The sequence below is a fragment of the Mirounga angustirostris genome, unplaced genomic scaffold (genome assembly GCF_029215605.1).
Source record: "Mirounga angustirostris isolate CCGP_5_RB_7025 unplaced genomic scaffold, mMirAng1.0.hap1 SCAF_7, whole genome shotgun sequence".
Taxonomy (NCBI): domain Eukaryota; kingdom Metazoa; phylum Chordata; class Mammalia; order Carnivora; family Phocidae; genus Mirounga; species Mirounga angustirostris.
In genome coordinates this window covers 32,001,692-32,270,417 of record NW_026991715.1, presented here as the reverse complement: position 1 = coordinate 32,270,417, position 268,726 = coordinate 32,001,692, and the positions used below count along the sequence as shown (strand labels likewise).

At 39.9% G+C, this 268,726-nt stretch overlaps 7 protein-coding genes and 1 pseudogene across 18 annotated transcripts; 3 read left to right on the top strand and 5 right to left on the bottom strand.

The window, feature by feature from the left end:
• The first annotated feature begins 3,694 nt into the window (after positions 1–3,694).
• LOC123856880 (bromodomain-containing protein 8-like) lies at positions 3,695–9,235 on the top strand. The gene is made up of 3 exons (XM_045893143.3): positions 3,695–6,620; positions 6,719–6,787; positions 8,138–9,235. Exons 1-3 carry the CDS (start codon positions 6,604–6,606, stop codon positions 8,382–8,384), a joined length of 333 nt encoding a protein of 110 aa, XP_045749099.2. The 5' UTR covers positions 3,695–6,603; the 3' UTR covers positions 8,385–9,235.
• Positions 9,236–9,777: 542 nt separating this feature from the next.
• On the top strand, positions 9,778–30,885 carry NME5 (NME/NM23 family member 5). Of its 3 annotated transcripts, none has more exons than XM_064595950.1 (7): positions 9,778–10,022; positions 10,995–11,169; positions 17,744–17,949; positions 18,631–18,731; positions 26,083–26,201; positions 27,012–27,108; positions 30,675–30,865. In XM_064595950.1, the coding sequence occupies exons 2-7, from the start codon at positions 11,041–11,043 to the stop codon at positions 30,686–30,688; spliced, it is 666 nt and encodes a 221-aa protein (XP_064452020.1). In that variant the 5' UTR covers positions 9,778–10,022; positions 10,995–11,040; the 3' UTR covers positions 30,689–30,865. The 3 variants fall into 3 exon arrangements, with proteins under 3 accessions (XP_064452020.1, XP_064452019.1, XP_064452021.1); XM_064595949.1 differs by having other exon boundaries at positions 9,779–10,034; XM_064595951.1 differs by lacking the exon at positions 27,012–27,108 and having other exon boundaries at positions 9,786–10,034; positions 30,675–30,885.
• A 26,373-nt stretch (positions 30,886–57,258) lies between these two features.
• WNT8A (Wnt family member 8A) lies at positions 57,259–61,846 on the bottom strand. Its single transcript, XM_045889392.1, has 6 exons — positions 61,779–61,846; positions 61,645–61,678; positions 61,275–61,413; positions 59,990–60,115; positions 59,119–59,261; positions 57,259–57,804 (listed from the first exon to the last, which is right to left on the bottom strand). Exons 1-6 carry the CDS (start codon positions 61,844–61,846, stop codon positions 57,259–57,261), a joined length of 1,056 nt encoding a protein of 351 aa, XP_045745348.1.
• Positions 61,847–102,031: 40,185 nt separating this feature from the next.
• FAM13B (family with sequence similarity 13 member B) lies at positions 102,032–182,145 on the top strand. Of its 8 annotated transcripts, none has more exons than XM_045892990.3 (25): positions 102,032–102,344; positions 119,953–120,119; positions 121,372–121,563; positions 121,984–122,196; positions 123,190–123,367; positions 123,673–123,814; positions 127,621–127,716; positions 130,101–130,261; positions 150,066–150,086; positions 150,797–150,952; positions 152,731–152,863; positions 161,921–161,985; positions 164,180–164,228; positions 164,643–164,793; positions 167,571–167,636; positions 168,967–169,177; positions 169,930–170,059; positions 170,844–170,925; positions 172,868–173,097; positions 174,847–174,930; positions 175,164–175,259; positions 176,792–176,875; positions 176,957–177,120; positions 178,366–178,467; positions 179,794–182,145. In XM_045892990.3, the coding sequence occupies exons 3-25, from the start codon at positions 121,407–121,409 to the stop codon at positions 179,915–179,917; spliced, it is 2,895 nt and encodes a 964-aa protein (XP_045748946.1). In that variant the 5' UTR covers positions 102,032–102,344; positions 119,953–120,119; positions 121,372–121,406; the 3' UTR covers positions 179,918–182,145. The 8 variants fall into 8 exon arrangements, with proteins under 8 accessions (XP_045748946.1, XP_045748956.1, XP_045748937.1 ...); XM_045892981.3 differs by having other exon boundaries at positions 102,033–102,344; positions 150,045–150,086; XM_064595946.1 differs by lacking the exon at positions 102,032–102,344 and adding an exon at positions 102,833–103,175 and having other exon boundaries at positions 150,045–150,086.
• A 935-nt stretch (positions 182,146–183,080) lies between these two features.
• On the bottom strand, positions 183,081–224,006 carry PKD2L2 (polycystin 2 like 2, transient receptor potential cation channel; the record flags this gene model as incomplete). Its single annotated transcript, XM_045893037.2, has 14 exons — positions 183,081–183,544; positions 183,632–183,739; positions 184,170–184,282; positions 198,705–198,759; positions 199,364–199,428; positions 200,899–201,000; positions 201,696–201,816; positions 208,806–208,987; positions 209,287–209,457; positions 211,791–212,019; positions 217,417–217,638; positions 219,973–220,229; positions 222,659–222,792; positions 223,739–224,006. Coding segments are annotated over 13 exons (2,016 nt in total), but the record flags the coding sequence as incomplete, so codon positions are not given.
• A 2,154-nt stretch (positions 224,007–226,160) lies between these two features.
• On the bottom strand, positions 226,161–244,378 carry MYOT (myotilin). 3 transcript variants are annotated; one of them, XM_045892902.1, is made up of 11 exons: positions 244,276–244,362; positions 241,634–241,703; positions 240,956–241,522; positions 236,398–236,572; positions 234,958–235,062; positions 232,299–232,348; positions 231,384–231,516; positions 229,745–229,952; positions 227,519–227,684; positions 226,965–227,098; positions 226,161–226,782 (listed from the first exon to the last, which is right to left on the bottom strand). In XM_045892902.1, exons 3-11 carry the CDS (start codon positions 241,309–241,311, stop codon positions 226,610–226,612), a joined length of 1,500 nt encoding a protein of 499 aa, XP_045748858.1. In that variant the 5' UTR covers positions 241,312–241,522; positions 241,634–241,703; positions 244,276–244,362; the 3' UTR covers positions 226,161–226,609. The 3 variants fall into 3 exon arrangements, with proteins under 3 accessions (XP_045748858.1, XP_064452014.1, XP_045748864.1); XM_064595944.1 differs by lacking the exon at positions 241,634–241,703 and having other exon boundaries at positions 232,299–232,345; positions 244,276–244,378; XM_045892908.2 differs by lacking the exon at positions 241,634–241,703 and having other exon boundaries at positions 244,276–244,357.
• Positions 228,145–228,789, bottom strand: LOC123856821 (mitochondrial import inner membrane translocase subunit TIM14-like; annotated as a pseudogene).
• A 273-nt stretch (positions 244,379–244,651) lies between the features above and the next one.
• LOC123854255 (palladin-like) lies at positions 244,652–255,304 on the bottom strand. Its single transcript, XM_045889378.1, has 9 exons — positions 255,187–255,304; positions 254,928–254,990; positions 254,416–254,533; positions 253,241–253,303; positions 251,568–251,709; positions 250,360–250,383; positions 249,270–249,389; positions 248,938–249,175; positions 244,652–244,679 (listed from the first exon to the last, which is right to left on the bottom strand). The coding sequence occupies exons 2-9, from the start codon at positions 254,933–254,935 to the stop codon at positions 244,652–244,654; spliced, it is 741 nt and encodes a 246-aa protein (XP_045745334.1). The 5' UTR covers positions 254,936–254,990; positions 255,187–255,304.
• Positions 255,305–268,726: the final 13,422 nt, after the last annotated feature.

Here is a 268,726-nt window from a genome sequence, read left to right as displayed (position 1 = left end):
CAGCAGATTGGATTAAAGGTCAAGAAACTGACCAGGAGGCTGTAGCATTTATTCAGGAACAGAGGATGGGCATTGAGAAAAATTACTGTGGATGGAAATTGAGAAGTGGGCTTGCTTACTGAATATAAGAGAAGTAAAAAGGGTTAGGAAAATAGTGTTGATAAGGGGGAAAAGGGAATTTGGGAAAGCAAATGATTTTGGAGATAATCAGGAAGAGAAGTGATTTTAGTTAGAAATGTTGAGTTGAAGCAGAGGGTAGGGCACCTAAAGGGAATTGACCTTTGGGTACATGGAAAAAATTAGACCAGAATGCATATAAGAAGTAAAGGTGGAGGTATGGGAGCTATTTGAGTAGAGATCAAAGTTGAAACTTCAAAATGTAGACATTATTTTAAGTTTTAATGAGGAAGCAGAGGCCAAGCAAGAACATAGAAGGATTTCCTGCAACTTTTAAAAGAGAGGAGTGGGGTGCCTGGGTGGCTCAGTCAGTTAAGAGTTCTATTCAGCTCAGGTCTTGATCTCAGGGTCATGAGTTCGAGTCACACGTTGGGCTCCATGCTGGGCATGGAGCCTACTTAAAAAAAAAAAAATGGAGAGGAGAAAGGGGTAAGAAAACCAGGATAGTGTAGTGTAATGAGAGGAAGGGAAGATGCTTTTAAAACTTGATACTGTAGTCCTTCTTTGAAGTGAGTTGGATATGACCAGAAGAATGCCACAGATAATTTTAAAGTATGTTTTGAGGATTCAGTGGTTGGTAGATTAAAAATGTCTACACTGAGCAAAATATCTCTTGTCCCTCAAATGTATTGTCTTCCAGTTGAGTTTAAGGGTGATTTGGGATAGAGGAATTCTGTTCAACTAGCCATGCTCCTGTTCCTTTCTTTGGGAGTATGAGGAAACCCAAGAAAAAATTACTGGGTAATACCTCTGTTACACTGTTTGACATGGGGCTTTTTCATTTTATTCCTAATGACAAACATTTCATCTCCTGATGTCTCCCTTCAGCTAGCTTTTATTCTTTGTAATGGTGAGTAGAAAGAAGTTTTTGATCCCTTATCATTCCACTGAAGTTTGGAGATGAAAATGCCTTAGAAATAGTGGTATGAGTGAATTTATTGCATTTTTCTGTGTATTTACAGATGGGGCGTGAGTGGGTTTGGTTCGATTCGGAGCAAGACTATCCCAATGACTCTGAGCTGAGCAACGACTGCAGGTCCCTCTTCAGCTCATGGGATTCCAGTCTGGATCTTGATGTGGGCAGCTGGAGAGAAACTGAGGAGCCAGGGGCTGAGGAACTAGAGGAAAACAGCCCAGGGAGAGAACCTAGTGAGCTGCTTGTGGGGGACGGAGGCAGTGAGGAATCTCAGGAAGAAGCAGAACAAGTCAGCCGTCAGAATCTACTCCACTTTCTCTCTGAGGTAATGGGGAACCATTGTTTCCAAAGTTGAGAGAGTCTCAACTTTCTAAGAGAATACTTGCCCATACATATTTCTACCACTCTTAATATTGTTTACTAAAATGCAAGCTCCACAGTGGCAGGAACTAAGTTAATTGTTATGACTCTAGCACTTGGTGCTAATACACAATATGTGCTGAATATGTTCTTTCTGACCGAATGTTCTAAGATCCCAGTCATTAGGAGCCCAAGGTCATAGTAAGTGGAATTTCCGTATGCAGGACTGCCTTATGAATATCTGCTGCAATTCATTTTTCGGAGTCATAGGAGGTGACACCTGAACTCTTTGAAGATTATAACATTATGACTTCAAGGCAATATTTTAGTGTCCTTACTACCCTGGTTTAGGGTTGAAGGCCAGAAATAAGCTGAATTGGACACTATATTTATGTGGCAACTTCACACATTCAGAAGAACCTAGGTTAAGATCAGCGAGAATCCATTTTTTTTTTTTGCGAGAATCCATTTTGTGTTGCTACTTCTTTCTGCATCATCTGTGGCGGACAAAATTTTCAGCAGTTTTCTAGACTGCCATTCCCAATTTGATCAGAGTTGACACTTGACATGAAAAAATTAGAGCACAAGCTCTTTGAAGAGGCAAGAACCGTGTCTATCTTGTTTACTATTAGGTTCCTAGCAACTAGTTCAGTATCTGGGTATCTGAGTTATTTTTTAAAAAGATTTTATTTATTAGAGAGCACAAGCAGGGGGCGTGGCAGGCAGAGGGAGAGGGAGAAGCAGGTTCCTCATTGAGCAGGGAGCCTGACATGGGGCTCAATCCAAGGACCCTGGGATCATGACCTGAGCTGAAGGCAGACGCCCAACCAACTGAGCCTCCCAGGCACCCCTATTTTATACATTTTATTTTATTTATTTTTTTGAGATTTTATTTATTTATTTGACAGAGACACAGTGAGGGAGGGAACACAAGCAGGGGGAGTGGGAGAGGGAGATGCAGGCTTCCCGCTGAGTAGGGAGCCCGATGCGGGGCTCGATCCCAGGACCCTGGGATCATGACCTGAGCCGAAGGCAGACGCTTAATGACTGAGGCACCCAGGTACCCCTATTTTATACATTTTAAATGATAGAATGAATGAGTTAATCTGTTTGCATCTCAAACTGAGTCATAGTGGCAGTGTAATCATGTAACATTATTGATATGTAGATAATGGTTTCCACTGGTGTTCCTATTCATACTATGATTGCAGGTAGCTTATTTAATGGAGCCATTGTGCATTAGCAGCAAAGAATCAAGTGAAGGTTGCTGTCTTTCATCTGGTACCAGACAACAAAAGGGAACGGAAATGGAAGCTACTGAAGGAGAAGAGTCATGCAGAGAGCCTGAACAGCCTTCAGCAAGGGTAGAACCCTTGGTAGCTGAGAAGCCACTGGGAGAAAATGGAAGGCCAGAGGTGGCTCTAGCTCCCTTAGATATTTGTGCAATTCAGCGACTATCCAGGGAGAGTGAAGAGGTGAGTGAGTAACTTAAACCAGCTGGCTGATTGGTCCTCTGCCCAGGGAGGCAGAACACAGTAGTTACTGCATGTAGGCTAACCCCAGAGAGTTTGGCTTCCTGGGTGCAAATCCAGGTTTCAACACCACTTAACTGTGTGACCTTAGGTGTGTCAGTGAACATCTTAGAACCTCAGTTTTTTCTGCTGTAAATGGAATAGTAGTGCTCTCTCTACATTAGGTTTTCTGTGAAGTTTAAGTGAGACATTTCATGTAAAGCACTTTGCTTAGTGCCTGGCTCACAGTGAGCAATCAATAAAATTTAGAATATCATTATGATTAATACTAGACCAGCAACTCCAGGGCCACAAATCATACAGTTTTAAAAGAATACAGCGTCCATTTAGAAATTAGTATATTGCTCTTTTTATTTTTTTCTAGGGGTACAGAACCATAGTTCTCCAGCCAAATTGTTACCAAGAATTCATTGACTAAGGTCTAGTTAAGTCACCTTGACCCTTTCTACCTTAAAGTCAGCCTTCACTTACCCCATGCAAGTAAAATTACCTTGCAGATAGTAAATCTCTTTCTAAAGTTCTCTTTGTTTCCTGGCATTCCCAGGGGGAGGTTCAGCAAGAATCCAAAGAGGAGGACGAGGGTGAAGGGTATGTGTCAGAGTTGGAAGGCCAGCCCTCTTCAGGTGAGTGTGATGATGGCTTCAGCATTCAGGAGACTCCTCTGGTGGATATCCTTTTCAGCCGTGCTACCTCTTCAAAGTTGTAAGTATGGATTTTTATCCAAGGTTGTTAAGATTCAAACTTTTATTTCTGTTTATGCCTATTTGAATTCATTACCATGAACATGGATTACTTTTATAAATTAATAAAAGGAAATTAAAATTGGAAAACCCTAGAAGTAGAATTAAATATAATTTTATTGTATAAATAGAAGTCTATGTTTTCCTCTTATAAAAGAAATCTGTTTCAGGCATCTGGCTGGCTCAGTCAGTAGAGTGCATGACTCTTGATCTTGGGGTTGTAAGTTTGAGCTCCATGTTAGGCATGGAGCCTACTTTTAAAAAAATCTGTTTCATCAACATTGAGAATCTCTTTCATAAATAACCTTTCTCTATTTTTTTTAAAGATTTATTTATTTGAGAGAGAGAGAGAGTGAGAGAGCATGCGTGAGGCAGGGAGGGTCAAAGGGAGAGGGAGAGAGAAACCTTAGCAGACTGCACTCAGCATAGAGCCTGATGTGGGGCTTGGTCTCACAACCCTGAGATCACAAACGGAGCCAAAACCAAGAGTCAGACACTTAACCGACTGCGCCTCAGTAACCTTTCTCTTTAATTACTATATTTATTCAGGAAACATTGCTCATTCAGATTGTCCCTCAAGTCTAATACTGAAACTGTACTTCTTTCAAAAATACTAAAACAGCTCCTTGTAACTTGAAATTAAAAATTATTTTGAACTTTTGATCTCCTTTGTTTCTTTTTCACAGATCCTGGGAAATTGTTTATATAATTATCTTCTTATAAATAATTATGAAGCTAAAGGGCACACTTTGGAATCTTAATTTTTTTTAGTAAAGGGAATTTCTTTTTAAATCAGAAAAAAAAAGTTGTTTTTGTTATGGTAATAAATAGTTCCTTTTCTGGGCCTGGTCTTATATCTATCTACTGAGAGAAGATAGCATGAAGTGCTGTTTTTTAAGTAGCAGATTTCAAAATTTTGTTACGCAAGTAGAACACAGCTTAATACCTAGGTTGTTGAAGAATTGCTTCCTTTGCTTTTCTGTAACTCCCTGTGTAAGTATGAGCAGAGGGCAGGCTGACTATCCAAAAAACAGGAAATCTCTAATCTGGGACATTTTATCTCATGATATTTTAGTACCTTGAATGGCAAAATCCACACTCTTATTTTAGGATTTAGGATAAACATGGAATATTTATTGGAAAACAATAGATAATAGTAATTGAGTTTCCTTGGCCAGATGGCGTAAGGGGAGATAGAAAGCTGAGTTCTTATGTTATAATCAGGCAAGCTTAAAACTACTTTGAAAGATAGACATTCTCCAGGCTCCTCTTTTCTTGGTTCTCCCTTAGTTGGTACTAACTCTCAGGAAAAATAGAAGTAGAGCGCGTGGAGCGCCACTCTGAGCCTGCAGTTCCTTTCCATTCCCACATTTTTACTTGTAGTTGCTTGGCATGCATTTCCAAATAGGTGGAAATAAAGGTAAGCTAGGGATTATTTCATAAAATATTACAAAAGTGATCAATTATGAGGTTACAAAACCTTAGGCAGTACCTTTCATATAATGGAAACTTAATACCTGTTGTGTGGATGTATGAACAAAAATGCCCTGGTACCAAGGAACTATTATTCATTCTGATCAACTGACCAGAAACAAAGGAAGAGGTTTGTTTTGGTCTTTAAATGCCTTGTTCTGATAGGGTTCTGGATTTAAGGACAAGTTGATTTTTGTGTATATAATTTAGATGCAGATGAGATACTATATCCTGAAACTGGATAGTTGTTTGGAATTGCTCAACTTGGAGAAAGATAAAATGAGATGTGAGTTGTGCTCAAATGGACACACACAGTATGGTACATAAAGCACAAAGAGGGTGTGAAACATTAGGTGTGGGAAGAACCCATTTTGAGAGATTAAGTATATAAAGTGGGAAGTATAACATAATGTTAAACTCTGGAGTAAAGAGGAAACTTGTCAACTGGGAAGATTATAAGATGAAATAAAACATTGGACAGTAGCACCTGGAAGAAAAAAAAATAGACAATTTAGCCCAGGGAAGAAAGGGCCATGAGGAAAAATGAAGTTTTCTTAGGTATTTTCTTTTCTTTTCTTTTTTTTTTAAAAGATTTTATTTATTTGACAGAGAGAGACACAGCGAGAGAGGGAACACAAACAGGGGGAGTGGGAGAGGGAGAAGCAGGCCTCCCGCCGAGCAGGGAGCCCGATGTGGGGCTCGATCCCAGGACCCTGGGATCATGACCCGAGCTGAAGGCAGACGCTTAACGACTGAGCCACCCGGGTGCCCTTCTTAGGTATTTTCTTAGTGAAAAGGAGAAATACGTAAATTGTGTAGTATTCAGATGAAACATAAGAGAATTCCCTAAGATGTGAAACCAAGTATTTCCTTCTCAGGAAATGTAGGAGAAATACTTATTAATGTGGCATATTTCTGCATAAACATAGGACCAGGTTGATTTTTGAAATACTTAATACTGTGAAATATTTGAGCACTTACTATGTGCCAGGCACTTGGGAAGCATCAGTGAACAAAGACTACTTTCACACACCAGTTTTTTAGAGTCACAAGTGCTGAAGAGGAAATCAGCAAGAGCCCAAAAGACAGAAGCAGTTGTAGATTGGTAGTAGAAAGTAACTACTTCATTAGGTAATAGTGACCAGTAAGAGAATATTTGTAGAGTTTGGGGGTCTCATATGGAAGCATTCAATATGTTTTAATTTCTGGTGTTAGTTCCTTCCCATATTAAGTAGGAGCACTATATATTGAGGAAATCTCTTTACCTACCTGGGAGAGACAGAATACCATATGTGAAGTTACTATTTCCTTTTTGTCCGTTTTATCCCATAGGTCTGATCTAGGCCAGAGTGACCCTATTCAGGATCACTTGTTATTTAAGAAGACTCTCCTGCCAGTCTGGAAGATGATTGCCAGTCACAGGTAGGTATCCAAGCCACTCTTGGCCTTCACAGCCACTCTTTTCATTTATAATGACTTTCCAGAGTTTCTTCATCCTCTCAGAGTTTGTCCTTTAACAGGTTCAGCAGTCCTTTTCTGAAGCCTGTGTCAGAAAGGCAGGCCCCAGGATACAAGGATGTGGTGAAAAGGTCAGTGGAAAAGGGGTCAGAAAAGGTTGGTTGCTTTTATATCTGTCTTTTCATACTTTATTTCTGGTCTATTCGATCATTTCTTTCTTTAAAAAATAAAGATTTTATTTTTAAGTAATCTCTACACCCAACATGGGGCTTGAACTCACAACCCCGAGATCAAGAGTCACATGCTCCACCAACTGAGCCAGGCGCCCTGATCATTTCTTTATTTCATTTGCATTACTTACAAACTCAAGATATATTTTACATTTGAACAAGTTTGTAAAGTTATGATAAGCTTGGTCTTCATTTGAGAAGGAATACAGGGAACAAAAGGATAATAATAGGCTTTTTTCTTTTTTAGTATTGATTTTTAAGTAATATCCATTCATTACAATCTTACATAGCCTTTGATAGTTTTGATACTGTTCTTTTGGAGCAAAACTTTAAAAAGAACACTATATTCATCAAACCATTGTAGGTATGCTAGGGCAAAGATGGTAATCCAAATGGTTGTTACAAACATTGGTTGATAGCACTATTTTGGATTTTTATAGCATAATTCGTCTAAAATGCTGTCATACACCAGCGTGTTAATAGAGTGTAAAAGATCAGGAAAGGACCTTTGCAGACAGACTCCTTTATTCTATACGTGAGGAAAGTAAGGCTCAGAGGTGCTCATGACTTGGGGTGATCAACAGTGAATAGCAGAGCTAGAACTAAACCCCAGATTCTTAACCTCCTAGTTCAGTCCTCTTTCTACACTGCTGTGTCTTCCCTTATATACCCACTCTCTGTGTCTCATTAAATAGTTATTTATCTAAACATTCACTTGATTCACACTCTTCATCTCCACAAAAGGAGAAAAAAAATTCTTAGCTTTTGATTATATAGTAAGAGAAGCAGATTAAACAACTAGTATATGACTACACATTGTGAAGAGTCAGTAACTCCTCTGTGACAGACTAATCATTGGAGCTCTTTGCAACTTTGGTATGTGGGGCCAGCACCCCTCCTACAGTGGTATAGTGGCTGGGTGTGTGGGCTCTGGAGTCAGGCTACCTCTAAATTGGAATCCAAGCTGTGTGACTTTGAGCAAGTACGTAACTTCTTTAGCATTGGTTACCCACTGCCAGTTGGTGATAATAAGGTACCTAGTTTATAGGTTTACTGAGAGGACCAAGTGAATTAATATAGAAAGTACCTTGTACTTGGCAAGGTAAGCACTTGGCCTATTGTAAAAAGTCAAATGTTAGCTGCTGTTGCTGTTTTATTATCTGATGGGAATTAAGAGCTGGTTCTCCAAGAGAGCATGTTAGGTCCCACATAAAGGTCTGATTTCCTGTGGTTTCTCTTGGCCACCTGCAGACCCATGGACTTAACTAGCTTAAAGAGGAATCTGTCTAAGGGACGGATTCGCACCATGGCTCAGTTCCAGCGGGACCTGATGCTGATGTTCCAGAATGCTGTGATGTACAATGACTCTGGTCATCATGTGTACCATATGGCTGTGGAGATGCAGCGAGAAGTCTTGGAGCAGATTCAGGTACTGTATATAGAGAGCTGTAAGGAAAAGGAGTACAGCCTCTGGAATCTAATTTTAGAAAGTCTGTGAGAATAAGAGTGATATTAAAGTGACCTTGTGTTCTCAGAGTTTATGTTTAGAGGTGGCTAAAGGCCCTGAGGTATTGACATCGTACCTACTGCTTTGGAAATCTCTAAGTCTCTTTAGGACCGGCTTTCATAGATAGTGAAGTAAAGTAGTGTAGGAAGACAGCAGCAGAGAAGTCTCAAGAGAGCTGGGGATAGATAAGTAACTGGAGCTCCTGCTTCCAGTGCCTCAAGTCAAAGGGCTAAACATGCAGACCAAAGGCTGGAATCACTATCCATTTTTTGGTTGCTACACCTGTTGATATTAATGTATGTTCACACTGTCCCATCTACAGGGGTAAGACATGGTAGCCAGAAGGTGACATTGGGGGTTTCTTTTCTGGGCAAGACCATACATAAAAGGAAAAAAAAGCATAGTCAAACCTCATTGCAGAAGAAGAAAATTGCATTCAAATCTCTATAGTTTTTAAGATTCATCACCTTGCTATCTGCCTTGACTATAGGTGCTGAGTATTTGGTTAGACAAAAGAAGAGACTTAAATAGTTTGGAATGAGAACCAGCCAACCCTGTGGATGATGGAAAACCTCTTCTGTTAACCTGACCTCTTATTGAGACTCAGAGAAGATCCCAGTACTTGTTTACCAGTTTTCTATTGTCTTTTCTAGTAAGAAAAATGTTAACTCACAACCAAGGAGTCAAAGGTGTCTGTGGACATAATATAAAACAGGAAAGCTGAGATTTGGGGTTATGCTGTAAATGTTGCTCACTTCTTTGTTCCTTAGGCTTGATTTAGATGTAACTAAATTAAGCCTCTTGTAACTGCTCTATAAATAAATGTTATTTCACAAGTTGAAGATTGCTTTTTTTTTATTATGTTAATCACCATACATTACATCATTAGTTTTTGATGTAGTGTTCCATGATTCATTGTTTGCATATAATACCCAGTGCTCCATGCAGAATGTGCCTTTTTTTTTTTTTAAGACTTTATTTATTTATTTGACAGCGAGACACAGAGAGAGGGAACACAAGCAGGGGGAGTGACAGAGGGAGAAGCAGGCTTCCCGCTGAGCAGGGAGCCCGATGCGGGGCTCGATGCGGGGCTCGATCCCAGGACCCTGGGATCATGACCTGAGCCGGAGGCAGACGCTTAACGACTGAGCTGCCCAGGCGCCCCAGAACGTGCCCTCTTTAATACCCATCACCAGGCTAACCCATCCTCCCACCCCCCGAAGATTGCTTTTTTAATGATTACAGAATCTGGGAATAAAGGGAACACTATCTGGTGGAATGACTAAGGTATTTGACGTGGGTTTCTTACATATACTGTCTGAAACAGGATGGTGTGGGATGAGGGGGAGTGCCTCTGATTTGTCTCATTATAAAGTTGATATAATTGAAGCATCCTTTAAATGGCAAGGAGGGTGAAATAAGATGAGGAAAATGTTGGAAAACGTCCAGTGCTCTAAGATTGGCAGGGGGGAGTAAAGACGGCTGTAGGCGGGCTCCTCTTGATTGAAAGGAACGACCCAGAATCTGCGGCGCCCTCTGCTGGGATTGGCCCTCTGCAGCCACCGTCCCTGAACTGTGCTTTGGGTCTCCTAGCAACAAGGGGTGGTGGCCCGGCGGAGCGGGCGCCGGGTGAGTGCGCAGGTGAGGGCTGTGCGCAGGGATTTGCGAGTGCGCCTCGGAAGGGCACCGGGACCTGGGACCTGGGACCAGGCCAGACCCTATGTGTGGTCTTCCAGGAGGGGCGGGGACGGGGGGACGGCTTACCTGCCGCTGGGTAGAAAGTTGCTACAGAGTGGCTGACCCGGTCTTCACCTGCAGTCCCGAGAGTCCGTGCCAGGGCAAGGCCTTCAGACTGCCCCTTGGCCTCTGTACCTCAACGAAAGCGCTTAGGAAAACCGATAGACGTAGAGTAGAAATGGCGTGGTTTTTTGTTTTTTTTTAAGTTTATTTGTGTGATCTCTACACCTAACCTGGGGCTCGAACCCACGAGACCCAGAAATCAAGAGTCACATGCTCCTCGGACAGAGCCAACCAGCCTCCCCAACATCGTTTGTTTTTTTAAAGATTTTATTTATTTAGGGCGCCTGGGTGGCTCAGTTGGTTGAGCGACTGCCTTCGGCTCAGGTCATGATCCTGGAGTCCCGGGATCGAGTCCCGCATCGGGCTCCCTGCTCGGCGTGGAATCTGCTTCTCCCTCTGCCCCTCCCCCCTCTCATGTGCTCCCTTTCTCTCTCATTCTCTCTCTCTCAAATAAATAAATAAAATCTTAAAAAAAAAAGATTTTATTTATTTATTTGACAGAGATCACAAGTAGGCAGACAGGCAGGCAGAGGGAGAGGGAGAAGCAGACTCCCTGCTGAGCAAGGAGCCCGATGCGGGACTCGATCCCAGGACCCTGGGATCATGACCTGAGCCAAAGGCAGATGCTTAACCATCTGAGCCACCCAGGCGTCTCCCCAACATCGTATTATTGAGACACTGCTTATAGAAAAAGATTCACCAGTTTATAACTGTAAATTAATAACATCAAGCGCCTAATAATGCTGTTCTTAATCACAATTACATTAAAATTTGGGGTGGGGATGATGCATGTCATTGCAGTTGATACCTGTGGAGAATCTCCTAAATTGTACCCTGAAAAGGCAGAATGGAGATGTCAATGCCCCCACCTCAGATATATGTAGAAAAAACTCTGGCTATTATCAAACCAGATATTGCTGACAAAGAGGAGGAAATACAAGATATTATTCTCAGATCTGGATTCACCATTGTTCAGGTAACTTTTGGGCATGATGATCATGGGTTTTTTTCTCTCTTTGCTCTTTAAAAAAAAATACTTAAATATGTTAACCTATTTAGTGCCTTAGTACTTAGTACTAAACTTAGGTTTAACTTCTAAGTATAAAAGTTATATATGTTAGTTTTAATTTTTTTTATACTTCAAAAGAATATAAAATGATAATTAAAATTCCTTTTTCCTCCTCCTCTGCTCTCCCACCCAAGTCTCAGTCTCCAAGAAAAGGCATCTACTTAATGCTTTCTGTCCTTGCAGGATTTTCTAAGCATTTCAAACCGTCCCCTCCCCCCCCATAAAATAGGACAGTCCTCTTCCCTTGACTTCCTTTACAAAGTTGCTCAGATTGCATTCCATGTTATTACATCTGAATCTATCTCATTCTTCCTCACTTCTGTGTGATATTCCCCTCCGTGAATGAACAATTTACTTGTTCAATTGATGGACTTTAGACTGTTGGTATTTTTTTTTCAATTATTAAAAACATTTAATGTTTTAAAGCCTTATTCTGCAGTTGGTAGAGGTTTGAAAATGTATGTAAAAAGAGTCTTGTTAAAGATGATCAAATAGAATGAAATATTTTGAATATTTTTTTACCGTCCCTATTTGAAATTCCAGGTTTTTTTATTCTTTTATATTTGTATAGTGTCATATTGTCTATTTTGTCAGTGTTTTTAAAAAGAAAACGGAGGGGCGCCTGGATGGCTCATTTGGTTAAGCATCTGCCTTCGGCTCTGGTCATGGTGTCAGGGTCCCAGCATCAAGTCCCACATCGGGCTCCCTGCTCAGCGGGGAGTCTGCTTCTCCCTCTCCCTCTGCCCTCCCTTCTGCTCTTGTTCTCTCTCTCTCTCTCTCCCTTGCTCTCCTTCGCAAATAAATAAAAGAAAAAAGAAAACTTCAGTCTATGGAAAGATAAGGGATTTCAGCTGAGCTGAGTAGGATAGGTAAAGCCTAAGGGTAAGAATGGTAAAAGAAAGTGTAAGGAAGTAGTGCAGGAATGTATAATGAAATATTTACTATATTTAAGAGACTCAGGTAAAGAGCTTTTTAATAAATATTGTTAGGAAAATTGGGTAGCTATTAAAAAAAGTTGGATTCAAATATACTGTATAATGAGGGTAAACTCCAAACAGAGCTAAGATTAATATTTTAAAATTAAATGATATAAATTCTAGAAGAAAAGATGCATGAATGTCTTTTATTCTTGGAGTGGGACAGCCTTTTTTTACTATGACTTATCTGGGAGCCATAAAAGAAAAGATTGACAAGACTATAAACATAAAAAACTTATGCATAGTCAAGTGAACATCATAAAATCAAAACTTGAAAGCAGATGACACACATGGGAAAAAAAGATTCGCAATTGATAACATAAAGGGCTAATCTCCTTTAAATATATAGAGTTCCTAGAAAAAGATAAAAAATCAATTAAAAATGGATAGAACAGAGGTGCCTGGGTGGCTCAGTCGGTTGGGCGTCTGCCTTCAGCTCAGGTCATGATCTCCAGGGTCTTGGGATCGAGTCCCACATCAGGGAGCCTGCTTCTCCCTCAGCCTGCCGCTCCCCCTGCTTGTGCGCGCTCTCTCTCTCTTTCTTTCTGATAAATAAATCTTTTTTTTTTTTTTAAAGATTTTATTTATTTATTCATGAGAGACAGAGAGAGAGAGAGAGAGGTAGAGGGAGAAGCAGGCTCCCAAGGAGCAGGGAGCCTGATGTGGGACTCGATCCCAGGACCCCGGGATCATGACCTGAGCCGAAGGCAGACGCTTAACCATCTGAGCCACCCAGGCGCCCTGATAAATAAATCTTTTTAAAAAAGGGCGCCTGGGTGACTCAGTTGGTTAAGCAACTGCCTTCGGCTCAGGTCATGATCCTGGAGTCCCGGGATCAAGTCCCACATCGGGCTCCCTGCTCAGCAGGGAGTCTGCTTCTCCCTCTGACCCTCCTCCCTCTCATGCTCTCTGTCTCTCATTCTCTCTCTCGCAAATAAATAAAATCTTAAAAAAATAAAATAAATAAAATAAAAAGCTTTAAAAAAAGGATTAGTTAAGTAGACTCTGACGAATCCATCAAATTGAATACTATGCAACTAGTTGTAAAATGAAAAAAGAGGAACCTCTCCATGTCCTGTTATGGAAAAAAGCAAGATGGCAGAACTGTATATAGCAATCTTTTGTGATAGAGAAAAGGTAACATATATTCATGTTTGCCAGTATTTGCAAAATCAAACACTAGGAGATTAAAAAATGGTTGCCTATTTGAGAGCGACGAAGACCAGGGTGGATTAGGACAGGGATGGGAATGCAATTTTTCAGTATATACTCTTTTATAGTGTTTTGAATTTCTTATCCCTGTAAGTATATTACCCATTAAATTTGGGGAAAAAACAATTAAATGAAGTATACAAATAAGATAAATGTATCCTATTTAAGGATACATCTTAATTTTAAATAATGAATAATAGGATTATACTAAATCAGGTGGTTTTGTAACTTCTGAAATTTCTTTTTCTTGACTATATGAATTTCAGTATGAGAACAGATGCAAGCACCTATTTTGCAGCAGCTGGTCCTTGACTGGTGAGAATGTTTAAATACTAGTATTTAACACTTTCCCTAGTCAGCAGTAAATTTCATACCAAAGAAAGCTTTGGTATATTGTATGCTTCTCTTTTGTTTTAATTGTGATAAAATATACACAACATAAAATTCACCATTTTTTTTTTTTTAAGATTTTATTTATTTATTTGAGACAGAGAGAATGAGAGAGAGAGCACATGAGGGGGGAGGGTCAGAGGGAGAAGCAGACTCCCTGCCGAGCTGGGAGCCCGATGCGGGACTCGATCCCGGGACTCCAGGATCACGACCTGAGCTGAAGGCAGTCAGTCGCTTAACCAACTGAGCCACCCAGGCGCCCCAATTCACCATTTTTAAGTGTACAGTTTAGCGGTATTAAGTACATTTCCTTTATTGTGCAGCCATCACCACCATCCAACTCTAGAACTTTTTTGTCATCTGGAACTGAAACTCTGTACTTATTACTCACTCACTCTGTTTACCCCTCTTCCCAGCCTCTGGTAACCACTATTCTGCTTTTTCTGTCTCTCTGACTTTGACTATTCCAGATATCTCATGTAAGTAGAATTGTACAATATTTATTCTTTGTATTGTATAGTTTTAAAATAGCCTTTATTGTAGTTGGATGTCTGTGGAACTTAAGGCTTTCTTTTTTTTTTTTTTAAAGATCTTATTTATTTGACAGACACAGCGAGAGAGGGGACACAAGTAGGGGGAGTGGGAGAGGGAGAAGCAGGCTTCCTGTGGAGCAGGGAGCCCGATGTGGGGCTCGATCCCAGGACCCTGGGACCATGGCCTGAGCCGAAGGCAGACGCTTAATGACTGAGCCACCCTGGTGCCCCTGAACTTAATTAAGGCTTTCTTGTTGCCATCTAGGGAAAACCTTCTGAAAAATGATGCATTCTTTCAATAGGTGGCAGTCTTTCCTTTGTTACAAACTAATGGTTCCTTTTCTGATATTATTTAATACTACTTCTCTTTGTGAAAATACTCACATGAATCCCAAAAAATTTTACCTGATCTAATTTTTTTAAAGATTTTATTTTTAGGAACGCCTGGGTGGCCCAGTCGGTTGTCTGCCTTCGGTTCAGGTCATGATCCCAGGGTCCTGGAATCGAGTCCCACATCGGGCTCCTTGTTCAGCGGGGAGCCTACTTCTCCCTCTGCCTGCCGCTCCCCCTGCTTGTGCGCAATCTCTCTCTCTCTTTCTCTCTCTCTCTGACAAATAAATAAAAATCTTTTAAAAAAGATTTTATTTTTAATCAATTTTCACACCCCGCGTGGGGCTCAAACTCACAACCCCAAGACCAAGATTCGCATCTTCCACTGACCTAACCAGCCACGTGCCCCAACCTAATTTTAAAGTAACCAATGGAATTACTGATTCATTATCAATTTTTTTAAAGATTTTATTTATTTATTTGAGAGAGAGGGAGACAGACGGAATGAGGGGGGGAGGGCCAGACTCCCTGCTGAGAGCAAACCTCTGGAGCCAGATGGGGGCTTCTGAGATCATGACCAGAGCCGAAGTCAAACACTTAACCAACTGACCCACCCAGGTGCCCCTCATCAATTTTAGTTTAAGAGGAGCTCTTAATGTTTATAATTATGCTGCATTAGGCAGCACACCTGCAGAAGGTGGTGTCCCTTGCTTGTTAAGGGGCATGTGATAAGGGCTTACATTATAACAGATGAAATGCAGCAACAAAAAAACCCATACCAGTATGCCCAAGAATCACAAATACTGACACATCTTATTTTTAAGTAATAGAATCAAGGATTATACTAAATCAGGTGGTTTTGTAACTTCTCAAATTTCTTTTTCTTGACTATATGAATTTCAGTATGTGAACAGATGCAAGCACCTATTTTGTAGTAGCTGGTCCTTGACTGGTGAGAATGTTATATTTGTCAGCAGAGCCTGTTTACAGCAGTGCTGACCCACCTAGGTAAGCATCTTCCCATTTCTTGCTTTGGGCAGTTTTGATTTCTCACTACAAACCGAGCAATTTTGCCAAGTGTCCGAAACCTGAGGACACAGGATTGTTTTGGAAGGAGCCTTAAGAGGTCACTTGGTAAATTTCATGCTGTACTGTCAGGAAAATCTAACCCACTTTAGAAAGATAGCTTTCTGCCTTAATCATGGAGATTTTTAGCCTTGACCTTCCAACTTATCTCCATTCTCATCATCCTTATTCTAGCCAGAAGTTTTTCTTGGTGACTAATTTGAATCTGTTATTTCTTGAGTCTTTTCCTTCATGATCCACCTTTAGTGGAACTAACAAACAGTAGTAATAGATGATTTTTTAGAAGTGTTCAAATAGGGGCGCCTGGGTGGCTCAGTCGTTAAGCATCTGCCTTCGGCTCAGGTCATGATCCGAGTCCTGGGATCGAGCCCCGCATCGAGCCCCGCATCGAGCCCCGCATCGAGCCCCGCATCGAGCCCCGCATCGAGCCCCCTGCTCAGCGGGAAGCCTGCTTCCGCCTCTCCCACTCCCTCTGCTTGTGTTCCCTCTCTCGTTGTGTCTCTGTCAAATAAATAAATAAAATCTTTTTTAAAAAAAGTGTTCAAATAGCTGCTTTTAGAGAAGGATGATCTCTAATCGGAAGAATGACTGATTTCACTTCTGTGATTTTTTACTGATTCATTCATATAATCTCATTTGTGAAGAAAATAATGTTTCTTTGCCCTCAATATTTTATGTTCTTTCAAACTGAGAAACTTAGTACCAAGTATTTTAAGATCATAGTGAACCTACATATTTATGGCAGAACCAGAATAAAGATTACACAACTTCTACATTCAACAGAAAAACTTGTTTACTGCATCGTTATACTGTATATTATTTCTAAGTACCACAATGAGACCAGCTCCCTAAAAAAATATAGGAAAATTTCACAATTAATAGGAAAATATCACAAATAGATAAAGATAAATTTGGAATATTCTGAAGTCCAATTTTGTTACTTTAATGTATACAAAGTATAAAAATGTTGATGACAGTAGTCTTTTTACTTAAAGAAGGAGATAAGCTCAGTTTGTCGTTAACAAACCATATATTGAAGTAGGCTGCCAGATAAGAATAGTTTTTCTTAAGTAGGTTAAGTAACTGTTTTTAACTTAAGTATAATTAATATGCAATGTATATTAGCTTCAGGTGTACAACATACTGATTTTACAATTCTATACTTCAGTCAGTGCTTACCACAGTAAGTGTGGTCACCATCTGTCACCGTATGACGTTATGACAATATTATTAACTCTTTTCTCTATGCTGTAATTTTCATCTCTGTGACTTACTTATTTTGTAACTATAAGTTCCTACTAACATCCCCTCTGGCAACTACAGGTTTGTTCTCTGTATTTAAGAGTCTGTTTTTTGTTTGTTCATTCTCTTGTTAGATTCCACATATAAATGAAATGGTAATTGTCTTTCTCTGTCTGACTTATTTCATTTAGCATAATACCCTCTGGGTCCGTCCATAGTGTCACAAATGGCAAGATCTCATTCCTTTCTATGCTATGTCTGGGTAATAGTCCATTGTATTTATATACCACATCTTTATCCACTTATTTGTAGATTGATCTTTGTGTTGCTTCCATGTCTCAGCTATTGTTAATAATGATGCAATAAATGTAGGGGTTCATGTATTTTTTTGAATTAGTGGTTTTGTTTTCTTTGGGTAAATATCTAGTAGTGGAATTACTGGATCATATAGTATTTCTATTTTTAACTTTTTGATGAACCTCCATACTGGTTTCCACAGTGGCTGCATGGGTTTACCTTCACATCAACAGCGCACGAGAGTTGGTTAAATAACTTGGAGAAGTTTATTTATAGCCTACATTTAATTTTATCTCTCCCTTTCTTCATAATATAAAAATCTTACATTTATAATCAGATTTGTTATTAATGACTTAATGAGTTATTATTGAACTGTCATTTTAAATACTTTTGTTGACTTTGTTTCTCTTATAGAGAAGAAAACTCCATCTCAGCCCTGAGCACTGTAGTAACTTTTATGTGGAACAGTATGGGAAAATGTTTTTCCCCAATTTAACAGCTTACATGAGTTCTGGACCACTTGTTGCCATGATATTAGCTAGACATAAAGCCATCTCTTACTGGAAAGAACTTTTGGGACCAAGTAATACCTTAGTAGCTAAAGAGACTCACCCAGACAGGTAACTTTCCTAGGGGGAAAAATGGAATCCAAGTATAAGAATGAAACAAAACAAAACCAAACCCAAAACTGATTTCATTGTAATAGGAGTTTCTTTTCATTTGAAAGTTTTTCTAAGTCAACTTTTTGTTTTTTGGTTGGGATGGGGGTGGGGTCAGTTTTACATTTTAGCTATTAAAATGTCCATCTTAATACCATATACCCCAAAAGGCCTCAGGGAATTTCTGATTTAGCCTAATTCTTCTGATTAGCCTAATTGTTTTCTCATCCTTGAATGAAACTGCCCCCGAAGTAGGATTTTTCATAGGAAAATTGTCATGGCTTTTAAAAATAATATTGGTAATAGAAGGCCAGAAAAACAGATTTTTAGCATTATCATTAAAGTTTGGAAACACGAGGACATTGAATTCTTGCATTTTTTAATATACGTTGCCTTTTCACTTCTCACAAAGCAACACCTCCTCTTCACCCAGAGAACTCCTGTTTCCCAGTGTATCCCTCCTGCAGATTTAAATATATTTGACCCTCATCTAGGTAGATTTAAGCTTAAATTCAAAATAGATTAAAACTTCCATATGTGAGAAGTGGCAATGCTTCTGTAAAATTCCTAAGTAGAACGCATATGTAAAGAGTAAGGAAAGGCTATCACATTGGATGGTCATCATCTCTAACTTACTTTTAGTTTAAGGGCAATTTATGGCACAGATGACCTGAGGAATGCACTTCATGGGAGCAATGATTTTGCTGCAGCAGAAAGAGAAATTCGATTCATGTTTCCTGAAGGTGAGTTACCAATGAGTAATTTAGTCAAGTGCATCTCCCTATTGTTTGCTTTCTCTTTTATTTGGGTGATGTACCTGGGAACGAAGATAACAGGGTTTTTCTCCAATATATTTTGTCATATTTTGAAGTTACAGTTACTTACAAACTTGAGGCCAAGAATGGAAAATTCAGTATTTCCCTCAGAAACTAAATTGTGTCCTATAGGGAATCTTTTGAGAAGAGTTTACATTTTTCTTTCTTTTCTCTTAGACTGGCCATACTTAGGGTTTCTCTTCTCCTTTGTTGCAATTCCTTAAGTTCTCCGTAATGCATCAGTAAAGTTTGTTACACATGAAAAAAAGAATCTCCCTTGGAAATTATGATAGATTTCCCATTTTCTCTAACTCTTTACTGTTTGTCTAATGAATGTTTATGCGGTTGTGAAATTAGTAAGTCTCAGGCCCGTTTTTTGTTTCCATCCTGTTATGGAAGTTGTAAACCTTCTAGAAGTGGGCATAGTAAGGAATAACACTGAGGTTTTTAGTTTGTTTTCTTTCTTTTTTTTTTTAAAGATTATATTTATTTGACAGAGAGAGACACAGCGAGAGAGGGAACACAAGCAGGGGGAGAGGGAGAGGGAGAAGCAGGCTTCCCGCGGAGCAGGGAGCCCGATGCGGGGCTCAATCCAGGACTCAGAGATCACGACCTGAGCTGAAGGCAGACGCTTAATGACTGAGCCACCCAGGCACCCCTCATTTTTAAATTTTTAAGTAATCTCTGCACCTAACGTGGGGCTTGAACTCATGACCCTGAGATCAAGAGTTGCATGCTCCACTCCCTGAGCCAGCCAGATGCCCCACAAAACTATTTTATAGCTATTTGTACACAAAAGGATTTGCCTACTTACATATTTTATTCTTACTGATCTAATTTCTATCACATATCCCTTCCATTAGGGTATCTTTTTCTTTGGAATTGTTTATTGTGGAAATTTCAAACATAATCAAAAGTAGAATAATAAAAATAAACCCCTAATGAAACTATCACCCGACTTAAATAATTGTGATCTGTCTAATTATATCATCTATAACCTCTGCTTCTATTTCTAATGCTTCCACATTATTTTGAAGTACATCTCAAACATGAAGTCTTTTTAATGTGATAGTACTTAGATTTAGTCCTCTTAGTGAATTAGATTTTTTTTTAAAGACTTTATTTATTTATTTGACAGAGAGAGACACAGTGAGAGAGGGAACACAAGCAGGGGGAGTGGGAGAGGGAGAAGCAGGCCTCCCGCCGAGCAGGGAGCCCGATGTGGGGCCCGAACCAAGACCCTGGGATCATACCCGAGCTGAAGGCAGACACTTAACGACTGAGCCACCCAGGTGCCCCAGTGAATGAGATTTTCCTCTGATTCCAGACATCTCACCTCTCTCTGTTTTTTTCTCTTCTTATCAGTAAAATGCAAATATTATTAGTATTGCCTACCTAGTTAGGGATATTGTTAGGGTAGAATATATAAATGCATGTAAAATTCTTAGTGCTTGGTGCATATGTGCTCAAATATTAACTGCTATTATTGTTTGGTTTTCTCTAGTCCTTTTTTTAGAAGCTCTTCTTACTCATAGGGTTATATACCTAAACTGTTATTTTAGATTGCTTTTGATTTTACCACTAATTTGTCCTCTAGACATGAGTTTAAGAGATATAATTAGACATTTGAGAAGCAGCAGTTGTAGGATAAATATAAATGATTAATTACCTACCACACTACAGATCTTTTGCTGTGAGAATGTGAAGTTCTTTGGAGTAAATTCTCAGAGTTTGGGGTATGAGCTCTCTCTTGCTTAGCAGTCAGTCAAGAACTATTTGCAAATCCCTATATGATGATTCACTCAAGCAAGTCATAAAGATATTCAGACATGTTCCTAACCCTTGAAAAAATGTAGTGTCCTTACCCCTCCCTTTCAATAGAGATGGCTAATTCAAAGCTTTGCTATATTCCATTCCTTCAACAAATTTATTGAATTAACTACTATGTGCCGGAAATACAAAGATGAATAACAATAGGTCCCTGCTCTCAAGCTGATCGTATTTTAAAAATGTATAAAAATAAGTATACAATGCAATGTATAAACTACAAATGTCATTAAAGTGCCATGAAAATTCATCTGTGTAAGAAACATGAAAACCTTATTTTCACATTAATTCATCCAGCCCTAGTTGCTAGAGACAAATAATAAATGATCGGCAAAAATAGATGAGGTAGATGGGCAGCTGGGTGGCTCATTTGGTTAAGCATCCAACTCTTGATTTTGGCTCAGGTCATGATCTCAGGGTTGTGGGATTGGGCCCTATGTTGGGCTCTCAGCAGGGAATCTGCTTCAGGATTCTCTCTCTCCCTCTGACCCTCCCTCTGCTTGCTTGGGCATGCACTCTCTCTCTCAAATATCAAATCATTTTTTTTTTCTTTTTTTAAGATTTTATTTATCTGAGAGAGAGAGAGACAGAGATAGCCATAGAGAGCATGAGCGGGGAGGAGAAGGAGAAGCAGGCTCCCCACTGAGCAGGGACCCTGACACGGGGCTTGATGCTAGGACCCTGGGATCATGACCTGAGCTGAAGCCAGATGCTTAACCAACTGAGCTACTCAGGCACCCCTCAAATAATCTTTTTTTTTTTTTTTTTTAAAGAAGAAGATGAGGTAGAAATAATCCAAAAATGAAGTTAAGGGAATAATTTCTTTCACAATAGCATCAAAAATAATAAAATACTATTTCACTCATAGGTGGGATTTACGAAACAAAATAAAGAAAAAAGAGACAAAAACCAGATTCTTAAAAATAGAGAACAAACTGATGTTTACCAGAGGGTGGCTGGATGGGGATGAGTGAAATAGGTGAAGGGGATTAAGGGTACACTTATTTTGATGAACACTGAGCAATGTATAGAATTGTTGAATCACGGGGTGCCTGGGTGGCTCAGTCGCTTAAGCATCTGCCTTCGGCTCAGGTCATGATCCCAGGGTCCTGGGATCAAGCCCCACATCGGGCTCTCCACTCTGCGGGGAACCTGCGTCTCCCTCTGCCTACCACTCCCCCTGCTTGTGTGTGCTTACTCTCTCTCTCTGGTCAAATAAATAAATAAAATCTTAAAAAAAAAAAAAAAGAATTATTGAATCACTATGGTGTATACCTGAAACTAATATAACACACTGTATGTTACTTATACTAGAATTACATAGGTAAATAATAAAATACTTAGGAATAAATTTAACAAAAGAAGTACAATTCTTATATAATGAAAGGCATAAAACATTATTGAGAGAAGTGAAAGACTATCTAAAATAGATAGACGTCCCATGTTGATGGATTAGAAGAGTCAATATTGTCAGGATGGCAGTTCTTTCCAAATTGATCAATTAATTTAATGCACTTCCTATCAAAATCCATACATTCTTTTATGTAGAAACTGGCAAGCTGATTCTAAAATTTATCTGGAATTGCAAAAGATCTAGGCAAGCTAAAACAATTTTTAAAAAGAAGAAATAAGTTGAACTTCCACTAATCTTATTTCAAAACTTACTATGAGGGCGCCTGGGTGGCTCAGTTGGTTAAGCGACTGCCTTCGGCTCAGGTCATGATCCTGGAGTCCCGGGATCGAGTCCCGCATTGGGCTCCCTGCTCAGCGGGGGGGTCTGCTTCTCCCTCTGACCCTCCCCCCTCTCATGTGCTCTCTCTCTCATTCTCTGTCAAATAAATAAATAAAATCTTTAAAAAAAAAAAAAAACTTACTATGAGAGCTCAATAATTAAGACAGTATTATTCTAGACATATAGATCAATGAAAGAGAATTGAGAATCTAGGAATAAATCCTTACATTTTGGTCAGTTGACTTTAAACAAAAGTGCCTAGAAAGTTTGATGGGGAAAAGGTGATCTTTTCAACAAATGGTGCTAGGACAACTGAATACCCACATGCAAAAAAAGAGAAAGAACTCAGATCTTGTTTCATACCCCATACAAAATGTAACAACAAAGGATCATAGACCTAAACATAAGAGCTAAAAGTATCTAGAAGAAAACATGGGAAATCTTCATAACCTTGAGTTGGACAAAGGGTTTTTGCAAATGATAGCAAAAGCATGATCCATAAAAGAAAATATTGATAGGGGCGCCTGGGTGGCTTGGTCGTTAAGGGTCTGCTTTCGGCTCAGGTCATGATCTCAGGGCCCTGGGATCGAGTCCCACATCAGGCTCCCTGCTCTGCGGGAAGCCTGCTTCTCCCTCTCCCCCTCCCCCTGCTTGTGTTCCCTCTCTCGCTGTGTCTCTGTCAAATAAATAAATAAAATCTTAAAAAAAAAAAAGAAAGAAAATATTGATAAATCAAAATTAAAAGTTTGTATGTTTTATGTTTCAAAAGCCATCATTAAAAGTATTGAAAAGATTAACCACAGACTGGTAGGAAATATTTGAAAATCATATGAAATAAAGGACTTTTATCTAGGATTTATGAAGAACTCTTATACTTAATTCAGTAAAAAGAAGGCAAACAAAAACCAGGCAAAATTTTTGAATAAGCATTTCACAAAAGATACATGAATGGCTAATAAGCACATGAAAAGGTGTTAAAACATAATCACTGGGGAAATGCAAATTAAAATCACAATGAGTTAAAATAAAACAAAACAAAAAAAACACAATGAGATACCACCGCACACCCACTACAATGGATAATAATGGCAAGGATAAAGAGATACTGGGATCCTCATACATTATTGTAAAATGATAAAGCCACTTTAGAAAACAGTTTGGTGGTTCTTAAAACGTTGAACGTATGCTTACCATGTAACTCTGTTGCAATTCCGCTCCTCTTAGAATATACCCATCTAAGAGAAATGAAAACATAAATCTACATAAAGACATATGTGAATGTTTATAGCAGTACTATTTAGTACAGCCAAAAACTAGAAACAATCCAACTATGTATTAATGGTTAAACAAAATGTTGTATAGCCGTATAATAGAATACTATTCAGCAATTCAAAGGAACAAACTACTGATACATGCTACGCATTGGATGAAACTCAAAACAATGCTGAAAGAATCCAGGCACAAAAGACAACATACATGACCTGTTTATATGAAATATCCAGGAAAGGCAAATTTTTTTTATTGTGTTATGTTAATCACCATACATTACATCATTAGTTTTTGATGTAGAGTTCCATGATTCATTGTTTGCATATAACACCCAGTGCTCCATGCAGTACGTGCCCTCTTTAATACCCACCACCAGGCTAACCCATCCCTCCACCCCCCTCCCCTCTAGAACCCTCAGTTTGTTTCTCAGAGTCCATAGTCTCTCATGGTTTGAGGAAAGGCAAATTTTTAAATAGAAGCTCAGTGCTTGCCACAGGCTAGGAGTGGGAGTTGTAGTGGGAAATTGCAAATAGGCACAAAGAACATTTTTGGGGTAGTGAAGTGTTCTAAAACTGGATTGTGGTACTGATTGCACAACTATAAGTTTACTAAAAATTTATTGTATACTTTAGTGAGTGAATTTTATTATATGTGAATATACCTCAATCAATTTTTTTAGTAAAATTACAAAAAATAGATGAGGTCCCTGCTCCCTTGGAGTTTACATCTAATGTTCAGAAGATAGCCATTAAACAATAATTACCCAAATAATTGTACAGTTATGACTGTGTAGTTACTGTGTGGTAAGTGCTATACAAAGCAATTATAGGGTATTATGAGACTCTATGATAAGAAAGGCCCAATTGAGGAAGTGACATGAGATCCAGGGAAGAACATTCTAGCAGATGGAACAGCATGTCTCTCTCAAGTCATGAGCAAGAAAGAACATGACACATAGTATAGACAAAGATCAGAGGAAGATAAATATGAGGTTGGAGAGTAAGTAGAGATTACATGGTATAGAGTTCTGTGGGCTGTGGTATGGAGTTCTATCTTGACTGTAAATGCAATAAGGAACCAATGAAGCTTTTTAAGGATGGGAATGGCAATAATCAATTTTCATTTTCATTTTTATTTTTTAAGGATTGTATTTGAGAGAGGGAGAGAGCACAAGCGAGGGGAGGGGCAGAGGGAGAGAGAAGCAGACTCCCTGCTGAGTGGGGAGCCCAACATGGGGCTCAATCCCAGGACCCTGGGATCATGACCTGGGCTAAAGGCAGACACTTAACTGACTGAGCCACCCAGGTGCCCCTCAATTTTCATTTTTAAATATTACAAAGGGCCTGGGTACAGGGTACAGTGAACATGATAAATGTGGTCCTAACCTTCATGGAACTGAAAGAGAAGAAGAGACTGATGACAAATATTTGTGTAACCAAAATAAAAATTATTACAGTGATCAGTACAAAAAAGAGTGCTATAATGAGACTAATAGGAAAGGAACCTTTTACTCAAGTCCTTTGACACATTTCTTAGCTTTTCTTGGCATCTTGGCAAAGGACTCTCATTGTTAGTTGTCTCATTGAGACTGAGCCCATACACTAGTCATACAGAAATCTGTCTTCCCACCTTCTTTTTCCTTGGGTCAGTGACAATTTAAATCTGAACACATGAGACCAGTAGCTTCACATTCTTATCTTTATCAAAAGTTGCCCATTGATTGAGGTCAACCTCAAAAGACTTACTAAGACTTATAAAATATATTCTTTCTCATATAAATAGATTCTTTGTTGTACTGCAAGTCTGGTTGACCTACATAGTGTTCAAACAAGACTAAAAACACTAAAATTTTCCTAGATCTTACATAATTTATTTAAAAACCTGAAAAATAATAATTAAAAAAACCCTGAAAAATAAGAGCAGGAATGTAATATATACTATACACACAGAAATAGGTTTTATGTGTATATTCAATAGTTTATAAGAGAGCAAGAACTACTTGTTATTCACTGTTGTATCTATACCACTTTGTAAAATGCCTGCTATTTTGTTGGCAGGAATTAATTGTTGAAATGAATTAATCTCCTAAATTTTACATGTTCTTCATTTTCATGACATTGTCCATGGTAGTATTTACTGTAAAAAATATGGAAATGGAAATGCAGACAAGGATATAGTAGAAAACATCATCAGAATCTTATACATGATCAATCTTAGTGTTTTGATACATTTTTTTTGCCAGTCTTACGTGGTCTTATTATTTCTCTGTGTGTGCTTGTGTGTTTTTGAACAAACTGTGCTACGTATCTAGTTCTGTTTCCTTTTTGTAAAAAACAAAACAAAACAAAAAACCTTTTTAAGTATTATCCACTAAAATTTCTTTCTTTGTAATGATTATATAATATTTCATCATTTGTGGTAGTTTTAATTGGAATACATTTGTCTTTGCAGTGATTATTGAACCCATTCCAGTTGGACAAGCTGCTAAGGATTATTTAAATTTATATGTAACACCAACTCTGCTTGAAGGACTCACAGCACTTTGTAAGGAGAAACCAGCAGATCCTTTTGTAAGAAATCTTTTTATTCACGCTAAAGAAATTGTCTATAGTTTTCATATTTAAAACATTGTATTTTTTGAAACTGAAAGTATTAAGAGCATTTTAAAAACTATTTCATATACATTTTAGATACTTAAGTATAACTTTTGATTACTTATTCTCTTACTGTATTTTAACTGTTTTTTTTTTTAAGATTTTTTTTATTTATCTGAGAGAGAACACATGAGCTGAGAAAGGGGCAGAGGGAGAGAGAGAATCCTCAAGCAGACTCCCTGCTGAGTGCGGAGTCAGACACAGGGCTCTATCCCAGGACCCTGAGATCATGATCTGAGCTGAAAGCAGACACTTAACCAACTGAGCCACCCAGGCACCCTGCTGTATTTTAACTCTTAAAGAACACTGTTCCTACAAAACAAAAACAAAAAAACCCCATTGTTTCTAAATATATTTTCAGGGCGCCTGGGTGGCTCCCTGAGTTGGTTATGTGACTGCCTTCGGCTCAGGTCATGATCCTGGAGTCCCAGGATCGAGTCCTGCATTAGGCTCCCTGCTCAGCAGAGAGTCTGCTTCTCCCTCTGATCCTCCCCCCCACCATGCTCGCTCTCTCTCATTCTCTCTCTCTCAAATAAATAAATAAAATCTTAAAAAAAAAAAATACATTTTCAGTTGCTGTGACCTTCAAATACAGATCATTGTTTAGGGGTATAATTTATATAATCAAATGATAAAATTAGATACATATTTGAATTTTGTTCGATATTTTTATTTTTAATGATATCTAATTTTTTTCATAGAAAACATATTTATTCACATCCCTAGATACTTCAGCATTGCTCAGTCAGGTGGAAGAATAGTTGGGTAGGCGGAACTAGGATGGTGTCCTGGGCCAAATGTCTTCCTTGCTCCTTCCTTACAGGTACTCCCACTCATTTGAAGATTCAGAGATAATCAAGGAAGTTATTTCATTTATTTATTTATTTTTTAAGTAAGCTTTATGCCCAACATGGGGCTTGAACTCATAACCCCCGAGATCAAGAGTGGCATGTTCTTCCCACTGAGCCAGCCAGTCACCTCAGGGAAGGTTAATACCAGCCCTGACAAAATAGTATCTCCAGCCTCTGTTACCATTCTGAAAGGGAATCCCCTTTGGAAGACAAAAGATTTAATCTCTCCTACTAACTTTGTCACTTTCACTAAAAACAAAAGATAAGCAGGTTATTTCTTTTTTTTCTTTTTATTTATTTTAAGTAATTTCTACACCCAATGTGGGTCTCAAACTCATGACCCCTGAGATTAAGAGTCACACACTCTACTGACTGAGTCAGCTAGGTGCCCCTAGGCAGGTTATTTCTTTAATAACTCCTTTTCATTGTGACAATAACATATGTTTACTTAGTAAGAAACCTCATACTACTGAAAAGTTAAAGAAGGGCGCCTGGGTGGCTCAGATGGTTAAGCATCTGCCTTCGGCTCAGGTCATGATCCCAGGGTCCTGGGATCAAGTCCTGCATCAGGCTCCCTGCTCCTTGGGAGCCTGCTTCTCCCTCTGCTTCTCTCTCTCTTTCTCTCTCTCTGTCTCTCATGAATAAATAAATAAAAAAATCTTAAAAAAAAAAAAAAGAAAAGTTAAAGAAAAGAAAAAGATACCCCTGGTTCCATTTCCTAAACATGGTCTTTGAAATCATCTTGCCTAGATTCAACTCTGACTCCAGACATCTAAGCTCTGAGTTTTTCTCTTCTCATCAGTAAAATGCAAATAGATTAGTACCTGCCTACATAATAGGGATATTGTTAGGATTAAATATAAAAATGTATGTGAGGGCACCTGGGTGGCTTAGTTGGTTAGGCATCTGACTCTTGATAATCAGTTCAGCTCTTCATCTCAGGGTTGTGAGTTCAAGCCCCTCACTGGGCTCCACACTGGGTGCGGAGTCTACTTAAAAAAAAAAACAAACACCAAGAAGTATGAATGCATGTAAACTTCTTAGAGTGCCTGGTGCATACGTGCTCAAATATTAACTGCTCTTATTGTTTTGTTTTTTCCAGTCCTGTTTTTTCTTTGCTCAGGTTTTATTTTTTTAATTTCTATTACTATATTTAAACATATATCCCATAAATATCACTATATTTAGTTTTTTTAAAGATTTTATTTATTTGTCAGAGCGAGAGAGCACACAAACAGGGGGAGCAGCAGGCAAAGAGAGAAGCAGGCTCCTGCTGAGCAAGGAGCCCAGTGCAAGACTCAATCCCAGGACCTTGGGATCATGACCTGAGCCGAAGGCAGATGCTTAACCGGCTAAGCCACCCAGGCATCCCAAATATCACTATATTTAAATATATATTTTATAGAGATTATTTTAATAGTTAAGTGATTTCTTTTATTACCCTTACCATACTTCTTCTGCTGTTTGAGTTGTTTGCTATTATGAATAGTGTAACAGTAAACATCTTTGAGTATAAGGCTTTTCACACATTGAGATTACATCATTTGGAGAGAGATCAAAAAGTAGCGGGGTGCCTGACTGGCTCAGTACTAGAGCACATGACTCTTGATCTCAGGGTTGTGAGTTGAAGCCCCATGTTGGGCATGGAGCCTACTTAATAAAATGAAAAATAAAAAAAATTTAAAAGGTAGAATTATAATTCAAAACATATGAAAAGCTAAAAAAATTTTGCCCTTAACTTTCTTTTCTAATTAATTTTTTGAGTAATATTTAGAACAGTTTTTTTAATAAGCAATATTTAAATATGGTATACATTCAAAAATTACAAAAGGGTATATCATGAAAAGTAACTCTCATTCTCATTTCTGTTCCTTGGTCATTCAGTTATACTTCCTGGAGTCATTCACTCTTAGCAGCCTCTATATATCCTTTCAGCAGAGAAAATCTATACATACATAAGCATATACATTTTTACTTAAAAACATGTACATTTACAAATGCTAGCTACTAAAAAGGCCATTTGATACTTTTTACCTTATTTACTCAACATACAAATTATTAAATAACACCACAGACAAAATTGCCCTGTTTTAAAAGAACAGCTCATGGCATTCTCTTGAATTGATTTCTACAGTTTATTAATTAGTCACATATAGATGGTAGTTTAGGTTGTTTCTATTCTTTTGTTACTGTGAACTGCCAACAGTCAATATCTTCATTCATATGTCTGTGTACCATATATCTATAGAATAAATTCCTACAAATGGAAATACTGAGCCAAAAATAATGTTATTTTTTTAAAAGAATTTGTTTTGATGTGTTTGATATGTGCATTTTTAATCTGGATAAGTATTGCCAAATTTTGTAGTGGTTGTACCATTTTATACTCTGCTTAAAAGTGGATGAGAGGGGGCTCCTGGATGGCTCAGACAGTGGAACATGTGACTCTTGAGCTCCAGGTCATAACTTCAAGCCCCACACTGGGTGTAGAGTTTACTTAAAAAAAAAAAAAAAAGATGGGGCGCCTGGCTAGCTCAGTCAGAAGAACATGCGGCTCTTGATCTTGGGTCATGAGTGTGAGCCCCATGTTGTGTGTAGAGATTATGTAAATAAATGAAAAACTTAAAAAAAAAAAAAGGAAGAACAAAGTTAGAAAATTCTCCAAATTTATTTTTCATTTTCATGATTATTTTATATATTCAGAGCCTCTTGAAATTCCATATGAATTTGAGGATTGACTTTAACATTTCTGCAAAAATGTTTTTGGGAATTTCATAAGGATTGGATTGAATCTATAGCTCACTTTAGGTAGTAATGACATGTTAACAGCATTAAGTCTTTCAGGGCACCTGGCTGGCTTGGTCGGTGGAGCATAGGATGTTTGATCTCAGGGTTGTGGGTTTGAGCCCCACTTTGGGTGTAGAGATTACTTAAAAAATAAAATCTTTAAAAAAAAAAGAAAAAATAGTATTAAGTCTTTGTATCCATGAACACAGGTTATCTTTGCATTTACTCAGGTCTTTAAATTTCTTTCAGCAACACTTTATATAGTTTTCAGTATACAAGTTGGTTAAATGTACTCTAGATTTTTTTTTTTTAATGCTACTGAAATGGAAGTGACTTCTTATTTTCCTTTTGGGTTGTTTATTGCTGATATATAGAAACACAAATGATTTTTGTGTTGATCTTTTAGCCTACAACTTTGCCGAATTCATTTATTAGTTATAATAGCTTGTGGATTCTTTGGGATTTTCTATATATAGGATCATGTCATCTGTAAAAGGAGATAGTTTTACTTCTTTTCCAATTTGGATCTATACTTGACAATCTTGCATAATGTAAAACTTAGTGTTTCAGTTTTTTAATGGTCATTTTCTCATTCTCAGTGATTTTGAAAACTATGTTTTAAATTGATATATATACTACTTAAAGTGTAAGGTTATATATAGTATATATTTATATCATTCATAGTATATATTTATAATTTATAGTATATATATTTAAATGTTTATTACAAGTTTTTTTCTTTTTTCCATAGATTTGGTTAGCTGATTGGCTCCTGAAAAATAATCCCAACAAGCCAAAGCTGTGTCACAATCCAGCTGCAGAAGAACCTTAAAATAAAATTCCTCAAAGAACAAATCACTATCTTACTGTGAAAGACATGCTTCTACTTTAAAACAAACAAACCGTCCTAAGGCTTTAAGTAACTACGTGTGAAATAAATTGTTTTTAAAAATATAAGTTTTAAAAGACTGTGTTTTGTGTATAAGATAGCATTATCTAAGGTAAAATATAGCTTTAGTAAAGGTATGATTTTTGTTTTCTTTTTTTTTTTTTTAAAGATTTTATTTATTCATTTGAGACACAGAGATACACAGAGAGAGAGAGCATGAGCAGGGAGAGAGGCAGAGGGAGAGGGAGAAGCAGGCTCCCCGCTGAGCCAGGAGCCCGATGTGGGGCTTGATCCCAGGACCCTGGGATCATGACCTGAGCCGAAGGCAGATGCTTAACCATCTGAGCCACCAAGGCGCCCCTGATTTCTGTTTTCTAATAAAAAAATTGATTTTATCCAGAAGTATTTAGAATGTTAATGAAGCAAATGTAAGTTTTTTGTGATCGTAAAGTGGCATCCAGTTAGGAGACCAACAACTAATTTATATAAGACACGTTAGAAACAACTGAAGATGAAAAGACTGTGTGCCCACAAGAACCTGCTTTCGATTCCTGTGCCTCTTGTCACACAGGCAAGGGTAGTCGTAAAGGTAGTGAAAATGCCACCAGGACAGGCGTAGCTGAAGACAATTTTGAACTTTCTTTATGTTTCCCCTTTAGGAGGAATGTAGGTTTCCATTTCTTTTAAAGATTTTATTTATTTGAGAGAGCGAATGAGATAGAGCATGAGAGGGGGGAGGGTCAGAGGGAGAAGCAGACTCCCTGCTGAGCAGGGAGCCCGATGCGGGACTCGATCCTGGGACTCCAGGGTCATGATCTGAGCCGAAGGCAGTCGCTTAACCAACTGAGCCACCCAGGCGCCCTTCCATTTCTTTTAGAACTGCCTTGTCTGCATTTGCCATGTCTTCAAAGTTACTTTCTCTTCAGCAGACATGGTCTTCTACCTCTTGAGCTCTTTTTGTAAAACTCTGAGAAGGTAACTGAAGCATCTAGTTGCTTCTTGTGCTCCTCCTGGAAAGCTTGCACAAAGAATGCCTATGATGACATTTCGCTTCTTGGTCTCTTAGGATCTTCTTTGCCTGTGTATAGTTATTTTTGTCAGTGTGACACAGTCACCCAGTCACCCAATAGAACAACATCATTGTTCTATTACATCAAGTAATAGAAGACTGATATAAGATGTTGCTATATTATTATTTTTTTTAAGTTAGAGAAATAAGACATTGAAACTTTTTTTTTTTTTTTAAGTAAGTTCTACGCGGGGCTTGAACTCATGACCCCAAGTCACATGTTCTACCAAATGAGCCAGCCAGGCACTACAAGACACAGAATTTTATTTTATTTTATTTATTTATTTATTTATTTTTAAAGATTTTATTTATTTGAGACAGAGAGAATGAGAGACAGAGAGCATGAGAGGGAGGAGGGTCAGAGGGAGAGGCAGACTCCCTGCCAAGCAGGGAGCCCGATGTGGGACTCGATCCCGGGACTCCAGGATCATGACCTGAGCTGAAGGCAGTCGCTTAACCAACCGAGCCACCCAGGTGCCCAAGACACAGAATTTTAGTTAAATATTTTCCTAAGCATATATCCTATATCTAGATGCATAAATAATACACAGTTCAAATAGTTTAATTTAAAAAGTTTAAGTATATATAAAAACTAACGATGTACTGTATGGTGACTAACATAACATAATAAAATTAAAGTAAAAAAATTAAAAGTTTAAGTATATAAATAATTATTTTGTATAATTAAAATGGTCAGAACCAGGTTAGGATTTTAACTAATCGTTTATATATAACTATATCCTCAACAAGTGCCTTCTAAGTGTGACCAGACAGGTAACAATTCATCCTGGTTTGCTTACGACTTTCCTGGTTGTATAACTGAAAGTCATGCATAACCTGGAGTTTCTTTAGTCCTGAGCAAAATAGAATGCTTGATCGCTCTACCAAATAGTCCTTAGGTTAGCATTTCCCAATTATGTTTTGGGGATAAGGTACTAGTTTTATTTTTATTTATTATTTTTTTAAAAGATTTTATTTATTTATTTGACAGAGAGAGACACAGTGAGTGAGGGAACACAAGCAGGGGGAGTGGGAGAGGGAGAAGCAGGCTTCCGCCAAGCAGGGAGCCCGATGCGGGGCTCGATCCCAGGACCCTGGGATCATGGCCTGAGCCAAAGGCAGGCAGACACTTAACGACTGAGCCACCCAGGTGCCCCAAGGTACTAGTTTTAAAAGAAAATGTGAAATCCTCAGTTCTCAAATTTTTAAGTTATTTATTTAAGTAATCTCTACACCCAATATGGGGCTCAAACTCACAAGCCCAAGATCAAGAGCTTCACCCTCTACAGACTGAGCCAGCCAGGCACCCCTCAGTTCTTAAATTTTAATTTACTCAAAAACAAAAACAAAAAACCAGGTTGTAAAGCACCTTATTAACAGTAGATATTTAAACTGGCCTAATCTCTTCAAAAAGTCAATGTCATTATAAAACAAAAAGTAGAAATGCAGAGGAACTGTTCTAGATTGAAAGAAACTAAAGAGGAGTACCTGGATGGCTCAGTTGGTTAAGGCTCTGCCTTCGGCTCAGGTCATGATCCTAGGACCGGGGGATCAAGCCCCGCATCGCATTGGGCTCCCTGCTCGGCAGGAAGCCTGCTTTTCCCTCTCTCACTCCCCCTGCTTGTGTTCCCTCTCTCGCTGTCTCTCTCTGTCAAATAAATAAATAAAAATCTTAAAAATAGGGGCGCCTGTGTGGCTCAGTCGTTAAGCGTCTGCCTTAGGCTCAGGTCATGATCCCAGGGTCCTGGGATCGAGCCCCGCATAGGGCTCCCTGCTCAGCCAGGAGCCTGCTTCTCCCTCTCCCACTCCCCCTGCCTGTGTTCCCTCTCTAGCTGTCTCTCTGTGTCAAATAAATAAATAAATAAATAAATCTTTAAAAAAAAAATCTTAAAAATAAATAAATAAAAATAAAAAGAAATAGACTAAAGAGACATCTAAAACTAAAGCATCTTGGGGCGCCTGGGTGGCTCAGTTGGTTAAGCATCTGCCTTCAGCTCAGGTCATGATCCCAGGGTCCTGGGATTGAGCCCTGTGTTGGGCTCCTTGCTCAGCGGGGAGTCTACTTCTCTTCATTTGATCCTGGTTAAAATATATATATACACATATGTATATTTATATGATATATATAATATATATATCACTTATATGATATATCACTTATGTGATATATATGATCTTTGGAGGACAATTAAGGAAATTTGGATATGGATTAAATATTAGATGGTATTAAGGAATAATTGCTAAATCATAGGGTCAAAATGATAGACCATAAGAGGAGAATGTAATTATTTTAAGATGATGCAGTCTGAAATATTTAGGATAAAGTTTTTGATGTTTGCAACTTATTTTCAGTTTTGCAAGAAAGAAATATTTTTATACATGTATAGATAAAGCGAAATTACTAAAATAATTAACAATTCAGTCTAAGCACTCTAGTGTTCATTGTACTGTTCTTTCAACTTTTCTGTATTTTAAAACTATTCACAAATGAAGTTGGGGAAAAAAAGAAAAGATCTGACTGTCTGCACCATAATCTAGTGGTCAATTTTTCACATGATTGATAGGGAGACATTCAGATGTTATATACCTCTTGATTGTACAGAATGAAATATGCTAGTCATCTAGCCAAACAGTAAAATAGGAGATAAAATGATCACCTAAAGGACACCATAAAGAAGCAACCAGAGTGGCACCTGGCTGGCTCAGTTGGTGGAGTATGCGACTCTTAATCTTGGAGTTATGAGCTCGAGCCCCATGTTGGGGGTAGAGATTGCTTAAAAATAAAATTTTTTTTTAAGATTTTATTTATTTGAGAGAGAGAGAGAGCATGAGAGGGAGGAGGGTCAGAGGGAGAAGCAGATTCCCTGCTGAGCAGGGAGCCTGGGACTCCAGGATCATGACCTGAGCCGAAAGCAGTTGCTTAACCAACTGAGCCACCCAGGCGCCACTTAAAAATAAAAACAAAAAATGTTTAAGAAGCAACTAGAAAAATTTAGAAGATGGGATGATCTGCAGGATAGATACCCACATCTCAACACATTGTTGTCATGAAAAAAAGGGATTACTTTAGATTTAAAGAGACTTAAAATACATAATCAGAATCAATACTTGTTTCTAGATTGGACCCTGGTGTAGACAGAGAAGCTGCAAGGACCTTTTTGAGACACCTGGGAAGATTTGAATCCAGGTTGAGTATTAGATGAAATGAAAATGTATTATCTTGGAAGGTGAAGATTGTTGTTGTTTTTTTTTAAAGATTTTATTTATTTATTTGATAGAGACACAGCGAGAGAGGGAACACAAGCAGGGGAAGTGGGAGAGGGAGAAGCAGGCTTCCTGCCGAGCAGGGAGCCCGACTCAGGGCTGGATCCCAAGACCCTGGGATCACTACCTGAGCCGAAGGCAGACGCTTAATGACTGAGCCACCCAGGTGCCCTGGAAGATAAAGATTGTTAACTGGAAAAAACATGTTATAAAGCAATATGCACAGTGTAATCTCACTTTGATAAAAAAAGTATATTTATATATGGAAGATATGATGTGGAAGGATAGTCACCTGTTACATAATTGTTATATAATCTCTGGAAGGTGGGAATATACTTTTTTTAAAAAAATTTTTGCTTAGTGAGGCACCTGGGTGGCTCAGTCGGTTAAGCGGCTGCCTTTGGCTCAGGTCATGATCCGAGTCCTGGGATCAAGCCCCACATCGTCAGGCTCACTGCTCAGTGAGCAGTCTGCCTCTCCCTCTCCCTCTGCTGCTTCCCCTGCTTGTGCTCTCTTGTTAGAGCTCTCTTCCTCTCAAATAAATAAATAAAATCTTTATTTTTATTTTTTTATTTTTTTAAAAGATTTTATTTATTTATTAGAGAGAGAGACAACGAGAGAGGGAACACAAGCAGGGGGAGAGGGAGAAGCAGGCTTTCCGAAGAGCAGGGAGCCCTACGCGGGACTCAATCCCAGGACCCCGGGATCATGACCTGAGCTGAAGGCAGACGCCTAATGACTGAACCACCTAGGAGCCCCAAATAAAATCTTTAAAAAAATAATTTTTACTTAGCTGTATTTTAAATTTTTCTACAGCATTCATGTTACTGTGTTGTAATTCTTTCTAAGGTTTAAAAAGATCCACCCAAGCATCCAACTGTGGATTTCAGCTCAGGTCATGATCTGAGGTTTTGGGGATCAAGCCCCGTGTTGGGCTCCCCACTCATTGGGAAGTCTGCTTGAGGATTTCTCTCCCTCTCCCTCTGCCCTACCCCTGTTCACTCTCTCTCTCTGAAATAAATAAATAAATCTAAAATTTAAAAAAAAAAGTCAGGTGCTTAACCAACTTAGCCACCTAAGCACCCCTAGAAAGATAAACATCTTAATGGATGTCAACTTAAAAGGGTTGGCAACATTTCTTCATTAATAGGCTATCTACCAAAAAAAAAAAAAATAGGCTATCTATCGCCAAGATGTTTTACAAGTTCTTAGCGCTGCCATATATATGAATTTTTGGACGTATTCCTTCTGAGACTGATATGCCTGCTGAATTTCAAAACACCTTTGGCATCGGTGTTGAGAAGACAAACCAAAAGCTTAATAAGTGATAGACTGTTGTATTTTGAGCAATAGCCAAGAGCACATAGGAAAAAGCAAATGGTTTTTACAAAGAGATTTCAGTGTGACAGCTTCAGGAGGTCATTTTCACCACAAGAGGCTACTCTTGCCTAGAAAAGAGGCAGCATTGTATAGGGCAGAAAAATTTCACACTTGAAGTCAGCTCCAGTCTCCAAACCTCCATCTGTTTTCTTATTTATTTTTTTTTAAAGATTTTATTTATTTATTTGACAGAGAGAGAGAAACAGCGAGAGAGGGAACACCAGCAGGGGGAGTGGGAGAGGGAGAAGCAGGCTTCCCGCAGAGCAGGGAGCCCGATGCGGGGCTCCATCCCAGCACCCTGGGATCATGACCTGAGCCGAAGGCAGACACTTAATGACTGAGCCACCCAGGCGCCCTCAAATAAATCTTTTTAAAAAGGGAGGGAAGAGAAAACAGTAATTTGAGATTATTTTGGAGATGGAATAGACAAAAATACATGCAAATGGGAAGATTTATAGTTAGTTATAGGAGTCTTTAATTTCAGACACATTTGAGGTAATTATTTCATGAGCCACAACTGCAAAGTGTCGCAACGGGAAGACTGCCTTCTTGTTTACTTCCTAGGTAACAGGAGAGGGGAGAAGACCACCTTCTGATGTCACCTCTTAGGTAATACCAAAGTACTACTATGCACACATTTGTCTTCGTTAAGTGCTGGTGATTTCATGCATTTCTCTCACACTGAATGATAGTGCGGTATCCTTATGAAACAAGATCTAGCACTTCACTTATTTCCTTTCTCCAGGACTCAAAGAGACTGAAGAAGCAAGCAAGCAAGCACCCAGCTCTGTTAAGACTTGGAACTAAAGAGTTCAGACGTTTCTTTACTTCTGTACAAGTTTAGATCTGGGATGGCATCTAGAAGCTCCCCGTGCCTGTTACCCAGGAAACATGGTAGGTAATGTCTCACCTGGGCACACCTACCTCAGCCTCTGGGGGATTCTGAAGAGTAGACTGTTGCTTGGAGAAGAGAGTCCAGGGCAGAAGGGTGCCACAGATTAGCTTGATTTGAAAGTGTCACAGATACTTTGGACAAGTACTTAAGTAGCTCAGAAATACTGCCACTTCTTTTATGCAGTTAACTGTTTATAAAAACTATTTACATTAAGCTTTGACTTTTGATTCAGAGATGGCTAAATTCTTTGCTCTTTCTTTGACTGCAGATGCTTTTCCTGGATTATTTTTGTTAGTCCCCTCACTAACAACAGTCCCTATCTTAACTTTATGCCTTTCATTTTAGACACCTAATTGCTTTCCAAAAGGTAATTAAATCTCAGAAACTGGGGCACCTGGCTGGTTCGGTCAGTTAAGTGGTTGCCTTGGGCTCAGGTCATGATCTCGGGGTCCTGGGATTGAGCCCCACATTGGGCTCCCTGCTCAGTGGGGAACCTGCTTCTCCCTCTCCCTCTGCCCCTCCCCCTCCCACTCCTGCTCTGTCTCAAATAAATAAAATTTAAAAAAAAAATCTCAAACTCTTGGACTTGAGAGCCTTTAACAGAGTTTACTTCTAAAGGTAGAATCCAGTGATTTCTGGCAATTTCAGATAGAAAGTGCAAGTGAGATAGCTTTCTCCCACCTCACCAAAGGACATGACTAAAGGAAAAGATCTCATTCATGCATTCATGCATAGCTTTCCTATTAAATTAGACCCTTGAGTCCATTGGACTAAGATGACTAAATAAAATGATATTGTCTGTTCCTTTCCTGCTTCCAAGGTGACCCAAAAAGTTCTCTCTCATCCAAATCAAGGGTTGATGACACTGCTTTGATTGATGCCTTTGTTCCCAAACCAAATTGTTTTTTATAGCCCACCCCCTACCAGCACTTTCCAAAGTGCCACTGCCATCCCCTCCAGAGGGAGCCCCTTCCTTGGGCTTCCTGGCCAACAGCTGCTCGGTGGTGGCCAGGAGCAGGGAATGGGAGGAGAAAGCAGTTTGCAGACAAATGGGCAGCTAATCTGACCAAGAGCCCCATCACTAGAACCATAAAAAACTTCCTCCCCTCCACCACTTGCCTCATCTACATTTCTTAGCTGAGGTGGGTGGAAGGCTCCTTGGAAGAATTATGGCTTCAATATGGTCTATCAGATCAGCCTCAAAATTTTTTTTTTTACCTTTTTTGTTTCTTAAACCGGTTCTGCTTATTCAGCCCAATATTGTCAGATCACTACAGACCTTATAGATATTAAAAGGGCAGGGGCACCTGGGTGGCTCAGTTGGTTAAGTGTCTGATTTAGGCTCAGGTCATGATCCCAGGGTCCTGGGATCAAGTCCCATGCCAGGCTCCCTGCTCAACAGGGAGTCTGCTTCTCTCTCTTTCTGCTCCTCCCCATGCTTGTGCTCTCTCTCTTTCTCTCTCTCTCTCTCAAATAAATAAAATCTTTAAAAAAATTAAAAGGGTACTGGGGGAATATTATGAATAATTTTATGCCAATAAATTCGACAAACTAGATGAAATAGACAAGGCCCTTGAAAGACACAGATTACCAAAAATGTGTCAACCTGAACTACAATTTCTAGATCCTTCTTTAAACTTTCTATTATTACTCTCTCCGTGTTTAGCTTTTTATTATGAAGCAGCTATGTGGAGCTTACTTAATTAGCATTCTCAACTGTTCTATGAGGATCTGGTTACTTTTCAGTACAAGTTTTATAATTGTGGGATAGAGAGGGTTAAGCTATTTTACAAGAATAAATATCTCAGAGGTTAATAACTTATATCAGGATTATAAAATCCTCATCCTTCTAGGTGGCCTTTATGTTGAGGCCTGAATGACAGCTTCTCTGGACTTTCTTTATCTAGTGTTTCTGGTCCTTGCCAATGTGAGAACATTTCAAGGAGTCTTTAACGTATATATGTGGTTAGAGCCTCTTGCACCATAAAATGCTTAGACAAGGACCAATATAAAACCGTCAGTCTACAATGAAGCTGAAGCTTTGGAAACAAGCACATCCTTTTCAGTGGTGCTTGCTTTTATAATGGGTCATTTAGCAAATGGACTGTGAAGAATTAGTCATGCCCAACTTCCAACCATCCGATGACTGGCTATAGACACCAGTTGAAAATTTTTAGGCTTTAAAGTTTCAGTCTTTCCATTCAAAGTTCAATTAAAATAAAACCCTATATCTAACAGGACCCTCAAGTTCTAGTGTAGTTTAACTTGTTTACATCTTCCAGAGATGCAAGTTCAACACACAAATGGCAAACCATTATGAATGTCCTTCATGCCTCTCAGGGATGCAAAAAAATGTAATATTTGAAATCACTGTTAGCTTTGTGCTGAGAATACAATATACTCTAATTAAGTAAAAATAACATTACCGGGGCGCCTGGGTGGCCTAGTCGTTAAACGTCTGCCTTCGGCTCAGGTCATGGTCCCAGGGTCCTGGGATCGAGCCCCACATTGGGCTCCCTGCTCCGCGGGAAGCCTGCTTCTCCCTCTCCCACTCCCCCTGCTTCTCCCTCTCCCACTCCCCCTGCTTCTCCCTCTCCCACTCCCCCTGCTTGTGTTCCCTCTCTTGCTGTGTCTCTCTGTGTCAAATAAATAAATAAAATCTTTAAAAAAAAAAAAGATTTGGGTATGTCAATTATATCTCAATAAAACTCAGAGTTTGAAATTTTGAAGCATGTCACAGACTGAAGGAGTTAAAAACAGTTTGCCCGCATGCTTTTTTACTGTTCTAGCTGGCCTGGGGACTCAGGTTGAATAGACACTGCCATACTGAAAATGGGTTTCCTTTTTTTTTTTTTTTTTTGAAGATTTTATTTATTTATTTGACAGAGACACAGCGAGAGAGGGAACACAAGCAGGGGGAGTGGGAGAGGGAGAAGCAGGCCTCCTGCTGAGCAGGGAGCCAGATGCGGGGCTCAATCATCATGACCAGAGCTGAAGGCAGACGCCCAATGACTAAGCCACCCAGGCGCCCTGAAAATGGGTTTCCTACTTCCATTGGGGAACTAGGTTTGAAATTCATTCTCTCGGGCGCCTGGGTGGCTCAGTTGGTTGGGCGGCTGCCTTCGGCTCAGGTCATGATTCTGGAGTCCCTGGATCGGGTCCGCATGGGGCTCCCCGCTCGGCAGGGAGTCTGCTTCTCCCTCTGACCCTCCCCCCTCTCATGTGCTCTCTCTCATTCTCTCTCTCTCAAATAAATAAATAAAATCTTTAAAGAAAAAAAAAAGAAATTCATTCTCTCGATTTTGTGACAATCAACAAATATTTATTGAGTGTCTCGTGTATACCTAATATGGTAAAAAAATATTTTTTAAGTCTGGTATTCAGGGCTCCCACAGTCTGACCAGTGCTTATCTTTCCCACCTTATTCCAGAACCTGCCTTTATGGATATTGCTCTATTTAGAATGGTCTATTGGCTCACCTAGTTCATTCCTAATTCTCTACATTTGCTGAAGCCAATCTCTTCCTTTACTCCTGCTCCCCCTCCTCACAAATACTGGATGACTCTCCTACTCTTTTATGGTTACACAATTCCTAGCCTAGGAGACAGTTACCTATAATTTTGCTCTACAACGTGCTTATTTCTTGTGCCTGTGAAATACTCATGCTTAGTTTCTGACTTTTCTGGCACTTAATAATATACTCCTTTGACATCATGTAGTAGATAATATGGTGAAATGGTTTAGCATTTGGCTTTTGGAAACAGCGAAGCAGTTTTGTTATCATAACTCCTTGACTTCCTAGTTCTGCGACTATGGGAGAAGTTGCTTACCCTCTGAGTCTGTTTCCTCATCTGTAAACTGGGAAAATGATAGTACTGACCTGACAGGGTTGTTGTAGGATTAAATGTGATAAAGAAAAGCACCCAATGGTACCTTGGAGGCACAGAGTAAGCACTCAGTCAGTGCTGGCGATCATCACTTACCTCAGGTATTTTTTTTTAATTAAAAAAAATTGTTTAAAGTAATCTCTACCCCCAAGGTCAAGCTCCAGCTCACGACCCCGAGATCAAGGGTAACATGCTCTCCCGACTGAGTCAGCCAGGAGCCCTTATGTTCCCACCATTAGTGAAAGAACTATCTATTGTGACCTATTATGTGCCAAGCACTACGCTAAGCACTTTCATCTGTTACCTTATTTAATTCTCACAACAATCTTGAGGTTAAATGATTTGATCTAGAGGTCATCTTGGAATTTTTAGAGCTAGGGTTTTGAACTCAATTATGTTTGGCCCTAAAGCCTTTCCATTACTTCCTGGTGCTTTTTCACAGACATGGAAAACCTTGTTTTTTCTCAGAGGTCCAGCTAAGTGTTGTGTGCAGACCAAGTTCATCCATTGGATGGATTTATTGTGAATACATCAGTGAGTGGAGCTTGGAGCTGTATTACTGTTTATGCTGGTGCTTTTGGGGGCCTACAATCACAGAGGTTTTTTCCTTTATTACTTAAAAAGTGTCTCCAAATCCCTTTTCATTTTCCGTATTACCAAAGGTATTAATGCCTTTATTTACATTTAACCACTACTCAGCTTTGCTAATGAATATTAAACTACTTAATACAACCCCTTCATTTATCGTTGAAGCAGATGAGGCTCGGAGACATGCCCAAGGTCACAAATCTAGCTAAGGGCTGATGATCCAGGTTCCTGGCTCACATCCAGGGTGCTATTTATTATGCAAGGAGCCCCTTGAGAAGAAGCCCTTGAAAAGATTGTTATCAGAAGCTGTTAACAACGTCCACCTGCAGCCTTTTTGTGGTGTTAATTTAATAGTAACCCCTTTTAAAATATAATATCCAAATAAGCTTCCTTCAGCACAAAATTCAAATTCCTGAAATCTAATCATAAGACTGTATGTAACCGAAGAACATCTCACCATTGCTGTTTTATAGGCTATGAGTTTCTAGAAACCAAAACTAGTTCTAATTTATTCTGTATGGCAGTTGGCATGGGACATCATCTGAAGGCAGAACTGTCAGGGTAGAGAAACTTAGGGGCTCAGAATAGAATTTTAGAATTTCAAAAAAGTTTTGTGCATATCTAATGCATTTGAATCCAATCCCCTTCTTTTTATAGTAACGATTTTGAAGCTCAGAAAGTGATTTGCATGGCATTAGAGTAAAATCTGTGGCAAAATCAGCAGTGCTCTTCCCATAATATCAAATTGCCTCCCTTGATTACTTGAAAATTAAAATTAAATTGTGTTGATAGTCACAGAGATAGCAGGAATAAGTCCTTTTGGAAAAATAAAAGATAACCAGGGAACTAAAACTGAACATTACCTTAATCTCCCTTGGAACATGAACCCCCATATTTTTCAGGCAACTTCACTGCATGTACAAGTTTTCCTGGCTTTTTGATAGTCCTTATGTGTTACTGGCAGAACCGTTTGTTCACCAGAAATATCAAAATTCAGAACGAGAGAAATATGGAATTATCTCAGCTAAATGGGAACTTTGTAAAGCTCCAGATTGTGATCTATTCTAAAGTGGCTTCCGTTTTTAACAACTTCTGGGCATGGAGAGGAATTGGGATGGGCTTGGGTTATCCTCTAGGAAAATCAACAATTCTTTTCTAACGTTTTAGCCATAGAGGCAACAAAAATACCTCGCTGTTCAGTATAGCTTTAACAATATTTTTATCTTCACTGTTTTCTTTAGGTTGTGGGTTGTGTTGGTACACCTATTAGAGCCCAGGATTTGGGAGAAATTTTATATTGTTCATTTTCAAGAAAATTTCATTCTTCCTAGTTTGCGGTCCTATAGATTCAGGTCAGGCTTTTTCTGTTGTAACGTACTATACCCTGACTGCGTCTAAAGAAATCAGACCTGAGGGGCCCCTGGGTGGCTCAGTCGTTAAGCGTCTGACTTCGGCTCAGGTCATGGTCCCAGGGTCCTGGGATCGAGCCCCACATCGGGCTCCCTGCGAGGCGGGAAGCCTGCTTCTCCCTCTCCCACTCCCCCTGCTTGTGTTCCCTCTCTCGCTGTGTCTCTCTCTGTCAAATAAAATCTTAAAAAAAAAAAAGAAATCAGACCTAAGGAGGAGGATTATATGACACAGTGGGGAACTGAATCCATACGCTCAGCCCACCCCTGTCCTTCAAACTCTGAAGATTATTCAGAGTCAACCCCAGGACACTGGTGAGTGTGGGAAGCTCTTGGAGGGGTGAGGAGTGGGAGGGTGCCAGGGACCTGAAAGGTCTTATGAAGTTTCCTGCCAAGCTGGCCTAGGATTAACCCATCATTTCCCAGCCGGAGCTATCCCAGCTGTCTTGCTTTCCTGGGGCCTCTCATGTTAATCTATGGAACTGACCAACTGAGTTTGACCGTGACTGGCTTTGTTTTGCAAAACAAAATTGGTAAGGCAGGCCTCATGCTGACTGACTGAATGGTGTCATCAACTCAATTCAAGAGGTGCCACAAAAGCAAGGAAATGAAACTTCAATTTCCTCCTCATGTTAAATGATAGTTTATCATACCGATTATGACCCTTATGCAGCTCAGGGCAAATTATTTTATTGCTTTTTTTTGTGAACAGCCATAAACCACTCTCATCTTCCACTTTTTCCTCTAACTCCCACCCCCACCCCACACCTGATTAAGGCTCCTCAGAAAGGACTGTTCTCTATTGTCAATGGTCAGAGAACCAAAGCCTTGTTTTTTTACCCCCACCAACCTGTCAGGATTTTACCTTTATTCTAGGAAGCACAGGATTTGCTTTAAAACAGAAACAAACAACCAAGCAGAGGTGGGGAAAAGGCCATTCTGGCTTCAGAGTTCCCTTGTAACGTTCAGCTCCTCTCACTACTTGGATGAGCTTTGCTCCTGTTCTGGACCAGGCAGATATGGTTTGCTGTCTTCCCTGTATTCACACTGCCCCCGGACACACCTCCTCTAGAATGCTTGCCATAACACATTTTTATGGGCACAAATGTGCTTTCCTTCTCGATTGGGAAGGACTATGTCCCTTCATTTTTATGTCCTTGACCCACGGAAGGCATTCATTGAATGAAGAGATGGAAAGAGGCCACCCACAAAGTTCAGCTCATCTATTTCCCTACCTGCCAGCAAGTCTGTACCTATCTATTCCCAGATTCCAAGAGGTTCAGTTGCTCAGCTTCCTTGTGGACATCAGTGGGAGAGATGTGGTGTTTCTTTAGACTTAAACCTGTACCCTCTTCCCTTCACCTCCTCTTCTTAGGAAGTCTCTTTTACTCCCATGTCTTCAAAAGCTATCTCTATATTTATGTCTCCAAATTTGCATCTCCATCTTAAATTTCTTTTCTTTTAATTTTTTAAAAGATTTTATTTATTTATTTGACAGAGAGACAGCCAGAGAGGGAACATAAGCAGGGGGAGTGGGAGAGGGAGAAGCAGGCTTCCTGCCGAGCAGGGAGACCGGTCGCAGGGCTCAATCCCAGGACCCTGGGATCATGACCTGAGCCGAAGGCAGACGCTTCATGACTGAGCCACCCAGGCGCCCCTCCGTCTTAAATTTCTTCTCTAATTTATTTAGTCAGCTTTCCCAAATTTAATAGTCAATTGCCTGCTTGATGTCTCCACTTGAATGTCTCAGAAAAATTTCAAATTGACATGCTTAAAATGGAACTCTTTGCAATTTATTTTTATTTTTATTTCTTTGCATAAGCTCTATGCCCATAGTGGGGCTTAAACTCACAACTCCGAGATCAAGAGTCCCATGCTGTATTGACTGAATTAAAATGGAACTCTTGGGGTGCCTGGCTGGCTCAGTTGGTATAGCATGTGACTCTTGATCTTGGGGTTGTGAGTTCAAGCCCCACATTGGGTGTGGAGCCTACTTTATTTTTTTTTAAAGATCGATTGATTGATTGATTGATTTGACAGAGAGAGAGAGAAAGAGAATACAGGCAGGGGGAGCAACAGAGGGAGAGGGAGAAGCAGACTCCCTGCTGAGCAGGGAGCCTACTGCCGGGCTCTATCCCAGAACCCTGGGATCATGACCTGAGCCAAAAGCAGACGCTTAACTGACTGAGCCACCCAGGTATCCCGTGGAGCCTACTTTAAATAAATAAAATAAAATAAAATAAAATAAAATTAAGTTAAAAGAACTCTTTTTTTTTTTTTTTTTTTTTTTTATTCATGAGAGACAGAGACAGAGAGAGAGAGAGGCAGAGGGAGAAGCAGGCTCCCAAGGAGCAGGAAGCCCGATGCGGGACTCGATCCCAGGATCCTGGGATCATGACCTGAGCCGAAGGCAGACGCTTAACCATCTGAGCCACCCAGGCGCCCCAAGTTAAAAGAACTCTTGATTCCCATCTTCCCATCAGCCCTAAACTGGCTCTCTCTTGTTTTGCCTATGTCTGAAAGTGGCATCATCTGCCACTCACAAACTAAAACTGGAAAACCAGAGTTATCCTAGATCCTGCCTCTTCTCCCACACACCACATTCAGTCCATCAACAAATTTTATTGGTCCTACTTCATTTATACATACTTCTCATCTTCCCTGTTCTCTCTCTATTCACTCTGTCACTACCTTCATCCAAGCCACCATCAGCTCTTGCCTGGCCTAATATAATTGCCCTTTTTGTCTCCAGGCTTCCATGCTTGCCTCTCTCCAGTCCATTTTCCATTTGGCAGCCTGTATGAGTTTTCTTACGAAGTAATTAGGATCCTATCACCACTTCACTTAAAATCTTTTAGTGGCTTCCCATTCCTCTGGAGCAAAATTCAGACTTTTTACTGGGACCCCCTAGATCTTAGATGATCTGACCTCTTCCTACTTCTCTAATTTAACCTCATGCCACCACATGCAAACCATGCTCCTGTATCATCAAACTTTGATCAGCTCCTGGAATTTTTCAAGCTCTTTTCTGCTTTGGGCTTGATTGCTTATGATGCTTCTTTCTGGATTATGCTTTCCTGAAGCTCTTATAATTAGATTCTGTACATCCGTTGGGTATCAGCTTATATTTCAACTTCACAGAGAGCCTTCTCTGACCAATTTTTCTTTTTAAGATTTTATTTATTTATTTGAGAGACAGAGAGACAGGGAGAGAGAATCTGAAGCAGGCTTGGGGCTGAGCGCAAAGCCCACCATGGGGTTCAATCCCGCAAGATCATGACCTGAGTGAGATCACTTGCTTAACCGACTGAGCCACCCAGGTGCCTTTTTCTAAAGATGTTGCTGCCTTATTATGACAACTGTACATATTTCTATCATGACAGTTATCTCAATGTGTAATAATATTTTTTTTATTTGCTCATTGTTTGTGCCCTCCACTAGTATGCCAGTTCCATGAGGGCAGAGAACTGTCGATGTCATGAACTTCTGTATCCCCTGCATTTGTGCTATGCCTATAACAGAGTAGGTGCTCAGTGAATATTTATTAAGTGAATGAATGAAATAGGTTATAAATAGGAGCGACATATAACTATCATCAAGCCAGGGTACTTTTTAATGTGAAAGGAGACACACTTACAATTATACTTGGGACAACAGACATAAACCATAAAATGATAGAAAGAGCACTGGGGGGGCGCCTGGGTGGCTCAGTCGGTTAAGCGTCTACCTTCGGCTCAGGTCATGATTCCAGGTGCTGGGATCGAGCCCCGCATCGGGCTCCCTGCTCAGCAGGAAGCCTGCTTCTCCCTCTCCCACTCCCCCTGCTTGTATTCCCTCTCTCGCTGTGTCTCTCTCTGTCAAATAAATAAATAAAATCTTTAAAAAAAAAAAAAAAGAAAGAGCACTGGGTTTCCAGAGATATCAGAAATCCAAGGTGACTCTGACTTTGTGCCCTACAACAATTTTTTAAAGTTTATTTATTTATTTATTTTAAATAATCTCTATAGCCAACGTGGAACTCAAACTCATGACCCTGAGATCGAGAGTCACGTGCTCGGGCGCCTGGGTGGCTCAGTCGTTAAGCGTCTGCCTTCAGCCCAGGTCATGATTCCAGGGTCCTGGATCGAGCCCCACATCGGGCTCCCTGCTCAGCGGGGAAGCCTGCTTCTCCCTCTCCCACTCCCCCTGCTTGTGTTCCCTCTCTCTCTCCTGCTGTGTCTCTCTCTGTGAAATAGATAAATAAAATCTTAAAAAAAAAAAAAAAGAGTCATGTGCTCTTCTGACTGAGCCAGCCAGGCGCCGCTGTGCCCTACAACATGTTTAGTCAGGTGAAGCTAAGTTAAGGGGACTACTAGAGAAAGGGACATGCAATGAAAAGTAGTGTAGAAGGGGAATAGGATGACCTTTCCCTTACACTTGGGTGTAAGTGGCAATGGTATGTTTGGGAAACTTCGTATGTTCTTCTTCCTTCCTTTTTTTTTTTTTTTAAGATTTATTTATTTATTTATTTGACCGAGAGATAGCACAATAGGCAGAGTGGCAGACAGAGAGAGAGGGAGTAGCAGGCTGTCCGCTGAGCAGGGAGCCCGATGTGGGGCTTGATCCCAGCACCCTGGGATCATGACCTGAGCTGAAGGCAACCGCCTAACTGACTGAGTCACCCAGACGCCCCTCCTCCTTTTTTTTTTTTTTTAAGGTTTTATTTATTTATTTGAGAGAGAGACTGAGTGAGAGAGAGAGCGAGCATGAGTCGGGGGTCAGGGAGAGGGAGAAGCAGACTCCCCACTAAGCAGGGAAGGGAGCCCAATGCGGGACTCGATTGCAGGACCCTGGGATCATGACCCGAGCCAAAGGCAGACCCTTAACCAGCTGAGCCACCCAAGTGCCCCTCCTTCTTTCTTTTTATCTGAAGAATTTGGGTGAGGGGGCAGTGCCTGGGTGGCTCAGTTGGTTAAGCAACTAACTCTGTATGTAATTTTTAAAAATTTCATGTAGCACATCCAAGCCTTCCCCAATCAGTTACCTATCTGAGTTATTACCCAGCTGGTTGCTCCTGAGAATAGTATGGATCTTTTCCAGAGCAAAGGACCAAGCGGTTGCTTGAACTTGGAATTAGGAGACCAGAGATCTATCTTCAGCTTGACCTTTACCTATAGCCAAATAACCTTGGGCAAATAGCTTTCCTCATCTGTGAGCTGAGAGGATTGTAGGAGATGGTGAAGGTCTTCTCCATCTCTGAGATTTCATGAGCTGTTTAATGTTAGAAGAGCAGTAATCACCCACCACTTGCAGAGTTATGGAGGCATGGAGAGGTAGCACGGTCCTACCTCCAAGGGGGAGGCTTGTCAGCTCTATTGTTGAAACAGAAAAATACATAATGACTAGATATCATAGGCAGTGATATTTAAATTCCATCAAATAAAAGGCAGGCAATTTCAAGGAGCAGGCAATAAACCTTAAGGACAGAGTGTTTGAGTTAGATAGTAGTTAGGGCAAAAGTATTTCAGGGAAGATGGTCTCCACTGGGACACAGAAGTTAAGTGGGAATACTATATGTGAAGAACTATCATAATTTGGTCTAGCTAGGGCTGAGGAAACAAAGGATGGAATTGGAAAAGTGAGTTAGGAGCAGTTACCTGTGGGAAGGGCAGTGGGCTGGAGGAAGGAGTAAAGCTGATTATTCACTTTTTGGTCTATTGACTTCTAAATTGTTTGAATTTTTATGAGAATATATTTATAGAAAAAATATTTTAATGTTTACTGCAGGATATTGTGCAGTTTAGGAGACTTGAAATGTCAAGACCAAAGAATTGAGATTTTATTCTCTAGGACATTGCAAGTTTTTTTTTTTTTTCAAGGATTTAAAAAATTTTAAGTACAATCTGCCCCTCAACGTGGGACTCAAACTCCTGACCCAGACATCAAGAGTCACATGTTCTACCAATTGAGCCAGCCAGGTGCCCTGTTTATTTGTTTTTAAATCAAATGATGATGAATTGAATGTGATACATTAGTAAGATAAATATGGTAACAATGTGTTAAGTGGAGAGTCAAGAGGCAAAATATCAATTATTGAGTGCAAAATTTAGTGCAAAATTCAGGTACAAGGTACAACAGTGTTAGTCAAGACTGGAGGCAAAGGTAACGAAGAGGAGGGTACAGATTTGGAGTCCAAACCTAAAGGAAGATGACTTAAATATAAAAAGTAGAGCAGAGGGGGGTGCCTGGGTGGCTCAGTCGTTAAGCGTCTGCCTTGGGTTCATGATCCTGGGTTGTAGCCCCGTGTCATTGGGCTCCCTGCTCGGCGGGGAGCCTGCTTCTCCTCCTCCCTCTGCCCCTCCACCACCGATCCTGCACGCGCTCTCTTTCTCTCTCACAAATAAATGAAGTCTGTAAACAAAAACAAAAAACAAAAACAAAAAAACAAAAAAACAAGGAAAGAAAGAAAGACTGTCAAGGGAGGGGCACCTGGATGGTTCAGTCAGTTAAGCATCTGCCTTCTGCTCAGGTCATGATCCGGAGGTCCTGGGATAGAGTCCCGCATCAGGCTCCTGACTCAGTGCAGAGTCTGCTTCTCCCTCTCCCTCTGCACCTCCCCCTGCTCGAGCTCTCTCTCGCTCTCTCTCTCTCTCTCTCTAACAAATGAAAATCTTAAAAAGAAGAGAAGAGAAGAGAAGAGAAGAGAAGAGAAGAGAAGAGAAGAGAAGAGAAGAGAAAAAGGCCATCAAGGGAGAGGGGGGAGCTAGCCCTTTCTTCCTTGTGATACAGTGTTCATCAGGACATTTGCTGCATGTCTAACCTGAACCAGCACTGCTATATTTTTGGCTTACCAAATCCTCCAGGACCTCTCACTATGGATTCAGGCCTTCAAACTCTCCTTTTCTCCAAGCGACAGAACCCTAATTACTCCAGTGTCTCACTAGTTCTCCCTCACACTCTTTTTTACTATTCTCTGCTGTCACAGAGCTTTGATGGCCTCATCAAGCCCTACGTGCATTTCCCCATGGCCTGCGTACATTTCTAACCCCCATCATTTCAGCGAGGTAGCCTTGATTCCTGCCTCCGTCAGCTGGGACCACAACCATCAAAGCGGCAGTGGTGCAAGGGCAAGAACATGAAACTGACAACCGGGACACACTTGCTTCTCTGCTCTCACCCTTGGAGATCTTATCTACTCCAAAATTCCAGTTCAATTTCCCTGCTGATGGTGGCTAAATCCCCATCTCTCTGCAAATTCTAGGCACCACAGCTCTAATGCTTCACCAGCCATTTCTACTGGGATGACAACTTTAATTTTCTTTTATGACTTCTGTGGTCTAATGACACTTCGAGTGACTGAGGCTTACTCCTGAATCTTCCCTGACTCCTCCCTCTGCTCTACTTTTTTTTAGAAAAAGATTTTATTTATTTGACAGAGACACAGCGAGAGTGGGAACACAAGCAGGGGGAGTGGGAGAGGGAGAAGCAGGCTTCCTGCTGAGCAGGGAGCGCGATGCGGGACTCGATCCCAGGGCCTTGGGATCATGACCTGAGCAGAAGGCAGACGCTTAACTGACTGAACCACCCAGGCACCCCTCCCTTGAGGGTCTTTCTTTCTTTCCTTTTTTTTTTTTTTTTAAATCATTTATTTGTGAGATAGAGCACGCGCAGGATCGGTGGTGGAGGGGCAGAGGGAGGAGGAGAAGCAGGCTCCCCGCCAAGCAGGGAGCCTGATGACGCGGGGCTCCATCCTAGGATCATGAACCCAAGGCAGATGCTTAACTGACTGAGGCACCCAAGCGCCTCTCTTGATGGTCTTTCAAAACAGAGTATACAGTGTTCTCCTCTTCCTTAGGCTTTTGATTAGGAGCTCTTCTGTTAAGAAGCACGTGGCTGAATCAAGTGATCTCTTATAGACTGCAAGAAGGTTCTGGTGAAGAAATGATAAGGGACCTCAGTACCTCAACATAGGTCTGCGCAGGTACCTGAGAATCTGAGAGGAGTGTGGGAATGAATCTGGGCTCCCGGTGCCCCAGCAGGCCTCTTCCCTTACCCACATGCCTAGTTCCCTTACCCCTGGTCTCCGTACTCCCTCACTGACCAAGTGCAATCTGAGGCTTCCTGAAGCCTTGGCCTAATTTCCTCAATACTTGCAGTGGTCATCCAACTTCGCTTTTCTGATGAAAAGGACAGTCTGGCAGGGTGGGCAGAGCACCAGCCATGGCGATGTTCAGGGCCTTGGAGTCTAGTGTTACCTCTTCAGTCATCTCCTTTAGTGACACCGGGCAGGGCGCTTTGCTCCTCTAAAACCAACTTTTTCCCCCTTTTGTTAGGGAATGCAGCGGGATTAGCTGGTTTAGAGCTGTAGTTGTACTCAAAGGTCTTTAACTTCTCCTGAAGGCTTTGCTCTGGTTCTTGCTTTCATTTCATTTCCCCCAACCCAAACATCTGTATCTGGGCCCTGAGTCTCTCTCTGGCTTTTGTGATCAATTATTATAAGTAGTTTGTGATCTGGGGCTAGAAATTTGTCTTTCTCTGGATCCTGTTTTTCCTTCCTCTACCCTCTAAAATAAACACTCCTCCTTTGACATTCTTTTGAAACTTTGACCTCTACTATAGACCATAATTGTTAGCCTTTTTCTTTGAGTACCCCCTAGCGAACCAGGATTCTGCCCTCCCAAGTCAGCAGGAGTCAGGCTATCTTGCTTTATCATTCTAAGGAAGGCCTTTGCAAGTCAAAAGTTAGGTTTCTCCATTCTGGAGAAGGGCTGAGAAATTTAACTCTTCGGCTTGCAGAGGAGAGAGGAAGAGGACACCTTTCACTGCATATGAATGGTAGTCATTCTGCAAAGCTGTCAGGATAGTTAAGAATGTCACCAGAGATTCCCTGGGCTCCCAGAGCCTAAGTGGCATCAAGAAACAGTATGGATTTGGGTGATAGCAGCCTGAATTCAAATCCACCTTCTTGTGTTTAATTTTAGGTTGGGTGCTTAACTTACCTAAGCCGCAGTTTCCTCAGTAATGAGAGGGGAATAATTGTAACTCTTTATAAGTGGATTGTTCCCAGGATTGAAGCATATAATATTTATTAAGCACTTGACACTTAGTAGGTGCTCCATTACTTCCTTTTCCCCCTTGCTGTTACAACTGCCCATTGGCAAGCCCTGAGGAGAATGGCGGGGGCCCATAGGAGCTCTAGGAACAGACCTCACAGTTTTCTTGGGAGTCCCTAATTCTACTCATGGCAAAGGTCAGATGGAAGGAGGAGGAGGAGGAGGAAGTAGAGGAGGTAAAGGAGGTGGGAGGGAGAGGAGAAAAAGCTTTGGAGGGGCCTGGCAAGCAGAAGCGTATTTTTCTTTTAATCTAGACTGAGAAAGTACAGGCTTCTATTCTCCAGGCCATGTGAAGTAGTGCCTGCATTTGAAATATGTGGACAGGCTCATGGACAGGTTTCCCTCATTGAGTTGATTCTTTTTTCAACAGGTTTTCAGGATCCACCAGAGATTGTGGCGAATCTGCCTGTCTTGGGCCCTGAACCTATTGAATATAGGAGTTTTACTGTTCTGTCACCTTAATGATAGCCAGTTTGTTAAGGATGAGCCAAAAGGGAAGGAGAGTAGGGTTGTAACTAGTGAATCTGAATAACACTGCGATGCCTTGGAATGAATCCCTGACAGGAAGGTGATGGATGTAGAGAAATCTAAATTCCTTTATTTTCTGGCTCAGGGTCTATGTAGGAAGGTTGGTTGATGTGATTGATTCCCATGAAGGTAAGATGAATGAGGATGAGAGAGACTTGGAAGGAATGGGACTAGGAGCTTTTTGGGGAAGTAGGAATTCTTTTCATGGAATTCCCAATTGCTCTGGGTTTCATTAGTTGAAAACCTCAGATATAAACCCACAGAAGACATAAGGCATGCTCTTCTTGAATGATCATAATTTTATGATTTTTGTTTCTCTCTGAGCCCCAGGTTAATAATCTTTTTTTTTGGTTGCCTATTTCTTCTTCTTCTTCTTAAAGATTTTATTTATTTATTTGAGAGAAAGAGAGAGAGAACATGAGTGGGGTGAGGGGCAGAGGGAGAAGCAGACTCCCTGCTGAGCAGGGAGCCCCAGACTCGATCCTGGGACTCCAGGATCATGACCTGAACCGAAGGTAGATGCTTAACCCACTAAGCCATCCAGGCGCCCCATTGGTTGCCTATTTCTTCACCATAATTCTTGTGCTTAGGTAGTGTCTCGTTCCCCTTTCCAGTACCACCACATAGACACTCTCTCTGTCACTAACTGTGGTGTCTTTCTGTAAACTTCCTTAGGAGAGAGGTAGAGGAAATCTTCCATTTCTTTGACATAGGCTGCACTTTAATGGATTTCTCCTTGTCTCTGGCATCTGTGAGAGTTATAAATGCACCAGAAGGAATAGAGACCACTGTGAGCTTTCAAGGTACCTGCTTATGGTTTCTCTTGAGATGTCATCTTCCTTAACGAATATTTCACCTTCCTTTTCACTAAAAAAAAAAGAGGGGTTATTTCCTGTTGGCATTTTAAAAAATAACTAATTCTTTTTTCTAAAAGTATTTTATGACAAGTATTTTTTTAATTTTTATTCATTTATTCTATTCTTTTATTTTTTAAAGATTTTATTCATTCGAGACACAGAGATAGAGAGAGAGCATGAGCAGGGGGAGAGGCAGAGGGAGAGGGAGAGGGAGAAGCAGGCTCCCCGCTGAGCCAGGAGCCTGATGTGGGGCTCCATCCCAGGACCCTGGGATCACAACCTGAGCCGAAGGCAGACGCTTAACCGTCTGAGCCACCCAGGCACCCCCATTTATTTTTTTTAAAGATTTTATTTACCCATATGAGAGAGAGAGAGAGTGGGGGAGGGCAGGCAGAGGGAGAGAGAGAAGCAGGCTCCCCACTGAGCAGGGATCACAATGCAGGGCTCCATCCCAGGACCCTGGGATCATGACCTGAGCTGAAGGCGGATGCCACCCAGGCGCCCCTATCTATCTATCTATCTATCTATCTATCTATCTATCTATCTATCTATCTATCTATCTATCATCTATCTATTTATTTATTTTTAAGGGGGCTCGAACTCACAACCCTGAGATCAAGAGTCACAAGGTCTACTGACTGAGCCAGCCAGGTACCCCAGTAACTCATTCTTTTTGGTAAGAAAAATACTTGTTTATTGTAGAGAAATGTAAAAATACAGAAAAACACAAAAAGGAAAACAAATTACTCTTTTGGTATTACATGACAGCAAATATTTTCATATTTTCTTTTTTTTTTTTAAAGATTTTATTTATTTATTTATTTCACAGAGAGAGAGAGCGAGAGCAGGAACAGAAGCAGGGGGAGTGTGAGAGGGAGAAGCAGGCTTCCCGTGGAGCAGGGAGCCAGATGCGGGGGCTCAATCCCAGGACCCCCGGGATCATGACCTGAGTCGAAGGCAGACGCTTAACCGACTGAGCCACCCAGGCGCCCCATATTTTCTTTTTTTTTTTTTAGATTTTATTTATTTATTTGAGAGAGAGAATGAGAGAGAGAGAGAGAGAGAGCACATGAGAGGGGGGAGGGTCAGAGGGAGAAGCAGACTCCCTGCTGAGCAGGGAGCCCGATGCAGGACTCAATCCAGGGACTCCAGGATCATGACCTGAGCCGAAGGCAGTCGCTCAACCAACTGAGCCACCCAGGTGCCCACCCCTCATATTTTCTTAAGTAAGCTATATGCCCAGTGTGGGACTTGAACTCACGACCCTGAGATCAAGAGTGGCATGACTTGGGACGCCTGGGTGGCTCAGTTGGTTAAGCGACTGCCTTCGGCTCAGGTCATGATCCTGGAGTCCCTGGATCGAGTCCCGCATCAGGCTCCCTGCTCGGCGGGGAGTCTGCTTCTCCCTCTGACCCTCCCCCGTCTCATGTGCTCCCTTTCTCTCTCATTCTCTCTCTCTCAAATAAATAAATAAAATCTTAAAAAAAAAAAAGTGGCATGACTTAACTGAGCCAGTAGGTGCCCCAGTATTTTCCTGTTTCAAAAAACAAAATTGGTGGGGTGCCTGGGTGGCTCAGTCGTTAAGCATCTGCCTTCTGCTCAGGTCATGATCCCAGGGTCCTGGGATCGAGCCCCGCATGGAGCCCCGCATGGAGCCCCGCATGGAGCCCCGCATGGAGCCCCGCATGGGGGGGGGTCTCTGCTCAGCAGGGAGCCTGCTTCTCCCTCTCCCACTCCCCCTGCTTGTGTTCCCTTTATAGCTGTCTTCTGTGTCAAATAAATAAATAAAATCTTTGAAAAAAATTAGGTTTTCCTGAACATGCTGTTTTTGTAATTAACTTTATTCACTTACTATATCACGTATGTTTTTCACGTTGCTAAGTGTTTCTCCAGAATATTATTTTAATGGTTGATATTCCATTGTGGGGCCATGATTTAACTAGTTTGCCCTACTGTTGAACATTTAAATTGTTTTATAATTTAAAACATTAGGCTGAAAGTGTTTCCCCACTCTTGGTGATCATTTTACTTGTTTATTCAACATATCTGAAATACCTCCTCCCTGCAGAGTGCTTGGCCTTTCCACAGATGGGAGACTCCCAAAGCTGGGATGCTCAGATTTAGGAGACCAGTTGTTGAGCTCCCAGGGGCTCCCCACCCCAAGACTGCCAGTGGAAGATGTAGAAGTGCAAATGAGGAAGGTAGAATCCACAACTTTCCTAGTCTCTTGCCCAGGTTCTCCCTGAGGCATACAGACACCCCAGGAAGCCCAAGTTAAGAGAGCAAACACACTTTGAATATGGTTCAAGTTCAAAGGGCTTCCTTGTCCCTCAAGTTTCTTTGGTTGCATTAAAATAACACTTTCTAAATCTGGCAGTCTGGATTGTTTTCCTATTGGCCAGTTCCTGATTCTCAATTATATTATCTCTCAAACACTTATATCAAGGGGGTTGGATATTTAGTTTTTCCCTTAGCCTTGTGCATAATTGGAATATACAAGCAGGGTTTCCCATTCCCTTTTTTAAACTAAGGTTTCCCTTTAAAGAGAGAAGTAAAAGGTCTCAGGTGGATATATATTCTAGCATTTATTGCAAAACAAAGTTGAGTTCCCAATCTGGGAAAATAACAAGACAGAGTCATTTTACAGCTCTTTGGGGGAAAAAAAAATCCCTCTTTGGGCGGGGTGGTGGAGGGGAGCCTTTCTTGATAAGTTGGGGTCACCTGCCTACTTACTATGACCATTCTTTTTCCATGGTTAGAGAGGTGGTTTCTGAGCTGGGAAAGTCCTCAGCTTATGTTGGGTCCTAGTTTCCCCAGGGTTTTGTGGGGAGAACTTTTTTTTTTTTTTAAGTAAGCTCTGCACCCAGTGTGGGGCTTGAACTCACAACCCCAAGATCAAGAGTCACATGCTCTACCAACTGAGCCAGTGAGCACCCCGAGAACTTTTTAAAAGTGCATACTCAGACGAAAAGCCCAACACCCTAAAAAACCTCCCACTAGGTAGGTCTGTGGTCTCTGCCCCACTTATGTGCATGGACATATAGTTGGTCTTGCTGGAGCTAGCCAGCATCGGGGAAGGTTGCCCCTTCAGAAGTCCGTACTGAACTCTTAGTTTTTTGCTTCCATTCCCTCTGAAACTTACAGTGACAAGTACTTTGAGGGTCCCTCTGGATAAGACCCCCAAACCAAACTCCCCTCTAGCAAGCTGCAAAAGGCCGGGCGCAAAAACCAGGAAATAACGTGCAGGAGAGGGGAGATGGGGTCTGCCCACGTTGGAAGGCCGGGCTCCAATCTCGACTCTGTCGAGAGTACGCTGTATAAGCTGGGGCCTCCGTTTCCCCCGCGAACTGCAGATGCGAAGAGGGCTGCAGCCCAACCCTGTGATTTTCCAGTTGTTTTCGAATTCACTGTCTCTGAGGGAGAAGCCGTGCCCCCCTCCTTTGTCATGCAGCGGAGCAAGTGAATCTGCGCGGGGAGCTGTCAGGCCCTGGCTCCGCCCCCGGACCACGCGCTGCCTGGGGGGCGTGAGCAGTAGTACTTGTTCACCACGTGCCTGCACTGCTCACACCGGACCGTGCAGCACCACTGGAATTTGCAGTTGCAGCTGCTGACAGCCTCGGCTCTTCTCTCCTCCACCTGCAGGCCACACTCGGTGCACAAGCGCCCGCAGCTGCGTTGCTCCCACCGAGACGCGGTGTGGTTGCTCTGCAGACACTCCCGACCTTCTGTGCCAGAGACGCCCAGGCTGGAGTTGCGGGTGCAGTAGTCTGGCGATTCCTCTAAAAAGATCAGCTCAGCCTCTGCGCTGGGAAGGAAGGCCTCCGTGGGTGCCCAGCGGCCCTCAGCGCTGTTGCCCGCCCTCAGCTGCCGCTTATCCATCTCAATTTTCAGGGCCCGGTCATACTTGGCCTTCAGGTAGTCCCCCATCTCCCTGAAGTCAGCCAGCTGCAGCCAGCATGTCTGGATGCTGCAACTCCCGGAGATGCCATGGCATTTGCAGGTCCTTCTCATGATGGCTCTCACTGCCTTCAGGGAGAGAAAGAGAGAAGGATTCTGGGTAGGGAAGACCGAAGGCTAGCAACCAAATGGGCTATTTTAAAGTTGTGCTGCTTGACTTTGGAGGAGCATCAGAATTCCGGGGGAGGCCTGTGACAAACGCCCCACCTCAGATCTTCTCAGCTGGACTGTTCAGGGGTGGAAACGCCTTGGTAAGGGTAGTTTTAAAGCGCCCTTGGGTATTCTTTGGGGAAATCAGGCAAATGTTGAGGAATCAGGAAACCTAGGCTGTAGGCCCAACTCCATCACTTGTTGAGCTTGTTTCCCTCTCTCATTGGAATAAGAATGATCAAGAGGGTACTGTGTCAATTAAAGAAGAAGATATGGGGCGCCTGGGTGGCTCAGTTGGTTGGGCGGCTGCCTTCGGCTCAGGTCGTGATCCTGGAGTCCCAGGATCGAGTCCCGCATCGGGCTCCCCGCTCAGTGGGGAGTCTGCTTCTCCCTCTGACCCTCTCCCCTCTCATGCTCTCTCTCACTCTCTCTCTCAAATAAATAAATAAAATCTTTAAAAAAAAAAAAAAAGAAGAAGATATGATCTTCGGCACTATTATTGTTTTCAAGGTAGGGGCTAGAGTATTGGGGAGGGTTTGGATTTGTTCTCTCCCAGAGGGAAGGGAGCTCATGCAGTCTGAACCCCACCACCCAAGCAATTACTCATGTGTGTAATTGCCTTGAAAACCTCTTCGCCTTGCTCTGGGCAACCAGGTTGCCTGGGTATAGGTTCAAAGGGAAATTTTTATGCTCTTAGCTTTAAATCCAACTTGCTTCCAGATTTGAGTTCAGAACTCTCCAGAAGTCTTGGGGGTAAAATAGACCCTCCAGAGAAGCCTAGATCAGTCCCAATCCCTCGAAGTCTTAAGATACAGATCTTAGGATACAGGTTAGCTGATAACCCCCCATTAATTTCCTAGAACACACAGTTGAAGTGGTTAAAATTTTAAGTCATGAGAGCAAGGCTTTGGTACTGTATTGTTCTGTGTTCTCAGAAACCTGCCTGTGGAAGGGGCTAGACCATAATGATTAGTAATAAGACTAAAGTAGAAGATCTGAGTTTATTGCCTGGTTCTGATGCTTATTAGTTGTATTGCCTTGGCCAAGCCACTTGGCTCAGCCTGAACTGGCTTTGTCATCCAGAGAATGGGGGTAGCCATCCCAGTCCTGATAGGTGGTGTAAGGATGACACATGGGTATGAGACAGCTCTTGTTAAGTTGTAAGGGCTGTACAGATGTGAGGCTCTTGCCAGTACTGATCCTGATGGTTTGCCCGTGGACTCCTATACCTACCAGCCTGCCTGCCCTGTTGTTGTGAAGATTCATCAGGGCTCTAGCATCCTTTCCCTTTTCCAGGCTGTCCACAAAGAGTTTGGAGATCCTTTCCCCAAATTCCACATTGTCGCTGCAGCCTCCCCAGATCCAGCCATGACCTCCTGTACATAAGGAAAGAGTAAGTTCTGCACACAATTTCCCTGCTAAGTTTCAGGAGAAGAGTCAAGGTCACTTTGGCTAACATAGCCAAACCATCCCCCAAGAGCTCTAGAAGCATATAAAGCTGCAGGTGAGACCAGGAAGTAGAGGTGCTCACGGTGGGTGGGTGAGGTCCTTTTCACAAAACCAACTGCCCACCATTCAGGTACATTCCATCTCTAGGCAATTAGTCTCTATACCCTCAGTAAAGGTAACCATACTGAGCCTGGCCTAAATGATCTTAGAGGTTCACTGCAGCTCAAACATTCTGGAATTCTGCACCATTACCCTACAGTAGTCTCATTAAGAGCCATCTCCTCCCTCTTTAATGACAAATCTGAGTCTCTTAGATGGTCTACAAATAATTGAGTAGCTCTGGATTGTGGCCAAGCTGTTCTTGGCCTGAAATATGAGGGTTAGCTTTAAGCTCTCTTTGGCGTTCTCATTCCTAGATGTCTTGTTGCTTTTAGAGCTTGGTGCTACTTGGTGATCCTAAAATCATGGACCCAGGCTCAACTCTTGGAAGGGTATAGGGTATAGGTCCAGGAGCTCCCTCAGCACCAAGAAGTTGCTGGTAGCATCTAGGGGTTTGAGGGACCTGTGTCCCTTAGCCTTTCCCTGGAAGACCTTAGCCTGCATGTAGCTCTGCATCCCTCACTTCTTCCCACCCACATCAGAGAGCACAACTTACCTGTTTTTCCATTTTTTGACTCATCACAGCCACAGTTTTCAAAGTCGCCCATGCTACAGTTCTTGGTGATGGTGTACATGACTCCCGCAGAGCTGATGGCATGAATGAAGGAAGTCTCCCTGGTGGCTTTGGAGAGAAAGAGGGGACTGGAAACTTGGACCCTGATGACCCAAAGCAGAGGCTTTGGAAAAGCAATGGTCTCTCTCTCCTGGCCCCTGTCCCTTTTGGGTTTAAGAGGAGGCTCTTCTCCTTGAGACAACAGGGCATGTCTTTCCAGCACCCTTATGTCTTTCAGGCAGACATGAGTATCTCCATGGGGGTGGGGATAGTAAAACCCAGACAGAGAGTGATGGGACCAAGGCCACTCTCCTCACCATTTGTATTGGGACCAAGACTCTGCTCTCCTGAAATCCAGCCTGGCCTTCTGTTCATTAGCCACTGCTTCTGGTCCTTGGGCTATGAAGACTCAGGGCCACGTAGCTGGCTTAGGAAAGAGAGAAGGGCCTTTTCTTCCTTCTGACATGAAGCAGGAACTATGTAATACTTAACAATGATCATGGCTACCATTTACTGAGCTCGTATCTTACTAAACTCTTTAAAAAACATTGTCCCGTTTCATTTCCACACACTTCCCATTCTGCCTATATACCCCACGGGAAGATACTTCTCTTCGTCCACATCTTCTTTACTCCCTTCCCCCACCTCTTCTCAGGCAACACTCTATTGTTTGTATATAAATGACCTTTATGTAAATTACTACATACAGTTATAAAGAGCTGCACAGGTGTGCGCGCATGCACGCGAACACACGACACACACATGACACAGCTCAATGTGATCTTTCAGCCTCTCTGTTGTTGGGATTTTACGACAGCTGGGCAGATGGGAAACTCCTCGGGGGCTGCAAACACAGAGCCCTTTCCCTGTTTTTATTTCATGCAACTCAGTGCAAGATAAGTGTATACAAACACACAAATAGAGGCATGCATTTTAAAAAACAGAGAAATTATTACATTTGTATGGAAATACCTTTGTATTCACCTCCTTCAACCCTTACAGTTCTCCTGGTGAGCTAAGTAGAGCTAGCCTTATTGACCCAATGACAAAACTGGGGTTTGAGAGAGGATGTAACTCAGGGTTTCACAGCAAGGAAGTGGCAGATCAGCAGATCACTGATACCCTTTCCATTTCACTGTGCATAGAGACGTCATACATGCAACACATACACATACTGAAAGCCCACCGCCATGCACATGTACCCTTTTGTGTAGGTGCACAAACTTACCACTTCTCAGCCTGTTGTGAGTGGAGAGCTGGAGAGCATTTTCTGGGCAGTTCCAGCGTTCCCAAGCAAATTGGAACTTACACTCCTCAATGCCACTCTGGGCTCCCAGGGCCACACTGGTCGTGTAGGTCAGATAGGCCTGGCAAAGGGAAAAGGGCTATGAAGGTCAGCCCTGGCTCCGCTCAGGTCGTCTGGGGTTGGGGGGGTTAGCAAGCAGGACTCAAATGGGTTAGCTCTCCAGGGAGAAACAATTGTGGGTTCCTCTGGGTGGGGGACCTCTGGCACTGTCTCCCCTCCCCTCCTTTCTTTCTCCAAAAGAGTTCCCTTAGGAACCCGGATGGGTAAAAACAGGAGCCAGAGACCATCCTACCTTGGGACCTGTTACCAGGAAATTGTTCACTGACCTATCAAAAAGAGAAAAAGTGAGGCAGTGGTGAATGGGGCTGAGATAATGGGGGTTGCCTCGGTGGGGAGTGGGGAAGGTGCAGCAGGGGAAGGACTTACCAGGCGGAGGCAGTGAAGGTGGCAAAGCATATGCCCACAGCTACCCTGAGCATAAACAGGTCCCCCATGGCCTTGCTCACCCCCAGGGGACCAGTCCAGCCCAGGGCCAACTCCAGAGAAGTGAGGAGAGGGCAGGGTCTTTCTCAGTATTTATGTGGGGGAAATTCTGAATAACCAAGGGGGAAAAATCAACAGCTCTTCTCATTTGTCCCTCACTGGCAGGGCTGCAGGAGCCCCTGACCCAATGGGGGACCAGGAAGGAAGGACTCAGCCCAAAGCCTCCAAGGAAAGCCCCGCCCCACCCCGCCCCACCAGCCCTTCTTCCCTCCCAGGCTGACAGAGGGGCTGAAGCCTTTCCCTACCCTTGAGGTTTCTTTCCTCTATAAATCAGACTTGTCTCTTCCTGCTGGGTGGCTCATTTCTCAGAATCTTGTAGCCTGGAGCAGATGAGGTTCCCAACCCTGAAGGTAGGTCACCAATTCCTCAGAGCTACAGTGTCCTCATCTGTCACTGAGACCTCACTCTTTGTCCTGCCTTCTTCCCCAAGGCGTTAGTAATTATAGAGGAAGCCTATTTGGGGCACCCCTCCTACTCATTTTACCAAAGTAAGTGAATACACCTTTCCTACCTCCTTCCTTGGTGACTGTAAAGTCATGGAATCTTGGGACCATGGGACAGAAACACTTCAGAGGCCATCTCTGTAATAGACCCTTCTACCACATTCTACTAAAGTTAGTTCTGGTAAGTTTCCTTCATGCCTCATAGGTCTATCATTTCATATGTGAGAATCAACCTTTGGGCCACCCAGGGCTGTAATTTGAAAAAATTAATGCCTTTCTGACACTGCTTTATTGCCAGGACATCAGCTCCTTGGGCAGGAATCTTTCTTTTCCTTTATTTTTTTGTTATAATTATTATTTTTAAGTAATCTCTACACCCAACTTGGGGCTTGAACTCATGACCCTGAGATCAAGTCTCGTGTTCTACCAACTGAGCCAGACAGGAACCCCAGGAATCTCCCTTTTAGGTTCACTTACGTGCTTGAGAAGATGCCTGCATAAACGAACAAATGAATAAAAGAAATTGTGACCCCTATTAGGGACCGAGACACCATTTAGGTAGGTTTTGGGACTGTAGCGAAGGAGTGGAGATCTTCCTTGGTTGGTGGAGCTCTTTCCTTGGGCAGGGGCCGGGGTTGGGGAGAGGCAGCCCAGAGAGACTCAGAGGAAAGTACAAACAGTAGATCACCATCGTGACTCATTACCTTGTGGCCATGGATATCCAGATCATACCCCAGCCCCCTAGGGCCTGACTTGGGTGAGAAAGGGAGCTGAGACATCTCCCTACTGAAGGAGTTCCAGGGGCCAAGGAGTCCTCAGGCTTTTTTACTTTTTAGAGCAGTGCACTCAAAGTTTTGACTAGGATTTGTGTCAGTCTGTAAACTGTTACCTGTTACCTAAGTACAGAAATGAAAGTGTTTAGAAATTTTTATACTAATTTGATACAGTAATTTTATTTATTTTATTAATTTTTAAAATGCAGTTTTGTTTTATTTATTTATTTATTTATTTATTTATTTATTTATTTATTTATTTATTTATTTAAGTCGGCTCCACACCCAGCATGGAGCCCAGCACAGGGCTTGAACTCACAACCCTGAGATCAAGACCTGAGCTGAAATCAAGAGTTGGACGTTTAACCAACTGAGCCACTCAGGAGCCCTGATGTAGTAATTTTATTCTTTTATTTTTTTATTTCTTTTTTTTAAAGACTTTATTCATTTATTTGACAGAGACAGACAGCGAGAGACGGAACACAAGCAGGGAGAGTGGGAGAGGGAGAAGCAGGCTCCCCACCGAGCAGGGAGCCCGATGCAAGACTCGATCCCAGGACCCTGAGATCATGACCTGAGCCCATCCCACATTGGCTTCCTGTGCTTAACTGACCGAGGAGCCCCAGGGGGCTCCTATTTTGTATATATTTTTTCTGTTTCATTTTTCTTTCTTTCTTTCTTTCTTTCTTTCTTTCTTTCTTTCTTTCTTTCTTTCTTTCTTTCTTTCTTCTCTTTCTTTCTTTCTTTCTTTTTCTTTCTTTCTTTCTATTTTTTTAAAAGATTTTATTTATTTATTTGAGACAGAGAGAATGAGATACAGAGAGCATGAGAGGGAGGAGGGTCAGAGGGAGAAGCAGACTCCCTGCCGAGCAGGGAGCCCGATGCGGGACTCGATCCTGGGACTCCAGGATCATGACCTGAGCCGAAGGCAGTCGCTTAACCAACTGAGCCACCCAGGCGCCCCTCTGTTTCATTTTTCTGAGAGGATTGGTGCAAATGTCACAAATGTGAAATGTCTTTAATGGACTCTGCCTCTCAGCCCCCTGAGAAGCTGTCTTCCTCTGCTTGCTTGTGACCTTTTCTCCTTGGGGAAAAGAAGTGTCTGAGACGGGGGTGCCTGAGTGGCTCAGTTGTTAAGTGTCTGCCTTCTGCTCAGGTCATGATCCCAGGGTCCTGGGATCAAGCCCCACATCGAGCCCCACATCGAGCCCCACATCGGGCTCCCTGCTCCGCGGGAAGCCTGCTTCTCCCTCTCCCACTCCCCCTGCTTGTGTTCCCTCTCTCACTGTGTCTCTCTCTGTCAAAACAAAAAAAGTGTCTGAGACTTGAGTCATTTAGGAAAAGCCCACTGAGTTTGCTTCCTATTTTTCCCAGCGAAGAATCTAATGTTTAACTTTTCCTTCTTAAGACAGCAGGGTTGATTTCCATGCCGTTTGCTGTCTGGTCAGAACAGGGTTGGCATTAGCTCTGAGGTAGTCCCCCTGTGCCTCTTGAAAGAGTTTTAGGAATGATCCCACATTCGCTTCCTGTGTATGAGCAACTGGTTCTTACTAGTCTATGTCCCCCATAGCACCTGGCATTTAAGTTGGTACTCTATAAAAATATTCTTTTTTTTCCTAGGAAGCAGAGGGAAAGGTAGTAGGATTTTTGTGTGCAAATTTTGTGTATGCTTCTGCTCAGATTCTATAAAGTTCTCATAATTTCTCTAAAAAGAATTTAGGATGGGGCACCTGGGTGGCTCAGTCAGTTAAGTGTCTGCCTTTGGCTCAGGTCATGATCCCAGGGGGTTCCCTGCTCAGCGGGGAGACTGCTTCTCCCTCTGCTGCTCCCCCTGCTTGTATTCTCTCTCTCTCTCTATCAGATAAGAATTTAGAATGTTGAGGAAAGGACTTTACTCCCAGGTATTAGGAGGCCTGGGCTTTGGCCACTAATTTGTTGTGTGACCTTGGGTAAGCTATTTACTACCACATGGACTCAGGTTTTTCATCTGTAAAATGAAGGAATGGGGGAAATGTTGAACATTGAATGACCTCTGAAGACTTTCCCAGTTTTCTACATGCTGTAATCCTATTTTTAAGGTTTACAGAATTTACTAACCCCTGAGGTAATTATAGACCAGAAATGGGGAAGTCTTGTTTTCCCCATTTGAATGGAATCATCTTTTTTTAAATTTTATTTTTTTTAAAGATTTTATTTGAGAGAGAGAATGAGAGAGAGAGAGAGAGAGAGAGCGCATGAGAGGGGGGAGGGTCAGAGGGAGAAGTCCCGAGATGCGGGACTCGATCCAGGGACTCCAGGATCATGACCTGAGCCGAAGGCAGTCGCTTAATCATCTTTTTTATCTTTGAATCCTGTCAGGGTAGACCTGTAAGACAGATACCCGGAGGACCACAAGTGTTTTCTTTGGAGTGCTTTGGGGCTATGTCTACATAAGACCCCTGTGCTGGACTGACCAAAGTCCTTCATGTGGACCGAGGGGCCCCTGGAAGGAGAGGCGAATCAGAGACAGGTACTCCATGTTGGAGTCTGCAAATTATTTGCAGTCATTGTGCATCCATTTCCTTAACCCCAGCTCCATTATCTCATTAATTTTTTTTTTTAGAGAAGGGGGGAGGGGCAAACATAGAGGAAGAATCTTAAGCAGGCTCCACACCCAGGGAAGAGCCTGATGGGGGGCTTGTTCTCACAATCCTGAGATCATGACTTGAGCAGAAGTCAGGAGTCGAACCCTTAACCAACTGAGCCACTCAGATGCTCCCTTCCTTTTTTTAAAAATAGGCTCCACAGGGCCTCAGTCGTTAAGCGTCTGCCTTCAGCTCAGGTCATGATCCCAGGGTCCTGGGATCGAGCCCCACATCGGGCTCCCTGCTCCGCAGGAAGTCTGCTTCTCCCTCTCCCATTCCCCCTGCTTGTGTTCCCTCTCTCGCTGTGTCTCTCTCTGTCAAACAAATCAATAAAATCTTAAAAAAAAAAAAAAAAAAAAAAGGCTCCACACCCAACATGGAGCTTGAACTCACAACCCTGAGATTAAGAGTTGTGTACTCTGTGGACTAAGCCAGCCACATGCCCTGGTCTCTTTGGTTATTAAGTGTGTGATCCAACTCTTGGTTTTTCTTTCCCAGGAAGGGAAATCTGGATCTGAAAACCAGAGCAGACAATGACAGGGAGGTAGAGTGGGCCCATCACAAATCAATAGTGTCTTTGAACCAGGGGTGTGCTGGTAGACAGGTGTTTAACAACCAGCTCTGGTGTGACAGGAGCCATGATTGGTAGTGTTTGCTGATTTCCATGGTGGAAATTATTCCCACCGTGGCCTTTTTCTAAACTACCAACTTGGATTTGGGAAGAAATGAACAGTACCACATCATTATATAATATTCTATCGTATAGATATAATAGATGTAAATAACATTAAGAGTATAGATAATAGTAAAATGTCAGAAAATAATGAATTTGTCAGAAAAGATGAATTTTCAGTACTTGTTACCTTTGTTTTTAATATAATTTAATTGGTTATGTAATTTAATTTTTTAAGATTTTATTTATTATTTTTTATTTATTTGTAATTTAAAAAAAAGATTTTATTTATTTATTTGACAGAGAGAGAGAGCACAAGCAGAGCAGCAGAGGGAGAGGGAGAAGCAGGCTCCCCGTGGAGCAGGGAGCCCGATTCGAGGCTCGATCCCAGGACCCTGGGATCATGACCTGGGCTGAAAGCAGATGCTCAACTGACTGAGCCACCCAGGTGCCCCTAAGATTTTATTTTTAAGTAATCTCTACCCCTGACATGGGGCTCAAACTCATGACCCCGAGATCAAGAGACAGTCTACCAACTGAGCCAGCCAGGTGCCCCTATGTAATTTAATTTTTAATAATGGCTGTGTTTAACCACCAGTTTGCAAAATTCCTGAAAATTTACCAGTCAGCTTTCTGAGCTGGGACAGACAGCCCCCCCCCCCGCCCCCGCCGCCAAAACATACCATTGGAGCCCTGTGTCCTCCCTGTAGGCCCCTGGGAGATACAGTACAAAAGATTTCTATGTGGAATTGAACACCGTTTGTCAATTCCAGTTATGTGCAAGGCTTTAACTCTTGTTGAGCCATAGTCTTGCTACCTGCCCTCAAGGGGCTTAGTATCTAGTAAAAAGAGGCTAAGGTGTGTATTTAACTATAATGTAGGGCAGAAAGAGGAATACAATGAATAAATGCATGTACCTCTGGAAAGGTATTCATAGAGCTAGTAAGGAGGTAGGATCAGAAGGCCCCTTCTACCTTTACTGTTCAGGGATGTTGAGGTTTCAAGGGTCCTAGGGGAAGCTCTGGGATTATAATCAATGAGGAATAAGCCAGAGTCAACCCTTGTTGTGCCCAGCTTCAGAAAATCTAGAGGCTGTGGGTACCTGGGTGGCTCAGTTGGTTAAGCCACTGCCTTCGGCTCAGGTCATGATCCTGGAGTCCTGGGATCGAGTCCCACATCGGGCTCCCTGCCCGGCAGGGAGTCTGCTTCTCCCTCTGACCCTCCCCCCCCCCCCGCCCCCGCTCATGCTCTCTCTCTCTATCTCATTCTCTCTCTCTCAAATAAATAAATAAATAATCTAAAAGAAAAGAAAAGAAAAGAAAATCTAGAGGCCATTCATGGAACCAAAAGTGTCTGAGCTAGAGGGTCCCATTTTATGAGATACATGAGGCCCAGAGACAGGGGACTTACTCAGGGTCACACATGGAGTTGAGGCCAAGAAAACTTGCTTGGATCCTACCATCTTAGTTTGCTCTGAATTGAGGGATTTCCCGTGGAGTGGGACTCTCAGTGCTTAAAATGGGAAAGTGTTGGGCAAACCAGGTGGTTGGTCACCCTACAATGATGATGGTGTGCATCCAAGGCCAATGTTTCTTTCCAAATCTGCACTCTCACTAAACTCCCAAATCCCTGGTTCCCCTACATTTCTTTTCCCAGGCTTCTTCCAGGGTTCTGACCCTGCTAGCACTTCTTAGACTGTGGAGCAAGTTGGGGTGGGGGCAGTGGAGTGAGAGGGTGGAGAGAGGGTGGAGGTAGCTGAAAATGCCAGAAGAGAAAGAGATAGGATTTCTGACTTTTTACACTCCTCTGCTAATTAGATAAGGGGGGGAGGTGGGGGGGAGGGGAGAGAATGAGCCTCCATGCATATTCTTCTAAACTGTGACACTGAGCAGAGCTCAGGGATTTTCAATCTCTTGTCTCCACCCCTTCTCCTTGGAAACTGGTCTTTTCCCGCCCCCTGGGGATCCTTGACTCCCAGTCCAAATGCCACAGCTGCTTGAGCTCCTGGCCCTCCCTTTGGCCCCCTAATTTAGCTTCAGTGACTTGCAAAACTCCTCAACAGTATGTCCAAGGAAGGAAGAGGAGAATACTTTTAAGTTCTCCTTTTCAGACCCAGAGTTCCAGGTGAGGGGAAGAAAAAAAAGAGGCCCTTCTGTGTGGAAAATGGGAGCAGTGGTTGTCTGTTGAACACATGAGCCTGTGAGGGTTGGGGTACATTAGAGGGGATAAATCTGCAAGCCGTGACTAGATCTGTTTCATGTTTGAAGATGCTTCCTTCATCATTCTGGAAGCTCCTTAGGGCTAGGCCTTCTCAATCCCAACCACAGGGGGATCTCTCATAGGATAGCAGCATCTTTCTCCTATTGAATTGAGGTGGTCAGATGGCAGAAGCTACATCTTCACTATTAGCCTAGGAAGGTTTGGAGTTGGAGGGGCTTCTCCAAGGAGACATTTCAAGTGGTTAAAACCCTTTTATTCTGTTTTTTATTCTCTCACCGTTATGAACTCCCATCTCTAGGCCCTGGATAGGACACAGAAATTCCCAATTAATGTTTCTCAATTGATTATTGGGGAAGAAAGTATGGAGATGATTGTGGGATTTATTAATTTCAGGGAAATATTCATCCATCTATCCATTTATTCATTCTAAGAAATATTTATCTACTGAGTTCAGGCCAGTACTCAACACTTACGAGTTTAAAATCAATTACCCTTAGTTGATATTTTTATCCTGAACAAGCTCTCAGTCTGGTCTCAGAGAGAAGTGTAAACAATTTATAATAATACAGTGAGTTAAGTACTCTGTTGGAGCCAGAAATGAGATTAACGAAGGGGGAAAAAAAAAAAAAAAATCCATAGAAATAGGACTTCTGATAGAGAGCTGCCATCTAGTGGCAGAAAGTGGTACAACAGGCTCCTTGTTCTGATGGAAGCTTCACTACTGCAATTTCAGCCTGTATGAGCACCTGCCTAATGGGTAGCCAGTCCAGTGGTTGGCACTGTGGTCCATATAAAGCTGCTGCTTCTTCTCCTCCTCCTCCTCCTCCTCCTCCAGTCAGTAGACTTCATTTCTCTTATTATATATATTTTTAAGGATTTTATTTATTTATCTGAGAGAGAGAGAGCAGGAGTGAGCGGGGTGAGGGACAGAGGGAGAAGCCGACTCCCCGCTGAGCAGGAAGCTCAATGTGGGGCTCGATCCCAGGACCCCGGGTTCATGACTAGAGCCAAAGGCAGAAGCTTAACGGACTGAGCCACCCAGGTACCCATTGTGCATATAAAGCTTCTAAAATGATCTCTGTGCTTGAAAAACTTGTAGTGTACTTGTGAGCATAAAGCATAATTAAAGAAGTTATCAACCAAATTTTTGATGTGCATGCATGAACAAATGAGCTTTAAAAAATTTTGTATATGTGATTCATGCTCGTTACCAAAAAAAATACATAAAATGGAAATACATAATGTAAAAATTGAATCTCCCCCATCCACTCCCTTTAGGTAACCATTTTGAACAATTTAGTATGGATTTTTTTCTCTGTATACACAAATGTTCATATATACATTTTACTTTTTTAAAAAAGATTTTATTTATTTACTTGACAGAGAGAGAGCACAAGCAGGGGGAGCGCAAGAGGGAGAGGGAGAAGCAGGCTCCCCGCTGATCAGGGAGCCTGATGTGAGGCTGGATCCCAGGACCCTGGGATCATGACCTGAGCCGAAGGCAGACGCTTAACTGACTGAACCACCCAGGCGCCCCTATACATGTCATTTTAATGTAATGTAATGTAACGTAATATAATTTTTTAAGTAGGTTCCACACCCAATGTGGGGCTTGAACTCACAATCCTGAGACCAAGAGTCACATGCTCTACCAACTGAGCCAGCCAGGTGCCCTTATACATATGTAATTTAAAAAATAGAACTGTGTTATTATTCCTCAACTTGGCTTTATTTTGTTTTGTTTGTTTTTTTGTTTTTTCCTCAACTTGGTTTTTAAATTTTTACCTCAGAGACCCCTTTCTGTGACACTACAAAACAATCTACCCCTTTTTTCCCTTAATTTTTATATTAAATCAAAAACATGCTCCTTGGGGCGCCTAGGTGATTAAGATGGTTAAGCGTCTGCCTTCGGCTCAGGTCATGATCCCAGGGTCCTGGGTTCGAGTCCCGCATCGGGCTCCCTGCTAGGCGGGGAGCCTGCTTCTCCCTCTGCCTCTGCCTCTCCCTCTCTCTCTCTGACTCTCATGAATAAATAAATAAAACATTAAAAAAAAACCCCATGCTCCTAAAAGTTAAAAGTTCCATAGGATTTGTTAAGAAAAGCCACAGCCTTCTGCAACTATACCCCCTTTCTCCTCTCAAGAAACAACAACTTTCACTTTTTTCATTTGATGCTATTAGTATTACTTCAGTATTTCCTTTTTTAAGATTTTATTTTACTTTATTTTTTAATATTTTGTTTTTAAGTAATCACTACACCCATTGTGGGGCTTGAACTCACAACCTCAAGATCAAGAGTCATATGCTCCACCGACTGAGCCAGCCAGGTGCCTCTACTTCTGTATTTCTAAAACAACAACAACAACAACAACAACAACAACAAAAACCTACCTATTTGAATCCTATGTATTTTTCAATTTTAGTTATTATCTAGTTACTTCCCATCATGGAGGATGAGAATTTGCCTCTCTTTTCTCTCCCCACCTACCAAATACAAATCCATCTTTCTCAGGGCGCCTGGGTGGCTCAGTTGGTTAAGCGACTGCCTTCGGCTCAGGTCATGATCCCAGGGTCCTGGGATCGAGTCCCACATGGGGCTCCCGGCTCAGCAGGGAGCCTGCTTCTCCCTCTGGCCCTCTCCCCTCTCATGCTGTTTCTCTCTCTCTCAAATAAATAAATAAATAAAATCTTTAAAAAAACAAATCCATCTTTCTCATCCTCCCATCTCCCAAGATAAATTATAATTTTACTTAAGACAGTGTTCAGTGTTTACAGTATGATTATATAAATACTATTTAGAGGAGGGTCATGTGGTAAGCCAGCCTTATGTTTCTTTCCCTATAAGCCTTTCTGTTTTCCCTGGGATGAATAATTTTCTTTCTTTCTTTTTTTTTGTTATTTGCTTCTTTTCTATGTAGTTATCACCACATCAAGCCCTAACTGTGCCACTCATCTAAAACATCTCTCAAGACATTTAGCTCTCAGACTTACTCTCATCTGGTTAAGCTACTTCTCTGCATACTGCACAGTTATCATTTTAGTATCTCTTTCACCATCAGGATAGGGTTTCACTTTCCTTCTCCACTTTGTGGTACATCCTGTTTCTTAAATATTATGTCTTTTTTTTTTTAAAGATTTTATTTATTTATTTGACAGAGAGAGAGATAGTGAGAGATAGAGCAGGAACACAAGCAGGAGTGGGAGAGGGAGTGGCAGGCTTCCCGCTGAGCAGGGAGCCCAATGCGGGGCTCGATCCCAGGACCTGGGATCATGACCTGAGCTGAAGGCAGATGCTTAACGACTGAGCCACCCAGGTGCCCCAATATTATGTCTTTTTATCTCTGTTTACTCCCCTCATTTTGGTGGGTAACATCTTTCAGTAGCTTCCTGAGAATGGGTGCATAGGAAGCACACTTTTTAAGACCTCACATGTCTGAAAATCTTTATTCTATTCTCACTTGGTTGATATTTACATTTTTTTCTTAGAGTAATGTTTTGGTGGGGTATAGAATTGTAGTTCCCGCAGACTGTTGAGGTCATTGTTCCAATATCTTCTGGTTTTCAGTATTGCTGTTCAGAAACTTTTGCCATTTTGAATGCTAGTCTTTTGTAGGTTACTTGTGCTTCTTTCTGCTACTCCCGTTGGAAGCTTGTAGAAGCTTTTCTTTATCCTCAGCGTACTGAAATTCCACAATGATGTGGCTTTGGTTTACAGCTTTTTCATTTCTTGTGTTTAGTACTCATGGATTCTTTCAGTCTGTAAACATATGTCTTTTTGTTTGGGTTAAATTTCTTGTATTATTTCGTTGATAGTTTCTTTCCCTTCATTTTCTATGTCCTCTTTTTCTACAATTATTTTTGTGTGTTTGTGTGAAGATATCAGACCTCCTTGACTGATTCTCTCATTTTCTCATTTTACCTCTTCTTTTCTGCTTTCCATCTTTTTTTGTTTTGTTTTATTGTTGTATTGTCTAGGGGAACTCCTCAACTCTATCTCCCAATCTTTATTTATTTTTATTTTTGTTTATTTTTATTTATTTTTTTTTGAGAGAGAGAGAAAGAGTGTGTGTGCTGGGGGTGAAGGTGGGGGGAGGAGCATAGGGAGAGGGAGAGAGAGAATCTTAAGCAGGCTCCATGCCCAGTGTAGAGCCTGACATGGGGCTCGATCTCATCACCCTGAGATCATGACCTGAGCCAAAATCAAGAGTCAGATGTTGGGGACCTGGGTGGCTCAGTTGGTTAAGTGACTACCTTCAGCTCAGGTCATGATCCTGGAGTCCCAGGATCCAGTCCTGCATCGGGCTCCCTGCTCAGCAGGGAGTCTGCTTCTCCCTCTGACCCTACCCCCTCTCATGCTCTCTCTCTCTCTCTCAAATAAATAAATAAAATCTTAAAAAAAAAAGTGTTGGCTGTTAACTGACTGAACCCCCTGGCACCCCTATCTTCCAACCTTTAGATTAAATTCTTTTTATTTATGCATCAAATCTATAATACCTAAGAGTTTTCTTTTATTTTCTGAACAATCCTTTAAAAAAGTAGTATTCTGGAGTGCCTGGGTGACTCAGTTGGTAAGTGAGATCACTATTGGAGCAGAAATCAAGGGTTGGATGTTTAAGCGACTGAGCCACGCAGGTGCCCCACCCTGACTCACATTTTTTAAAAGATCACTCTGGCTGCTGTGTGGACAATGAATTGGTGTGGGGGGAGAGCGCCGAAGACATTGACAGATTTCTCTCAAGAAGAACTGACCAGGTTTTGGTACTTAATTTACCTTTCTCTCTCATCCCTGATCCCTCCTCAGTCCTAGCATTTTTCCAGCCTGTGTGACTGGGAGGAAGGGTGAGAAATCAGAGCTTCATTGGGTGAGAAATGTGATGGCAGCAAAGTCCAATGGAAATGTTTGGTTGGTAGTTGGAAATTTGGCTCAGGAGCTGGGGAGAAAGGACAGAATTTTGAATGCCTAGATTTCAGATCTACTATGGAGAAGAAATAGTTGAAGCTGTGAGATTGTATGAGGCATCTGAGAGAGGGAATTCAGAGGAAAGAGCAGAAGGCCAAAGACAGATACTCAGCAAAGCAACACCAGCAAAGGAAGCAGGGGGATGAAGAGTGTAAGGTTGCAGCCCCAGGGCAGTGCAGAAATCCAGGACAATTTAAGCTGCAAAAGGAGCAGTTACGGCAGGTTGGAGTACCCAGGAAGACTTGTGGCAGAAACAGGACTTGAATGGACCTTGAAGGACAGGTAGACTAGGTTGATGGGGATGAAAGCAGGGATTTCCAGACCAAAAAGCCCAAGAATCAAGGTATACCAGAAAGTTCTGATCATTGAGTGTGTGTGCAAGGTCAGGAATTGTTGGGAGTTTGTGAGACGAGGCTTTGGTCAGGAAATCTTGGGTGATGAATGTGTGCTGGAAGAGCTGAATCAGTTAGTTGATCAACATGTACATTTTTTGAGCACCCCTGCATCCTGCGCACCAGGTTATGTTCTGGGAATATATCTGTGAACCAAGAGACCGAGGCCCTGTACTTCAGAGCATACCCGTTAGCAAATCAGACAGGTCTTCACAAGCAAGCAGAGGAATTTAGACTTTATTCTATGAGACGCTGCTCTCGTGTGACCCTATAATGGGAGCTGGGTGGAGGACTGTCCCTAGCCTGTGGGGGACATGGAAGGGAGTGTAGGCAGAGGAAATGCAGGCTGGTGAAGGGTCTGCATGAGCTTGTGAGCGTGACTGGTGTACACAGACTAGGTCGGGTGCACTGGAAAGGCAGGGAAGTGGCTGGAATTTCCGAGAAAGTCTTTTCTTTGGAGAGATTGACGGCTGATTCATTAACCTTTGCAAGGGAAATTTGCATTTAATAAGAGTAAAGCCTTTGTTTGGCAGCAATTAAACTCTGATGATGGAATTACTGGCTTGAGTAGCCCATCCAGGGCTCTGAAACAACACCTTTTCTGGCGCTGTCTACCTACTCAGAGATCAGCTCTTACCTTGCATGTGATATGACAGGTGCTGCTTCACTCTCTGGACATCATGTTCCCCCCCTCTGGACATCATTTTGACCATTGAGAAGCAGATGTAGGACTTCTTGGTTTTCTAGAGATGAAATCATTCCCTCCTAATTCCTAAGTGACTGTCACCTGGCTTGCCCTGCAGACTCAACTTTCCTAGAGAAAACAAAAGAAAGGAAATGAAGAGAAATAGGCAATAGGCACAAGCATACAGTCTCAAAAATTATGTGTAAAACTTGAAAAGGAAGTCAAAGGAAACAGACAAAATTTCTTCTTGAGCTTGGGATCAGCAGGGAATGATGCCGCTTCCTGAAGATATTTATAAAAAGCACTGGACAAGCAGAACCAGGAGGCAGAGTGACCAGCTCATCCTGTTTTTCTCTGAACTTGCCCAAGTTCGATACCTAAAGTTCTACATTCTGGGAAAACTGAGACAGTTGATCATCCCATTGAGGCCTGAGCTCTATCTCTGCACCTGCCATTACCTCCCTTTCCTTGAGCCTGAGTTTCCCCCTCATTTGGTAAAGTATGGTACCTGGACAAGGTAATATCAAAGAGCCCTTCCAGCACTAATGGAACAATCTGGAAATTTGCCCAGGCTGCCCTGATACCCACTTTCTCTTGGAGCTTGCCCGGAGCTTGGGCAGAACCAATGTCACCACCAGAGGGCGCACCCAAGGGCTAGAGGACCAGCACCCTCCTTTCCTACAGATAGAGCTTTCTGCAAGTGACATGAGTCAGTACCAGCCAATAGTGTATTATAATTATTAGTTGTCACCTACAAAATGAAGTGAAGATAATTATTCCCAGTTGTCAGATTGTTTGAAGGAATATATAAACCAGAAAGAAGAAATATAGCAAGAAAAATAAATTTCTCAGAGCTCCCGGCTGGCACTAAATTCATTTAAATTTAAATTATTCATTTAAATTATACAGTTGTATTGGAATGATGTGTGGTTATCATTTCTATTTAGAATTTTCCTTGGCTAGTAAAAGAATGATTTCTGTCTCTCAGTTTCTATTAACATCAAGTAGAAAATTTTTCTTTCTCTTAAAAATCTTTTAAGTACTTACTGTTCCCAAAGTGGCCTTTTATGTCAGCTTTACCAGGTCATCATTTTGTGGCAAGAATTTGAAAACCAATGAATTTTTAAAAAAAATTTATTTATTTATTTGACAGAGAGAGACACAGCGAGAGAGGGAACACAAGCAGGGGGAGTGGGAGAGGGAGAAGCAGGCTTCCCGCGGAGCAGGGAGCCCAACACGGGGCTCGATCCCAAGACCCTGGGATCATGACCTGAGCCGAAGGCAGACACTTAACGACTGAGCCACCCAGGCATCCCAAAAACCAATGAATTTTTTAAAGTCGTTTCACTGGACTTTTCCAGAGTTAGTAATCACATAAGAGCCTAGACCCTGAAGCCCTCCTGCCTGGGTTCACATCTCAGCTCTGTAACTGAATAGTATTGCTTGGTGTTTCTGTACTTCTGTTTTTATCTGTAAAACGGGGATGATGATAATTGTACCTACCTCATTGAGACATCACAAAGATTATTATTTTTTTTTTTCAGTAGGCTCCACACCCAACATGGAGCTTGAACTCATGACCCTGAGCTTAAGAGTCACATGCTCCACCAACTGAGCCAGCCAGGTGCCCCAAAGTTGTCATGTCTGAAGTGTTCAGACCTCTGCTTGCCCTTCAGCATGGGGATTTCATTTATTTTGTTCACTTACATATCCCCAGTGCCTAGAACTTTGCCAGCTCATAGCAGGCATTCAGTAAATATTTGTTGAATGAACGTCTAAGATTTGGGAATAGATGTTCAATGTAACATGTGATTATTCTTGAAGTTTTTAAAGCCCATGGGATTTATCTATTTTCACCTTTTAATTTTTTTTAATTTTAAATTTTTAAAAAAGATTCTATATATTTATTTGAGAGAGAGAGCACAGCAGGGGGAGCGGCAGGCAGAGGGAGAAGCAGGCTCCCCACTGAGCAGGGAGTCTGACGCGGGACTTGATCCAGGACCCTGGGATCATGACCTGAGCTGAAGGCAGACGCCTAACCCACTGAGCCACCCAGGCGCCCCTTTACCTTTTAATTTTTTTAAAAATTTTTATTTATTTGACATAGAGACAGGGAACACAAGCAGGGGGAGTAGGAGAGGGAGAAGCAGGCTTCCAGCTGAGCAAGGAGCCCGATGCGGGCCTCGATCCCAGGACACTGGGATCACGACCTGAGCTGAAGGCAGACGCTTAACCGTCTGAGCCACCCAGGCGCCCCCCTTTACCTTTTAATTTTTACAAAAGAAAAATTGAGGTCCAGAAAGCATCTTTCCAATGCTGCATGAATTTGACTGGCAATAAAATTAAATATCAAATCTTTGTCAGAGGAGAAGAGCACTAGATGGAACCTCTGTTTCCCCACTTTATGCTTCTTTTTCACCAGTCCAATGTTTATCAGAACTTCTCACGTAGAAACACTCAGCTTTCATCTGAGTGGATGCCGTCCTCCCTGATGGCCAGCACCCATTGTACTAGGCAGAGTCAGTGTTCGCCCACGGGAACAAAATGCCTTGCCCTGAAAGAAGACGGATAACTGTGTCCATGCTGTGTCCTTGACTCCTGTGTTTCCACTCATGCTGAGGCCTACTCCTCTTTCATTCCTCAGAAAGCCTGGGACCCTGTCTGTGTGCACTGCCAAACTCCCACAGCCACTCCAGAAATGACCACTGCACTGATTCTGCACTGAGGCAGACCTGGTTTCATTTTTTTTTTTTTAAAGATTTTATTTATTTATTTATTTGGCAGAGAGAGAGAAAGCACAAGCAGGCAGAGCGGCAGGCAGAGGCAGAGGGAGAAGCAGGCTTCCCGCTGAGCAGGGAGCCCGATGTGAGTCAATCCCAGGACCCTGGGATCATGACCTGAGCCGAAGGCAGACGCTTAACGACTGAGCCACCCAGGGGCCCCCAGACCTGGTTTCAAATCCCACTTCTGCTACTTCCTACCCGTGTGACCTTGTTGATGAGTTTTTGTGCTTCCACAGCTTGAGTTTGTGCATCTATAAGGTGGGCACAATGCCGTCATCCTCCCAGTAAAGGTAAACATTAGCTAATAATATGGGGCCAACTGATTGTTCAACATGATGAATGCAAAAAGACCCAAAGCAAGGCATGTTGTAGTTTCAGGTTGGGTAGTCCGGGAAGCAAACTCTGAGATGGAGAGTAGCAGGCAGGGCGTCTGTGAGAGAGCACTCTTGGGGTCAATGCTTGTAGAAAGAAAGAGAAGGAAACAAGACTGGGCAGAGGAAGAAGTGGATTGTGGTGTAGGCCCAGGGAAGACCTCAGCTGGTCTCCCACAAGGAGCTGTAGAGCTGGGATGAGCCTTCAGAACTGTTGCCAACTGAGGTGAGGGAGCTGGGCCTTTCACACTCCCCTGTTGTCACTTATGCGGTACAGGATGTCCCGGAGGTTTTCTTCAGCCAAAGCATTCTCCAAAGAGGACTGGCAGCCGAGGGTCATGGCAGCATTCCCAGAAGCTGGGGGAGATAAGTCCTGCATTCCTGAAGGGGGATCTGGGTGGTGCAGCACAGCGTCCATCCCTCCCCAACTCCAGATCCTGCATAAAAATCCCAGGGGTCGGGGTGCCCGGCACCCAGTACATGTCCAGAGTTAGTTGAATATCATCATCATCATCATCATCATCATCATCATCCTGACCCTGCCATCCATTCCTGACCAAGTGCTTTCAGCTCTTGGCTTCTATAGAAGAAGCGTATGGGGTGTCTTCCAGAGGAGTGTGCAAAAACAGGGGAGGATTAATACTCAGCCAGGAAATAGTTTTATGTTTGCACAGACAAAATATTGAATCCAGGGACGCCTGGGTGGCTCAGATGGTTGAGCGTCTGCCTTCGGCTCAGGTCATGATCCCGGGGTCCTGGGATTGAGCCCCACATCGGCCTCCTTGATCAGCGGGAATCTGCTTCTCTCCCTCTGCCTGCCGCTCCCCCTGCTGTGCTCTCTCTCTCTCTCTCTCTGACCAATAAATAAAATCTTAAAAGAAAAAAAATTGAATCCAGAACATGTCACTGCCAAGAGAAAATAAAGGGATTTTCTATTTTTCCTGTTTCTCTTCTATAGCTGTCACGCGCACAGTGGGATGGGAAGATCTGCTATCCCATGTCCCCTTTCTTACCTGCAGTTGATATTTATGAATAGCTCAGTGGGAGCCTGGAACCCTGGAAGATGTTTTCTGAGAGCTATTGTTCTCGTGAAAAATTTTAACTCTAAAATTCCTTCGGAAATTTCAGATACACCTTTGCATGACCTAACCTGTTTGCTGTTTGCTTGTTTTAGTCATTCTAAAACTGCAGATACATTTCTTGCACAAATGGTTCTTTGTTGCAACAGAATTGCAAACACCACCAAGGAGAAGAAGAACCATCAATCCAGGCATTTCCAAGGCCCTGCCTTGAACTACTGGACGAAGATCAAGAGCAGAGGGGACTCAGGAGGTGGGGCTTTCCCTGGTGGTGACCAGATGCCCGAGAAGAGCAATGAGAGCAGTAGTTAGCTTGAGGGTTAGTTCCAAATGGAAGATACTAGAGGGAGGGAAGCAGAGTTACCGTCTGTGCCCCAACAGGAGCCTCTGATCTTTGGAGGGCAGCCCTTCTTTGCCTCTGAGGACCACATGAGCCCCCATATGGGTTCTTATGGGGCAGATTCTTCTTGGGGACACTTTCCCCCTCCTCTTAAACTCACGTAAGGGGGAAGTAGGCTGTTGGAATGGCGAGAGCTCTAGACTAGAATTCTGGAAGCCTGGGCTCCAGCTTGTGCACCTTGTTCAGATCATTTCAGTTTTCGGGCATCAGTTTTCCAAGTGCTGGGACTACATCATCCCTGACATCCTTTCCAGATCTGAGAGTCTGTGATTCTAATGTCCTGCAAAGCTGGTGAGAGAGGTAGCACAGTTAACAGGAAGAGCATGTGGGTGCTGAGTCCAGCAGACCAAGGTTTAGATCCCAGCACCACCACTTACAAGCTATGTGAACTTTGTAAATTATTTACCTGTCCTCAGCCTCGGTTCCCAGATCTATAAATTTATAGGTTGTACCTACAAAGCAGGTCTGTTTTGAAGTTGGAAGTGAAACTGTATATCCATGGTTCTCAAACTGCATGTTGAGGCACCCTAAGGCTCTGCAGTGAACTCACATGGGACCACTATGGGATTCTCAAATTTCTGAGGGAAACACAATGGTGCAGAGGTAGTTCGTAGTTGCAATATTAGACTGGGCTACATTCCATGATGCCTTGTGTTGTTGTATCTTCACAAAGCGGGGTTTTCAGTGTGATAAAAGGCAAGCACCACATGAAAATCAACGTGGAACACAAAAGGAGGGTGGTGGTCTCTAATCTGATTAAGAAGTTGAGCAGTGGGGCACCTGGGTGGCTCAGTCGGTTGGGCGACTGCCTTCGGCTCAGGTCATGATCCCAGAGTCCTGGGATCGAGCCCCACATCGGGCTCCCGGCTCGGCGGGGAGCCTGTTTCTCCCTCTGACCTTCCCCCCTCTCATGCTGTTTCTCTCTCGCTCGCTCTCTAATAAATAATAAATAAATAAAATCTTTAAAAAAAAAAAAAGAAGTTGAGCAGTGTGCAACAGGGACACACATCCCATTAGCAAGTACTTGTGGTTATTTAAGAAGAGAATAAAAATATGTCTTTCAATTTTTATGCATAATTTTTTTTCACAAACAACTACTAAGGTGTTAGTATATTAATGCATTTTAATGTGTTTGGATCTAATAATTTAATAAATGGCACAAGGGAATGGTGGCAAACTTACTGAGTTTTCCTGTGGGCCCCGTGAACAGAGAAAGTTTGGGAACCTCTGATATATGGAAAGTACTTGGCACACAGTAGGTGCTCAAGGATGGGAAAAATGATTTTTTTTAAAGATTTTATTTATTTATTTGAGAGAGAGCGCACACAAGTGTGGGGGGAGGGGCAGAGGGAGAGGGAGAAGCAGGCTTCCCGCTGAGCAGGGAGCCCGATGTGGGACTCAATCCCAGGACCCTGGGATCATGACCTGAGCTGAAGGCAGACATTTGGCCAACTGAGCCACCCAGGTGCTCCAAATGTAAAAATTATTAAGGAAGCTTGCAAAAGGGAGCAGAGAGCTCTCTCTTATAGCTTATTTCTTGTAGTGGTGGGAGCGGAGCATGAATCACGAGGAGTTTGACACATCTTTATAATAATAGTACCGGGCACATAGAGGTGCTGCATGAAGGCCACCTGAATGAGGGAAGGTGTCACAGATAAAAGGTTTTATTTTTTATTTATTTTTTATTTTATTTTATTTTATTTTAAAGATTTTATTTATTTATTTGAGAGAGAGAGAGTGACCGAGAAAGACCACACGAGAGGGGGGAGCGTCAGAGGGAGAAGCAGGCTCCCCACTGAGCAGGGAGCCCAACTTGGGGCTCCATCCTGGGACTCTGGGATCACGACCTGAGCTGAAGGCAGTCGCCCAACCAACTGAGCCACTCAGGTGCTCCAGATAAAAGGTTTTATAAGGCATCTGGGACGTGAATAATAATTTTTTGGGGGTCCCTTTGTCTCTTCCTCACATCTTATAATTTGCTAAGTGTATTTCCTAAGAACATTCCCAAATATGAATCCTTTCTCTCCAGAGGATTTTGGTCTTTAGTCCTGTTTCTTTTTCTTTTCTTTTTTTTTTTTAGAGATTTTATTTATTTATTTGATAGAGAGAGACACAGCGAGAGAGGGGACACAAGCAGGAGGAGTGGGAGAGGGAGAAGTAGGCTTCCAGCCATGCACGGAGCCTGATGCAGGGCTCGATCCCAGGACCCTGGGATCATGACCTGAGCCGAAGGCAGACTCTTAACCGACTGAGCCACCCAGGCGCCCCTTTAGTCCTGTTGCTCTTTTGTAGAATTCAGTTTGACGAGATGTTTGGAACTTGTTAGGTGCTTTCTGGGCTGGGTTCAAAATAGGGGGCTGGCCACAGAGCGGAAGGAGTCTTGTGTGGGAGTCACACTGTGCCAAAATGAGCCAGTCCTTGGTTTAGCCTCCTCCCTAGAAAACAGCTGTTTTTAAGCCCTTAGGGAAATAACAACATGCAACAGTCCAGCCCTCTACAGTCTGTCAGTTTTAAGTTTAAATCCATTTAGAATAAAATGTATAATTATTTTCCCAAATAGCCTCTGCCTGGAGTGTGGAAACAGGGCTCTCTTCTCAAATACTTAGCTCTCAATATTTGAAATTAGAGTGGTTTTCATGCCTTGTTTGTAAATCAGCTCTTAGGTGAGAATGAACTACCTGATGGAAACAAGTCTGTCTTAGGAGTTGTGCCTTTCTTTCCCTTGACTTTAATCACTAAATGCAAACAGTTTTTGAAGCATATATAAAACAATCTTTTGTTCTTGGTTCTGTCAAATAATGGGGTTTTGATAGCAGAAAGACAGGTTTACTGGGAGCTTTATTCCTTATAGGATTTAAGTCTAATAGAATGTCTGCTGATATTTGCTTTTTTAAAAAACAGGACATATTTTGGCAGTTTTCACTAAAAATGGAGGCTGTAGCTATGGAGATAACTTTATTATTTTTTAAAAGATTTTATTTATTTGAGAGAGAGAGAGCACGAGGGGGAGGAGGGGCAGAGGGAGAAGGAGAAGCAGATGCCCAGCTGAGCAGGGGACCCCCCCCATGCCAATGTGGACTGGATCCCAGGACTCTGGGATCATGACCTGAGCAGAAGGCAGGCACTTGAGCTTAACCGACTGAGCCATCCAGGCTTCCCCTATGGAGATAACTTTATTTTTATTTTTTTAAAAGATTTTATTTATTTATTCGACTGAGAGAGACACGGCGAGAGAGGGAACACAAGCAGGGGCAGGGGCAGAGGGAGAACCGGAATCCCCACTGAGCAAGGAGTCCAATGTGGGACTCGATCCCAGGACACTGGGATCATGACCTGAGCCGAAGGCAGACGCTTAATGACTGAGCCACCCGGGCGCCCTGGAGATAACTTTAAAAAGTAACTTAAAGTAACTTGCAGGGCGTCTGGCTGGCTCAGTTGGAAGAGCATGAAAGTCCTGATGTTGGGGTTGTGAGTTCCAGCCCCACATTGGTAGATTTTACTAAAAAAAAAAATTGCAAAAACAAGGTCAGTTTCTTATTAATTTGCCCCAAGACATTTTGAATTTTATTATTCTTTTTGGTCTTTGCGCCTCTGGCCATTCCACTGCAGGTTTAGATCAAGACTGATAATTCAGTTTCTCTGCCTCCTCCTCTCCAACTTTCCATCATCAGTCTGTGGCCGGTGACTCCTTTTCTGTCCAAAAGTTACCGAAAAATAAATTTTGGGGAGAGGAGATCTAAACCTCCTCATAACCACTGTATAACTCTCTATGCTTAAGAAAAGTGTTAGGGAAAGGACTCTTGATCTCCATCCACCTCTTCTCTTAATTTGAAAATAAGGAGCAATAGAGGAGCAGAGGGGTCCCCCCTGGGATCTGTGTTCCTAACAAGGGTTAATTTATTCCGAAAAGCCTTGCCCAGAGTAACTTCAGCCAATGGGGGCTCACTCTGATGAGGTAATGCTTTCAGCCCATGCTTCATTGGTTGCCCTTCCTTACCTGGTGTTCTCCCAGAGGCTGGGAAGTGAAGTGGGCTTGTTTTAGGGATAATAGCTTTTTTCCCTCTCTGGCCACTCTCAAGGCACTATTCAGTCTTTAATCTTTGGTAGCATGGCTGGTGCAGGGAGTTGCTGAAAACAGGTGGTGCTTACAGCCCCTGGAGGAGCACTTGGATGTCCTCAACTTGAGCCAGCTCTTCTCTCTGGGCCTCTAGGGGTGTCTTCTAGTCTGGACCTTTATCTCCGTCTTTGTGTCAGTGACTAGGATTCTCAGCAGTGAGAACACAAGTGAGATGAGGCTGATGCTAAACTCTGAGGAGGCGAGAAAGGAACCAGCCAGTCCTAGGATGAATATTCTCCATAATGCTTGTCATCCAGTGGACCTAGGGGCCCAGCAGTGTTTCACTTTTTGACCCTCTGTGACCTGGGAGCGGTAGCGATGGCTGTGAGTCAGGCTGGTAGTCCTGATAGTCCCCCAACAAAACTGGAGGGGATGATTAGGGGAACTGGGGCTTCTTATCACTCATCTCACTCTGTCCATTATCTTTTACTTTGTCTTCCTCTGTCTGGGAAATCTACACCACAGTGACTGGTATAGATCTTTTGACAAGGAAACAATCATTTAGCTGTGTCTCTGAAAGAACTTGGAGAGCTCTTGGCCCTGCTTTTCCTGGGAAGGAGGGAGGAAGCATCTGATTCTAGGTTGCAAATAGGGAAACTGAAGCAAGAAGAATGAAGTAATTGTGGATGAGGTGGGAATAATAGGTGAGTGCTTATCTCTGACAATCTGGCTAGTCTATGTGCATAAACTCACGCTCCTTTTCACACACGTAAGAATTAGACAACAGGGGTGCCTGGGTGGCTCAGTCAGTTAGGCGTCCAACTCTTGATTTTCGGCACAGGTCGTGATCTTGGGATCGTGGGATTGAGCCTCGTGATGGGCTCCATGCACAGCGAGGAGTCTGCTGGAGGTTCTCTCCCTCTCCCTTCCCCTGCTCTCTCTCACTCTCTTCTCTCTCTCAAATTAAAAAAAAAAAATCCTGGCTGGCTCAGTTGGTGGAGCATGTGACTCTTGATCTCAGAGTTATGAGTTCGAGCCCCATGTTGGGAGTAGAGATTACTTAAAAATCTTAAAAAAAAAGAATTAAACAACAAAGAAGCAAGATGGCACACCCAATCTGGCTGATCTCTCTGAAGTTCTTCATGGCTAACTGGTTAAGAAGTGGACATTTGTAAACAATAAAGGATCCTATAACTTCATGGGAGAAAATTGGTAGGTAGAAACTTCTTTTATTTAAAAAAATTTTTTTTAACAAATATTTTATTTTTTAAAAAGATTTTGTATTTTACTTATTTGTTTTAGAGAGAAAGAGGTGGAGCGAGAGACAAAGGGAGAGGGAGAGGGGTATCTCAAGCAGGCTCTGCACTGAGCACAGAGCCTGACCTGGGGTTCCATCTCACAACCCTGAGATCATGACCTGAGCCGAAATCAAGAGTCAGACGCTTAACCAACTGAGTCACCCAAGCGCCTCTAAAATACTTTATTTTTAAGATTTTATTTTTAAGTAATCTCTACATCCAATATGGGGCTCAAACTTAAAACCACGAGATCAAAGAGTCTCATGCTTTACCGACTGAGCCAGCCAGGTGCCCCAGTAGGTAGAAACTGCAGCAGAACATATTCTTGTGGACTCTGAGACTTGAGGGTGACAGCATTCCAAAGGTTAATGGGTTAATCTGGCAGTTCTGTGGAGCAGGTGATCTGATTTGAAACATAATTTAGTTGTAAGCATCAGTCCTCTGCCCTGCATGGTTGGGCTTCACGGAATGAGATGCTGGGAGCTGAAGGTAATGAAATTTTACTCCATTTTGCTATCTAATCCTGGGAAAGTGGCTCTTTTTTTTGTGACCCAGTTTAACTGTCTTGAAACAGGAGAATTACCTTGAATTCAAAGAAGATTTTGTGAATGAAAGGCTCACTCTAAGTATTTAAAAGGGTGGAGATATCTTAAAAAAAAAAAAGGGGGTGACATTGCCATTTAAGATTCTGATAATACCGTCTGAAACGTCCTGAAACTCACTCCTACCAGTGTCCCGCTTGTAGAGGAAAAGAAGATCTTCTCCCCATCCCGGTCTAACCCACCCCTCCAACCTGAAACCATGATTCAGGTTGTTAGAGATCTGGATTTATCACAGAAAACAAAGAAAGACTGGGAAAAATAAAAAGTGGGTGGCTTCCCAGTTAAATTTGCAGTCATAATGTGTGTTCAAAATACATTTGAAAGTGCTTTGTAACATGTAACATGTTAACGTGATAACAAGAGGGATTTTTGCTCCTCAAAAGATCAGGAACTCCGTTCTATTTGTCACTGGACCTCCAGTGTCCAATCAAGGGTCTGGCATGTAGGACATTTCTTTTTAACTTTTTATCATTGGAAAATTTTATCATTGGAAATTTTTAATTATATGAAGGCAGAAAAAATACTTTAATGCATCTCCATGAACCCAGCTTCGAAGTGTTATCAACTCATTCTATAGGCATTTAATTAATACTTTTAGAAGGGAGTGTAGCAGTTTCTTAGAAATAATTTACCCCATCCTCCTTCTTTAGAAGATTATGATCAATATGAACAATAATATCAGAAAATCACATTTCATATATATATATATATATATATATATATATATATATATATATATATGAACAACCCTAAGATAAAGACCTGAGCCAGGATCAAAAGCAGACGCTTAACTGAGCCACCCAGGCGCCCCTCCTGTATTTGTCATTGGGTTAATCACATTTTTCTTTTATAAAGATTTTACTTATTCGACAGAGAGAGACACAGCGAGAGAGGGAACACAAGCAGGGGGAGTGGGAGAGGGAGAAGCAGACTCCGGCTGAGCAGGGAGCCTGCTGAAGTGGGGCTTATCCCAGGACCCTAGATTCATGACCTGAGCTGAAGGCAGACGCTTAACGACTGAGCCACCCAGGCGCCCTGGGTTAATCACATTTGAGAAAAAAAAAAAAAAAGGTGGAATTCTTGGAATTCTGGGTTATTAAATAAGGAACCGTAAAATAAACATCTTGATTTTATAAAGAGCAGAACCTCAAACTGTTTGCTACTCATGTCTGTGATTAATAATTCATTCAGTTTCAGAGGTTTTTTTTTTTTTTTAAAGATTTATTTATTTTAGAGAGAGGGAGTGAGAACGTGAGCATGCAGGGGGGAGGGGAGGGGCAGAGGGAGAGAGAAACTTTAGCAGACTCCACACTGAGCCTGGAGCCCAATGCAGGGCTCTATCTCACAACCCTGAGATCAGGACCCTGAGATCAGGACCCTTAGATCAGGACCTGAGCCAAAGTTAAGAGTTGGACACTTAAACCACTGCACCACCCAGGCGCCCAAAAGTTTTTTTTAAACTCTGAAGCTGAGGGACGCCCAAGTGGCTCAGTCAGTTAAGGTCATGGCTCAGGGTCCTGGGATCGAGTCCCGTGTTGGGCTCCTTGCTCAGTGGGGAGCCTACTTCTCCCTCTGCCTGCCGCTCCCCCTGCTTGTGCTCTCTCTCTCTGACAAATAAATAAAATCTTAAAAACAAACAAACAAACAAACCTCTGAAGCTGAAGGGGTGCCTGGGTGGCACAGTTGGTTGAGCATTGGACTCTTGGTTTTGGCTCAGGTCATGATCTCAGGGTTGAGGGATCAAGCCCCGCACCAGGCTCCATGCTCAGCATGGTGTCTACTTGGGATTCTCTTTCTCTCCCTCTGGCCCTCCCGCCTCTCTCTCTCTTAACTAAATAAATAAATAAAATCTTAAAAAAAAAAAGAATAAAAAAAAATTGTAGTTTGGCAGGTGGGTGTTGGGAAGTAAGTAGAAACCATTTTACTCCCTAAAACTGACTTGAAGGGCCATCAGTCCTCTTCTTTGACTTTGATATGGATGGAATGGGGCCAAAGTCTCCGTGTTTCTTTGTGTTTCTCTTTATCTTTGACCCCTTGTACTTCGTGTTGGTTCTTCAGTTCTAAGAACGCAGCTAATGAGCAGGCAAATCTGAAATGTCTGCCTAAAGGCCTTTGGCATTTTTCAACATTGTTTTCTGGGAAGACCAGGGTGGTGAAAAGCCCTTTGGTGGTCTACATTGAGATGGGCATCTAGCTACAAGGCTGTGTTTGGGTGAGTCACTTCCCTTTGTGTTTCCACATTTGGGTAAAATGAGGCTTTTTTTTTTTTTTTTAAAGTAGGCTCCCCACCCAATGTGGGGCTTGAACTCTTGTGAGAACCCTGAGATCAAGAGTTGCATGCTGTACCAAATGAACCAGCCAGGTGCCTCTGAAATGAGGCTTTTTGATAAAGTGACATAGTAGAGAAAGGGCAGCCTCAGGAGTAAAAAAGACCAGGCTATGAATTGCATCTCTGTATGTTTCTTATATTTCCCATCTGCAACGTGGGTTGTTTTAAGACAAACTATTTTCAAGCATCTAGTGTAGTGTTTGGCACACAGCCAAGTGCTTGAAATATATTAGCTATGCTTATGATCAAAATGAGGAAGTTGTAAACAGAAAAATAGGCCATGGAGTTGGATAGATAATTCACTGAATAACAGGCAAGGAAGCATATGTATAACTCTACTTGTAATTCTTGTAATTAGGGAAATGCAAGTTAAATAATGTGTACCATTGTTTTTGCTCATCAAATTGGCAAAAAATAGAAATACACATAATATCCATTGTTGGGGAAAGTTTAAGCAAATAGGCATATCCTAGAAATTTTCTTCTGAGGGAGATTTGGTAGTATCTACCAAATTTAAATGTGTTACTCTTCTAATCAGCAGTTTTGTTTCTGGGAATCTCTTATACATAAATATATACATGAGTATACAAACATTTATTGCACTGCTTTTTTTTCCTTTGTAAAAGAATTTTACTGTGTGGTTTATGTAGGTCTTCGCAGTCTACTTTTTTTTTTGTAAAAGAATTTTTTCACTACTGTTAATGGAGAAAACTGGAAACAACCTAAATTTTACTAAAATGGGTAAATTTCTATGGAATATTGTGTGTAAAAAGCATACCATAGAATATTATAGTATGATCCCATTTATGTCAAGAAAAGCAATTGTGTGAGTGTGTGCATTATGTAAATGTATGGAAAGAGGTCTGGGAGGATATGCTTCATAAAATTTACTTGTGGGGAGGGGAGTAAGATTAGAGGGTAAAGAGAGAATTTTGCTTTTTATTCTTTATTCTAAATTTTTGGAATTTTCCCAGTGATCATGTATTACTTTTATATTTGGAAAAACAATTTTATTTATTTTTATTTTTTATTTTAAAATATTTTATTTATTTATTTGAGAGAGAGAGAGCACGAGTGAGAGAGAGAGCATGAGTATGGGTGGGCAGAAGGACAGGGAGAAGCAGACTCCCAGCTGAGCAGGGAGCCCAACGTAGGGCTCGATCCCAGGACCCTGGGATCATGACTTGAGCCAAAGGCAGATGTTTAACTGACTGAGCCATCCAGGCACCCCGAAAAAACAATTTTAAAAAAAGGATGGCAGTGTGAATTAGACTATCTTTCAGCTGACTAGTTGAGTAGTTGTCTACATCCAACATCACAGTTGAGTAAAGCCATACATTTCTTAGGTCTGGAAGGATGGGAAAAGCTTGTATTTAAGTAGCAAAACTTCCTCTCCCTGGTTTGAGGCTTGGACTAATGGACCAGTGAACCCAAATGACCCCTTCTGAAAATAGCAGGACTGCATGGGAATGAAGGAGAGGTGTTTCAGTAGCCCCCTCTCTTTTCCAAGGTGCTCTGTTAAAAAGGAAAAGGAAAGGAAAAGGAAATGATAAAGGAAAAGGAAAAGGGAAAAGAAAAGAAGAGAAGAGAAAAGGTCCTGGGCTTCTTTGGAAGAGTCAAGGCAATCCTAGAGTTGCAGTATCTCAGAATCCAAGACTCCTAGGCTGGGATAGAACCTTCTAAGTTCATCTGTCTGTTTGCTTCCTCTCAGGTCAGCAGGTCAGATTTTATCAGACATACTAGATCTCTAATAATGAAATTTCTCTTTAGGTCTCAGGGAGTGTTCTTGGATGATAGGTGCCCACTAACTTCTCTGTGGTTTGTACATTCAGCTCCTACCACTGTGTAAAATATCCAGGTGAGAACACAGACAAAACCTCTTATTTAAGACAGGGATAAGGGCTGAAAGAAGGGGAATCCTGTTTTCCTGCTTGTGGATAATTTGCCCCAACTCTGGAAAGAGCTTACATGGAGTTAAGAAACATATCACTCTAGGGGCGCCTGGCTGGCTCAGTCAGCAGAGCATACAACTCTTGATCTTCGGGTGGTGAGTTCAAACCCCATGTTGGGTGTAGAGATTACTTAAAAAAAAATAATAATAAAAATAAAATATACCTGAAAATTAAAAAAAAATATGTAAAAAAAAAAAGCATCACTCCGATATCCTTCAAATCTCCCTGATTTTTAGATTGTACACAGAGCACGAATGGTGCCCGTTTACTGGCAAAGCTCTGCATGGGATGGAGTGGTACACATTTCATCACATCACTGAATATTTTAACATTTTAAAAACTGTGATCAATACCAATAGAAGAGTATATTTTATATGTGTGTGTGTGTCTGTGTATATAAGTTTGAAGGATAATTATGAAAAACAAACCCCATGTACCCTCTACCCAGCTTGAAAAGTAGAATATTTTCCTTGGGGGGGCTGCCAGCACTGTTGTTTAAACTGGGCACTCCACAAAGGTCCTAGTCAAGGGGAGGGAGATCTCCTGGAGGATGATGGGGCCTTTTCCTTGGGTACAAAGGCTCCACCTGCAGCCAGGCTGTGGGTCCTCTGGGCTATCGTTTTCTAATTCATCTGCCCAAAGAACAGTCTTTTTTCTAGTTCCCATAGAAGTCACTTACAGGCTAGTGCAGCCCTGTTCTTGGGGGGGGGGGGGGTCCCATTTATGCTCACACCCTCCACTAGAAGTAACAATTATACTGAATTTTAGATTAATTATTCTCTCATTTTTCTTTAGCATAGTTAAAAAGAAACAACAAGGGGCGCCTGGGTGGCTCAGTCATTAAGCGTCTGCCTTCGGCTCAGGTCATGATCCCAGGGTCCTGGGATCGAGCCCCGCATCGGGCTCCCTGCTCAGTGGGAAGCCTGCTTCTCCCTCTCCCACTCCCCCTGCTTGTGTTCCCTCTCTCGCTGGGTCTCTCTCTGTCAAATAAATAAATAAAATCTTAAAAAAAAAAAAAAAAGAAACAACAGGCCCATGGAGTCACCTGTGCGTAGCCCCACCAAGACTTAATACCTAACATAATTGCAATTTCAGCCTCTCCCAGGAGTGGAATTTTAAAACAGTCAATCTGGAATTTCCTGGTCGGTACTAGTGAGGTAATCTGTCTGATAAAACCCCCATGCTTTTAACTTCCTTGTCCCATCCTGCTTCTACCTATAAAAACCTTCCATTTTGAGCTCAGGGCTCCCCTCTATTTGCTAGATGGGATGCTGCCCAATTCATGAATTGTTCAATAAAGCCAATTTAAAAAAATATTTATTTATTTGAGAGAGAAAGAGAGAGCACAAGCAGGGGGAGTGGCAGAGGGAGAAGCAGGCTTCCCGCTGAGCAGGGAGCCCGATGCGGGGCTCGATGCGGGGCTCGATGCGGGGCTCGATCCCAGGACCCTGGGATCATGACCTGAGCCGGAGGCAGACGCCTAACTGACTGAGCCACCCAGGCGTCCCGCCAATTTTTTTTAACAGCATTTTACAGTATGTGTATATATGCCTACATCTCTCTTTTTTTCCTTCTCAAAATGCCATTTGCTTTTGTATTTATTTTTTACTATTGCTCTACCAAACTGCCACAAACTTAGTGGCTTAAAAATACAGATTCATATGTGGGGGCAGAGAGTATCTACAAAGTCTCTACTTTCTGCTCAATTTTGCTGTGAACCTAAAACTGCTCTAATGTCCTTGTTTTTTAGAAAAAGGCATTAGGGGGTGCCTGGGTGGCTCAGATGGTTAAGCGTCTGCCTTCAGCTCAGGTCATGATCCCAGGATCCTGGGAATCGAGTCCCGCATCGGGCTCCCTGCTCCTTGGGAGCCTGCTTCTCCCTCTGCTTCTCTCTCTCTCTCTGTTTCTCATGAATAAATAAATAAAATCTTAAAAAAAAAAAAAAAGAAAAAGGCATTAGGTACTAGCATTAAGAGAAACTGGGAGCTCTCTGTGTGATATTTGCAGCTTTTTTTTTAGAGATCTTATTTATTTATTTGAGAGGGAGAGAGAGAAAGAGAGCACAAGCAGGGGGAGTGGGAGAGGGAGAAGCAGGCTCCCCGATGAGCAGGAAGCCCGATGTGGGACTCTACCCCAGGACCCTGGGATCATGACCTAAGCCGAAGGCAGACGCTTAACCAGCTGAGCCATCCAGGTATTCCTGCAACTTTTTATTTTCATGAAAGATTTTAGGGGGCGCCTGAGTGGCTCAGTGCCCCCTACCTCTTCCAAGCCAGCAGTGCTGGTTGAGTGGATCTCACATCTAATCACTCCAAAACAAACACAGGACTGCTCCCCCACTTCAGAGGGTCCCCAGGTTACCCCCACTCCTGACTGACTTGGCTACAAATCAGGCGGGTTCCCATGAGCTTCTCCTCAGGTTCAGTAATTCCCTATAATGGCTCACAGAACCCAGGGAGACACGTCACTTTCTGTAACTGGTTTACTATAAAGGATATTATAATGGATACAAATGAGTAGTCAGATGAAGAGGTATTTAGGGCGAGGTGCAGAAGGGTCCTAAGCCTAAGAAACTCTGTCCCTGAGGAATGTGGGATATAACACAGTCACAGCTCATGGACGCATTTACCAACCCAGAAGCTCATCAACTCTTGTTGTTCAAGGTTTTTTTTTTTTAAGATTTTATTTATTCATTTATTTGAGAGAGTGAGAGAGAGAGAGAGAGAGCACATGAGAGGGGGGAGGGTCAGAGGGAGAAGCAGACTCCCTGCCGAGCAGGGAGTCCGATGCTGGACTTGATCCCGGGACTCCAGGATCATGACCTGAGCCAAAGGCAGTCGCTTAACCAACTGAGCCACCCAGGTGCCCCAGTTGTTTTTTTTATTTATTTGACAGAGAGAGACACAGCGAGAGAGGGAACACAAGCAGGGGGAGTGGGAGAGGGAGAAGCAGGCCTCCCGCGGAGCAGGGAACCCAATGCGGGGCTCGATCCCAGGACCCTGGGACCATGACCTGAGCCAAAGGCAGATGCTCAACGACTGAGCCACCTGGGCGTCCCTGTTGTTCAAGTTTTTATAGAGCTTATCATCTCCAACTTCCTCTTTCCTTCCCAGGAGGTCGGGCCGGGAGGGGAGGGGGGTGGGTAGGGCGGTTGCCAAGTTCTAACCCTCATCATTTGGTTTTTCTGGCATCAGCCCCAGCTGATGAGGCTATCTAGGGGCCCCACTCTAAGTCAACTTATTAGCATAAGCTCAGGTGTGATGGAAAAAGGGACGTATTATGAATAACGAAATACACTCCTTTTACCCCTATTACTCAGGAAATGACAAGGTTTTAAGCAGCTCTGTGCCAAGAACTAGAGAAAAAGACCAAATATGTATTTCTTATTATATCACAGTGTCATACATATACTTTATTTGATAATTAGAACACTTGCAGTCATTGCTGGTATTATTCTGAAGCTCATTATTTCCTTTTTTTTTTTTTTTTTTAAGATACATTTGAGAGAGAGAGTGAGATAGAGAGCGAGCGAGCACTGAGCGGGGGGTGGGGGGCGGGGGGCAGAGGGAGAGGGAGAAACATACCCCTGTGATCATGACCTGAGCCCAAGGCAGACACTTAACCTACTGAGCCACCCAGTTGACCCTCCAGAGAGGATTTTTACTTTTGCTTATTCAAGGTGACCGGGGGCACTAAAGTGATCACCTTTATAATTTTCAGCTCAGGGTTTTCTGGTTCCCACAGGTAGTGTGAAGTTCTGCTTGCCTCAATATGCTTGTAAAACTTGTTTAGGAAATCTCAGAGGAGAGTTTTCTTTTTCTCTACTCCATCCTCAATTAAGGTGGAGACATTCAGGTTTCCTTACCCTTTCCTTTGGTAGGTCAGGCTTTTTTGTGTGTTCTCCTTTAGGGATGTGAGTTTGGGGGAAGTCTCCAGTGTGAAATATGGGCAAGATGTCTGAGGCCCAGAGAAAACAGATTCCTTATCCAACCTACATGAGGTCAAGCGGCTGCCCAGATAAAGTGATACTTAGGACACTTAAACTGGACTTAGGCTTACTGACATAATTACACTGTGTTCTCCACAAGGCAGGAACATATCTACTATGCTCACTGCTATGTCACCAGCAGTTGGCACAGTACCTGGTGCATTCTAGGTGCTCAATAAATATTTTTAAGTGCATCAATGAGTAAGAAGTATCCAAGTATTCCAGGTGGAGGAAAACAATACACATAAAGCAAACAAGAAGAAGCCACTAGCAAAACCTTCTTAAAAGACAACAAATTTGGGGTGCCTGGGTGGCTCAGTTGGTTAAGCGTCTGCCTTCGGCTCAGGTCGTGATCCCTGGGATCGAGCCCCACGTCGGGCTCCCTGCTCAGCGGGAGCCTGCTTCTCCCTCTCCCTCTGCCTGCCACTCTGCCTACTTGTGCTCTCTCTTTTTCTCTGTCATATAAATTAATAAAATCTTAAAAAAAAAGACTCTCCCTCCCCCTCTGCTCCTCCCTTTTTCTCTGTCAAGTAAAGAAATAAATCTTAAAAAAAAAAAAAAAAGACGACAAATTTGGTTATGCTAAGGGCCATTTCTTTTTCAACAAGTGTTTTTACGGTACTTATTTTTGGTAAGACACTCTTAGGATACAGGCAGTGCCATGCTCTGAAAGGGTGATAAGACATGCGTAATAACTGTAATACTTCTCCCCTGTGTACAGTTTGGTTTCCGTCACTATAAGACTGAAATAAGAACGTAAGCCTTCAGGGGTGCCTGGGTGGCTCAGTCGTTAAGCATCTGCCTTCAGCTCAGGTCATGATCCCAGGATCCTGGGATCGAGCCCCACATCAGGCTCCCTGCTCATTGAGGAGCCTGCTTCTCCCTCTCCCACTCCCCCTGCTTGTGTTCCCTTTCTTGCTGTGTCTCTCTCTGTCAAATAAATAAATAAAATCTTAAAAAAAAAAAAAAGAATGTAAGCCTTCATACTTCAGAGTTTCTCTGCTGATGAGCTTGGGGACTGGAAAAACACTAGATGCTTCTGTAAATCATTATATACCCTGTCTTTAGTGAAAAAGAACAGTCAGGTGAAAATATTTGGCATAAATATGGTTGCATTTAGATTGCAATATGCAAGTATTTGGGCTGTTAGTTTGCCAGAGAAGGTGTGGCCCTAATGAAAGGAGTTTGGGGAGTCTGGCTGGTCAAATGGTAGGAAGATCCAAGAGCCTAAACCTTCTGAGGGAGAGGAAGGGTACACAGAATGGCAAGATACTCCGGCCTGGATTTCTGGATTTCTTTTTCCTACCTGGGTAGCAGAATGCCCATGGTTCTGTGAGGGTCATAATCTCATTGAATCTTTGAGCACTTTTTAAATTTCCCTTACATGGATATAGGGAGAGGGGAGAAGAGAAAAAGATATCTTTTTTTTTTTTTTGTAAACTTCACCTCCGATGTGGGGCTCAAACCCACGACCCTGAGAGCGAGAGTCACATGCTCTATCAATGAGCCAGCCAGGCACCATCCCCTCTTTTTTAAACAATAAAAGTTCTGATTGTGGATTGACTATGGGAATTTAATCAAGAAGCCAAAACAACTTAGCCTTTTTTTAAAATAAAGATTTTACTTATTTGAGAGAGAGAGAGAGGGAGAGAGCACAAGCAGGGGGAGGGGCAGAGGGAGAGGGAGAAGCAGGCTCCCAGGGAGCCCGATGCAGGGCTCGATCCCAGGACCTCGGGATCATGACCTGAGCCGAAGGCAGACGCTTAACTGACTGAGCCACCCAGGCGCCCCCAAAACAACTTAGTCTTATAGCTAATGATCTCATTGGCTTATATTTTTGTCATACAGTGAATTCTGAGCGATCAAGCCAAAAATGTGGACTTGGCAAAGATGAGCATTACTGTCAATTGTTGTAGCTCTCCAAACTGGATGGTACCAGTTGCTGTGTGAGTGAATATGGAAGAAGAAATAAACATTATGTGAGCTTTGGTTCTCTTCCAGAAACATTCTATTCCAGAGATATGTAAGATGAAGCTTTTTCAGGGCAGAGATCACTATTATATGCCCTAACACAGTGCTGGACCCGTAATAGTTGCTCAAGAAATATGTGTTGAATAAATAAATGGCTCAAAGGTTACTTGGGTTTGCTAAGATCAGAACAGTATTTGCCATTATTTTGGATGTTGGCGTGGGATTTGTACACCCTGGAACAGTTTCTTCTCTTTGCAGCGAGAAATATTTTTTTTTTTTTGTTTATGAAGAACATGCATTCTCGCATGCTGGCACAATGGTCCTGGGGAAAGTGGCCCAGGCAGATTCCACTGCATTCCTCAGAAGAGCCAGCAATACCACTCTCTCATGGTGAGTTCCTTCTTTATGAGAAAATTTTAATTTTGTGTAGTTTTTAGTCCTTTCTTTTTTCCCAGTATACATGAATACTTCAGGAAAAAAAATTAGTTGAGTTTGACTGACTTCGATAGCGTTTTACTGCTTTGTGGGAGTCCAGGTAGTTACAACATCGTGTCCCGTGCAGTTTTTCTTGCACACAAAACTGCATGTTTCCCATACTTATCTATAGGTATATCTTCTATAAGTGGGCAGTGTAAATATGCTTCCTAATTAGGGAGGAGGTACGGTCCTATGTATTACAATTCACAGGGTTCAGAATATCTTAAAAATAGCACCGAGAGTTTGGGGTTCTTAGTGGCTGTTGGTTTTCACTTAAAAATAAATTTACAAGGGGCGCCTGGGTGGCTCAGTTGGTTAAGCGACTGCCTTTGGCTCAGGTCATGATCCTGGAGTCCCGGGATTGAGTCCCGCATCGGGCTCCCTGCTCAGCAGGGAATCTGCTTCTCCCTCTCCCCCCTCTTGTGCTCTTTCTCTCTCTCACTCTCTCTCTCAAATAAATAAATAAAATCTTAAAAAAAAAAATTTACAAATATTTAGCAACTTCTGCCAAGAAAGACTTCCACATGGGGCTCATTGCTAGTAATAAAAACCCAGACAGTGGCAAAGCATCTCCAGAGACTTCTTTAGGTCTCTGAAAGCGGCATAGGAGAGAAGAGTGAAAAAAAAATGTATACCGCTTATAAAACACTTTTAAGCATACCAATTCATTTCACTATCATTTTTCCTATTTTACCAATGGGGACTCTAAGGTGCATTTAGGTTAAGTACCTTGATCAGAGTCACATGGCTACTAAGTGAAAGGGCTAGAACACAAATACAGGTTTTCTTCCTTTTTTTTTTTAAGATTTTATTTATTTATTTGACACAGAGAGAGAGAGAGAGAGAGAGAATACAAGCAGCGGGAGCAGCAGAGGGAGAGAGAGAAGCAGGCTCCTCGCTGAGCAGAGAGCCCGATCTCTGGGTTCCATCCCAGGACCCCAGGATCATGACCTGAGCCGAAGGCAGACGCTTAACCGATTGAGCCACCCAGGCACCCCCAGATTTTCTTATTATAAGTTCAATGTTCTTATTCTAGGTTCGACATTCATAAGTATTGAATGTTTATTGTGGCTATTTTACTTTTTTTTTTTTTTAAAGATTTTATTTATTTATTTGACAGGGAGAGACACAGCGAGAGAGGGAACACAAACAGGGGGAGTAGGAGAGGGAGAAGCAGGTTCCTGTGGAGCAGGGAGCCCGATGTGGGGCTTGATCCCAGGACCCCGGGATCATGACCTGAGCCGAAGGCAGACGCTTAACGACTGAGCCACCCAGGCGCCCTATTTTACTTTTTAAGTGATAGGATTGGTGGGGATGGGATATGTCTTTTTCGCTTTTGCTGGCTACTATGGCTCCAGTTTCTTAGGAACGCTGTATTAAAAAAGATAATAGCAGCCTTGAGTGAACAAAAGTTAATCTCTGTGCCGGTCCTCTAATAGCTTTGGCCAGATATTAGATCAGTAAGGGTGAGGAGGACAGTTAAATAATCAAAGTTTCCTTACTGAAGGCACAAGAGAAGGGCTCAACATCCTGCTGCATCTAGAAGAGCTGAATTCAAAGTATTCGACAGGTAGGGCTGAGGGGGAGGTCTATTTGCATCCTCCTTGAATAATGAGGGTGTCCGCTGTAAAGCACTACAGAGAGAGAGCTGCTCCCTAACTTCAGTCTCATCCCCGTGACACAGGTAACCCTGGGGAGGCAGACATGCTGACGTCCTCCCTGGCATCTAGAATGTGTTTTGGGGGTGCAGCAAATAGATATTTCTTCTATAGTGATTTGACTCATGACTTCACATTTTTTTTTAAGATTTTGTTTATTTATTTGACAGAGAGACACAGCGAGAGAGGGAACACAAGCAGGGGGAGTGGGAGAGGGAAGAGCAGGCTTTCCACTGAGCAGGGAGCCCGATGCGGGGCTCGATCCAGCACCCCAGGATCATGACCTGAGCTGAAGGCAGACGCTTAACGACTGAGCCACCCAGGCACCCCGACTTTACTTCTGGGGGGCCAAAAGCCTCTGCTTAGAGAAGCTGGGTAAGGTGTTTGTTTTCCTAGGCTATAAAAGTCACCTTGCAAAGAAATACCTAAAAAATTTCACCTGAAATAATAATTTTTCTGGCAGGCCTCACCTTCAGAGGAAGTCTTAGCAACACACTAGTCACTTCTCATCCTGGCCAAACAGCTATCTGAAATGCTGTTTTTGACACTAATTATATATTAAAATGTAACTTCTACATCTAGAGGTGAAACATTTGGAGGCGAAAGGAAGAAAAAAAGTGATGTAATTTTGAGGAGTCTTCTTACTTACAGTGACTGCAAAGTGTAGAAATTCTTTTTGTCACAAGATGTTACATTTTCAGCTAGATAATTCTTTCTTGTGGGGACGGCTGCCCCATGCATGATAGGAAGTTTAGCGGTGTCCTTGACCTCTACCTGCTAGATGCCAATAGCACTTCCCCCGCTGGGTGCCAATAGCACTAAAAGCTCATAGAAGTGTCTTTAGACATGGCCATAAAAATTATCCTTGGTTGAGAACTACTGTTTTTAACTGAAGGACCAGGATATTACAAAAAAAAAAAAAAAAAAAAAAAAAATCTAACAAATGCCCCCACCCTCCAAAAAACTCACTAAAGTGAGTTCTGAAATGGACTCCCCCTAGAAATTTAGACAGACTCAGGTAGATAACTAAAATGCTTACAACAAGTTTTAAAAGGTCAAGTGAGAATCTTATTTCTTTGGAGACTTTGCTGCAATGCTGTGAATTCTTACTAGATGCCTGCCTTAGTTTTACCACAAGCTGAGGGAGAGGAACCTTCAGTGGAACTACTCAGAGTACCTCAGATGTGCCTCTTGTAGTTAGAGGGGCACAGTGGACCTGTGTCTGATTCCTGCCTGGAAAATACGGAGGACAAGAGAAGGGCTGGCAACTGTTTTGGCAAAAGAGCAGAGGAATGCTGAAACCGCACTGGGTTGGCTTGTACTCCCCAGTTTGTTTGGGCAAGAAGTGCACGAGAGATTCACGTAGACCAGGTGTGGACCATAGAGCGCTACCACTAGCCTAAACAGCACGATGAGAAAGAAGTTCTCTCATCCAGACGCTTGACGACGTCTATTGGAAAACAGTCACACTAATTTACTTTGCACAAAACACTCTACTGCCACCTGCTGGAAAACTGTCAAAATAAAGATACAAATCTACAACAAGGATGATGTGAACGGCACTCCCTAGGGTGTGGAGTGCATCACCACGCACAACTAGACAGGGTGGCCCCAGGGTCACTCGCAAATGGGCCAGTGGGAGAGCGGTCTTAGATCTTATCTGACAGGGTCCTTACAGAGAAAAACAAGTTTCAGCACACAAGAAGTTGGAGGTAGGCCTCCAGATTCCAAGGGGCTGAGAGTAAAAGAACAGCCAAAACAGAGTGCTTTTGCTCGGATCAACATGGGGCTTAAACTCACGACCCCGAGATCAAGAGTCATAAGCTCTATTGACTGAGCCAGCCAGGCACCTCTCAAACACCCTAGGAATTTTCTATTCCTAAGGGCGACCATGGAACTCATGAAACCTGCCTGAATCAAGTGTATAACAGATGTACTCCCACTACCCGGGTTTAAAGGGATGGTGAAAGATAAAAAAATAAAGAGTTTTTGGTTTGTTTTTTAAAATGATACTCCTGAATCTTGCATGGATTCATATTGGTCACGTATCACACTAGTTACATATTATGAAGTGGGATCTGGAAAAGATATCTTCCAAGGACATGTTCTTGAGTTTTACAGGGGAAAATGGTCATTAAATTGATTCATTTGTTTTTGGGAGCCCATATGTTGGGAGTGGGGCCATAAATGCTAGGCAATCTCTGTCCTCTGGGAGCTTACAGTCTTGGGTCTCATACTCAGAGTAATGTATCTATTACAGTCAGTTATGTCAACAAGAGCCTGTGTTACATAGGTGGTGAAGGGACAGGAAGCTTTTTACTCTAAGTTTCACTAGCTTATGATTAAGCTTTAGAAGCAATCGTGTCCCCCCTGTTCTTCAAGTATGGAACCACAGGTAAAGCTTCCATTTAAGATGTTTAAAGAAAGATAGAAGGCTGAACGCGTAGGCTGCATCTTGATTGGGCTGCTATGAAACCGAGGCCTGTCTGGTCCTCGGTTTGGCAAGATTACCTCACTTAAGCTTAATCAGGCTCTGTGAAACTAATATGGATAAAACAATTTTTTTTGATATAACGCTTTGATAATTCAACCCAGTGAACAGAAGCTGATTTATAACCCTGACGTGAATTTATTGAGAAAGAGCGTATAGCTAGTTTAACCAGTACTAGTCATGTGTCTTGGACAACTGCTTCTTAGTGGGTTTATTTACTTGAGACCCCTTAAGGGATGGGAAGACTACTTCATGGGTATGGAACCAGAGCATGGGTCTTTGCACGTTCTTAAAGGATATTCAGAATTTAAGTTTGCTAGTATATAAATTCAATAAAGGCAGAGATCTTATTTGCTGATGAGTACAGAGAGAATAGAACACAGTAAGCATTCAGTGACTATTTGCTGAGTGAGGGATTGAATTTGAATTCATTTTTACCTGTCCTGATAATAGCTATTGATCCTGGTCATTGCAATCAGTAGCCTCTCTCCTGGACAGAGTGGGAGCCCACAATACATTCTTATTCAGATTCTGCTGGTTCTAGGCTCTTGATGGACCCCACCCTTCTTTTATGACAGCATCAACTGGGCATGTGACACTGAAGTTACAGATGATTTATTTTACTCTCTGATGAAAATTGGGAGCTGCCCCGGCCTCTGTAACACATTTACAGATCATCTCACAGGGTGACTTTTTCTTTTTTTAAAAAAATCTCGTCCCAAGTTCTATGAGGGTTCTTGTTTGGCATTTTTTTTTTTTTTTTAAGATTTTATTTATTTATTTGACAGAGAGAGACACAGCGAGAGAAGGAACACAAGCAGGGGGAGTGGGAGAGGGAGAAGCAGGCTCCCCGCCGAGCAGGGAGCCCGATGCGAGACTCGATCCCGGGACCCTGGGATCATGACCTGAGCCGAAGGCAGACGCTTAACGACTGAGCCACCCAGGCGCCCTTGTTTGGCATTTTCTGACTTGCACCTCAGGCAGGCAGGAGACACCGAATTGTGGCCATTTATATTTTTACACACACCCAGAGTTCTTTGTGCGGGTGTGGGTCTACCAGCCATCAAGGAGTCCAAAAACAGAACACTGCGTTTTAGTCAATGGAAGATCTCAAAGCCCTTAACACGCTAAAGGAAAGAAGAGATTGGCTGAATATTCACACCTCTGTGAGCGCGTGGGAGCCGCAGGGTCGGTCTGGGTGGCCATGCAAGCAAGTACCAACTCCCTAGGCTCAGAGGGCGTCTTTAGGCCTCCTTTCAGCTCTGCCTTTGAACCTCTGGTTTAGTATAGGAAACTCCCTGGGAACGTGTAGCCTATCAACTGTCCTTCCCAGACGGTTTCCGCACTAGAGACATGTATGTTCTCTCTGGAGTGTAGGTCTTGTCCTTAGGTGAAGAGGAAGGGTGGAGGGCGGGCAGGGTCCCCGATCTGACCCCCAACGCTGGGAATGGGAACGTGAGTCATCGCTTCGGCCTGTCTGGTGGCTTTTGGTCTCCGTGCTCCTCACCTGGATAAGGGCGCCCGGGTTTTCCGGGCCTTCTGCAGGAGGGCACGGCCCACTCTGCAGAGACCAGGCGACCTCGGTCTTCCAGATTTATTCTTTATCCCTCCTACGTCCCCTCCCGAGTTTTCTCTATCTTCTTTCCAAACTCCTCTGGCTGAGGAACCCCAACACCTCCTTTTGGCCCGCGCCGGGCTTCTCGCACTCTAACTCAGGCGCCCACGTCTGGGGCGGGAAAAGCAGGGCGGGTTCTAAAGCCCACAGGCTGCTAGGCTGCGGCGAGGGGCTTTGGGGACCGCCCCCGCCCCATTGGGGCGGGCACGCCCCGCCCCCGCCCGCGGGCCTGCCCCGCCCCCTCCCACGCACGTCACGTCCGGCCCGGCCTCCGCCCGCCCTCCGCCCTCCGCCCTCCGCTCTCCTCCCGCTCGCCGTTAGGGAGGGTCTGCGCTTCAGCCGCTGCTTCAGCCGCTGCTTCAGTCGCCGCTCCTGCCCCCTCTTCCGCGTCTTCGCCGCCGCCACCGCCACCGCCGGGGGCATCGGGGGTTGCTCACCGGGCTGGCCCCGCGCCACAGCCGTCGCTTTAGCGTCCTGCCAGCGGCCGCCACAGGAGGAGGCTCGCCGGCCGCGGAGCCACCTGGAGCCTCAGTTCTCGCTCTCTTGCCGTCGCCGCAGGTCCTGGAGAAGCGGCCGCGGCCGGGGAACGGGGCGTCGCGGTTCCAACGGTAGGTGAACGGGCGGGTACCCTTATTTGCGCATGCGCCGGTCGCCCGGCGCCGCGGCTCTCCCCCTCTGCGCCCCCCAGCGCCTAGTCCCACCCGCGCGGTGCTCAAGGGCGTTGCACGTCGGGGTGCCCGGGTTGGGGGCAGTGCCCTGAAGATGGGCCAGTACGTAGAACGGGCTCCCTTTCTGCTCGAGCTTGAGGAGATGAAGCCGTGCCCGGGCTGCTGAGGGGTGTGGCAGTCTTCGATTTTTCAGCCGCTGCAGTGCGCGTGAGCGGGTGTGCCTTCTTACCTCCTAGCTCCCCCAAAGTCCAAGGCACAGCAACCCACGCGTTTGCTAGTCTCCCCTGAACACCAGACTGCGCCACCTCCCTGCCCACTTCCTTGATGCTGGTCGGTGAAGTTGGTGCAAAAAAAAAAAAAAGTGTGGTTTAATCTGGGCTCAACTGCGCCCCTTTTTAAGATCACGTGAGATGAGTGGTTGCTGACTTCCTTAAATCGCTCGGAGAATATAGCCAAAATTGGTACATTCGGGACTTGTCTAGAGTGCACTTTGAATACGCAGGCCAGAGGGGGTACAGCATTAAGTTTCAGATGGGGCGACTGCTTTCCGAGATAAGGCTATAGGAAATTGAATCGGTTGGCGCACTTGACAAGTGAGAAACAGGTAGACTTTGTAATTAATTAAAAATCAAACTGAGTTTTAGAAAGGCAGTTGTAGAATTTCATTCGGTTCCGCATTATGCCATTTAATCATCGAGAAAAGTACCTCAAGTTCGACATTTACCTTCTTTTCAAGGAGCTGATAATCTAAAAATGACAGCCGGAACCACGGTAATGCATACTATGGACATTAAATAACTGGGATGCACTTTTAAAGGCAGACATTAAATGATAGTTTGAAGTAATGACTTTCTGAGTTAATGTGAGGCTGTGTCTTCAACTTTCCTTTTTCCAAGTACAGTAGCCATACTTGTTGGCCTGGGTTTCTCGTGCGTACTGTGCATTTACTAATTACTTGATGAAATTGGACAGGCTCTATTTGTGTCTCCATTGGGAGCTCCTCCTTTATTAATCTATGCTGCTTTTAAAATTAGGGCAGTATTTTCTCCAGTTTAGTTGTGTCACCAAGTAGGGATATTTGACACAACTTAAGTCCTTAGAAAGATGTAGAAAGGCATATCACAGTGTCATAAAATTCTTCACTGAATGAAGTAAATGTTACAGTATGTTTTTTATTAGAATGCCATTGTTTTAGGACAGAAAATGGCTGAAATGAATGCATAGTGACTTGTCACTTCTCCCTCACCAGTAAAATGACAGCTATTTTTATTATTGTTTATGAATAGTCTCTCATCTGTGCATGGCTTCTTCATTGTACACTAATATTGGAGGTTATAATAGTAGAAATTACTGTAGCTATGCTTGAAAAAATTGTGGTAAAATAATAACAAAATTTACGATTTTAACCATTTTTAAATGAACAAGTTATGGCATTAAGTACAGTTACAGTGTTGTGCAACCATTACCACTATCTAATATTTAAGGAACTTTTTTTTATCATCCCAAACAGAGACTCTGTAGACAGTAATTCCTCATTCCCTTTTACCCTTAACCCCTGGTAACCTTTATTCTACTTCTGTCTATAAATTTGCCTATTCTTGGTACCTCAAGTAGGTGGAATGTGTTTGTCCTTTTGTGTTTGGCTTATTTCATTTAGCATGTTTTCATGGTTCATCTGTGTTATTAGAATTTACTTCCTTTTTAAGGCTGAATTCCATTGTATGTGTATGCAACATTTTGTTTATTCATCTGTTGATGGACATTTGGATTGTTTCTCCCTGTTAAACGGAATTCAATTGAATTTAACAGTCTTACTGGCTTTATTCAACTATTCATGAATCAGGCGGCATCCCATCCAGCAGATCGAAAGGAGCTCTGAGGAGCTTACAAAATGGAAGGCTTTTATAGGCAGAAGGAGGCGGGACAAGGAAGTTACTAGCAAAGAGTGGGTTGTTTCAGGCAGGTCACCATACTTTGGTGGACAGCCTGAGTCTTATCAGGCAGTTTACCTCACTAGTGCTGACCAGGAAATTCCAGACTGACTGGTTAAGATTACATTCTTGGGGGAGGCAGTTAGGTAGATAATAAGTTTTAGTTTGGTGATTGAGGTTTAGCCTGGGTGACTCCATTTTGGACCCATTGTCTGTTTCTCTCTCTTTTTTTTCTTTTTTTTTTTAAGTAGGCTCCATGCTCAATGTGGGGCTTGAACTCACACCCCAAGGTCAGGAGTTACATGTTCTACTGACTGAGCCAGCCAGGTGCCCCCTGTTGTCTCTTAATTTTAACACGTGTTTTGCCTGTTGTTAATAACGCTGCTGTGAATGTTTCTGTACAAATGTCTGTTTGAGTCCCTGCTTTTCATTCTTTTGAGTATGTATCTAGCAGTGGAACTGCTGCATCATATGGTAATTCTATGTTTAACTTTTTGGGGAACATCCAAACTGTTTTCCAGGGCTGCTGCACCATTTTGCATTCCTGTTAGCAAAGCACAAGGGTTCCATTTTCTCCACATCCTCTCCTAACAGTTGTTACTTTTTTTTTTTTTTTTTTTTTTGTGGTTGGTTGGTTGGTTGATTTGTTTGATAGTAGCCATCTTAATGGGGGTGAGCTGGTATTTCATCGTGGTTTTGCTTTTCATTTCCTTAATAGATAAAGATGTTAGGGGCGCCTGGGTGGCTCAGTCGTTAAGCGTCTGCCTTCGGCTCGGGTCATGATCCCAGGGTCCTGGGATGGAGCCCTGCATCGGGCTCCCTGCTCGGCGGGAAGCCTGCTTCTCCCTCTCCCACTCCCTCTGCTTGTGTTCCCTCTCTCACTGTGTCTCTCTGTCAAAAACTAGATAAAAATCTTAAAAAAAAAAAAAAAAAAGAGATGAAGATGTTGAACGTCTTTTCATTTGTGTATCTTTGGAGAAATGTCTGTTCACGTCCTTTGCTCATTTTTGGATTTTTTTTTGTTTCTTTGTTTTATTTATTTATTTTTTAAAGACATTTGACAGAGACACAGTGAGAGAGGGAACACCAGCAGGGGGAGTGGGAGAGGAAGAAGCAGGCTTGCCGCTGAGCAGGGAGACCAATGCGGGGCTCTATCCAAGGACCCTGGGATCATGACCCGAGCCGAAGGCAGACGCTTAACGACTGAGCCACCCAGGCGCCCCTCTTTGTTGTTACTTAAAAAAAAAATTTAAATATTTTTAATATTAAAATTTTAATTTAATTTTTAAAATATTTTTCTTTTTCTTTAAGATTTTATTTATTTATTTGACAGAGAGAGACACAGCAAGAGAGGGAACACAAACAGGGGGAGCGGGAGACGGAGAAGCAGGCTTTCCGCCGAGCAGGGAGCCCAATGAGGGCTCGATCCCAGGACCTGGGATCATGACCTGAGCTGAAAGCAGACGCTTAATGGCTGCACCACAATAGCTTTTTAAAGTTATTTTATACATGAATTAAATCTTTTATCTGAAAAGCTGTTCCAAAAGTGAGCTATTTAAAAAACTATTTAAAAAATAGAACTAGAAAATTTCTGTTTTATACATGGATAAACAACAGAGGGACTGATGATATCTGAAAAAGGTTTCCAATTATATGGTAGGTCACTCTATATTTAGAACCCAACTAGATGTATGTCAGTACCAAGAACTTACTTCCATCACTTCAATATTACAAAGGTACATCCATTAAATAAAGGCCCTGTCTTCACCAGTGAGTAACATTACCGCTTCTAAACTTTCCTTTGTTTTATTGAGTGTTTTATTAACATGGCTAGGGGCAGAGGAGGAGATTACTTGGTAGAGAAAAAGGAATTGTAGTATGCACACATGAACTTTACCTGAGTCACTGTTGCCCAAGCGAGGCAGTAAGCTAATATGTGAATAGGTTCAATGTGGGGCCTTGTAGAAGAGCTGACTTTGATTGGAAATGGAAATAAGGCAGGATATTTGGAATCGAATGGAATAAGGCAATTTTGCCACAAAATCATGTGGTACCCCGAATACATAGTAGTAGTAATGGGATTACAAGAGTAACTCATTATCAGATTCATTTATTCATTCACCAAATATTTATCTCCTAAATTCCAAACTTAACAAGCAGTCACTTGGTGACAGTTGTATAACTTTGTAAATTTAGTAGGCATCATTGAATTGTACACTTGAAAAGAGTGAATTTTGTGGTATGTAAAATTATATCTTAATAAAGCTGTTTTTTGTTTTTTTAAACAAAAACACCAGCAGACTTCATGGAGCTTATGCTGTCTTGGGAGAATAAGACATTAAACATAGAAAGAAGTATATAATAAAACTTACGATGAATGTTTTGGAGCCAAGGAATGTTATGCCTCGAGAGAATTTAACTGGCAGAGATCATTAGATTGAATAGGTTGGAGAAAGCCCCTCCAAGAATGGTACTTGAGTAGGAGCTGAAGATGAGTAGGATGAAGTGGGGAGAGTGTTTTAGGTAGATGAATCAGGATGTGTAAAAGTCTTAGATTGAGGAAAATGAGGTGGATTTAGAGGATAACTTAATGAAATTTACTGGATTTCTGTTAGAGGGAAATACTCCAATCTTTTCTGCCAAATTATTACTTAGCTATAGTGTGTATTTTCTTTTTTTAAAGATTGTATTATTTATTTGCCAGAGAGAGAGAGTGGGAGGGAGAGCACACAAGCAAGGGGAGTGGCAGGCAGAGGGAAAAGCAGGCTCCTTGCGGAGCGGAGAGCCTGATGGCAGATCTGTCCCGGGATCCAGGGATCATGACCTGAACCAAAGGCAGAAGCTCAACCGACTAAACCACCCAGGCACGCTCTAGTGTATATTTTCTTTTCCTTTTGTATATGATGCATGATAATTCGTATCTCTTTGATTTTAAACAATTTTCAGAGGAATGTCTCTCAAGTTTATTATTGTCCTTTTTAGGAATAGAAAAACAGAAAATGTTGAGCTGTTTACTCTTCTTTTTTATTATTATGTTATATTCGTTTTTTTTTTTTTTAAGATTTTATTTGAGAGAGTGAGAGAGAGAGACAGAGCATGAGAGAGGGGAGGGACAGAGGGAGAAGCAGACTCCCCACTGAACAGGGAGCCTGATGTGGGGCTCGATCCCAGGACCCTGGGATCATGACCTGAGCTGAAGGCAGGTGCTTAACCGCCTGAGCCATTTACTTATTCTTAAAATATTTTTGCTTTTATCAAGCTGCTGTTCCATACATTTGGAGAGGAAAAGTAAAAAGAAACAACTTAAAAAAATTTTTTTATTGTTGAAGTATATTTGACATTGCAATGTTAAATTAGTTTCAGGTGTGTATCACAGTGACCAGCAGTTCTATACATTATTCAGTGCTCACCACAGTAATTGTGGTTACCATATGTCACAACATTATTACAGTATTGTTAATACATTCCCTTTGCTGTACTTTTCATCTCCATGACTTATAACTGGAAGTTTATACCTCTTTTTTTTCTATAATTTTTTTTTTTTTTAAGGATTTTTACTTATTTATTGAGAGAGAGAGAGAATGATAGAGAGCATGACAGGGAGGAGGGTCAGAGGGAGAAGCAGGCTCCCTGCTGAGCAGGGAGCCCGATGCGGGACTCGATCCTGGGACTCCAGATCATGACCTGAGCCGAAGGCAGTCGCTCAACCAACTGAGCCACCCAGGCGCCTGGAAGTTTATACCTCTTAATCCCCTTCATCTGTCTTACCCATTCCTCTGTATTTATGAATCTGTTATTGTTTATTCTATCAGTATATGAATATAAGTTAAATCATATGGTATTTCTCTCTAATTTACGTCTCTTAGCATAGTGTCTTCATCCATCCATGTTGTGGCAAATGGCAAGATCTCATTCTTTTTTATTTTTTTTATTTTTTTAAAGATTTTATTTATTTGAGAGAGAGAATGAGAGAGAGCACAAGAGGGAAGAGGGTCAGAGGGAGAAGCAGACCCCCCACTGAGCAGGGAGCCCCATGTGGGATTTGATCCCGGGACTCCAGGATCATGACCTGAGCCGAAGGCAGTCGCTTAACCAACTGAGCCACCCAGGCGCCCTCATTCTTTTTTATATCTGAGTAATACTCCATTGTGTGTGTGTGTGTACCACATTATCTTTAACCATTCATGGGACATTTGGGTAGTTTTTATATCTTGGCTGTTGTGAATAATGCTGCAGTAAACATAGGGGTGCATCTGTCGTTTTGAATTAGTGTTTTCATTTTCTTTGGATTAGTATCCAGTAGTGTGATAACCACTTATTGATTGATACAGTGGGTGCTTAGTTGATTGGCAGGGAAGCGGGTGGTGGGAGGGTAGGTGCTTTGTGGTCCTAATTTGGGAAAAAAACACTAGTCACAGTGAATTAAAAATTCAGAAAGGCAGGGGTGCCTAGCTAGCTCTGTTAGTGGAGCATGAGACTCTTGATTTTGGGGTTGTGAGTTTGAGCCCCATGTTGAGTGTACAGATTACTTAAAATAAAATCCTTAAAATTGGGGGACACGCCTGGGTGGCTCAGTTGGTTAAACGTCCAACTCCTGATCTCCGCTCAGGTCTTCATCTCAGGGTTGTGAGTTCAAGCCCTTTGTTGGGCTCCACATTAGGCAAGAGCCTCTTTAAAAAAAATTTGGAAAGGCAAAGGAACTCAAATTTAGAATCAGATAAGATGAGAGAGTTTTTATAGGAAAAGCAGACCATATTATGGTTGATTGTAGAGTAACTTTTGAAACTTATAATTTCAGGGACGCCTGGGTGGCTTAGTCGTTAGGCGTCTGCCTTCAGCTCAGGTCATGATCCCAGGGTCCTGGGTTTGAGCCCCAAGTTGGGCTCCCTGATCAGTGGGAAGCCTGCTTCTCCCTCTCCCACTCCCCCTGCTTGTGTTCCCTCTCTCACTGTGTCTCTCTCTGTCAAATAAATAAATAAAATCTTTAAAAAAAAAACAACTTATAATTTCAAAAGATAAACTTTTTTCTACTAAGGAATATTGTAGTGTTTGAATATTGATTTTTGAGTAGCAGGTACAGAATGTTTAAGTGTTTTATAAATTAGGAATATATCATATATTTCACTGAAATTTTAAACAAAGTTTTCAGTGATGATTGTAGTCATTGTTACCTGAAAGAACATCCACTTAAAAGGTAACAGTCATAGAGTTCTAATCACTAGTTCAGTGGCTTTGAACCAGTTTCTTCAGCTTTCTGAGATTTTTTTTGTTCCTATTCTGAGAGGGAATGGTGATCTGTCCTGCTTATCTCACATAGGATGGTTGTGAGGATTCATTTGGATAGTGAACTGGAAAGTACGCTAGAAATGATAGCATCAGGTCAGATATTGGAGTTCTACCTTTTTTTTTTTTTTAAATAAAGATTTTATTTATTTGTTTGAGACAGAAGGAGACAGCAGGAGTGGGGGTAGGGGCAGAGGGAGAGGGAGAAGCAGGCTCTCCGCTGATCCGGGAGCCCGACACGGGGATGGGGCTCTATCCTAGGACCAGGAGATCACGACCTGAGCTGAAGGCAGATGCCCAACCATCTGAGCCACCCAGGCACCCCTGGAGTCCTACTTTTGTTTAGTGTTCACCACTGAGGAAACAAAGGAGAAGTCATATCTTTTGCTTTCAAGGTTCAATCTAGTGGGGAGGACACATACAAAAATAAGTATATTAAGTGCTTTTTTTGTTCACGTGCTAGCTTTCTTTTCTTTCTTTCTTTCTTTTTTCCCCCCAGAGCAGTTTCTATACAAGTTTGTTCAAAAGAGAAATGTCCTGATTTCAAGGGACCCAAGAACAGGTTGTAGGATTACCCATAATACCCCTTACATGAAAAAAATGGAAGTGTTATAGTTTTGTATTGTGCAATAAGAAGTGATAACCTAGTCTTCTTAAAACTTTGCTCATTAGTTTGTGGTAGGTGCTGGGTGTGCATGTTTTCAATGGAAAAGAGGTGAAAGGTTACTAGAATAGAGGAGTCTGGAAGAGTCAAAATTTGTCCAAATTGAGATTACATGCACACATTTAACTGTCTACAGTGTGTGTTCTCTATAATGCATAAATTGTAGTGCTATTAAAAAAGGATCACTCACTCATTGTGCTAGTATTTAGTGTGAAGAGCTAATTTAGCTGATAAGTCACTTTGACTTAATGGAAAATCATGCTACATTAGTGGACCAGTGACGCTGGAGTGCTTGTGGGAAAAGGGAACCTATCGGGAGGCATCTTCTTCTAGCACATTCAGGCTTACCTTTCCAGGGCGCCTGGGTGGCTCAGTTGTTAAATGTCTGCCTTCGGCTCAGGTCATGGTCCTAGGGTCCTGGGATCGAGCCCCGTATCAGGCTCCCTGCTCAGCGGGGAGCCTGCTTCTCCCTCTCCCACTACCCCTGCTGTTGTTCCCTTTCTCACTGTGTGTCTCTTTGTCAAATAAATAAAATCTTCAAAAAAAAAGAAAGTGTTACCTTTCCTCATGTAGATATTTTTTTTAAGATTTATTTATTTATTTGAGAGAGAGCGCGAGAATGTGCATAGGGGAAGGTACCTCGTGGTCTCCTTGGCTTTTTGAATCAGAATTGAGGCTGCTTTCCAAGTGTTGAACACTTAGCCAACTGAGCCAGGTACCATGCTCGTTTTATTTTTTAATCTACCTTTCTTCCTCTTTCTTTCTTTTCTTTCTTTTCTCCTTTCGTAATCTCTACTCCCAGTGTGGGGCTCAAACTTATAACCCCGAGATCAAGAGTCATATTCTCTACTGATTGAGCCAGCCAGGTGCCCCCAGTAGTACTCATTTTAATGTTCTGGTTTCTTAAGACTTAAAACATTTAGATTAGAAAGATTTGCAGTTAGATCCACCAGTATATTTTAGCATCATCATTTACAAATTTTAAAGTTAAGCTGAGTAACTTGAGGCTCATAATACTTTTTATTTATTTATTTGAGAGAAAGAGTGTGAGCGAGCACGGGGCAGGGAGGGGCAGAGGGAGAGAGAGGCTTAAGCAGACTCTTTGCCCACAGTGGAGGCCCACTCAGGGCTGGGTCTCACGATCCTCAGATCCTGAGATCACCACCTGAGCTGAAACCAGGAGTCCAACTGACTGTGCCACCCAGGTGCCCCACTTTCAGTTTTTATATATATATGAAAGTGTCTGATTCACAGCATTATTCTAGGTGTGAGAAATAACTTGTAAAGTGCTTCAGATATTTTCGTAAGTAATTGTTACTTTTCCTTCATGATTTGATTATCTTCGGTTATTGTTATTGTGGAAAGTAGATGTGGCAGCCATTTTTGATGTTTTATTTAGTTTTTAATCACTTAAGGAGATGCCCCTTCTTGTTAATCTTAACTTCGAATAGACAGTATTGTTTCTTCTTTATGTCTTTATTCAACATATATTTAAAAAACTAAATTATGTGTCAGGTATTGGGTGAGGCCTTTAGCGTTACAAAGATGAAATGACAGGGTTCCTACCTTCATGGATCCTCTCCACTGAGAGATAGACATACTTTAATTCTGTGAGATAATTGCTAAAAAGCTCATGGTATATTAGGAGCAAAGAAGAGGGAGAACTGTGTGCTTTGGAAAATTAGGCAAGGTTTGATAGGAAATTAGAATTGGACTCAAGTATCCATAGAAGTTTGGTGAACTGGATGGGATTGGTTAGGGTAGTGGTTGGTTATGGTGTTGAGTTACCACTTCAAGCACAGAAAATGGTACGTGTAGAGCCTGAGAGCTGTGGATTAGGGGCTTCAAGTAACTTAAGTATTGCTGGAGAGTAGAGTGAGGTGAAACAGTGGCAGGAACGGAGATTTTACTGGTAGGTAAAGTACTTGTAGGCCATGCAGTGGAGTTTAGGATTTAGTTTATATGCTGGAGGTTCTTAAATCTTTCTGTGCATTGTTATCACCTGAAGAGCTTATTAAACATGAGGTCCAGGCCATGTTCTCATGGATGCTGGATTGGGGTGGTGGCTTTGTACTCTGTATATTGAACAAAACCCCTCCCATCCCCAGACGAAGTTAGAGAAACAGTGCTTTAGGCCACTGGTCTCAGAAGTGAGGTACTGGCACTTGTTTTTTTTTAAATTTGTAAATATAAGTATAGTTGACATATAATATTGTATTAGTTCCAGGTGTACAACATAGTGATTTGACATTTATATACATTAGGAAATGCTCACTGCAATAAGTACAGTTACCATCTGTCACCATACAAAGTTATCACATTATTATTGACTGTATTCCCTGTGGTGTACTTTTCATCTCTGTGACTTACTTATTTTATTACTGGAATTTTGTACCTCTTAATACCTTTCATCTATTTGTCCCTCTCCCCACTCCCCTCCCCTCTGGCAACTACCATTTTATTCTCTGTGTTTGAGTCTGTTTCTGGTTTTTGTTTCATTTCTTAGATTCCACATACAAGTGAAATTGTGTGGATGTCTTTCTGATTTATTTCACTTAGTGTAATATCCTCTAGGTCCATACATGTTGGAAATGGCAAGATCTCATTCTTTTTTATGGCTGAGTAATATCTCATTGTATATACACATCTTCTTTATTCATTCATTCATTGATGGATGCTTAGTTTGCTTCCATATCTTGGCTACTGTATATAATGCTGCAGTAAGCATTGGGGTGCATGTATCTTTTCAGAATAGTGTTTTCATTTTCTTTGGGTAAATACTCATAAGTGGAATTACTGGATTGTATTCTTTTCTGTATTTATTTTTAAAAGATTTTATTTATTTATTGGACAGAGAGAGACACAGTGAGAGAGGGAACATAAGCAGGGGGAGAGGGAGAAGCAGGCTTCCCGCTGAGCAGGGAGCCCAGTGCGGGGCTCGATCCCAGGACCCTGGGATCATGGCCTGAGCCAAAGGCAGGCAGACACTTAACGACTGCGCTATCCAGGCACCCCAGTATTTCTGTATTTCATTTTTTGAGGTACTTCTAAACTGTTTCCCATAGCAGCTGCACAAGTTTACTTTCCCACCAACAGTTCCCTTTTCTCTATATACTTGCCAACACTTGTTATTTCTTTTTGATACTAGCCGTTCTGACAGGTGTGAGGTGATATCTCATTGTGGTTTTGATTTACATTTCCCTGGTTAGAGTGATGTTACATGACTGTTGGCCATCAGTATGCCTGTGTTGTAAAATGTCTATTCAGGTCCCCTCCCTGTTTTTTTAATCGGTTTGCTTTTTGGTGTCATGAGATGCTTACATTTTGGAAGGACAGGATGATCTATTAAAGTGTGTGTGTGTGTGTGTGTGTGTGTGTAGCAGTAATAGTAAAAATTTTTTTTTTGACTTTTTAAAGATTTTATTTATTTGAGAGAGAGAGCCCAAGGGGGAGGGAGGGGAGAAATGGGGAGGGAGGAAGAGGGAAAGAATCCCAGGCTGACTCTGCACTGACGGGGCTGGATCTCACAACCCTGAGATCATGACCTGAGCTGAGACCAAGAGTCTAATGCTTAACTGACTGAGCCACCCAAGGTGCCCCACAATTTGTTTTTATGTATTAAAATTATTTTTATGTATGTTTATTATGTATAATATGTTAGTATATTATTTACTACTCTAGTTTAGAAATACGCATACAATACAAAAATAAAGGGTGGATTCATAATTTTTTTCCTGATCAAAAATTTGGAGTCTGGGACTCTAGGCAGTGGAAAACAATTCAGGAATTTTGTTCAGGGGGGGATTTGGGTTAGATTTTAGTTTTGAGGAGATTAGTGAGGACAATAGATGAGGGGACTTAGTTACAGGGGTTTCATCTCCCTCTGGCTTTATTACTTTGTTTTGATTGGAATAGCTTGAAATCATGTTTGGAGGTTATAAAATAACTGACCGTGGTCATGAAACCCTTTTGAGAGTTTTTCAAAATGAACCAGGCTGTTTACCAGTAGCTTGAATCTACAGGGACAACCAATTTTTGCCTGAATACATTAAATGAGAGGAATAATAAGTTGTTTCAAGGTAAAATGGTTTACATTTAGTGTGTTGTAGTCTTTGAAATATATGTGCTATATCTAGTATCTTAGTTTGGCAACTGTAGTCCTACAAAATAGGCTTAATTCCATTGTTCATTGTAGTTTTGTGTAATGACCATGGAGGAAGATTGTACTCGCAAGTAGTATGTTAAAGTGCACTCAGATGAACAAGTCCTCGGGCATAGGGGTAAAAATTGTCACAAGGTGTACTTCATACTCTTTTTTCTGTTTTTTTTTTAAGGTGAAGAAGTTCCTAAACTTTTGAGTGTTATAGCTCTTTAATTTAAAATACTTCTAATCCTGAATTCTGTTTTATCCTATAATACTTAATGGCACAGTCAGTATGAATTTAATAATAGATTTAATTGACTTGGTGTTTTCTTTGATCAAAATAGCATCTATGAACATATCACAAGTAACTTTATGTGCTCTTGAGACATTTGTTCAGCCTGTTTGTTTGGTGTAGTGTTAAGGGTTTCAGACAAATTAATGCCTTGTCAGTTTTTCAGATCAGGAAGGAATCACTGATTTAGCATTTTGGGAACCTTCATAGAGCTATCTTTGTTCAGTTTGAATGAAGATGGTGCCTTCTGAATGAAGAGGTGCCTTTTCCTTTGCTTTGATGAAATGTTTAGAGCTTGCTAATGAAAACCTAAATATAAGGAGCAGGGGTAAATTTATTTGCCTTAAACTTTGGTTCATTGCCTTAGATTCAGACAGTGTAATTGTCTACAAACGTAAATCTCTTTTCCCAAAGTTTACCATCTTTTTTTAAAAGATTTTATTTATTTATTTGACAGAGACACAGCGAGAGAGGGAACACAAGCAGGGGGAGTGGGAGAGGGAGAAGCAGGCCTCCCGCCAAGCAGGGAGCCCGAAGCGGGGCTCGATCCCAGGAGCCTGAAGATCATGACCTGAGCCGAAGGCAGACGCTTAACCGACTGAGCCACCCAGGCGCCCCCAAAGTTTACCATCTTTATTGAGGCCCAGCTCCCTGTTGACTTTTTCCTCATAGTAAACTAGTGATAGGGATTTGTTTTTCTTTTTGGCTTTAGCAGTTATTAAGGTAGCTCTTTTAAATTTTTCTGTGTGAATTGTATCCTATTTTATCAAAAAGCATTTAGGGCAAAAGTGAATTTTCTCATTCCTTTCTATTCATTTTGAAAGTAGAACTTCTTTTTTTTTAGATTTTTTTTATTGAGTTGACAGAGACACAGCGAGAGAGGGAACACAAGCAGAGGGAGCGGGAGAGGGAGAAGCAGGCTTCCTGCAGAGCAGGGAGCCCGATGTGGGGCTTGATCCCGGGACCCTGGGATCATGACCTGAGCCGAAGGCAGATGCTCAATGACTGAGCCACCCAGGCACCCCGAAAGTAGAACTTTTTCACATGAAAATGACAGTTCATCTTGGCAGATGCTGCTCTTACCACAGATGGTTTATTTGCAAAACGATAAAACTTTATTAGTATAGCACAGATCGAATCTTAATACTGTTACATTGTTTTGTTAAATTGTTGGCTTTGAAAAGACTTAATCTTCAGTCCAACTTTAATTTCTTTTTTATTGCTATATAGAAAATGTAGTCGTTTCTAAATGTGCTGGATAACATACTAGGGCGAATAGGATAGGTTCTTGAAATGTGGTTGAAAGAGATCTTTTATTTTTCTTTTTTGGATAGAGAAGTATATTTTAAAAATGACATACTCTATAATGAAAATAGTTTGGTATTAGATAACCTATTAAAGTGATGTTATGTCTTTATTTGTATGGTTTCTTTTTAATTTTTTCAGTTTTTTTTGAAGTATAATTTACATGCAGTAATAATTTATATACAGTAACGTTCACCAATTAAATGTCCAGTTCAGTAAGTTTGACATGTGTGTTAAGCATGAAACCACTACCATAGTCATGACAGAACATTTCTATCACCCCAGAAAGTTCTCAATGTTTTTTGGTTTTCTTGTCAGTGAAATGGATATAGTGAAAGTATCTGCATCCATAGAATTGTTGTAAGGATAAATGAATTCATACATTTAAAGCCCTTAAGGGGTACCTGGGTGGCTCAGTCGGTTAAGCGTCTGTCTTCAGCTCAGGTCATGACATCAGGGTCCTGAGATCAAGGCCCACGTCTGGCTCTTCTCTCTGTGGGAAGTCTGCTTCTCCCTCTCCCTCTGTGCTGTCTCTCACTCTGTCTCAAATATATAAATAAAATCTTTAAGAAAAATAATAAAGCCCTTAAAATAGTTCCTGGCAAATAGTTCCTTTTTTTTTTTTTTTAAGATTTTATTTATTTGAGAGCACAAGAAGGGGGAGGGTCAGAGGGAGAAACACACTCCCTACTGAGCAGGGAGCCCGATGTGGGACTCTATCCAGGATCATGACCTGAGCCAAAGGCAGTCGCTTAACCGACTGAGCCACCCAGGTGGCCGGTTCCTGGCATATTGTGAGAGCTCAGTTATTTGTCCATTGTATTGATGTTGGTGTCCTCTACCTTTTTTAAAAAGCTCCTCTCTACAAATTTTATTAGGTATTTAAAACTTAAAAGATTCTGTACTAAGCCATCAAAAAACCTGAAATCTTGCCATTTGCAATGATATGGATGGAACTAGAGGGTATTATCCTAAGTGAAATAAGTCAATCCGAGAAAGACAATTATCATATGATCTCACTGATATGTGGAATTTAAGAAACAAGGCAGAGGATCATAGGGAAGAGAGGAAAAAATGAAACAAGATGAAATCAGAGAGAGAGACAAACCATAAGAGACTCTTAATCTTAGGAAACAAACTGAGGGTTGCTAGAAGGGAGCTGGGTGGGGGCATGGGGTAACTGGGTGGTGGACATTAGGGAGGGTATGTGTTGTAATGAGCACTGGATATTACATATAAGACTGATGAATCACAGACCTATACCCCTGAAACAAGTAATACATTATATGTTAATAAAAAAAAAGGTTCTGTGCTATTAAATGTGTATGTTGCTATCATATATATGTATATATAAGTGGAACTGAATGGAATGCAGAAATACCTTGATCTTCAGCAGAACTCAAGTTGATAGCCTGGTAGATGAAGGTACACTTTCCTGAATGTACTTATCACCCACCGTTATTGAAAATTGGTATTTAATTGCCTTTTTTTTTTTAAATCACTCTTGTCTCATGATGTAAAATTCAAAATGATTTCTTACTTGTCAGTACCACTATAGGAGGCAACAGTCATTTGTATATAAAATGATTTTGCTGTTTTAGGGGTGCCTGGCTGGCTCAGTCAGTAGAGCATTCAACTCTTGATCTTGGGGTTGTGAATTTGAGTCCCATGCTGGGGGGGGGGGGGAATATTGTACTTAAAATTTAAAAAAATCTTAAAATGATTTTGCTGTTCTGATTTATAATAAAATCATGCTTTTGGAAATCGTTGGTTATTTTGAAAGTCTGAGCATTGTATTCTCTTGTGTCAAGCCTTTTATTGATTAACTGCTTTCTTTGCTTTTATTGATTCTAAGACATTTCATCAGATCTCTTTGGGACATTTTTCTATGGTACCTGATACTATTTTCTTTGAGAATTGGATTTTGTAGTTTAGATGTCACATGAATTTTCTGTAGTAATGAAATTACTACAAACAGGATAACTCTAAAATAATAGAAATTTTTTCCTCACAGATCTAGAGAGGCCAGAAAGCTAGAATCAAGTTGTGGACAGGGCCATATTCCCTCCAGGGGTTCTGGGGAGGAATCTTCCTTTGCCTCCTCCAGCTATGTGTTCTGTCTTCTCCTTAAAAGAACACCAGTCACTGGATTTAGGACTCACCCTAAAACCAGGATGATTTTTTTTTTTTTTTTGGAAGATTTTATTTGAGAGAGCCAGAGAGCACAAGCAGGGGGAGCATCAGAGGGAGAGGGAGAAGCAGGCTCCCCACTGAGCAGGGAGTGCAACATGGGGCTCGATACCAGGGTCCTGGGCGCAGGCCTAACTAACCAAGCCACCCAGGCGCCCTCAGGATGATTTCGTCTTGAGATCCTTAACCAATTGCATATGCAAAGACCCTATTTCCAAGTAAGTTCACATTTTGAATTCCTGGGTGAACATGAGTTTTTTGGGGAACACTGTTGGACCCACTACAGATAGAAAGGGAATACTTACACGATTTAAGCTCTGACAAGGAGTGGGGAACAGGATTAAATAATGTCAAAACTACTTTGCATTTTGCAGGAATGTTATTTTGGGCCACTCTCCAGTCTAAATGCTTTTGCACTGTGCTGATTCCTGGTTTCATTAACAAGGCACAGAAACACTGAGTACCCATTTTAGTGAACATAGAACTTGCCTCTAACAAAACTCTTCTAATGAGTGTTCATTTATTGTACATCAAGCAAATCCCCTTTTTCTTTATGTCATGAAGGTATCAACCTGACTTTTACTATAAGTTCATTAAACATTTTATCCCTGAAGTTAACCTCTCTAAAAGATCTGTAACTTAACTTTGAAGTTGTGTTTCAGATGAATAGGCTACATGTTTTAACAGGCATTTGAGGATGTTTGGGAAGTAATCATCTACCGAAGATTTGTTGTGGGAATGTGGTTTTCCTTCCCCTCCATTTTTCATGTTCCTCCTGGAGGTATATGTTACCAATAAGACATTTTTGAAAACCACACTGAATGATAATACTCTTCTGCTTACCTGGACTCTCTTGAGCAGAGTGCTGTAGCACAGTTTCCTGAGCTTATTAAAAGGTTTTTAAGTAGATTACTGGAATTCACAGGGGGTGATGAAATAATAGTTCACAGATGAGACCAAATATTAAACGCATTGTCAAGCAGGTCTCCTCTCTCCCCAGCCTGTTTGCTGGTCTTTTAACGTTTAATACAAAGAAGAAAGAAAACTGGTTCTCTACTACCTTCATGTATTACCTCAGTTAAGCAGCTGTATAGTTATTACTCTTATATAAAGGAAACCTGAGATTAGAGACATGAAGACATGGGAGTTGTTCAGGGTCACATGTATAGGATGGTGGAGTTAATGTTTGAATGTTAGCTTTTCTGGTTCTGTTAAGTGCTTTTTTCCAACATGTGCTGTCGTCTCCAAACCAGAAAGCTCAGACAACTGCATTCTTGCTAAAAAAATATTTGCTGTATACAAAGAAAAGAATAAAGTACATAAGTGCTTTTCCAAGCTTAAAATTATGTCTTCATTTCTTCGATCTGAAAATGTTTCTGTGTTTTGTTCTAAGTATATGAGGACCCAGTGGAGGTGGGCGGGGTGTGTGTGTGTTCAAATGAAGGATCCATTGAAGAAAATGGATTATTTGAGTGGTGTAATCTCTGAAGATCTGTACTATTAAAGATTCTCCTTTGTAATGCTTTTATTTGTTTTCACCAGAAAGATTCTTGTCCAGGTTGGCCATCATAATTTGAAACCTTGTGCAAGATTTTGCCTTTAACTAGGTCACAGGCAAATTTTCAGGCAGAAGAATGGTTTTCAGTATAGTTACCCTCCTAAATGGACTTCACTGCTTATTCTAGGTGCTTCTCATAGTATGAGATGGTTTGGGAAATGAATTTTTTTTTTTCTTCTAGATTAACTGCTGAAGTACTGATCGAGTTCTGCGTTTCTTCAATGAGGAACTACAGGCTGATCTTCTGCCATAATCTCAAACAGCCATAAATGACAAAAGAATGCTTGCTCAGTGAGGGTAGCTGGTGCAGAAGCCATTTTTTAAACTTAGGTGTTTAAGTACTCAAAGGTAAGTTTTCAAAATGGTAACTCCCATGCTGTATAAATCCACAGGAATTTTGGAATTTATCTCCTGTTGCTGCTATTTGATTTTTAACTTGAGGTTTTGTAGTTATTAGCTGGCACCATATACGTTGAAGAATGGATTTTGCTTGTCTAAATTGTATAAATTTATGGCATTTTTGCTTCCCCTGAGTTGATTTCTGTTGTTTCTGTAAGTTGAGTGGATTGTTTCCCAGTCATATTGCGACACTCTTGATCAACTGGGGTACGGCTATTATGTAACTTATATAGAAGTTATTTTTGCAAACTTTAGAATATTGAGTAGATTTACTGTTTTACTCTGTTCTCTCTTGTAGTGAGAAAGGAATTGTTTCTCTCGTGTGGTGAAAAAAAGCCCAGTTGGTGTCATTTTGTTCATTAACAACTTTTTTTCAAAAAAAAGTTTTTCTTTTGAAAATACTAATTTCCCACATAAAGTAATAAGTATTTTAGGAAACAAATTTTTCTTGGGAATACTTGTTCTCTGATACTTCAGATATTTGAAACATTGTTTTCTCTCACTGCTTTAGTGATCACTATTCCTACAAAATTAAGACAAATAACTTATTTCTTCTGAGAGAGACTGGCTGTGGAAATTTTTCTTTGCAATAATTAATGAAACAGCAGGATTGATGAACATTCCCATTTGAAAGTTGGTGTCTAGAACTGAAAAATTCCTTCTTTTATAAAAACATTGTGGCTGCTCTGTCATGTAGAAATAAGAGCTGGTTGATTTGTTCTTACTAGCCCATCATTGATAAAAAGTGATTATTAGCCCAGTACTTTATAAAAAGTGATTCTCTCCTGTTTTGGGTGCTTATAAATTAAGAGGTTAGATGTGCTTCATATAGCACAGTCCAGAAATGATTGGGTTTGGCTTCTTACCTGTGTCATTAAGCTTGGTCAGTAAAGGTCCTGTTGGAGCCATATTTGCCCCTTAATTTGTCTTTGGGACATTAATGTTCTTTGTTAAGTTTAATGATGAATTTGCCATTGTTTGATAAATGCACAAACTAGTAGAGAAAATAGATGATTGTATTGAGCTTTATTTGTAGAATACATTGTGAGCCTGAAAACTGGAACATACGTAATGATAAAAAAAAAACAACATTCAGGTGTAAAGCATTTTTTGTAATGTATTTAATCATATTGTCACCTGTTGATTATTAGTCTTTTTTTTGTTTTTGTTTTTGTTTTTGTTTTTGTCTTTCATTTGGCAGAAAAGACAGCTTTGATTTCTGGCTGCAAAAAAGATATGAGGAAGAGCTCCTCCCCTTCCTTGAGTAACTGCAACTCCGTTCTTGCTAACAAAATATTTGGAATTCCACTTGATGAGCTGCAGCAGGGAGGACATCCAGACAATGAGGTTCCGTTCATAGTCCGCCACGTTGTGGACTATATTGAGGAACATGGTATACATTTCCTTACCTTGAGGGCTAGCCTTTGTTTTAATAAACACAACTTATCCCTTTTGACCTTGGATTTTTTTCCCTTTTTTTTTTTTTCCAGTGTGGAAAGTCCAAAATATAGTAAGGAAAAATGATAGAAATTTCTTACGTAAAGTCATATACTTAGAAATGCCCAGCATATAGCATTTTTTAGTGGGGTGGTAATAGGAATATTTTTAATGGAGGTGGGGTGGATAAAATAGATTATCCCTCAGGACAGAGATAGTATGTTTCTAAATGTGTGATTTGAAGGTGTTTAACCCAGTAAGGAGAGCCAAGAAGGGCTTTTCAAAAGTGAGTATTTTAAGTTGATTGGAAAATGAATATATACGGCCAAGTAGTCTAAGTTGAAGCTTATTTAATTTTTACTTTGAACTAATGTAGGAGGTCTGGAGCAACAAGGACTTTTTCAAGTCAATGGAAATGCTGAGACAGTGGAGTGGCTTCGGCAGAGATACGACAGTGGAGAAGAGGTGGACTTGGTTAAGGAAGCAGATGTACCCTCAGCTATTAGTCTTCTTAGGTTTTTCCTTCAAGAACTTCCTGAACCTGTTATCCCTGGCAGTTTGCATATTCACTTGATGCAGCTTTCTCAAGGTAGTATAATTTGACTCTTACCAATCACTCATTTACCATTAATTTCAAAGTCTTTTTATCTTGTAGACATTTTGACATGTAAACAGTAATTATTATAGTTCGGAGATTCATTTCTCATGTTCCCATTTGGGGACGTATGCTTTTTGGGTCTGTATGGTCTAGTCAAGGTAATGGCAACTTCTTAGATCCCTGTAGTCCTGTTTACTTTTATGATTGGTCTTAGGAAGCCTAAGCTACAGGGTGAGGAGGAGGAGGAGGAGGAGAAGGCAAAGGCAGGAGACAAGAACAAGGAATAGGAGGGTTGGGAAGGAAGAGAAATACATATAAAGTGGTACGTGTGGCATAATATCCAATAATAGTGCTGTTTCTTAGTGGTGGTGTTGCTATTAGATATTATTTATCCCTGGTTTGATAGAATGTCCTAGCAAAAACCAGAAGACAGCTTTGATTCCAGGTTCAGAATATACTTGGAGCTTGTTCTTGGATTCCTGCCTGAAGGAAATAAAATATCAATTTGGACATCAGACTTTAAGCCAAATAAAGAAAAAAAAGGCTGATTTGTATTTGTTGGGTTAGGTTTTCAGTGGTGTGGGTTAAATCTTCTTTGTTCAATCATAGTTGTTGACTAGCATTGGTCAGTGCATTCTGACTTCTTATAGTTGGCAGTGCTTTGGAAATACAGGTACAGTCATGCAAGAGACAGTATGATGAGAATTAAAAAAAAATAAATTAGAGAATTTGGGCTGATGAGTAATAGATGAGGAAAACATCCTTCAGCAATTGGGAGGTTGAGTTTCTTCTTCTCCAGCTCTTCTCTTCCACTTAATAAGTGAAATGTGAAGCTCTGAGGCATTTGGCCTCTGGTAGAGGAAGTGAAGAGATTTTGAATTGTTAATAGTAAAAAGGTGATGTGGGTGGAGTAATGTGAACCTGGCAAAATATCTGAGCTTTGCTTTTACTTCATTAAAAAAAACCTGTCATTATGTTTTATAGATTATAATAATGAAGATGAATTTGGAAGAAAGTTGAGGTTCCTTTTACAGCAGCTTCCACCTGTTAATTATAGTTTGTTAAAGTTTCTGTGTAGATTTTTAGCCAATGTAGCATCACATCATGAAGAAATTTGGTCTGCAAACTCTTTGGCTGCTGTCTTTGGTCCAGATGTCTTCCAGTAAGTTTTTCCACAAATTTTTATGTAATCAAAAAAAATTGAATTTGTGAAATAGAGTTATTATACTATCTGCCAAGGATCATAGGTTGCTTGGTGAACCATTATTTTTTATAGTAGATCTGATTAATCCTCCCAGCATTTCTGTGAAGAGGGTACAAATTAGGTAGGCTTTACAGATGGGAAAACTGAGGCACAGAATGATGATATAAATTGCTCAGGTTTATTGAGTGACTCATTGGTTGTCTTCTAATTTTACCTGTATTTGATTTAAGGACTCTCAATTCAATTTTGACTTTTATTCTTAGCATTTACACAGATGTGGAAGATCTGAAAGAGCAAGAAATAGTGAGCAGGATAATGGCTGGACTTCTGGAAAATTACTATGAGTTTTTTGAGAATGAAGAGGAAGATTTCTCATCTAATGATTTGAGTTCAATTACCGAACAGGTGAGAATATTTTAAATACTCGGAGGGAGAATTTTTAAAGAATATGCTCTTTAGGCCTTGGCACAAACTCAGGTGGAATTTTTAAGTGCTAAACAAAGGAGTTCTCTTGGTTATTACATGTAATCATGGGTGACACATCCATGTAATGTATGAATGTATCTTTTTCTGAATAAATTGTTCTCAATTTGAGTAATAAGGAAAGGGTATTGAAGGCAGAGTATATGTTAGATATTTTGTGGGGTTTGCATGTTTTCTTTCTAATTTAAGCATTGTTTATTTTGTAAGACTAGGGTGGTGGTTTTTGTTTTTTGTTTTTGCTTTTGCAAAGAAACTTAGCATATAAGAATGTAGGCAAAGAGTGAGAAATAGAAGGTGGAGGGATAGATTCAATACAAAGTTCACACAAACTTTAAAAAATAGGAAGTTTTTCTTGATGAAAGTCACAAGTCAGTAGACCGGTGCAGTCATTGTATTGGGAAGCATCACGGTAGTTTTTTAACTTTTGTGACTTTGGAAAATTAACATCCAGTTTCTGACTCCATTATATTTTGTTGTTCTATGCCTTGATGGTTGAGATAGTACAAGAACCTGGTTACTTTCTCCTTCATGAAATGAGAATATTGATGCACAGTAATTTATTGTAAAGCCACATTAATTCAGACTTTTCATGTTTAGAATTTATAATTTAGGTCTATGTGGAGGTTTTTCTTTTGCACTGAAGTGAAATAATTTGTCCAACAAACTTTTATTAGTTTAAAACCTATGAAGTTACTTATATTTTGGGCATGGGGTGTCATGGGGTTGCTACTTTTTTAATGAGTAAATCATTCACCTGATTAAAAAAAAAATATTCAGTAAAATTTCTTACTTTTACCCATATCTGCTCCTTTGCCCCCATGTTGGTTTTTTCTGTGTTTGTTCCAGAGTTTTGTTATGCAAACGTAAGTAAATATTTGCTTAGCTTTTTAACAGGAAAGTAGCATACTGCACACACTGTTTTGCACCATGGGTTTTTTTTTTTAAGTCAGTTAATAGTGTATTGGGAAGTCTTTTCTTACTGGAATATAGAGAGCATATTCTTTTGTTTCCACTGCATAGATCTCTATTGTATGTATGCAACATTATGATTTATTTGATTTATTGTACTGATCTCTACTTGAAAAGGTGATAGTATACCCCATTTTCTCAGAAGAGTCCTGGTTTATATCTCCTTCTCATGTAATTATTAGTAGCTCTTCTTTTCACTCTCGTGTGTATCCAGGTTTTGATGATTAATTATATGGTTATTATTTATTGATGCACATTGGATGGCTTCTCTTCATTTGTTTTTAGATTAGGAGGCAGGAACTCTTGAAAGGTAGTTTATCATACAGATTTTCATTAGTTCTTACAGGTCTTGGTTCTGATAATGTGAATTTAGGAGTTTTATTTTCTGGGTAGCCCATCGTTTTTTTTTAAGAGTTTCTGTACTGTTGTGAACTTTAATGGATAAGTCTTTTTAATATTTGGAGTTGAGACCTTCCTTAGTTTTCCATGTTTTCTTTATGTAAGCATTCATATCATTGTCTGATTTTCCCTTCTTCCCTTTTTCCTTCCTTTCCTCCCCCCCCTTTCTTTTCAAGTACCAGGAACTTTAAGGAAACTGTAACATGCAGTTTGTAATGTGTAAACTGAGGATGAAAACAATGTGCATATGTATACATTTGTGAAGTAAACCAAGTGGGTGGGTAGAATGTGTAGCCAGAATCAGTGATCCATGGAACTTTTGGCGTATTTTTTGAACTTCTAACTATCATATACAGTTCCTGACTTAAAAACTTAGTTAGAATAAAAAATTGACACATCCCTTCAAAATTATTCTTGCTTTAAAGAAAATGACAAGGGCGCCTGGGTGGCTCAGTTGGTTAAGCGACTGCCTTCGGCTCAGGTCATGATCCTGGAGTCCCAGGATCGAGTCCTGCATCGGGCTCCCTGCTCAGCAGGGAGTCTGCTTCTCCCTCTGACCCTACCCCCCTCATGCTCTCTCTGTCTCATTCTCCCTCTCAAATAAATAAATAAAATCTTAAAAAACTTAAAAAAAATAAAATGACAAGAAGAGGGCAAGGAGGTAGATATTCCTTAAATCATTAATGTCTTTTGATGCCTACAAGAAATCCCATCTTTGGGGACTTGTGTGCCTCTTCTTTTCTTTAAATTAAGTTTTAGTTGAGGGGTGCCTGGCTGGCTCATTTAGTAGAGCATGCGAGTCTTGATCTTAGGGTTGTAAGCTCAAGCCCTAAGTTGGGTGTAGAGGTTATTTAAAAAAAAAAAAATCTTGGGCGCCTGGGTGGCTCAGTTGGTTAAGCCACTGCCTTCGGCTCAGGTCATGATCCTGGAGTCCCGGGATGGAGTCCCGCATCGGACTCCCTGCTCAGCAGGGAGTCTGCTTCTCCGTCTGACCCTCCCCCTTCTCATGCTCTCTCTCTCTCTCTCTCTCATTCTCTCTCTCAAATAAATAAATAAAATCTTAAAAAAAAATCTTAAATTATGTTTTAGTTTAGTGATTTCTTTAGTTAAAATTAATGGCTGCTCAAAATGAAATAATATGCATACGTGTGTGTTACTCATTTTCTACATTTCTAAGATGATTTGACTTGTAAGAAAATGATGATGCCAGTTTGCCCTAATATTTATATCTTGATGACTGAAGTCTTCAGGGTATGCCTTGACTATGTTTTATGTTGTGGTGTAATTCTGATATTTCTGCTACTTTCAGCTTCCTTACGTACAGTGGAATAACTCACATGTAATGCATTTGTATTTTTATATTTCTTTAAACACTAGAAAATGTTAAGAAAACTTAACATATGTTGTGCTTTACATTAAATAGAATAGTGGTTAATTAACACCAGGACATAATGTTGAATTCTGTAGATTTGCCTGTGGATAGAAAAGAGGATGTTAGAGGTGCCTGGGTGCCTCAGTCAGTTGAGTGTCCAATTCTTGATTTCGGCTCAGGTCTTGATCTCAGGATCATGAGATTGAACCCCATGTTGGGCTCTGTGCTCATTGCAGCCCTTTCTCTCTGCTCCTCCCCCTGCTCTCACCCCCCCCCTCAAATAAATAAATAAAATCTTTAAAAAAGAAAAGAGGATGTTAGCATATTGAGTAGAATATACTCAATAAATGGAGTAGTGCTGTGAGTTGTAGGAGACAGGGATGTATATTTCATTATTTTGGCCCATATTGCTAATTTCCTGAATCTGGTTTCTTATGTATTTTAATCACATTTCTGAACTATAGGTTACAATAGTAGAACAGATATCTGAAAGCTTGCTTTCTTTGAAGCAGATGTAATAACTTCAATTTGACTTGTGAGGCTGAAGTGATAATGTATTGAGTGAAAGTAAAATTTCCTCAAACTTAGCACATTTTGGTTGTATTTTCAAATTGGCCTAATTTAAATACTGCTAATTTCTTATTCCCATATTTAAAGATATGGGTAGACCTGGTCCATCTTTGCAGTGCTTTGATTATTTTTCTTCTGATTGTGATATTTGAAGGAAGCAAAGTTAATCTCGTGCTCTCTTCTCTTGGAGTTTCATCCCGTTAATGCAAGTATTTGGCTGCTAGACCTTTTCAAGGTGGTAGATATTTCTATTAATAGTGTGAGAGAGATGACTGGCGATGATGACTAGGGAATGTTTGAGAAATGACCCAGAGTTGGTGGACACGTTCTTTGTATGGGATCCCTACATGAATGCAAATTCAGTAGAGTGGTTTGAAGATGTAGGTGATAATTAATGTTTCTTTATACATTTGAGAAGGCAGGTAGCAGCGTTCTCCACAAGCTGGAGTCTGGAGAGCAGGCATTTCACGAGACCCTAGAGAAGGGAATTACAGCAGTCAAAGGAAGAAGAGATGTAAGTATGGATGAGGGTTTTCCATAAGTGGAGTGAGTGGTTTTCCATGAATGGAGTTGAGGCAGTTGCATATATAGGGCAGGTTCAGAATAACTTAGGAACAGATAGAGCATTGATAAACAGAAGGTCAGGTTGACAAGGAGAGGATTAAGAACTTTTGAAGTGTGGGGTGAGAGATGGCATTTTTAAGTTTTTAATACTCTTACCCAAACTAATTTAGTCATTTCTTACTGCAGGAAGTTACATTGGGAGGCCTGGGAGATGGGATGGGGGAAAAGAAAATCCTATTAGGCTACTTTTCATGTCATATCTTACTGGATGATTATTGGTGAAAATACTGGACAATGTCAATTAGTTTACATAAAGCTTATTGAATTGAATATAATATACTCAGTGTAATTGAGTATAAGGTATTTGTAGTTCCTAAGAGCTATTGACTGTAGGCACATACTAGTTTTTAAAACATGCTGTAGCATGTTAAAAATAGCAGTACTCTGTACTAGAAATTTGTGGAGTGAATAAATACTTACTCTCAGTTTAAATAACCATCTTAAAAAAAAAATTTTTTTTTAATATTCTACTGTGGTGCCCAAATCTTTATTGATCAGCCACAGTAATTCCCATTTAATATCTCTGAAAACAATATTTTCTTGCCATTATTTTTTCTTGCTTGAGTTACCAGGTGGATGTTAAGTATATTCTTGAATTTCATTAATTTATTAAATACAAGGAAAATGAGGGTTACTTTCCATTTGATTCAGTTTAAAAACTGATTTACTATATGAAATTTTTACCTTTGTGTATAAATCTTACCTTTCAGTTAATCACTTAATGATTTTTAGTATTTTCATCATTGTTCAACATGATAGGGGATAGATGAGGGTTAGCATTTAGAAGCACAACAAATTCAGCTGAATCTGCTGCATATGGTTTATATATATGAAGTAAGTGGTTCACAAATTGAGGTCTTTAAGTAGTATTGTTAATAATGAATTTTTAGTAACCCAGATAACTAGTGACCTTGATACACCAGTGGTTGAGAGCTCCTGCTTTAGTTTGGGTGGCAAATACTGTCTGGTTTTCTAAAAAAAAAAAGTGATGTTACATGTAGAAACTAGGCTCTGTGCTATATAGAAATAACAATTCCAGTTATAATGATAGCTATTTATTGCTTAGTATGTGTAGACACTATAGAAGAGTTTGCATATGTTATTTAATCCTTTCAACTAGCCTTATGAGCATAGGTAGGCAGTATGTACAGCATCTCCATTTTATTCATAGGCCTGGAGAAGTTAAGTAAGTTGAGGGGTGGTAAAGGGCCCAGTAGGAATGTGAACATACATCTTTCTGCCTTCAGAGTCTGGCTTTTAAGTACTTACTGTATTACACTTGAAAGCAGGCAGTCTGTATTTGCTGATTATGAGTGTGGTAGAATGCCACAGAGAAATTACCTATCTTCTGGTTAAAGTTTACTTCTGAGGGTATTCTAGCAACTATGTTTGACTGTCTGGAAAGAGCACCACTCTTACACATAGTGGTGAATTTATTTTAGGTATTTCCAGTGCATTTGGCTAGAATGGATAAAGTATATGTTTACTGCTCAGTGTTTTTAATGACTTAATATTAAATTATAAAAGATGTTAAGACAATTTATGGCTAGTTTCTTCTTTGGGGTAGCTTGAAAAGTTATTTCTCATTTGGAAATATTTTGTTGGTTTTCCTTCTCTGATATTATTCATTGTCTTTTTATTAGAGTGATTGTTTACTTATGTAGCCAGCTTGATAATGGAAGACATTTTATAGCCCCTGCCAGAAAGAGAATTATAGCCTTGAGTTGTGCTACTGACCAAAGCAATGAATTCCCCCTTGTGAGGTCCAGTCTCTTCATGAAAAACTCCATCTGAATCATTTAGAAGTTAGCTGACATTTTCTAAAACATAGTTAACACCTTAAGGCAAAATGTCTCTGCCCTCTTCCAGCGCTTATCCTATATTAAAATCACTTGTTAAATGCACGTGGAAATTGGAGAGGTCAGTTATAAGTCTTTATAACTATCAGTCTATAAAACTGATTGGTTAAGAAATGAAGATTTTTTAATGTTAACTAACTACAGTGTGCAGGCTTTTCGTTGTTTACATTCTTACTCATATTTTTAGTGATATACTAAGGTAATCATCACTTTGTGCTTTAAAATGTTAAGTTTGGTTTCGTTTTCTTCTAATATGGGGAGAGTTGGCAATTATTTAGTCCATTAGGAAAATTGGTCCTAGGAAATGAAGTAAAAAATGAGTTGTGTTAAAATTTTCTTAGAATAGTATATCTTAGATAATGTCAATTAACCATTGTATTAAATTTTGATTTTCAATTTCCTCTTATTTATATAGGTTAATGAACTTTCTGAGGAAGAAGAGGAAGATGAAAAGCTGGAACATATAGAAGAACTTCCAGAAGAGGGTGCAGAAAAATCAAGTGACATGGCAGAGGTGGTACAATTAAGGATGACTGAAAACATCCTGGAACCAAATAGTGTTACAGCGTCAACAAGGTAGTATTTCAGTTGAAAGAACCTTAGCTTTTGAACATTTTATTCTAGATGTAGATACACTGAAACACTAAATCATGCAAATTGTAACAATGTGTGAAAGATTGATTTGTGTATGGGGGCTCCTGGGTGGCTCAGTCAGTTAAGCATCTGCCTTCGGCTCAGGTCATGATCCCAGGGTCCTGGGATGGAGCCCCACATCGGGCTCCCTGCTCGGTGGGGAGTCTGCTTCTCCCTCTGCCCCTTCCCCTGCTTGTGCTCTCTCTCTTGCTCACTCTCTTTAAAAAAAAAAAAAGATTGATTTGTGTATGAAAAAGAACAACAAAATTTTAAGCAAACTTGCTAAGAAAATTTCAGATATTAGCCTTTATACTTCTCTCTCACTTTTTTTTTTTTTTTAGAGATTTTATTTATTTGAGAGAGAGAGAGGGTGAGAGAGCATAAGCAGGGGGAGCAGCAGAGGGAGAGGGAGAAGCAGATTTCCCACTGAGCAGGGAGCCTGAGGTGGGGCTCAATCCCAGGACCCCGAGATCATGACCTGAGCTCAAGGCAGATGCTCAACCAACTGAGCCACCCAGGCGCCCCTAGCGTTTATATATATATATATACACATATATACACATATATATGTATACATTTTTTTTCAAGATATAACCTTTTACATTTCTTTTTAAAGTTTGTTTTTGTATTTTTAGTATGTTTTTAGTTGAGTTGGGTAAAATGTAAGAACCTTTGGAAATGGAAAGATACAGTGGTTGAATTGACTTGTACTTCCAACTTCTGGGCTACTACTAGGTTGTTAGGCTATAAGGAGAGAACGGTGTGATGCATTAAGATAATTCTTTCCAAGCTTTTCATGTGTGAAGGGATACTATTTACATGGCATACTGTGTAAACTTTGTAAGTGTGGTAGGGTAGAGGCACTATCTTAGGGCATAGGTGGAGTCATTGGATACACTGTTTAGGAAGCTTTATTTTTTATTTATTTATTTTTTAAGATTTTATTTGTCAGCGAGCGAGCGCATAAGCAGGGGGAGCGGCAGGCAGAGAGGTTTTGGCTGATTGATTGCATGAAGGTTAAAAAAAATACATTTTTTGATTGTCCACCATGGATGAAAGAAAAATAGGGGAGAAATATCCCTAGAATGTACAAGCCCTAGCATATATATAGGGAGCTATGTATAAATTTGTTCTAGGGAATTAGTGGATACTGGTGATTGAACTTTTGGTAATTTTTTTTTTTTTTAAGATTTTGTTTATTTGAGAGAGAGAATGAGAGAGAGAGAGAGCACATGAGAGGGGGGGAGGGTCAGAGGGAGAAGCAGACTCCCTGCTGAGCAGGGAGCCCGATGCGGGACTCAGTCCTGGGACCCCAGGATCATGACCTGAGCCGAAGGCAGTTACTTAACCAACTGAGCCACCCAGGCGCCCGAACTTTTGGTAGCTTTTAATGTTCCATCTTTTTGAGTTTTTCTGAGAGGTAGTTCATAGTATTAGGTAGGTACTCTGTTTCTCTTCACAAGTAGCTGTGGGAAAATATGTTAGAAACCTAAGGGAAGTAAACATTTAGTGATGGTTTAAAATAGCAGTTCTCAAACTTTTTGTTTTCACATGTTACATTCTTAAAAATTATTGACGACTCCAAAGACCTTTGTTAATGTTGATTATACCTATGAGCATTTACCATATTATAAGTTAAAACAGCATATTTAAGTCACTGGAAGTGTTTTTTTGTAGAGTTGTAGTTGGGAAGATGCTTATATACAGCTATTTATGACCTAAGAGGTTTTTTTTTGTTTGTTTCTATGGTTTTTTTTTATTTTTTTTATTTTATTTACTTATTTGAGAGAAAGTGTGAGAGAGAGAGGGAGAAAGAGAGAGAGAGCACATGAGCAGGGGGAGAGGGAGAAACAGGCTACCCACCAAGCAGGGAGCCGGATGTGGGACTCGATCCCAGGACCCTGGGATCATGACCTGAGCTGAAGGCAGACGCTTAACCGACTGAGCCATCCAGGCACCCCTTGTTTTTTTCTTTTTTTAACCTAACAGTTTTTTGGTTGAAAAATCCCTCCTCCTTTATTAGTTTTAGGTCAGCAGTTCTCAAACTTTCTGATCTTATAACCCCCTTACACACTTAAAAATTATTTAGGACCCAAAGAACTTTTGTTTCTGTGGATTATAACTATTGGCATTTACTATATTAGGAATTAAAACTGAGAAATTTATATTTTTAAAGTAGCAATAAACCCATTACATGTTAATGTAAAATTTTTATTTTTTTATTTTTTTTTAAAGATTTTATTTATTCATTTGAGAGAGAGAGCACAAGTAGGGGTAGAAGCAGAGGGAGTGGGAGAAGCCGACTCCCCGCTGAGCCGGGAGTGGGACATGGGGCTCGATCCTAGGACCTCGAGATCACGAGGCAGTGCCGAAGGCAAACGCTTAACCATCTGAGGCACCTGGGGGCCCTGTTAATGTAAAATTTTTAAATGTAACTTTGTTTTCCAAAATCTCCAAAAAACTTTTTAGTGAAAAATTTTTTAGTGGCTTGTTTTATATTTTTACGGTAGAAATGTCTGTAATGTCTGGCTTAGTAGAAGACAGCTGAATTCTTGCATTTTCCTCTGTATTGCGTTCCTTGCTTTATGTTATTTTGGTTAAAGTATGTCAAGAAAATTTGCCATCACACCAGTAGTTGGAAATAGAACATTTATAGCCTTTCCAGATAATTGTGTCCATTCTTCTTTGATAATAGACCAAAACATAGTAAGTAGCAGCTTCAAAGTTATTTGTATTACAAACCTGAAACCATTATCTGTGAATTTTTCAGCTCTGATCTTTTAGTCTTTCTGGTGCTGTGATTATTTTATTCATGCTTGATTTTGGGTATATTGGGCATTTAGAAAATGCGGCTTCAGGGAGTTACTCAGTTCTCCCAAATGATGATACATTTTGTTACATAATATCAACAGTTCACATTCTTTAATATCAACACTGATTATATCAAAAACATCTTTCAAGTACTGGGGCATTAATGAGTTTATGGTAAAAATAAGATTTTCCAGAATTCAAATTTTTGCTTGAAAACTCAAATTTTATCAGTACTTTCACTTGCTTTTTCTTGAAGTATCAGTCTTGCTCAGACTGCCAGATACTTAGGTTGGAATAACCATAGTTTCTGTCAGCCTATCTTTCAGTTGAAAGTTCCATGATAAAACTTCAGCTCGCAGTTCAGACCAGACAAGCATTGTACTATACTCTGCAGCAGAAGTGTTTTATGTGTGCTTCCCATTTTGTCACACCAAATAATGAAATGAAGTGTATTCAGGGCTGAGTAAAATTAATAATTTTTACTGCTTCTTCATCAAGGACTTGTCCCGTTTTAAAAAATTACAGGTGGCGGGGCACTTGGGTGGCTTAGTCGTTAAGCGTCTGCCTTCAGCTCAGGTCATGATCCCAGGGTCCTGGGATCGAGCCCCGCATCGGGCTCCGTGCATGGCTGGAAGCCTACTTCTCCCTCTCCCACTCCTCCTGCTTGTGTTCCTGCTCTCGCTGTGTCTCTCTCTGTCAAATAAATGAATAAAATCTTTAAAAAAAAAAATTACAGGTGGTTTTCTGGTAAAGAATGCAGTGGCCATGGTACAGTCTGGTACCACTTGCCTGGATTTATGATAAGACCTCAAGCATTTTTTTCTACCATTGACTTTGTATCATCATGCAAATGTCAGCACAGTGAAAAAGGCAAATATTATGAAAATAGTTTTGGTCTTTTGGTTCACAGACCATCCTTTGACAACCAGTGGTTTAAATATTTATGTAGCGGTGGTATTGATTGGTCTGTTTATGCATCTGTTCGTTCTTTCTCTCTTTTCTCTCTTTTTTAAAAAAATTTTTTAAAAAGATTTTTAAATTTTTATTTATTTGACGGAGAGACTGCGAGAGAGGGAACACAAACGGGGGGAGGGGGAGGGAAAAGCAGGCTTCCCGTGGAGCAGGGAGCCCGATGCGGGGCTCGATCCCAGGACCCTGGGATCATGACCTGAGCCGAGCAGATGCTTAACGACTGAGCCACCCAGACACCCCTCTTTCTTTTTTTCTTTTTTAAGATTTTATTTATTTGAGAGAGCATGTGTGCATGTGCCCAAGTGGAGGGAAGGGGCAGAGGAAGAGGGAGAAGCAGGCTTCCTGCTGAGCAGGGAGCCCCAACACAGGGCTCAGATCCCAGGATCCTGGGATCAAGACCTGAGCCAAAGGCAGATAGATACTTAACTGACTGAGCCAAACACCAACATCTGTTATTTCTTTATATTGTTTGCTATTAGGCATATTTTGTGACAGTTTGACCTGACTGCAGAGAGAAAAAAATGGTGGGGTTTAGGTTTAGGTAGCTTAGAGTACACAAAAAGCATCAGTCTGTCCATGAGTTCCAGGGAAATCTCAAGATCAGTTTCAAAGTACCTTTTATCCATAGATAAAGAATTGTTTTTTATCTACATATTTATCTGTTATTTAGCTTTGCTATTTAAATGTACAGATTTTAGGGGAATTTTTACCTTTTAAAAATTTTTTTTAAAGATTTTATTTATTTGGGGCACCTGGGTGGCTCAGTTGGTTGGGTGTCTGCCTTCAGCTCGGGTCATAATCTCAGGGTCCTGGGATCAGGCCCTGCATCAGGCTCCTTGATCAGCAGGGAGCTGCTTCTCCCTATCCCTCTTCCTCTGCCTGCCGGTCTCCCTGCTTGTGGTCTCTCTCTCTCTGTCAAATAAATAAATAAAATATTAAAAGGGGCGCCTGGGTGGCTCAGTTGGTTAAGCGGCTGCCTTCGGCTCAGGTCATGATCCCAGGGCCCTGGGATCGAGCCCTGCATCGGGCTCCCTGCTCGGCGGGGAGCCTGCTTCTCCCTCTGCCCCTCCCCCTGTTTGTGCTTGCTCTCGCCCTCTCTCCCCCTCTCTCTCTGTGTCAAATAAATAAAAAATTAAAAAAAAAATTAGAAAAAAGATTTTATTTATTAGAGAGAAAGCATGAGGTGGGGGGAGGGGAAGAGGGAGAGGGACAAGCAGACTCCCTGCTGAGCAGGGAGCCCAATGTGGGACTCGATCCCAGGACCCTGGGATCATGACTTGAGCCGAAGGCAGACACTTCACTGACTGAGCCACCCAGGCGCCCTGACCTTTAAAAAATTTAAAGAGAGGTGGGAACGTTTTGAAAAAGTTCTCAACTTTTCTTAAATTTGTGCCTCATAATCTTTTAGGTAGGCTTGAGGTGTAGGCAAATTTTAATTTATGCTCATGTTTACAGAACTACACATCAAAAAGTTAATTGGCATTCATTTATAGTTGTGCCCCCCCCTTTTTTTTCTTTGAGAGAGAAAGAGTGCGTGTGGGTTGGGCAGCAGAGGGGGAGAGAGAATCCGAAGCAGGCTCCACACCCAGAGGAACCTGACGTCGGGCTGGATCCCATGACCCCGAGATCATGATCTGAGCTGAAATCAAAAGTGGGATGCTTAACTGACTGAATCATCCAGGCATCCCCACAGTTGTGCTTTTAATGCTTTGCTAAAACTTGGAATTTAGAAATGGAAATTTCAGTGTTGTTTTTATGGGCTATTGGTGCTGGGGCTTCTTCTTTTTTTTTAAGACTTTATTTGAGAGAGAGAGAGAGAGAGAGAGAGAGAGAGAGAATGAGCGGTTGGGTGGGGTAGAGGGAGGGGGAGAGAGAGAGAGAGAAGCAGCCGCCCCAGTGAGCAGGAATCCTGATGTGGGACTCGATCCCAGGACCCAGAGGTCATAACCTGAGCTGAAGGCAAATGCTTAACCAACTGAACCACCGAAGTGCCCAACTAAGGCTTCATTTTTGTGAGATCATTGGTTTCTGATGGTTTGTTCTTTTTGATACAATGCAGAAAAGAAGGTGTAGTGATTGAGGAAGAGCTCTGAGTTTAGGATTTTGAGATTAGTCTTTCCAATTTCATTCTGTGGATGCCTTATTGCTGAGGAAATGGACCTTCACCTGACTACAGATGGGTGAAAAAAGTAGTCATAACTTTTTCCCTTTTCTTTCATCCATTGAATCAGATAGTTTGCAGAATATTCATTTGGCAGATTTTTATCAAATCACCATGTTTTCTTTTTTAAAGATTTATTTATTTATTTATTTGACAGAGACACAGCGAGAGAGGGAACACAAGCAGAGGGAGTGGGAGAGGGAGAAGCAGGCTTCCCGTGGAGTGGGGAGCCCGATGCGGGGCTCGATCCTAGGACCCTGGGATCATGACCTGAGCCGAAGGCAGACGCTTAACAACTGAGCCACCCAGGCACTCCGATTCACCATGTTTTCACTAGCTGGGTTCCACTTAGGAGGAGAATGTACTTTGGTGGAAGTATCAGAAATATTGGGTGGAAAAAAGTAGAATTTATGCTCTAATTCATAAGAAAGGTTTATTTTTTTATTTTTTATTTTTTTTTTAAAGATTTTATTTATTTATTTGACAGAGAGAGAGAGACAGCAAGAGAGGGAACACAAGCAGGGGTAGAGAGGGAGAGGCAGGCTTCCCGCTGAGTAGGGAGCCTGATTCGGGGCTTGATTCCAGGACCTTGGGATCATGATCTGAGCCGAAGGCAGACGCTTAACGACTGAGCCACCCAGGTGCCCCCATAAGAAAGGTTTATTAAAGTAAAAGTTCCTTTAAAGTGCCAGAGCATAATAGATATTGATAGTTTCTTTCTTCTCTGTGCCCTTGCCCTATAAATGATGCATTTAGTATTTTATTTTATTATTTTTTTTTGGTGGTCAGCAAAGCAAAGTTTATTGAGCAGTGGTAAAGTTTATTGAATGATAAATACAAAGCTCCCAAAGAGGGAGGGGACCCGAGAGGGTTGCCTGCATTTAATATCTTAAAGACTTGTGGTTATTATAACTTAATCTACTTTCTAATAGTAAGGAATCTTTCTTTCATTTTATTCTTGTCATAGGTATAGGATATTCCCAAGTTGATGGGGAAAGTGAAGAAAGGGTTTTTTGCTTTTGGCTTGAAAGGCGTATATGATTTTAGTTTTTTTAAACATATATTTACTTTTTGAAATCACCATTTTTTAAAATGATAATTTTGGTGTGGTTTTAGCATAAATTATATGGAAATCATCCTAATTTTAGATTAGAAAAATTAACCACTAATGCTTTTCCAAATATGGATAATAAGTGAACAGTAGTAGTACTGTACCTATTGTACATCTGTTTTATCAATTTCTTATTTGTCATAACATATCCTTGAATAGTGTAGTATGGCTTATGAAAACAAACAGATTGGTTTTTCTGCTTTACATTGGATTAGGCTTAAATATTCTTATAGAACTTCTACCCACATTCAAAATTTTGTCCCCTTTTTCCTGTGTCCTGCAAAATTGCACAGACTTGGGAAGAATTTGTGGACTCTTGATTAGGTCTCGCCTTATGAGTAGTGACCTCATGTTGCAGCCTGCTTCCATTTAGACTGCAGCTCTGATAATTGCTCGGCAGTTTTTATAAGCCCATCACCATCCTTCATGGTGTTTGAAGTCTCTTTATCTGATGTTTTTGTTGGGAGATGCCATGGATTCAGAATGGCTTGCAGAGCTCTGTTGCACAGGTAAAATGATCTGTATCAGATTTAACTGAAGCAGAGTTACAGTACTTTTATTGTAGCGTTATTTGTAACATTAAATATTTGTAATTGGGAAATTGAAATAATATTTCCCTATGATCACTGTATTTGAATTACAGAATCTCGTAATTGGAATAAATGGCTGCAAGATTGATTTTATGTAATGTTCTCAAGAAGATTATGTGATTGTAGGCAGATTTAAAAGTAAAGTTAACAGAAGGGAGAAAAAGGTCAGAGAATGACTATAATCTTTTAGCATTATACTTGACTGAGGACTTTAAAATACGCATGACCCTTGTAATTTATTGTTGGTTCTTTTAGTCTGGTCTTTTTTGGGGGGTTTAGTGAAAACAGCATAAAGGTGGTCTTTATGGCATTTGTCTATATAGTACGTAAGTAATTTGACCTTAAATTTGTCTGCGATTATTTTTCTTGTGTCTTTATTAATCAGAACTCACATCCTTATGATACCACTGCTATTTTGTTGCTGATACAGATGGCATAACTGTACTGATAAATAGTTTTTACAGCCATAGATAAGTGTTAGCCATGGTTTGTGCATAAATGCTTTCTACCCAAAGAAATTGGCTACAGTCTGAAAATACAGAATAATTAAATTCTTTGAAATCTGAAAACCAAATCATTCCTTTGTCCTTTACAAGCTCGGAGAGTGAAGTTGTACAGTCAAGTTTGTAGCCTTATGAGTGACAATCTGACTTAAAAGTACAAAATCTATTTATTGGATTTATTTACTACGGCTTTTCGGGGTGGGAAGAGGGTTTATTGAAAGCTGTTTATTTGATTGTCCCTGCATATTCTTTGGGGCTAAAGAACCTTTATTGTTACAATATCATTAAAAAGGGGTAGAGGGCGCCTGGGTGGCTCAGTTGGTTAAGCGACTGCCTTCGGCTCAGGTCATGGTCCTGGAGTCCCGGGATCGAGTCCCGCATGGGGCTCCCTGCTCGGCAGGGAGTCTGCTTCTTCCTCTGACCCTTCCCCCTCTCATGCTCTCTCTCTATCTCATTCTCTCTCTCAAATAAATAAATAAAATCTTAAAAAAAAAAAAAGGGGGTAGAAAACAGGGACGCCTGGGTGGCTCAGTCAGTTAAGTGTCTGCCTTCGGCTCAGGTCGTGATCCCAGTCCTGGGATCAAGTCCCACATCCGGCTTCCTGCTCAGTGGGAAGCCTGCTTCTCCCTCTGCTTGCTGCTCCCCCTGCTTGTGTGCTCTTGCTCTCTCCCTCTCTCTCTCTCACAAATAAAATCTTTAAAAAAAGGGGATAGAAAACAAAGTGATTAATTCCTCTGCCTATCCATCCAGTATAAGACCATTAGAACTTTTCCTCTTTTTGGCTCTTTTTTAGATAACTGGAACATTTTATTAAAGTTTAGTCGTTTTGAAGGGTGGAAATTGATCTAGCAACTTTAACTTCTTTAACTTATTAGTGTGGGTGAGAGTCATCACTGGTGCTTATAAAAAATGTAGACTTTTGGGCCCTACCTCAGAGATTTGGGGAAGGCCCCAGAAATCTATTTTTTAAAAGCTTTTTTAAAAATTTGGAAAATAAATCATGTATACAGAAATAGGCATAAAACAAATGTATAACAAAACCAAGTTAGTCAAAGCATCTGTCTACCTTTGTAACCAGCAACCAGATCTAGAAATAAACACTGATAGCACCCCAGTAGTTCTCACAATACTGATCTCCACCCACCTCACCCACTAAAGGAAACCACTATGTTGACTTTTTTTTTGATCAATACATAGCCTTAAAAAATTTTTTTTCTTATTGTTTAAATTCAGTTGACATATAGTATATTATTAGTTTCAGAGGTAGAGTTCAGTGATTCATCAGTTGTGTATAACACGTGTAATGAGCACTTAATGTCCATCACTCAGTTATCCCATCCCCCAATCCCCCTCCCCTTGAGCAACCCCCAGTTTGTTTCCAGTGATTAAGAGTCTCTTATGGTTTGTCTCCCTCTGATTTCATCTTGTTTTATTTCTTCCCCCTCTTCCCCTATGCTCCTCTGTTTTGTTTCTTAAATTCCACATATGAGTGAAATCATATGATAATTGTCTTTCTCTGATTGGCTTCTTTTGCTTAGCATAATACCCTATAGTTCCATTTGCGTCATTGCAAGTGGTAAGATTTCCTTTTTTTAAATTAAATAAAATTTTATTTTTTTTAAGATTTTTTTAATTTATTTGAGGTAGAGCAAGAGAGCATGAGCTGGGGGGAGGGGCAGTGGGAGAGGGAGAAGCAGGCTCTCCACTGAGCAGAGAGCCTGATGTGGGGCTCGATCCCAGGATCCTGGGATCATGACCCAAGCTGAAGGCAGACGCTTAACCCACTGAGCCACCCAGGTGCCCCAAGATTTCTTTTTTTGATGGCTGAGTACTATTCCATTGTGTATGTGTATGTATACATATACACACCACATCTTCTTCATCCATTCGTCTGTCGATGGACATCTGGGTTCTTTCCATACTTGGCTGTTGTGGACATTGCTGCTATAAACATTGGGGTGCAGGTGCCCCTTTGGATCACTATATTTGTATCTTTGGGGTAAATTCCTGGTATTGCAATTGTTGGGTCCTAGGGTAGCTCTGTTTTTAACTTGGTGAGGAACCTCCATACTGTTTTCCAGAGTAAGGCTGTACCAGCTTGCATTCCCACCAAGAGTGTAAGAGGGTTACCCTTCTCTGCATCCTTGCCAATATTTGTTGTTTCCTGACTTGTTAATTTTAGCCATTCTGACTGGTGTGAGATGGTATCTCAATGTGGTTTTGATTTGTATTTCCCTGATGCTGAATTATGTTGAGCATTTGTTGAGCAATGATGTTGGCCATTTGGATGTCGTCTTTGTAGAAATGTCTGTTCATGTCTTCTGCCCATTTCTTGATTGGATCATTTGTTCTTTGGGTGTTGAGTTTGATAAGTTCTTTATAGATCTTGGATACTAGCCCTTTATCTGATAAGACATTTGTAAATACCTTCTCCCATTCTGTAGGGTGTCTTTTGGTTTTGTTGACTGTTTGTTTCCTTTGCTGCGCAAAAGCTTTTTATCTTGCTGAAGTCCCAGTAGTTCATTTTTGCCTTTGTTTCCCTTGCCTTCGGAGATGTGTCTAATGAGAAGTTGCTGTGGCCGAGGTCACAGAGGTTCCTGCCTATGTTCTCTAGGATTTTGATTCCTGTCTCACATTTAGGTCTTTCATCCATTTTGAGTCTATTTTTGTGTATGGTGTAAGAGAATGGTCCAGTTTCATTCTTCTGCATGTGGCTGTCTAATTTTCCCAACACCATTTGTTGAAGAGACTGTCCTTTTTCCATGGGATATTCTTTCCTGCATTGTCGAAGATTAGCTGACCATAGAGTTGAGGGTCCATTTCTGGGTTCTCTATTCTGTTCCGTTGATCTACATGTCTGTTTTTGGGCCAGTACCATACTGTCTTGAAGATTACAGCTTTGTAATAGAGCTTGAAGTCCGGAATTGTGATGCCACCAGCTTTGCTTTTCTTTTTCAACATTCCTCTGGGTATTTGGGGTCTTTGCTGGTTCCATACAGATTTTAGGATTATTTGTTCCAGCTCTGTGAAAAAGTTGATGGTATTTTGATAGGGATTGCATTGAATGTATAGATTGCTCTAGGTAGCATAGACATTTAACAATATTTGTTCTTCCAATCCATGAGCATGGAACGTTTTTCCATTTCTTTGTGTCTTCCCCAATTTCTTTAATGAGTGTTCTATAGTTTTCTGAGATCCTTTGCCTCTTTGGTTAGGTTTATTCCTAGGTATCTTTTTTTTTTTTTTTTTTTTAAGATCTTACTGATTTATTTGACAGAGAGAGACACAGTGAAGAGAGGGAACACAAGCAGGGGGAGTGGGAGAGGGAGAAGCAGGCTCCTGGTGGAGCAGGGAGCCCAATGTGGGACTCGATCCCAGGACTCTGGGAACATGATCTGAGCTGAAGGCAGGTGCTTAACGACTGAGTCACTCAGGCGCCCCTATTCCTAGGTATCTTATGGTTTTTGGTGCAGTTGTAAATGGGATCGACTCCTTAGTTTCTCTTTCTTCTGTCTCGTTGTTGGTGTATAGAAATGCAACTGATTTCTGTGCATCGATTTTGTATCCTGCCACTTTGCTGAATTCCTGTATGAGTTCTAGCAATTTCGGGGTGGAGTCTTTTGGATTTTCCACATAGAGTATCATGTCACCTGCGAATAGTGAGAGTTTGACTTCTTCTTTGCCATTTCGGATGCTTTTTCTTTTTGTTGTCTGATTGCTGAGGCTCGGACTCCTAGTACTGTGTTGAACAACAGTGGTGATAGTGGACATCCCTGCCATGTTCCTGACCTTAGGGGAAAAACTCTCAGTTTTTCCCTGTTGGGAATGATATTCGCTGTGGGCTTTTTGTATATGGCTTTTATGATATTGAGGTATGTTCCTTCTATCCCTACACTCTGGAGAGTTTTAATCAAGAAAGGATGCTATACTTTGTCAGATGCTTTTTCTGCATCTTTTGAGAGAATCCTATGGTTTTTATCCTTTTATTAATGTAGTGTATCACATTGATTGATTTATGGATGTTGAACCAACCTTGCAGCCCAGGAATAAACCCCACTTGGTGGTGGTGAATAATCCATTTAATGTACTGTTGGATCCTATTGGCTAGTATCTTGAATTTTTGCATCCATGCTCATCAGAGATATTGGTTTGTAATTCTCCTTTATCGTGGGGTCTTTGTCTCATTTTGGGATCAAGGTAATGCTGGCCTCATAGAAAGAGTTTGGAAGTTTTCCTTCCATTTCTTTCTTTTTTTTTTTGACACAGCTTAAGAAGAATAGGTAGGGCGCCTGGGTGGCTCAGATGTTAAGCGTCTGCCTTTGGCTCAGGTCATGATCCCAGGGTCCTGGGATCGAGTCCCACATCGGGCTCCTGGCTCAGTGGGGAGCCTGCTTCTCCCTCTGACCCTCTCCCCTCTCATGCTGTTTCTCTCTCGCTTGCTCTCTAAAAAATAAATAAAATAAAATCTTAAAAACAAAAAAGAATAGGTATTAATTCTTCTTTAAATGTGTGGTAGAGGGGCATCTGGGTGGCTCAGTTGGTTAAGCGTTTGCCTTCGGCTCAGGTCATTGTGATCTCAGGGTCCTGGGATTGAGCCCTGCCTTGGGCTTCCTGCTCAGCGGGGAGCCTACTTCTCACTCTCTCTTCCACTCCTCCTGCTTGTGCTCCCTTGCTCCCTCTCTCTGTCCCTGTCAAATAAATAAAATCTTAAAAAAAAAAAAAAGTGGGGTAGAATTCCCCTGGGAAGCCATCCAGCCCTGGACTTTTGTTTGTTGAGAGATTTTTGATTACTGCTTCGGTTTCCTTACTACTGGCTTTGGGTCTGTTCAGGTTTTCTATTTCTTCCTGTTTCAGTTTTGGTATTTTATAAGTTTCCAGAAATGCATCCATTTCTTCCAGATTGCCTAATTTTTTGGCATATAGTTGCTCAAGATATGTTTTTAATATTGTTTGTATTTCCTTGGTGTTGGTTATGATTTCTCCTCTTTCATTCATGGTTTTATTAATTAGGGTCCTTTCTCTTTTCTTTTTGATAGGTCTGGCCTGGGGCTTATCAATCTTATTCTTTCAGAGAACCGTTCCTCATTTCATTGATCTGTTCTGCTGTTCTTTTGGTTTCTATTTCATTGATTTCTGCTCTAATTTTTATTAATTATCTTCTGCTAGGTTTAGGCTTTATTTGCTGTTCTTTCTCCAGCTCCTTTAGGTCTAAGGTTCGTTGTATATTTCAGAACTTTCCTGTTTCTTGAGAAAGGCTTGTATTGCTATATACTTCCCTCTTACGTCCTCCTTTGCTGCATCCCAGAGGTTTTGAACAGGTGTGTTTTCATTTTCATTTGTTTCCACGGATTTTTTTTTTTTAGAACTTCTGGAGATTTTGGTGTAAGGTGAAGTCAAAGTGCACCAGAAATCACAAATTAAATGTTGAAGGGAAGGATGTTGGATTTATAATTTTCTTCACACCATTCAACATACTACACTGGCAGTGGATTACAGTTAGTTATTAAAAATATTTTTGATCATATAAATATGTACTATATCTAAGCTTAGAAATTGCAAGTATTACTGAGTAAAATATAACTGATCAGACCATGTAGAGATTTAACTTTTAAAATTAAATAGGCAACCCTATATGTAAACAACAAATCATTGTAGCAAAATAACAGAAAAAGATCTAACCTTAATTGACATTTAAGCACTCTGTAGAAAGAGCTTCATTTATCTTTTTTTATTTTTTTCTGCAAAAGTCACTAAATACTAACTTTCACCTGAAACTACTAGAAATGGGCCCTGGCTAAACTCTTCTTTGTGCACATATATGTGATTTTTCTCCCCACTGTTTCCTTCAGAAATGAAGCTCAAAAATGTTACTTAAGTTTGAAAATGTTTTTAAGTACTTCCCTTGAGGGTATCAGCATGAAAGCATTTTGAACTAAGAATAATCCATTCATAAAAACTAGCATAATATTGGCAGTTAATTTTTTTTAATAAAGCTGAGAGATGTTAATGTTAAGTGTGCCAAACCAGGATGACTTACTGTTGTCTGATAAAGCAGTTATGCAATTTGCCATTCATGTGTTTGCTGTGAGGGAGACCTGAAGGTTACTGCATGAATGCTAAATGATGTTTATTTGGTTTCCTATAGAGGACCTTGAGAATATTTTTCTTTTTTTAATTTAAATTCAATTAATTAACATATAATGTATTATTAGTTTCAGAGGTGTAGGGCTCAGTGATTCATTAGTATTATATAACACCCAGCACTCACTACATCACGTTTTCCTTAATACCCATCACCCAGTTACCCCATCTCCCCACCCAGCTCCCCTCCAGCAACCCTCAGTTTGTTTCCTATGATTAAGAATCTCTTACGGTGGGGCACCTGGGTGGCTCAGTCATTAAGCGTCTGCCTTCGGCTCAGGTCATGGTCCCAGGGTCCTGGGATCGAGCCCCTCATCGGGCTCCCTGCTCGGTGGGAAGCCTGCTTCTCCCTCTCCCACTCCCCGTGCTTTGTGTTCCCTCTCTCGCTGTGTCTCTGTCAAATAAATAAATCAAATCTGTAAAAAAAAAAAAAAAAAGACTCTTATGATTTGTCTCCCTCTTTGATTTCATCTTGTTTTATTGCCCCCCTTTCCCCTATGCTCCTCTGTTTGTTTCTTAAATTCCACATATGAGTGAGATCGTATGATAATTGTCTTTCTCTGATTGACTTAGTTTGGTTAGCATAATACCCTCTAGTTCCATCCGTGTCATTGCAAATGGCTGAGTAATACTCCATTGTGTGTGTGTGTGTGTGTGTGTGTGTGTGTGTGTGTGTATATATATATATATATATATATATATATACACCACATCTTTTTTATTTTTAATTTTATTTTATTATGTTATGTTAGTCACCATACAATACATCATTGGTTTTAGATGTGGTGATCCACGATCCATTGTTTTCATATAACAGCCAGTGCTCCATGCAGTACGTGCCCTCCTTAATACCCATCACTGGGCTAACCCATCCCCACACCCCCTTCCCCTCTAAAACCTCAGTTTGTTTCTCAGAGTCCATAGTCTCTCATGGTTCATCTCTCCCTCCGATTTCCCCCCCTTCATTTTTCCCTTCCTTCTCCTAATGTCCTCCATGCTATTCCCTATGTTCCACAAATAAGTGAAACCATATGATAATTGACTTTCTCTGCTTGACTTATTTCACTTAGCATAATCTCCTTCAGTCCCATCCATGTTGATGTAAAAGTTGGGTATTCATCCTTTCTGATGGCTGAGTAATACTCCATTGTATATATGGACCACATCTTCTTTATCCATTCATCTGTTGAAGGTCATCTCGGCTCTTTCCACAGTTTGGCTATTGTGGACATTGCCGCTATGAACACTGGGGTGCATATGGCCCTTCTTTTCACTACATCTGTGTCTTTGGGGTAGATACCCAGTAGTGCAATTGCTGGGTCATAGGGTAGCTCTATTTTTAATTTTTTGAGGCACCTCTACACTGTTTTCCAAAGTGGCTGTACCAACTTGAGTTCCCACCAACAGTGTAAGAGGGTTCCCCTTTCTCCACAACCTCTTCAACATTTGTTGTTTCTTGCCCTGTCAATTTTTGCCATTCTGACTGGTGTAAGGTGGTATCTCAGTGCGGTTTTAATTTGAATTTCTCTGATGCCTAATGATGATGAACATTTTTTCATGTGTCTGTAGGCCATTTGTATCTCTTCTTCAGAGAAGTGTCTTTTCATATCTTCTGCCCACTTTTTGACTTGATTATTTGTTTTTTGGGTGTTGAGTTTGAGAAATTCTTTATAGATCTTAGATACCAGTCCTTTATCTGTAGTGTCATTTGCAAATATCTTCTCCCATTCTGTGGGTTGCCTCTTTGTTTTGTTGACTGTTCCTTGGCTGTGCAGAAGCTTTTTATCTTGATGAAGTCCCAGAAGTTCATTTTTGTTTTTGTTTCATTAGCTTTTGGAGATGTATCTTGAAGGAAGTTGCTGTGGCCAGTGTCAAAGAGGTTATTGCCTATGTTCTGGATATTGATGGATTCCTGTCTCACATTGAGGTCTTTCATCCATTTTGAGTTTATCTTTGTGAATGGTTTTAGAGAATGGTCGAGTTTCATTCTTCTGCATGTGGCTGTCCAATTTTCCCAGTACCATTTATTGAAGAGACTGTCTTTTTTCCATTGCATGTTTTTTCCTGCTTTGTCAGAGATTATTTGATCATAGAGTTGAGGGTCCATATCTGGGCTCTCTGTTCTGTTTCATTTCTATTTTTGTGCCAGTACCATGCTGTCTGGTGATCACTGCTTTGTAATATAGCTTGAAATCGGGCAACATGATGCCCCCAGCTTTGTTTTTCTTTTTCAACATTTCCTTGGCGATTTGGGGTCTTTTCTGATTCCATACAAATTTTAGGATTGTTTGTTCCAGCACTTTGAAAAATGTCATTGGAATTTTGATCGGGATGGCATTGAAGATATAGATTGCTCTGGGTAGCATAGACATTTTAACAGTGTTTATTCTTCCGGTCCATGAGCATGGGATGTTTTTCCATCTTTTTGTGTCTTCTTCAATTTCTTTCATGAGTGTTCTGTAGTTCCTAGAGTATAGATCCTTTACCTCTTTGGTTAGGTTTCTTCCGAGGTATCTTATGGTTTTTGGTGCTATTGTAAATGGAATAGTTTCTCTAATTTCTTTTTCTACAGTTGCGTTGTTAGTGTATAAGAAAGCAACTGATTTCTGTGCATTGATTTTGTATCCTGGCACTTTACTGAATTGCTGTATGAGTTCTAGTAATTTATACCACATCTTTATCCATTCATCCCGTCGATGGACATCTGGGCTCTTTCATAGTTTGGCTATTGTGGACATTGCTGTTACAAACATTGGGGTACACGTGCCCCTTCGGGTCACTACATTTGTATCTTTGGGGTAAATCCCTAGTAGTACATTTGCTGGGTTGTAGGATAGTTCTATTTTCAACTTTTTGAGGACCCTCCATACTGTTTTCCAGAGTGAATCCTGAGCATATTAATCTGATAGACTCTGTTCCTTATGTTGGTTAGTGTTTGTGTTGGCACATTTATAGGGGATCTTCATAAAACTAATTACATTTACTTTTTTTTTTTTTTTAAAGATTTTATTTATTTATTTGACAGAGACACAGCGAGAGAGGGAACACAAAGCAGGGGGAGTGGGAGAGGGAGAAACAGGCTTCCCGCCGAGCAGGGAGCCTGATGCGGGGCTCGATCCCAGGACCCTGGGATCATGACCTGAGCCGAAGGCAGATGCTTAATGACTGAGCCACCCAGGCGCCCCTACATTTACTTTCTAAAAATAACTTTTTATTGAAGAGTCACATACATACAGAAAAGTTCAGAAATCATAAAGTCATTGAATTATCAAACACTAAACTTGTATAAGCACCACTTGGGTTACTTGCTCCTTCTCAAATACTCCATGTCCCTGTTTGCCAAAAGTAGCTGCTATATGGCTTTTTAGATTTTTTTTTCCTGTTAGTGATTTTTTTCCTTTAAAAATCAACTTTGAGGTTACAACTTTTACGCAGTAACATGCACTCATTTTATAAATGCACACGTACACATATATACCTGTTAAGAACCACCACAGTCAAGACAGACTTTCCATCACCCAACAGTCTGGCCCCAGACCGCCATTCATCTGCTTTCTGTCATTGTATAGATAAGTTTAGCCTGTTTTAGAAATTCATGTAAATGGAATCTCCTACAGTGGGTACTCTTTTGTGTCTGGCATCATTGCTTGACATAATGTTGAGATTCATGTTGTTGTGTATTTCAGATGTTTGTACCATTCATTTATTCATTTTAAAAAATTAATTTTTTTTTTTTAAGATTTTTTTCTTTATTTGACAGAGAGAGGGAGAGAGAGCACAAGCAGGGAGAGCAGCAGAGGGAGAGGGAGAAGCAGGCTCTCAGTCTAGCAGGGAACCTGATGGGGGGCATGATCCCAGGACCAAGGCCTGAGCCGAAGGCAGCGCTTAACCAACTGAGCCACCCAGGCGCCCCTGTTTGTACCTTTTATTTAAAAAAAATACTGAGCATATTCCATTGTAGGGATGTCCCACACCTTGTGTCTGCTTTCACCTGTTTGGTTTGATACCTTTGTTTGGCTGTTGTGAATAAAGCCTCTATGCTTGTGCTATTCGTCTTTTTTTTTTTTTTTTTTTTTAAGATTTTATTTATTTGAGAGAGAGCATGAGATGGGGGGGTCAGAGGGAGAAGCAGACTCCCCGCCGAGCAGGGAGCCTGATGTGGGACTTGATCCCGGGACTCCAGGATCATGACCTGAGCCGAAGGCAGTTGCTTAACCAACTGAGCCACCCAGGCGCCCCTTGTGCTAGTCTTCTAAAGGAATTATGCTTTCACTTCTCTTGAGTAAATACCCAGAAGTACAATTGCTGGCTCATTTGGTAAGTTGTATAAGGAAGTGCCAAACTGGTTTCCATAGTGGTTGGGACATTTTAAATTTCCAGCAACAATATAGGAAAGTTCTAGTTGCTTCACATCCTTACCAGCACTTTGTTTTAATTTTAAACATTTTAGTGGTATCCACATCTCCTTGTGGGTTTCAGTTGAACTTTTAACTATGGTCAAAATGAAGATGTTATCTATATTTTTATAAGTATCAGTAGATACTGTGGTGCAAAATTTGCTAAGGAATGCCTGTTAATGGTACAGTGAATGAGGTAGTATGATTTTAGTATCGATTTTGCCTTTTTCGTAACTTGAGAACATCCTCTGAGTAGTAGCATATGCTGTTAATTCTGGCAAGGAGTACAGAGTAAGCATTGAGGCCTTGTATTATCCTAGATGAGGTGGTTTTGTTGGGATAGTAGTCCACTTTTTTCCCCTTCAGCCTTGGAATATAGGTCAGTGTTTCTCCAAGTGAGCACCAGATGAAATAGTCGGGACACACACACACAGGTATGTATATTTAGTTTTTTGTGTGAAAAATAAATTTTTTAAAATAATTTTTAAAAAAGATTTTACTTATTTATTTGAGAGAGAGCAAGCGCGAGCACAGAGGGAGAGGCAGAGGGAGAGGGAGAAGCAGACTCCCCACTGAGCAGGTAGCCCGACGCAGGGCTCGATCCCAGGACCCTGGGATCATGACCTGAGTGGAAGGCAGATGCTTAACTGACTGAGCCACCCAGGTGCCCCTGAAAAATAAATTCTTTAGAAAATTAGAATCCTACTCTTCCAGAAATGAATGTAAAACTTGGTGCTTGCTTTCCTGATTGTGTCAAGGTAGTGCAACTCTTTTTGTAGTTACTTAGTATTGAAAAGTTTTATAGCTGCGCGCCTGGGTGGCTCAGTCGTTAAGCGTCTGCCTTCGGCTCAGGTCATGATCCCAGCGTCCTGGGATCGAGCCCCGCATCTGGCTCTCTGCTCCGCGGGAGGCCTGCTTCTCCCTCTCCCATTCCCATCTGCTTGTGTTCCTGCTCTCGCTGTCTCTCTCTCTGTCAAATAAATAAATAAATCTTTAAAAAAAAAAAAAGTTTTATAGCTAATGTCTGTCTTTGATTACAGTGCCCATTTATCTCCCATCAGCATCTTACCAGCCTCTGCAGAGTAAGTAATATATTTGTAGAAGACCATTTTTTAAAATTTAAAAATATTACTTACTTAACTGTAGAAATGAAAATCATGTATTTATTAAATAAAAAATGTTTATAAAAAGAAAATCATGTATTGTGCTTACTTTAGAGGAAGGATTGTACATAAGGCAGTGAAACTAAATATTTTATATACTGCAATAGGAACAAATAAAGAAGGAATGCATTGCCTAATATATAAAATAAAGATTGAACTTTCTTCAGATGATTTTTTTGATCTTCTGAAATGATTGAGAAATGTCAGTAGATCTTTTTTTATTAAGTTTTCTTTAAGAAGTAGACTTCATGTAAAAAATATGGACAGGACCCTTACAGTTTCATTGATTTAGCTGAGTGTTGATAGATTATTTTGCCTTATAAATGTAGCTTTAAAGAATCTATTTAAATATTTTTTCCATATATGAGCAGGGAATGAATTACTGGGACAACTGATCTTTCCCACCTCAGTAGTAATAGTGATATTATGATTGATTTGTATAATAATTTCTTTTAAAAATTTAACCCATTTTCATGTATTCCTTTTATGTGTTTCTTTTTATACTCTAGTTTACTCATTTAAATTCGCTGGTAATTTATCTTACTAGTCACGTTTTAATGTTTGTATTTATGCAGCCAAATGCCCAGTTAGGGTGACTGCTTCTCACTAAAATGTGTTCTGTTTTGTAGCATTTTAGAAAGAACAATTAGAGCAGCTGTGGAACAGCACCTTTTTGATCTGCAGAGCAGCATAGATCATGATCTTAAGAATTTACAACAGCAAAGTCTGGTGTGTAATAATGAAGCAGAAAGTTTTAATTGTGATGGGGAAGGATCTAATAACCAGTAAGAAACTTTTATAACATTTCACTATTATTTTTTAGAGTTATAAAATTGTTTTAATTTATCTTTCAAAAACCATACTTTACTTGAATAATGGGATCTCGGGGATTTCTGAAAGTGTGTGTGTAAAGTGACTTTGTAAGTTGCATATACTCACTTAAGATTGAAAATTGAAATCTTCCATTATGGTAGTAGACATTAAGTCCAGCACTGCCAGATTTTCCTCCCTGAACATCAGATGAAGTAGTGTGCTTACCTCACTATGTTGTATGAAACAATAATGTTAAAAAAAATTAGACCCATACTATGTGCAACAAATGGTCACACCATGAGAGACATGAAGTGATCTAGACAGCTAGGTGCAGGGATAGCAGATTGGCATCACTCATGTTGTATATAGTCATTGAGTGCAACGGTGAGCAGAATCATCCTTTGCTATTTAAATTTTATCCCCTGTCATCAGCTACTACCCTGCTGCCCTCCCTACATACTTTTAAAAAATGGTTTAGCTGTTACTAGTTGAATTTTGTATCAGTTAAAAGTACCTCTTTGTGCTACATGATTTGTGATTTTATTTCACTCTTCATCTGATTACCTTTAAATGGATGAAATGCCTCATCTCCTTTCCTGTTTCCTCAGCCCTGCACTTGAGGGATATATAGGTGCCTTTCTTTGAGACCATAATATAATGATTTCATAGTTTTCATTTACCAGATTTTATTTGGAGGACAGATAAGAAAGATGTACCCAAATTTGGAGGGTTCATAGGAGGTTAAAAAAAAAGATAATTGGGTAAAGTGTTTCTTCTTTTCTTTTCTTTTTTTTGAAGAATTAGATTTTTAAAAGGCCAAGTATGTGTAGTACACTAGAATAGCTATTGAATATGAACTGAAACTGAAAAAATTAATGGATCTGAAAACCAGTGGTTGCAGTGTTTATTTTTGGAATGCCATATTGTACAACTGCAGGTGTGCTGTGTCTGAATAGATGGCATGACCAGCCAGTGCAGCTTCTGTGGCCCTGATTTGTCGTGCTTTGAAGGCATGACTAGAACTGATAAAACTGGATTGATCTAGGGACTGTTTGGGCTAAATATGAAGGAAAAAAGCAGTATCTGAAACCAAACCGTAACTAGAAGTTGGAAATCATGGAGAACTCTTTCAAAGGCTATAATTAATATAAGTAGATTCCTTGGTGTTTGTCTTTAGCTTAGCTAGAGATCCTGAAACCCATGCCCATGCTCAGACAATCTTCTTATTTTTATCTCTGGGGAAGTAATTCATGTTCTGTCATTGATGGTGGTATTGTATTTGTAAACAAAAGCCTGCTGCAGTATTTTGCATATTCTAAATTATGTAACATGAAAAATCTGCAGTAGGAAGCTATTCCTATCATGCTTGATAAGGTGTTGGACATTATCGTATCTAGTGCTAGACTTGTATTTTAATTGGAACAGATCATTATAATTGAGAGTATGCATTTGTAAGGGAAATTATTTTGACACACAAATTATTCTTTCAGCCATTCATTTGCTTTTGAAAATTTTCAAAGGGAGTTAACAAACAAGGTGGTTTTCTTATGACATTCCCTGGAGAGACAAAAATAAACTTAGTGTGTTTAATAATCTAATTTGGCAAAATAAAGAAAGTGTGAAGTTTTATGAAAAGGACACATTTTCCTTAACAAGTGAAAGTTTCAGATCATTATTGATATTTATTTATTTTAAAGGCATTACATACTCAACATTTGGCCTGATCTGATTTTTTAATCTTCATTACTAGGGTTGATATTGCTGATGATATTATTAATGCCAGTGAAAGTAGCAGAGACTGTTCAGAACCTGTGGCTAGCACTAATTTAGACAATGAAGTTATGCAGCAAGATTTTGTATTTGAGGATGAAGAAAATAACCAGGTAAGAAACGCAAAGACTAAAAAAATCTTTGTGTTAGGTATGCTAGACGTACAGCGCTGATTGCTTTATGTGTTCCTTTGATACCAGAGGCTGACACATACTTGTCTTGATTAGAAATTCCCAGAACATAACACCCTATCAGTAAAGAGCAAGAACCATCATTGGGTAGGGAATTAGATATAAAATATTTAAGAATATTTGCCTGGAAGGAAACAAATGACGATATTAGCTGAGGTGGTTGGTGGTATTATGGTTGAATTTTGTTCTTTTTAAAAGCTTTTTTCCTATTTCCCGATTTTTTTCTGAAGAACGTGGGATCTTTTCACAGAGAAAATCCATGAACATCACTTTATTATTATTATTTTTAAAGATTTTATTTATTTATTCGACAGAGAGAGAGACAGGGAGAGAGGGAACACAAGCAGGGGGAATGGGAGAGGGAGAAGCAGGCTTCCCGCAGAGCAAGGAGCCCGATGTGGGACTCGATCCCAGGACCCTGGGATCATGACCTGAGCCGAAGGCAGATGCTTAACGACTGAGCCACCCAGGCGCCCCCATGAACATCCCTTTAAAAGTCACTAAATTGTTTTCAGTGTCTTAATTATCAGTGGTAATGTTTTTAAAATGTCAATAAATATACAAAGCAGTATCCTTCTAAGACATGTTTCAAAGTTCAGTTTTGATAACACTTTTTAAAATAAGATTCTTAATGGATAAGGAAGTTTTCTTCAACATGTTTTCATACTAAACCATAAACTCTAAGATAAAGATATAATAAAGAATTCGGGATCTGTTGACTGAGATTTGTATTCTGGCTTTGCCTCTTAATAGAACTGTGACTTTGGCCACCTTACCTAACTTTTCTTATCTGCTCTTTGCTTTTCCTTAGGTGGGGAGTAATACTTACGTTAGAGGATTATTATAATATCCAAGGAAGTGGAAGTATACAGTTATTTTTATAAGCTAGGAAACATTTCACAGAAGTTAAGCTGTTCCGCTATTTTCACTGCATTTGTTTATTACTTGTATATTAATGCTTTTAGTTATACTGGTATATTAGATTAATCCCTTTTCATCTCTTCATCATTAATTGCTTCTGTAGTTGTCTCCTTGACCTTTTCTGCCTGTCTACTGGATTATTTCCATCAGTGTAAAATGTTATTTTCCCACATTTAGGAAATAACTCTCTTGACTCTTCACCCCACTGTAGTTAAACCCCTATTTTTTGCTTCCCCTGTAATAAAATAACTTGAATGTATTGTCTCTTTTAATTCTTCTCTTCCCACTCTCTCTTGAACCCCCTTCAGGTAACCTTTTGCCCCATCATTCCTCTGAAATTGCTTTTGCAAGTTACCAATGATGTCTGTTGCACAGACTTTCTGCTTATTTTCATTCACTCCCTTGGTAATCTCATTTAGACTAATCATTTTAAAATACTATCTACATGCTAAAGATTCCAAAATTGTATCTCTAGGTGAGATCTTTCTCTTGAACTTAATTCCTTATATCGAGTTGTTTTACTTAACATTTACACTTGAAAATCTTAAAAGCATTTTGAACTTTACAGGCACCAAACTGAACTTATAATCTTGTCCACATATCTGATCTTCTTTTTGTCTTTAAAATCTCAATAAAGGACAGTTTCTCCTTCCATATGCATAAGCCAAAAAGCCTTGGGTCATCCTTGGTTTCTTTTCACTGCACATCCAGTCTTTTACAGAGTCCTGTTTGCTGTACCTTCAAAGTTTATCTGGAATCTGACCACTTTTTACCTTTTCTTCTGCCACCATGTAGGTGCAAACCCAACATTATTTCACCTAGATTAATAGATTAATATAGGCTCCTACCTAATACTTTGCCTCCCTGTGGTCTATTCTCAGCACAGCAGCCAGAGTGATCCTTTTAAAAGGAAAATTGTATAATGTCAGTTCTCTTCTTAGAACCTTCCAGTGCCATCTGGGTATAAAAATATGGGAGTAGGCACTACAGAAACACTAACAGACATCTCAGTATTAAGGTTCTGTCGGGATTGCTGTTTTCCCAGGTGTCCCCTGGTTTGCTTCTTCCTCTGATCCTGCAGATGTTTCCTCACTTTGACCTTTTCAGTATGGCCAAATCTCCTCATCACTCCGTTTTAGTATTAGCAGGTCTTCCCATTGACCCACTCCTATCTAGTCCCTGAAGTTCCTGTCCTTCTTCCCCTTGTCCTTGATAGTGTTATCACTGTTGCACATATCTTTTAAATTATTAGTTTATTGTTATTGTTATTGTCTTTCTCCCACCTTTAGACTGTAAATCCTCAACCTTCATGAATGTTGAAATTTTTATGTTTTGTTCATTATTGCATCCCCATTATCTAAAACACATAGGTATTCATTAAGTATTTGTGGAATATGTGACCAAACAAATGAATAACATCTGACACTTAGTGTGGGCATCTAAGTAAATTTGTTCTTGTTCTTCCTGTCTCGTCTTGTCTCTTCCTCTCTCTTCTCTTCCTCTCTGTTTTCCTCTCCTCCCCTTCCCTCCCCTATCAGTAGACTCCATACCCAATGTGAGAGTTGTGCTCTACCGACTGAGCCAGCCAGGTGCCCCCTAAGTTAATGTGTTGAATGAAATTGGTGTATGAATTACTTTGTAAAGAATGCAAGAATTATTTTTTTTCCAAAAACTTTATTTTTTAGAGCAGCTTTAGGTTTACAACAAAATTGACAGGGCGGTACAGTGATTTCCCATATGTTCCCTGCCCTAACACATGCACAGCCTCCCCCATTAGCACCATCACTCACCTAAACGGTACATATTTTACCAGGAATGAACCTGCACTGACACATCATAATCACTCAAAGTCTAGTTTATCTTAAAGTTTATTCTTGATGTTGTATATTTCAGTGGTTTGAACAAATGTATAATGACATGTATTTATTATAATATCGTACTCTGGTTTTTAAACTGTCCTAAAAATCCTCTGTGCTCTGTTCATTTCTCCCACCACCCTTGCAACCACTGATCTTTTTATTGTCTGCATAGTTTTGCCTTTTCCAGAATGTCATATAGTTGGGGGCGCCTGGGTGGCTCAGTTGTTAAGCGTCTGCCTTCGGCTCAGGTCATGGTCCCAGGGTCCTGGGATCGAGCCCCGCATCGGGCTCCCTGCTCGGTGGGAAGCCTGCTTCTCCCTCTCTCACTCCCCCTGCTTGTGTTCCCTCTCTCGCTGTCTCTCTCTCTGTCTAATAAATAAATGAAAATCTTAAAAAAAAAAAAATATCATATAGTTGGAATTGTGTAGTATGTAGTCTTTTCATATTGGCTTCTTTTACTTAATAATAATGCATTTAAGGTTCCTTCATGTTTTCTTCATGGTTTGATAGCTCATTTCTTTTTAGTACTGAATCATATTCCATTGTTGCAATGTACCACAATTTATCCATCCATTCGTCTAATGAAGGACATCTTGGTTGCTTAACCGACTTGCTTAACTGCACCATCCAGGCACCCTAGATCTATACATTTTTAAATAGGTACAATAGTTGGTAGGGTAATTTGGACTCTTTTTGAGGGGTTAAAACTGAAAATCAGTAGCCTGATCAGAGCTCCCATCAAAATACTTAGTATTAGTAAACTTATCATAAAATCAATTCATTTCAAGATTCACAAGCTTTTATTGTTGGTACCTAACAGACTTACAGTTATTTATATCTTCCAAACACTGAGCAATTAGTGGAATGTAATCTTTTTTCAGAAGTGGAGGCCAGAAGTATTTGGGAAGCTCTAGCAGACAGCCAAGAAGAAGCGATAGATGATTGTCAGTTTGACTTGTGCTATTATGAGATCTTACTAGGTTTTGTTTTTTTGTTGTTGTTGTTTTTTAAAGATTTATTTATTTATTTGTGAAAGAGAGTGGGTGGGCGCGCAAGAGCGTTCCCAGGGTGGGCGGGGCAGGGGGAGAGGGAGAGTGAGTCTTAAGCAGACTGTGCTGGCCTGGAAGCCTGGTGTGGGGCTCTGTATCACAACCTGAGATGAAGATCTGAGCCAAAACCGAGTCTGACGCTTAACTGACTGAGTCACCCACGTGCCCCAGGTTTTTTATTTTTTCTTAACAGTTAAAAAAATATATAAAACCTCTCCCAGGAAACAGCCACTCAATAACATATTTGTTTGGTTGTTTTTAAATCCCAATCTCTCTCTTCTTTCTCTTTTTATTTTTAAAAATTGAGAAATAATTGTCATATAACATTGTATTAGTTTCTAGTTTTTTTTTGTTTTTTTAATTTAATTTATTTATTTGAGACAGAATGAGAGAGAGAGCACATGAGAGGGGGGAGGGTCAGAGGGAGAGGCAGACTACCTGCCAAGCAGGGAGCCCGATGCGGGACTTGATCCAGGGACTCCAGGATCATGACCTGAGCCAAAGGCAGTCACTTAACCAACTGAGCCACCCAGGCGCCCAGTTTCTAGTTATTTATCTGACAGAGAGAGAGAGCAAGAGAGCACACATGCACAAGCAGGGGGAGTGGCAGGCAGAGGGAGAGGGAGAAGCAGGCTCCCTGTGGAGCAGGGAGCCTGACGCGGGGCTTGATCCCAGGACTCTGGGATCACGACCCAAGCTGAAGACAGATGCTCAACCAATTGAGCCACCCATGCACACCAACATTATATTAGTTTCAAGTGTACAACATAATGATTTTATGTGTGTATATATTGTGAAATGATCACAATAGGTAGTTAACATCCATCACCACACAGTTAAAAAGCTTTTTTTCTTGTGTTGAGATTTGTAAGATCTCCTCTCAGTAATGTTCATATATACAATACAGTATTATTATTAATTTTTTAAATTAAAAAAAATAATTTTTAAAAATTATTTGACAGACACATCGAGAGAGGGAACACAAGCAGGGGGACTGGGAGAGGGAGAAGCAGGCTTCCTACGGAGCAGGGAGCCCGATGCGGGGCTTTATCCCAGGACCCTGGGATCATGACCTGAGCCAAAGGCAGACGCTTAACCACTGAGCCACCCAGGCGCCCCTACAATACAGTATTATTAAATGTAGTCACTAAGCTATACATTATATTCCTATGTCTTACTTGTTTTATAATTGGAAGTTTGTACCTTTTGAGTACTTTGACCCATTTTGCCCACTCCCAAGTCCCTATCTCTGGCAACAACCAATCTGTTCTCTGTATCTATGAGGTTGTTTTTGTTTTGTTTATTTAGATGTCACATGTGAGATCATGTGACATTTGTCTTTCTCTGTCTGACTTAATTCACTTAGCATAATGCGCTCGTGGTCCATCCATGTTGTGACCAATGGCAGAATTTCCTTCTCTTTTATGGCAAAATAATACTCCATTGTATAAATATATGCACTACATTTTCTTTATCCATTCATCCATTGATGGACACTTAGGTTGTTATCATGTTTTGGTTATTGAAAATAATGCTGCAGTGAACCTGGCCATGCCGTTATCTTTTTGAAGTAGTGTTTTTGTTTCCTTTGGATAAATATCCAGAAGTGGAATTGCTGATAATTACATGTTCTAGTTTTAATTTTTTGAGGAACCTCCATACTGCTTTCCATAGTGGCCGGATCAGTTTACATTCCTACCAACAGTGTACTGTGATTCCCTTTCTCTACATCTTTGCCAGCACTTGTGTCTTTTTGATAATAGCCTTTCTGACAGATGTGAGGTGCTATCTCATTGTGATTTTGATTTGCATTTCTGTGATGATTAGTGATGTTGAGCACCTTTTCATGTACCTTTGATGATCTGTATATGTCGGGCAAATGTCTATTCAGGTCTTCTGCCCAATTTGTTTCCCCTCTGCCCATTTTTAAATCTGATTGTTTTTTCCTATTGAGTTGTAGGTCTTTTTCTTTTATACATTTTGGGTATTAACTCATTGTCAGATATATTGTGGGTTTTTTGTTTTTTGTTTTGTTTTTTGAGAGAGCATGAGTGCATGTACTCGATCTGGGGGTGGGGCAGAGGGAGACGGGGAGAGAGAATCGCAAGCAGGCTCCATGCCCAGGCAGAGTCTGACATGGGGCTCAATCTCATGATCCTGAGATCGTGACCTGAGCTGAATTCAAGAGTTGGATCCTTAACCGACTGAGCCACTCAAGCACCCCTGTCAGATACATTGTTTGCCAATATTTTCCCATTTGGTAGGTTGCCTTTTCATTTTGTTGATGGTTTCCTTTGCAGTAGAGACTTACTTACCCATTGATCAATGGAAGAAATTTTCTTACTTAATAAACTGTTTAGTAAGACTTTACAAAGCAAATGAAATGTGGAATGGAGTGGGGATATTTAGCTTATTTAAAAGAAGTAACTAGCATGCTTGAGGAATAGTAGGTGGGTGGAGATGGGGAGATAGAGAACTAAACAGTGTGGAAGTATCAATAATGAATGGATAAGGAATGGGGGAGGCCACAGAAATTACTGGAAATGCCCATTAGGCTTTAATTAGCTCCTGGCGTTTAGCCCTGACAGCCCCTGAACATTGGCAATATGATTATGCTGCAGCCGCTGCTCCCACGAGTATTGCCGCCACCGCCGCTACCCCCCCCCCCCGCCCACCAGAGCTCTCTAGCTTACCTTAATGGGGGCCGGAGCACCTTAGACTTTCTTTTGAGGACCCTGATGGTTTGGGGGAAGAGTATGGGCTGTTTTGCCAGCTGATAATTTAGAAAAAACAAGCTCTTTCTCCCCATGTACAAAGGAATAAATGTTTTGTATAGAGTGAATTCTGAGGAAGTAAAATATTTTAGTTTCTCAAAAAAGTATTGTATATTTCTGTGTCTGTTAAATTGAAGTCTAGATATACTTTAACCTGACCCTAATACCTCTTTTTTTTTTTTTTTTGTCTTGGGGCATAATGTAGAAGATAACTCTGCACCTTACTCTGAATTTCATCTCCTTCTTCACTGCTGGTGTATCAGTGTAGCAGCTTTTGTCTTCTGTTACTGCTTCTTTTATGTTGCCTCCAATTGCTTTTTTTTTTTAACTACTTTTCAGTATTCATTTTAAGAATTATGTTGCCTAGGGGCGCCTGGGTGGGTCAGTCAGTTAAGCGTCTGCCTTCAGCTCAGGTCGTGATCTCAGGGTCTTGGGATGGAGCCCTGCGTCGGGCTCCCTGCTGAGCAGGGCATCTGCTTCTCCCTCTCCCCCTGGCCCTCCCTCCCCCACTCAGGCTCGCATGCTGTCTCTCTCTCTTTCCAATAAATAAATAAAATTTAAAAAAGTATGTTGGAGTTGGTGATGTAATAGTATGCTTTTATACTAGAACTTTATAATTTTTTCTTCTAAGCTATTTCTTTTGATTCTCTCATAGTAACTGTAAGATAGGCAAGTAAATGATTGTTATTCTCATATTTGTGATAGCAAAGGTAGAGCTGGGACTTGAACCTGGTTCTTTGAATAAAACACCAAGGCTTATTTTAAATAGTGGGTCTAGTAATGATTATTTCATGGGCCCATATTTAAGAATGCAAAGTTATATTCTAGACAGAAAGGTTGCTGAAGTCTGATGTCAATGGTTCTCAAATTTGAGTCTCAGGACCTCTTGATACTCTTAAAAGATAGTGAGTATCCCAGAAGGGTTTTGTTTACATGGGTATATCTATCAGTATTTACCACATTAGAAATTAAAATTGAAAAATTAGAAAATGTTTATTAATTCACTCAAGGTACTGTAAATATGGTTTTTTTTAAACTTAATAAAAAACTATATAAAACATTTGTACTTGAGGAATGGTATTGTTTTACATATTTACAAATACCATTAATGTTTGTCTGACTTAATAAAAGTCAAGTTGGATTCTCATACCTGCTTCTGCATTCAGTCTATTCCTATAGGTTCTTTTTTTTTTTTTTTAAGATTTTATTTATTTGACAGAGAGAGAGATCGCAAGAGCAGGAACACAAGCAGAGGGAGTGGGAGAGGGAGAAGCAGGGAGCGCGATGTGGGGCTTGATCCCAGGACCCTGGGATCATGACCTGAGCCGAAGGCAGACGCTTAATGACTGAGCCACCCAGACACCCTATTGCTGTAGGTTCTTTTGTTTGAAGTGCGTGAAGACAATTCAGCCTCACAGAGATATGTAGTTGGAAAAGGAAGAAATAATTGAATAGCTTTTTCCAGATAATTATGAACTGTCTTTCATAATAAAACTGGACAAGTGGTAGTTTTTTGTTTTTGTTTTTTTTTTAAGATTTTATTTATTTATTTGAGAGAGAGAGAGAATGAGAGAGAGCACATGAGAGGGGGGAGGGTCAGAGGGAGATGCAGACTCCCTGCCGAGCAGGGAGCCCGATGCGGGACTCGATCCCGGGACTCCAGGATCATGACCTGAGCCGAAGGCAGTCGCTTAACCAACTGAGCCACCCAGGCGCCCCAAAGTGGTAGTTTCTTAAGAATCCAGCTGTCTGTTGATTTCAGAGGTGATCATCAGAAACATGAAAAAGTTTACCTAATTTGTAGTAATGGACAGGATATTTGTATTAGACTCAGTGAGTATCTATTTGGGGAAGGAATAGGGATGGGATGGTGTCACTAAGCTCATTAGAAAATAGGGGGAGTGTTCATATGTGTTTCTGAGGTTTACAGTTGTTATTTCGAATGTATGTAATAAAGGGATCTGGTGAACCAAATGATTCCTCTGTTACCTGCGAGGAAGTTACCAACTTAACCTGTTTGTGGCTGAGAAGAAAGAGGAGGAGGATTTGTCAGGTGGGACCACATGGCTATCCTTTTTGGAGGAAAGAATTCTAAGGACGGAAAAGGAATGTGATAGTAAGAGTAGTACCTCTTACCTGATAGTGTAGTGAGAATGCAGGGTCTGCATTTCATACACACGCACATGCCTCAGGTTTTGAGGAAGATAAATGGCTGTCTTTAAAAAGAGGTGCCAACACCTATAGACTGTTATGAAGGACTAAAAGGGGGCATTTGACTAACTTGTAGTCTCATACCGTAGTTCAGGTTGGAGACTTCCTGTAGTACATGAGTGTTGGGAGTTCCGTTGATACAGCGGTGGTGTTGTTTGTTGTCAGTCTGTAGGTGTACTGTTAGAGCCATGCGGTGACCGCGGTGATGGTGAAGATGGCTGTCTGGAGGGGTAAGCATTTTCTCTCATTACTCATTAATCCTTTTGAGAATTGGAGCCCTTGATAGATTTGGGGGTGAGAATTTTTAGCTGAATTTATCTGATGTAACATACATTTTTGATAATCTAAAATACCAACTTCTTGTTTTAATGGTAAGCATAAAACCTACTTATAAATATTCAGAGGGGCTACAGGTTCAGACAGACATTGGTTATAACTTGGAAAACATTCTGAAGGAAGAACATAGCCTTCTTGGAGACACTCCAAACTTTCAGTTGATTTGTAGAACAATTGGGAATTTATTGATATTCTGGATATACCTTTCATTGAGTTAATTCATAGTCTTAGAACTGTGGGTAACTAACTGAAAGATTATAGCATATTTGCTTTACCACATTTGCACAGGATATTTTTGTTCCTTTCCAGCTTCTCCTTGGTGTATCCCAGCATAGTCTTACGCAGGTTGTGCTTGTTTACATCCTTGGCCAGCAAAAATGGGAGGGAGCTACTGAGGCAATGAGGATTTCAGCCATATATAGTCACCATAGATACTCGATAGATACAGTCCTTTTGAGCAGAAGCTTTCTAGAATGTTTTAAGTCACTGAATAGGTTTTGGGTCCTGTTACCCTTTTTCTGATTCTTTGAGACCTTGCCAAGCAGGGCATATTACAGCTTGCCTAGGAAAGATGATTTGATATTCAGAAAACAGATTTGTACTGAATGCAGACTGGATTGTAAATACTGAGGATTCTCAAGCATTACTGATTTGGTGATAGCTTGTTGGCAAGGGTAAACTTGTGTTAATGCCGTTGTCTCTCTTGACTGTGCGTAGGAATCCTGTTCTCTGAGGGTAAGTAAATTCTTTGGAGCCATGTCTCTGGAGTGTCTCCATACTCTGAAGGTCCACAGATTTCCTGCTTACAGCAGTTCCTTGTGCTTCCTTTCAGGAGGCAGGAATGATCCTCTTCCAGCCCAGGGAGTATTGGAGCTATGGGCTGAAGATATAAGATAAACAGGCATCCCCAGAATGATGACATCTGGATTTGGTAGAACAATAAGGATCCATTTAGTGAGGACTCAATCTTTTTGGAAAAGCTCTTTCCTCTTCAACTTGTGTATAGGTTAGCAAACTTGTTTTTAGATCCAAAGAGTTTCTTGGTTAGATGGATTACATTTTGCATGCTTAACACTCATGTTTCTCAAATTTAGATGATTGGGTCTTTTGTAGTCTCAAGGTAGAATGTAGCTCATTCCACCATTTGTTCCCACTCTAAGCAAGGGAAGGCCTTTGAGCTTGCCAGGGAATTTAGTTCATTTCTTATGCTCAGCAAGAATAAGGTAATTATGCATATGAGGAGACGACTTGCCAGAGTTAGATCAGCACCTGTCATCTGGGTACACACTGTTAAGGCAGGGTACAAGCAGCATCTGTGTGTACCATTGTAAATTGCCACCATTTCTTTGGGGAGAAGAAGTTTCCCACAGTAGGTATATTGCTAACCTACTGTAATACCAGGTGCTCTGTTGACTGGTCAAATAGGGAGAGATCTTTTGTGATAGCTTGCTCTAATATTTGTTCTAAATAGGGGTTCATTTTTATGGGGGGTATAAGAGGTGAATTGAAATTTTTAGACATTTCTTTTTTTACATGTTACCATTATGTTTTGAGCAAGGAGAGGTTTAGAAGTAGTAATCTTGTTCTGATTGTGATAGAACGCAATCAGATTTAAAATACAAGACCATAAGAAAATACATATATATAGGACCATCACTGTACTTTAAAAAAAAATCTTCTTTAAAAGAAAAAAGAAGTCCCAGAGTGGGGGATAATAAAGCTATTTGGTTAAAAGTAATATTTACTTTACAAAATCTTTTCCATTATACATTCAACCCTTTTGGTTTCTATTTATTGTGGATTTTAATTTTACTTTTAAAATGTTTTTCTTTTGGGGGGGTGGTTGTGTGGGAGGGTGGAGAATGTTACTTAATTTTTCTAAATCTGAAGTAATTCTGTGGATCTTTTCAGTAGTGTGTGATTTTCAGATATAGGGCTCCAAAGAATGGGCATATGTCCAGTTGTCATTTTCTTCTCTCATATTATAAATGCTAACTATTTGGGGAAGAGAGGAATCTAGGTAAGAATTGTACAATGATAGGAACCTCCTTACTCCTAAAAGACTAATAACTGTACTTGTATTTTTAGGAAAGAATATGTGTCATTTGACAGTGATACATTGTCACACTTGATTCTGGTAAGATTTTTTTCTTGTGGTTCTTAACAAATTTGACTAGGTTTAACCTACCAATTATTATACCTGGCCTTTAACGCTTGGGTTGAATAGGTTTAAAGGAGATGTAAATACAGACTCTCTTACCAGATATTTTACAGTTAAGCAGCGACTTAATTTGTCACTTTTGGTTACAAGTAACTTGGTTATAAAAACATTTTCCTGAATTTGGGATCCAAACTTTGTCTTCTAGTAGTACCTACTATAAAACTGCAGATGTGTGCTTGAAAACAGTTTGGATGGTGGGAGTGGGATAGCTGAGTATAGAGCCACAGTAGTACATTAATGGAGACCATACAAGGATATACGCTGCTTGTTTTTAAGCTGAGTGAGAAAAGCTTTGTGGTTGTGAAATGTATTCTTTATTTCAAAATACAGGATTCTAGTAGCAAGATATGTGATTTGAATGCCAACACTGAGTCAGAAGTGCCAGGAGGTCAAAGTGTTGGTGTTCAAGGGGAAGCAGCATGTGGAACCCAAATTCCACATTTAGATCTGAAGAACGTTTCTGATGGTGATAAATGGGAAGGTAATTTTAGCCACACGTTATTTTCCTGATACTGTTATTTGTAACTGAAATTACCTAAAGCAATAATGAGACTGCTGCTCTTTTCTGGACAATCTTACTCATTTTGACTTTCTGTTCTCTCATATGAGAAGAGTGAGTGAATGTTGTTACTCAGATGCACTAATGAGATTGTAGGGCATCTATCGCATATGAACTTGAAGTTCTTATCTGATCCATTAGCTTTGAAGATGAAGTTAGAACTGATCAAAAAAATAAAATTCCCCAGGATAGGCTTTTGTTCATTGTTAAACCAGGTGCTAGTTCCCAGTCTTTGAAAATCTCACCTTAGGGCTTGGAGATCTCACCACTTTAAACAGAGGGCTTATATGTAACGATGTTTCCTTAATGATCATCAGGAAACCTTCCCCCCCCCCCCCAAATGATCTTTGAAGGCATTTCTAAGCAAATACTGTACCATATCACCACATCTGTGTATTAGATTATATAAGCATGGGAACAGAGTCCTAACAGTTTTTACAAAGGAGAAGAAGTTTAAATGTAAAAAGCAAGCCACCTGTGTGTGTGTGTGTGTATATGTATATATATGTCAGAACTCAGTAAGTGTGTACTTAAGACTTGTATTTCATTGTATAAGTTTTTCTTTTTTTAATCAAAAGATGCAAAACCTAAATAAATACTGAACTCCAGTGAATGACTTGCATGCTGAAGTGTTTATAGGGAAGTATATCATTACCTGCAGTTTACTTTGAAATCCATGAAAAAAATAAGATGGTTAATGGGATGGAGAAATATTAAAAAGCAAGTATAGTAAAATATTAATGGTTGAATCTAGATGATTGGTGTATCGATGTTCACTGTAAAATTTTTTCAAGTTTATTGTATATTTATAAACTTCCAAATTTTGGGGGTGGAGGAGTGGAAGCCAGCAACAAATTTGAATTTAGGAGTCCTGTATCATACACCTTCCTAGGTAAAGAGACATTGAGACAACTCGGGATTCTTCCAAGTTACTTATTTGTTCACTTGGATGAAGTTCCCTTGGTTATCTCACCTTTGGCAAGTTAGCTGACGACATACAGTGGTCGTACCAAGAACTGCAGTGCTAATTCCACAGGCTCCTTTTGCCACCTCAGATCTACTCACTTGATCACAGTTGGAGTTTTTATTTATTTATTTTTTAAGGTATAGCCAATTTTTTTTTTTAAAGCCCCAACCAAGTCATTGTCTGTGCCAATCTTTATTGCTGTCTCTCCACCCCCTTCCTTTTTTTTTTTTTTTGTTCTAGATGTTTGGCATGCCTAGTGGCATATTATGTGTCTTAACTTCGACTAAATCAGGAAGTTGTCTTTATTTTGCTTTGTTCTGGGTTATTTAGGATGTTTGGAATTTATGAAGATGCTCCCCAGAATTAGGGGATATGTTAGCATCCTGGTGGCAGTAAAGATCAACCGTCCCTTTCATTTATTTATCCTGACATAGTCACTGAAAAGAAGTGGTGGTCAACAGAGCAACCATGGAGCCAGCCGAAGTAGGAGAGGGGTCTCTGAACGTTGAGGCTGGGATTCTGACAGAGGGCTGATGCTTCTCTGTTTTGGAGGACGCAGATTAATAGCTCTTCATAATCTTTGGCCTGGGCACTCTGATCTTAAGTTTGAAGCATAGAAGAGCACTTGTTTTCCATTGTCTGAGGAGATAGAACTTTCTGTGTTCAGCTTCGCTTTCTGGATGCCTCCCTAAAGCGAATTTGATGCCGAGCTCACCTCACTGTTTCCCTGTCAGAATCCTCCCCTTACAGCTTGTGGTACGCAAAGAAAGTAATTGTAGACCTCTGATTTTCAGTGCCTCAGCTCACCTGTTATAAACCTGGCTCAACAGCTGTGACAGATCCACATAGACCACCTGCTGGCTTTTACAGGAGTAGGGGTTAGTGACTTTCAGAGAGCCAGTGGTAGTAGACATTTGAGTGAACTTCTCAGCCATGAACCCTGCAAGTGCTTGGAAGAGTGGCTGTTAGCAGACTATGTTGTTCCTTCCAACTTTGCCACCAATACAAAGATTGATTTTCTATATCTAGGAATTAGGATGTTCTAATGAAAGTCAAGGTTCCTTAAGAGGCCAAATTACTTTAGACCCTAGATACCTTGGAATCAGGGACCTACCTTGTTTGATGTGCCTCTTAAAAGAGAAGTGGGGTCACTCCAAATAGAAGCCCACCTCCCTCTTCCTTAGTATGTGGGTTTTGTGTTTTGTATTGCTCAAAGGATAGTCAGCAGAATGCAGTTGGCAAGCAGGTAGCACGTGTCCACCAGCAGTATGAATTTGTAGCAGCCGGTCAAAAGGTTTTGGCTTTTAATACAAGTGGGCAGTATCTTTCCTTCAGACTTTCTCCTGCTAAAACTCTTGAATGAAATACAAGTAGGGTCTTTCCAAAGAGCAAACTAAGGAGATATTTTTCTGTCAAATCAATTAAATTGAAAAGCTTCAAACAGTACTTGGTTAAGAGTTTCCATTTCTTCAGTTTTATGTTTGAGTTTTAATAAAACAGCACTACTTTGATTTTTTTGCCTTGCTTGCTGAAATGGAAATGTATGTTGTGTTTGTTTTTAAAGTTTGGTTAGTAGTAATTTCTTTGAATAAAGTTTTTGAGCAGAATGCCTAACTGGTTTTAGGGAAATGTTTTTGGTATCTTTGGCTTTGTGTTAGTTATGTGTATGGTTTGTTCTGACTGTGCTGTGTGTTCACTTTAGTATTTTTTGCCATTTTTTCCATTTTATTAGCGTCATGCCCTATCACTTTTCCCCTCATTGATTTCAAAACAATGCATCTGCAGAGAGATGGGGAGGGTAAGTATGGTTCACCATAGTTTAGTTTTTTTGCCTTTTGATGGTTCACTTTGTTTGCCTTTTTATAAGCCCTTCTCCTGCTGTCCCCATATATTAGGAAAACTGTTCTGGGTTAAAAATGATACCCAGAAATAATTGTTTTTGTTACTTCCCTCTTAAAACAGGTGATTTCTCACAAAATGTTTATTACCAGTTATTTGCTGGGAAGCAGGTACAAGGGTTGCTTTGAAAATCACTTTATTGCTGGGTTTATTGTGGGATTGCACGCTTTGTACTCAATTTTTAGTTATCAGATTGATCTGGGCTTTAAAAACTAACTAAATTATGTTCTTATTACCCTGGAAAAATTATGTAATGCTTTAAATTGCTAATATGTAAAGTTAAACTAAATTACTAAAGTAGTAATCCTTAAACTCACTTTTGCTATTGTTAATAGTCATATATCAAAGTTTTAAATTGTAGTTATAAATAAAGTTAGTGTATAGATGGAAAAGTTTTTCCCCTCTTCTGGATTCCAGTGATACTTGTATTTTTGTATTTGGAGTATATTTGTGGATTGTATGTTTATCTGTATGTGTTCTGTATGTACTCAAACCTTACATGGGCACAGACATCAAATATATCGACGTGGGTTCATTTGAGAACATACAGGATAACTCCAGTAAGATAAATGTGCTTAAGGTCTCGTGCTGTTAAATTTTGTCTTGATAATACTGTTAAGTGTTTAATTACTAAGATATGTATTAAACATAGAAATCTTGTAATAGAAAATAACCACAACTTAACGTTAGAGGCCAGGTGCTGTCAGGTGAGTTAGCTGCTCATTTGGAAATGTTAAGAATTCTTTTGGAGTCAGAGAGCTCCATTTGGTGAGTGTTGTGAATAGCATGGGGAATAGCTTCCTTCCACTTTTAAGATAGTCACTTGACAGTGAGTGATAGCTTATTCACCTGGCAGCTATTGAGGAGAGGACTGTTTCTGTTTACTGTTTGTAAAACAGCACTTGAAACTTAATATCTAATGTAACTTTAAAGAGCTTGACAGTGTCCTTCCTTGCTTTGTGACTGGGTTCAGAAATTTAAGGTATAACTCTTTATGGAAAAATAAAACTCTGAGCTAAAAAAAAAAAAAGCGTAGAAAATTAGGAACTGTAGTAGGCTTTATGAAGATCCTATATATCCTTTTTTTTTTTTAGAAGTATATAACAAATACTATATGAACCACTACATAATGATATGATTTAAAGAAAATACAGCTGATAATTGTGTGACTTTTTTTTCCATGTGGAACCAAGAGACCCATGGTACTATTCTTTGTGTTTGTTTTACAGAGCCGTTTCCTGCTTTTAAGTCTTGGCAGGAAGACTCTGAGTCTGGAGAAGCTCAGCTCTCTCCACAAGCTGGAAGAATGAATCATCACCCCCTGGAAGAGGACTGTCCTCCGGTATTATCACATCGTAGTTTAGATTTTGGGCAAAGCCAGCGTTTCCTACATGATCCAGAAACATTGGATTCCTCATCTAAGGCACTTTCTTTTACTAGGTACATTATTTTTATATACTTATGAGAGGCGATTCTTATTATGTTACCAGATCCTTTGAAAGATTTAATCCTCCAGACTTAAGAGTTCAAAGCTTTCCCCCTGTATCATGAAAAACGTTTTTTGTAATTTTTTGGAGGGGGCTCGTAAATTCTGAGTTCATTGAGGTATAGAGGTTTGCTTTCTAATAGACATTTCCTCATAGTGTACATACTCATTTTTTCACCTATGACTGAAATACAGAACTTTGGAAGGGAAGCAGCAAGTGGAACTCACCAATCCCTAATGTTTTTATTGTCAAGACTTTAAATTGATTCTGAATGTCAAAACCTTTCCTTTGCAGTTTGAACACAAAATGAACTCTAGGTTCTAATGAACTCCAGTTCAAAGATGCCTAGCTGCTAGGCATCTTTGTTTCTTTTCTGCCTTTGTCCAAACAACTTTTGAGTGGTTTATACATTGTTTTCAACAGCACTTGTGTTAGCTACTGGTGTGGTCTCTAAAACTATAGTGTAAGGTTTTTTTTGGTGTTTTTTGTTTGTTTGTTTGTTTGTTTTACACTACCTGACTTTAGTGTTCAAGCCCCACTATGGGTATAGAGGTAACTTAAAAATAAAATTTAAAAAAATTCTGTTGGTTTCAGGTGTACATCATAGTAATTTGATAGTTTTGTACATTGAAATGAACCCCATGATAGGTCTAGCTACCATCTGTAATAACTTGAAATTTTAACTAACACTCTTTTTTAATTCAGGATTCGAAGATCATCTTTCAGTTCAAAAGATGAGAAAAGAGAAGACAGAACACCGTATCAGTTGGTCAAGAAACTTCAGAAAAAAATTAGACAATTTGAGGAACAGTTTGAAAGGGAAAGAAATAGCAAGGTAAGTTTGTAGCATTGTCCAGGGTTTGGCAGATCTATTGGAATTGGGAGGAGGTTCTTTGGAAAGCATTAGTCCATCTCTTTTCTTAGAGAATGAAGTTGAGGTGTACAGAGAAATAGTGATCATGTAGATCTGAGATTGTATAGATCCATAGCTGCCTCATTTCCAGGCCAGTATTCTTACCAGTGCATCTTTATATTTCAGTTGACAAAAAAAGCTTGTATAATTTTTAAAGGAAATACTTAACATTGACAAATCACATTAATGCTATTCTGCTTCCTCAAAAACCACAAATAGCAAGTGGCGACAGGAGGGAGGAGGTGGTAGGGAGGGTGAAAGATATTTAATAATTAGAACATGTGAAGTGGAAAGAATCCTAAACTTTGAGTCAGAAAACCTGTATTCAAATCTGGCTTTCGTCATTTGCTAGATTTTGCTCTGAGAGAGCTTTACTTGACATCCCCTTCTGTCTACTTCAAATAAGATAAGATGAGGGCGCCTGGGTGGCTCAGTTGGTTGAGCGACTGCCTTCGGCTCAGGTCGTGATCCTGGAGTCCCGGGATCGAGTCCCACGTCGGGCTCCCTGCTCAGCAGGGAGTCTGCCTCTCTCTCTGACCCTCCCCCCTCTCATGCTATCTCATTCTCTCTCTCTCAAATAAACAAATAAGATAAGATGAAATAAGGATTGAGTGAAATTTCTGCTGTGGGACTGTAAAGTATTATTTGAGCATCAGTTAACAATTATGGCTTACCACAGAGGTTTCAGTGTTCCTTAATTTTTTAGCCCTCCTACAGTGATATTGCAGCCAATCCAAAGGTATTAAAATGGATGACAGAGCTTACCAAACTGCGGAAGCAAATTAAAGGTAGAAAATACATCATTTTTATAATATGTTTGCTTTAAACAGTACTTTTAATTCTCATTATTATAGTATTCTCATTACATGAGAATTGTATGAATTAATAATTCTATGACATTAATTAATAGAATTATTATATTCTATGAGAATTACGGTTATAGTTTTTGATAATTTTAAATCTGAGATGCTGTTTGGCAAAAATAAAAATTTCCTTTTGTTCTTTTATTAGTTATGGTCAAAGTTGTAGTACTATATTCTTCCGTATGTCCCTCTGGTGTTTCTATTAGTAATATTCTTTTCAAAAGTGCCCTAGATTATATATTCATAGGTGATACTAAAAAGTTTATCTGAAAAACAGTTAAAATATTAAGCAGTTTTGGTTTTTGGTAGGTATTTCATTAAGAATTTTTGATGGGTGGGGCGCCTGGGTGGCTCAGTTGGTTAAGCAACTGCCTTCGGCTCAGGTCATGATCCTGGAGTCCCTGGATCGAGTCCCGCATCGGGCTCCCTGCTCGGCAGGGAGTCTGCTTCTCCCTCTGACCCTCCCCCCTCTCATGCTCTCTCTATCTCATTCTCTCTCTCAAATAAATAAATAAAATCTTTAAAAAAAAAAAAAGAATTTTTGATGGGTATTTAAGACTATCATTTATTAATAAACTGTTTATACTACAGAGACTAAAAATTATAAGTCTTCTTTAAATAAAAACTAGGTCTGTGTTACTGGGTATTGGCCCAGTATAGCAGCTGCTAAGTTATATTTACTTTATGGGTGTTTAATCAGCATGCTTTTTAGTAATTGTTAATACTTAAAAAATTATCTGTACCAACTATGGGCTTATAATCTGGAGCATCACATTTTGGTATGTTCATTTGAATTTATTCAACAAAATTTTTACTCTCATTAAGTACCGAGTACTTGTAGACATCTGAGCCTATATTGGTGGATAAGACTGTCCCTGTTGTCATTGAGTTTACATCCCTGTGGTTAAAGTAAGTTTCCTTACTCTTAGAATTTTCCCCTACAATTCTATTAAGCATTTCCTTATTTAATGCCAGTTTCCAACCATCTGTGAAAATCATTACCTTGAATGTGTTACTGATGGGTGTATTAAATTGACAAGCATTAGTCTCTTAACTGATTTTCCAATTTTCTTGCACTGTTATTGTCTCAAAGTTCTTTCTCTGCATAGCAGCCAGAATTATCTTTTTAAAAACTCTGTTAACTATCTTTAAAGCCCTCAGTGAGCTTCCCTTTTAAGTTAGAAAAATGCCTTACAATGGAGAGAAGTAGTGATCGTGTAGATCTGAGATTATATAGATCCTTAGCTGCCTCATTTCCTTGCCTACTGTGCCCTTAGCCCATTTTATCACATTCCACTCTCATTCTCTGTTCCTTAAACATGCCATGCCTGGCTCTTGCTTCAACTGGGGAGGAATGCTCTTCCCCTAAATCTTCTAAGCTCCGTTAGCTGCTGTTTCTTCCATGTTTACCTAGGATGTCCCCTTCTCAAAAAGTCCTTTTTCAGTCCATTAAATATTGTTGCTCTTTCCTAAAGTACATTCTTTTTAGCACTGTGGTACCATCCTGTGTTCTCTTCTTTATAGCACTTAGCATTTTTTGAAATTATTTTATGAATCTGGTTACTTGGTTTTTGTTTTTACTTCCTTGAATATATGCTCCATGAGAACAGGGACCATGTTTCTTTGTTTACTAATGCTTACCAGAGAATCTTACTTTATGGTAAGGCTTTCTATGAATTATCATTGAAAGAATGAATGGTATAGCTTGCCTTATATAGAATTTCAGTATTTTATATAACCTTGAAATATCTGAGCCTGTGTGCTGTTAATGTTTACTTTCTTGTTATATATCTTGCTTATTACTCTTTTGCATCTTTAGCAAAATCATTATTACTGATCTGTCTGTCCTCTTGGTTCTGAAATGTAGATGCAAAACACAAAAGCTCTGATGGAGAATTTGTACCTCAGACACGCCCACGTAGTAACACTCTTCCAAAAAGCTTTGGCTCTTCTCTAGACCATGAAGATGAAGAGAATGAAGATGAATCCAGGGTCATTCAGAAGGAGAAGAAGCCATCTAAGGAAGCAACACTTGAACTTATTCTGAAAAGACTGAAAGAAAAACGTGTTGAACGGTGTCTTCCAGAAGATATCAAAGTAACTTTGAGCTGTGCTTTTTGCCAGACTAGCCTTTAGAGTCCCTGAAACAAAATAATTACCCCAGTGGCATAGAGATGTGTGGGTAGTCTTATTGGCTTGAGTCTGCTCTCCCAAGTTTGTAGGTAAACAACATGTTTTTATCTGCACCCCAGAAATGGCCAGTCTTTCTGGGAGTGAGTCACAGTAGTAAAACTAAGGAGCACCTGGCTAGCTCAGTTGGAGAGCTTGCGACTCTTGATCTCGGGGTTGTGAGTTCTGAGCCCACGGTGGGTGTAGAGATTACTTAGAAATAAAATCTTAAAAAAAAAAAAAGAAAAACTAGAATCTTGATCTGTTCATTTATATTGGAGACAGTTGGCAAGATGAATGTGTAAAGAGCCTAAACATAACTGAGCTTGACTTGGCCTTGTATCTTAATAGTTACATGTATTGAGCTCTTAGCTTTTGCCAGGCCCTGACTCATATTATTTGCATTCTGCCCCTGAGTCCCTTCAACCGTCCTATGACTTATATGGATATGATTATGGCCATTAAAATACTAAGACAATAAGGTTGTTGTGAGGATTGAGTAAATGAATATTTTTGAAGAACCATTACTCAAAGCCCGTGCCTAGCGCAGTCCTGGTCAAAGCACTTGGCAACCCAAAATACTTATCAGATGAGGTTTGTTGGGAGAATACAGAGATGGTCTCATGTGAACTTTTGTGTAGGCATTGATGAATCCTGATGCTCATTCCTGTCTTGACAACAGAGTACACCTCTTTCATGATTTAAATATTGGGAGTGTTTGTCTCCCTTGAGCAGGGCTGGATTCGAAATTTTAATCATTCCCTTCCTTCAGCTTTTCTTGTTTTTCAATTTTGTGTTGGATCAACCAACCTCCTTTCCCCTCTCTCCACCCCTTTTTCTAGAAATGATTTTGATCTGGGTTAGCTTTATTCAGATTCATTGTCCTAGGTTTAAGGTGCAGGCTTGAGGTTGAAATCACAGTGTTTTACAGTTTACCCCTATCTATTCTCTACTGGATGTACATAATCTAAAGTTATATTTGTTATAGGAAGATATCATCCAGTGAATTTTTTTTTTTAACCTCTGTTCCATATGGTGAGAAACAAGGCAGTATTATCTGATCTTGGGAATAAGTAGAGAGTTTATTTGGTCTAGATTCAAAAGGGTATTCTGTGGAACATTGGTTCATTGGGAAGGTGGTCCAGTGGAACAAAGTGGGAAGTAATTTGGGATGTCCTTCCTCCTCTGTAATTTAGAGTACTAAAAGGTGGTAGGAGGTGAGTATTGGCAGTGTAAAGAACGTGTCATAGGAAGGGAAACTGAGCTCATAGATTAGAAGTCTAGGTCACACATTGGCAGTGTTGTACTTTTTCAGGATCTTTCACTATATATACTACTGCCAGATTTTCTTAGTTGTTTAGTAGAAATACTGGTTTATAGGACAAAAAGAATTTAAGTAACTTATCCAAGGTTACTAAGCCGGTATTCATAATTTGTTCAGATAAAATATAAGTACGCCACCAAAGAGAATGGATATCTATTTACTGGGAGACCAGATTTTACAGGAGACTGAAAACTGTTGTCTGCAAATTTGTAAGAAAAGGCTGTATTCTTGTTAGCCTAGGCTGGAGTGGTGATGGGCTGCCTTTTCGCCCTAATTATTTACATTGTGGGATTGAGGAAGATAATGATGGTGCCATTGAGAGTGTTTTTTTTTTTTTTTCTTTTAAATTCTAGAAAATGACAAAAGATCATTTGATAGAAGAGAAAACTTCTCTCCAAAAAAGTCTTCTTTACTATGAAAGTCAACATGGAAGGCCGGTAAATGTCTCTCTTGCTAAAGAGATTTAATATTCTACCTTAAAAAAGAGCACAAATTTCTTTTGTGGCCCACATCTTCAGAGCTGGTTTGTAGGAGCATTGTTTCCTGCATTTAGGAGATGGGCTACTTATTTAAAATAACTTCTTAAAAATTGGGAGAAAGTCATATTGCTTCATGTTTTGGACATTTAAAATTTTTGATGACTAGGTAATTTCCATTTGTCTTACTTTAGGTGACCAGAGAAGAGAGGCACATTGTGAAACCTCTCTATGAGAGATACAGACTTGTGAAACAGATGCTGACGAGAGCTAGCATCACTCCTGTTCTTGTGAGTAAAACACAGAAAGATTTCTCTAGTTCATTTTACCAAGACCAACCCTTTAAAAAATAGTATTGTGGTGGTATATTGGAGAAATACACAGCTAAGGTAGCAAGAATTGTATTTGTAAGGTGAGGTTACTGCTTTTAAAAGAATAGGCAGTTAATAATCAGTGCCTGCCTACCATCTCCCAGGCACTTGTAAAAGCATTTTATGTATGTCATTAAATGAAGATGTCATTAAATCCTGACAAGTCACAACAGGTAGCAGATGATAGCCTCATTTCACAGTTGATGACACTGGGGCTAAGGAGTGATATGTCCAGGCTCATCTACCTTGTGGAATTTAAAAACAAAAACAAAACATATTTCAGACCCTGGCATAGTTTCTTTCGATTTAAATTCTTGTGTTTGAAAACATAACAGTTTTGTGATGGCTGTCATGATAATTTAATTGCACAATGGAATAAACTGATTTTTTTTAAGTTCATCTTTTTTAATGAAGAAGTATCAAAATGTTTATTTACAATTGTGTACATTTTTAGAGAAAAATGAAAACTAATTCTTAGGTGCAAATTAAGTGCTGTCTCCAAATTAACCAGTAGATAGTAGGACTCTAGATTTCTCTCAGGCTCAAATAGAAAACAGCATGTAGCCTGTTCTGAGTCATTTTGTAGGTATTAATTCACTGGAGGTTCGCTTAGGCATGCAAGGTCATTTTTAAATTGACAGCCACTGGGATGCCTGAGTGGCTCAGTTGTTAAGCAGCTGCCTCTTGATTTCAGCTCAAGTCATGATCTCAGGGTCCTGGGATCAAGCCCCACTTCAGGCTCTGCACTTAGCTTCAGGATTCTCTTTTCCTCTGCCTCTCCACCCCCACTTGCTCGCTTGTGCTCTCTCTCTAAAATAAATAAATCTTTTAAAAAAAAAATTGGGCAGGGGGACCTGGGTGGCTCAGTCGTTGGGCGTCTGCCTTCGGCTCAGGTCATGATCCCGGGGTCCTGGGATCGAGCCCCGCATCGGGCTCCCTGCTTGGCGGGAAGCCTGCTTCTCCCTCTCCCATTCCCCCTGCTTGTGTTCCCTCTCTCCCTGTGTCTCTCGCTGTCAAATAAATAAATGAAATCTTTTTTTTTTTTTAAATATTTTATTTATTTGAGAGAGAGAATGAGAGAGAGAGAGAGAGCACAAGAGGGGGGAAGGTCAGGGTTACTTTTTAAAAAGGAGTTTAAAGGTGTCCTGAGACTAAAAAAGTTGACAGCTCTTGTTAAAAAAAAAAATGTTCCGAATAAAATTACATGTAATACTTTATTTTTTATTCATTGAATGAGCTCTTTTAGACTATCCAGACATAAATGATCATTTAGCATTCGTGTGCATACATAACAAGAAAACATAAGCAAAAATGAATTTACTAAGGAATTCCTAAAAATATTTAAATGGTATGGTTAAGATTTTGAAAATGAAGTTTAGTATCTGTTCCATAGTGAATGAAGCTTTCTTTGAATGCTTTAAATAAAGCAGAAACCATGTTGATTGTTACAGGGATCTCCATCTTCCAAGCGAAGGGGTCAGATGTTACAACCAATCATAGAAGGAGAAACTGCCCATTTTTTTGAAGAAATCAAGGTAATCCTTAAGAGAAATCATTCTCTGAAAGAAAAAGTTGAGAGTCATGGCCTATTTGATTCCTATTTGGTATCTTTTTAGGAAGAAGAAGAAGATGGTGTTACCCTGTCCTCTGAGTTAACTGATATCTTGAAAACTGCTGTACAGGCACAGTCTTCATTGGAAAACTCTGAATCTGATGTTGAAGAAAATCAAGAAAAACTAGCTCTGGATCTTCGATTGTCAAGTACTCGAGCAGCTTCTATGTATGTATGCTGGTTTGTGGTTTTTTTTTTTTAAATCTATTTGTATAATGAAATTTACATGCTGAGAAGTTCAGTGTTAAATAATCAAGCACTTGGAGGGAATTAATATGTGCTCAAGAGATACACCTTTCTTAAAGGGTGTGATTTACAAATGTTGTCATTCACATTTTCTTTATTAAACATTAGTGTGTTTTAAAAATTAAAGAAACTAAAATCCGACATTTGTTTCGTAACAGAATGCTGGAACCAGCTGAGAGTTATGTTTATTCTCTATCAGCTTCTTTCCCTGATAACGGTGTATGATGGTGGTCTTCAGCCCTGGCTTCACTTTTTTTTTTAAAGTATAATTAACATATAGTGCTATATTAGTTTCAGGTATACAGCATTGTTGATTCAACAATTCTATATATTACTCATTGCTCACCACAATAAATGTAGTCACATACAATGTTACTGCAGTATTATTGACTATATTCCCTGTGCTGTACTTTTCACCTCTGTGACTTCTTTACTTTATAACTGGAAGTTTGTGCCTCCTTATCCCTTTCACTTACTTTACCTAGGCCCCCACCCAGCTCCCTCCCTCACAGCCACCCAGTGTGTTCCCTGTTTTAATGAGACTGTTTGTTTTGTTTTCCGAATTTCACATGTAAGTGAAATCATACAGATCTTTTTTCTCTCTGGCTTAAATCATTTACCACTATACCCTCTAGGTTCATCCTTGTTGTTGGAAATGGCAAGATTTCATTTTTTTTTTTTTATGGCCAAGTAATATTCCATAATTGTGTGTGTGTGTATGTGACACCACATCTTCTTTATCCATTCATCTGTTGATGGACACTTGGGCTGCTTCCATATCTTGGCTGTTGTAAATAATGATGCAGTAAACATAGGGGTACATATATCTTTTCGAATTAATGTTTTTGTTTTCTTTGGGTAGATACCCAATAGTGGAAATACTGGATCATACGGTTTTTAATTTTTTGAGCCACCTCCATATTGTTTTCCACAGTAGCCTTGGCTTCACTTTAAGGTCACTTGGGGAAACCGCCCCCCCCCCCCCCCAAATACTGATGTAGAGCCCTACCTGTAGCTATTGGTACATTTAGTTGGTCTGGGCTGCAGATTAGGCATTGGTAGATTCTAAATGCTCCCCAGCTGACTTTAGTTTGCAGCCAGGGTTTGAACCCCTGCTAAGAACCACAGTGCTCTTTCAGTAATGTTTTCTTCCCATTTAACTTTTAGGCCTGAATTACTGGAACAACTTTGGAAAGCCAGAGCTGAAAAAAAGAAACTACGCAAAACGTTGCGGGAATTTGAAGAAGCATTTTATCAGAAGAATGGAAGGTTTGTTGAACATGACAAAATTAAGTCTTCTTTCTCCTTGAACTTACAGGTGCCCATATGCTAAATTAAAGGAATGTATAGGAGTAGAAATAAATTGTGCATGTAAGGATATTACCATTGAAAATAAAAGTAGAAAACATACCTTTTAGTTTGAAGGCCTGTAATCTATTAACGGCAAGAAAAAGTCAGAGGTAGAATAAGCAACATCTGATAGAATATTTCAGAGTTGTCCTAGGGGGCTTGGTTGAGTGGCAGTTACATTGTGTTTTTGAATTCTACATTCTCATCTTTTTGGAAGTGTTTTGTGAAATAAGATGTTTTCCTTTTATTTTTATTTTTAATTCTTTTTAAAGATTTATTTATTTTAGAGAGAGAGAAGGGGGAGGGGCAGAGGGAGGGAGAGAGAATCTCAAGCAGACTCCCCGCTGAGCATGGAGCCCAACGTGGGGCTCCATCTCCCGACCCTGAGATCACGACCTGAGCTGAAATCAAGAGTCGGATGCTTAACTGACTGAGCCACCCAGGCGCCCCTGTTTTTCCTCTTAGAAAGGGTCCTATAACATGACTGGTATTCTCAGTGTGGATTCTGAAGACTGAAACTGTTGCTGCTTGGGCTGCAGGTCGGGCCATTCCCATTTCTAACATGTACTGGTGCCAATCAGCAGTGGGCTTCTAGGATACAGTATGGCATGTGCTTTTATCTAACTGAGACACAGGTGACCCAGTGGAACTCTTTTAAAAGTAACACCTTTTTTGTTTGTTTGTTAAAGGAAAATACATTCTAATTCAGATGGTGGCCAGAAATGAGCATTATCTCAGGCCTCAGAAAAGTTTTTCCATATATGTAACTGGGTAGTCTTACCAAGCCAGTAGCTATATTACAAATTCCAAATTTGAGAGTCTTCTCTATAGTTGGCAAAATGGTTAAAAAAAAATCTAAGTGTAAGAATGCATTTTTCAAGTACCTTCTAAATGTATGAAATGACTGGTTGTAACCCTTTGGCACTTAATATACACTCACAGACCTGACAGAGTCTAGCACTGCATATCTTACTAAAATGTTTGGTTACTTCCTAGTTTTCTGCAATGACCATTGTTAAGTACAGCATTATTTAATCTGTCAATAGAGAAATTCATCAAAAATAGAAGTATTTTAGGAATGTTCCTTGGGGATGGGGGGAACTAGTCCAGTAATCTTTTTTCTTGCAGAGGAATTTTTTATTTGAATTTACATTTGGTAACCTTGTGTCTCACATTAGGACATCTTCTGGGACTTTATTTTTCAGATGATCTCTAGAATATTACAGATTTTATTTTCTACCCTAGGAATGCCCAGAAAGAGGATCGTGTTCCAGTGCTTGAGGAGTACAAGGAGTACAAGAAAATTAAAGCCAAACTCAGGCTTCTTGAAGTTCTTATCAGCAAACAAGATTCTTCAAAATCCATATAAAAATATGCTCCTTGAAAACATCATAAAAATCAGTTGTATTCCCTGAAGCTGTCCTCGTGTGTACTTGGCTGGTACTTGAGTTCATTTTGTCAGGCACTCCGAGAGTATCATTTTGTACTTGGTTGTGGTGCCACTAGAGAAAGACGGGAGGGTAAGTAGACCCTCTCTAGGGAGCGTGGTGTTCCATATTAACCACAGACTGTCCTCTCCACCTTTAGCAAACATCCAGTTTTCATCATTGTTTTGTACTACAGATACATCCTGTTAGCAAAAGACTAGTACTTTATTCTTTCAACTTCAAGAACTTTGGAGATACAAGCTTTTTGTTATCACCAACTTCATTTTTATTATTATTTTTTTAATTACTGAAGAAAATTGAGAAGAACATCTTCACATTGAATTCTTCGGTTGCCTTTTTCTTACAGAATGACTGAAAATTGGAAAGAAAAGCCTATAAATGTGCACATATGCAACTATGTCCTGTGTTTTCTTAGAAAACCAAAATCAACTGAAATTTCAAGTCCTACTGTGGAACACATTTCTGTTTAATTTCCAAAGTGACACTTTCTCACAGGTAGTATGTTAGAAAAATTTTGCAATTCACTGGTCACACAGCTCCTGGATGAAGATAACAGAGGGTAGACCAAAAAGTGACCTTGTTTATTAGTATAGTGAAAACACACAACAAACATCATACACAGAACTGAATCATACCACATGCTGCCTACGGGACATAAGTTACTGTTTGTTTCCTCAGTTACTGTTTATTAGCTGGTGATGATGTGGTTTGTCTGGATCAGATCCTGTATTTTTTCCCCCTACCCACCTCCAGATAATGTGAGAAAATAGCCATGTCTGTGTAGGAACACTGATGGTGCTTAGATTTGTGTGTTCAGTCAGGTGGGCCTAAATTGGCAAAAGAGTCATTATGCCTGAATTAAATCTTTCCTTCACAAGGGCTATACCACTGCACTTTAACGTGTACCTTCCGGGGGTTGCATCATTTTTTTTTTTTTTAAATCAGCAAAATCCATAAAGAAAACATCCTCTAACAGGAGCCCTTTTCCTCAGTCACATGCTGTTTAAAGCAGTTGTGTGGTGGTATGCCCCTTGTCATATAATCTAAGCTTATCTTTTATTCTTTGGCTTTGCATGGCTTTTCTTCAAGTACTCTTCCGGTATCATTCTGCTAATGATTTTCACAGATTGGTGACTTTATTTGAGCTAAGAATATAGTCAATAACAGCATATTCTGGTCAGGCTTAATGTGTTAATTTTTTTCCTGGTGCTTTTTTGGATTGATGAGTGTCTCACTTTGTGCCCATGTTTTGCATGCATTGATTCATGCATGGTTTTCTAAACTAGCTGATATTAACAGTTCCATATAAAAATGGGACTTCTGCAACATTCTTTAATCAAGTGAGGGAAGCATGAACCTCACACTTCTGGCACTATTACATAGTAAGCACATGAAGTAGCTTGATAATAAGTAGTGTTTCTAGGATTTCACATTTCACCTGTGTGTGCAATGCCTTTTTTGGGGGGAGGGAATGTTCATTGGTGGTGAACATGTAGTTGGGGAATAAAGCACTAAATCCAGCCCTTCTCGTGTGGTTTCCTTTTGATACAGCTAGGTTATTCATAATGTATACCTAGAAAAATGAAATTGAAAATGCCAAAAGAAGTAACACTTTGATTTGAATGCAGCATGCAGTGTGCATTTAATTTCTTTCAGTCTCCAGATGGGAGGGAGTATATCCAAACATCTAATTTAATGTGCACTGTATATTGTTTTATATGAATGTTTTATATACCACATGCAAAAATGTCCATATGCACTATTTAAATGTTTTAAATAATATATTCCTTCTTTATAATGCTAAATCTATATGAGTACCATATTTTTATAAGTCAGTGGCCTGACTGGTTTCATTTTAGAATTAACAGCTGCTTCATGGTGTTGGTTACTCACTGTTCATGTTTGGCTGCAGGTAGAATAGATACAAGTGGCATGGCAGCACTTAACACGCTATGTGACAGTACTGTGTGTCAGAGTTGAGCAGTAGGTGGTAGAATTAGGCAGTCTGTGATAGTTTTACTTTGGTACAAGTAAAAACTGTATATCTATATACAAATAATATATAGATATATATGACCACCAATATAATTGCATTGCTGTGTCTGGCACTTCATTGTATAGACTTTTGTAATAAAAGAACTTGAATGTTCCAAGTCAATGTAAATGTTTTTTGTTTTGTTTTCACTAGATATTCAAAAAGAAAAAGACCTTAAGTGTTTCCTTGCCTTAATGTTCTTAGGCTTTGTTTGAGTTACCTCAGTGAGGGACCATGTTGGGGGACAACAGGGTTGCTAAACCACTTGGCTGGCTACAGCTCTGGGGATTGGTAAGACAAGGAAAGGCCATGTTATTGATTGCCTTGTGGGAATGTAGGGAGAAGATGCAGGAGAACAGTCAGCATTTCTTGTTGCAGTGAATTATCCTACTAAGCGAACTTGAGGTACAGTTTTCTAGGAGAAGAGGTTGGCCTCAGGGAGGTGGGTAGATGTAAAATCTATTGAGCATCAATGTGGAAGTCGAGTACTATGGTCAGATGATGGTGTTTGTGCCAAGAGAACATACGGCTCTTCTAGGAGGGCTTATGTAACCCACTGAAGAAATTAGAAGAGTTGCTACTTCACACAACTTTCCAACCACCCAGACAGGGCTTTTGCAGTGCCCTCATTCCTACTTCTCATACATTAAGTTGACTTCTCATAACCCTGATACTCCTATCTTGCTCTTTGTTTTTTAAAGTATATTTTGCTTTTAGATTGGTGAGGAAACACTTTAAGGAAACTTTAAATGTGTTACTTTAGGAACTTTTTAGATGAATTTCCAGTTTGAAAATATTAGTGAAATTTCTGTAGATGATTGGGAAGTTTGTTCTTCTACATTTTAGCTTTTTCTAGGTGACCTCAAACTGGAAAGAATGGAGGTGAGGTTATTTTATTTGGGGTCTTATATAATGGTTTTCCAAAATCCTAAGTATTTGTTAATTTATCTATGGCCAGAAGAAGTTAGAACGTGGTATATGATGAAAGCACCAACAGTTTTTATTTTTTTTATTTTTTTATTTTTTAATTTTTTTTTATTTGAGACCGAGAGAATGAGAGAGAGAGCACACGAGATGGGGGAGGGTCAGAGGGAGAAGCAGACTCCCCGCCAAGCAGGGAGCCCGATGCGGGACTCGATCCTGGGACTCCAGGATCATGACCTGAGCCGAAGGCAGTCGCTTAACCAACTGAGCCACCCAGGCGCCCACCAACAGTTTTTATACTCTAGGTAACACTGAGAAAACTGACTTTACCTACTTAGTGACCTATTAAAGACCTTCCCCATGAACCATAAGCAGCATTATTTTGTACTTTATCTTCACATTGCTAGAATTTAATAAATGTCATAAAATCCTTTATGTGTAACTGCGTGTATACTCTGGATGCGTGCTGTAATACACATGGATTGTACAGTAGGTCCCATTCAGGGGCACTTAATTTCTGGAAATCTTTTGAGATCATCATTGACTGACGATAGTTTGCTGATAGGTGGTGTAGTGTTTTCGAAGTTACCTGTAATGGGGACATGTTTAGGAAATAAATCAGTACAAGGATAAATCTTTGTTAGAAATACTCAATGATCATATCATAGGTTCTCACCTGCACGTCTCTCAAGGTTGTAGAGTTGAAATCTTTCTCATCACTCGGTTTAGTTTTAGACTGACATAGTGTAATTCTTTCTCCAGCTCCACGGCATATAAAAAGAGTCTAGAGGATAATTTAGAAGGAAGCAGAGAATGAGTAACACACCTTTGTGCATAAAGAGTCTGCAGATTATTAGTACCTATTGTTAAGTACTTGGGAGTGGGAAGATAGTATTTTAAGCTTCTAAAACATGCCTAGTGTGGCCAAGTTTGGATCTTATAATCTAAAACTGGAGAACAGTGTTTGCTGCTATGCATATCAAATATAAATGGCAGTTCCTATTTGGAGATGTAAGGATAAAAGCAATTGGTTCCATTCTCACCTCACATTTAAACAAATAGAGTCTTGTGCTTTCTGTTTAATTTCAAAGTTGGGTTAAAAAGATGACCATATTCAACAGAATAAGGTCTGGTTTCAGGAAAATAGTGGAACTCATGGCCCCGGTCCCCATATCATGATATCCCACAGTGCCCTGGTTAGAACACATACTTACTCTCGAAATTCCTGTTGAGTGACAGGCTGGTAGTCATCTTGAATTTCTGCAGAATAATACTTTTTCTCAAGCCTCTCTTTCCACTTTTTCATCTGCTTTGCACTTTGAATCTCCTGTCAAGTCACAGGACAAGCATCGTTGGCACTCGAGCATCATGGGGTTGAAAATCTTAAACTATGTCTCTCCAGGGCTGTGGTTTTGAGCCCCACTGGAGTTTTGCCCTTCCTGGCTTTAAGATCTATGCATCAGCAGATTCATTTGAGAGGACTTGGTGTTAGAACTGTTCACCAGAGTTAGGGGTTTTTTAAATTACAAATCATCAGCTTATTCTCGTTTCACTGCCATCTTCCCCTCCGCCTCTCCAGCTGAATTTCTTACATTCTCTGTTCTTCACTAGGCTAAAGCTGAGCTGTTCTTTTCTGTACTTCTGTTGTGTAATGAAGCAGATGTACTTCAGGTACATCTGTGGGTATTTGCCCTCCCAGCTGCTTCAAAGCCAGACCACTGCAGTCTTACCTAACAGTCCCTGGTCCCCTTTTCAGGATTACTGCGTCAATATGTGCACTCCAATCTGCCCACAGACCCCAAAATAAGTTCCTCATAACAAAATTGTTGCTACGTTTGTCTCTGCTCCTAAAGAGTCCTTCCTGTGTTTTGTCCTCACTACCACCCGCTTCCCTTTTAGTGTCCAAATAACTTTTTCCCAACTTTAGAAAAAATGCACTCTTACATAATGTAGAACATAGGGACAGCACTAAAAAAAAAAAAAAAAAAAAAAAAAAAAAAAAAAGAGGAGGGGCGCCTGGGTGACTTGAGTCGGTTAAGCATCTGCCTTCTGCTCAGGTCATGATTCCAGGGTCCTGGGATCGAGTCCCGCATTGGGCTCCTTGCTCAGTTGGGGAGCCTGCTTCTGCTTCTCCCTCTGCCAGCCACTCCCCCTGCGTGTGCTCTCTCTCTCTCTCTCTCAAATAAGTAAATAAATAAATATACCTTTAAAAAAAAAAAAAGGAGACTTTGCATCCTGATATGATCCAAAGTCTTTTTTTTTTTTTTTTAAGATTTTATTTATTTATTTGACAGAGGCACAGCGAGAGAGGGAACACAAGCAGGGGAGGTGGGAGAGGGAGAAGCAGGCTTCCAGCGGAGCAGGGAGCCCAACGCCGGGCTCGATCCCAGGACCCCGGGATCATGACCTGAGCCGAAGGCAGACGCTTAACGACTGAGCCACCCAGGCACCCCCTGAGCCACCCAGGCGCCCCAGATCCAAAGTCTTCTCAGTAAATCAGTATGATACTGCCCTGCTCCAGCAATGATTTGAAGTACCAAAGTTGATCCCTTTATGAGGATTCTGATTACTCTGCCCAGAGAGGATGGTGATGCCTAAGTTTGTACACTGTTTACTTGATAAATGTGTGCTGTTCTGGTCAGAGAAACTATCAGACGTTGTCTGCTTTTAAACCAACATAGCATAAGTAGGAAAGGATGGCTTTCAGTCTTGCTATATAGCAGTTTTATTTTGGCCACATTATAGCAGTCACATTTTGACATACTCACATTTTTTTTTTTTTTATTTGAGAGAGAGAGAGAGCACAAGAGGGGGGAGTGGGAGAGGGAGAAGGAGACTCCCTGCCGAGCAGGGAGCCCGATGCGGGACTCGATCCCGGGACTCCAGGATCATGACCTGAGCCGAAAGCAGTCGCTTAACCAACTGAGCCACCCAGGTGCCCCCACTTACACTTTTAATATGGTGTTAAGTGGTAGGCCATGCAATATTTGTAAATGACCAGGCCTGTAATAATATGGATGTGGTAGTAGTATGGGTTAAATAGACTGCCTAGTAAACTTGACTCATCCTTCACAAAAACCCATCTCAACCATCACTACTTCTGTGAAGCCTGCCTTGACGTTCACAGGAAAGTGGCGCCTTTCCTCACAAGTAGAGTGGCAATTCTGGGGGCATTTTCTCCAAGTTTCAAGGTTCTAATCGCCTCACCTCTTCCCTGTAGATGATAGCTGTCACTGTTGTCCCTGCATTCATTTAGTGTTCAACACTGGCTCTTCTAGTCCTCTAATACCTCAGGAAGGAATTCTCTGTAGTAAATGCCCTCTTTTTTGACTGCCTTGTGTGTTTTTGTTTTTCTGACTGGACTAACGAGTATTTGGTAGCAGGGGAACTCCAAGGAATCAGACCTTCATAGATGATGTGCTTCCACCAAGGGACATGATAACTGACTCTAAGAATATGAGACTATCACCTGGCCATTTGGGATTCCTCAGGCTACTGAACCAGCAAGCAAAGAAGTGGGTGCTCAATGGACTGAGTACCAAGGGGAAGTTGGTTGCTGCTACAAAACAGGTGCAGAGAGGGCTAGCTATATTTGGAACCCAGGGAATTCTCTGGGGTATGCCTGTTTTATGTCCAAAAATAAACTTTGTAGTTTAGGGATGCCAGGTTGGTGTAGTCAGTACGAGCATGCAACTCTTGATCTCGGGGTTGTGAGTTCAGGCCCTGTGTGGTGGGTAGAGTTTACTAAAAAAAAAAAAAAAAACTTTGTAGTTTAAACATTAAGTTCTTAAGGAATTGTGATATCATTAGGAAAGGTCTTAACATCACCCAGAGATAGAATTATTCTTGGGACTTTGCTTCTCCCTTTTGGGGGAGAGGATAAAAGTGCCTTCATTTGTATAAAGGATAGTTCGACCTTATTGGAGGGAACCATGAAAAATAGTTAATGTCATTATATGCAAGTGTATATATGTGTATACTAAATATACACGTGTGTATATTTACATATGTATATACTAAATAGCCAAAAGGGTCACCTGGACCTACTATTTAGCTGATTTCTCTCAACTCAAAATTTACCCTTTTATGCTCTATGGTGCTAGGTCTCAGGTTTTACAAACCTCATTCCCCAGACTCTTGCTACTGGCTTGTTAGGTTCTGCCTTTGTGAAGGATGATGGGGTGAAGGATCTGCGTTTTTATCTGTCAGCATTGCTTCTGCTAATGGTAGTCCCCTCCAGGGTCTGGCTCCTGGCTGCAGCATGGCAGAGCCCGTCGGCACACCCAGAACCAGCCTCACCATACTCCCTCAGAAATAGTAACAGCAGGAATGGGATGGGGGTTACCTTAGAGGTTTGAACAATAGCTCTGTAGGCTCCTTCTCTAAGAGGAGGTTCAGATAACTTTACCTTTTGTAACCTTAGCCTTGGGAGTGGTAGCATCTTCCTAGAGTATGAGTTGCGTCAGTGTTTTTACTTTTTCTGCCTTCCAGGACCCATGTAACCAGTTCCCTGTAGTAAATTTTTTCTGTTTAAAATATATAATGTGGGGACACCTGGGTGGCTCAGTCAGTTAAGCTGCCTTCAGCTCAGGTCATGATTCCAGGGTCTGGGGATCGAGTCCCACATCAGGCTCTCTGCTCAGCGGGAAGCCTGCTTCTCCCTCTCACACCCCCTTTGTGCTCTCTCTATCAAATAAATAAATAAAATCTTAAAAAAGAAAAAATAATAAATAAAAAAAATATATAATGTGTACTCCATTTTCCTGATTAGGTCCTGACTGAAAGTATATATTCATATTTGATCAAGTGTATTTTGTGTCTTTAAGGCATGCTTTAATTTTCCTTATCTTGGTTTTAAATACTTTTTATTAAAAATTCTTGGGCATTTTCTATTTTGTTGCTATTAGAGAGTATTATAATTTTTAATGAACTGGTTGGTGTTTGCATATATGACATAACTATGTAAATTATTTTTTTATTATTGCTATATTGAATTCTGGTACTTGCATACCTAGGAAACATGCATACCTATTTGCATAAGGAAACTTAAGAGAATCATATGTCAAGTAAAGGTAGTTTATATCTCTTCTCTCCCAATTCTTTTTTTTTTTTTTTTAAAGATTTTATTTATTTATTTGACAGAGAGAGACACAGCGAGAGAGGGAACACAAGCAGGGGGAGTGGGAGAGGGAGAAGCAGGCTCCCCGCAGAGCAGGGAGCCCGATGCGGGACTCGATCCCGGGACCCTGGGATCATGACCTGAGCTGAAGGCAGTCGTTTAACCAACTGAGCCACCCAGGCGCCCTCTTCTCTCCCAATTCTTACACTTCTATTTTTCTTACTTAATTGTTTTTGGCTGATTCCTCCAGTACATCCTTTCTTGTTCCTGACATGTCCAGTGTTTTCCTGTTAAGTAAGGTGCTAGCTTGGGTGTGAGATTAAGTATGTTTTTACCATATCAAGGAAGTGTCCATTGATTTCTGTTTTGTTTTGTTTTGTTGTCCCCCTAAGATTGGATGCTGAATCTTATCAAATACCCAGCATCTGTGGAAAATGATCATGCAACTTTCCTTTTGGATCTATTAATAGAATGAATTATGTTAATTAGTTGATTACCAATTTTAAACCATCTTTCCATTCTTAGAATAAACCCTATCGAATCATGATATATTACTGTGTTCTGTTAGGTTCTGTTGCTAATACTTTATTGAGGATTTTTGATCAAAATTTGTAAGTGGTAAGTGTATGTGTGTGTGTATATATATTGTTATTTTATATGTGTGTGTATGTGTATATATATAGTGTGTGTACATGTATATATAGTCACTTTACATAATGACTATATAGCCATTTTATAAAAATAATTTGGAGGCTTTCCATTTTCTCTTTTTTTCTGGAACAGCTTAAGTAGATTGAAACTATTTGTTCCTTACAAATCTGATAAAATTCCTTTGTGAAGCCATCTGGGCCTGATTTATTTTTCAGGTAGCTCTGATGACTTTATAATATTCTACAGAGTGGATTTGTTTAGCCTTTGTAAGCTCTATTCTGGGTTCAGTTTTGGTAAATTTATGTTCAGAGAAAAATTACCCACTGCATTCAGTTTTTCAAATGTTATTTGCAAAGAGTTATACAAAAAAGTCTCTTAGTGATTTTTTCAGGTGTACCACATAATGATTTCATCTATGTATATATTGTGAAATGGTCACTATAGTAAGTGTAGTTAATAGTTAACATCCATCCCTACACAGTTATAGATTTTTTTCTTGCGATTGGAACTTTTAAGATCTACTCTCTTAGTAACTTTCAAATATACAATATGGTATTATTAATTGTAGTCATCATGCTGTACATGCATCCCCAGAACTTATTTTATAATTGGAAGTTTGTACCTTTTGACCACCTTCACCCATTTTACCAACTCCCACCCTTCCCCCTCTTGAACCACCAATCTGTTCTCTGTATTTAGGAGTTCAGTTTTTTGTTTTTTGTTGTTGTTTCTTGATTCCACATATGAGATCATACAGTATTTGTCTTTCTCTAACTTATTTCACTTAAAATAATTCTCTCAAGGTATATCCATATTGTTGCAAGTGGCAGCATTTCCTTTTTTTTTTAAATGCTGAGGTTTTTTTTTTTTTTTTTTTTATTCATTTGAGAGAGAGAGAGCACAGGAGTGGGTAGGGTCAGAGGGAGAAGCAGACTCCCCGCTGAGCAGGGAGCCTGATGTGGGACTCGATCCCGGTACTCCGGGATCATTATCTGAGCCGAAGGCAGTTGCTTAACCAACTGAGCCACCCAGGCACCCTCCCCCCCCTTTTTTTTTTTTTTTAAATGGCTGAGTAGTATTCCTTTGTACATATATCCATTTCTTTATCCATTCATTCACTGATGGACGCTTAGGTTATTTCCACGTCTTGGTTATTCTAAATAATGCTGCAATGAACACGGTGTGGATATCTTTTAGAATTAAGTGTTTTTATTCCCTTCAGATAAATACCCAGAAGTGGAATTACTGGTAATCACATGTTCTAGTTTTAATTTTTTGAGGAACCTCCATATTGTTTTCCACAGTAGCTGCACCAGTTTTCATTCCCACCCACAGTGCACAAGAGTTACCTTTTCTCCACATCCTTGCCAATACTTGATATCTCTTGTCTTTTTGATGACAGACATTCTGACTAGTGTGAGGTGATAGCTCATTGCGGTTTTGATTTGCATTTCCCTGATGATTAGGAATGTTGAGCACCTTTTCATGTACCTGTTGACCATCTCTATGTCTTCTTTGGACAAATATCTATTCAGATCCTCTGCTCATTTTCCAGTTGGATTGTTTTCAGTTTGTTATTGAGTTGTATGAGTTCTTTTTATATTTTGGATATTAACTCCTTATCAGATACATAATTTGCAAATATTTTCTTCTATGCAGTAGGTTGCCTTTTCATTTTGTTGTTTCCTTTGCTGCCCAGAGGCTTTTTAGCTTGCTCTAGTCCACCTTGTTTTGTTTTTGCCTTTGCTGCCTTTGTTTTTGGTGTCAGATCCAAAAAATCATCACTGAGACTGATGACAAGGAACTTACTGCCTATGTTGTCTTCTAAGAGTTTTATGGTTTCGTGTCTTAACGTTCAAGTCTTTAATCCATTTTGGGCTAATTTTATTTAAATTTCATGTAAGATATTGGTCCAGTTTTGCTCTTTTGCATGTGCCTGTCTAGTTTCCCCAGCACCATTTATTGAAGAGATTGTCCCTCCCCCATTGTATAGTCTTGGTGCTTTTGTCATAAATTAATTGGTCATATATGCGAGGGTTTATTTCTGGACTCTCTATTTTATTCCATTGGTTTTTGTATCTCTTCTGAGGCAAATACCAGAATATTTAGATTGCCAAAGCTCTGGGGTTTTTTTTTTTCTTTTTTTTCTTGTTTTTTAGAGAAAATGCGCAAGCAAGGGCGAGAGAGGGGCAGAGGGAGAAGGAGAGAGGGAATATTACGGAGGCTCCACACCCAGCGCAGAGCCCGATGCAGGGCTTGATCTCACAACCCTGAGATCATGACCTGAGCGGAAATCAAGAGTCAGATGCTTAACTGACTGAGCCACCCAGGTGCTCCAAAAGCTTTGTAATATAATTTGAAATCAGGGTGTATTACGCCTCCAGCTTTCTTCTTTCTCCAGTTACTCTTCTCAAGATGGCTTTGACTATTTGAGGTCTTTGTAGTTCCATGCATATTTTAGGATTCTTCGTTCTTTTTCTGTGCAAAATGTCATTGGAATTTTGATAGGGATTGCATTCAATCTGTATATTGCTCCAGGTAGTATGAATATTTTAACAGTACTAAGGCTTCTAATCCATGAGCATGGAATATCCTTCCCTTTGTTTGTGTTTCTTCAGTTTCAGTGGTGTTTTTTCATTATTTCTCCCATTGCAATTTCTTACTATGCAGGTTTATGCTTTCTCCCTCTTAGTCCATGTTTGTTGGCTAGTAGTTTCTTCCCACTGATCTTTTCAAAGAACCAGCCATTTTATTTATTTATACAACTTTGTATTTGCCACTCGTTAATTGTTTTTATCTTTCTTATTTCTGTTTTTTCTATTTATTGTTCTTTTCTAACTTTTTGAGTTACATACAGTTTTTCAGTCTTGATTTTTATTGATAAATTTAAGGCTGTTGATTTCCCTCTGGCATTTGACCTCATCTCAGAGATTCTGCTCTATAGTGTTTTTATTGTTTTTTTATAAGAATTCTGCAATTTCATTTTGTATTTCCTATTTGATTCAAGAATTGTTTAATAGTTTTTTTTAAAGATTTTATTTATTTTTAAGTATTTATTTACTTGGAAGGAAAGAGAGAATGCAAGCTGGGGGGAGGGGCAGAGGGAGAGAATCTCAAGCAGACTCTTTACTGAATGTGGAGCCTGATGCAGGGCTCGATCTCACAACACTGAGATCATGACCTGAGCTGAAATCAAGAGTGGGATACTTAAATCGGCAAAGAAGAAGTCAAACTCTCACTCTTTGCAGATGATATGATACTTTATGTGGAAAACCCCAAAGACTCCACCCCAAAACTGCCAGAACTCATACAGGAATTCAGTAAAGTGGCAGGATATAAAATCAATGCACAGAAGTCAGTGGCATTCCTATACACCAACAACAAGACAGAAGAAAGAGAAATTAAGGAGTTGATCCCATTTACAATTGCACCCCAAACCATAAGGTACCTAGGAATAAATCTAACCAAAGAGGAAAAGGATCTGTACTCAGAAAACTATAAAATACTCATGAAAGAAATTGAGGAAGACACAAAGAAATGGAAAAACGTTCCATGCTCATGGATTGGAAGAACAAATATTGTGAAGATGTCAATGCTACCTAGAGCAATCTACACATTCAATGCAATCCCCATCAAAATACCATCCACTTTTTTCAAAGAAATGGAACAAATAATCCTAAAATTTGTATGGAACCAGAAAAGACCCCGCATAGCCAGAGGAATGTTGAAAAAGAAAAGCAAAGCCGGCGGCATCACAATTCCGGACTTCCAGCTCTATTACAAAGCTGTCATCATCAAGACAGTATGGTACTGGCACAAAAACAGACACATAGATCAATGGAACAGAATAGAGAGCCCAGAAATGGACCCTCAACTCTATGGTCAACTCATCTTTGACAAAGCAGGAAAGAATGTCCAATGGAAAAAAGACAGTCTCTTCAACAAATGGTGTTGGGAAAATTAGCCACATGCAGAAGAATGAAACTGGACCATTTCCTTACACCACACACAAAAATAGACTCCAAATGGTTGAAAGACCTCAATGTGAGACAGGAGTCCATCAAAATCCTAAAGGAGAACACAGGCAGCAACCTCTTCGACCTCAGCTGCAGCAACTTCTTCCTAGAAACATCGCCAAAGGCAAGGGAAGCAAGGGCAAAAATGAACTATTGGGACTTCATCAAGATAAAAAGCTTTTGCAAAGCAAAGGAAACAGTCAACAAAACCAAAAGACAACCGACAGAATGGGAGAAGATATTTGCAAATGACATATCAGATAAAGGGCTAGTATCCAAAATCTATAAAGAACTCATCAAACTCAACACCCAAAGAACAAAGAATCCAATCAAGAAATGGGCAGAACACATGAACAGACATTTTTCCAAAGAAGACATCCAAATGGCCAACAGACACATGAAAAAGTGCTCAATATCGCTTGGCATCAGGGAAATCCAAATCAAAACCTCAATGAGATACCACCTCACACCAGTCAGAATGGCTAAAATTAACAAGTCAGGAAACGACAGATGTTGGCGGGGATGCGGAGAAAGGGGAACCCCCCTACACTGTTGGTGGGAATGCAAGCTGGTGCAGCCACTCTGGAACACAGTATGGAGGTTCCTCAAAAAGTTGAAAATAGGGCTACCATATGATCCAGCAATTGTACTACTGGGTATTTACCCCAAAGATACAAAAGTAGGGATCCGAAAGGGTACGTGCACCCCGATGTTTACAGCAGCAATGTCCACAATAGCCAAACTGTGGAAAGAGCCAAGATGTCCATTGACAGATAAATGGATAAAGAAGATGTGGTATATATATACAATGGAATATTATGCAGCCATCAAAAGGAATGAGATCTTGCCATTTGCAACAACGTGGATGGAACTGGAGGGTATTATGTTGAGCGAAATAAGTCAAACAGAGAAAGACATGTATCATATGACCTCACTGATATGAGGAATTCTTTGTTTTGTTTTGTTTTTTTATGTTTTATTTATTCATGAGAGTCAGAGAGAGAGAGAGAGGCAGAGGCAGAGGCAGAGGGAGAAGCAGGCTCCCTGCCTAGCAGGGAGCCCGATGCGGAACTCGATCCCAGGACCCTGGGATCATGACCTGAGCCGAAGGCAGACGCTTAACCATCTGAGCCACCCAGGCGCCCTGATATGAGGAATTCTTAATCTCAGGAAACAAACTGAGGGTTGCTGGAGTGGGGGGTGGGGTGGGAGGGATGGGCTGACTGGGTGATAGACACTGGGGAGGGTATGTGCTCTGGTAAGCGCTGTGAATTGTGCAAGACTGTTGAATCTCAGATCTGTACCTCTGAAACAAATAATGCAATATATGTTAAGAAGAAAAAAAAAAGAAGAAGAAGGTAGCAGGAGGGGAAGAATGAAGGGGGGGAAATCAGAGGGGTAGATGAACCATGAGAGACGATGGACTCTGAAAAACGAACTGAGGTTTCTAGAGGGGAGGGGGGGTGGGAGGATGGGTTAGCCTGGTGATGGGTATTGAGGAGGGCACATTCTGTATGGAGCACTGGGTGTTATGCACAAACAATGAATCATGGAACACTGCATCTAAAACTATGATGTAATGTATGGGGATTAACATAAGAATAAAAAAAAAGAGTGGGGTACTTAACTGACTGAGCCACCCAGGCGCCCCAAGGATTTTATTTATTTTTAGAGAGAGAGAGTGCATGCAAGTGTGACCAGGGCAGCGTGGGGGGCGGGGGGCAGAGGAGGAGGGAGAGAAGCAGACTCCCCATTGAGTGTGGACTCCCAGAAGGGACTCAGTCTCACCACCCTGAGATCATGACCCCAGCAGAAATCAAGAGTCCAGTGCTTAACCATCTGAACCACCCAGGCACCCCAAGAATTGTTTAATAGTTTAAAGTCTTGGTTAAATAATCTTTTTCTTCTGATTTTGTTAAAACATTTTTACTACGTTGCTTTTAAATAATTTTTCCTATATTAACCAATTTTTGGAATTTATTGAGTTTCTTTGTGGCCCAATAGATGATCATTTTTTTAAAAAGATTTTATTTATTTATTTGAGATAGAGAGCGAGGACGAGCGGGGGTGGGGGGAGGGGCAGAGGGAGCCTGATGTGGGGCTCAATCCCAGGACCCTGGGATCGTGATCTGAGCTGAGGGCAGACGCTTAACTGAGCCACCCAGGTGCCTCTATATGATCGTTTGTTATGAATGGGTTTTTGAAAAGCAGATCTATCTTCTGAGAGTACAAAGTTAAATACGTAACTATAAGATCACCGTATTCATTATATTGTTCTGTAGTTCTTATCCTTTTATTTTTCTTGATCTCTATTTTTAGTGTTCCTGTTTATTTCTCATTTTATGAGTTTAGTGGGCCATACTTGATGGAACTTGATGCTGTATTATTTGGTGCATAGATAATCATAACTATTAAAGTTGATGTTAGCACTATCGAGTACCCTTCATCTCATTTAGAGCTGTAGGTCTTTTTTGTTTTTGTTTTTGGCTGTAGGTCTGGAATTCTACCTTATTCAGTTGTGTCCTCTAAATCTTTTGCTTACCTGTTTACACCTTTGCTTGTTCTTTTATATTGAACTTTTCTGAATCACTTTGTTTTAGGTGTATACTTTAGGATATAGCATAGAACTGGGTGTTGCTTTGTGATTCAATCTGAAAATTTTTCTTTTTAAGTAAATTAAGTGTAAGTTGCTTCTACTGATATGTCAGACATAACTGGTCACAGTTATACTGTTTTATGGTATGTTTTAAATTTTTTTTACCACGTGACATATTTTGCTTTTTGTTTCTGTTTTGGTTCTTCTACCCTTAGGATGGTATATATTTTTGTTTTAGTGGTCTGTTTTTATTCATGTATCCTTTTATGCAACTTGGGTCCTCTCTTCTTGCTTTGGTTCTCTCAACAAGGAATCAAACAAGTTCAACAAGAAAATGAGCTTGTGGTTTTTTCCTCCTCATCATCTTCCTTTCCATTACCCAACTATATTTAGTCTTTTTTTTTTTTTAAGATTTTATTTATTTGTCAGAGAGAGAGAAAGCACAAGCAGGGGGAGCAGCAGAGGGAGAGGGAGAAGCAGACTCCTTGCCAAGCAAGGAGCCCGATGTGGGACTCGATCCCAGGACCCTGGGATCATGACCTGAGCCGAAGGCAGACGCTTAACCGACTGAGCCACCCAGGCATCCCAATATCTTTAGTCTTATTACTATGTTTCATTGTGTCTGAGAGATGGAGTCTAGTGTAAGACACACCATTGTTTATGGACCACTTAAGAAAGAAAGGCTGCCAGTTACCGTATGACACCCTGTCAACCATAAGGCACATCTTGATTTTAACAATGTTAAAATGTGAAAAGAAAATGTGTTTTAAAATCATTGAAACTATTTATTTATTATTGTATTATTAAATATGCTAAAATTTACTCTTACTGATTATTAACTCTAAATGATAATTCTTTAACTTTTAGCTATATATTCAAACCAGTCAACTTTTTCTACTTTATACCTTCCCTCTCCTCTCTTGCTTTTTCCAAAATTTCTCTAATCATTCTCATAGAATCCTCAGGGATACAACAGTATTCTCTGGGTCCTTACGTGTTCAAAACTATTTGAGCCTTTACAAACTTGCAGCACAAGTCTGCTGGATATAAATATGCTTGGCTTACATCTTCTTTCCTTGCATAATTTGTAGGTATTTTTCTGTTGATTTATGGTGTTGAATGTTGTCATGCTAACCTGGTTTTCTTTTTCTTGTTAAGTCCATACTTTACTTGGATGAGTATCATGTTCATTCTAGGTGATTTCCCCTAGGTACACAGTGTGTTTTTCAATTACATCATCTTTTATTTCAGAAATGGTTTACTGAATTTTAATTTTGTTTTTAAAAGAATCTCAAACTTGTAGAAAACTTAGAAGAACAGTACAAATATTTTTTTTTCCTTTGAAGTATTTGGAGTTGCCGACACAATTGTCCCATTGTCCCTGAGCATGTCAGTATATATTTGCTGCATACAAGGACATTCTCCTTTATTATAATCACAGCATAACCATCAGAATCAGAAAACTAATATTGATAGAATGTTATTCTCTGATGCTGAGTCCCCCATTAGAATTTGCCACTTGTCCCAGTGATGCCCTTTATAGTAAAAGGATCTAGAGTCCAGGATTAGTTACGTTTACTCGTCTTTTAATCTCATTCAGTCTGGTATAGTTCCTCAGCTTTACCTTGGCTTTCTTGATCCTTTTGAAGAATACAGGCCAGTCATTTTGTAGAACATCCCTCAGTAGTTTAGTTTTGTGTTTTGTTATGTTACACATCTTTGGCAGGAGTGTTACTGAAGTGATGCTGTGTTCTCTTAGCATCTTATCAGCTGGCATATGATTTCAGTTTTTTCCCATACTGATTAGGCAACGTCTGCCAGATTCCTCCACCCTGACATAACTCCTTTTCTTTTTGTAATTAATATGCATTTTGTGGAGTGGTATGGAAAAGTTCCATTCTTCCTCCAACTTTTATCCATGTATATGTTCAGGTCAGTATGAACTCATGGAATCCGATATTATTCAATGGGTTATACATTATTATTCATTAAAGTACTTGAGTATTCCCAGGTTTGGCTAGCGGGAGCCCTCGACTTTGACTCTTGTGTCCTTTTAACAGATCATCATTCTTTGAGCACTTTTACTTTCTGGCTCAACAAGATATTCCAGACTCATGTTGTATTTTCCAGCCCCGGAATTTAGCCATATCTCCAAGGGGCCCTGGTTCCTTTTAGAAGAGAATGGTATTTGGAAACCAAGGTCTGGGCAACTAACTGTGTTATTACTTCTAGACTTCTCAGTGGACAGACAGAGCTACAGAATACACACACAAACACACATATACACATCTACAATTCTAATCCAACACCACAAAGTTCATCTTAACCTTCAACCTTTCCTTTTTGTAACTCCCTTACCTCACAGTGAGAAACTTAGCTCCACTCCATGTAGAGCTGACCCTGAACAACAGGAACCTGACCCTGAACAGGGGCTAGGGGGTGCCGACCCTTGTGCAGTCAAAAACGTGTGTGCAACTTTTGACTCCCTGGGTGGCTCAGTCAGTTAAGCGGCTGCCTTCGGCTCAGGTCATGATCCCAGGGTCGTGGGATTGAGCCCTGCATTGGGCTCCCTGCTCAGCAGGAAGCCTGCTTCTTCTCCCTTTCCCACTCCCCCTACTTGTGTTCCCTCTCTCGCTGTGTCTCTGTCAAATAAATAAAATCTTAAAAAAAAACAAAAAACCAACCTAACAGCTAATAGCCTACTGTTGATTGAAGACTTACCAATATCATAAGTGGTTGATTAAAACATATTCTGTATATTATATGTATTATATACTGTATTGTTACAATAAAGTAAGCTAGAAAGAAAATGTTACTGATAAAATCATAAGGCAGAGAAAATACATTTACAGTAAATACTGCACTGTATTTATTAAAAAAAAAAAGACCCACATATAACTGGACCTGCGAAGTTCAAACTGTTGTTCAACAACATGGTTCTTGAACAACACAGGTTTGAACTACGTGGGTCCACGTACATACGGATTTTGTTTACAGCACTGTAAACATAACATTTTCATTGTTCAAGGGTTAGCTGTATAAAACATTAAAGTGATTCATCACATTAATGATTACAAGAGAAAAATTACATGATCATGTCAATAGAGCATACTCAACGACCCCCTGAGTGATAATCCCACAGTGACTACAGCTGGAGCATCAGGGCATCTGGCTGAGCGCAACAGTAAGGTAGCGTGTAGGATTGAAATGACTTGTTCTAAACAACAAAACCGCTGGATTCTGGGAGAAATTTTTGGAGGTGGAAACTACTGCTCTAAAGAAAGCAAATCATTTCAATCCTTAATCTGAACCCTTTTGTAGGCATATTTCTAATAAAGCTATCTTTATGAGAAAGTTAAAATCTTACATTTTCATCAAAGCCTTCTCTTCTGGCTCGCTCGACTAAATCTCCGCTTTTCGCACTAAGAATATAAAATAAAAATCAGAGGCATATGACGATAGAAAGGGAAATGCCAGCATTAAATAAGACCAGCTCTATAGTAAGGATCTGAATTGCATTTTTGGTCTTTCTGATAACATTTGGAAAATGTGGTCATTAATAAATTCTCCAGAGTGTCACATCTCTAGCTATAAAAAAAAATGTTTATATTATGTCCCACTGCCAGAGGCCTGGGTTTCGGAAGCATTTTGACACCAAAATGATTCAGTAGATATAAAGACATCCTTAACTATTTTGTGTAAAAATGTTTTTATTTTGATAGCTAGGTGAATGCACTTAAAGTAGACTAAAATTTTTTCCTACCTTTTTAGGGGGTCTGTATTCTGTCCAGCTTTCTGTTAAAGCTTTTTCTAAGTGGCATAGCATGTGTTATATTAATTTTTAATTAGCTTAGCTTAGAGTCTCATGGCACTCACAGAATTAGGAGGTTCTACGATGTACTGACACGTATTTAGAATCAGCACATTGGATGGTGATTGTTTTGCAATCAAAACCTTACTCTCATTGTGAGTTTCTAATACAACATACAGTTTGAAATGGCAAGTTAAAAATTTAAGTCATCTTACCTTTTTTCGTCTTCTCCCTCTTCAGGTTTCTTTAGTCTGAGTTTTTCAAGAGCATTGTTGTAACTCTGGGCATAATTAAAAATACTTTAAAGTTAGAAAAAATGTATATCCTGTATTAGTTTTGATCAAGGAATAAGAAATATGGAATGCCTGTCTCCAGGGACTACTACCCTAAAGAAATACGGAGGCAATGCTATGATTATCTGTCTTTCACTTTGTCACTGCTTACGTTTTCTGCCTGCTAGTGAAAAAGGAAAGGGTTCTCTTGTGGGCATCGCACTTGAACTTGGAAAAAAAAAATCTTTGAAAAGCTTTATTAACATATATTGCATTTCAGGATGTTAACACTTTAATGCATGTAACCAGCATCATAATCAAGAGATAAAAGATGAAAAAACCTACACTTCAGCTCACTGGGGGATATATTAATAGTTTCCTTTTACAGGTGAGTTCTTGGACAGAGTTTTTAAACTCCACCCGCCTCATGGCTCTTAGGACTTTTCCTGTGTGAAGTGCTGTGGTTAGAGCCATGGCTGTGCAGAGATGAGCAAGATGGTACAGACGTGCCTCTACTAACAACCCCAGTGAGGTAGGTGTTAAGAGGACAGGGAAGATGCCACTCTGGGAGATTAGCAGGTCATCGAGGGAATGGAGGGAACACTGCTGGGGTCAGTGAGTGACATGAGCAGGGCCCAGAGGGGAGAGGGATGGCAAGTGATGGTGCATAGCTCTGTGCTCAAACACTGGCTGGGACATACTGTGCTGTCCATGGAGGCATGGAAGGTAGACATGCTATATAGTTCAGTGGTCAGGAATAAAGACCGGTTGGGACGGTGAGACGTGAGAAGGTCCTTCGGTTTAGATAAAGAACTTGGACTTACTTTGACAGGCCCAGAGAAGCTCTGAAGAATTGTGACCAGAGAAGTGATATCAGAGCTGGACTGGCACAGGGAAGAGGCCAGAAGAGGTTACCGGACAGAAGGCCAGGTGAAAAGTACCGAGGGCCCTAACCCAGTGGTGGTGGTTAGAATTCAACATGTCTTTGAATCTTGCAAATGTGAACAAAAACTACAGAGATGAACTTGACACAGAAGCCTTGGCAACAGACCATATGAGGGACAGGGAATAAAAAATTCAAGGTTTTTAATCCTGGAGTGACTGAGAAGAGTGTTGCCATTAACAGAAACATGAAAGTGAGTAAGATAAGATTGTTCATAGAATTTTACTAGCATCTAAGTTAAAATTTTTCTGGAGGGAAGGGACAGTTTTATTATAAAACCCAACATGCTTTGCATTTAGTACACAGCTCAATTGCTATTTGATATATTGAAATCTGAAATAATTTTGGTCACCTTTTTTAAAGCCAGAAAGAAATCTCACTTCCCTGGCAGTGAAATAATACAAATAAGAGCAAGATTGGACCAAAACAAAAACCCCCCACCACTACTTGGGGTTCAAGTGCTATTCAAAGGACAAGAGTATAAACTGAACAAGATTTGTCTTAGAATTCAAATTAGGAAAAGAATTGGACATACCTTTTTAATCATTTTACCAAGTTCAAAATCTGGCCTTCTGCCTATTGAATAATCAGCTTTCACTTCAGAATAAGTATCATTAATAATTGCCAAGAACATGTTCTGGGGAGAAATAATAATTAGTAAAAATTTAGTTTAAATGTTAGTGACTCTGATGAGTGCTGGGATTTTTTTTTTTTTTTAAGATTTTATTTATTTATTTTGAGAGAGAGAGAGCCCAGCAGAGGGGAGGGGCAGAGGGAGAGGGAGAAGCAGACTCCCCGCCGAGCAGGAAGCCCGATGTGGGGCTCAGTCCCAGACCCCTGGCATCATGACCTGAGCTGAAGGCAGATGTTTAACCGACTGAGCCACCCAGGCGCCCTGAGTGCTGGGATCTGTAAATTAGATTTAAATTTTAAAAGTAGCCATATGCTCAGTAATAGAGAAAGCACATCCTGGGGACTCCTAAAAAATCACAGAGGTATGAGCTTTTAGCTGTAAGGGCTAGAAGCCATTGCAATATGGGCAGAATATTTTCATCTCTGCCAGTATGGAATGTCCCAGCTGGAGAGACCTGGGATATTCAAGTTCTATTCGGAGAAGAGTGGGCACATTCCTGGCACACCTCAGACACCAAGACAAACTGAAAACATTTAGACACTGGACCTAGCCTGGATTTCCAGGAATCCACACAATTCCTAATAAATGTAAAAAGCTCTGACAGCTAAGCAGTGATACTATAATTTCTTCTAAATTAATTTCATTTTTTATTCTAAAAAAATATAAGCAAAAAAGGGAACATATATGGTCATACTTACCAGCAGGACAAAGAACACAAAAAAGATGAAAGTGATGAAGTAAATGGGTCCCAGGATACGATTGGCTTGCTGAATGCCAGCAAAATTAAAATCTCCAAGAACAATTCGAAATTGTGCGAATCTTTGATGGGAAGAAAGGAAAACATTACATCCCCTCACACATACATGACAACTGATGGGGGTAACCACTATGTCTAGGAACGTATCCATCCAGCTGCATGTGGCATAGATTCTCTGGCTTCAGTCATGTTAGCTCCGGGTTCTATAAACCTAGGTGTGGAATATCCCCCTACAGGCCAGACAAGGACTTCAACTGATCGACAGTGATTCAGGAAATGAATGGGCTTCCACTTACTGAATCCCACAAGATCTGACCCTTAAGATACCTGCGTACCAACTAGTCTTGGCAATGGCCTTCTTAGCCTTTCTTGTGCCCTTCTAAAACGTAGAACACCTGACCTTGTCCAATAAGGATTTTCAACTCGTACCTAGACCCAAGAGCCCTAAGATTTCTAATAATATGTGTAATGTGTACACCTCCTCTGCTAAAATAAGATGCCAACAATTTGTCACTTGCTGAGTCTCAAACAAGTGCTGGTAATGATCCTCAAACATGATCCAGAGGTGGGGTGTTTTTTTTGTTTGTAATTTTTAGGGAGAGAGAGAGAGAGCGAGTGAGCGTGCATGTGAGAGAGCAGGGTGGGGAGGAAGCAGGGGAAGAGGGAGAGAAGCAGACTCCCTGCTGAGCGCAGAGCCCAACTCAGGGCTCAGCCTCTGGACCCTGATATGACCTGAGCCAAAATCAAGGGTTGGGCACTCAACTGACTGAGCTACCCAGGCGCCCCCTGAGGTTTACTTTATTCTCTTCTGTAACTATAAATCTTGAATTTGATGTAAAATAACATTTAAAATATTACAGATCTTCATTTTATTAATATTAAAGGTGGAAATTAAGGCTTTGAATGAGCATAGTAGTAGCAGAGGTGGAATTAGGAGTCCTTAACATGATATCTCATTCTCTCATCATTAGTTTGCAATGGCATTGCCAGACACACCAGGGATATGTTATCAATTATGTAGATGATTTCTTTATTTTTTTTTAACTTGAGAACTGTTTAATTTCATTTTTACTCATAGATTAAACAATTAACTTAAAAAGTATTTGGATCTTTCTTTACAAGTTAAAATTGTTTTTTTAGGAATAATTATCTTTTTAGCTATAATATAAACACCGAGCAGTCTGTAGAAGCAAGTTAGAAATTTTCATAAATGGTGATAAACATTATTAAGGATTGTTGCTTGAGTTCTGTACTATACCCATCAATTAAATTTCAGCATTACTTTTTTTAAAAAAGTTTTTATTTATTCATTTGAGACACAGAGATACAGAGAGAGAGAGAGAACATGAGCAGGGAGAGAGGCAGAGGGAGAGGGAGAAGCAGGCTCCCCGCTGAGCCAGGAGCCCGATGTGGGGCTTGATCCCAGGACCCTGGGATCATGACCCGAGCCGAAGGCAGACGCTTAACCATCTGAGCCACCCAGGCGCCCCTCAGCATTACTTTTAATTAATGTTAATAGATCCAACAGTCCCAGAAATACCTGTGAATCAGATTTAACCTAAATTCCAAAGGAGGTCAGTGGGTCAATTGGTTATTAGGTTAGAAAAAGATTTATTATAGTTTCCATTTTTTAAAACCCAGGTTCCCGAATTGATCATTTTAAAATAATAATTTAAAGATTATTAATAATTAGATGAAATTAATCTTTTTTCTTTATGTGAACAGTATATAGGAAAATAATCTCTGTCGTTCTTGTTTTGCAACAGTAGCATGTTACTTTATTACTCATATTTTGTTTTCTGGAATGGATAACATCTATTTTACGTTCCTTATGGATAGTCAGAGTTCTAATATTGGACAATTAAAAGAAAAAGGCAGCACTCCAGTTTTTCTGATTATAATAATAATGCACGTTCATGGGAGAAATTTTAGGAAGTACTAAAAAAGTTTTAAAAATCTGTAAGCTAATTAGGAACAACCACAGTTGATACTTTGGGCTTATTTGGATTTATGTTTGATATATTTTGATGCCATGGTTACTGCTGTTAGATGCTTAAAATGAGTTATTTTAAGGGGAAGTCTGGAATGGAATTTTTAATAGTATGTAGATACTTTGCATGATTGGTTAGTCAGTCAAAAGGAAGAAGGCTTCTTGTTCCTGGTTGCTTTTGCCCAGCATGTAAAGGAAACACACAGCTGTAAACAATGAAGGAAGAAAATATATTCAAAGAAATGGGCTACTTGGAGTCCTGGGACTCAAGAGTTAGCTGGAATTTCATCTTGGGTACTTAAGACATGGTTAAATCATTCATACTTAAAGTATTTAGCCTTTCTTTTTTTAAGGCTTATTTATTTAGGGGTGCCTGGCTGGCTCAGCCAGTTAAGCGTCTGCCTTTAGCTCTGGTCATGATCCCAGGGTCCTCAGATCGAGCCCCACATTGGGCTCTCTGCTCAGCGGGGACCCTGCTTCTTCCTCTGCCTCTCTCTCTCTCAAATAAATAAATATTTCATTTGAGAGAGAGAGAGAGAGTGCACAGCAGGGAGGGCAGAGGGAGAGTCTTTAACAAACTCCGTGCTGAGTGTGGAGCCGGACGCAGGGCTGGATCTCATGATTCAGATCACGACCTGAGCTGAAACCAAGAGTCAGTCGCTTAACCAACGGAGCCACCCAGGCACCCCATTTATTCAGCTTTTAATACTGGTTTACAATGTTCTTCTACACAAGATAAAAAAAGAAAAGCGGAACTGGAAGGAGACCAAAATCTCTCAACAAATACTCTTTCCTCTCTGGTATAGGAGAACGAGAGGCTCTGTTTCAGTTTTGATCAAACTTGATCTGTAATCCTTGAGTTGTATTTACAGGAGAAAAGATAAGTTAAAGGCATCATTTCTCCTTTCCAGAAATTAGCTTGTTAACTAAAGCTTCCATTCAGACCTTCTGACTGAGGTCCAGATACCTCTGTTGTGTAAGTAATGTGAATAACAAAACCTAACCAATTTGCTGAATGGTTATAATCACATAGGAAATGGAGACTTCAAACGCAATATAATTGTCATTTTTCTCCTAATTGGAGTTTAGTTTATCTGAGTTTAGTTTATCTACCCTCCCCCCCAACCTAAAAGGAACACCATGACTGCTTAGAATACAGGGTTATATTGAATGAAAATACTGTTTTGTAGCCTCCTCATACCCCTGGTAACTTTCTAGAGTTCTCTCTTATAAATTAAAATTCATAACAGATTGTTCTATCATAATATACCACTGTGGTTAATATGACTTCACATGACTGGATATTTAGCTATTCTTCAGCATTCTCCAAATATTGCCTGGTCCACTGTCTGTCTTCTGTAACTCAGGTTAAACATGTTAGGCCTTCTTGTTCCAGTCTTCATACCTCCTACCTTCTCCTACTTTCTGTATCTCTATGCCACATTTTCAGTAATTTTTGCTGGCCTATTTTTCACTTTACTCATTCTCTCTTCATCTCTTATTTGCTGTCAAACCTGTCAACTAGGTGTTTTGTTTGTTTTTTGTGGAGCCCACTATGGGGCTCAAATCCACAACCCTGAGATTAAGACCTGAGCCGAGATCAAGAATCTGACGCCCAACCAACTGAGCCACCAAGGCGCTCCATGTCAACTAGGTTTTTATTCTCAGTTACTGCAATTTTCAGTTCTGGAATTCTAACTTTTTCAAAGATGTCACTTTTTATACTGTCCTGTTCTCTAAAGATGTTTTCTGACTTATGTTTCTCTAAATATAGTAAGTATTTTGTGATTATTCTAATATTGGAAGTCTTTGAGTCTGTTGTTTGTTATCTGCTAGTTCTTGCTTATGATTTCTTATCCTTTCTGTACCAGGTTGCCTTTGACTATGAGCAGTAAGTTATATTTGAAAAATTGCTTGTAGAAGTAATTTGAGGCTGAGGATGAATAAACTTTCTCCAGAGAGGTTTTTTGTTTGTGTCTGCAGATGCACACAGGCATTCTAACCCAGGACCATCTTAATCCAAGTTTAAGACATGAAATTCCCTGGATACTTCGGTAATTATGAGGGATTGATTCACCTTTAACTTGAGACTTTCGCACTTCAGTTTCCCTGCCTGATGTGTGGAGAGGTTATCAGACAAGCCCTCCCTGCCTCTCCCCCCATGCAAGCCCTGGACTTTGTCTTCTGTCTCCTTCTCCTGGAGAGGTGGCCAGAAATACATTTTCTTGACGATTTCTCTGGATTATCAAAAATGCCTTCATGGTGGAGGGTTTGGGGAGGGTGGTGGAGTAGGAAACATTAGGAATATGTCTCCCCACCTAGACAAGAATGACATAGGCAGAATTTATCTGATGTAACTGTTTTGGAATTCTGGTGTCTATTTAAGGCTTACAACTTCCAGGGGAAGGCTTAGACAATTTTGGTCAATTTCAGGTTTTAGTTTGGTAAAAGCTACCCATCTGCCACCCCCCAGCCCATGGCAGGGAGCCATGCATATATTCCTGGAGCAATTTGCATGCAACCTGTGGGAACGAGGGTGGGCATTCAGGACACTGTTCTCCAAACATTAGGGGTCTGTGTTCTGATTGCTCCTTCTGATCACAAGGATGCAGAAAGAGGTGGGCATGTTCCCCTGTCTTTTTCAAGTCCCTCTCCCTCTTGCTGAATTAATGTCCTTGGGATTAAAGAGCTGGTGCCCTCCCCTCCTCCTTCATTTTTCTCTTTTTCCCCTTTTGGGAGCCAGACATTAAAGACATCAAAAGTAACTGCGTATACGGAGGAAATTAGAAAGTCACCATGCATCCCCAAGGAAAGGTGCAGGCTCAGAAAAGACCTAAGAAGACCTTTATACTTCAGGCTACTCCTTAGCATGAAGACAGTACCCAATAATAAACAAAACAAAACAAAAACACACACAGGAAACCCTGGTGAAGGGCAAGAATGTCATTTCCAGGGTTATCACATTCTACATTCAAATGTCCAGGTTTCAACAACAAGAAAAGACAGGACATACAAAGAAGCAAGAAAGTATGACCCAATCAAAGGAAAAAAATAAACCAACAGAAATATCCCTGAGAAAGACCAGATAGCAAAGCTACTAGACAAAGACTTTAAAACAACCATCTTAGAGACGCTCAAAGAACTAAAAGACATGGAGAAAGTCAAGAAAAGGGAGGAAATTCTGACATATTGCATGACATTGATGAATCCTGAAGGCATGCTAAGTGAAATAAATCAGTCACAAATAGGCAAATACTGTATGATCCCACTAAACACCTAGAGTTAATGAAAATCAAAAGAGAGAGAGAGACAAAAAGTAGAATGGTGGTTGCCAGAGACTGGGAAAGGGGGAAAGTAGAGAATTCTTGATTAATGGGCATAGTTTCAGTTTTACAAGATGAAAAGAGTTCTGGAGATGGATGGTGGTGATGGTTGCACAGTATGAATGTACTTAATCTCACTGAATTGTACACTCAGAAATGGTTAAGATGGTAAATTTTACGTATATCTTAACACAATAAAAAAAATCCTTATAAACTTAAAAAGAAGGCTTCAGGGCAAAAGAAGCCTTGGATGCTGAGCTTACTTCTCTGGGTTCTTGCCTTTGGGTTTTGGTCCACTTATTATCTATTTTATGGTCAGTTCTTCAATGTTACCTGTATTTCATCTAGCTTTTTAAACTGTCCTGAAGAGGAGGTTGATCTGAATAACCTAGCACATCATTACCAAAAGCAGAGGTCCCCTCATTAATGTATTCCAAAGTTGTCTACCTGTTTATTCTGTGCCGTATACTTCCTTTCTTCTCCACTATTTAGGGTAAGACCAATTTCCAAGTTCTGTAAATTACTACATTTATATTCAATGTCTAATACTACTAAGTTTTATTAGTGACACTTGAATTAAGATCCTAGGAAAGGACCAAGAAGTTGTTGAAACTGCAAACATAATTCACTCAAAAGAAAGCTAATTAGACTTCTCAAATTGTAGGCTGTTTGACATCGGAAAGAATCTTTGGAAGTAACTTAGTCCAGTCCCTTCATTTGTAGATAAAGAAATAAAGGTCTATAAAAGTTGAATAGCTAGTGCAGAAGTCGAAAGTAGAACTATATCCTCTTGGTTCCTAGTCCACTCTTTTTCTCTGACTAATTAATAAAGGGTTATTTCAGCAAATATTATGAAATTTCTTAGAATTGGCACTTCAAATATATCCACATGGATGGTGAAAAGAGAGTAATTTAAGACATTTCCTTAGACCAGAACTCCCCCAAAATCAAGTAAAAGGACAAGTAAGTTTGGGGAATTTTTGACTAAAGTTAAAAAAGTTATTGCAGTTTTTCTCAGGGCCATATGTTAACATGCACTGCGAATTTTCAGAAAAGTGATACAAAATTTCAAAAACTTACTTAAATATGAAGCCATTTCCCACCAATCTTGGTCTAAGTTACACAGAACATATTTTGAGAAATTATATTTCAGACTATCATAATTTTCTTACACACACAGAACTTATTTTACTTACCCAAAAAGGAGAGTGAATTTATTTAAATTAGTCACTTAAAAAAAATCTGAATACTTTTCTAAGGATTCTACCTGATCAGTTGTATAAGTTTGTTGCCTGCTGATTGCTTTATGCATATAAAAATATTTTTAAAACACAGCTTTGCCAGATCAGCAAAGGACAATCAGGTGAATATCAATAAAAGGATTCTAAAGGTAGAGGCCTTAAAGAGAAACATTTAAACTTTCTTTTCTCCAGACAATAAATATTACAGAGACATAGAGGTCAATTTCTGTTATATTTGGTAAGCTTTTTACCAATGAAAAATGAAAAATTATTTTTCTAACTTGACCTCTTAACATTTAAAAAATGGACTGCACTATCCATTGGGATCTTTTAATGCTAAATACTACTTTGAGTGTGACCAGGTATTTTTCTATCAGTGAAAATATAAAACCAAGTTTAAATGTATTAAAACATATATTACTACTTATTATAGGCCTTTCCATGATTTGTTTTCTTCTAAGTTAGTAAATATGATTACATTTACTCTAACAGCTTACATGGCATTTTGAAAAGTGGAAAAGTCGTCAACTTGTGATCCAAAAACAAGAAATCCTAACTGAGCATAAGCAAAGAATATTATAAAAAACATGATGGCAAATCCTACTATGTCTTTGATACAGCGGGACAAGGTTGATGACAGCTGAGACATTGTCTTATTAAAACTTATGAATTTGAATATCTGAAAAAGAACAAAGTTAATTGAAACAGAAGAATATCTAATATCATACTTACTAACAGTAAGTTAAATTAATTTCAGAAAAAATTTGCTTCAAATTAAAGGAAGTGTTTAATAGTGATAGTTAGGAGTGTTTGAGGATTTGCCCACAATCATTGCAAGGCCAACCTACTTTTTAAAGTTACTTTATAGTTAAGAAAATCCTTTTTTTTTTCATAACTTTGCCGCTTTAGTTCCCATTTTGCTATCTAAAAAAACCACTTATCTAATCTGTTGTATTTAATATAATAAAGTATAAATACCTTTATCCATGCAAAAAAGATGGTGACAGCAATTATATTGTTGTAGTAAGTGTGCCAGTATGCAAGAAAATAGAAGTCTGAATATTTTTCGGTATTTTTTAACAGGCCTCCAAGTAAGAGAAAAATTTGTACATTACAGTATATGTTGAAGGAAACAGTCACAAAACACAACTAAATGGGAAAATAAGAAATGTTAAATTAGAGACAATTTCTACTTCTGATTTTCCTGCAGCCTACGAACAGACACAGGAAAAAGTTCATCAGAAGTTTAACAAAAAGGGAGGGGAATTAAGACGTAGGCTTTTACGTGAATGGAAGTGAACCGCAACTTACAGAAGTTTAAGATAGCAAGACGATCACAAAAGTGCAGAAATACTGGTCACCTGACCATCCTAATCTCTCTGCCTGTTTCTTTTAGTCATAAAGCACAAATGTCTAAAATGATTATGTTATTCTGACAAGGCTGCATTTCTGCTCCATGTAACTACATGATACCTGGAAGTTTATTTTTATTTATGTGTTTATGTATTTATTTATAATTCCAGTGTAGTTAACATACAGTGTTATATTAGTTTCATGTGTACAGTATAGTAGTTCAACACTTCCATACACATGATCCTTAAAAGTTTAATATTTTCGGGGCGCCTGGGTGGCTCAGTTGGTTAAGCGACTGCCTTCGGCTCAGGTCATGATCCTGGAGTCCCTGGATCGAGTCCCGCATCGGGCTCCCTGCTCGGCGGGGAGTCTGCTTCTCCCTCTGACCCTCCCCCGTCTCATGTGCTCTCTCTCATTCTCGCTCTCTCAAATAAATAAATAAAATCTTTAAAAAAAAAAAGTTTAATATTTTCTACCACATAACACTGAAAGAAAAAATTTTTCAGTGACACAAAAATAAGTCTTGAGAGCCCTCTGACAGCTCTTCTAGAGGAGGATTTCGGAAGAAGGTTATATCAGGTATCACAGCTTTCAAACTGTCATGAAAATCTTCCTTTGACTTCCTTTGCCTGAAATGCTCAGATAGTTAAACGTTCAATGTTATGCTTTATGTTAAGTATTATTGGGGATACCAGAGAGGTAGGTGGTACATTTCCTGACTCTGAGAAACTTTTTTTTTTTTTTAAGATTTTATTTATTTATTTGAGAGAGAGAGAATGAGAGAGAACACATGAGAGGGGATAGGTTCAGAGGGCAAAGCAGACTCCCTGCCGAGCAGGGAGCCCGATGCGGGACTCGATCCAGGGACTCGATCCAGGGACTCCAGGATCATGACCTGAGCCGAAGGCAGTCGCTTAACCAACTGAGCCACCCAGGCGCCCCGACTCTGAGAAACTTTTAATCTGGTTTTGGGAAACAAGGATTATATCCTGGATTGGCTATAAGTAAGGGTCAGTAAGGGTGTATAAGCCAGAAATGTTGTTCATTGTTTCTAAGACCAAGTTCTTACCATTTGTCCCACCCTGCCTACCTCTTTGTTTTAGTCCATTCCATTGACAAGAACTGGCAGTTTTTGGAATTTCTTTCAGAGACTATATTCCCAATCCTGGTATTCTCTGTGCCCACAAGCTACCCTCTGGCTGCTCACTCCCCCTGGGCCCCCCTTTCAGTATTCTTCCTAGGCTTGATTTTGCATATTCTTTCAAAATTCAGTGTGAGAGGGGCGCCTGGGTGGCTCAGTCGGTTAAGCGTCTGCCTTCGGCTCAGGTCATGATCTCAGGGTCCTGGGATCAAGCCCCACATCGGGCTCCCTGCTCTGTAGGAAGCCTGCTTCTCCCTCTCCCACTCCCCCTACTTGTGTTCCCTCTCTCGCGTGTCTCTCTCTGTCAAATAAATAAATAAAATCTTAAAAAAAAAAAATTCAGTGTGAGGAGGAAAACAGAGGCACCATAGAAGAGTACATGTACAAAAATAACCATGATTTTCAACATGACGCCCTATAAGAAACACATTTTTTTGAGTGAGGGGAGACCTACTGTGTGCATTAAATAATAATACCTATAGAATCACCTATTCTTCTAAGTTTATGCTGGTTTTCTCAAGGACCAAATCAGAGAAAAAAAAATTTTTTTTTTTTAGAGAGAGAGAGTGAGTGAGAGAGAGCGAGCACAGAGATAGAGTGGGAGAAGCAGACTCCCCACTGAGCAGGGAGCCCGACACCAGGGCTCGATCCCAGGACCCCAAAATCATGACCCCAGCTGAAGGCAGATGCTTAACCAGTTGAACCACCCAGGCACCCCCAAAAATAGACTTCTTACTTTTGGAGGCCCACCGTTAGTATGCCCTATGACAGTTCCTTTTATAATTGTACTTGCAGCTTTGAAATTGTACCAGCTGGGCTCCTGAAGAGCTGAGGGGTTGGGGTGGGGGTTTGGGACTTGGGGAGGGGCAAGGGAGAGACGGAGCTGCCCCTTAGCTAGTTGCCAGATGAAAAGTTTGCTTTTTACACCTCCCTCATTGGTGCGTTCAGATTTGATTCCCTCCAACAATACATATGAATGTATACTTACCACCAAAAGTAGTAATTCTAGCCAGTTCCAAACACTTTTGAAATAGGCAGACTTAAATTCTCTAACTTTTTGGGCTTCTTGTGTTGTGAAGACAATAAGAAAAATACAAAATGTGATTTCACAGGAAGCAATAATATAATCATAGTAGCTAACATATCTGAGGAGCTTCACAGAGTTAAACTGCCATGAAGTAATTATTCCTCCAGTTGCAGGGAATTCTGCCACCAATCTGTAAAATTAGGTTAGTGAAAGTAACTGTTCATTTATTTCAAGCATTTACATTTCAGTACCTAACTCAATGTGAAGTTTCTAATTTGTGATGATGTGTACTTTAATAATCAGTTATTTTATAGAAAATATGTTTTCTTGGGGTCATGTGTTCAATTTAAAAGAAATTCTAGTGGATTTACTTATTTTTTAATGGCTTCACTTTTTTTGTACTCTGAATATTCACAGTGGTCAAAGACCAATGTCATTGAGAAAGTAAGATATGATGTTAGCCAGACATTCTTTCTATTTTGTGTTTAGATTTCTTGATCATCACTGGGAATACCACTTTATCTCCACAAGAGAATGAGATGATGTTCAAGAAATGCTATACTGTTAGTTACTGTTATTAATCAGTACTCCCCCCAGAATACATAATTCTTGAATGTTTCAGAGAAGGAAAATACACTCTCCCCCTTTAGATTATCAGAGATACTTCTTGCTTCTAAATGTCAAGATTACATGGTCTACTAAAACAAATGTTTCCTGTTTACTTTAGGCACAGGATGTTGGATACAAGGATTTATATGCAAAGAGAAGTACAAAAATGAATTCCAACACTAAATAAAAAGATTTTGAGGTTGTTCACTGTATTTCTACTGCTCTCTACAACTTCAGATAATTAAGAATTAGCAATAATTTAAGGAACCCAGTATCTCTATCATAATGTAATTATTCCTACTTAGATATATTAGCAAATATTATTGCTACTGGAATAAGGTGCTGCCAAAATAAAATCCAAAACCAGTTAAACAGAAAACAGAACTGTTCGTTTTTCCTTGCATGTAGTAGGTGTGCAATGTTGGATAAGTGAGTGAAGTGAAAGAAACTCAATATTTTGATCTGAAGTGTACACTAGTAAAAAGGGAAAAAAGAACAGTATTCAGTTTAGTTTGCCAGATATGTTTACAAAAGGAAAGTACATGGGTAAGGTCTTAAGTAATGTGCTCCCATACAACTACTGATTAGATATACCACCAGTTTAAAGTTTTAAAATCTGCTAGTTTCTGGGGCGCCTGGGCGGCTCAGTCATTAAGCATCTGCCTTTGGCTCAGGTCATGATCCCGGGGTCCTGGGATCGAGCCCCACATTGAGCTCCCTGCTCCATGGGAAGCCTGCTTCTCCCTCTCCCACTCCCCCTGCTTGTATTCCCTCTCTCCCTATATCTGTCAAAAAATAAAATCTTTTTTTAAAAAATAAAATTTGTTAGTTTCTAAAAAGTAACATTTTAAAAGGTAACAATAAGCATAAACCCCAGGGACAGGAAATCTGGACTTGGTCTAGTGTAACAAGGAGTTCTCCTTATGATTTTAAGCCAGTTATCCCAATGTTTCTCCTCGTGTTTAAGGCATAAAAATTATTTGTATTCTTTATCCTGATCAGAACTGTTGGAAAGAGTGATTAATGTTGGTAAAAAGCTCTGATTCCCTGAAAGAAGAGAAAAAAACTATAAAAGAAATGGTGTAATGTCCATGCTACTTAAGACAATAGATTTGTTTTATTCATTTTTCCGGATTTTAAAGGCCATGGTTGGTTTCACTGTCACTGTTGCACAAGGGCAAAATCCCCTAGTCAGAGTAGACACCAATTCTGTATTCCATTTAGGGTAGAAATATAAGACTCATGAGAGAGATTTAAGATTCACTGAGATTTTAGTGGATATTACTCTTTGCTCGTCTGTAGTCATTATTCCATTCCTCCTTTCTAATAGAACCCTGATTGTACCAGGCATCCACTCATTCCCAGATCACTCAGAGGAAGCTGATTCAATCCCCAGACAGATTCAATCATGGTAATCCTGTTTCTTTGTCAGTGTGTGATTCTAGAACACAGGCCTAAAGCCAATTAGCATGGTCCAGGTTAGGCAAATGCACTAAGATCATCAGAATAATGGAAAGAATTTTTTCTCTTTAGAGGGTTCTCTCCCCTGCCTGCTGATTCTTTCCCCTTCTCCTCCTCCTCCTTCACCTTCTCTTCTTCCTTATAAGGGAATGTCTCTTACCATCCTTCTGGGTCCACATCAACCCAGACATGTCCTTCTCATGTAATGGCAGAAATGCCAGAATGGCAGAATGCCAGAAATGCAGAGAAATGCCAGAAATGCCAGAGAAATGCCAGAGAAGTTTTTTTTTTTTTAAAGATTTTATTTATTTATTTGACAGAGAGAGACACAGTGAGAGCAGGAACACAAAGCAGGGGGAGTGGGAGAGGGAGAAGCAGGCTTCCCGCCGAGCAGGGACCCCGATTTGGGGCTCGAACCCAGGACCCCGGGATCATGACCTGAGCCGAAGGCAGACGCTTAACGACTGAGCCACCCAGGCGCCCCTAGAGAACAAGTTTTAACAGGCAAACTCATTTCAAACTTCTGCTTGTATCTTACCTGCTCCCATTCCATTGACCAAAGCAAGTCACAAGGCTAAGCCCAAAGAGAAATTAAGGAGTCAATCCCATTTACAATTGCACCAAAAACCATAAGATTCCTAGGAATAAACCTAACCAAAAGGCAAAGGATCTGTACTCAGAAAACTATAGAACACTCATTAAAGAAATTGGGGAAGACACAAAGAAATGGAAAAAATGTTCCATGCTCATGAACTGGAAGAACAAATAATGTTAAATGTCTATGCTACCTAGAGCAATCTATACATGCAATGCAATCCCTATCAAAATGCCATCAATGTTTTTCACAGAGCTGGAACAAATAATCCTAAAATTTGTATGGAACCAGCAAAGACCCCAAATACCCAGAGGAATGTTGAAAAAGAAAAGCAAAGCTGGTGGCATCACAATTCCGGACTTCAAGCTCTATTACAAAGCTGTAATCTTCAAGACAGTATGGTACTGGCCCAAAAACAGACATGTAGATCAATGGAACAGAATAGGAGAACCCAGAAATGGACCCTCAACTCTATGGTCAGCTACTCTTTGACAAAGCAGGAAAGAATATCCCATGGAAAAAGGACAGTCTCTTCAACAAATGGTGTTGGGAAAATTGGACAGCCACATGCAGAAGAATGAAACTGGACCATTTTCCTGCACCATACACAAAAATAGACTCAAAATGGATGAAAGACCTAAATGTGAGACAGGAATCCACCAAAATCCTAGAGGAGAACATAGGCAGCAACCTCTGTGACCTTGGCTGCAGCAACTTCTCACTAGACACATCTCCAAAGCAAGGGAAACAAAGGCAAAAATGAACTACTGGGACTTCAACAAGATAAAAACCTTTTGCACAGCAAAGGAAACAGTCAACAAAACCAAAAGACACCCTACAGAATGGGTGAAGATATTTGCAGATGTCTTATCAGATAAAGGGCCAGTATCCAAAATCTATAAAGAATTTATCAAACTCAACACCCAAAGAACAAATGATCCAATCAAGAAATGGGCAGAAGACATGAGCAGACATTTCTACAAAGAAGACATCCAAATGGCCAACAGACATAAAAAATGCTCAACATCACTTGGCGTCAGGGAAATACAAATCAAAACCACATTGAGATACCATCTCACACCAGTCAGAATGGCTAAAACGAACAAGTCAGGAAACAGCAAATGTTGGCGAGGATGCGGAGAAGGGTAACCCTCTTACACTCTTGGTGGGAAATGCAAGCTGGTGCAGCCATTCTGGAAAACGGTATGGAGGTTCCTCAAGAAGTTGAAAATAGAGCTACCCTAGGACCCAGCAACTGCACTACTTGGGATTAACCCCAAAGATACAAATGTCGTCCTCAAAAGGGGCACCTGCACCCCAATGTTTATAGCAGCAATGTTCACAATAGCCAAGTATGGAAAGAGCCCAGATGTCCATTGACAGATGAATGGATAAAGAAGATGTGGTGTGTATATCTACAATGGAATACTATTCAGCCATCAAAAAGAATGAAATCTTGCCATTTGCAATAATGTGGATGGAACTAGAGGGTATTATGCTAAGGGAAATAAGTCAATCAGAGAGAGACAATTATCATATGATCTCACTCGTATGTGGAATTTAAGAAATAAAATAGATCATAGGAGAAGAGAGGAAAAAATAAAACAAGATGAAATCAGGGAGACAAACCATAAGAGACTCTTAATCATAAGAAACTGAGGACTGCTGGACGGAGGGGGTTGGGAGGATGGGGAAACTGGGTGATGGACATTAAGGAGGGCATGTGATGTAACGAGCACTGGGTATTATATAAAACTGATGAAATCACTGAACTCTACCTCTGAAACTAATAATGCATTGTTAATTAATTGAATTTAAATTAAACAAATTAAAACAACAACCACAAAACAACAAAAAAAAACAAGGCTGAGCCTAACATCAGGAGCTGGGTAATGCACGCAACCATGGGTGGCAGAGCACTGCAAGGTTACATGGCAAAGATGTGAAGAATTGGGGCCATTTTTGCAAATCACCACAGGCTCTAATCATTTCTAGGATGCCGGCTACGGATATATATTGTTTGAAATATAAATTCTTCATTCTTGAGACAAAAATTAATAACAATAAAGAAGCTCATTCTGAAAAGAAATCAACAGATTTAAATGATCTGATTTAGAGGTAGAAATCAAGACTAAACGTGAGATCTGTGCAGCTGCAGAATAAGACTATATATCCTTAATATAAAACATATTGTATGTTAAGTAATTCTCCATGTTCTTGAATATATTCCAAAACAATGAAACAATGAATATGATGCTTCTTTACCATCTTATTCATTATTGGCATAACTACTTTATATTTATCTTTACCATCTTATTCATTATTGGCATAACTACTTTATATTTATTTTGAGGCCTATTTTTTTTTTTTTTAAAGATTGATTTATCTGACAGAGAGCAAGAGCGAAAGAGCACAAGCAGGGGGAGCGGCAGGCAGAGGGAGAAGCTCCCAAGTAGCAAGGAGTCTGATGTGGGGCTTGATCCCAGGATGCTGGGATCATGACCTGAGCTGAAGGCAGACGCTTAATCAACTGAGCCACCCAGGTAACCCTATATTTTTTTTTTTAAGTAGGCTCCAGGCCCAGCATGGAGCCCAACGTGGGGCTTGAACTCACAAGTGTGAGATCAAGGCCTGAGATGAGATCAAGAGTCAGATGCTTAACTGACCGAGCCACCCACGTGCCCCGAGGCTTATGATTTTAATCTCAGTATAAACACGCACAAACTGGAAACCCTAATGAGGGCTCTGGATGCCATGTATGTATGTATGTATACATTTTAAGCAGGGTCCATGCCCAATGTAGTGCCCAAACTCATGACCCTGAGGCCAAAAGTCCCATGCTCCACTGAGTGAGCCAGCCAAGTGCCCCTCTGAAGGCTTTTTAAATTCAAGACACTAATAAAGAGGTTTTGAGTCACTTACCTGATTATGCAAAACAGGTTTACATTAGCATTGTATAATGAAAAATCAATAAAAATAACTCTAGTCCCTCTTGTGATCCAGCTGTTCAGTTGAAGGTTAATAAACTTGTTTTTTGTTTCAGATTTTGATTTTGATAAAGTGAAAATAAATCCCCCATTTCGGTAAACACCAACAAATCCCCAGTGCCAAGGGGAGGTACTATCAGGAGTAGCGTACTTCCATCTGTTAGGTATAAAAAGAATAATGAAGAGACGAGAAAGCCTGACCGAGATGTATTCTAAGAATTTAAGCTAACATTAAAAAAAAAAAAGCAGTATTAAGTTCATAAGTTTTATACTAACTTTGAAGCAAGACAATGAGTTAAGGATTAAAAGGATTAAGATTTAGTATGTTTTCATTTTTTAGTGTTTAGTGTGGGCAACCCACTGGACTAGATGCAATGAGAAAAGGTTTTTTTTTTTAAAGATTTTATTTTATTTGTCAGAGAAAGAAAGCACAAGCAAAGGGGAGGGGGAGGGGCAGAGGGAGAAGCAGACTCCCCGTTGAGCAAGGAGCCTGATGTGGGACTCAATCCCAGGACCCCTGGATCATGACCTCAGCTGAAGGCAGACGCTTAACTGACTGAGCCACCCAGGTGCCCCAGTAGGTATCTTATTTTACAAAAGTTTATAAATCAAAGTAAAATGTGCTTAACTGAATTTTGTTTCCATCCTTTCTACTTTTTTTGAGAGACAGAGAGAGTGAGCAAGCACATGTAAGGTGGGGGGAAGGGCAGAAGGAGAGAGAGAATCCCAAGCAGGCTCCATGCTCAGCATGGAGCGGGATGTGGGGACCGATCCCACGACTCTGAAATCATGACCTGAGCCGGTATCAAGAGTCCTACGCGCAACCAACTGAGCCATCCAAGCACCCGCATCCTTTCAACTTTTAATTATGGAATATCAAAAAATAAAGTCTTGACTCCTCATTTCAGTCCCTGTTCAGCCTCCCCAGACAGACTTGAATGATTATCCAAAGGTATACTGCTTAGAGTTGTTTTTCTATTAATAATACTGTTTGTTTTCAGGAGGGGGGAAAAGTGATACCACTAAGAAAAAATACTCAGATTTAATGAAAATTCCGTTGTTGTATTTTTGAGTGTTTTCCACATGGTTGTTAAACTGAAACAAGAACATTTGTTACACCAATCCTCTCTTACTTCCAATTCTTTATGATGTTTTTAATTAGTGAATATTACATTTTAGATAGATAAGCAAGCACAGATTGATTTTTATTTTGTTAGGGAATAACAAGTATTATCATTCCAAGTCTGTAGTCTTAATTTTGGTATTTAACTTACTTTTAGTTGTTATGGGAATTTGGAATAATAGAATACCCAACAGATTAGTTCTTAGATTCCAATTTAAAATGTGCAATTGATTAACTGATTTATTTTGTAATTTTTCATTTAAAGAGAAGTAGTATACAGTTCAGTAATATCTAAGAGACTGTGTCACCATACTTATGAGTTCATTGGATTTCTAAGAATTATATGAGCACTTTGCTATCCTAAAGTATAACCAAAAACTTACACAAAGAAAAAACAAGTCAACAAAAACTGTAAAGCAGTGATTAATCTTGATGCTACAGGAAAGGTTGTTGAAGAAAAGAAATGTAATCATTGCTCATATTTATAATATAAACACTAACGATTAACAAAAATTATGATCTAACAACAGGCTAAGGGAAATGGGAAGTGTGTGTGTAGAGGGAGGGACACATGACAGCAACAACAGATACATAAAACCGTAAAATCAAGTAATAGCAGTACAAGCACATTATTTAGAAAGTACACCAGAAGAAACAACTAGAAGAGCTCAAAGAGGCTGCCTCTGGAGAATTGTATTTGTATCATTTTGATAAATATTAAATTAAAAAATGTGTTCTCTGCCCCCTGAGATTTTCATAGGACTGTAAAAGCAATGACACCAGCAGCTTCTGGCTTTGGGTGTCCTGTCTTCAGTATAGACATGAGTGTACACCAGCTTTAGCCTCAGCCAATTTGGAGAACACTGCTACGATATCTTTGGTAGGCATCGTCAGATGCAGTGCCTCCAGAGCATAACTGCTCCTTTTCCATATTGGCAATAACAGAGGATATCACTGAAGTAAGAGTGAGAAAGGAAGAAAGTGGCAGAGCACACCTAACACACTCCCTAAGGGTCCCAAGAAGCTTTTGGGACGTGTTTGAGGGAGTCTGGTCAGAGACAGAAAAGCTGATTTGAGTACTGTAAAAGCAGAAATGGATGTTTTACCTTATGTTCAAAATGACTTAGCACTTCATATACCCCAGTTAGAAAAAAAAGAATACTCTTTATATCCTTTGGTAAACAAAATAACAGGTTCACTCTTACTTTTCTAAACACTGCTCCTTCCTTTGTTACAATTATTGAAATAGTCTCCTTACCTGCCAGACCACTGTTGGTATTATTTGGAAAATATACATATTCTCCTAATTTTTTAAAGATACAATGGTAAGATGCTAGGAAAAGTTACATGTAATTTTATATTACTTACTCAGTTTCCACTTTAAGGCCAAAATCAGCCAGGTCTTCATTTTTAGAAGTGTATCTGTCATAACATTCATTCATCAAAGACTGAAGGGATGAATAGACCTTGCATGTGTTGTTGCGGACTTTTAGTTGACGGACCCTGGGGACTCCTAAAAGTATGTTCTCATAGTAGATGCGACTGGTGTTCTTTAAATCATACAACGTCTTGTTAGTGTACCATGCGTCCCAGTACAGACCTTCCAAAAGGGGTCCTTCCATAAACTTCATATAGAAAGATAAATGTTATGGGAAAAATATTTTCATGTCAATTGTTTAACAGAATCTACGTTCATAATGTTACCTTAAGAACATAAAAATCAGTGATTTTGAGGAGTATGAAAATTACTGACCAAGCCACCATTAATATTAAAGATATGATGATGATGTCGATGATGATAATGAAGATGGTTAATATTTACTGAGCCCTTACTATGTACTATGCACTGCTCTAGCACTTTACAAATATTAATTCATTTAATTCTACAACTTTTCTTTTCCCTTTCTTATATGAGGGGTATACTGAAAACTGTCCCCTGATACATGAGTATATAAACCCATAGCCATACACTTATGGTTGTTATAGCCACAACTCATCACTTGCCCTCGAATTTGTCTGTGTTCTCCTTCCTCACCAGTTCCAGCAGTGGTGACTGCTACTACTTCCTGGCTCTGCCATTCTGAGATCCCCAAGCCTGGGTTCGGTTTTTCCTTTCCTGCCTTTGTCTTCTTTGCCATTGGCCATGTATACTTCAAGATAGCACAATAAAAAAATAGGGTGAACTGCACTTCTAGTCTCAGGGAAGATCTCCTTTTTCTTTTATATTTCACCTGGACTATACCAATGACCTCGAATCATCTGCTCTCATCTCAAACTTCCCCTCTCTCTTGGGAAGTGACCCTGTCTCCTTCCCATAAGTTTCAGTTTCCTAGCATGGCATTCATGATTGACCTCTGTTCAATTCAGAGTTTGGCCTTTTCCACCTCATCTTCTATATTCCTATAATGCCAAACATAGCTCCATATGTAGAATTACTTATAGCACATATTGTTTATCCTTCCTAGAATGCCCTCCTGTTACTCATCCTTTAAAATGCCAAGTGAACTGTCATCACCTCTGGAAAACCTTCCTTATATGGCCCAATGTTTGTGACTTGGGATACCTGAAACTTCTGTTCTCTTAATTATTCTTTCCTAATAATGTGAGCATCTTGATAAGTTAAATGTAATGGAAAAAAACAAATCTGTTCCAAAGCTGAAGGAATGGTACTCTCACATAATTAAAAACACTATAGGGCACCTGGGTGGCTCAGTTGGTTAAACGACTGCCTTCAGCTCAGGTCATGATCCTGGAGTCCCAGGATCAAGTCCCGCATCTGGCTCCCTGCTCGGCGGGGAGTCTGCTTCTCCCTCTGACCCTCCCCCCTCTCAGGTGCTCTCTCTCTCTCTCAAATAAATAAATAAAATCTTAAAAAAAAAACTATAAAGTTATATTTTGCATGTGTACTTTTTATTATTTACTTGATTATATACTGTACATTACTGTAATACACACAGTACAAGGCTGTATACCAAAATTATATATATTTCACTTTATGGGCCATTTGAGGATTTTTAAAAATTTTTTTAGTAATCTCTACACCCAAAGTGGGGCTCAAACCCATAACCCCAAGATCAAGAGTTGCATGCTCTTCCAACTGAGCCAGTGAGGCACCCCCATTTAAGGATTTTTTTTTTTTTAAAGATTTTATTTATTTATCTGACAGAGAGAATGGGAGACAGAGAGCATGAGAGGGGGAGGATCAGAGGGAGAAGCAGACTCCCCGCTGAGGAGGGAGCCAGATGTGGGACTCGATCCCGGGACTCCAGGATCATGACCCGAGCCGAAGGCAGTTGCTTAACCAACTGAGCCACCCAGGCGCCCCCATTTAAGGATTTTTTAAGAATAATTTTCACTATACAAAATTACAGTTTGACATGGATCCTAACCCCACATAAGCAGCAAGTCTACTATTTTCCAAATGCAACGATAATGTTTTTTAAAAAAAGTATAATTTTGGGGCACCTGGGTGGCTCAGTCATTAAGTGTCTGCCTTCGGCTCAGGTCATGATCTCAGGGTCCTGGGATCGAGCCCCGCATTGGGCTCCCTGCTCCGTGGGAAGCCTGCTTCTCCCTCTCCCACTCACCCTGCTTGTGTTCCCTCTCTCGCTGTGTCTCTCTCTGTCAAATAAATAAATAAGTAAATCTTTAAAAAAATTTTTTAAAAAGTGTAATTTTGGGGTGCCTCGGTGGCTCAATTGGTTAAGTGGCTGCCTTCGGCTCAGGTCATGATCTCAGGGTCCTGGGATCAAGCCCCACATCAGGCTCCTTGTTCAGCGGGGAGTCTGCTTCTCCCTCTGTTTACTCTCTCTCTCTTTCTAATAAATAAAATCTTTTAAAAAAGTATAATTTTTTTAAAGTTCTAAGAACTCTATTACACTGAGAGCATAGGTTCTCAATATACACAATATACACTTACTGATGTTAAAAGTTTAAAGAAATATTCATTTTTACTCTTTCCTTCAACAAGTATGTCTCCAGTGCTTATTATGTGTGCCATGAGTTTGTTTATGCAATACCAAAAGCTACTTCATTCTCAATCACGATACCTTACCTTCCAAAAATCAGTTATGCTGCGAATAGACTTAAAGTTGGTTCTTTCATCACCAGGCACAGAAGTGTCCAAAAATAGAGATGACATAACTTTGTTTAAGTAATACATATGTGGGTTTACCATCCCAAAAGTCACTAAGGAGAAGAATTTTTGTTTAAAATTTTATTTTTAAAAACTCAGTTTATCAGGATTAATAGTTAAATTTTATTCCCAATTTTGTTTTGAAAATTCAAATTTTTTCTTGACTAATTATAAAATAAAAAAAAAAAAAGAAAATAGAAATATACAAAACAGGAAGAAGTTTCCTGTAATTCCACCGCTAGAATTAGGTTTAGCACATATTCTTCAGATTTTTCTATAGGCCTACACATTTATAAAGAAAATAAGTTTATTTTTACAAAAATGAGAACATATTATGCATACTATTCTGCAAACTTTTTCTCTATTTTGAGAGTAGGCAATATAATATAATGAATAAAGCTACGGATTTTGAATTCAAACAAATAACGATTTGAGTCCCGTCATAGGGATAACATCTCCTACCTCACAGTTTTGTTATGAGAGTGAGATAATGCATGTGGAACATTTAAATCCATGTTTTGGCACACGATAAGAATTTTTAAAAATATTAACTGGTATTTGTTCTCTTTCTAGTGTGGGTGGATAGATTTTAGAGAAGGGTCTTTCTTTAATATGACTAAACATGTTTCTCTCTCTTTTTTTTTTTTGCTAGCAGACTTTTAGTGTTTACCAATTATCTACCTTCAACATGATTCTAGGGCACATGAGCCTATGCCATGCTTTAATGTTCCATATTATTTCACTGTATATACCAATGATGTATTTCACTGGATATACTAATTCAATCAATGTTGACTATGAAAGCTTTTCATTACACCTGTGACCTAAAGCTCTGCCCTTTAAGAAATGGAAATCGTGTCAATTAAAGTCTAAAATGTGTCACTATTTTTTTAGAGGTCTTAGTAGTCTCAGAGCCTATGGTTGGTAAAGTACGTTTTTTTTCACCTCCACATAACTTCTTAGTTCAAACAGTGTCTTCATCTACATCTGTGTACTTACATATACATAGGTTTATTAAAAAAATAAAGTAGAGTGCCAGCTCCTGAAGTGTGGTTCTAATTTCTACTTCCTTACTGTAATGCAGGCTATGTTTCGGAGCCCCTGTGAGACACAAAACAAATTGTTTCCTTACATTATTATGCCATTTATAATGTATATAAATAACGATGGTGGGAGAACAGCCACTTTTAGCCGATACACTGTGTGAAGGAAAGTTCCAGTGGCTTCTGGTTATTTTTTTATTCTCACTTTTGCGAAGGAGGAATAATTACTAACACTTCCCATGGGGGGGTGAGCGGGCAGTCATTTTGACTGAACACTAGTGAATTTTATATATTACACGGACGTTTCCTCAGAAATCCCGTCTGAACGTGAAAAAGCAAAATACAAAAAAAGAAGAAAAAAAAATCACTCATCTGTCCCTAACCGTTTTCTCTCCCTTCTATATTGCTTCTTGGGAAGACTGGCTTCCGCTGGCGGGGGCAAATGACTCGGCCTGGGGTTCTATCGAGGTGAGACTCCCTAGGTCAACTAAGGGCTTCGCAGAATGGCCTAGCGACGGTATCTGTGCATCAAGTTAACGACCCCGGCTCGAGCCTCGGGCAAGGGGCGGGTGCCATATCGCCTCAGGGCTTCAGTTTTCCCTTCTGTGAGAAGGGACCCCTATCCACCCCTTCTCAAGGGGCGACTGTGAGGGCTAAACGTGCTGTCTTTCATGAACAGATATGGGGCTACACAGTTCCTTCCACGGTACTTGTAATTTCCAAATCGGCCCCGCCCACAACTCCCTAGGATGACCCCTCACCGCCTCGGTGCCACCGTGACGCCTCAGCCATGGCCGACCCGGACAACGACGCCCGTTCGACCTCCCCGATCTGCCGCGCCTGCGCGTAACTTTGCGACGCGCGCCACCTGGCTCCTGCGCCTGCGCAAATCTTCACGGTCCTGCACGGGCGCGAGCCGTGCTACAGGTGGCCAGCGCGCGTGCGCACCGCGGACGCTCTGGAAAGCCGGCGGCTGAGGCGGGGCTGGGAATTGCGGCGTTTGTCTGGCGGAGGGCCGGCCCCTCGGGCGAGCCTGGTTTGGGGCCCGGGGTTGGTCGTAGAAATCATAGTAATTAATTCTAACGGGCTACTGTGTCTTGAACACCTTTTACATTTATTGGCTTGTTTAGTCTTCACATCCCCCCTTCTCGAAAGGTAGGTGTTTTATCCTCGTTTTAGGTCTGGAGACGCCGAGGCGCTGAGAGGGTCAGTGACTTACCGAAGCGCACAGGTGGTCGGGGCAGGTCTGCCGGACGCCAGAGCCCGAGTGCCTAACCAAGCGCCCACTCTGCCGCTGCTGCTTGGCAGACATCGGTTCTCGTTAACCGAGAGCTGCTGCTAGAAAGAGCTTCCACCCCTCTTGCCTCCCAATGTGGCTAAAGGAAACGATAAAGTAGAATTAAAAAAATCCAGCTCTGAAGTGATGATTTGGAAGAGTGGGCCAAACAGGAGACCTTGGGAACCCAGATTCACATCTGGCCCGGAAGCTTTGCAAAGATGGGAAGGTTTGTAAACCAAAGACATTTGGCTGTAAATTAAGGCATCCAAAACCCTGCCAGCATATGAGACAGGAGAGAGTCTCGCGTTGGAAAAAAGGAAAATGAAACAATTCAGTAGAAAGGCCCCAGGGCAGCCAGCAAAGAAAACCATCACGCTGTTGGGGAAGTAAAAAATAAAGCCGCTTTTGTTATTTCCCTGAAAGAGATGTCGAGTGATGTTGATAAATGCTATTTTACGTGTAGATAAAAAACAAGCCGAGGCCACACAGCAGCGAGGGTCAAAGACTACCAAGGATAAAAGATACAGGAGAGGCCTAGGAAGAGGCCATGGCCAGTGGACAGGAGGCCTGAGAAGAAAGGGCTAGTGTCCTAGCTGAAGGAATAGTGTAATAAAAGGATTTTCCCTTTCCCGTACTTAGACTCTCAGATGCTCACAAAATCGGCTTTCTAACGTTAATAGGTTATCTGAACTTGAAATGTAGGAGGACCGCCCCCCCCCCCGCGTTCAAATTTATATGAAATGTAAGAATTAAGCAGATGACTTTACAGACTATTCATATTCCATTGAGCTCAGTAGACTCAAAGGTCTTGAAGACTTAGGGACTTTTTTGGTTAAAACAAAATCACCATTTCAGGAGAGATTCTGTCAGGATTTAGTTATTGTTGCTTGCTTTTGAAGTGCAAACCATGGAAAGTCTAGCTTAATTTCCGGAGGAATTGACTGAGCTGTAAGTGAGCTTCATTGAGACAGTTCTAGAACATAATATTGTTGCGTTTTTGGAACTTGTTATTCTTAGGTTTTGCTAAGTGTTGTATAGTATATAAAAACCAGAAGTTTTATTTTAAAGATCTAGACTTTTGTGAAGAGAAGACAGTCTGTTTTAAATATTTGAACTTTTATTCTCTTTTGACATTGAACTATGGAACACTCAGATAATCTATACCATGTTAGTATTCCTATAAGAGAAAATGGGTAAAACAGTATTTAGAAAGCAGTACCAGTAAACCTTATTACAAGCATTAGATGTGCTTAAAAAGTTGATATTCATAACCTGTAATTGTTAAATGTGTATGACTTAAATGTTAAAATCTCACATTTTAAGATAGTCTTCTACAATTACAAACCCATATGCCCAGATTTTCCATGGGCTTCGCAAACCAGAGAAGACAGAATGTGCAAGAGTCAAAGGATAAATATTAAAAATATATATTAGTTATATTACCTAATTAAAACCATAATCTGTTAATACAGCTATGGATTTATTTTAAATATTTAATTGAACATATTACTAATAATGTAGTTGTGTTTTTCAATGTTGGTAACCTCATTAAAGTTCTTCACTTTCGTAAAGTCCAGATTGAGCTGCCAGACGCTGAAATTCTCCTTCAGGGTTAAAAGCTTGTTTCACATCCAGACCTTTACCATTAAGTGCTAAGTATTTGCTGAAAGTTGGTCGAATACGTAACAGCTTAGGAGCTGGAGGAGTTTGGTGTTGACGGACTGAAATAGATAAAAAAGATTAATTCAGAAAACCTGTTCTAAACAAATGGGTTGCCCTAGGTATTTAGTATCAGACAGGAAAAGAAAAAAAAGTCAGAACTGATTATTTTTATATTACGCTGGGATTTGTGTTTCTTACTAAATCTTTCTGATTAAGTCCTTGGGTTGATAGCGTGACATACCTGCAACATCTAATCTTGTGTTACATGTCGTCACTCCAGCTTCATTAACTGCAGACACAGTATACCACCCAGCATCTTTCTTGTTTACATCTTTTATCAGTAAAGTAACTCTTCCAGAGTTATCATGATACAAACTGAAAAGAAACAATAATAAAAAAATGAAGGGTAGGTATTAATTTTCCTGTGAAACTTTATGATGCTTCTGACCCAGAGGGTCAGACTGTAAGAAAACGAAGCATTTGGAAATTCCGAGACTGTACCTAGTTAATGCCAAATAGCTATTGGTTTTATTGAGTTTAATTCCTCCCCTTTAATTTTGTGTCATCATTTCCTTGAGCCATCTTTCTTTATTGTTAGTAAAAAGGTAAATCCTAGCTTAAGTCCTTAAATTTTTGATTAGTGGAATCGGGGTTAATGAGGTTTATTGTGTTTCTATACATGTTTTAAAAACTAGACAAACTGAGATTACAAATGCATGCCATTTATAATGCATTTCAAGTACAACTGGATTCACCCAAATAAACTACAGTTATGTCTAAAAATACTTATCCTACCTTATTCGATCAGTGTTGAATTGTACCATTTCATTATTTCTTTTCCAGAAAAGCTTTGGTGGAGGTACAGCTGAGATTTGGCATTCTAGCTTCACTGAGTCTCCCTCAAAAACTTTTTTGCTCTGTGGTTTGTAGATAAACATTGGTGCTCTTCTATGTTCTTTTGCTACATATTAATAAAAAAATCAAGTATTTGAGATTTTATAAAAAGAAAATAAGTCAAACCAAGGTATTAAGAAATTTGTATGTTGATAAAAAAGTTTCAAAAAACACTCAAGATGATTAGAAGCTTTATGTTTTACCATTAGTTAAAACAACATACAGTAGTACTATTTTGTATTATGCCAATTAGAGTTCTAAAACAGTAATGTTATGTGGCATTGAATTTATATCATGTTTCATTCAAAGAATTTAAGTTATATTCTCATTTATGTCTCTTCAATAAGGAGGCATCATGAGTGGTGGCAAGACTAGACAACTTAGGTTCAAATTGTCTATTTGCCCCACCAGCCATGCCAAATTGGAAAAAATTTGTTTAGTTTCTCGGAGGCTCAGTTTTATCTATCGTAAAATAGATAAATAGAAAATCCATTATAAAATAAATACAGGTAATAGTGACTGCTCTACCTACCACTACTACTCAAAACTACTGTGAGGATCAGTAGTTGAAGATAATGAATGAAGAAGCATTTTGTAAACTGTAAAATAGTATACAAATATCTGTACTTGTTATGTCATTTTTTTTTTTTAGTTTGTGCCAAATCATTTTTAAAATTTGTAGCTTTGAGGCATTTTATTATAAAAAGCTAGCACTTGTATACATAAACTAACAAGAACTTAAAATTCATCACACATTTACTTCATTTTTTCGCTTGACCTTCTAGTAAATCTTTAGCTTCATTGATTTTGGCTGCTCTATACGGAGATCCTCCCTTGTCTGGGTGGTTTCAAAGCATAATTTGTGGATGAGCATCTCTTATTTTTCCTTTATTGGCAGTAGGGAGATTTTGGTAGACTCTGAAAAACTTGTTTTACTTGCGGCTCCATATGTTTCATGGCTTGCAAAACATAACGGCCTGCAAGTCCTGCAGCAGCAATGGTCAGTCCAGCTGCTACCACTGTACTGGCCATGGCTCTGGCTCGGCTCCCTGGCCTCCGCCAGAGTGCAGGTCATCCCAGCCCAAAGGCCACAGCCACCAACTCCCACTCCTCTCCCAGACAGCCTGTTACGTCATTTCTTTAATTACCTGAAGGAAAAGAGGAAATGATACACTACTCTAACCCTAGCTTTTCTCAAGGAGAAATGAAATTGGACAGATGCCTTCCAAGGCCTCTTTTAGTTCTAAAAGTAGAGTATTTCTGGAGCTATTGGCACAAAAAGATTTGCCCAGAGCTTAATCACCTGAATTAGATTTTTTTTTTGATTCCCAGATCATGATCTAAGGCTAAAAGTTAATATTTATTCCTCCATTTTCAATTATGTGCGATAAGGACAATTCTGTAAAAATAAGAATCAGATTATTTTGGATTATAGATCAGAGATATGATTAGACTAACGTTTTCCACTTTAAGATCCTTCAGTTACATCTAGAAATGGTTATATAGTTTACCCTTGAACAGTGTGGGGCATTGGAGCACTCCTACCACACCACATGCAGTCAGAAATCTGTATGTAACTTTTGACTCTCCAAAACTTAACTACTAATAGCATACTCTTGACTGGAAACTTTACTGATAATATAAACAGACAATTAACACATATTTTGTATGTTACATGTATTATATACTATATTCTTCAAGTGATAAACCAGAGAAAAAACATTATTTAAAACATCATAAGGAAGTGAAAATAACATGCAGTACTGTGTTGTAAAAAATCTGCATTTAAGTGGACGTGTGGTGTTCAAACCCATGTTGTTCAAGGGTCACCTGTACTGCCTTATTTGTTTTGCCCAAAATTGCATTTTTTATTTTATTATTTTATTTTATTTCCTTTCCTGAAAAGCTTTGGTTGTAGGTCTGTCCTTGAAGTTTCACTGAGTTTCCCTCAAAAATGCTCCCTCCCCTTCTCCCCACCATCCTGTGACTTTTAGATAAAAATTGGCGTTCTAGTGGGTTGTGTAGACATTACCCTTAAATATGAAGTCATCTGGGCTTTTCTAACACTTGCTTTTAAAAATACTGCTGGATATTAAGGAACTCTTGAAGATCTCTTTGAAGGCTTACCCAGGACATCCATCTGCACAGTAAAGGTGGCTTCTCCTGCTCTATTCTTGGCAACACACACATAAGCACCTGCATCTGAAGTTCTGACCACTTCAAAGATGAGTGAATGAAAACCCTTTTCAGACACTATCATTTTGTGAAAATCATCTGATTGAACTGGTCTTCCATTCAGATACCATGACACATCAGGAGCTGGCAGTCCGCTTACCTGGGAAGGAAAACACAAGAAGGAGATAACAGAATTTTAAATTATATCATCACTGGAACCTATTTGTCCATTTGCACATTTTAACAATTCCAGTATCTGAGTGGGTTTGTGATTCAAAATGCAAAGGAAGAGCTTAAAAAGGTATTTGGTTTCAACAATTTTTTAACAAAAACAGTGGAAATTAAAACTCTTGAAATTAATATTTTCAGACTACCTCAGACCACATCTAGCCCTTTTGCATGTAACCTCAGGCTCCTTAAGATCTCTCAGTTACTATATTTAGAACATTATGTTATATACGTTTCCACAAGAAATATGAAGTCCTGTGGGTTTTTTCAATAATGGTGACTGCAGATGAAGTCCCAGAGGGACATACATGTCATGATTGCAGATCTAATGAATGGCTCTACCAAAACAGAGTGCTCTTGAGCTGTAATTCTGCTATTTAAATGCCAGTTTGTTAAGTGTTTTTCTATAACCCTCAACAGTTAAATCCATATACTTTCATTCATAAGGAATCCAGAAAAACATTTTATAAAAAAAGGATTCCAAAATGAGGATAATAAAAATGTAGGTCTTTTTTTTTTTTTAATTTTATTTATTTATTTGAGAGAGAGAATGAGATAGAGAGAGCATGAGAGGGAGGAGGGTCAGAGGGAGAAGCAGACTCCCTGCCGAGCAGGGAGCCCGATGCGGGACTCGATCCTGGGACTCCAGGATCATGACCTGAGCCGAAGGCAGTCGCTTAACCAACTGAGCCACCCAGGCGCCCCAAAATGTAGGTCTTTCTAAAGATCTCTTTGAGCTTGAAGAATTCTTCTAGGCCAAGTGAGCAGGTTGGCTTGAATTTCTTAATGGAGAAGAATTAAAAGAGGTATTTTGCTTTAGAAATCCTATTGTTTTGGTAGCTTCACTTATGTCTTTGTTAGGGGGTGGGCACTATTGTGAGTACCTTACGCCTGTTTACTCAGTTAATCCCCGTAACAACTTTATGAGGTAGGTACATTTGTTACTCCATTTTATAGAAATCACAGAGGTTAACTGCCTTATCTAAGGTAACACAGCTGGATAGTGGCAGAGCCAGGATTCAAACCCAGGTAAGCTTAGCTCCAGAATTTTTGTTCTTATCCACTATCCATGTTGCTTGTTAAGGTGTACAGCAAGTTACTTCTTTATTATTTTGTTAGAGGGGCAGGGAGGGGCACACGGGGAGAGAGACGCTTAAACAGGCTTCATGCCGAACGCAGAGCACGACATGGGGCTTAGTCTCACAACCCTGAAATGACAACCTGAGCCAAAATCAAAAGTTGGACACTTAACTGACTGAACCACCCAGGTACCCCAGGTGTGCAGCAAGTTATGAAGAGGAAGAGGACATTTTTCAAAACATAGTATCTTGTTAATTTTCCTCCAATATTTTTGAACTCTTACTTTGAAATCCATTCTGCAGAATCTTCCTTCTTCAATTGACATGTTCTCTGGCACTTGAATGAAACGAGGTGGGTAAAATTTCTCCTGGATTGCATCCTGATCATTTACATCTCCCCTTGAAGACGATCTACTTCTACAAAAATATTTTAATAATTACTCTGCAGAAGGTTGTCATTGTTCTTCCTTTTACACAAATAGAGTTAAGCCATTGTATTGGAATCCCCAGAGTCTATACTGTTTTATGTGTTAGTGTAATAACAATAGAGACCTTAGGACATGGCATATTTAATGACTATTAGAAATGGTAGCAATTTGAAAACATCTGGTACAAATTTTACATCTTTGTGTCTTTTGTACAATGCTGTAAATTGATGAAGAAACTGATTAAAATGCAGAGTACCTCATGGACAGTTTTGTTTTTTAAAGATTTTATTTATTTATTTGACAGAGAGATAGCGAGAGCAGGAACACAAGCAGGGGGAGTGGGAGAGGGAGAAGTAGGCTTCCTGACGAGCAGGGAGCCCGATGTGGGACTCGATCCCAGGACCCTGGGATCATGACCCGAGCCGAAGGCAGACGCTTAACGACCGAGCCACCCAGGTGCCCGACAGTTCTTATCATGTATAATGATTTAGTAATTAGAATTGGGTTTCAGTTATGAGAAAGTTGCTTAACATGGACATGTGGTCCTGGCTTATTTGATGAAAGCATATAAAAAACTTCCTCTGAGATAGTTCTGATAGTTAATAGATAAAAATTTTTACCATCCTCTCAGACATTAGAAAATTCACATTGTTTTTTATAAAAGGTATAGGAGGCTTGAAGGCTTTATAAATATTACATTTTTAAGCTGAAAATATTTTTGGTAGCAAAATGTTTAAGATTGAGAATTTTTTTTTTTTTTTTTTTTTTTACCTTACTTGTGATGTAGGAACTTGCAGTCGTGCATGTTCTGAGCTGTGCTGCTTGAAATTAAAACAAAGTGAGAATGTTAACGTGGTTGTTAGCTTGAAATGAAGCAGAATTAAGTAGTCGTAGTTGAACATTCCTTTGTTGACTGTATTTGTGCACTCATGGTTAATTCCATATACATTTGATCCTTGAACAACACTGGTTTGAACTGCACAGGTTCACTTATATATGAGTTTTTTTTTAAAGACAAATACAGTACAGTACTTTAATGTATTTGCTCAGCATCTTTTTCCTCTAGATTATTTTAAGAATATAGTATGTAATACATATAGTGTACAAAATATGTGTTAATCTACTTACTGGTAAGGCTTCCGGTCAACAGTAGGCTAATAGTAAAGTTGGGGAGTCAGAAGTTATATGTAGATTTGAACTCTATGGGGGGGCTCAGCACCCTTAACTCCTGCATTGTTCAAGGGTTAACTGTTTTAAGCAACTAAAATATAGTGCACTGACCTTCTAATACTTAAGCAAAATATCCCCAGAATTAGTAGGACTATTCAACAGGTATAATATATGAAAACTAGCTAGCCTTAGAATTCCTGGTGGTTCATTTTTCATATGACTATATTACACCAAAGGGTGATGTGTCCGCCTGGTGTATTTGAAATGGGAACACATAGTACAGATTGTCCTTTAGTAAATCAGGAATAGACATGAAGTCACTTGTGCTGGCAGTTGATAAAGGGTATTATGCCCACTGCTCAAAAGTGCACCAACAGCAGTTAATACATACTAGACTGGAAAATACTTCTCTTTTTAGCTCATGGCACAAAATCATGATGGACACCATGGAAGATATGTGTAGAGCTATGAGAAGGTTTGAAAAACAACATTAATTACTTCCTGCTTAATAAAGATGTATTTAAGCAAACATCTTTTAGGATTTATATTTGAGCACCAGAAAATTATTTCCATTTGAGAATAAAACCAGAAATTGATGGAAGTCATAATTAACTGATCAAATACGTAGTGCTTATTTTGTGTATTTTAGTGTTTGGCACAGTAGGGGAGACTAGTGAAAAATATATCTGTATCCAAATATCTGGAAAGCATCTATATAGCAATACAGCAAATCTGAGTACAAATAATTTATTTTGGGATGAATATGTTTAATGTATTTGGTCATTTTAAAATTCTTACCACTGTAACAATTTTTGGCTAGTCTTAAGGTTCTCTTAGCCACATGTCAAAAAAAATTGATTTATTAAATCAACTAACTTTTTGGTAAAAAATAAAAATAATCCGATTAAACCCCAAATATCCAAATTAAGTTTTTAACTTTTCATGTAGTAGTGGTTTGAGTATGTATATATTCATATTCAGAGGTGTAATATTTCAGTTTTATGTAATCTGATGACATTTGGATTATTAGAGTATTTGAAGCATACAAAAAAACCCTAGGATTTATCTTTTCTGATTTCATAATGGTATTTTTTGCTGCTCTCTTTTTTCTTGGTGCCATGACCTTCATTTTAATGTTTTTAAAGGAGGAATGAGAAAAATGATAGATCTTTGCCCTCAAAATCATACACTGAATTTATAACATAAACCATCACTATAACACTGTTTTGAGTTACTTCTACTAATAGAGGTAGTTTTGCATCTTCTTGCTGTAATCTGTACCAGTCCAGAGCCCAACACACAGTAGGTGCTCCATATAAAATAATTCATTGAATGAATGTATGAACTGTTGAGTAGCCAAAGAGAGATTCAAATTCTGTTTTTATTTTCTAATTAGTTGCACTTTTAGACCCTGCTCCATCTTTTTAGTAGTTGCATTACCAGAGACAAAAATCCTATTTTCAGCTTCCTGTGCTTAGGAGCTTAGAGCTTGGGTGTCCAGTTTCATCCCATTGGCTTCCAGTTTGTCTTGGAATTTTTGAAAAGATAGGAGAGGTAACTGCAGAAGGAAGACAGTTCTAACAGTTCAGTGTGTTTCTCCAACTCTGTATTTCTCTTCAGAGTTAAGTTTACTTGTTAGAATGAAGTTGACCAGAAACGAGCCTGTGGGATATTCACTTTATGCCCTCCATAAAGTTTATCCGTTCTTGGAAAGGGTCCTTTTGTTAATGTTAGAGCCATTACTCAAGGCTTTTTTATTGTTGTTTTGTTTTTAATAAGCATTTTTGAATACAGAAACAAAGGGAATTGGATGTTTCATTAGTCCCACAATTATATTTTAAAACATTGAAATGATTAACAGCTTCTGAGAAAAAGTTATAATTACTTTGGCTTAAAGTTTTAACTTCTGTCCTATTAAAGATTTACAACTCAAAATTCTCTATCCCTGCTGACATTGGAAAAAGAGTTCTAGGTGTAATGGACCCCTAAATGTCCAGATGAAAAGTGACACTGTTAGTCTTCTGGTGTTTTGTCGTTGTGACATTTCATATGCTGATATTACAACACCAGAAAATGGGGTAAAATTTTAAGTTTCTCTCTATATATTTTAGCTCATCGTGGCCTCTCCTTTTTATACCTAATGGATCATGGAAGTGATTGACTTTTGTCTCAAGCTGTATTTATCAGCATTTGGAAAAACACATTTATAAATCACATGAGAGAAAAATATTCCAGTTAGGTAAAGATTACTATAATTTACCTGTTGTGAGTCTTGTGCCTCACTATCATTTTGAGCTTGAAATACAGCAGCTGCGTTCTGTGGTCCTAGCAGTCTGCGGGCCATCTTCTCCTCATATGTTAGCCGCTTTAAAGAAGTCATTCATTAAGGAGATAGTAATGAGATTTAATAAAAGTTGTTTGTATAGCTTTACCTTAAAACCACCAAGAATTGTACCAAAGAAGTATGGTTCTGCCTATTGAATTACAGGTATATGCTATGTTTTATGTTTTATTTTTTTTAAAGATTTTATTATTTATTTGACAGGAGAGAGAGAGGGTGTGTATGAGCGCACAAGCAAGGGGAGTGTGAGAAGGAGAGGCAGGCTGCCGTGCTGAGCAGGGAGCCCCATGTGGGGCTCAATCCTAGGACCCTGGGATCATGACCTGAGCTGAAGGCAGACGTTTAACTGACTGAGCCACCTAGGCGCCCCATATACTATGTTTTAATTTTTATTCAAAGCATTTCCCTTCCATTCTAGTGCCACTTCCCTCATCTGTTTTCCTCTTGCTCCTGGGAAAGGAAGGCATAATCACCCTTATGTAAGGCTATCCCAAGTAAGGGGAAATTCTTCACCTTCCTATTTGTTCTGCATGTTCTCATGGGCTCCGTCTTTGAATATAGTACTGCATATTCTCCCATGGAGAAATAACTTTTATTAAATGAACATTGAATATCATATTTAATTTCTGGTTGAAAGCCATGCAACTGGTATGTTAAATGTATTTGGATTTAAGGCATATGGTGCTGTTTAAGAGATAAGTGACTAATACAGTGGGTACAGAAGAGTTACCTCATAAATCTCATAGCTATGTATCCATCAGTAGTATATACCAAAGTATGTGAAAAAGTTGAGAGTATTTCTTACTGGTTATTTGATCATCAGACATATATTATGAGGAGTAATGCTTAAAACAAAATTTTCATTAAATTATTCAGATTTCTTTTTCTTTTCTTCATTCTTTTACTTTGTTTTACATTCTTTACTTTTGTGTCATTCTTTTACTACTGAAAACCACAAGGTGTTTTTTTTTAAATTTTTTCTTTTTTTAAAGATTTTATTTATTTATTTGACAGAGACAGAGATAGCGAGAGCAGGAGCACAAGCAAGCGGGAGTGGGAGAGGGAGAAGCAGGCTTCCCGCCGAGCAGGGAGCCTGATGTGGGACTTGATCCCAGGACCTTGGGATCATGACCTGAGCCGAAGGCAGCCGCTCAACCGACTGAGCCACCCAGGCGTCCCAACCACAAGGTGTTTTCATGCAGAGTATTTGGTATTGGATCCAAATAGTCCCTCTTTTTAGATAATCCTATCCCTTGCGGATTTTATGGACATAGATCTGTGAGACAGAAAGAACTTTCTTACTGAGATTAGATTTTATAGTTTAATTGGCTTTTTGTGCAAAATAGACTTTTTGCTTACTTGATTTCCGTTATGAAGAAGGCTGTCCTTGCATTTTAGCTTTTTCTCCAAATCTTGAATCAGAGCTTCTTTTGATCCTTGTATTTCGTGGTCAGGAGTCCTTGGGGTGGGCTTAGCATTTGCACTTTGGGATGGTTTAGCATTTACAGGTTGGCCAAATGAAGGTTGTTGATAGCTTTAAAAAGAAAAAAGATTTTTTAAAAAAGTTTTTATTTATTTAAGTAATCTCTACACCCAATGTGGGGTTCGAACTCAGGACCCTGATATCAAGAGTCACATGATCTTCTGACTGAACCAGCCAGGCACCCCAGAAAAAAGATTTTTAAAAAAGATCTTCAGAGAAAGATGTGGTACTAAAATAGAATTGACCTCATTCTGTCAGTCACCTTTAGATAGGTTGAATCTACCCATCTAGTAGATTAATAATAGTATTATTACTTAAACTTAGTACTATTAGTGTTATTAAAAACATTAATATTAAAAATTTCCTGGTAACAGTCAAGAGGAATTTAATAAGAATGGTTACCAGCTTTTTTTTTTTTTTTTAAGTCTTGGCAAATTAAAATTTAGTGGCTGGAGGAACAAATTAGATTAGGCATAAGGAGGATGTCCTTCCTCAAAGATCTTCCTAAAGAAGTGAAAGAGAGTAAGTCTAGTTACTGGCAGCTTGAGAGTTCTTCCAGTCTTATGATTGAATTTGTTAAGTTTGTTTTATGGGTGGATACTGTTCTCAGCGCCCTGTGATCTCATGTTGATAGTTTGAAATTGGTGGTGATGGAACTATGTACACCAGGGAAGTTGGTAAATACCACAAATCCTCGCTCTTTTCTCTAGAGCTGATTGTTAAACATTTACTACTATAACCACTAGTATTTAGTGAATATTCTATTGCTTTGAATGGAATCTACAGTTGACATAGTCTGGCTTTCCTTTTAATTTCCTGTTTTACACAATTCAAGTGTGGTACTATGTAATAAATAGCTTTTACAGTAACAGTCGTTTCTTTACCATTGCTGAAGTGATTTTTAGAGAAAGAAAGGAATGATTAGAGGAGGAAAGAGAATGTAACCAGAATGCAAAGGGGGGTCTGGGGAAAAAAAAGAAAGCAAATTTGAATAGCAGTTGACGAGTTTGGTTTAAATCTGTACTTCAAGTTCTAATCCTAAATTATCTTGAAAAATGTTCTTACCCCTCCCCATGTTCCCCTGTTGATTGTGACAGAGTGCAGGTGTAGTATTTAGGGATTCCTGTATTATTACATTTGTTAGGTAGCTCGCACTTTCACAGCTGTTTGTTCAGATTTCACCTAATTTATTCATTTAGGGCCCTGTAGGTACACCCTTATATCTGTTTAATGCAGGATAACTGGTCACTGCCTTCAGTGAGTATTTTAGCATTATCATAATAAACGTTCTCCAGTTATCAAGATGAGGCAGGCTGGATCTCTTTTCTGACCTGTTCCTGTTCAGATATTCTCAAGGGTCACTAAAATAATTTATAAGCTGAGTGGAAATGTATCTCCTCTGAAAGGAGCCAGAGTTTCAATTCTTGTAGACTTTGGGGACTTGGTTAGTAATCTGTAGATTGTAAACATTCTGAAGTAAAAAAGATGGCTTATTACTCACCATTGTAATATTTATTTTCACTAACATGGAGTTTTGGTATAGGCATTACTCTATCAGCTGAATGAATGACTGTTTTTATTTGTATTCAAGATGCTCTGTATTGAAACTTGATGGTACACATTTCTCCCCCTTACATTTCAGGTATTCAGGGTTGTCTATATTAATGCTTAACTAAAGTCTGATTTATTCAGTTAAGTAAATAGCCAGACCAAGTGTTTAAATAGTGAGTTGTATGTGTGTTTTTTGTTTTTGTTTCTGTTTTTTTTTTTCTTAAGATTGAATTCTCATGTCAAAGTGGTAAAATTCCTTTGGTCTTATGGATCTCCTATTATTCTAACTATATGAAGTTTAATAGCCTATTTTTTTTTAAATTTTATTTTTAATTTTATTTATTTTAGAGGGTGAGAGTGAGTGAGGGGAAGGACAGAGGGAAGAGGGAGAGGGAGAGAATCTTAAGCAGACTCTGCACTGATGTGGGGCTCGATCTTATGACCCTGAGACCATGACCCTGAGATCATGACCTGAGCCAAAACCAAGTGTTGGATGTATAACCCACTAAGCCACTCAGGCACCCCATAGCCTTTTTTTTTTTTTTTTTATGTTAGCCTACCATCTTTATAAAAGTCACATGTTAAAGTGAATTAGAATTAAATAATTTTGTTTTTAGACTGTCATAATGTAATATATCTGAGAAATCCTGAAGGATTATCAAAACCAAGCCTGCGAATCACTGATACATATGTGACCTAGTCAATTTATTCACTGAATTCCCTTCTCAGTTTAGATGGCCTAAGTGTTAAGACTAGATACGTGCTCATATTTATAAGCTAATATTCTTCTTGCACTCTGCTTTATAGGTCTTTTTTCCCCCCCTATCATTGATCACCCAAATCCTTAATTTTGTTACAGATCATAAAATTGAATCCCTGAGCAGGTAAGGCACACGTGCTGAATGTCACACAGCAGGCTTTTTGAATGGAATAATTAGAATTAAGAGTTCTCAATTTCCAGTCTGTGGTTTGATCGACTGAGTAACATGTTTGCTTAAGGGTTTCCTACTGATGAAAAGCTAAATAAAGCTTTCAAAGCAATCTAGGTCAGAATCCAAGGGATTATTTTCGAAGGCAGGGCAAACTTAAGCCCACCATAACAATGAGGGAATTGGGCACAAATGTTCAAAGGGACAGAGTTTTCCACCCTGTGCAGCTGGACACCGAATGGGTATCAAGTGGCTGTGGGAAGATTAAAAGAGTTATCTATGGTTGCTGCAAATGGAACAGCTAAAGCTGGATCTTTGATCTCTGGTTTGGGGACCTCCTATGCTTATTTCTTGTACTCTCCATTTTTGCCTTTTTCTCTTAGTTCTGTGCACAGAGCCAGGAACATGGTTGAGGTTCTTTAATATTTATTTGTGACTTTCTTTTCTGGTCAGATATTTGGAATAGGGTTGAAAGACCAAGAAAAGTAGTATAGTCAGAAAAGGTTATTTTATTTTACTTACTATATTTTTTCTTGGCCTGGGGCTCCCAGAAAAGGTTATTTTAGATTTAAAAATGCGCATATAGGAAACCTGAAAATAATGGAAAGCTGGATGGAAAATGATGATCTGGGTAAAATGTAACAAGAAAAATCTATAATGTGTGATAATGGGTATAATGGGAATTTTGGAGGGAAGAGAGAGAGGGCTCTTAATTCTTAAAGGCATCTTTAAAAAATATTAGGTCAAACTTATGAATGCCATTTTCATAGGTGAAAAATAGTTGACTATCAGCCATTTCAAGTGGTTCAACCTAGTATATATAGGATTCTAATATGTGTTTTTGGCTTTATTTTGATTTTTTAAAATGTTGAAAAGTACTCTTTGCAGGTTGAATTGCTGTAGTCAGTTCAACTAAGTGTCCAGAGTTGTCACCAACAATAGGAATCCCTAGAAAAAGTAGCCTCCAGAGAAGACTGAGAGAAATTATTGACAATCTTAGCAAATCTGTTGGTAAGCCTGCAACAAAACGTATTCCATCAGACAGTTTTTCAGATGCCTCTGATTTAATTCTCTGGTGTTTTAGCCAGCCAACGGATAGGAAATTGATAGCTCTAGGCTTGCCTAAGCACAAAGTATTCAGTTCATGTTTTAAAAAAAGCGCAACCACTGTGTCCTTATTCATATCAGGTTCTCCTAGGATAGTTTTAGGACTTTGGAAATAGTACATGCTTGCATAAGGCTCCAGGTATTCTTCTCTTTATTTAGACAGAACAATCAGCTCAACCAATTTGGAGAAAGTGTGGGGTTTTAATTACTAAAGGGAACCCTAAGGTCATTTATTTATTCAAGCCTTTCTTCTGATCATAGTAAGGAAAATGCATACACTTCAGCATCTGAATCCCAGGTTTTTATTAAAAAAAAAGTTTTTTTGGTTTTGTTTTGTTTTTAGCCAAATGGATATTCAGGGTAAGAGGGGAAAATGGATAGGAAGAAAAGACTAAGACTGAGAAGACATTTAATAGCCTCTGCTTATATGAGAGGAAATCCTATCTGAGGAAGAGCAGACAGCTGCTCTTCATCTCAGCTGAGCCCAGAACCAGAGCAATTAAATTTATAGCATGAGGACCTTAACTTAGAACTGGGAGAATAGTTCATTGTTCTTGGGTATGTTAGATATCTTTTTTTGAAGATGGAAAAAAAATAGGTAAGTAATTGTATGTGATAAAAGGTGATTTGAGTCTCTCTTAGTGTGGACACTAGAAAATGGGTCAGATGACTTCTTACTGCCAGCACCCATGTTCAAGGTGTTTTAGGAGAATTATGAAGAGACCCTGAGGTCACATTGCCTGTTTAGATAGTAAATAGTGAACTAGGACATACCCCCCCCCCCACTCCTCAGATAAAGCTCAGTGTATATACAGTATATAGTCATACATATAAAAAATTCACTTACTTGGAGTCCACATTGGAAGGGATTTTACTGCTACTATAATCAGGCTGTGATGGTAATACGGAGCTGAGGAAGCTGGCTGGGGACTGGTTATAGGTGGCTGTAACCCTTTGGCCTGGGTTGGAGCCAGCATGCTGCTGGGGAGAAGCAGGGAAAGCAGAGGAGGACATGGTGATGTGAGAGCTCACTGTTGAGGAGGCAGAAAATCTTTCCTCTGTGCATTGGCGGGGCTGGATGATAATGGAAGACTGTTTGGTCTGGCTAGAATAGCTGGAGGTTTCCGGTCCGGGAGGCTGCAGTCTGGAGCCACATGGATTTTGGGATTGAAGGAAGTGTTTTGGACGTTCGTAGTTAAACATGCTTAGCTGGTATATGGAAGATGGAGGCAATTTATTACTATAATGATTTGCTCCTGGAAGGGTGGGGTCCTGAATTTGGGGTGGCAAGCCTGGAATCACAGAAGGTCCAAAGGAATCAGAAGCAACCTTGGTCTGCCCCTCCTTGTTGAGATCTTGGGAATACTTTGCTTCTGTCTTTGATGGAGTGGCCTTCTCTTGAAGAATATTGTTCCTTCAAACGAGAAAATGATTCAGTTACAATATTTGCATAAAAAACAGTATTGTTTAACATCTTTAGGAGTGTATATGCTTTTTTTTTGGCCTTATATGCTTTCAAGGTCACCTCAAGGTGGAACTTTCCTGGCTTCTAGATTTCTTCCTTTATCTCTGTCTTTGTATAAATGACTTTTCTCCTGAGAACAAGAAAAAAGGATTCATTAGTGTTTGTTTGCCTCTGGGTGATTCTTAAGGCATGCCCAGGGGCTTGCCTTATATACAGGAGTGGGAAGTTTGAGTTTGCCAAGTAGTTACTTATGAAAAGAAATTCTGTGATGTTGCTCAGTGTGAAAATTTAATGGTTTTAAGATTAGCTTTTGCCCAGAGGGTACAGTTTCATTAACCAGAGAGATTTAATGATTTAAATTATTAGCAGTTAAATATCTAACATGTCAGCTCCCATTCTATCTGAATTCTTCCCATTGCTAATGAAAACCAATGAATAGCTAATATACATCAGTTAATTAATGTCCTGGTGATAGGTGATGAATGATGTCTTGGTAAATCAAGGGGTACACTAGGCTTTTTTATAAAGAACGTGAACATCTGCATTTACTCCTTCAACCTTTCAGAATTTCGTAAAGTAGAGGGAACATGTATAAATCATTGTTGTCAACTGTGAGTGTATTTTTTTAACCTTTCAATGCACTCTTTTTTCCCCTTGATTCCAAATTCACCATAGTATCAAGCCAGATGATAATTAAGAAGTATATGTGTCTTTCTGTGTGTATATATGTTACTGACTGTATTCCAGAGTGATATATAAATTTTTTGTTATTTTTAGATTATACTATCTAGTTATTGGTGTTGATATTCTCTTAGAGTTTTACTTTTTATTATTTTTCATATTTCATATGCATTTTGGATTAATTTGAAACTGTTTTAGCCTCTCTCTTTTTCTTTTGAAATGGCAGACAAGGATGTACAGAAGGAAGTAAGGCAGTATGAAGCTAGTTATACCTTACCAGAAAAGATGGTTGCCATTTCTCTTATTTAGCTCTGCACTGGTTCTTCTGACTTCCTATAATAGATCCCAGTTTTCCATAGATGAATCTTTTGCCCCTAAAATCAGCCTTGAAGGGTTATATTTGCCTCTGATTCTCCCATTAGTATGGTAAATCTAAGCAGAACTATATACAGACATTCACACACAGACTAGCCCTATGAATTGTGGTATTGGTTCTGTCTTTATTCAAAATGTCAGGTAATTTAGTCCAAAATATATTTAATTTTACTTAGTATAAGCCAGCTCTGAGTTAATGATAAATCAAACTATTAATTGATAAAGTTACCCAAACTGTCATCATAAAAATGAAATCTTAAAATTGTTTATTTTCCTATCTTAAAGAATGTATCATTTTTAATGAAAAAATTTCAGACCAAATAACTTTATTCCAAGGCTGTGCATGTAGTTTAAGAGTTAAAAGGGATGCCTGGGTGGCTCAGTTGGTTAAACGTCTGCCTTCAGCCCAGATTGTGATCCCAGGGTCCTGGGATCGAGTCCCACATCGGGCTCTCTGCTCAGCGGAGAGCCTGCTTCTCCCTCTGCCTGCTGCTCACCCCTATTTGTGCTCTCTCTCTTCCTCTGACAAATAAAATCTTAAAACACACACACACACACACACACAAACCTCTAGCAGTTTTAGGAAAGAACAAATACTACTAAACAGCCAAGAGAAAGATTCTGTTGAAAAAGGACACTTAAAAAGCCATGTATTCCTTAATTTCAAATTTATGAACACAAGCTTGTTCAACTAGAGTGCATTTTAGTAATTAACTATATTAGGCCTTTAAATTGTTGGAGGAAAACATCCAGAAGGAGCTTTAATTAGATCTTCTCAAAAAAGGACTCTATTTCAAGGCAAGTAGTTTTGTAGTTATGGGCTTATTCAATCCATTGCAGAATTGAATCCAAATTTCGTTCTTAAATTCCTTTTTAGGAAGGCAAATTATTCAGATTCATTTAATATAGCAAGGAATAAACTGTTTAACAAATAGCCAGTAGATATTTTCCAAAACGTTCTGTTTTTCTTTACATATGTTTTCAAAATATCAACTATCTTGTACATTTTGCTATCAGCCTACATGGTTAACAACTACTGTTATTTTTCAAAACTCAATTGAAAATATGTTCTTTCAAGTTTCATTGTTCTCATGTCTCAACAAAATTTTATACAGTTATTCAAATAGAGAACTCTGAAAAGTTTTTCTTCGTGTTTGTAGTTACTGTCCAACAGTTTAATTCTATAATAGATTCTTTTATGTGACACTAATATTTTATTCCAAATAATGTTAAATAATTTACAAAGATTTTATAAGTAAAATACTATGCAGGTTCCTATTTAAAAAATTTTCACTTTTTTCTTTCTGTCTCTAACATAGCACAGACTTGCACAAAAAACTGATTGAGGATATTTTGAAGCTCTAGGACATTACCACAATTACAATCAGATCAGGTGTGCCTTTTCAAGGAAAAATGATGATTTAAAAATATTGACACACAGCCATCTTTCCTTGTACCCTTTCTCTAATGCCTTCCAGTTTCAGTGGAACAAGTAAGTTACTTTCTCATCGTATCTTGGTATAATAACATGATGATGTGACTTTCAAAGTTTTTATGTGAAGATCATCTTTGTACACGTTCCTCTGATTTGGACAAAAAACAAAAACAAAACCCAAAACTGTAGCAGAAATAAAGATGGGACTTACCCGTCGTTCCAGAGGGTGCCAGCTGGGTTTAACCCACTATTGAAGGGAAGGAAAAGGCATCCCCTTCCCTCACAGACTAATCTAGTGGCTCTGTGCTTAGTATTATAGCACCACTGACTTTTATCAGCTGCCAAACAGTGACATCTGATGTGCTTGCCTGTCCATCTACCTATGCTGGCATGTCAAAGTAAGAGTCTACAATCTAAACAATATCTCAGATGTCTTAGTGATATTTAAGGAGTGGGATTACATGAGCTTCTCTTGCAGGCCTCTTTATTTTAGATGTGAATTTTGACTGTAAGCTTTTGTAAGCTCATGCAGGAGGAAGGGCAAAGAGTTGGGAAATGGAAAAAAGTATATAGAAAACTCAATTTCTTTATCGTGGTGGGGGCTTGGAATCTTTCCTGTTTAAGAAAGGACTAAAAGGGAAACTGTATTTTGAGACTGATGTTCTATCCAGTAAAAATTCTCCAGAAATAAGACCAGTGATTGATGGTTCCAAACTGATTTGTATTGGATAGTTGTTCTCTGAAGCTTTTTTTTTTTTTTTCCTTTCCTCCTCTTGCCAAATACAAGTAGGGGTGGAGCAGAGTCCAAGCGGTTTGTTTCAGGAGACAGGGTGTGGTCTCAGCAAAGGCAGGAGAGCAGGGTGATGGTGACGTGTCACTGGGAAGGTGGGGAGGTGGAAAAACATGATTTGATTTCTTAGCAAGTTTTCTGAATATGTATGGCATATGCCTCTTTGATCTTGTTCTTTTATTCTTCAAGAGTTTTGAAACACTTAAGAAATTACCAGACAAATAAGCATTCTGTGCATTTAGGGCTTTATACTGTCAACTCTTTCCTTCATCTCCCTTAACTCTTAGCGGTTACACAGTTTCCTTTCTCTTCACTAAGGAGACTGTCTTGGTATTTAGGTTTCCATTTTTGTGCAGGGAACTAAATATTTACAGAGGAAGAAACCTTCAAATCAACAACAGAAGTAATAAAGAGGGGTAGGTGGCCTGAGGATCAGGTCAATTGAGTGGAATTACCACCATTTAGTGGTTTCAGTATTGATACGTTTCTCCTGTTTAAAGCATATCTATTTATTACCCTCCTTCATGGGTGCTCCAATATTGATTTAATTACCATATACATGAGGGTCCATCCAATAAGTGTTAGAGCGCATATGAGCCATATAAAATTCTTCACAGCTGACCATGTACATGTATCTTCCTTTGGTGTTCAGAGAAAGTTTGATAATTGCTTCCTGGGCACATAGCCATTACTTGGTGGAAAGGCATACTAGACTGGATGAGTAGGTGTTTGCCTACCAAGTCTTATTTCAGGAATTTCCCAAAGTATTTCTCTACATCTGCTCACTGATATTTCAGTTTCCATTAATAGGGACAAAGCCTTTTAATCCAAATTAGGGAGACTTAAAATATAAATGCAAGTGACAATAAAAGTAGCAAGAATAACCAACAAGTATAGCATTTACTATGAGTAGGGCTCTATTCTAAGCACTTTAAATTTGTGGTATATGTGATTGATACTTGGTTCTTCCAGAGAACAGGGTTTGATTAGGGCAAGGAAAAGGAGATACTAGATTTGAGGTCTCTTAATACCTAAAAGTTGAAGTTGTTATCCTACCAGGAAAGTAGGGAAGATGCCCAGGACAAACAATGAAGTCCCCAGTTTTGCCTAGGGCAGATTCTACACATACCATAGTTGGGGAGGAATTTTAGTTCCATTTATTTTTTATCCTTTAAGCTTTATCTCTTTTCTCTCCTATGCCTTTGTAAGATGTAACATTGGTTACAGTGTAATAGTTCCGTGGTACATCAAGGCAAAGGTTCTTGCCCCAGTAAGGGGATTAAGGGCTGATTTTGGAAAGGAAAGGAAGGTCTTCTTTCATGGCCCCATTGTCAGAAGTTAATAGTCTATATTTAATAATCTATTATGAATCTATTTTTCTACTTTTAAATGTTTAGTTTGCTTTTTTGAATGGTGTTTTTTGTTTCCTCACACATACAGCTATTCAAATGGTTTAGTTGCTTATTTGAAAAAAATTTTCCTAAAACTGGAAGAATCCATAAGATGGCAGGTGAGTGAACTATATTCCAACCTGTCCCCAAAGACATCTTTTCCAATTATTTCTCTAAATTATCAGTAAGGGCCTCTGGTGAATCATTCTAGTGCCTCACAGTATGAAGGTAACTTCCCACTATGTCACTGAACCATTTCCTGCTGCACGTTAGGGGAATTCTTTCTTGTCCTATCGTCAGTGGAAGGGTGACTTGGCTATTTATCTGTCACTCATTCATCCTTTCTTCATTTATAGCTCTTGTTGTATTTTTTAAAAATGTAAACTATGTATACTGTTGTAAAATGGTGCTGTGAGCTTTGTCTAAAATCTGATGTCAGATGTATGTGATGAAGCTAATTTCTGCTGTATCAACTGAGAAGGCAAATGCCACATTGAGGATGGAAGGACTAACGACTGAAGAACATTTCATTTATTTTCAGGTTATGCATAATTCGCAATGATTACTGAAGTTCTGTCCCACTGTAGCACTTGTAATTTGAAATCTCCTTTTGAGTGCTTAATTCGGTCTTATATTCTTTTCAAGAGAGTAGTAATAATGGACATTCCACTAGGTTTGGAGTCAAGTAGTAAAAATGATAACATTAATTTGGCTAATGTTCTACAGCTTTGTAGACACACTAACCTTATTATCTGTTTTGGAGACCTGAGTGTGAGTGCCCACTCTGCCATATACTTGCTGTGTAACCTTAGACAAGTTGCTTAATCTCTCTGAGCTTTAATAATTAACTGAAAAACGAAGATAGTATCTGTTTTACTAACCTAATCAGAGGAAATCATATGATGGACTCTTACATGGTATCATTTATCTCCTCAACCAAGTTAAATGTTTTCTGAGGGAGGGACTGTTTATTTTTTATCTTTGGGACATTGTGGCTTATAGTTGACATTCAGTAAAAACTTGTTAACTTTTGTGGAACTTTCATTGAATAATTTTTCTCAAAGATGATTTTTTAAATGAAAAAGATGGTAATCTCCTGTGAAAGATACTGTATTATAAATTCAGTACCTTTTTAAGTCTTAAAGGCTCACTGCTAAACATAGGTACTCATGGAGAAAAGTTTTAGATATCTGTATTGGCTGTCTCCCCAGGGAAGTCTCCCACAGAAACTGACATAAACACATAGGATGTACTTAATAAATGTTTGTTGAATAAATTGCAGTCTTTTGTCCCCCACACACCCGTTCTTTGACCTCATGAGAAATCTTTATACGGGTAGCTATAATCCAGGTAACTAGAGATCCCAGAAGCTAAGGGGTTCCAGAAGACTAACTGAGAAATTACAGTCATAGACTGTTATTGAAGATACATTGATCCTAAGAAAAAACAGTGCAGTGAAGTAATAGCCACTATTACGAATTCCTATTATGTACTTGACATATGTTGTTCCAGGTCTGTTAATATATACGTTCAAACTCTTTTCTTCACTGTCTTCATTGTAAGAAACTCTTGGAGAAGTACCTATCCCAGGGTCATAGAAGCATGAGGAAGCAGCCCTCAACAATGTCAGTCAGTCATCTACAATCTCAGTCATTTGTAGAATGAGTAACTTCATGTAGGTGACCTCTGATTCCTTCCATCTCTAATATGATAAATTTATTCACTTGATAGACCCAAATACTACTCAAGAAATCTCTTCTTAAAAGAGATTTCGGGCGCCTGGGTGGGTCATTTGGTTAAGCGACTGCCTTCGGCTCAGGTCATGATCCTGGAGTCCTGGGATCGAGTCCCATGTCGGGCTCCCCTGCTCAGCGGGGAGTCTGCTTCTCCCTCTCCCGCTCCCCCCCTTGTGCTCTCTCTCTCTATCTCATTCTCTCTCTCAAATAAATAAATAAAATCTTAAAAAAAAAGATTTCAATATCTTTTATTTTGTAATTAACAGAGGCTACTTAAACTAGAAAATAGTCAAGAATGTTCATTTATTAAGTTTTATTAAAGGTGTTTAACCTAAATTTAACCTAAAACTTTAGGTTTGTAAAATATTTAGTGGACTCTGTTAGATATTAGTAAAGTAAAAAAATTTAAATGACTTTAAGTGTCAGTTTTTAGTCCCCCCCCCCAACCCCCGTGACTATTTTAGTTGAGGTTTGTGTTTGGGGGTTGGGGGATGATGGCAGATTTTGTTTTGAGTATAGCCTGGTTGGCAAATTCACCTAATGAGTTATCTTTCCATTTATACACTTGCCTTCTAAATGCAAGGAAAATTCTGTCTGTATTCTAAGACAACAAGAAGAAACCTGTATCACAATGTTTTTTATATTTACATTGGGATCAGACCCTGAATTCTTTTGTGGAAAAGATTCTACTTCTTCAAAATCTTGTGCCATTTCAGCATTGTTGATTTTTTTTTTTTTCAATGTCTCTAACCTTTAGATGTGGATCTAAGCGCTTCATTTACTGTTTCAGCTCTGGTGAAAGATAGGATGGAGGGCAAGGGAGAAGTGACAGAATTAAGTGACTCACCTCAGAATGTAAGTTCCTTAAGGGCAGGAACTTTGTCATGTTCACTGTTCTGTGTGCAGGACCAAGAACATTTGTTGAATGAGCAAGTGTTAAGTCTGTCTGCCCTTACCATTGTGGTTGCAGCTCAGAGGAATTTTCATTGCAGAAATCCTCCTTTGGAACCTGGATCTCATGTTCATTGTGACGGGCTGGTTCGGGAATAGTTGAAATAACGTTCATTGGGGTGTCATCTGGATTTTTGTCCTTTGTGTGGCTGTCACTGCTCCAGGGAAAGGTGGCCAGTTTTGGAGAAAGTTTACTCATGGGTAACTTTGGAGAACTCTCTGACTTTTCCACTTCTTTTCCTCCTGAAAAATATAATTATTTACCACCTCAGATAGAAACAGAATCTTCCTCCTCCTCTTGGCTGAACTGGAGCAGGGAGATCCTGAAAAGAATTACCTGGGGAAACAAAGAGTCTTGCTTTGGAGACTGCAGTCCCAGCCTCATTTTCTGCAATGCACTTGAATTCCCCAGAGTCTTCAGGAAATACTTCTGTGATAATCAAGGTGCAGACTTCCTCTGGAAAGGCAAGAGATTCAACTTGACCAGAGTTTTGGGAGATCCCAAATTAACAAATAGTGTGGGAGGATGTCAGGGAAAGTCGGTACTAGGAATAAAGGGTATTTCTGAGATTTTTAAACAATCCATCAGATTAGACTTTTTGTCTTTGAGTGGGCTCCTGAAGATAAATAAAAAATGCAACCTAAAATAATCCCAGCAGAGTCCCTATCACCTATCTCTTTGACACATCTCTTTACTATAATGTGAGTTCCTTGAAAGCAGGGATTACACTTTATTCCTTGACTTCTAGATTTCTGTAGCTTTAGTGCTTAGCATCAGGTTCCTATAGACAGATTTTCTGAGCTGACCTAAAATTTATCATTGCCAGGATAGTTCGATAGTGCAGTGATAGCCACATTGTGATGGGCACTACACCTACTTCTTGGACAGTCAACAACTTGGATGTTTGATGTCAGCACGCCTCCTCACTGCCTCTCTGGAGAGTTCATGAGTCATAGATCAGAGGATGGATGCATGTTCTGCGAGGGCAGGGACCTCCTTAGTGCCCAGAATGGAACGTGGCCATTGTCTGTACTATGTTGAGTGAATGAATAGGTGAATAAACACACTGACAAATCCCAGTTATCTTGCTGCTTTTGTTCTGTCAGTTCGAGTTGTTATAGGGTAGTCTCAAAACCGCTCATGATGGCAAAAGTGATTTGGGAGATAGTCTTCTGATGGTAATCTTGATTTAATCATTTGTTATCAAGATGTTGAAAAATTGGGGGTGCCTGGGTGGCTTAGTCAGTTAAGCATCTGCCTTCGGCTCAAGTCATGATCTCAGGGTCCTGGGATTCGAGCCCTGCTTTGGGTTCTCTGCTCATCGGGGAGTCTGCTTCTCTCTCTGCTCCCTTCCCCCCACTTGAGCTCTCTTTCTCTCTCAAATAAATAAAATCTTAAAAATAAAGATGTTGAAAATTGTGCTTACCGGGAATGGATGATAAAGAAGCTTCTGGAAGATAAAACAAGGGAATAGAGAATTTAAAAGATGACGGTTAATTTAATTGGGAGAAGGGGCCATGTGTATATGATAAATAACTTAAATAAATAAAGCACATACAAGGTTGACTGTAATGTAGAGTCACAGACTATAAACTCTGTAGAATCCCAGAAAAGATACATGATGGAACGAACACTTGGCAGGGGGCCAGAAGAACTGTATTTTTGTTCTCTTTAGCCCTGAATTGCTCTGTGATTTTGTGAAAATTCTTCTCTGGGCTTTAGTTCTTCATCTCTAACATGAAGAAAGTATCTGTTCTCTGAATGGGAACCATTACTGAACCCCTGGTCGTGTGGTGCTCTCTTTCTCCCAAGAAAATCTTTTTGTTTTAGTCTCTCTAATGAAAATAAAGTTGAATATTTCATTATAAACATACTATAGTATTACTGTAGAAAAACACATAAAAGGATAATAGTTTGGGTGGTGCGGATGTGGGTGATTTAAAATTCTTTCTTTATGCTAATGCCACATTGTGTAATAGAGGTTTTTCTTCCTGGATGTGATGTGCAAGTGTTCATTGTGCTGCGTCAATATTTAAATATATTTTCTTTGCTTGGGGCAAGAACTATTTTGGGCTTGGACTCTGGCTGCAGCATTTATTAACGTTGTAACCTTGGGCAAGGCATTTAGTATTTCTGATTTCAGTTTTCTTATAAAATGGAAATAACAATGCACACTTCAAAATGTTGATGTGAGGATTAAATGAAAGGTTGCTTATAAACTCCGTGTTTAGCATGAAGTATATCATCATACTTGTTACCCTTCCCTGAGTTTATTATTTGGTAGGAAACAAATAATAAAGTATTTAGAAAGCTGTACATCATTATTAATTTGTTTTATTCTTTAAAAAATATGTTTATTCTCACATTTTTTTTCTTGTTTGTATGCCAAGAACTCATTAGCAAGATAATTTATGAAAACAAACCAGTCTTTTCACAGCTATTAAACCTATTGTTTCATCAGAGAAAAACAGCTATCTTTTCTTTTTTGTTTCGAGGAATCATTTGAATTTGAAATCATAATTGTTTAACAAAAATTTCTGAGCCTGTAACAAGTCAGCTATTAAACTTTGAAACATGAATTAGATTTCAAGGTTAATTGAAATACAAAGCAAATCGAAAAGCTTATCACAATACTTCTCCTCAGAATCTGGAAGTCCTCAGAGTCTGCTATCTGCTCTTTCTCTCTGTACCAGTGAATTTGAACTGTGGTTGTTGCCTGGACTCGGCATTCAAATGCGACAAACTGGCCGCTGGTTGTCGAAATGTCTTGAAGATGCTGAAGAACAAATACAGAATTCACAGAATGGAAGAAACTTTCACCGTATGCAATGATTTGGGATGCCATTGGTAGTAAGTATGCTTTTCGCCATAATTATTGACAACTGACTGTACTTTAATCAAAACAAGGAGTTGCTGGGATTCTTCTGTGCTTTATAGTGTGCTTTACAGTCATGTGTTAGTTATGTTTATCTTAATTTCACAAAGTTGTTGCTCACTTCGCCAAGAGCCATGTTCAAAATAGGAAACAGAGTAGTTGAAAACTCTTACCTTTGTTATATGATTTTGTTGAGTACATGGAGAGTCATAGATTTAATCTTTATTATCAGTCAGATAGTGTGGGCAGCATTGTATTTTTTAAGGATTCTGAATCATGACTTAGAGGACTTGGACCAGAATCTCAACTCTGCCACTAACTGGTTGAAGCTGATCGTAGGAACTTGGAAACTCTTAACCTCTGTGGAACTCAGGTACTTTATCTGTGAAATAGGGCTAGCAAAATGCTCAGCCTTTTTTTAGGTTTTGAGGCTCATTTCTGATAAATTGAACATTTAAAGAGTGAAGAGTTATAATGTTATATCAAAAGCATAAAAATAGGTGGTTTGGTCTCACAATGCATTGATGAATGGGTGGCATTTGTAGTAAATATCCCCCTTAAACCCTGATCTCCCTTCTCTCCTGTTTTCAGCTAGAGTCCTCTAGAATCTAGAATTACATTTCAAGTTATAACTTGGCTGAGAAGGAGTATCTGAGGTCCTTCTATCAGGTGAGACACAGTGACCACCAGTCCAGCCCTTGCGGCCTGATGCCCAGGGCTACATATCTTCAGGAAGGAATGCAGCAGGAAACTTGTAGAAATAATAGACCCATGTAGCTGACAGCCTGGGCTGCAAGCAAGCTTTTGGAATCTATAGCAGGGCTCCTTATTCTTAATGACATTTTTTCCTGACTCCCATCCTGTACTTGGTACAGGTTAAATCTTTGTCCTGCTTCTCATACTTTGGGCCAGCAAGAAGCAGTGGTTCCAGTTCTCTCAGGTTTGGAAACTGGGAGACAGTGAGCCCAGAGATTTCAACCTTAGTTTGGTTTGACCTAGTTGATTGATTCCTGCTCTCTCCAGTGGATGATACGGGAGCCTTCTTAATCCTGATCACTCTCTGTTACCCAAGCAGGAAATAGATATTGTTTTGCTTATTGGCTTAGTCAGAAGGGCATCTTATGACTAGTTAGGAGAATCAGATGAACCTTGAGGTCAGGTAGAGCATAGTCTACTTGGACAGGACAGTCTGAGCATTGCCCTTGAGAGCTGAAGATTGGTGTAGAGCAAAAGTCTAAAGAATATAGGAAACCCTGAGTTGCTCTGTGACATTGAACAGTAATTTCACCCCTTCTGGAACTCACTTTTCTCATACATAAAATAATAATTTCTGAGGTTCTTTTTAGTTTCCCCTTTTCCTTCTCACCCCTATGATGACATCTACAGTTTATCTATAAAATCCTAAGTCTACCATGCAGTATGGATAGGTTACCTTGGTGAACACAGGGGTTACAACACAGGTGGGTCCGGACAGGCTGCTGCAGGGACTCTGCATCTGGTTTAAGAAATAGAAGAGACAGGGGCGCCTGGGTGGCTCAGTCGGTTGAGCATCTGCCTTTGGCTTGGGTCATGATCCCCGGGTCCTAATCCCGGGGTCCTGGGATTGAGTCCCATGTCCGAGAAGTCTGCTTCTCCCCCTGACTCATGCTCTCTCTTGCGCACGTGCTCTCTCTCACTCACTCAAATAAAATCTTAAAAAAAAACCCCAAAACTAGAAGAGACACTCTCATCCATACTGCCAAGCCCCTGAAACCTAGAAGCATGGTGCCCATGAACCAACAGAATCAGTTTTAGTGCTACCAACCACACCCCAAGTGTCCTCTTTAAAAAGGATAATGCTTCTAATTTAAATCTCATTTTGGGTATCTGCTCCAATGCCACCCTTTTTTTCCCTCTGTCCTCCAGCTTTCCATCAGCTGAGATGGTGAAATACAGTACCAAGCAATTACACTTGAGAGGTGAATTTTGACACTTATTTAGAGACTGTAGATAAAAGGCATAAATAACTTGTAAATTTTACTGACTAGATTTTTTTTCCCCTTCTCTATACAGTTGCTCTTGTTTGTTAGGTTTTTGTAAAAGCATCTCCCCCCCCCCCCCCCCCCGCTTTTTAATTAAAAGGGAATTCATTCCATGGATAGTTGGAATACTCTGTTATGGGCCTGAACTCCTAGAAACCACCTGTGGCTATGGTTTGGCACACAGACAAATGGCCAACCCACAGAACTACCATGGAGTTATTTCTGAGACCCATGGATTTCTTTTCTTGTTCTATTTGAGGTTATGCAATTGTAGGCTCTCCTCATGTATACTTTCAAGAAAGTTGCATTGATTCCTTTTTCTCTGGGCCTGTGTCTCCACACTGGAGTCCCTAAGAAGGCTTTTAAGACTGAACATACCCAGGACGCCTGGGTGGCTCAGTTGGTTAAGCGACTGCCTTTGGCTCAGGTCATGATCCTGGAGTCCCAGGATCGAGTCCCGCATCGGGCTCCCTGCTCGGCAGGGAGTCTGCTTCTGCCTCTGACCCTCCCCCCTCTCATGTGCTCTCTCTCTCTCTCAAATAAATAAATAAATAAAATCTTTAAAAAAAAAAAAGACTGAACATACCCTTTGGGGGTCAATACACAATGGTTGAACTAAGGTAGAGTAACTTGATCTGATGTTGGAGGTTTCGTTAACCAGGGAACTGATGGTCAAAGAAACTCTAGTGGTTTTCTTCTTTATCCTGTTGTGGAAACAAAACCAAACACAGTCCAGTGAAAGAAAAATTAGAGTCAGCTTTGATAGAAATGCCTCACTGTATTCATTTGGCATGAATCACATTTTTACTTCTAATCCTTATTTTTTCTTGATTTGCATAATAATTTCAGTTTTTTCCTTTTGATCAATTAGTGGATTATGGCTCCTGATAGTTTTGCTTTAAATTTCCTTTGTCTTGTCTGATAATCAGTGAGCTGTTACTAAACACTTATGCAGAAGAAATAATTTATAAAGCAAATAATCACTTTAAAATTTGGAACATTTTAGGGTTTTTTTTTTTTGGTGTATTTTTTAAAGTAGAATTTCCCCTATATTCATATGGCAACAAATGCACATTCACATGCACATTCTGTACTTACTCTGACATTTCTGTAGCATATTCCAAGCACAATCACAGAGAGAAATGTTTTCTTCCCTCTTCCCTTGTAAGAAAGAGAAAAAAGAAGTTCTGTCTAGATCTCACTGGCATTTAATAAAATTTAGTTCGCCTGTATTGTATGCACAGTAGGACTAGCAAATTAGTTAGTTATGAGCAACAGGTCAATCCAGAACATCTGAATTTTTGACTAAGCGTGGAACTACTTTAATATTCTCAGTTTAAAAAATCCAGACGTTTACCTTTACAGAGCTATAGTGGTTGCACCCAGAAGAGCTATTGAGTCATTTCCCCAAAACAATATTTTATAGGGCCGATATTGTTGTCTTGTGAATTTGTGTTTTGGTCGGAAGTCTTCAGCATATTTGTTATAATAAAAAATCTGTTGACACATTGCTGTGTTGAAGGATGTTGTCAATCTTCATATTATCTCTATGAGTACTTAGTAGAGAAGTCTATCTCAGTTCTTAGTATCAAGAATAATCAGGGGGCGCCTGGGTGGCTCAGTCAGTTAAGCATCCGACTCTTGGCTTCTGCTCAGGTCATGATCTCAGGATTGTAAGATCAAGCCCCATGTTTTGCTCTACGCTCAATGTGGAGTCTGCTTGAGGTTCTCTCTCTCCCCCTTCCTTCACCTATGCACCTCTGTGCACACACACACACTCTCTCTTGAATAAGTAAATAAAACCTTAAAAAAAAAAAAAAGAATAATCGGGCTTCTGTGTTACAACTTTAGTTTTTCCTCACAGATACTACAAATCTTAGTATTGATTATATTTCCTCTATGTTAGGTATTTGAAAGTCTAGTGCTCATTATATAGCCAGGAATTCAACAGAGTTTGGAGTCAGGATCTCCTAAATTTGTAACCTGATATTTTTTCCACATTATGTCTGTGATGATTTATTTACCCAAACCAACATTTAGATCACATGACATCATGAAGAACTTTTATGTTATTTCCAGGTAGAAGAGATAGATTGGAAGATATAGATTAGCCTGAATAACAAAATACTATAATTTTCAGAAAGCCATTGTCTTATGGAAATAGAGTATTTGAAATTGTAAATATTCCAGGAAACCTAGTCTCTAGCGTCACTTTATACTACAATGCTTTAATGAAAAAAAATTATTTCCTACTTAAATCTTTTACATACAGTGTTTGATACCATGCTTTTGGATTAGATTTATCTAATCTTTTAATCTTAGTATATAATCTCGTAATAGTGGCTTTTTCGGTCTTTAAAAACTTCCTTATCTTGAAGTTTCATAACCATTTTGTGCTAATTTGCCTTAGGCTAAAATTTCAGCCATGTAAAAGATTTGCTAATACTATTTCATGCTTCATTTCTTAAGGTGGACAGTGGCTACAGAATGTACGTTTTATTTATTTAAAATGTGCAAATACTCAGGTCATGATCTCCTGAGTCGTGAGATTGAGCTCCATATCTGGCTCCACACTGAGTGGCGTCTGCTTGAAGATTCTCTCCCTCTGTCCCTCCCCTCACATGTGCTTGCGTGTGTGCACACACACACTTTCTCAAATAAATCTTTAAAAAAAATAAAATGCCCAAATACATTATATTTACTCATATCTATGTGTCTAGTATTTCATAATTTGTAAGATTAAAAAAATCTGTGAACTGAAACTGCCCCCTTTTTTTAAGGGTAGTTGTATTTTTTATTTTCAAAGTACAGATAGAATTATTCTTCGGTAGTTCAGAAGAAGATAGGTTCTGTCAGTGTACATATGCTAAAGGAATTGCAAACATGCATAGATTACTTTTATGTCCAAAACTGGGCAGAGAGTCTATACCTACAGACTCTCTAAACTGGGTAGAATCAAACTTGGAAGTGTTGGCTGTATTTATTTGACTTGAATCATTTTTCTAATGAATGAAAACTTCACAAATACCTCAGCTTTTGAACTGTTGAACACTTCCTGATGTCTCCTTTGCCAGGTCCTCAGGAGCAACACAAAGGGTTTTAGAGTTAGCTGACAAAATGAAACCATATGAACAGATGAGTTGTGCAAAAGACACATAATAATAATATAGAAACTACTTCAACAGTGCTGTAAAACATCAGAAACTTTAACATCATAGACATTAAATAGTGCCAGGGACATCACAAGACAGCACATCATCACCCAATAGGCTGTCAGAAATAAGTGCTATGACCGAAGGAGACAGAAGCTTGACTGGTCTAGGAAAACTTCCTGCCCACGGTTGACCTTCAGCTGAACTTAGAACAATGTTAAAATTGGAAAATCAGAGGTGTGTAGGTTTATGAGTTGGGGATGGGAGTTATTAGTGGTGTGGTGAATAGTGGTGGGGGATGGATAGAAAAAGGAAGTAAATAACATTTAGGGAACATTAAGCTGTGTGCCAGATACTATGCTGATCTCTTTATATCACACGTGGGGAAAGCATCCCATAGTCATTCAATGGTGAGGAACACCCTGGAATCAGAATGTCCGAATTTACCATTTATTAAGTATGTTAGACTTCCCTCTAAGCATCACATTTCCCATTCTGTAAAATAGGCACAATAATAGTATTTATTTCTAGGGTTGTTTTGAGGTTTATGCAAGATAGTCCACAGAAGCACTTAATGCATGCATGTGCCATGTATCAAGCACTCAGTAAATGTTAGCTGCTATTATTATTGTGATTGTGGTTGTTATATATAGATCCAGGTGAATTTCCACCTTTCCTCAGAGGTTGGTTGGTTGGTTCATTCCTTCCCTTTTTTTTTTTTTTTAAAGATTTTATTTATTTCAGAGGGGGAGAGAGAGTACAAGCAGGGGGAGGGGCAGAAGGAGGGAGAGAAGCAGACTCCCCCCTTAGCAGGGAGCCCGATGTGGGGCTCGATCCCATGACCCTGAGATCATGACCTCAGCTGAAGGCAGATGTTTAACTGACTGAACCACCCAAGCACCCCACCTCAGAGATTTCTAATTTAGCTCTCTTTGACTTTCTTCTCTTTTGCACTTAAAACCTCTTTCATAGGCTTTTAATTATTTATTATTGTGGACTTTCATTTGGAAGCTCCTTAAGTTTAAGGATCTTTTCAAAAGTGTCCCATCCTCAAAGTATCTAGTCTAGTGTCCAACACATAGTAGGTGTGGAAATGATTGATTTCATAGATTAATGCATAGGGAGATGCTATTAATAGTCTTAGGAGATGTGTGTTGTTTTGTGCTGTTTCCTTCAATCCCATCCTACAAATAAAAGCAATTGAAATAGATTCCTCCTCTTTTGATGTTGGCAGGAAGTCCTCATACCACACCAGCCATCTTAGGTGGTGTTAACCAATCACCCATCACTGAAGACCAAGAAGAGACTTGGGAATTCTTGTCTAACATCTTCAAAGAACAAAACTATTATTTGTTCAAGATCATGCAGTCTGTTGGTACAAGAGTCAGGATTAGAATACAGATCTCCTGTCTTCTACTGCAATCCATATATACTTCTAGCAAATGGATTCTGTATTACCAGATAAATGTAAAACTGTGGATATTAGTCTGAGTAGTTGAGACTGTAGTGAATTTTTTCTTTTATCAGGATACATTGTATTTATGGTTCTGAATTCAGTGGGTAATGAAACAGTCCTTTTACTTTGTATGTAAGCTCCATGAGGTCAGAGCTAGTCTGTTTTGTTCACTCTTGTATCCCTAGTGCCTAGTATAGTGGAGTCGGCTGAGACTTCAGTTGAGAATGTTTGTGTGGCTTCTAGAGATTCTAACCTTGGAGTGTTAGACCCTGGAGAGAAACCCTGTATACATCAGGGACACTCTGGCTGTGGTAGGAAGATAAAAATGAAATGCTTCCCCTCATGGGAAGAGAAGGATCAAGTGAGAGAGTATGTATGAAACTTTTGGAACTTCTTGGAAGAAACATACCTTATAAATAAATATAAGGTCAGTTGGTTCAAGAGGCTAGAGTTTCCTCTAAGCCCCTTGGCGTGTGTCAAAGGAGAAGCTGGAAAATATCAACAGAATAGTTTTGGTGGTGGATGAGATTTGGTTTTTGCCCACCTTGAAACTGCCTGATATCCCGAGGCTGATGAGAACAAAAAGAGAAGATCCAGTCCTTATAAAGGAAAGGTAATACTCGGCCTTCTAAATTCCAGATGCCTCCTGTTGTAAGTAGGAACAATCAAATTTCCTGGGCAAGGTGCCAGACAGCTCATATTGTCACTTAATCCATGGAGTGAGGAGGCCTGGCAAGACTTCCTCTGTCCTGTCCCTGATCTTCCAGCCAATGAAAGGAGATAGTGGTAACTAATGGAACCAAGAAGTACCCTGCATTTTACTTTGGATATGCCACTGGTTAGCATGAATTAAACAATCTATGTCTGAAGATCATAAAGAAAAGGATGAAAATATAGACAGGCCAGGTAGTTTGGGAGAGAGAGTGCTAATTCAGGATTGAGAAAATCTAGATTTTGATTCTAGATCAGTCATTAATTCGTTATATGACCTTGGGGAAGACCCTTTAGGGTCTCAGTTATTGCATATCTAATGAGAAGTGAGAAGGGAGATGGTCCCTAAGATTTCTTCTAGTTCTGTTAGCTCTTTTTAAATATTTTTAAATTCTCAGAGTCTGTGCTTTAAAAATCTCTGATTTCTGTAATTTCCAGAGCAGATGAAATTCAGAGGATAAGAGAAAGAAAGATGGACATTGGACCTAAAAGCAAAAGTGGTCAGTGCTTAGGCTGCTCTAGCACCCTGACGTTTGAAAGATGAACTGAGCTTTAGAAATTACTTAAACAGTTTAAAATGTTATTTATTTAGGAAAGCAAACCTTTTAGAGCTCACATTGGTTCAGTGGTAAAACAAAACCAAATGTGAGAACCACTACTTCTTCCCCACTTTAAGAAAGGGAAGAATTTCTAAAAAAAAGTTCATTTTAGAATATTGACTTCTCTTGCTGAAGCTACTCTACTCTTTACATTCAATTCTCATGTATTTTTTTTAGGGGATAGAAAAGGAGGTTTTCAAAAGAAAAACAACAACAACAACAGTAACCCTTAGCTTGACTGCTGTGAAATAATTCTACACTCCAAAGTATCAGAATGAAAATGTGACCTGTCTGAAGTGTTCCTTCTTGATTTTAGGTAGCACTCGGGATGTCCTTGAGAGAAAAAATAGCTAGGGATTTTACTTTCATGATGAGTTATGCTAGCAGGCTTCATGGCTCACGTAAATGGTAACCTTTGCTGAGTGTAACCCTAGCTCTTTGTAAAGAGAACAGAATTAGACTGCACCAAATGAAGAGTCCAAGACCTTGGCAGTCTTACCCTGGAAAGATTACAAGATACATAGAGATCACACAAATGAACAGTGCTGATGTCCTTATAACATTGCCTGGATGGCTAGGATGTCTGCAGCGTTATACTAGCTTCATGGATATAATATAGGTTCAGTGGTCTGCAAAATAGAACATTAGAGCTATTTAAAAGTGAACAACTGAAGAATCTGGTAGTAGCTACATTAGGCAAAAATTGGGGAACGAGAAGCGATGTAAGGCAGGTTAGCAACATAAAATGTGAGTTGTGGGGGAGGGGCAGAGGGAGAGAGAGATTCTTAAGCAGTCTCTATGCCCAGTGTAGAGCCCAAAAAGGGGCTCGATCTCACAACCTTGAGATCATGACCTGAGCCTAAATCAAGAGTCGGATGCTTAACCAACTGAGCTACCAAGGTGCCCCTCACATGTTTTAAATGTCACATTATAGTGAGAAAACTTCAGAAAATTCACACAGTAAGCTAAAGTTGGTGTATCCTTATTAAGTGTTACTTATTTGAGTTGATGGGAAAGTTTATTGTGCTGTCTTTCCTTTGTTTGCCTATTTTATGATTTAGTGTTTGTTTTAAATATTTATCTCTTGCTTGATAACAAATGCCATACTAAATAACCTATATTCACAGAAAGCTAATTAATTCGCATTGTCCACAAAGCACGAGATACTGTGGAAGACACTGTTTTCACATTATACCTAACACAGCAAGAGGAAGAAGAACTAGTTGAGGAAAGAAGTACATGAGTTCAGTCAGAAAAAGAGTTGTGAGTTGCATGTATGTGTGATGATTTCTATCACTTTTTGAACAAGGCAAGAGCTTCTGCTCTCTATGGCCCACCAGTGTCAGTCCCTTTGAAAATGAATGAATTTGACTTGTGAACATACTCAGATTTTAAGAGAAGATGATATATGACATCCACTGAGTAATTTTTTTTTTCTTTTATAGAGAGAATGAGTATGTGTGTGAGCTGGTTGGGGGATGTAGAGGGTGAGGGAGAGAGAGAATCTCAAGCAGGCTCCATGCCCAGCATGGAGCTCAAGCAGGGCTGGATCTCATGACCCTGAGATCATGACCCAAGCTGAAACCAAGAGTCAGACACCCAACCACCAGAGCCACCCAGGTACTCCAACTGAGTATTTTGATGATGGTTTTGAAAAGTTCTTAAGGAAGTTTTAGTATATAGGGAGTTCTACAAATGCACCATATCATTTCTTCCCCAGTTTTTCTAGACCACTTTTTTTTGGTTTTGTTTTAAGGATTTTATTTTATTTTTTTTTCATTTATTTGTCAGAACTCGAGAGAGAGAGAGAGCACAAGCAGGGGGAGCGGCAGGCAGAGGGAGAAGCAGGCTCCCCGCTGAGCAAGAAGCCTGATGTGGGGCTCGATCCCAGGACCTTGGGATCATGACCTGAGCCGAAGGCAGGCGCTTAACTGACTGAGCCACCCAGGCATCCCTAGACCATTTTCTAGCAACAGTGGGTTTTTATTTTTCCCAGGTGTCTTTATGCTTTACCATACTACCTTCATGTTTGGCTCTCTCTTTCCTTCTTTCTCTTGCTTTTCAGAAAAAAGAAATAACCTGTTCTTATTTTCAACAAGTTAAACTATTGTGATAGGTGGACTATTGTTTTCTATATGACTAGAAAATTTATTTGATCATACTTAATATTTTGCTTCTTCCCCAGAGTTTGTCAAATTTCTTGATTTTACATAGTGCCAAGCAGGAGATCTGTATCAAGGACATTACCAGTCATGTCTCTCTATGTTAGAATAAAATACTCATAGCTGACATATAATGTTACATTAGTTTAAAGGGTATAACATAGTGATTCATCTTTATAACATCTCTATATGTTATACTATTCTCATCACAAATGTAGCTACCATCTGTCACCATATAATGTTATTACAATATCATTGACTGTATTTCCTATGCTGTCCCTTATATTCCCATGACTTAATTAATTCATAACTGAAAGCCTGTATCTCCCACTCCCCTTCATCCATTTTGCCCATTTCCTCACCCCCCTTCCCTTTGGCAGTCAGAGGGAAGTTCTCTATATTTGTAGGTCTGATTCTGCTTTTTGTTTGTTTTTTTATATTTATATATATATTTATGAGTGAAATCATATGGTATTTGTCTTTCTCAGTCTTATTGCACTTAGCATAATACCCCATAGGTCCATGCATGTTGCCACAAATGGCAAGATCCCATCCATTTTTATGGCTGTGTAATATTCCATCATGTGTGATTGTGTGTGTGTGTGTGTGTGTGTGCATGCCATATCTTCTTTATCCATTCATCTATCTACAAAGCTATTTTAAAAGATAACTGCTATATCCTAAGTGGCATACAGATTTCTGTTTGGGTATCTATGTGTCTCAACCTTTACTGACTGGTTTTCCTGTTGTCACAGTCCACATTGGGCATGGCCTTTCTCAGGATGCCTCTCTGTCAAAAGATAGGATGCCTGGTCTTGATTAGGAATGTCACTATTTCCTCTCCCTGATGCTGAGATCCTAGTGGGCTTGGAAAAAAGCGGGACATATCTAGGAGCTCTTTTGGGGTGTATGATCTTTCTCCTGTGACTTGCTGTTTTAGGTCAGGAATTTGAGAAGCATTAGGTGGGCAATTCATTTCTGATCAACTGGGGTAACTGGGCCTAGAAAGTGCATTTTTCCAAGATGGTTTGCTTACCAACATGCCTGACATCTTGATGCTGCTTGGTGTTCATCTGTCTTTATTTTTCTCTCTCCACATGGTATCTCATTCTCCAGGGCCTCTCCATGTGGCTTCGTTTTTTGTACCACAGTGGCCTCAGGGTAGTTGGATTTCTCACCCTGAGGCTTAGGGCTCGAAGAGCAAGCGTTCCAATAATATTCTTTCTCTTTTAAAGGAAAACTTCTCTAACTTTGTTCTCTTGTGATTCTTGGACCCTCAGCTATGGCAGTACAGGAACTAGCTGCCAAAGACCCAATTTATACAGTTCTTCTTATAAAAAATTCAGGTCTTAGGGCTCAAATACCAAGATAAACAGCTGTTTGGTTTGAATCCTGTGGCAAGCTACTTTTTACTTTGTTTTTTTTAGAGAATTTTCGAATTTAGCTCAGGATCGGGTTTAGCAGATATTTTTCTGACCTGCACTTAAAATATTGAACTTGAACTAGCCCTGTGGCAAAGGAGCAGTGGTGGCAGAGGCCTAGACTCTAGGAAAATACTCTTTACTCCTTCCCGGTCTCATTCTGCAGCCCTGGCAGTGACTGTGCTAATGAGAGATGCCAGGAGAAAAGTTAACTGTTTTGGAAGCAATAAACCACCTTCATTCCAACTTTAGGCAGAACCGTCAAATTGATGAAAGTTTATATTTTGTAAGCTCCCCCCACCTCTGTCACCCTCTTGCTCTCCAGAACCCTTTCCCGTAGGTACAGTGTTTTCTTTGTTTAGATTGAACCCTCGAAAGCTATCACGTCCTCAAGCCCACACCAAAACTGGCTTGTTTTATATATGTTAGTCCTCTGAAAGAGTTGTTCAGACAAAGACACCAATTTGTCCATGGATGTATTCCGCCCCTTCTTTTGTCTTTAAACAGTAAGAGCCATTACTTCAACCGAGATGACACGCTTTCTGGTGGGGGCACTCTGAAGCACGTTGGCAAGCTGTCTAGGAGGTAGGGGAGATGAGATTCCTCTTAATCTCTTTCACATCCTGCTAAGTTCAGAAGAGACTGGTATTTAACCCTAAAACTTTCATTCCCTTTTGGTATTTACCCTAAAATAGAGGATATTTGTCTTTTTTGATGCCACTGGCTTGAGTATGTAAGTTTTTATGTTATAAGATCATGCTTGATTTTTAGAAGTGTTCCGTTTCTATTTGCCCTGCGTGCATATGTAGAGTTATTGCCGAGAGGAATACTGTGTGCACAGACAGCTAAGACCCCACACTGTCGTTAGCTGGGAGTCAGGTTACCCACCACATGGACAGCAGCATTTGCTAGAGCTCTCTGTAGCTAGAAGAGTCCTAGAGAGGAGAATTTGTAGCATTAAACAGGCTTTGCAAATTAAAGAAAAAAAAAAAAAAAGACCACATACAGTCCTCTCTGAGCTTTGATTTTTAACAACCATAAAATGAGATTAATACCCAGGCACTGTATTAACCACTTTATATGCATTTTGTCATTGATTCTTCAAAAAACCCCAAGATGTAGAGATACTGTTTTTCTCATTTTACAAATGAGGAAACATAAGCTTATAAAGGTTACCCAAATTGCCCAGAGTCACATAGCTAGTAAGTGGTGGAGCCAGGAATAAAATCCACATAGTCCATCTCTAGAGCAGAGAGCCTTTTACCTCTATTATAAGAAATATACTTCCTTGACCTGTGTATTTCTTGGGAAATCAGAGGAAAGGGTACCCAGGTTCTAAGGGAAAGCCTGAAGTTAACTTTAGAACTAGCTTTTGGGTTCAGGAGGGACCTTATAAGGATATGAACAGAAATGTTCATGAATAATCTTCTCATACCCTGGACATTGGGTCAAAAAACGTCACTCTGACAGTGGTTTCTGTTTATTGCTTAGATGTATTAGAAAATATATGTGGTGTTGAAATAAATTGAACTGGACAGTGTACAAAAATCTCTGTAAAATGTGAGAGAGATGTGTGGTAACTATATTGATTGCATTTTTGAGATGTGAAATAACTTTGGGTCAAAGCCTCCAAGACCCACATGAAAGACCTTGGCAGAGGCAGAACTGAAAGTGTGTTCAGTGAGAAAATAACAGATCCAAAGGGCAGATTCTCACTAGGTCCCGCCCCTTCACTCTAGAGTATGATATAATGATACCCCACTATACTTCTTTCCAGAAAGTTCCTAAGGAATTACACATGGGAAGGAGAAGAGGATGGTTAAGACAGGTTAGCGAGACATCTTTCTCTCTTTTCTTCTTTTAGCACAGTTTAATTTAGCTCACTGTCACTTTGGCAGTGTTGACCTGTGTGAAAGACTTAGAAGCTAAGTACAGACTAGGGGAGAGAAGTGTGACAGTGACAAGCTCATGGAGGCAAGGGGCAGTTTGAAGTGCCGGGGGAGGGGGGCAGGGGTCATGATAGCAGACACATGTGCAGAGCAGGAGCTTTTCAGGGATGTTACAGAGAAGCTGGGGTTTAGAGAGAACGGAGAGAGGAAGTCAGACTTTGCAGCTTCAGACTTAATCTCAGGGCTCTCCCTGGTCCATCCAGTCACTTCTGGGACAGTGCAGGAGTGATATCCCTTTGAGTCAGAGAATCCTTAAATATTAGAGTCCAAAAATTAGAGTCCAAAGTCCAAAATACTAGAGTCCAAAATATCAGAGCCCATCAAGTAAAGCTAGGCCTTCAGTTTTAGTTTAAAGGAACTTAGAGTGATTGTCTAGTTGACCCAAAAATAGTTTGGGTTGTTGTGTCAGGCATGAACATCACTTTCTTTTTTTTTTTTTTTAAAGATTTTATTTATTTATTTATTTGAGAGCGTGAACATGAGCAATGGGGAGGGGCAGTGGGAGAGGGAGAAGCAGACTCTCCACTGAGTGGGGAGCCCAGTGCGGGACTTGATCCTAGGACCCTGGGATCACGACCTGAGCTGAAGGCAGACACTTAGCTGACTGAACCACCCAGGCACCCTGAACATCACTTTCTTTTTAAGAGCAGCTCAATTTATCATGAACTTGATAGGTGGCTGATCAGGTGTGGTAATGTTTCCATACTAAGTGTCATCACAGCCAGAGGAAGATATGGTCCCTATTTTTAAAAATCAGAAAGCTGAAGCAAATTAATGTCCAGATTAATAAGACTTCTAATTACTAACACAGTTGGTGTTCCTAGGGTAATCTGATCCCAAAGCTTGTGCTCTCGCCTCTACATTGGTGGTTCTTTAACTAGCGTATGTATCAGGATCCCCTGAAAGGCTTGTTGAAACATAGCTTTCTGGGTCCCATCCTTGAGCTTCTAATTTTTTTTTTTTTCTGAACATCACTTTCTTTTACAATTTTCTTTCCTGTTAAGAATCCTATCCGTAAAAGACTGTGTAAGCCCATGTATGCTTATGTGGGTATGATGTCTATGTTTGCTCTGATTTGTCAGACCATAGAGTGAAGGCTGCTGGTTTTAGTTATCTTTTTAGCTGCAGAACTGAAACCAAATTAGTCAATCTGTAGAACTTTGTTGAGTATCCACTTAGTATATTCCTTTGTTTCTGAGGGTTCAGTAGCATATCTTAGGTACATACTTTGGATAGCCCCTTGCTTTCTAGGTGCTCATGTGTTCTGTAGGGAGATAAATAATGATAACAGTTTCAAGCACCATGGAAGAGCATTTGATAGCTTTATGGTGGTTCTCAAAATTTAACATGCATTTGCATCACCTGAGAATCTCGTTGAAATGCAGATTCTGACTCAGTAGGTCTGGGTTGGGGCCTGCGATCCTTCATTTCTCACAAACTCCCAGATAAGACTGATGCTGCCTGTCTACAGACTACACTTTGATAAATAGCACGGGCAGAGTCTTAACATTGGCTAAAATGTGAGGCATGCATAGGGAATAGCAAGTAAGTCAGTTTGACAGGAGAGAGAAGGTTGGAAAGATTGGTTAGGATCAGATCTCAAACAGCCTTGAGCACCAGGTTAAGGATTTAGATGATACATGTGTTAAGGAATCATTGCGGGTTTCCGTACTGGGTATAGAATGACATGACAGGACCTGTACTTAAGGGAGATTTATCTGTCATCATGTGTAGGACAGGTGGGTTAGAAGTTTTGTATTAACTATCAAGTAGCAGAGACTCTACTTCTGGTCCTTAATGCCAAATGAGAAGAAGTTGCAGAAAGGAGAGAGAGGAGGGGGCTGGCAACCAGGAAGTGACCTGTTTTACAGAGTGGCCCTTGGGTGGGGGCTGGGGGAGTTGTTTAGATCACAAATCTCTTTGGTCTGCTCAAATTCTAAGAGATCCCTTGTTATTTAAGGATGCAGTCATAAACTGTGTCCTTGGTAAATTTTTTTTGCTAGATCCAGTTCATCCAAAATGTACTGAGTGCCAGGTACAGTGCTTTGCTCTCTCAGGTATCTGTGTTTTTCCCAGGGTCTGATGCAGGGTCCTGCCCTTCATCAACATCATTGTAATGTTCATCCTGTTTAATTCTGGCATTTTAACATAAGATAGTTAACATAGTCTACCCTTGATAAAACTATGTAAAAAAAACACAACAAGGATATGATAAAACACAAAATAAAGGATTGTGGTTAAAATTGAGGGAAGGCCAGTAGGGGTTAGATTTAGGGGAGGAACACATAGATACAGTCAGTTATTGGTATTGTTCCAGTTCTTGGGTTGAGTGATGGGTTCACAGGATTCATTTTATTTTTTTAAAATAAATAAGGAAATGAAGCAGGAAATAAAGTAGAGGACCATCAGGTACCATTCATAATGTAAATTATTATATGTGTCATGCAGCTGAGGTCCCTTTAAAAAAAAATCTACATGTGCAAACTTAAAATACTCAAAAGTAGTATCATGGAGAATCCATCCTAAGAGAAGGAAATTAAAATCACCACCTCAGCCTACATCTGTGGAAGGCTTTTCTATGCGGTATGTCAGAATGCAGATAATTTGAGTAGTTATCTCCAGCCTAAGGTTTGGTGAGATCAGGTGAGGTCGTAGTCCTAGCAAATATACTGATGTTCTACTAAGCTAAATTTCTCATCCATTACAGAGTATTTTCCCACATCAGAACATGCTTGCTTGTCATTTACTCAGTCTTAGTTCCTTGGATTCTTGAACCTGAGGTCAGAGGTCTTTGTTTGTTCCTATGTTCGTTCATTCATTCATTCATTCATTCATTCATTCATTCATTCATTCATGTATAGTTGACATGTTACATTAGTTTCAGGTATACAACTTAGGATTTGACAAGTTTATACATTATGTTTACCACAAGTGTAGCTACCATCTGTCTCATTATTTTGCTATTACAGTATCATTACTGTATTCCTTATGCTCTGCCTTTTATTCCCATGACTGCCTTACTCTATAACTGGAGGCCTGTATCTCCCTTTTTCCTTCACCCATTTTGCCCAACTTCTTACCACCTTCCCCTCTGGCAGCCATCACCTCATACCTGTTAGAATGGCTCAAATCCAAAAGACAAGAAACAACAAATGTTGGCGAGGATGTGGAGAAAAAGGAACCCTCGTGCACTGTTGGTGGAAATGTAAATTGGTACAGCCACTGTGGAAAACAGTATAGGAGTTCCTCAAAAAATTAAAAATAAAAATATCATATGATCAAGTAATTCCACTATTGGGTATTTACCCAGAGAAAGTGAAAACACTAACACTGACTAAAAAAGATACATGTACTCCTATGTTTATTGCAACATTATTTACAATAGCCAAAACATGGAAGCAACCCAAGTGTCTATCAATAGACGAATGGATAAGGAAAATGTGACAC

Bases quoted from the DNA above. Each gene is read 5' to 3' on its own strand.
- LOC123856880 (XM_045893143.3), top strand. The intron at 6,788-8,137 runs GTCAGTGGAAAA...GGCCACCTGCAG, and splicing joins TACAAGGATGTGGTGAAAAG to ACCCATGGACTTAACTAGCT.
- NME5 (XM_064595950.1), top strand. From the start codon at position 11,041: ATGGAGATGTCAATGCCCCCACCTCAGATATATGTAGAAAAAACTCTG. The intron at 11,170-17,743 runs GTAACTTTTGGG...TTTCTCTTATAG, and splicing joins CTGGATTCACCATTGTTCAG to AGAAGAAAACTCCATCTCAG. The intron at 26,202-27,011 runs GTAAGAAATCTT...TCACATCCCTAG, and splicing joins AGAAACCAGCAGATCCTTTT to ATACTTCAGCATTGCTCAGT.
- WNT8A (XM_045889392.1), bottom strand. From the start codon at position 61,846: ATGGGGGACCTGTTTATGCTCAGGGTAGCTGTGGGCATATGCTTTGCC. The intron at 61,414-61,644 runs GTAGGATGGTCT...TCCCTTTGCCAG, and splicing joins TCCTGGTAACAGGTCCCAAG to GCCTATCTGACCTACACGAC. The intron at 60,116-61,274 runs GTAAGTTTGTGC...TTCTCTCCAAAG, and splicing joins TCACAACAGGCTGAGAAGTG to CCACCAGGGAGACTTCCTTC.
- FAM13B (XM_045892981.3), top strand. From the start codon at position 121,407: ATGAGGAAGAGCTCCTCCCCTTCCTTGAGTAACTGCAACTCCGTTCTT. The intron at 130,262-150,044 runs GTAGTATTTCAG...CTTTGATTACAG, and splicing joins AGTGTTACAGCGTCAACAAG to TGCCCATTTATCTCCCATCA. The intron at 164,229-164,642 runs GTAAGATTTTTT...TTCAAAATACAG, and splicing joins CATTGTCACACTTGATTCTG to GATTCTAGTAGCAAGATATG.
- MYOT (XM_045892902.1), bottom strand. From the start codon at position 241,311: ATGTTTAACTACGAACGTCCAAAACACTTCCTTCAATCCCAAAATCCA. The intron at 227,685-229,744 runs GTAAGCCTTCAA...ATTAATATGTAG, and splicing joins TGTGCAGATGGATGTCCTGG to CAAAAGAACATAGAAGAGCA. The intron at 227,099-227,518 runs GTAGGATAAGTA...GTTTCTTTTCAG, and splicing joins TTCAACACTGATCGAATAAG to TTTGTATCATGATAACTCTG.
- LOC123854255 (XM_045889378.1), bottom strand. The intron at 249,390-250,359 runs GTAAGCACAATT...TTGCCTTTCCAG, and splicing joins TTCTTTATCATCCATTCCCG to AGGAAGTCTGCACCTTGATT. The intron at 244,680-248,937 runs GTAAGGGCAGAC...TTTCTTAAACAG, and splicing joins TCTGAGCTGCAACCACAATG to GAAAGATTCCAAGCCCCCAC.